General features: G+C 46.6%; 1 protein-coding gene and 1 long non-coding RNA gene across 3 annotated transcripts; one reads left to right on the forward strand and one right to left on the reverse strand.

Annotated features, from left to right (window-relative positions):
- The first annotated feature begins 14,389 nt into the window (after nucleotides 1-14,389).
- On the forward strand, nucleotides 14,390-211,266 carry SAMD4A (sterile alpha motif domain containing 4A). Of its 2 annotated transcripts, XM_037054344.1 has the most exons (13): nucleotides 14,390-14,682; nucleotides 15,845-16,471; nucleotides 135,601-136,119; nucleotides 164,471-164,734; nucleotides 175,893-176,002; nucleotides 178,412-178,498; nucleotides 185,319-185,646; nucleotides 186,852-186,937; nucleotides 191,934-192,052; nucleotides 196,245-196,446; nucleotides 197,810-197,936; nucleotides 205,707-205,790; nucleotides 210,985-211,266. In XM_037054344.1, the coding sequence occupies exons 2-13, from the start codon at nucleotides 16,276-16,278 to the stop codon at nucleotides 211,011-211,013; spliced, it is 2,151 nt and encodes a 716-aa protein (XP_036910239.1). In that variant the 5' UTR covers nucleotides 14,390-14,682; nucleotides 15,845-16,275; the 3' UTR covers nucleotides 211,014-211,266. The 2 variants fall into 2 exon arrangements, with proteins under 2 accessions (XP_036910239.1, XP_036910240.1); XM_037054345.1 differs by lacking the exon at nucleotides 164,471-164,734 and having other exon boundaries at nucleotides 14,391-14,682.
- On the reverse strand, nucleotides 88,107-88,804 carry LOC118992418 (uncharacterized). Its single transcript, XR_005067634.1, has 2 exons — nucleotides 88,649-88,804; nucleotides 88,107-88,275 (listed from the first exon to the last, which is right to left on the reverse strand). It is a non-coding gene; the product is annotated as an uncharacterized LOC118992418 (long non-coding RNA).
- Nucleotides 211,267-254,877: the final 43,611 nt, after the last annotated feature.

Genomic DNA, 254,877 nt, shown 5'->3' on the forward strand with positions numbered 1-254,877 from the left:
CTGTGGTGCAGGGCAGGGACGGTCGGAGATCCCTTCCCCTGTTCCAGCCCCCGGGCTTCCCTTGCAGGTCTGCTCGCACCTAAGCTGTCCTGGACACATTCTCTGTTCCACCTCAGTCTTACTCCATTTTTCGTAACTTGTTTAATTGTAGCAAAATATGCATAACAAAATTTACCATTTTAACTATTTTTAAGTGTACAGTTTGGTGGCATTAAGTACATTCACATTGCTGTACAGCCATCACCAGTATCCATCTTCAGAATTTTGTAATCAACGCAAACCGAAACTCTATACCCATCAAACAATAACTCCCCAATACCCCTTCGTTCAGCCCCTGGTAACTACCATCATACTTTGTGTTCATGAACTTGACTGTTCTAGGCACCTCATTTCCATGGAGTCATATAGAACTTGTCCTTTGTGTCTGGCTTATTTCACTGAGTACAATGTTTTCAAGCTTTGTGCTGTAGTGTGTATCAGAATTTCCTTCCTTTTTGAGGCCGAAGAACTCCGTTGCGTGCATACGCCACGCTTTGCTTCCCTGCTCACCCATCACTTCCACAATTCTTCAGGTTGGTTTGCCCTTAGCTCCTCATGCTGCAGTTGGAGTAGTTGTTTTTTCTGCCCTTGGTGATAATAAGAGGAATTTGGTAGGTAATCAAGTGAAAACAAGTAAACGGACTCATAGAGGCTTATGTCAGGATTTTCAATAAGCAGCGAAGAGTGATGTTTTCATTTGAATGGATTATTGGATAAAATATTTGGTTTATGTAGATTAATTGCTACTTTCCAACAATCCAAGTAGGGATGTCAAATGGGAATACAGTAATCAGAAGTTCTGGAAGAGGGCTGGCTAGAGTTACAAATTTGGGGTCATCCATGTGGTATTTAAAGCCATGAGTCTGTGTGAGATCACCCAGGCAGTGACCACAGGAACAGAAGTGGCACCCGGACTGAGGGGAGACTCCCAACATTCAGGGAGATTTGAGAGAAACCAGCAGACCAGGAAGACTGAGGTAGGAAGGAAACCCAAAGTGTGGTCTTTATGTGCCATCCCAACGTGGAGTGGTATGAAATACCACCACTGTACTATGCTTACAGGCTCTGGGGTAGGCGAAGGAGACAGGTTACGGCAGCGCTGAGCCTACCTGGGACCTTAGCTGGGAAGACTTGAATTGTTGGAATTGACTCAAAGACTGGAGGGCTAAAATCGTACGGGAGCTTCTTCACTCATAAATTTGGTGCGTGAGCTACAGTGTCTTAAAAGCTGGGCGGAGCTAGCACAACGCGGCTGCTGCGTGTGGCTTGGTCTCCATTCCGTCGCAGCCTGGTGGTCTCAGGATAGCCGGTTTCTTAAATGCAGGCTCAGGATTCCAAGAGCAAGTGTTCTAGTGAACAAGGCAAAATCTGCGTGGCCTTTTTTGTTTTGTCTCTTCTCTTAACAGCTTAATGGACGTACAGTTTATATACCTTACAGTTTCCCATTCAAAATGCACCATCAATAGTTTGAGTGTGCTCAGGGTTTCTCACCCACCACGACAGTCACCTTCAGAATATTTCACTTCCCCTTGGAGAGAAACTTGGTGCACATTAGCAGTTACTCCCAGTCTGCACCATATACCCCAGCCTTCGGCAACCACAGATCGACTTTCTGTCTCTACAGATCTGCCTGTGCCGGACATTTCATGGAATGAAATCACACGCAGAATCCAAAACAGTCACACAATATGTGGCCTTTAGTGACTGACCACAAATATCACCATAAGGTTCTTAAGGTTCATCCATGTTAAAGCATGAAGCAATATTTCTTTTTATTGCCAAATAACATATTGTGTGTTCACCATTCATCAGTTGATGGACATTGGGATTTGCTTTTTCATCATAGGAATAATGCTGCTGTGGACATTGGTTATAAGAGTTTCGGTTTTAGAAAGTTTTGGGATGTGATGTTAAGCTTACCTTGTTTGTTTTATTTAGTTAGTTGGACCTCCTGGCCCTCTAATCTTGTCTTTTTCAGAGCTAGGTCCTACGGGAATTCTGCAGATCTGTACCAGGCACAGGACTGAGTCGGTCAGGTTAGGAGGAGGAGCACTAGCGGACATACACTTTCTAAGCTCTAAATGCTTTGTATTTGTCTCAGTAACTAAGCTAGTGTCTTTCCACCCCAAACCTGCCCTTCTACACTCTGCTTTGTGATGCTGGGTTGGTACTCTGCAAACCACACCTGCGCTTTGCCAGCTGACTCCCTGTGAGGCTTTGCAAATCAGAGTGGCAGAAGGAGACAGGAATATAGGAGGAAGAAGGATTTGCTCCTTCCTGGCTCCTGTGGCTTTTCAGTTCCTATATGAACATCACCCAACCTCGCTTCTTTCCCTTGGCAGTGGCGCTTGTGTCCAGGAACAGCAGGTGAGTCCAGATTGCAGCCTGCTCCCTCGCCCCCCCCCGACGCCAGGATGCCAGCCCCAGCCCAGCGGCACCCTGTCCTCAGAGGTCTGAGTGTTTCAGCTCTGTGGGGCCCCTCTTCCAAAATTGTAAATTTTTATAATTTCAGTGTCTTCACTTGGTTTCCCGAGCCCTGTGGATGGTAGTTGCTTTCTGCATTGCTACCTCTGAGATACCCTCAGGTTCCTCCTAACTCATCACAGATAACAATGCTTTATACTAATATCTCTGATTCAATACGTGTTGTCTTTTTAGTCTCCTGGCTACTCTAAATTGATATGATTAGATAGTATATTCTATCATCCTGGCTCAATTTACTAAGGTAGACAGAAAACTGAGACCAATTGAGGTTAAGTAGCCCATATTAAGACAGCTACGAAGGAAGGAGAACTGGGATTTGAATCCAATTTTGCTTTGTTTTGTTTTGCCCGAAGCTTGCACACTTCTTAATCACTAGTCACTTTCCTACAGAAGAACACATGGTTTTCAACATCGAGCTCTGGGTCCGATTTAAAATCCTTTCACCGTGTGTATGGCTCCTCTCGAGCCCATTGTCAGGCCCAGCACTTCCCAACAGGTACCCCAGGAGCAGCGTAGGGACTCCAAGACCTGTCGAGAGCTGCCATATACTCTTCTCTCCAGAGGAGGCACAATGAATATTAGCATAATAAAGGCTCTGGGAAATTTTGCAATAAAATTTACATATGTAACCAGACAGTTTCTCATTAATTTTTGAGTGGGAACATTCCAAGGGTGTGTAAAACATGGGGTTAATCAATATCTAATCTAACGTACCCTGTGCAACAGCGGTGCCCGGTGAGGGTGTAAATGTTAGTGCCAGTAGTTGTGGGACACTCTTGTCATGCTGAGATGGCTGTAAACAATATTGGGGAAGGTGATGCTGACCTTGGTTAGGTTACTGAAATACTATCTTAGATCAGTACGTTAAAAAATTTCAATTGTGTAAACCTGTGGACACATTTCAATTGCATTGCACTTTAGTTGAAAAAGACATTGGTAATTCTTGAATAAATAACCAAGATCAGAATAGAGATCTGATGTCTTCTAGAACAAGTAAATCAGTTACACTTTTTTTCTCTCGTGCCAGTCTGGGACGAAGTACCCCTCCAAAGCCCTAAAGTACCACCTTTGAGATCCTGACTCACATAAATCCCGTAACTGGAGGTAGTTTTGCAATGCTTGCATCTAACCTTCCCTGGGTTTATTTGAAATTTTATCTAAAACACCTTATAAGATATTTTACTGTAAAAAACTATAATTACTACTTCACACATTTATTTATTTTTAAGATGTGTGAATCCATCTGCATTTGTGTTTGAAATTGTGGTTCATTTGCTCGTGTTTATATTATATTTAAATAACTGTACCAGTTAATTGGTTTGGATTCTACTGTTTAGAAATCAGTTAGAAACACAGTGTACCCAACTAAGTGTTCTAAAAACTAGAGTTAATCCTTCTTACCTAACTCCACTCTAGAGAAAACTGTCTCAAAAGTTTTCTTCATGGAATATTCATCCTCAAGAAAGGAAGGAAATTCCAGTATCTGCCACAACATGGCTGAACCTTGAAAACATGATGGTGAGTGAAAGAAGCCAAGCCTGGAAGAACAATAGTGTGTGATTCCACATAGATCAGGTGCTGAGAACAGGCGAATCCTAGAGACAGAGTAGAAGCGTGGTTAACAGGGACCGAGGGGGCGGGGCGGGGCTGGGAGTTGCTGTGTGGTGGGTACCGAGTTTCGCTGTGGGGATGATGAAAAAGACCCGGACATTGTGGGGGCCCGCCAGGCCACAAGGGGATCAAGGACAGAGTTGTCCACTGTGAAAATGGGTTTCTGGTCCCTGGAGCCGGCGGGTACCTTGACACTTTCCTAACCTTCTAGTTCCCAGCCTTGAAGGGTATAACAAGATTTTGGCATGAGTGTCATGTTCCAAGACGGTTATGAGAACTTCTTGCCCTTTTGATAGCTTAAGGGAGTGCACGAACTTTGAAAAACAACATTGTTTCTAGTTCCTTGCAGTCTTGCTTCAGGCGTTAACAGTTTGTATTTAAGACAGCTGTTCCTTGAATAAAGTTGCCATTTGCCAGCAGAGCATTTGGTCCTCTCCATTCTTTTAATTCTTTTAAGTCCCTCGCCTCACCTCTCGACCACCCTTGCTGCAGCGGGCTGCGGCAGGACATGGTGAGAGTTCACAGTTGCACAAACAGCGACTGTACTTAATACCACTTAAGGGATATTAAGTACACTTGAGAATGGTTGTGCACTTAAGAATGGTTAAAGGGTAAATTTTAGTATTCATTGTATCTTACCACAACTCAAAAAACCCATTCTCTTCGTGGACTCAACGCCCTTGTCCATTTGACACTCCGGTTTGATTGCTGGAGAATAATCCTGAGTGCTCACGGCATCTGGGCAATGGCACTCTGTTTACCTGACACTGCATGAAGAAGCCTTCATTTCTGAAAGACATCTCTAAACTGAGGAACTGAAGGAAATGGGAACACTATCCTGAGTGTGGTGAGAACTAGTGAAAAGTGAGAGCAGAGTCCTCAGGACCCACCCTCCCCCCCCCACCCCAGGCGCTCACCCGGGTGGTTCACCCCACCCCAGCCCTGGCTTAGATTCCATCATGATTCCACCCATGTAAAAATGTGCTAGGCACCCAGGAAATTGGCCAAGCAGTTACCACTCTGTCCTGGCTAACAGAACGTCAGCTTTCTACCCGAATGTGTGCCCTGCCAACAGAGATATTTCTGAGCTGCTTCTAATGAGATCTGAACTCAAGTTTAGTCTCTGTGAGCCGTGGCTCCTGGACCTTCCCCAGCTTGCCTTTCGCAGTTGCTGCCTTAGCAGACCTGACTCCTGATTTAGCCCTCCCGCATTCCATCTGTCACCAGTTCTGCAGTTCCTCCGCATCTCTCTCTTAATCCCCTCGAATCCTGACTCAAACCCTGGCAATCCTGTCCTAGGCCTCATTAAAAGGCTTTTGAGAAAGCACGTCTTTTAAGAGTGAATAAAGCATTTTTCTATGTTGGGCAGACCCAACACGTAAATCAGTGAAGTTAACACACTCTAATCTATGCATATAAAGAAGGAAAATGAATATGTATCAAGTTTCTATTATGTGCCGAGTAATGATTTGCAGACCTCCTAACAAGCGTGTGATAGCCAGCATTACGATTATTTTTAAATAATTTTACGAATATTTTAAATAATATTTTTAAGCCAGAGGCTACTTTCCCATAGCTGTGCCTGCTCTTCAGGAAATACACTAGAGCCTGGTGGCAAATGTGGAGTTCTCTCTGATGCAGACGATATCTTGGCTCCTTTTAAATCAGACTTCGCATTTCCTCCATCCCAGGCACTTCAGTTCAGGCACCCAAGACTAATCTTGTAATAGTTGGTTCCTTCCCTACAGCCTGACCTGAATAGCCCACACTCATCTCTCTGCATGCACACCAGTGGTTCTACACCTTTCCTGAGTACGGAGTGCAGAGAACCACCTGGGCTGGTCTCCTTCAGCCAAGAAATGGTGTCCCTGCCCGCCAGCCGTGTTTGTAGCTCACCTCAGTCCTATTTCTTCCAGCTTACTGCCTAGTCAACCGCCCTTTAGAAGTTAGAATTTGCGCTGAAACTCCTTTTATACTAGATTGTATGATATCACACATGGATAACCCTAGGAGACCTCCAGGTCCTTTAAAATATGCAACTGTCAAAATATGTACGCTCTTGCTTACTTTTTTCTTGATCCCATCAAGCACTTTTTTAAGTAGATCACAACAGCTTTGAACAGACATTTCAGCTTTCTCACGGTGGCGACGTATGGGAGAGAGATGATTACCATTCATTGAGTGCTAGGCACTGTAAGGCACTTTGCATGTTATTCCCCCGCGTCTCACACAGCCCTATGAGATGAGTAGTACTGTCTCCATTTCATAGATGGAGAAACATTACATAACCTATCCCTGGTGGCATAGCTGCTTCAATCACATTTGGAGTCCCTTGTCCAAGCCCCAGGCTCACTTTAAGCCAGTGGGTAGCATGCCCGTTCAAGAAGGGCCTCCAAGAACAGATGGCGAGACAAGACTAGATGTGCAAGCCATTTATTGGGGGAAATAGCTGTGAAGGTTACATAGGAAGGGAGCAGAACCAGGCAGGGAAAGCCTTCAGACTAGGACTGTGAATGGAGAGAGGGATGTCGGATTGTGTGGGGAGAGCCTAGGACCTCAGCACAGTGTGGAGAAGGTCTCTACTCAGTGGATGGACTGTCCCTGAGTAGAGAGGCGGTAGATGGAGTTGGCAACGCCATGTTGCCTCAGACTCTTGAAGGAGAGCTCATCATACACTCCCACAGCTGCCATGGGTGGAAGTTACAAAGAGACAGACCAAAGGCTTTTTAAAGAAAGCATGTTTTAGTCATCATTGCCAACCAGGGCTGGCATGGCCACACCAGTACCTCTAAACAGCCACTCAGAGGGGTGGATGTGACTTGTGACCTCCAGACATCCAAACTTTATGGGTTGGAAAAATTGGGGAACCAACTACTGTGGACAAGTTTTCAATTTTATTTTTTACAAATAGGGATATGAATAGCCTAATACCACTTATATCACCATCATTTAATACAGTTACTTCAATACCCCCAAATAGGAAGAACAGAATCTCAGAGTGAAATCCTTTACGTTGAATGAATTTAGAACAAGGAAAAAGCATTGTTCTTGCTGGCCCTGTTTTGCTGCAGTTTAGGTAAAAACACACAGTCTGTGGACTGGATCTCAAAACATTGTACAGGATGGGACAGTGGATCTGGGGCCTTCTGAGGTACCTTCCCATCCTAAAACTTACTCGTTCAGCTTGCAAATATTCACTGTGCACGTCTGTGCAGCAGGTCCTATGAAGACATTGAGGGCGAATTGCACACACCCCATCCCTGCACCTGTTGAGCTTAAAATCTCATGAAGGGACATAGATAATAAAGACATAGACAAAGGAACACGCACTGCAATTTCTGTTTTGCAGTAAGTGCGACGGCACGGAAGGGGCTCCCACTTTGTCTAGTGGGCTGTACCATCCGGCATCTCTAAGAAGGTGACATCTGAGCCAAGACCTGAGGGAGGAGTCAGCCTTTCGGAGCAGGGACTGAGGAGCTTGAGAGACATAATTCTCCAGGAATAGTAAGTGTAAAGGCTTTGGGAAGGGAATGAATTTGGCACATTTGAGAAACCGGATGCAAGCCAAGGGGGGCGGCATCTGGCTCAATGAGGCAGGCAGGGACAGCAGCCACAGTCGGTCGGGCGTGTTTCTAGTGTGTCCAGCTGAGAGTCTGCTGTTGCACTGCAACAGCCTCATTTCAGTGACAGACACTCCTCTTTGTCTAAAGAGATGTCTGGGTATTTCCTCTCAAGGAGCCAAAGGGACATACTAAACTTAGCAAATTCACCAGGGCTCTCCTTCCTGCAGGCTAAAATGATAAAAAAAATTAAAAATTTTAAAATAAAAGAATTGGTCCATCTTTCAGGGCTTGGCATCTATTCAGCAAGCTAGTCCGAGTATCACTTTACATTAATAACTTCCCAAAACACCGAAACCCCCCATGCCCCACCAGCACATTTTCACCTGTAGGTACTCCAAAGTGGGAAGCCATCTTCCAATCAGATTCTCCAGACCAGGACACTTTGAGAGGCACCCCTGTGTGCCACCAAGAAGAGCAAGGTGCTGTCTTTCAGCTAGACAGAGCTTGCATGGGCATTGCATGGGGACTCTCCTGTCACCTACTTTTTTACTACCTAATCTTGTGTAATACCAGCTAATGTTCAAAATATTCCAAATTACCCCCAAATGTCCTTTTACAGCTATCTTTTCAAACCTGGATGCAATCAAGGATAACACATTGTGTATGGTTGTCGTGTGCCTTTTGGCCTCTTTTAGTCTAGAAGTCTTTCCATCATTTTTTCCAGGCTAAGTTGTCTTGCAGTGTTCCTCTTTCTGGAGTTGTTTGACTATTTCCTGATGGGGTTATACATTCAAACAAACATTCCCATACAAATATATATACTTACATTTATAGTGTATTTATAAATAGAGACACAGGTTTGTTTGCCCCCTCCCATTCGCATAACCTTTAAAATATTTTTATACTTATTAATTGATTTTTAGAGAGAGGAAGGGGGGAGAGATAGAGATATAGAGAGAGATTTTTCCTCATTCATTGAAAACAACTCTTTCTCTTCTTCTGGCATCCCTATGAGGTGAATGTTGGACCTCTTGAAGTTGTGCCAGAGGCTGTTTATACTATCTTCATGTTTTTTGATTCATTTATTTCATGTTGTTTGGTGTGGGTTTTTTTGCTTCCTTACGTTCCAAATTATTCATTTGATTCTTGCTTCATCCATACTACTATTGTTTCCCTATAAATTGTTATTTATTTCAATTAGTGTATCCTTCATTTCTGACTGAGTCTTTTTATGCTCACTAAGTTCCTTGAGCATCCTTATAAACAGTGTTTTGAACTCTGCATCTGATAGATTGCTTATCTCCATTTCATTTAGCTCTTCTTCTGGAGTTTTGATCTATTCTTTCATTTGGACCATGTTTCTTTGTCTCCTCATTTCAGCAGCCTCCCTATGTTTGTATGTATTAGGTAGTGCTGCTTTGACTCCGTGTCTTGGTAGTGTGGCCTAATGTAGTAGGTGTCCTGTAGGGTCCAGTGGCACAGCCTCTCCTGTCACCCAAGATGGATACTCAAGGTGTGTCCTTTGTGTAGGCTGAGTACACCCTACTTTTGTAGTTGAGCCTTGGTTGCTATTGGCAGATCAGTGAGAGGGATTTACCCAAGCCAGTCAGCTGCAAGGACTGGCTGTGACCACTGACCACCAACCTGTGCCATTCGTGGAGAATCACCTGTGCTGGGCAGGGTGGTGGTACTCTGATGTGGTCTGTAGCTGTCCACTGGGTGCATTGGCCCTGGCGTTTCCAGGGTAGTGTAGGCCAAGGTCACACCCTACCTGTGTTTTGCCCAGAGCACCCTGCCTGAGCTGCAAAGCAATCTGAGATGGCTGCTACTTGTGCTGGGCTTGGAGATTCCCAGGTGAAGCCAAACCGTGACTCTAATCTGGCTGCTGCTAGGGCTCACTGAAGCCAGCTGTTGCTCGTTTGATCGGATTTAGGAGCCAAGACCAGCCATTCTTATGCAAAAGCAGCTCAGGTGGGCTTGTAAATTGGGTGGGGCAGAGCCTCTGTGGGGCTTAAAGGTGGGTCACCAAGGTGGGTCACACAGTGTTAGCCAGGTTGATGGAGTCCCAGATATGGTACCACGCTACTGGTTCTGTGAGGGCAGGGCTCAACAGAGGGACAATGGTCTCTGTTTGCCCTGATGCCAGACACTTCAGTCTTTCCCTGTATTCCACTGGTGCCCTTCAAGCTGCCACCCTGTGCTGGAGCTCAGAGGGAGTGAGTCTGAGTAGGTGAGTCTGTGTGTGGGTCCCTCAGGAGGAACTGCTTAGGCTCCAGTTGTTCCTTCCACTGACTCAATCCCCACTGGTTTCCACAGCCAGAAGTTGTGGGGACTTACCTTCCTGACACTGGAACCCCGGGCTGGGGAGCCTGGTGTGGGGCTTGGACTCCTTGCTCCTGAAATATCCCTCCCAGATTTTTATCCACATGGGTTTGGGGCTAGCTCATTCTGTGTCTGCACCCCTCCTATCGGTCTGAATGGATGTGGTTCCCTCAATTCCATAGTTGTCAGACTTCCATTCAGCTTGATTTCTGATGTTCCAGAGTGATGGTTGTTCTATATTTTAATTTTAATTTTGATGTGGCTGTGTAAAGAGGCGAGCTGTGTCTGCCTATGTCGCCATCTTGACCGGAAGTTCACTGTTGATTCTTGGATGTGCCCTGACCAGAGATCAGACCTCCAAACTTGGAGTATCAGGACAGTTCTGTAAACAACTGGGCGACCCTGCCAGGGCCATCATTATATAACCCTTTTCCCTCTCAAACAGTCGTAGTTAATAATAACATTTATTGAGCACATTATGTGCTTGGCACTGTTTTAAGAAATGTAAATGTATTAACTCATTTACTCCTCATAACAACAATGAGGTATGTTACCAATGAAACTGAGGCACCACGTGGGAGTAACTTGTAAAAGGTCAAAGGGCTAGTAAGTGATGGGGCTGGGTTCTAAGATGCAGGATCTGGCTTCCTTAACCACGCAAATAGAGTCATAACATAGACATTATTCTACATCTTTAAAAAAACTTAATTTCTAGGTCAATATATATAAATTTGACTCATGCTTTTTATTGCCAACAACGTGTTATAAACAGCAGCATACAGAAAGCTGGAAGAATTGAATAGTGAATATCTACTCACCATCTAGATTCTACATTAACATTTCGCTGTACTTCATCACTTATTACTTTATCTATATACCCACCTATCAGTCCATCATATGTGGATGCATTTTTCCAAGCGCAGCTAATTTTTAAAGATAGGTGAATAAGATTTATAGTATGGAGGTTTCATAATTTATTCATGCAGTCCTCCACAGATAAGTATTCTAGTGTTTTGTTATTACAAACAATGCTGTAATGTAATTAACATTCTTGTATTTATATTCACACTTTAGTAAACTTTATACTAACGATGCTTTTAGTTCAGTAGGATAGATTCCTAAAAATGGAATTACCAGCTTACAGGTTGTGCCTCATTTAGTGGTTTGTTGGATCTCTTTCCACTAGTTTACAGCCACCATCAAAATCTGGGAAGGCCTGCATTTCTTCTCCCATTTTGACTTACTCCTGGAAGGAAATATGGACTGGAAATGACAAACATGGAGTTCTCAAGTTGCTTTATTGGTACAAACATCTATACCTCCTGGCCTCCTGGGTGCTCTCTGTGTTTAAAATTTTGCTCATCTCTGATGAAACTATGAATGCAATGAGTACCAACTCAAAAGTATCCACCAGATGAGTAGTAGTATCTTTCTGAATTTTCTGGCTGAAGTTTTGCCTTCTCTGGTCTTTCTCAACATGGCGTGTGGCCTCCCCCTAGACCCACTGATTACTGTACCTTGCAGTGAAGTGTGTGTGTGTGTGCGTGTGACACATGCATACGTCACACTCTCAACTGGAGGTTGAAGAGACAACGCCTCCTCTTCTACCTTTGCACGCCTTCTTTGCTTAGCACAATGATTTAAACTCAATAAATACTTCTTGTTGAATGAACCAGTGAATGAAATGTGTGTGAGAGAGAAAGCCAGAGCAGCAGATAGTGGCCATGTGACAAACTGTTTGTAATTCAGGCCAAAGAGCCTGGAATGTATTTAATGCCAAGTCAGAAACTACAGAAAAGTCAGGGTGGGGAGTGATTAGACTAGAGCTGAAGTGGGGAGATACAGTGGGGAGGCTAGGACCAGACCCAGGTAGGGAGCAAATGAGACTCATAAGCAATTCCAGAGAGGCCAAGACCTAACTTTTACAGTGTAGTTTCTTTAGGATTCTTTCTAAAGTTAATTTTAGTTAGTGGTCCTGAGCTCATGCAGTGTTTTATTGCGTTTTAACGTTTTTGCTTTGGGCAGAAAAAAATAGAAAATATAAAGAAGTATAGGCATTTTAAAATGACTAGTTAGGACTGTAGCGAACATAGACATATTAATAATCTCCTTTATCATATATTTTCACTTTCCAAGTGAGGTGGGTATTTAGCACTTGTTAACTGCTTTATAATTATCCATAAAAATGAGCTACATATTCACATAGGGAAATCCATGTTCAATACAAAAACATATATTTAGCCAATAGTATTACTTTCCTTTCTTCAGAGTCCTGACTTCACTTTTTGTGAGAAACAGAGAAGCAGCCTCACTGCGTTTCTCATCATCTCATCTCCACCCCCTTTCTCATCAGGGAGAAGGCCAAGCGGGAAGGGACATTATCAGCACTACGAACCCACGAAACAAGGGGGACTGGTGAGACTCAAATGTCAGGCTCAAATTTATGTTTCTCAGAAATGTTTCAAAAAATGAGCTAAATCAAGATTTTTTCCTGTCAAAGGCAGTAGCTGTAAGAACAACATTTTTCCAGTAGGTGGCAGTATTTTCTTTCTTCATCATAAGTAGAATTCTTCAGATTTGCCTGGTTTGTTGTATTTATGTTTTCTAGTTTTATTATTTGTTTAGTAAACTGCAGGTGACAACAAACAAGTTAATAAAACGTATGCTTCTTTCCTTTTATTTAAAAAATCACTCTTGGGGGTTTCCAGAAACCTCAGACGGGGAATTTACACTTTGTCTGCGGTAGATAGGAAGGTAACCACCCAGGTAAGACAGTGGTCTGACGCTCCGCCAGGTTTCCTTAGAAACTACTACCAAGGGCTCGCTAATTCAGAGTAATGTCATGGAGAAAACATGTCAAGCTTTTCTGCCTCTATAAGGATAAAACGAAACAAAAATAAAACATTGACTTTAGACTTCTTGTTTTTAGGGCAAAATATTCATTAAATTGTGCAGACACCTTTCCTGGCTGGTTCATAAGGAACTTCTAAAATTTATTCACACACTCTGTTTTAACGGTAGCACCTAAACTTCCACCGCTCCCTAAGACATTTCAATACCTCAACAGATGGTTAGGTGCTGTCGCATCTCTGAATGAGCTAAAAGATGCAGAGATTAGATTCGAGGAAGGAAGAAAGAATCGAAATTCCAGGGACATGTGCGGGAGTTGAAAGACGGAAGTGCTAAGTAGTGGAAGGATATCAGATACTTTATCTCCTAGTACTGTATTCGAAAGAACGGGGAGAGCTGGAATGGAAATACACGATTCACCGATTTCTCAGTACTTTTTAATGAACTTGCTGGAGAAAATGTTCAAGGGTTTAGTGCTTTCACTGGAAATAGGAGATAGTCGGAATTTGGTCATCAACTCCATCTGTGACCTTTCAACTAATATTAGAAGGTATATCGATTTTTAGGTTTTGGCATATTTTTAAACAATTCTGTACTTTCGAGACTAGCCATCTCGTGTTGCTGGGCCCCAGCGCCATGCTTGCCTGTCCTCTTCTGCACCACCAGGACCTCTGGAGTCCCGGCCTGGCCTCGCGCACTCTCCAGAGCCAGGTACAGGCGACTCAGACACGCAGACAGGTGGCGGCGCCCGCCTCCCTGCCAACCTGGGCGACGCCGTCTCCCCTTCAGGCCCGCAGCCGCAGCCTGCGCTTCTGGCGCAAAGCTCCCAGGCTAGTCGCAGACGTAGGCGGCTTTCCAGCAGAGAGAGGCTGGAGAGGGGTGCGGGGCCCTGGGTAGGAGCAAAGGGCATCCGAGGCCCGAACTGGGCGGGGGTGGGGGTGGGGGGGTGTGATCGGACCAGGCTTTCCTCGCGCTCCTCCGATTCGGCACCACGGAGCCTGGTGCCCAGGCACGTCCAGCTGTGCGTACTGCCTGTAGGCTTCCTCCTCCCTTCGCGTCTGTGACCTCCCAAACCCATCCACGCTCCCCGCGGCGGTGGCCTCAGGTCTCCGACGTCTGCGGGACGAGGCGCTCTGCCACCCTGCGACACAAGTCAGGCCGAGGGGTCACTCGAGTGGCAAACCACATTCCCAAGGACGAGCAGCCGGTGGCAGCACCGTCCCTGCTCAACAGCCCTCCGGCCCCCGCCCCCTGGCCCCGCTCGGTGGCTCCAGCGCCCCAGCCGCCAGCCCCACCACAATCCACAGGCAGCAGCAGCCAGGAATTCACCCAGACCCCTCCCCTTCCCCAAACTTCTTCCCTCCACCCCGCTCCTCCAACCCGACCCCTTTGCGCATCTGGCTCCGCCCACTCCGCTCCCCTCCCCTTTTCTGGCCCCCACATAGGAATCCGCTCCCCCCACCCCCTGCTGCAGGCCGGTCCCGGGATCCTCCCCCCACTCCCTCGCTCGCCGCCGCCCGGGTTCCTCTCCCCCCGCTCGGGCGCTCCCTGCCAAGCCCATGATGTAATGGTGTATGTTAATCAGTAGCATGTGGGGAGCTCCGGCTTGAGCGGCTCAGTCCTCCGCCAGCCGACACTGGAGGCAGCGGTGGTGGTGGCGGCGGCTCGGACTCACAGCGCCGCACTCTCTCTGCGCCGCCCGCCCCGACGGCATGGCCCGAAGCCCGCGTTGCGGGCACCCCCAGCCTCGCTGACAGCCGCCGCAGGCCCGGACCCGCGAGGGCCCCGAACCGCCGCTATGAGCCCCGCGGAGGTGAGCGCCCCTTTCCTTCCGCCCCCGGCAGGACACCCTCCGGCCACTGGGTGCCTGTCTGCCCGACTTCCCTCTCCGCTCGAGAAGTTCGGGGAGTCGGGAAGCGGGATGCTGGGAGAGAGCCGCCCCATCGAGGGTAGAGTCGCTGAGCTCCCTTCTTTGCTGGCCGCGGCCACCCAAACGGGGAAGGACTCGGGGAGCCTCTGAAGCCGAACTTTCTTTGAGGTCCTTGGGGGGGCGTGTGCCAGCGGTGTGGAGCCGCAGTCCCGGCGGAGCCGCCTTGCCTGCTGCGGGAAGTAGTGCTGCGGCCCGGCTGTCTCCGCGAGCCGCGCGCTCGAGGTTGTGCCTCCTGCCTTCGGCCTGGGACGCACGGACTAGGCGCTGGGCCGGACAGACCCGGCCCGTGGGAGGCGGCAGTGGGAGCAGGATGCCTAAAGCACACACGCGCATACACACTTACACATATACGCACAGGCACGCGCACATCTGATCGCTCAGGGCGAAGCAGGCCCTAGAGACCTCCCGGGTGGGCTGGAGCGGCGAGGCGCGGGGGAGCCGGGCTCCGGCTGCGCCTCCACCCGCTGGGCGAGGAGCTTTGGGTGGGGAGAGTTTATTTTTGTCTCGAGCTGCTGCCTCGGCTGCTCACGGCCTAAATCCAGAGGGGCGCCTGGTGGTGGAGATGTTGGCTGTTGCTGTAGATGGAGCTGCAGCCTTTCGGCTGCTTCTCTGGCAGGAGGAGGAGGAGGAGGAAGGAACTCGGGCTGCTGCTGCTGCCTCCGCCTCTGCTTTGCGTTAGCCCCCACCCACACCCCCGCGCCCCTCGCAGCCGCATTGCAAGTTTTCTGCGTGAGGAAAATCTGTTGCTGGCGCTGGCGTTCTCAGACACAGCACCCGAGGCCACTCCGGGTGGGGGGTGTGGGGAGCACCAGCCGTGCCCAGAGGCAGCAACAGGAAGCCGTGGGGTCTCCTCCCGCACTCGGGAAGGAGGCGTCTGGTCTTTCCTAGAACGGGAAAAGCTCGTCTCCGCATTCGGGTGTGGAGGGGGCGACCGGAATTTGGGGGACCAAGACCCCATCAGGCTCCCCCTGCCCCCTCTGATGCACTTGTGGGGCGCGCTCCCTCCCCGGCTGAGGTCTCACTGCAGCCCTTTCTCTCCTTTCAGTGGTGACCACCGCTCGGGAATGCGGGTGTGAAGGGTCCGAGCTGCTGCCCAGCGGGAAAGAGACCCCGGGACGCCGACAATTACCATCTCGAAGCTGTGAGAAGGAGGGGGGAAAGCGAGCATTCTTCATTCAGTTTGTGTGCCTTGTGCGGATTTTTTTTTAAATCGTTATTTTTTTTAAAAAAGAAACATTTCCGTGCTACTGTCTGTCATCATCTCTGGGGAAATCAGCCAGAACCACCGGAACGTAACTGAAACCAGACGAGAGGCAGGAGCCGAGGCGGTACCTGCAGCGTCCAGGCGCCCGAGCCACCTTGGAACCGGAACGCGTCTCCGGTGGCCGCGGGGCTGCGGCTCCGCCAAACTTTGGGGCAGGCGGGCCAGGCTGCGGCTCCAGGGGGGCTGTGTAGACCGAAGGCAGCCCCCTAACCATGATGTTTCGCGACCAGGTCGGGGTGCTGGCTGGCTGGTTTAAGGGCTGGAACGAATGCGAGCAGACTGTTGCGCTGCTGTCGCTGCTCAAGCGCGTGAGCCAGACCCAGGCCCGCTTCCTCCAGCTCTGCCTGGAGCACTCGCTGGCCGACTGCGCGGAGCTGCATGTCCTCGAAGGCGAGGCCAACAGCCCCGGTGAGTGTACGGCCGCCGCTGTTGCGCCGGTCTGTTCCCCCCACCCTCCCATTCGCGGCCTCGGGCCCAGGCTCCGCCCCCAGCCGCGGTTCCGAGGGAACACGGGCGCGCCGTCCCCGGGGCCCTTGGCCTCTCAACCCCTTCGGCGTCCCGCCCCTGCCGCCCACTTACCTCCGCTGGCCGCTTTGGGTTTTTGTTTTTTTTTTTTGCCCACTGTCAACTCCATTCTGTGTGGTAGCTACGGTAGCATGAATGATTGATTTTTCTCTCATGCAGTTTCCTGGGAAATAAGTAAGTCAGGTCACGTAGAGTCTGGATTTTCTGGGGTTTTTTTCTTCTTCGTTCGGGCAACGATCGTGGCTCTCCGGGTTTCGGCAACACATGAGGAAACCTGGGACTGCTCTTCGGAAGCCGGGCTTTGATTAGGCTGTGTGAGCAATACATGAAAATCCAATTTTATCCTTAATCTCTCCCCACGGGTATTACAGTTAGAGCTCCGTATTCTGAGTAATATGTAGGTGACGCTACAGAGTATTAAAATACTTGCAGTGCGTATACTATTTGGATGTGCTCATCTGTCGTGACGGTGTTGGCATTGGTGTGGATCTTGTGGAAAGGGTCTCACTCACTGGAGGCATGTCCTTGCCGCCTTTTGTTAGGAAACTTTACTGAAGATAACAGGATCAGCTCCTATTACCCTGCTAGGATTTACCGACTCCTCAACTAGGGTAGAAAGTGCATGCGTGCAAAGGGAGGGCCCAGCAGTTTGCTGTTTGCTAGCATGGGCAGTGACTGGAACTACATCCCTAGATGCAGAGGAGTGGAGCGAGGATGGGGGTTGAGGGAAGGTCTGTTCGTGGTAGTTTTGGATAGGGGAAATTCTTTCGTTCCTGCGGCAGCAGGAGGGTGAACAGATCCCCCAGTGTTTACGCAGAGCAAAGAATGCAGGGTCCTCTTCCAGCTGTTCCGCGTTAGAGCCGTTAGCCTGCAAGACTCAGCAGAGGCCTGGGCTGCCATTTGATGACAAGGGCCAGTCCAGGGCACTGGGGCCTGGGAGACAGAGCAAGTGTGTTGTCAGGGCAGCAGGCAAGGAGCTCGCCTCCTCCTTACTCCTCCTCCCTGATGTGGTGCTCATGATGCTGGAAACACTAGGATGGGATGTTTCCATATATAGAATCAAAGGCTGGAAGTGACCGACCGCTTGAAATCCTCACAGTCCTTTTCCTGAGCAGACGGGATTGCACTCACAAGAGCTCATGCTGCCAAGTATTGGGGGAGGGGGGCACACTGAGGGAGATCCCACAGCCCCCCTGGGATCAGCTGGAACGTGACAGGTCACCCTGTGCCTCACTAGGGTCGTGGTAGCAGGGTCCCTTCAGCCCCATATTTATAAATAGCTAAAAGGCCAGCCTCCTTTAAAAGGGTGTGAAAGCATGACTGGGATAACTGATGTCCACTCTCTTTATTTCTGTCCTTAATGTGACAGGGTGGCCTGGCTCACCTGCTTGATTTTGCTTTCTCAGGTTTGACAAACAAGGTTACATAAACTTTTGCACTTTGTGGAATGCACAGGACTGGAGTACCGTCATTTATGTTGAATGCTTGACTGCAGTGCTTGTGGGGACAGTTTAAAGTGATGATAATTAATCTTTCGGTTACTCAATTATTAGAGTAACATTTTTTCCCTGCTGAGTAAAGAAGACTTTTTCCAATGGAGCAGCAGTTTAGTAAGTGAAGCATTACCGTACGGTATTAAAAGAAGTTGCTTACTTTAAAAAACTTGTAATTTAATAATCCAAGAAAAGGTTGAACTTCTGTGAGTCGTTTTGTCATTTCATAATCCACCCCCCAATTTTTTCCCATACTTATTTGCATAAGACACCGGCCTGTTCATGCTGCCGAATGCTGTAGACATACGCCATCTAGACCCATTATGTAATATGAGGACCATTTTCTAGTTTGTGGATTAACCTTTCAATCTGGACAGTTTGTTTCCTTGGAATCCTTTGCATTTGCTTTGTTGTGTGGCCAGGACGGAAGTTCCTTAGTGGTGGGATGGTTTGCTCTACCTCTGAAGCACGAGGGCCACAAAGGGCATCCAGGTGTGTCGTACATACCTGAGTCTGAAGAATGGCTCACTTACAGGCAAGGGAACACAACTGAGGACGAGGAAAGGGGCAGCAATGCCCACCGAGCAACCAGAGTAGATGGCCTGATCTCTGGGAGAATACTTCATCTCCTCTCTGGGGACGTAATTACTCTTATTTTAGACAACAATCTTTACCTTTTAAAAAAATTGAACAATCCTCCATTGCATATTATGGTTATTAACACATTTAGAATGGGGCGATTGGCTGCTGTAACCAGGAGTGAAAAATGATCCCTGACAGCCTGACAGCCAGGGAAGAGACAGAAAAATTCAGGGCAATAATTCAGGTAGGAATCCTCCATCGACCCTGCAGGCATTGCCCTGAAGTAACATAAATCAGTAATTGATGTTTACCATGAACGAGAGTGAATGACCCAAGGGATACATTTTTAAGTGCACTCTTTGAGAAGAGAGGGAAATAGACCATAAACTTTGGAGATATTGACACTCAAGATAATTGACCTTACCTCCCAAGCTGTTTCAGTCTGTAAAGCTCTTACCCATTCAGAAAACTGGGCTGCATGTGATGACTCCTTCGCTGGCTGGTGGAGGTTTCCTGTACCAAAATCTTCACGTATCAGTTATTTTATTTTGTAACCATCAATTTAGGGAGCATGCATGTTTCTTCTGATATTGAGAGCTTTTAAAACTTGGTAAATGGGCACCAAATTCATATCTAGGGTTTCATCTCTATATAATAAAAAAATAGTAATAGTGTGAACTTGGCCCTGTTTTCTTCAGAACTGACTTTAAATAGAGAGAATCTCTCACATTAGACCTTGTTTATTTGAAATCTGTGGGATGCATTTAGATATTAACTTTTCATTCTTTTCAGTTTAGCATTTATTGAGAATCCAGTGCCTCACTGGCCTGTCCTTTGCCTCAGGGTCATGGTTATCTGAGACCAAAAATGGTTGATCCCATTTCTGTGGAGTTATGTGTGTGTGTCTCCAGATTTGCTGGGTAGGCACAGGTCATGATCAGCTCTTTAAGTGGAGGTGTGTTTTCAGAAGCTTTATAGCCTTAGAAAAGTACCTTTCAGCCACCAAGCCAGGTTAACACTGAGACTTCTAGACAGTCTCAGTTTGAAGATAATTGTTTCTAGAGCCAAGAGTTCATTCAATACCTAAAACTGGCAAAAATGTAACCCACTGACTAGACCTCCAGTTCCCCAAAGAAAAATACGTTGTGCAGCATTGGTTACTTGGACTTGAACTATATTTTTCCAATGGAAATGGTGTAATAGATGGAGATTTGCAAGTGAATCCACCGTGACTTATTAACTCACAGAACAATGCATATTTTTTGAGGAATTGCATATGTTTGTAGTAAATAAATGTCAAAAAGTTACATGCTTTACTGACAATTAAATACAGGAAAAAGCATTAACTGAAATGGTGGTGCTGGAAACAAAACTAATTGTGAAAATTACAAAGGACTTGCGAGTGTATTTGCTCCCGTTACAGGGTGAAGATGTTGGCTCTATGACTTTTATGGTTTTTAGTTTCCGTATTGTAGGTATGCCCTACCCTGAGTTGCTTTTTAAAGTCACAAAGGGCATAAAAAGGAAAGCTAAAGAATAGTGATTTTCCTGATGAGACTGGATAAGCTCTTGTTTGTAGTTCTTTCTCTCACTTATTCATCTACACACATTTTCCGAGTACCTACGATTTCCCTGGCCCTGTGTTACAAAGTGGGAATACAAGGGTAACTTGCTATATAGTTTGGTGTCTGGTACACAGATACTGTGTTAAGTAAATGACCAATACATTGTCATGGGTTCTCAGGGACAGATATGGGTAGGGGGCAGGGGTTCCAGATGCATTGTGAACGTAGAAGCTAATTGCCTGGGGGAGTCAGGGAGGATTCGATGAAGAAGAGGTATGTTTGAGTTGAGCTTTGGAGGGTGAATAGGAGTTGGTCCAGTATGTAGAAAGGATTGTAGAGAGCAGGCAAGAAGGTGTATTCTAAGCAGAAAAAGATCATATCTATAAAAATACCGCCTTCTGAAAGGGCCCAGTGGTGTGCAGAAAACAGTGCGTTCAGAGTGGCTAGAAGAGTGTAGAATGTTGAGGTCTAAAAAGGCCAAAGTTAAAAAAGAAGCTATGTGTGTACAGGACTTTGTCAGCTCAAGTATTTGGACTTGACCCTGCAGATATGACAGAAAACCCAAGAAGGCTTTTTGGAAAGGAGTTAAAAGATGAAAGGTGTGTGTGTGTGTGTGTGTGTGTGTACATTTTTGGAAAAGAGCTTTTCGGTACATGTGTGATCTCTGAGAGGCAGAGATGGGAGAAGGCAGGCAGTTTGGCTCAGACAGTTTCCGTGGTGGCCACCGGGTGGCGTCATCAGCCCAGGGTAGCTTTGTTGCTGCCAGCATTGATGCACGGCGGGAAAAGAAAGGATTGAGGTGGAGAGGAAAAGAAGGTATTGCCCAGGTGGCCACTTCTTTATATCCACAGGAGAGCATGTTTCCTAGAAGATTCTTAGAGTATGTATTTTGAATCAGTCAGTCAGATTCTGAGCCTGTTTTCTCATCTGTAAAAAGGAGCTAATCAAACCTTGTCATTGTCCAAAAGTTCCTTATTAATAATCAACTGACGACCTATTCTATTCCCCAGGTTTACAAGACCTCTAATTAATATAGAATTTATGTAAAAACGTATGTAAAATGCTATGTAGGGAATCTTTTTGTTTAAAAGGTTATCAAGGAGAGATTGGAGAGGACTTGGAACCCCGAAAAGACATGAGACTACTTCGCTCCACCTTCTACATTTTAGCTCTGTTTTTCCCTGTCATGTTGGTTCCTAAAAATGCAGCACTGACCCACTTTTCCCACATTTCCTGTCGACACTTTTTCCCTTCAGTTGGTGAGAGCAGAAAGCAGATGCTGAATGAAATATATTGGGCTTTGGTATCTGAAACACTTTTTACTTAGGGTGCAGTGATTTTGTTTGGGTGGTCACCCACATCTGTGCTCTTTGTTGTAAATAACGGGATGTGATTGTTTAGCTTCGGTGCTCAAGGGCTTCAGCAACTGAGTGTGTGTTATAAACAGGTCCCATGAAACACAAGTGAACGCAGACAGACACATGTAGTAGTCAGATCAGTTGGTTCATGTTTAAACAGACAAACAAGGGTGGGGTGAGAGTCGGAAGGGCTGAGAAATAACGGCAAACTCCCCAGAATATCCCCAAAAAGCGTAACGCTAGAAAGAATTGATGATGCTGGAGAAGAGAGAATATTGCTCTCCTTGACCTGGAGAAATGGAGAAGTTTTCATCTATAGGCCTTTGCCTCATATAGCTCATTTTCTAGGAAAGGTGTGGTGCTCATAAAAAATAAAAAATAAAAAATGACTACTTGAAGTTTTTAGCCTGTTCCTTTCTTTCCATCCCTTGTAATCATTCCACGGCCTTCCTGAGCTCATCCAATTCGCATAGATTAAGATGCAGAATTAGACATCTCCTCTGAACCTTTTTTTTTCTTTCTTGGCTTCGGAGGAAGCTGCCCTGAGGCAGGAATCTCCCAAAGAAAGCAGCCCCCTCGGAACAGCAGTCCAGCTTTCTCTCTCCTTTAGCTGGTCCGGACGTGGGCCTTGCTGTGAAGGCTGCGCCCCGAGAGCCAGCTTGGGGTTCCCAAGAGCCAGCCTGCTTTTCTGCAGGAGCAGGGCACTCCCTGGGACGCACAAGCTAGTTCTTGGAGGTGGTTCTCTCTCTACGTAGGAACCTTGTACTGTATTATTTTATTTATTTTATTTTTATTTTTCACCCTCCGAGACTGAGTCTGGGTTTCAGGAAGGCAGAGCTGGCTTCTGCTGCAGCATTTTCCCGGGCTTTTGGACATGCCTCTGCTGGAATTTCCAGGCCTTCTAATGATGAGTGTCCCATGGAAATTCAGGTTCCAGGAACGATTATTTTTTTTCCCTGATGCTATGGACTGTGACATTGAGCTGGAGAGAGCAGGCATGTTCATCCCAGACACTGGATGGGAGAGAGCTCTTTCTGCTTCCCCAGCACACTCCCATAAAGCCCAATCATTGGAGTTTCTGAAGCAGCTTATCCTCACGTTTTCTGGTGGAATGCAGGTGCTTGTGTGTGCAGCCTAGATACACATAGAATGTTGACTTTCCTCGTACTCACTTATCTATGTGAGTATATGCACCAAATAGCGATTTAAATGTGTGACTGAAATGGTGATGCTGAACCACTTTTGAATTTCTGGAGAGTCATAAAAGAATAGGGGTATCATCTGAAGCCTCCCCAAATAACACTGTGTCCATTTGGAAAAAAATGGAGGGTGCAAGTAGGTTCTGTACCTAGTAGGGATCTGGGAAGTCAACACCAATCCTGTGTAAGATCTCAGAAGATTGTTTAAAACTCGACTTGTTAGTATTGGGATGAGGAAATAGGAAGTGGCCTGGTTTTCCAAAGAATGGGAAGAATGGGAAGAATGGGCAATGGAGAACTAACTAACGTCATTTCTTTGTTGACGGGGCAATGGAATGGGAGATGGCATTGACGGGGACATTTCTGTGCTGCGGGCTGAGCGCAGGAATTCTGACAGGCAGCCCATGGCTGAGTCTCAGCACCGCCTTTGGCAAAGCACCTTCCTTCCTGATGAACAAAATGGAGACCTGGGGGGCTGGAGGAGAGTCTAGTCCCGTGGCCTTAGAGTGGTTTCAGGGACTGACAGGCCAGCTTTGGGGACTGTCATCCTCAAGGAAGGTCTTGGGTGCCGTGCCTCAGGGCTCACGTGTAGACGCGTGGCCTAGCCTGGGGTCTCCAAGAAAGCAGAGTTGGAGGCAAGGGCTGGCCTGCAGGTAGTTTATTTTGGGCACTGACCTCAGGGAACAGGAAAGGGGGTCTGTACCTCAGAAGGGGTCAAGGGGCAGATGAGGTGGGAACTTACCCACAGGCTTCTCAGGCACCTTGGTCAAAAGCGTCCCAGCGTGCCAAGTCCCCACTCTTCCAGCCTTGCCACCATGTCTTACGCTGTGGTGTCAAGAAGCCCCCAGGCAGAAAGCTAGAGAGAGTGGGACAACTGAGACAGAGTGCTGTCAGGTTACACCTCCCTGAGCTGGTGGCCACACCAGGGGCTGCAGTGGAAGCTGGGCTGAGAAGGTATAGCTGAGGGCCTCACAGCACAGACAGGACCCTGGTCCCAAACAGTACCTAAAGATGACAAGGTGGCTACGAAACCGCTCTGTGCGGCCCCCAGACCTCACTTAGAGGAGGCTCATTAGCAGCGCCCATGAACCGGGCTTCTGGCTTTTAGTGGACTGTGAGCTTAGCCTGAATAATGTCACAACATGGTTGTCCCCAAAGCCACTAAACCTTCAACAATACATTAGATATATGGTACAATATATAATAATACTGTGTTCAGAATGGGTTTTCCTTTCTGAATAACAATACAATACGAGCTCCGGCCAGTCTGTCATTTCATTCTGGGTACTCACACTGAGGAAGACGGACCAGTCAGAAAGTGGCCAGAGGAAAGAGCATGGCAGTACACTTGAGAACCAGGGGGACATTTCAGCTGGAGAAAAAGATGAGTGGAGAACATGACAACTGTCGTTGGTTCTTTGAAAGCTTGGCTTGGAGTGGAGGGGTTCAATTCTGTATCTGTGTAGAAGGCATTGTGTAGAAGGTGCAGTTCATGTAGCTCGAAGTAAAGGAAAACTTGGATGATCAGGGCTCCCAGACAGGGGCTTAAGCTGCTTCGGAGGCAGTGGCTTGGGTTTCACCAGGGGTGGACAAGCGTTTAGCATTGTGCAAGGCACGGAACAATACTTCTGAATGGGTCTGGCTCCTATTCATGGAAAGCCTGCTTTGTGCCAGGCACCTTAGTGAATTCTTTGCGTGTAGTATCTCGTTTATTCATCCCAACCACCTTATGCGATTAGGTGGGGATGGTCGTTATCCTACTGGTTAGGGAGGAAACGAATGGCCTCGCTTCAGAACCACTCTGCCCTCTCCCCTGGAGGAACTCAGTGTGAGTTTCCTTAGAAAAGAAGCTGAGACCTCTTGGATGACCCCTAAAGGACCCCCTCACCTTAAGATTCTATGACTCCCTCAGAACAGGAATAAAGATAAGAAAACAAAATTTTCAGGAGCAGAGAAGAAAAAGAGAGACAGTATGAGTGAATGGTCTTCAAAGTCTCCCTCAAATGATTTCCAGTGTATTCCTCTGGTACTTCCTGGCCTGACTGGGCCACAGGTTTGTGGCTTTTGTTTGAGAGACACACTTTAGAGTGATTTTCTGTTCTTTTTGTGAAGTGGGCATTGAAGTGGTGCTGCGACTGTGATGAGTGGTACCACCATGTTTAAGAAAAGACGTAAAGAGCTAGATCGAATATTGCTGCTTTGGGGTCACCCAACAGCAATAAGCCCTGAGTGTCAGTCATTTATTAGCAAAGGTAACTCATAATTGCAGTCTACATCCTGTGAATCTTCTTGTTCTCTCCATCGAGCATGAGATAGATAGTCTTTGTGTGGTCATAGTTGCCCTCCCTCCCTTCCTCCCTTCCTTCCCTCCCTCCCTTCTCCCTCCTTTCCTTCCTTCCTCTTCAGCAGTGTCAGGTGAGGTGCTGATACCTGCACATACACACACCCGTTACCTCCAATTATCGAACAGGTGAATGACACAATGAAGCAGAACTAATGGCTGTGGAAATTAAATACAGCACATTGCAATAATTAAATAATGTGCTTGTTACTACCCAGACTCTTGAACGTAGTAAATGCTTAATAACTGGTTTCTAAATATATAAATTCCACAAAGTAGTTATTATCTCCACTTTGCAGATGAGCAGATGTAGGTTGAGAGTGGCTGAACCTGTGCCTCGCTCACCAAGGTGTTTCTGACCCGGGAGCCTGTGTTGAATCCTCACTACCAGTGAGCGCTGCAGACTGTGTCCAGTTCTTAGTAAATAAAATGTTGTCCTGTAAAAGAAAAGTGCCTGAGGATGTTTAAGGGTAGTTTAATATGTTTCACTCTAACATTTTATAAATTGATCTTGGAAGAGTTCTTTTCAGCTTGTCCTTTTTAATGTGCTTCTTATTTATCAGATTTTAATCCTATGGAGCTTGAGACGGCTTGGCTTCTTTTTCATGCTGGCAAATTTTTTTTAATTAAGTGAAGGCATCGATTCAGAATTTCCCTTCCAATGACGGAGACTCGGGGAATAGAGGCTTCTGCTGCCTCCGCATGAACAGGCAGGACTTGGGGAAGGAAACAGGCCCTGTGAACTGTGGAGAGGAAATAATGAGCAATGTGTTACCTAATAGCTCATGGCATCCTTGACATTGACACACTAGCAGTTGATGAGCTGGGTCAGGATCTCCTTAGGATCTGGAATTGGGCAGAGCACCAACTCCAGAGCTGTAAGTGAAAACAAGCTTTTCCATTGTTTGTAAATGGAAGGAAATTTCTGAAGATTGCTTTAGGAAGACCTGTTTCAGCAGGCGTAAGAGTGAATTCTTCTTATTTCATTTTCTAGCAGCATGAAATTAAGGAGTTGGGAGAGACCGTGCCGATCCCAGCCCCTCTGGAGAAGATTTGAGAGGACTAGAGGCCTCTAGGGTGCCTGCAGTAGGGGCAGGGCTGGTGACCTAGGCTCAGCGACCTTCCCATGGTTGCCTCGGCCAGCACGGCCGCCACGTTGAAGGACTCTGTGTGCTGGGCATGAGCAGTGCTCTCCTTTCCTGAATGTCCAAGACGGCGTTTATCAGGATGAGCTTCCTGAAGCGGTTTCCAGACCGCCCCCCCCTCCCCCCGCTCCTTTTTGTGCGTTTTGTCGCTCACAATATAGCACCGATTTGTTTTTATTGCAAGATGATTACCGCTCCTATTTTGAGACTGCAGTTGCATGTAGGAAGGTTTGACTTTATTTTGGCATGTTTTAATCACAGTTCCAGTAATGTCCTCTTGATTTATGCGGACTCTGACTCAGCCACTCTGGAGTTGCCCTAAATCCCAGAACTGGGAGTCATTCCTGACTGCCCCACCACCTGCGGGAAGGATTTCACTCCCTGGCTGGTGAACCGGTTTCTTCCCAGGTGCTCTCGTGTGTGACGTGGCCGACCAACTGCAACTCCTCCTGAGAGTGCCCTGACCCCACAGGGCTCGACGGTTGCAGTGCCAGGCATTGTCATCACGCCCCTTCCAGACTAGCCTGTGTCTTCCTCGCTTTTGTCCTCCAGAACATGACCTTGGGCCTGGCTCGGAGGTGGTGTCAGTATGTTTTGTTGAATGAATGGATGAATGAGTACAGAGAAACCGAACTCATAGTCTTAATCCACGAGGGGTTTCCATCTTCGTTGTGAGAAAACCCTAAGCGCTTAACTCCTTGATAACAGAATAGGACAAGACACTGAGCCTGGTGCAGTTACCAAGAGGTCCATGATAAAAGGCCAGATGTGAGCAACAGGTGCTCGTACCTTTGGTGCCTACAGAGGACCTGGGCTGGGGTCCCGGCCTCCTCCCTTAGAAGTGCGTCTCCTTGTAAAAACTATTTAAATGCTCACAGCCTCCGTTTCCTCATCTGTGAAGTGGAGTCAGCCCTGCAAAGGTCACAGAGCCATGGGCAGGATGAAGTGGAGTTATACACGCACCTACAGTACTTAGCAGCATCATGTTATACAAATGCAGGGTGACATGATTCTCGAATGGCCAACGGACGCAGTGGGATAAAAAAAATGAGGGATGTGGCTGTTTAAAAGGCCCAGGAAAAGATAACTGTGGGTTCTTATGCAGAGCTTTCGCCTATGAGCAAGAGCTGAAATAAGCGCGTGGTTCTCTCGGAGAAGGCCAGCCCCTCTGGGCCTGGCCCGAGGCCTGGACCGGATGAGTCAGTCGGGAGGTGCAGCTGTGCGGCCAGAGTCCCCACAGGCTGGCCTGGCTGTCGTTTGTCAGAGTTCACTTTGTGTCCGCTTTCATCCTTTTAATTGATTAGATCACTGAGTGCGCTTTCTTCGAGTATGAAGGACTCCGATGTCAGTGCTGAGGAATTTCTTTGGGGAGAGTTACGCAAAATGCTGCGCTGTGATCACGCACCCGCCTGCACGTGCTCTGCTTCGGGGGTTCGTGGAGCCCGTGGAAGTGGACTCCAGGGGTCCTGGACCTCAGGCGGCAGGCCTGGGGTCTTCACAAATCTGTGATCATTACGTTTTTTGAGTTTTATTATTAAAAAGGTAACTTCATAAAAGTTATTATCCACTTAAAACCATTTAGTGGGAAACCTTTGAGTATTTTTGCATACCTCAGCTAAAAAAGGGAAATAATTATGCTTTGGCTTTTTATTCTTTAATATTATTTCCACCTTACCTTTCTTTGAACAAATGTCTGTCGGAAAGGGAGAATGGTTTCTTGTCAGTGTTCTTGTTTGTTTGTTTTGAACAAAACTTCCCTATTCGCACATTTTCTTCGTGTGGCAGAGTGAACAGTGCTAGCAGAATTTCCACGTAACCCTAGGTTTGCAGACGACCCAAGCACAGTTTTACGGTACTGGAAGTGTGAGCCGTGTGGTCCGATTTGAGCCTCGGGTGTGATCCTATGGTAATTGGCTGGGGGGCTGCACAGAAATACTGAGTGTGTATCTGTTCCGTTCGCAGAGTTTCAGAGAGGTGTAATTAGGACAGAATCGCCGCTGTTGGTTTTCTTTAAGACTTTCCCCACTTCTCATTGAGAGAGGGAAAAACTCCCCGAGTTAAAACAGGAAATGCTTGGGTATTGTGTTGAATATCTCCAGGGTTAAATGGTGAGTGGAGTTCCCAGCGGACGCTCAGTCTGTGGGTGGAAGACAGAGAAGGAGGTGTCTCACCATCCACGGTGCTCCCGCACCCCCTCCGCAGGCCACCAGCTCGCACACTGGATTGCAATGATCGTGTTTGCTGAGGAACCGCCCCAGAGCAAAGGGAACTACAGAGGTGACAACTTAATGCAGCCTGGGGTTTCCGCTTGGCTCCTGGATTTGGAAAGAACGTGGCCGGTATTGGGACAATTGGTGAAATTTAAACGTGGACTATATCCATTCTAGGGGATAATATTATAACAATTTAAAATTTCCTTAATATTATAATATACCTTGGTCACATTAGAAATAATAATAATAATTATTATTATTATTATTATTATTATTTTAATCCTTACCTGGGGATATGTTCTTTTTAACTAACTTGAGAGAGAGAGAAGGAAGAGGAAGGGAGATAGAGGGAGAGAAGGGGGTGAGAGAGAGAGATGCCAGAAACATCCATGAATTGCCTCCCATATGTGCCCTCACTGGGGATTAAACCTTTAACCTAGGAATGGGCCAACTGGGAATCGAACCCACAATGTTTTAATGTATGGGACGATGCTCCAATCAATTGAGCCACCTGGTCAGGGCAGAAAATATCCTTATTATTAAGAGATGCGTAATCAAGGCTTTTGGGATGAAGGGATAGGATGTCTGCAATTTATTTTCAAATGGTTACATGTAAGGTGACAAAGATTAGGAACTGGTGAATCTTGGTGAAATGTATATACGAGAGTACATTTTTTAAAATAAAAAGTTCAAAATGTTTACCTTTTTACATTGATAACCTGCACTGGAACATTAGCTCCAAGAGGGAAGGGCCAGTGTTTGGTCCGCCTCATTGTAGGTAGTTGCCAGATAAAATACAGGATGTGCAGCTAACTTTGAACTGCAGAAACAGCATAAATAATGGGCATATTACTCTCACTTATACTAAAGGAACACTCTGTGGTATATCAGCAATCAGAGTTAACTGGGGGTTCTGTATTTTCTTACTCCTTATCTGAGGATACGTTTACTGATTTTAGAGAGAGAAAGGAAGGGAGAGAGAGAGAAACATCAGTGTGAGAGAGAAATACTGATTGGTTACCTCCCATGCATGCCCTGACCGGGGATTGAACCTGAAATGTAGGTACATGCCCTGACTGGGGACCAAACCCACAACTTTTTGGTGCATGGGACAACGCTGCAACCAACTGAGCCACCCGGCCGGGGCTAGAGGTTGTGTATTTTTATTTTCTGTGTCAGGCAACCTTGCGCTGAACCAGCAAGTGCCCCTAGTACCAGCAGAGTGAGTAACAAACACCCATAAGGTGTTCCTTTGTGCTGGGGGTGAATGACGTGGTTTTCCAGAATTCTGTTCCGTAGCTCCTAGTAGATAAAACCCATTGCGTCAGAGCTCGGAGCTGGGAATCTTCTTACCTGCTCTTGGATAGGATTTTCTCCATGTCCTTCTTCTCTTGATTGATCTTTTCTCTTTGAGCCGATTCCAGCTTTCTCCATTTCTCTGTAGTTGGTGGAGTCAGCTGGGTTGCATTTTATACTAAGTTACTGCATCCTGACACTCCTGACAATTTTAAGATCTTCTTCTGGCACACTTGAGTAAAATGGATACTGGAATCTATTTTGACAGCTGTTGAAAATCTACACTGTTGCGACAGCAGGTTAAAGAGGTTATTTGTAACACTGGTATTATTCAGTCAGCCTTTTGAAAAGATGTGCACACTGTTCTGTCAAAAGTATTTTATAGAATTTAAATGATTTGGGGGTTCACAGTGATCAAATAAAATGCTCTTAGGGATTATACAATTAGTGATATTTTCCATTCATTTTCCCCACTGGTGTAAATAGTGATAGTACATCACAATGGGCTCAGTGGCCAGTGCCTTGTAAAGTCCGGGTGTAGAGTCTGTACATATAGCGAGTCTGTGCCAGCTGTCCCATCGATGAGACCCTTCCCTTTAAAGTGACCTTTGAGCAGTTTCATAAAGAATGAATATTTATACTATTTGTTGTTGAGCTGCTGTGCAGGTAACAGGGGGCTTAGCTGGCCTGCTTTCACTGAAATCGATGCAAATAAAGCATTGCATTATTTTTGCCGTTGGAATTGTGGTGGCTTCATTTTTGGAATTGCGTCTCAGTGTTGAGGTTTGGGTTTAGGGTGGAGTCTACTGCACATACATGAGTTGAAGGGCTTATGGATAAGACAGAGCAGCTGAGGGAGGAGACATCAGGGTCATCTCTGTGTGGTGGGGGATTTTTATCAGAGGACCTGTTGTTCTGCTGGGCTGTAGGTTTGGGGGCAACTGTGCAGATTAACTCTTTAGACTTGAGTGTTTTCTTTTATCTCAGGTCTACGCCATTGAAGAGGATCCCAGCAAATTAGTGATCAGTACAGTGCTTAGCACATAGTAGGCACTCAGAGGGAAGTTTGTTAAGTGGAATGAACTTGGTAATGATGTTTGGATCATTATCTCACTTTTAATATGATTTAATTAGTTAAAAGAGAAGATCTTTTAGTTACTGCCCTTTACCCAATTGCTTGGCAACACAATTGTTAACATGTTGTCTGATTAAAATAAATGTTCCAGGCTAAGTTTACACTCGATAGTATTATAATATAAAGAATTAGGAGCATTAAGTGGATGAAATAGAATTTGACACAAAAGCTATTTCTGAGAAGTCTGCTTTGTTAAACATACTTTCTTCTGTGTCTGAAAAGATTTATCAGATTGTGCAAATCAGGTCCTAGCAAATTAGCTAAAACAGTTTTTTGAAAGAAAATATTTTTATAAGAAGAATTACATTTCTATTGTAGAAAAATGGAAAAACAGAGAAAATCACATAAATCATACCTATAATCCTGTTTCTCATTTAATTGAATGTATTTAGAGTCTTCTTTCCTAACATAAATACACAAATAATTTTTTTACCCAAATACACAAAATTAGGACCATATGTGTTTATATGCAGTTTTATGAAAAATACCTTTAAACTGTCTTTTTAAATTTAATGTCATTCATATTTCAATGCAGCACCATTACTTCTTCTACAAGAGCATTTTTAGTGACTGTATCACATTTATGGTATGGCTGTGCCACAATTTATTAAACCAAACATTTACACTTGGTCCTGTATGGTATTTCCAGGGGGTTACAATGCTGTGAGAAGCATCTTTTAAAGCCCAATTATTACTTTGGGATCTGTGCTTGTAAGTGCAATTTCTAGGTCACACATCCTTAAAATTTTGCAGGAAGTATGTTAACCACATTGTCCTGAAATTTTGGGCCAGTGAATGAGCCTATGCACATAAGCAGGTTACTTTTTGTACACGCTTCCTAATTGGATATTAGTAACAAACAAACGAAAGAAACCTTGTTCGATAGGTTCTTATTATTTTCAGGTGCATTTCTTTGATGATACTTTTCCCGATGTCTATCGTTCTGCTGTAGTCTTTATACTTTTCTTCTGTCTCCTTTTATGCTTTGATTTGATATCTGGAAGTTTTAAATTTTGATTCTCTTGGTAGGAAAAGGATTTTTGAAAGCAAGTGTTATTTCTGTCAAAAGCTTATTTCCTCCCTCTGTGGGAGAACATGTAGTGTTCCAGAGGATGGGAGAGGTGCTGCTCAGTTTTACTTAATCGTCTCAGAAGAGTTTTAAGTTATTAAAATTTATACAACTTAACATATTAAGAATAGTATGTCAAAGCGCAAATTAGTACTTTTATCCTCGAAAGTGTTCATTTTGGAGTTTGGTCTATTTTACACTGTGACACATTAGAGGTGGAACAAGAGTTAGAATGGATAAATGATTCATTATGTGTGAAATTTTTCGGAGCCGGAGTAATTTACATCCTCATCCGTGAGGAATGCCTGGAGGTGCGGTGGAAACAATGACTGCTATAGGTCTATTAAAGCTGATGGCTTTCTGACTCACAGACACCTACGGGGTCAAAAAGCCTCATGTTTTCACTCCAGTGTGTTGAAACTTTATAGCCATATGTGGTATGGATACTTTGGTTGGATTTTCCACGTTGATGTTTTTCTGGTCCATTCTGCATCAAATTTATGTTCCCAATGTAAGTTGCAAGACCTCACTTGAAGCAAAGTTGCTGAAGAAGCTGAGCAGCGTTAACATCAGCGGCAGCCAGTGCTGCTCAGTGTGAGGGGCACGTGTGTCCTTGCAGGAAGCAGTGGGATGGCTTGTGTCGTTCACTCAGTCACAATTTTTTTCTGGCGCCTGTTCGGAACTGTGTTTCTTGTAAGAAGGGACACACACCACATTAGAAGTTGAAGATCCAGCTTTATACAAGACATGGCCCTTTCCTTAATTTGAAAGCAAAGTCCATTGCTTTGATTTGTGTTAATTAGGATAGCTTAACTTCAGTGTTCAAATAAGGCAGAAGTTCCCTCTTGTTGTTCTGTGTGGCTCACTGCTTCCCATATTTCAAGTCTCGGCTCATACAGCTCCTTCTCAGAGATGCCTTCCCAACCACCATCTCTAAATGCCTTATCCTGATTTACTTCATTTTATTCACGGTGTTCGTCACTGTGTGTCGTATTATACCAGCGGCCGTCATTCGAACGCCCTCACTTGAATGTAAGGTCCATGAAAAATGGGTGATGCCAGTATTGTCAGTGGCTCCTTTCCCTCATGAAACAGAATGTGGAATTTAGCAGAAATGCAATAAATTTTGTGGAATAAGTTAATTCACTGAGCACTTGCCTGGCTGTGGTGTGGCTGGCACTGTGGTGTGGTAATAAGTGCTATGAAGAAAAGCAAGGAGGTTAAGGAGACAGAGGGTTCTCAACAATGGCCATCTTCAAAGGTCCTGCACCATGAGAGGTGGGAAGACACTGACCGGCCAGCCTAATCTTCCCTTTCTCCCTCCTGAGTGTCTTTGAGTCCCCCCCCCCCAACCCCCATGCCTTGTCATGCTCTGTTGTAGCCACTCTGTCAGTTGTGCTGAGTCTTTCTAAGAAGTGACACTACATTCTTCTCGTGCCTTACTCCACATTGACCTTCCCACTTGAGTGGCGTGAAACCCCAGAAGTGCTCAACTCTTGAGTTTTGTGTTTCTCAGACTCCCAGGTAACGTGCCTTGCAGCAGCTTGCTCCCTCCAGGAACAGCCGGAGGCTGCCTCAGGTTTGGGAGGCAGCTGAAGGTTAGTTGAGTGTTCAAGGGTGCTTTAAGTATAGTTTTCATTTTCTGCTTTCATAATCACATGCTCCTGAGCTTAAGTTCTTTGAGAGACGCATCATAGAAAGATTACAAGGTTTTGAAAGTTGGAGTTCTTTATGGCAGGCCTTCTCCCTCCCTCAGTTGCTTCAGTAGCATGACATTCAAAACTTCCAAGTTCTTGGTCAGTGTCTCTCAAAGGCGGAATGGTAGGTCTCAAACAGGATAGATGAGGGGCTGTTTTTGGTTATCACCATGACTGGATTTTAGTGCCTGCTGACAGGGATAGCCAGTGCCCTGCAGTACAGGAGAGACAGGTGTGCCCGAGGTAAAGTGTCCTGCCCAGAATGCCAGTGGCGCCCCCCACATAAATGCTGATTCTGTCCCAGTCGTTCGTGGCCTCTAGGGGTACTTCAGAAATTTGTGGGCTGTTGTCAGTTTCCCAGTGTCAGTTTCATCAGTTTCACAAATGCCAGTTTGCTACTGGCATTTAGTGGGCGGAGTCAAGGGCACTCAAAGTCCTGCAGGTGCCTACTGTGGAGAGTTGCCCCGCCTCCCAACTGGCTTTCCAATGTCCACCAGGCAACAAAAGTGGAAAACCCCATTGGTAATTATCAGAGCCTACAACCAATTCTTAAGCAGAAGGTCTTTTCTGCAGTTTCAATGGATGGAGGTCAGGACTTTGTTTTCTTCAGGACTTGACCTGAAGTGGCTTCCCACACTGGCACCAGTACTTGCGGTCTGTGACTGGCATGCCAGCCTGCATGCGTGACTGCAGCATTCACAGAGGTTGCAGGATGGGCCAAGGATCTGACCAGCTCATCGCCTTCTGCAGACCTCACGCCTGCAGATGCACATATTATAACATATGCTGTCCCATTATAGATTATTTTCCTTTCATTCCTCCGTAACATCACAGCTAGGTCATAATATTGCTTTAATAGCATTATATATGGATTGGGTTATATTATCTGTTACTCGCAAAGGGTAACAAAGGGGGCATGGAGTCTGATGAGGCTGAAAACCTTCACCCTAACCTAACGTGACAGCCATATTTCTCACCCATTTCCTCCACGAACTCTGTTTCAGACAAAGCGATTTGCTCTGTGTCTCACATTTCCTTTTCTTCCAAGTGTGCCTTCAACTCCCCCTCAGCCCCCAAGTTCCTTTCCTCTCCGCCTCTACAAGTCCCACTTGGCCTTCGGAGCCCCGCTCGCTCCCCTGGTAGCCTTGTGAGGTCATCATCCCTCCACTCCTGCAGCTCTGAGACTTCCTTTCTTCCTTCCTTCCTCCCTCCCTCCCTCCCTCCCTTTCACTGCTGTAGCACTGATAGGAGCTCCTCATTCAACACTGGTCTACAGTCTGGCAGCATTAGGTCATTTTGTGTTAAAGTCATCTTCTCACGTAGCCTGTGAGTGTCTTTCAGATGGTCAGTGCGATTCAGTCGTCTTGCCCCCCGTGCAGTGGCTGGGGACGCTCTAGGCAAGCCAGCTCTTTCTCACCCATTAGTGGGTCGTCTCCTTTCCCTTCCCAAGGAGGAAGTCTTTCCTGTCTGTCATGTTGCTAATCACAAACAGAAAACATATTCATTAGATACAGAAAAGTAAAAGAAGAAAGTAATAATCATCACTGATCTGCCACTCAGAGCCACTCATTGCTTATCATTTTAAAGCTTTTCCTTCTAGGCTGTCTTCTCTGTGTGCGCGTGTGTTGTTAAGAAAATCAGAATCATACTTATTACAGTTTGTACTTTGCCCACCTCCACATTCCACTTAATGCTAACGATACCCATTTGCCTGTGTTACTAAATAGTTTTAGAAAACATATTTATGTAAAATATGTTTTATGAAAAACTTTAGGCATACAAAAAATAGAATAATAAGATCTATTCCTAGATACTCAACATTTAGCTTCAATAATTATCATTATTCTGCCATTCTGCATATGTGGCTTGTAATGCATGCATAATATTCTCTTCTTTGGATGATACATAATTTATGTAACCATTTTTCTGTCATTGAAATGTTACATGATTTCTAGTTTCCTATAATTATAGATGCGTATGTTTTTGTCCTTCTGGTCATAATTATTATTCTTGCTTCCTGGAGAACCTAATTAATTTCTTCATGATTAAGTCATTCCGATCATTACTCTTATATTCCAGTATTTTTATTGTACTTCATCTCAGTGACTGGTTTTGTTTTTTCCATTCATCAGGTATTTCTTATATTAGCCAGAATGGGTCTCAAATAAATTACATGAACAAGTCATGCTTTTCTATTCACTTTTTAGAGACCATAACCAGCCCCTGAAAACTGGCAATGTAAGAGGATGATGTTTATTTTCTAGATAATTTAAGGGACAAGCACAAGAAAGAAAGAGAAAATGGTTTCAGGAGAAATGATATCTTCTAAATTATAACCTTTGCCCAATGGAAACTATTTGACAGGTGCTTAATTTTGATTGAAAAATGGCCTCTTCTTAAAGACTGGAATAATGGCCATCTAGACTAAGGTCCACTTGAAGCACATTATGTATGTGTTTTTTCTCTCCAGCTGATTTAAGTTTATATTTTAACTAATGTATTTGGTGTTCGAAGGGGAGACCAAGCATCTTTCAGGGAAAGCGATCCTGCAGGCAGCTTCTCTCTTAAAGAGGAACCTCAGGCAGTAGAGACGGCTTCCTTAGACCTGGCCTGTGGGAGGATGAGTGAGTGGGGGAGATTCAGGTGCGTGGGGGAGGGGGGGGTCCTTGTTCCCTGGGGAAGTGGAGGAAGGATTACTGCTGCTCTGCTTCTGTCAGGATTTCTTCTGCAGTGTCTGCTGGAATTTCTAGACCAGATCCTATACAGGAAGATGACTCATGTGCCTACCTACTCTAAGAATATGCCTTTGTTTCTTCTCTCTTAAAAAGTAAAATAGGGTTGCTGCAAAAAAAAAGAAAAAAAAAGAAAAAGACTTTCAGAGATGTATCACAGAGGTTCGTGATATGGGAAATCTCCCATAACCTGCACCCTTCCCCACTAGATGACCCCTGGGGGCAGTGCTACGTGTGCTCGGGTTTGTTTGCTCTGCCCATATTAGCATACGGTATCTGCCTCATGTGCAGAACAGAAATGGGGCCCTTCAAAATGCTGGTGTGATCAGTTCTGACTATTGAAGTAGAGAGACCACATATAGTTTCTTCTGGTTAAAAGCAAAATGACAAGTTCTGATAACAGGGCAGGACAGGTTAGGTTTGGAAAACTGTAGCAGGAGGGAAAGCTTAAGGAACGGGAGGAGGAAGAGCCCAGATCTGTATTATTCAGAGGTTAGATTTTTATCGCTGAATCAGATTTAATTGGTGGTTGTACTTTTCCCCTTGGGAACACATTAAAATAGTCGTATGACAAGATGACTAAATCATGAATGAATTTAAAATATTGAACAAGTCTCAGCTATACTAACATATCAGAAACTTGTTGGAGCTTATTTTTTGCAGTGGAATTTAAGAGACAGGAGTGTGCATTGCTAGCATGAGAAATTTTACCTTTTAATTTTGCGAACACTACAAATAACGCATTTTACAAGGTCTATTTCCAGTTTAGGGCCAACCGTGAATGATAAATTGTATTGCTTACTCTAGCAGATGTCTAAATAATGACGACAGTGGAATGTTTGCATGTGAAACCCACTCCGTTCATTAAAAACTCCTGCTCTGGGGCCTGAGCTATACCCATGATCAGAGACACAAACTTGTAAACCAGGCCACAGTCTCTCTTTGGCGTTTTGCGCGTGCTTTCCCGTCTGTCTGGAATGCCTTCCTCTCTTCCATCTGACAACACGTCCCCCATCCTTCATGCCCCAATACAAAGGTCGCGTTTTTAGCTCTGTAGACTGACTTAGCCAATCCCTCATTAATGTGCTTCTCACATGTGAACACATCTCCACTAAAGCATTAATCTCATTGGCTTATAAGTTACACACTAACGTAGATGCTGAGTTGCTTGACATCAGGGTCCTCATGTTGTCATAGATCCAGGGTCAAAAAGGGTCTATAGTTGGTGCTAAATATTTACAGAGATATAGAGATATAGATATGCATTTGTTGAATAAATGATTGCATGATCTAACAAATCTAGTAATGGTGACTAAAATCTTTACATTTCTAACTACAAGGAGTCATGAATAGTCTTAAGAGGAATACAGGGATAATGTCCCTGTTAATGTAGATTTTTAGTGTCCAATAATGGGATATTTAGGTAATTGGATTAGGCAGGACACCTAAAAGTGCTTAATGGGGTTAAATGGGAGGGAAAGCTTCAATATAACATTTTAATGACACATCTCATTCAAAATTGTTGAAACATTGTTAACTGTCTTGTGTGGACATTTTAGGAAAATATAAGAAAAAGACCTCTGCCCATAGAGCGTACCTGATTTCCAAATTGTATGTGAAGTGGAGGACACAGTTTTTGCAGTTCCAGAGTGGGGACTTTGAACCTAAGGACTTCAGTCATTCACAACTGTCACTTAGAAATTCGAGTTCATGTAAGGTTCAAGAAATAGTATCTTTTCAACCTAGAAAAAAGAGGGTCAAGGTAGCCTCACCTAGTGGATCTCTTTCCTCTGTGGAATTAGACTCCCGGGTCTGGCAGGGAGGGACCTTGGCCTTGACCGTTTGGCCTTATCATATCGGAATCATGGAATGTGATGTGGGAAGACGTATCAGTCAGGTCCTGGCAGGAAAGAGATGGCCTAATGGAGTAAATAAAAGGACTGCTAACACAGGTGTAGGCAGGCAGGGGTGAGAGAAATTAACAAGACTTGGCAAAGCGTCCTAAAGTTAACAGAAAGTCTTAGTCTTAAGGAGAAAAGGAAAGGGAGAACTGCAACCTAGTAGGAGGTCTAGCTGAGGAAGGGCCACCTGGTGGGAGCTGTGGCCTTTGGGAGGATAGTGCAGTCACCTGCCAAAGCAGCCTGGCAGGGCAGGGGCCAGGGATGGCATACCCCAAACTTCTTCTCTTCCCTCCCCTAGTTTCTTGCAGGCCATCCCATTGGATGACTCCAGGGAACCCCGAGGGAAGGGAACCGAGAAACCTAGTTTGAGGAGGGTAGCCTCCTGGGGTGTGGAGCAGGGTGAGGAGAGGAGAGAGTGGATCTGGAGGGGCACGTGAAGAATATCCGGCCAGAAAGGGAAATCTTCAAGTTACAAGAAGTAGCCTTCCCTGTTCGGAGTACTCTGGTGTTCATTGAAGGGTTAACTGGTGGGCCTCATTTGTTAGAATTTCGCTGCTTGCAGACTGACCTGTGAATCAGGCGCCATGAAGGGAAGCCCCACGCGGAAGTGCTTTGTTTGGCTCACACAGCATTTTTTGAAAAAACCAACTAACCACCACCACCACCAACAACAAAAAAGAACCTATATTTTCTTTGGGAGATTCACACCCAAATCTTGAGTTTCATACCTTTTCTGACAAATGAAAATTGGTAGCACTGAACATGCATTACTACTACATGGGAACAACCTGCTAAGCTTAGTAGAGCTTCCCCTTTAGACAGGTAGGAACTCTTCATTTTGCCTCAATCCCCACTACTCCCTATTGTGGCCTTAAACCCACCTTGCTTCTGCCTGATCCCTTTAGATATCTGAGTTTGTGGCCTCAACCAAGCACTTTAAAAGGAGGGAGGGCAGATGAGTCATACTTAATCTAGAAAGAGAATTAGTTCCTTTTTGGAAGATGTACTTCTCCACAGAGGGAATAAAGAGACAGGGACACTAATCTGGTCCCTTGGGACACGGTCTGACGTGTTAGAGTAGCTACCTGAAAGTTTCGTGCAGATAAATGATGTTCAGTTTGATTCTTTAGGTCAGTCTCTAAGTTTACCTTTAAACTTTTAATTCTTTTCCCTAGAACAAAGATTGTTGGATGGAGTGTGTTCCCAGCATAGTCCTTATTTCAGTGCAAAGGCACTATAGGGAAAGAGCAAGGCTGAATTGGGTCAGAGGGACTTTGAGCAAGAGGGGAGGGGAGGAGACCCTGCAAGTGAGGAGGGGAACGCCATCGCCCTTTGGCCCCTCTCTCTCTGTGATGAGAGGAAGGGTACTCCCTAAATTGCTGCCTTGTCCCTTCATGAGAGCTAAGGCCTGAGTGAATAGCCTCAGAATTCTCTTGTCCTTAAGCATAAAGTTTGTCCAGCTAAGTTATTTTTTTAAATTGTGGCAATGTACATAATATAAAATTTACCATTTGACCATTTTAAGTATAGCATTGAGCGGCATTAAGTACATTCACATTGTTGTACAATCACTTCCGCCATCCATTTCCAGAACTCTCTTCATCTTCCCAAGCTGAAACCCTGTGTGCCACAAACACTTACTCCCCATTCCCCTGTCACCCTAGGCCTGGGCAACCGGCACTCTGCTTTCTGCCTCTATGAATTTGACCACTCAAGGTGATGCTCACAGAAGTGGAATCATGCAACATTTGTTTTTTGTCTGGCTTATTTTATCTGGCATAATGGTTTCAAGGTGTATGTGTGTGGTAGCAGATATCAAGATTTCCTTCCTTTTTAAGACTGAATAAATGTTCCATTGTATGTTTCTATCAGTTTGTTCATTCATCTGTCAGACATTTGGGTTGCTTCCACCTTTTGGTGGAAAATTCAAAATCACCTTTTGGTGATTATGAATAATGCTGCTATGAACACAGGTATGCAAATAACTTTTCAAGTCTTTGCCGTCAGTTATTTTAAAACGTTACGTACGTGATCCCATGCAAACTGTAGAAAACTTGGAAGATACAGGTTAAAAACAAACAGACAAGCCGTGGATGACCCTGGCATCAAGGACAATGACAGTAGCCTGCGTGAGGCCCTCACTGTGCGCCAGGTACTCTGCTAGAGAAGTGCTTACATGTTTATACCTAATAATGGCCGAGGAAGACAGGCACTATTTCTCTCATTACAAATGAGAAAAGTGAAGCACAAAAGAGGTTAAAATGCTTACAATTTTATAGCTGGAAAATGCCACAGTCAGGATTTCAACTCAGGTAGTCTGGTTTCGGAGTCCTTGCCCAAGATAACTGGATGTTACTCTGCTTACCAAGGCTGATTCCAGGGTATCCTCGCTTTCTGAACCTTTTTCCTTTACAAATATGTACAAACAGGGTCCAGTACAAATAACGCTCGCCTTTTTATTACAAAATCTTTTATTACCAATTCATAAGCGTGTAATTCTGTAACATAACAATATCACACTCATGCACACCGTATGACATTTTAGGGGAAATGTTCAAATTAAAACTATAAATCATTGCACCCATATTATTACCCTACCAACCACACTCAAGCAGGCATCGCTTCTGCCGGACCCTGAATACACAGTGAGATAATAGTACATACATCCTATTTTATAATTGCCTTTCTTTATTCAGTAACAAAAGCCAGTATCAAAGGTTTTACATCGCTGTGAAGTGGTCAGTCTTATGAATATATCATAATCGTTAGATATCGTGATGATCAAAAAAATTCAGTTTTACGCAGTTTTTCTCTATTATTATTTCTCTATTATTTTTCTCTATCTATTATTCTCTATTATGAAACACTCATCTGAATCTTTAGGTAAAATAGATTTGCTGCGTCAGAACTTTTATTCTTCCTCTCATTCTCTTTATTAAAAATTGCTTGGTTTTTCTGACTTTAAAAGAAACATTGGTGCCTGGCAAAACAAACTAATGAAGACAGAGTAGAGAAGAGAGTAGACAACCTGTAATTTATCCATATAAACCACAGTGTCAGGAACGTCCTGTTAATCACATTTTTGTGCAGTTGTCCTGATTCTTTGAGCAGAAATTTCTAGAAGAGGAATTGCAATGCACATTCACATCTGTGGTAGACACTCCAAAATAGTATGTTTGTTTTTAATACTTTTCATTCCTGTTGTCAAACTGCTCTAAATATCTGGAGTAATAGCCACTATTCAAAGAAGTAAGGACTGAGATAAGGACATTTTTAACTTAACATAAAGCAACTTATTAGATGTTTGTGACAGAAAGAGACTACATTTTTATTTGCCACCCCCTGAATATAATCTAAGCACCTTAACTTGTTTTATTAATTATAGGTAAGATAGTTGGAGCCCACACATTTTGCATACAAATTTTTTCCTCTGCACTATGAGACATTTTTAAAAAAATACTCTACTACTTAGACTGTGTTGAGAGAAACAGGCTCTAGTGTCTATGATAAAAGACTTAGAGATTATAGCGCTGAATTCTAATTCTGTCCTAAGTTTTTCTCTGTCTTGGTGATCTTGAACGGGTTACTTGGCTTGTCTCAATCTTCTCATTTCTTCAATGGGGAAAATAGCGTAATTGACTCACAGTATTATTGTAAGAATTAAATGCGATAACCTCACACCTATTAGCATAGCTGTTATCCAAAGACGGGAAGAAATAACAAGCCTTGGAAAGGATGTGGGTGAAGAGCCCTCGTGCACCATTGGTGGGGTTGCAAGTTGGTGCAGACACTATGGAGAACTGTATGCAGGTTCCTTAAAAAATTCAGACTAGAGCCACCATGGGATCCAGCAATCCCTCTTCTGGATATTTATCCAAGGGATACCAAATCACTGATTCAAAAAGAAACACATGCCCCTATGTTTATTGCAGCACCATGTACAATAGTCAGGATATGGGAACAGTCCAAGTCTCCATCAGCAGATGAATAGATAAAGAAGACGTGAACACACAGTGGAATACTACTTAGCCATAAAAAGATGGAATGTTGCCATTTGCAACAACATGGATGAGTCTTGAGGGTATTACACCAAATGAAATAAGTCAGATGGAAAAGAACAAAAACTGTATGATGCCACTCACATGGGGGATGTAAAACAAAAAGCAAAAGGTGAACTAACAAAACAAACAACAGCTGACTCACAGACACAGACAATGGAACGGTGGTTACCGCAGGGAAAGGTGGATGGGAGGAGGGTCAATCGCGGAAAGAGGGTCAAATTCATGGTAATGAAAGGCAACGAGACTTTTGTGGTGAGCTCCCAATAGAGCATGCAGATGTTGAACTATAATATGTAACTCTAGAGTGCTTGTTAAGGACAAAGCAATATGCAAATGTGCTAGCAATAGTAACAATAGTAATACTTTTCCTAAGTTTTTCAGGTATACTTCCTTCTGATCACTCCTCACGTGATCGATTATTCGGGTGGAAATCTCCTTAACACTCTGTGCTTCGTTTTGCCCTAGAACACTGGGAGTTCTCTATCGAAATTTCAGGAGAATTTGTGAACTTGTAGTCTTGGATCGTGGAGAGAAGAGACATATTCCCGCGGACTCCCAGATCATTAATCCTACTTTTTATTCGACTCCAAACCTTGTGCCCCATCACTTCCTAAGGCCGGACTGAGGCGACTAAAACCTTTTGGCAGATCAAATTTCAAGTTTAAAATCCAGGAAGCAGAGTTGTGTCCTGGCCTCCTCTTCTTTTAGAATTGTAGCTAGAAATCTCTTTTCTGTTTTCAGGCAGGCCAGATGCCCGGTTTCTGCCGGACCGAAAAGGGCAGCCAGGCTGCCTCTGTGCACATCGCTGCCACGAAGCCCGGCGGTCCACTGAGGCGGCTGCTTACGAAATAGTATTTCAGCATTAAATGCCCCATGCCTAAAATTAGGATCTTTGGAAGACATTTTCCAGGGTTTTATGGTTGTTACTGGTTTTATTTTTCTTTTTATGTTTTTGTTCCTGAAAGCTCTTCATTTAAAGTTTATCTAGTACTTCCAGGGGCCCAGCTGCTCGGAATCTGGTGAACTGTCAACAGGAGATAATAATTTCTCTCTCAGAATTTGTTGTTCTGCTGAAACCGTGCCACGGGGTTTCTGTGTTTGAGTTGGCCACCAGATAACCTCTGCCCTTAACTTTCTAGGCTAAAATGGTTTCAACCTGTTGTCCAGAACTTTGGGTTGGTATCTCTCGAGTAACCATTTGGCATGTAAAGTCTATTAAGAGCTTGCTACTGAGAAACATGGAGGCTTGCTGGTAGGTGCTGTTGGTAGAGCCTTCCTCCTGGTAGGATTTCAAGGCAGGGTCCTCTGTTTCGCTGGTAGAAAATCAGCCAATGCTACCTGCAGGCGGAACTGAAAACCCCCACCAGCAACCTTAGTTCTTCCTGAAGAAGACAATTTGCAGGGCAGGTGAGTCACCCGTTCTCCAAGAGCCACCGTTCTATCATCGTAGCCCCGGAAGACAGCTTGCTAAAACTGCGTTAGCTCAGCTATGCACAGAGACGCCTTTTCTCAGCTGCATGTCAGCGTCTGGGCTTTGCCGCCTACCAACAGTCGAAGGGAGAAATGGCCACCTGGCTTCAGCTGAAATCTCCATTTCTTGTGTCTCAGTTTATTTTATGAAAGGATTACACCATAAATTCCTCTTTGAGCTCAGCCATAGAATATGGACGGTCTCTCCTGACAAATCCATCTGCTTCCACGTTTACGAACTTGAGAATTTGTAACCTATCATGTTTCCTAAGCTCAGAGCCAAAATTAGGGCTTTGTTACAATAACTTTCATCTTTCTTTCCTGGTGGTTATCTCCCCTTTCTTCCCTGCGGATTAGCCCTTCTTTTCTTTATTTCAACAATCCTGTACATGTGTTTATTTTAAGCCATTTTAAATCCTTTATGGAAGTAGGTAGAGCTCAGATTTTAAACAAGATGGTATCGCTTGTATTATTGTCACGGCCACATTATTGATGTATCTTCGGTGTTAGTCTCCTGCCACCTCTGAACTTCTTTGTCTTTTTTGATTCATTCATGTTTGAATGGGAATGAAAAAGAGGAATCTGAGCAGAAAAGGAACTTGATCTGTAATGGTAACCTGGCAACATTTTTATAGTTTAAAGTATAAAGTTATAAAGCCTGCTGTACAAATATTTTTATTTTCTTGTGAATCAAAGAGACATCATTTGTCTTAGACATACTCTAAGAAAGAGAGGGATGGGTTAGTGGTCTTGATTGGGGTTACATACTACTAGACTTCATGGTCAAGGGCTCCCCAGGAGTCGTCAGTGTTGGAATTTGTAATGCAGGTCTTAGTTGAATCTCACGTCTGGGTGTGGAGCTGCTGCTTCAGGCAGAAAGCAAGGCTGACTTGGAGAAGAGGCGCTGGCCTCTCAGACACTGTGATGTCAGTAACAATAAGAACTGAATTGGATGCTGGGGTGGTGGAGCCACAGTCTGGCTGCAGTGACTCAAAGACTTTAGGATAAGATGATGATTCTGGATAATGATGATTCTCCATCATTATCTGGCGATAATGATGGAGAGAGTATTAAGGAAAACAATATAGAATCAAGTGGGAAAGCAAAACAGAGGCATCACAAGGGCCGAAATGGTGAGTGGAGTTCCCAGCGGATGCTCAGTCCGTGGGTGGAAGACAGAGGAGGAGGTGCCTCGCCATCCACGGGGCTCCCACATCCCCCTCTGAAGGCCACCAGCTCGCACACTGGATCTTGATGACCGTGTTTGCTGAGGAATCGCCCCAGAGCAAAGGGAGCTATGGGGGTGACAACTTGATGCAGCCTGGGCTTCCCGCTTGGCTCCTGGATTGGGAAAGAACATGCCCAGTATTGGGAGGGTTGGTGAAATTTAGATGTGGACTATATCCATTCTAGGGGATAGTATTATAACAATTTTAGATTTCCTTAATATTATAATTACATCTTGGTCACATCAGAAAATATCCTTATTATAAAGAAATGTATACTGAAGTCTTTTGGGTGAAGGGATAGGATGTCTGCAATTTATTCTCAAATAGTTATATGTGAGGTGACAAAGATTAAGAATTGGTGAATCTTGGTGAAATGTATATGAGAGTACATTTAAAAAATAAAAAGTTCAAAATGTTTACCTTTGAACATTAATATCCTGCACTGGGATCCAGGTGGTTCCAGAGGCTTCCTCTCTTCGCTCCCTGAGTCTCAGCTGGCCCCACAGAGGGCTCGTGGCTGAGGAGAGGAGGGTGGGCCTGGTGGCCACAGCTTCGGTAATCATGGAATCAGTGGCCTCTTTACTGGGACCACCTGTCCAAGTCTGGACCGTTCCTTTAGGATTAAGTGGAAAGTCGTTCAAAGGGGGAGCACATCTATTTGCTGCTGCTGTATTTTAAACCCTGAATAATGCATTTGCTTGTTTCTGGAAGCAACCTCTTCCCATCCCTCACCCCCCTTCCCCCTGCCACCCTTTAAACCAGAATGGCACAGACAGTGGCTTTCAGAGGTGAAGATGCTTCACTTTGTGTCTGTTCTAGTTCAGCCTCCTCTGCTTGTACAGAGCAGAAACCAGCACAAGCTAGCCTGAGGAAATGGGGGTTTGTTGCAAGTGTACAGGTGTGTTCCTGTGGAATGGTGTGAGGTTCCCATGGACAGAAACCTTCCCAGCCTCCGAGGAGCTAGAATTGGGACAGTTGAGGGAGTCAAGACGGCCACTCTTTTGCTTTCCCTCAGTTCATTGTGTCTGTCAGGCTACATGTCAAGGTCCTTGTTACTTTAAGTGCCCACTGGGGACTGGCAGCCTGGACACAACCTTTGATCTCCTTAGAAATTCAGAAGCTCAGCCACATTTCCCCAACTAAATCTGCATTTTAAAAGACCCCCTGGTGATTTGTTTGCACGTTGGAGTCTGCAGAACACTAGTGTGGGGCCCTGGCTCCCTAGGGCGGTATTCCCCTCACTCAGGGGCCTGCACCACAGTCCTCACACTGGAGGAGGGGGTGGGTAGGGCCTGTGACAAGCAGGGGGCTAGGGGAGGGTGAGGTCAAGCCAGACACACCTTATATAGTGCCTAAGATCGCTAGGCTTTCCTTTAACTTGTAGCAATTCCATCAGGGCTCTGGAGGCTCCCAATTGGTAAGACAGAGTTGCTGGAGAAATCTAGTGGTTTATTTAAAAATGAATGAAACTGGTTGTAGTGCTATTATTATTTTATTATTTTTTCCATTATTTCGTCTTTAAAACTTTTTAAAAGTATTTTCACTTAAAATCGACATTCAATATTGTACTCGTTTTAGGTGTGCACATAGTGGTCAGACATTTATATAACTTACAGAGTGAACCACCTGATACATCTCGTACCCACTTGGCACCATGTATAGTTATTACAATATTATTGACTGTATTCCCTGTGCCTTTTGTAACTGCCAACTTGTACATCTTAATCCCTTCACCTTTTTCTCCATGCTCCCACCCCCTTCCATCTGGCAACCACCGGTTTGTTCTCTGTATCTATGGACTTGTTTCATTTTCTTTGTTTGTTTATTTGTTTATTTTAGATTTCACATATCAGTGAAATCATTTAGCATTTGTCTTTTCTGTCTGACTTATTTCACTCAAAATAATACCCTCTAGCTTCATCCATGTTGTTGCAAAGGATGTGATTTCATTTTTTATGGCCAAGTAATATTCCATTGTGTATATGTACCATATCATCTTTATCCACTCCCCTATCAATGAACACTTAGGTTGCTTCCATATTTTGTTTGTTTGTTTTTTAAGACTTTATTTATTTATTTTTAGAGAGAGGGGAAGGGAAGGAGAAAGAGAGGAAGAGAAACATCAATATGTGGTTGCCTCTCATGCAACCCAACCTGGGTACCTGACCCACAACCCAGGCATGTGCCCTGACTGGAAATCGAACCAGAGACCCTTAGGTCCTCAGGCTGGCACTCAGTCCACTGAGCCACACCAGCCAGGGCAGGTTGCGTCCATATTTTGGCCATTGTGAATAATCCTGCAGTGAATATAAGGAGACACATATCTTTTGGAAAAGGTTTTGCGCAGTGAAGGAAAGCATCAACAAAATAAAAAGACAACTTACTGAATAGGAGAAAATATTCACCACTGATACATCCGAGTGGTGTTAATATCCAAAATTTTTAAAGAACTCATAAAACTTAACACCAAAAACACAAACAATATGATTAAACAATGGCCAGAGGTCCTGAATAGATATTTCTCCAAAGAGTATATACAGATGGCCAATAGACATATGAAAAAAAATGCTCAATGTTACTAATCCTCAGAGACATGCAGTTTAAAACCACGATGAGAAATCACCTCCTACCTGTCAGGGCAGCTATCATCGGCAAATCCACAAACACGTGTTGCAGAGGATGTGGGGAAAAGGGAACCCTTGTGCACGGTTGGTGGGAAGCAGACTGGTGCAGCCTCTGTGGAGAGCAGTATGGAGGCTCCTCCAAAAATTAAAAATAGGACAATTACATCACCCACCAAGCCCACTTCTGAACATTTATCCAAAGAAGTGCCGTTACTACTTGAATGTGTCATTGTTCTATTTGCATCTTACTTTTCACTAGCCCAGAGATAATTAAACCTGAAAACACTGCAGAATAGGTACACTTTAGGCAATGTATGAATATGAGTTTTTACCTCTGACATAAATGGGCTCTCTGGTGATTTAACAATAGCTACCTCTTTCTTCAAGCAGAAACTGATCAGTACTAGCCTTTACAAAGTCTGTGGGGCCCCACTCTGTCTGGAGTCCCGTGTGCCATAGCTCTGGCTCCCATCATGCCCATCAGCCTGTGAAACTGATTTGTTTTTAATGGTTGTGCAGGCACTTGGTCAGTAGCCAACTGCGTGATTGAGCAAGGGAGCCCTGTGTTCAGTACTGCTCTGTGAGTGAGCCCTGAGACCATTCAAGGATTGGTGTGTGTGGCTTAGTCATTCCCGGGGACACTTACGGTTCTTTTACAGCTTGGTCCATTCTACATCTTAGAAGGCATTTTTTTTTTAAAAGGGTGGACTTTTCTACTTTTATTCTTTTATCTTAGTTGAAGAATTTCTTGTTTTGCTGTTTAAAAATTAATTTTTACTTTTTATTATGACAACTTTGGGAGCAGTTTCAGATCACGGGAAAACTGAGGGGAAATGGAGGGGAAGGTCCAAAGATTTCCCATATATGCCCCCCGCACAGCTTTGTTCCTGAGCTGCCCCTGGCTAACCATATTTGTTTAAAGTATGAGTCGCCATTTGCTCTTTGCGTGGCTCTTCCAGCTTTTGGAATTTCAGGGTGCTGACTTATCCCTGCTCAGTAATTATTCCAGCAAGAATAATGGATTTCCACAATGCCTTTTATTTATTTAATTTTTAAATTAAAGTATAGTTGGCACATGATAGAATACCAATTTCAAGTGTACAACAGTAATTTGACATTTATATACCTTACGAGGTGATCACCCCACTAAGGCTAAGGACCATCTGTCACCATGCCGAGTGATTACAATGTTACTGACTCTGTTCCCTGTGTTGTACACTACATCTCCATGGCTTATTTTGGAGCTGCAAGTTTTTACTTCTTCACCCTTTTCCCGCATCCTCCCACTCCTTCCCCTCTGGCAATCATGAGTCTGTTCCCTGTTTCTATGAGTCCGTTTTTGTTTCATTTTGTTTGTCCATTTGTTTTATATTTTTAGATTCCATGTGAAAGTGAAATCACATGGTATTTGCCTTCCTCTGACTTATTTCACTTGGCATGATATCTTCTAGGTCCGTGTCACAAATGGCAAGATTTCTGTCTTTTTTATTGCTGAGTAATATTCCATTGTGTGCAGTGTGTATACCATATCTTCTTAATCCACTCATCTGTTGATGGACACCTACATTTTTCCCACAGCTTGGGTAATGTAGATAAAGCTTCAATGAACGTAGGAGTGCATATAGCTTTTCAAATGAGTGTTTTTGATTTCTTCGGCTAACACATGCATTTTAAACAGAATGTGTCTCTTTAAGGCACATTGTACGTTTCTCTCTGAATGTATTGAAGACACACAAGTTAAATCTGTATTTCTTTTGAAGCAGTTCAGGTGTGGGAAAGAGGCTCTTGAACCAAGAAGGAAAGGAAGAACCAGGGGTGCTGGCCAAGACAGAGAGACTTAGGGCGACTCTTAGGATGTTCAAAGGGAGCTTCCAGCGCTCAGAAAACTCCCAGTTCTGAATAAAGAGTTAATAGTTGTCTGTTCAAGATGGAATGTTGTTTCTGGGACTTCACTGGAAATCCATTAGACTCGATGGTCTTTGGTCTTTTGTAGTCTAAAATTTCATGAGCTCTTATAAACATTGTTTATAAATCCTGAACAAAGAGAAAAAGGGCTCTCTGGTTTAGATTTATGTTCTATCTAATATGTACTTTTAAGTTTGAGTTCCCATTGCACGTCTGATTGTTTTTAAGTTGTGAAATCTATTACATATACGAAAGAGCGTGTGCCATTTTATGTGCCGTCAAGGATTAATAAGGCAAACGCCCCTGTGCCTACCACCCAGCCGAAGAACTACAATGTTACCAGTGCCTCTGCAGCTGCCTCTGTTACTATGCCCTCGCAGCCTGCTGCATATTGGGTTTGTGCACCGCGGTGTTCTATTCGTGAGCACTAATATCAGTGAGCACCAAGTGAGAGAGGCTCAGCCATTTTCATCTCGCGTCCACGCTCATTTTAGATTTTCAATCTGTCAAATATTGGACTTAAGGACAGTTAAATTTTCTACTTAGAAACTCATCTTTAACACACTAATTATCCTGCTTAAAACTAATAGCATCGTTCGGGAGTTTAATTTTCCTGTTCATGTGGCGATGACAGCAGTGGGAGCTTCTCTGGGCACAGGAGGAGTGTCTGTCACTTGAGCTTCCGCTGTGTGGAAGGCGAGGTGCCTGTAAGCTGAAAATCCACTCAAATTCTGGAGAAAGTGAAAGACCAGCAGAGCAGAAGGAAACTATCTTTAAATCATCAACGTTAAATCCAGATAAGGTGGCAATATCTCCTAGGTGCATGATGGAGGCATTTCTGATCTGGATTTTTTTTGTTGCTGCCATCTGCAATTCCAAAGAGCCGAGAGTGGGTGCATACATTTAAAAAGTATGTGCTTTGGTGAAAATCAGAGTTTTGAAGAAGTGAGAGTGAAGGACGTTGAGTTGCCGCTGAATTGCATCATTTAAAATGGTCCGAGAGCCTCACGGGGATGCAGACACCTGCCATGACAATCCTAGGGGGCCCATGGGATGCCCTTCCTGCTGCAAGTTTGGGCTCATGGCCGCAGGTACTGGGTCTCTTTTAGTCATGAGCAGCCCTGACACTGCGTGCTTACCGTGTGCCAGGCATTGTGTTAAGCACTTAGTTTACATGCATCATCTCACAATCACTCCATTGAGTGGGTACTATTATAAATAAGGAAACCGAGGCCCACGGGAGCTCTGGCACCTGCCAGGGGGGCATGACTTTAATCAGCATCTGAGGGAGAGTCTTGTAGAGGGAGGGAGCATTGCCTAGTGGTGAAGAGGATGAGCTCTGAGGCAGGCCATTCGGGTTCGCGTTACGCTCAGTTATTTACTAGCTCTGTGATCTTGGGCAAGTTTACTTAACCTCTGTGTACCTGCTTCCTCATCTGTAAAACATGGATAATGGCATTTCCTTCCTCTCAGGGTGGTGCTTAGGGTTAAAAAGTAATGACTGTAAAATACTTGGTCCAGCGCCTGGCATATAATAAATGCCTAGGAAAGTCTAGCTAATTGGCGGAAAGCGATGTCAGTGCTGAGCATCTCTCCATGTCAGGAACTACGTACATATTTTAATATTTTAGAAAATAATTCTCTTTTTATAAAAGCAATCATTTTTGTTATAAAGCAGTTAGAAAAATATATAGAAATAAAACAGGAAAAACTTTATCCTGTTCTTCGGAAATAATTTTTATTAATATTTTGTTTGTTTTTGTCTGTGCTGTTTTTAGTATTGTGATCATCATCACGCTACACAGTCGTGCATCCTTTTGCACTTAAAGTGGGAATGTAATGATGGTGTTAGTATTACCATCGTAAAATCTTCATAAGTATCATTTAACAGCTCGAATAATTTCTGTATCGCTCCGTTGTTTGGTGTTTGACTATTATGATTAATATTTTCATAAACATCTTTGGGAATAAATTGTATTTTCTCACACTAGATTGGAACACTGAGCACACACACACATATATAACTTTACAAAAGCATTTTACAGAACCATCACTTTCCATTGTGGCTGACTTTTAAAGGAATCCATGTCCTTTCACCAACCTTGTTAAATAGTTAAGAGTGAATTACCCTCATTCCTCTGACTACTCTGGTGGATCAGGACTAGTGCTTAACCTCGAATAAGACAGTAATGAGCTCATTTCACTAGTTTTTTGTTAGGTGCCCATGTTTACCTTGGGCCTGTTCTAAGGAGGGTGAGGAAGTTGTAAAAAGAAGTCTGAGGATCAGTACACCTTTTCGGGAAATACAAAGCATGTCCTTTCTGAGCTCAGACCTCTTCATTCTGGTGCTTTCGTGCCTGGGTGTGTGCATGCATGTGTCTGTGTATGTGTTCATGAACGTTTTGCTGCTTCCATGCCACGGGCTCACTTCATTGGTGTCCAGCAGTGAGAGTTCAAGATTGGAGAGCACCTCGCTATCCTGGTTGGCCATCACAGATTCATGTGACATTCATGTTTACGAGCTGTTTGTAAAATGTTGCCTGGTGCTGCTTAGTCTGTGGCATGTGCCTGCTCCTAACGCGTCCCTTTGTGGGAGGAAGGGCTGAGCCAGAGGAGGGTGTGTGCCCTGCTCGGCCAGGCCGGGCGCGAGGCTGCTTCTCTGAGGCAGGCACAGTAACCTCAAAAGATGAAGGGCACAGGCCCTGTTTCATCTTCGTGTTCCAGAAATCATCACTAGACTGTCAGCATTCACTCAGCACATTTCTTTGGAGTTTTCTGTGAAATGTTTTTTCCTAATGTCTGTTGTAAAGGTTTAGTTTTCAAAGTCCGGAAGATTTAGTGACTCAAAAAGTTCTTAATTCAGCAAGCTCCATGATATTTGGCACCATACCGCCCCCCCCCCAACACCCCGCAACTGGTTTAGTCCTTTAGTTTGGTGGCTGAAGGGAACCTATGGCTTGGCCATTTTCCTCACTGTTGAAAAGCTGTGGAAAGTGTGTGGGTGGTCAGCACACCTTCACTTATTTTCCAACACTGTCTTTGGTTCTCTCCAAGAAGACGAAGGACCCAAGTCTACTTGAAAGGAAGTTCCTCTCTGGGCTGTGTGAGGAGGCAGAGGTGGGCGGGGAGGACCGGGTGTAGCCGGGCCCGTGGAGATTCCACAAGGAATGTGTGCAGCCTCCAGAAGCTGGAAAAGGCACAGAATGAGATTCTCCCCTAGAGCCTCCGGAAGGAATGCGGCCCCACTGACACCTTGATTTTAGCCCAGTGACAGCCATTTTGGGCTTCAATCTCCAGAGCCATAAAATTATGTGTGTGTTGTTTTAAACCACCAAGTTTATAATAATTGGTTACAGCAGCGTACAGGAAACTAATACGATTGCAATATGGTCACCAAAGGTAGGCTCTCTCTGCTCCTGCTGGTTCACCCATAGAGAATAATAATGTGCTTTTTGGCATCCGCATGCTTTTGGGGGGGGGGGCTAATCTATGCATGTGGAGAGGAAGATAAATTTAAAAGGACTCCCTTAAGTAGCTGTCCTTAACTAGTACCTCATCACAGGTCCTCTTGGCCACACTGCACTTTTTGTCTCTACCACACAGTTATTTTAACTGAAGATAGTCAAAGAAAGTGAAGTTACTTAAGTCCTTCTTGAGTCAGAGTTACAGTGATAGTGAGCAAAATCTTTCAAAATATCTTGTTGGGGTGTGTAAACTTGCTTGCAGGAGTTGAAGGCATTATTTAGTCTTTGAAATGAAAGTAAAATCACCATCTCTGTGTGATTGTCTTTTCCTACCAAAGAATTTATTTGCTGTCTGAAAAATGAGAGCCTGTCACGACCTTTGGAAGGTCCCCCTCTTGTTGGGACTGCTGACATGAAGTTGGAGTGTCTCTGGTGGTGACTTGACTATATGCGCCTTGTCTCTAACTTTCAACTAGTTAGTGAATTGCTTTTGTCTTGTGATCTTTCTGCAGCCTGGTTTCCATTTTTAACTGGAAGCATGACCTGTCTCTTCCAGAACTAGATCACTTCCATTTTGTTCTGAATATTTAATAAGAATTTCAAATGGAAACCAGGCTTTGTAACATTTTCGCTTCCAAACAAGCTGGGGTGCATTTCTTCAAATTAGTACAAAACGGAAATGTGGCTGAATCAGCATCTCCCTTTGAAATGACGAGAATGTGTTTCTGCAGAACTATAAACTGAACTTTACAATGTAAAGAAAGAACAAAGTCATCTATAGAAAAGCAAGTCCAGGCCCCAGAGCTCACAGAGTGCCCATTATAGTCATTCCAGAGAAGCGTTTTCTTTACAGGAGACCTTACCCGCCAGCTCGGCCTGGCACTGCAGCCGGCTGACACCAGCTCTTACCATTCTCTCTACTATGTGTCTGAAAAGTATTTATTTTATAGCACATTTTTCTACTCGTTGGCTCTGTGTTTCTACAGCTGGACGTTGCTTACAGCTAAATGTTTTCTGTGATCAAGTTGATTTCTGGAGCTTTCCATTTTGAGGGGCCATGTTGTCCATAATACTCAGTCATTGTTGATAATGCCTTAACTAGTATGGGCGTCCATTCTGCTTTTTCAGAGATGTCGAGCAGTTCAGTCCCTGTGAAAGAGCTGATAGTCTGTGATATAATGGTTTGACTCTGACACAATCTCACAATAGCTCAGCTCTGGTACAATTTTGAGGGGTGTGTGTGGAAAAAATTAGCTATGACAAGCACTTGTAGCCTCATGGAAAAGGAGAAAGTTTGGGCATATTCTTTTCCTCCCCCCCCATCTCTCCCTCCCCAAATACACACACACACACACACACACACACACACACCTCCCTCTCTTTCTCACTCACTCAACAGCAGATATGCCTCAAACTGTAAAATTAAATAAGATTCTGTTAGGGCCCGTGATAAGTTTAAATTTTTCTAATGTTTCCCCTAATAATAATTATTAAAAACCAGATGATGATAATTACAATGTATAGCACATTTAATTGGCACATGAAAAATCTTATTAATTGTGATTACTCAAAGCTATGTGTAATAATGGCTTAGAAGTACAGTGTACATCAGTGTATAAAAGAAAGCCTCTGAATCTAGACTGGGCATAGGGGTCTTAAAGAAAAAAACTAAAAAATTCAAAGAAGAATTAGTGAAGAGGAGCTAATAATGTCATAGCTTACTTCCCTTTTTATCCATAGAGCCTCGATTATTAATAGTAATAGCATTGAGACTATTGAGCATATTCCTTCTCTACCTTACAAGTGGCCTTCAAGTTTTTCACAGAGCTGTCCAGTGTGCATGGTGAGCCAGTGACACTCAGAACACCAGTTGCCTGCCAGACTGGGTGGAAATTCCCTGGGTAGCCCCGTAACCTACTTCACCAACCTTTACATAGAAAGTATAGCTTTAGAGAAGGCATCTGAAAGAACCCTTCCTTACGCTAACCGTCTCCCCTCTGGTTTTGACCTCTGGGTTCCTCTGAGGTTAAAAAGAGTCAGGTTGATGGGAAATAAACCAACAATAACTGTTGTCATTGGTAGAGAGTGTGGACAGGTCTACTTAATCTGCGGATAGAGAAGCAGGATCGGACTCTCCCTTGGTGCAGACCCCTCTCCTGAGGTGAGCTGGGTGGGTGCCGGTGGGTATCTCACTCCACTTGAGCAGGCTTTCGATTGGCTTCTAAATTACATTTCTGAATAACACAGGATTTAACTGATTACTTTAAAAGTGGGTTACTTATGTTTGGAAAATAACAGCTGAAATTTACCAGGAAAAAATAGTTTTACATGCTTAGCTTGCATTTAGTTAGCCAGTTTCTTCTCATTTTTCCACTTCTTTTAGCCCATCATTCAATGTCCATATTTTCAGGATAGGTTACCATTGTTTTTGTATTTGTGTCAATATGAGGGACTAATCTGCATGTCTCTAAGTCTTCTTTGAGTCATTAGAAGTGCTTTCCTGCTCAATAAAGTTTGGGCTGCTTTTTATTTTTACCTCTTATTTAAAATTCTTATCTTGCTTTGAATGTGAATGTCTTCATTTCCCCCTAATGCCTATTCAATAGTCAACTCTAATTGCTGTTTCTTCAGTCTAGGGGCATCTTCATTAGTTTAATTACTGTGGGAGCCTGTTTCCTAAATGTGCTAATAGCATGAAAATGACTTATTTCCATGTTCTCTGTCCTGCTATGCTACAAGACAGACAAAGAGAAAAATTTTGCAAGAAGATTGAAAAATATCCATCTTCTCCAACGCCCCATTTCAGGGAGCTGCACTCACCCCCACCTGCTGGGAGTCGGGACCTGGGTGTAAGGGGCTAAAACTGGTGCAGAGGGTAGAGCGTGTGGAGTGGAGGGGAGGCCACCTGGGGTTGGCAGTAGCAGAAAGAGTAAACACCAAAGAAAGTGAATATGGTCACCCATTCTAACAGCAAGAGCAGGGATGCACACAGGAGCAGACAGTCGGTCAGGAGCTGGGTGGAGATCCCAGGGAGGTGGGAGCAGAACAGGATGAAGTGAAGCAGAGAGCAGGTGCTACTGTGACCAAAACTGGGTGTTCCTGATTGTTCTGCTGGTAGGTAGGTTCAATGTGTGCATGTGCTAGGCTGATTTAAAGGGCTGGGGCTGGGTGTTACCAGTCATTATGCAGTATAAAAATGTCCTTACAGCGTACCCAAGGGCTTGCACACATTGTTGAAACAGTCGCCCTGTCTGAGATAGTTGGGTCATTCATTATGCTGCAGCTATTCTTGCTAGGCTCCAGCTGGGGCCATTGCTCTGGGCCCCTGCATCACAGCCCCTGGTTTCCTGTTCCCATGTCCAAATGAAGGTGGACCAGGGGATGAATGGTTTGCTTGCACCTGACCTTTCTTCCACTCCTTGTGAGGTCCCTCACCCTGTTCCTTAAGTTTCACATGGTATCTCCCTCATTTTATCAATTGTACATGGTGAAATCATTTGTATCTTTAAAGCAGGGATTCTCAAAGTGTCGTCTGGGCAACCCAAGGATTGGGTTATCCCTCAGTCTTATTCCCTAAGACTTTTTCCAAGGATTTGCAAGGCCAAACATAATTTCACAATAATACTGAGGGGATTATTTGCCCTTTTGGTTCACATAATATCATGACTATACAGAGTATAAGTTTGTCAACAAGGATTCAGATTCCATGTAAGTAGCCTTTAAAAAAACAACTAGTTGTTGAATTTTAGTGTATCAAAGAATATTGCAGTTGTCTGAAAAAGCTATTAAAATACTCCTTCCTGCCCTGGCTGGTGTGGCTCAGATGGTTGGAGCATCTTCCTGTAAAGCCAAGGGTCACGGGTTCGGTTTTCGGTCAAGGTACATGCCTAGGTTGTGGATTTGGTCCTCGGGTCCAGGTGCGCACAAAAGGCAGCTATCCACGTTTCTCTCTTGCATCAATGTTTCTCTTCCTCTCTCTTTCCCTCCTTTCCCTTCTCTCTAAAATCAATAAGCATGGCCTTAGGAGAGGATTAAAAAAATACTTCCTCCTTTTCCAACTTCATTTCTGTGAGGCTAGACTTTCTTCATATACTTGAACCAAAAGAACATATCACAACAGGTGAGACGCAAGAGACATGCGAACCCAGCTGGCCCCTGCTGACAGGCAGCCATTGTAACGGAACTGGCAAAAATGCGAAGCTGTGGCTCTGTCACTAAAGTTTTTTCTGGAAAAGCTATTTTTCATAAAATATATTTACATTAATGTCTAATGGGTTTACTGTTATTTAAAAATAAATTAATGAATAGCTATTTTAAAATGTCTTTAGTTTGTAAAGCAGTTAATCTGGATAGATATACGCCACATAAAAGTTCTTTGGGGTTCTCAATAATTTTTAAGAATGGAATGGATCCTAAGACTAAAAAGTTTGAGAACCACAGCTTGAAGGGGGAGAGGTGGTGAAGGGGGGGGGAGGAGAGATGGAGCAAAAAGGAAAAAGGACTCATGGACACGGACAACAGTGTGGTGATTGCTAGGGGAAAGGGGGTTTAAGGGGACTAAATGGTGATGGAAAAATATAATAAAAATCACTAAAAACACAAATAAAGCAAGCATTTGTTTGCATAATAAACAATTTGGTTGTTTAAAGACACAAAGTTATACCATCATGGCGGATGTTGATAACAAAAGTGACTTTTAAAAAGCACTCGGCCTGGGCCTGTCTGGTCTCCGTGTCAGTATGTTCCGCCTCTCTGTCTCCCCCTCACACACTAGCTGAATACCTGTAAGTATAAAACCCAATGTCAACCTCAGAGAAGAATGTTGGGATACATTTAGTTATTATTATTCTTTTCATAAAATGTTTCAAGTTGCCAATAACACTTTAATAAAAGCAAGCAGTTTTGCCCTTTTTGCCTGAGGGACACAGAGCTTTACAGGAGATTTCATTGATTCTCCACGATTTGTTTGTTAAAATAAAAGCCAAAGAACAGCCTCCTGCGAGGAAGACAGGAGAGACCACAGAATTCCTCCTGATTTAGAGAAAGAGAGAAAGTTTGTGAGATGGAAAGTGACTGTGGGACTGTCTGATAAAGTTCTGGAGTCCAAGATGAGGTCTGGGTTGGGACCTTGTTCTCTTGAGCTCAGCATAGTTATCTAAAAATGTGCCACTGTTACTGTCACCTGTCTTCGGTGCTCGGCCCAGGGTCTGTTCCAAAACGGTTAACTACCTGTGAGTGTGGTAGATAACCACATCTCGTGCTGAGGGAGATGGACCAGAAAAGTCAAGGGCCCTGGCTTCTTCTCCTGACCTCTCATGAGCTCGCATTTGCAACCTCGGACAAGTCACTAAACCTTCCCATTGCTTCCAAATCATCTGTCAGTTGAAGACTTACCCACCTCGAGGGAAGTGAGGCACCTTTGGGGTTTATAATGTAATTTATTCGTACTCTCTCTCTGTGCTGTGTTTAAGGCTCAAAGCAAACTTTTGAAGTCACTAGGGCAGGTGTCATACTTCTGTTTTGCAGTTGAGGAAATGCCTGAGATGACATGATCAGTGAGTGATGACAATTCTATTCCTTTCCTACAGTTCAGTTCTTCAGGACTAAACACTCGAAGTACTATGTTGGAGGAACATTGTGGGCTAAATAGGTATCTGTGGGCTGACCTAGGCCCTAATCATCTCTTAGAGCATTGTTTCTTGAAAAAGTGTTCTAATTATAAATGAGCTTTCAGAACACAAAACATTCTGTAGTCAGGTACTGTCTGTACTTTATTTTAATGTTTATTGTTTTTATTTTATGACTGCCTTGGAATCGTAATAGGGTATTACTAATAAGTGAGAATATTTTATCTGAAAGAGATGGTTTTAAAATTATAATATTTTAAAAAGCTTTACTTCATTATTTTACCATATAGAGGAAGCCTCCCCTGGTCCCACAAAAGGCGGACTTAGTCAAATAATGGGAGTAAGGGCAAAAATCCTCCTCTGAAAAATGTTCTATGTACAGATAAAATTTTGTTGTACTCCATAGTCTTTTAAAGAGAATTTAGTGGTATTGGTGGTGGCCGTACGGTGTGTGGTATCTCCCGCGTGACTGCATACAACCACGCACTGTTTCTAGAGAAGACAGTGACAGGCGAAGAGCTGCCTCTGTTTAAGTGCACCCTGCACAGAGAATGAGAATACGTAAACCTTCCCACAGGAGAGGTTATGAACCGCCTTGATCCCTCTGCCCGTGCACATTTTATGTGTGTCTTTATTATTCTCTTTAAAACTATTCCATCACTCCATGCTCTCTAATATTCTGGGGAAAAATGTTGCCATAACTCTCTATTGAATTATGTGACAATGCCTATTTTTTCTTTTCCATTCTTTAAAGCTTCTTAAGTCTTTATGAACAGGCACATCCGCAAAAAAGATCGCATACTAATACATCACTTTTATTTGCTTTTCTTATTACATTAGAGGCTTTTTCTGCCTGTTGGGGCTTTGTGTCGCTGTACAAAGCTGCGTATGACTTAGTGGCTGTGTCAGTACTCAGTACTCTCGGAAGTGCGGGGTCAGACCACGAGAAGGCTCCCTCCTTCGTGAGGCCCGAAGCTCCTGGCAGGGTGATACCCCGAACCGTCCAAAACAAATTGCTCTGTCTTCAGATAACCAGATATAGTCAACATGATCTCTTTTATTTGCTCACTCCAAATTTTAGTAATATGAAACTTGACTGTGGTGATTTCCTTTGGTCAAGCTTTTATGGAATTAAACTATCAATTTATTATTGCTAAGTTGATGTCATTATTTTGTTTTGACAATTCAGAGCCTTTAGATGCTTCTGTTCACCAAGCTTGCCATAGTTTATGTTTTCTTTTTTTAAGATTTTATTTACTTATTTTTAGAGAGAGGGGAAGGGAGAGAGAAAGAGATGGAAAGAAACGTCAATATGTGGTTGCCTCTCACATGCCCCCCCCCCCACTGGGGACCTGGCCCTCAACCCAGCATGTGCCCTGTCTGGGAATCGAACTGGTGACCCTTTGGTTTGCAGGCTGGTGCTCACTCTGCTGAACCTCACCAGCCAGGGCTGTTTATGTTTTCTGAAGTAACAGTATGTATTTTGAGAACTCTGAATTTTTTTTAAAAATGTAAAATTTCATTTTATAAGGTATCAAGAGAGAAATAATGTCCTTTAACTGCAAAAAGGAGAATTTTGGATGTGAACTGTGAACACTGAAGCCAGGACTAGAATTTGCTTCCAGTCAATTCACTTTTGTGTAAATTTTTTACTTATGTATCAAACAATTTATTGAAGGCCCTGATAAGTAGCAAGTATTTACAAACCAAAGAATTTTTAAAGATATTGAAATTACATGTTTAATAAATGTCAACATGTTTAGATATGTTACTATTCATTGCAATTCTATGAGAATAAGGGAAGGGAGATGAAAGGGTCATTAATTTTTTTTGAGGTAATATATTTGATAGAATGTATAGGGTATTTCTTTCTCAACTGTAAGTGAAAAGACAGTACCTCCCCCAACACAATGGACTCTTTTAACAAAAAATAAATACAACTGTGCTCTTGTTCATGATTAATAAGCTGTAGTATAAGAACATGCAAACATGAATTAGTGTGTCAATACTTTCCTTAAAAGCACTAAACCATCTTCTTCATTCAAATGGTTTGTTAAGATTACGTGAGGGAGAACCTGACAATTCAGAGGGAAGTGGTGCAGGTATCAGATATTTTAGATGTAGCTGGTTCCCTGTGGCTTCACATTCTTGTCTTCTTTAGAGCTGAGAAAATGTACAGATGTCTGTTATACCATATACTGTAACTGCATGTGGTCATTCTGATAAGGCTCTAGATTTCATGATTCGTTTTAAGAAGTCATCCAATCTCTCTTTCTGTCGGAGCTCTGACTGCCACTACTCACACATTACCTATAGGATTGGTAGTCAGGCCCTACTGATGACAACTTTAAACAACTTGGGTTACTGTTCAGTAAGTGTGCTGAGGACAGTTCTTTTCTTTGCAGCTCAAAGCTATGCCTACTTTATACATTCCTTAGAAGTTGGGTACCTTATTTTAGTAACCATATCACTGTGCTTCACAAGTTTGCCAATGACTGCATTGTGTGGGAAAGACTCAAAGCCTTCCTGACATCATGGTGGATGATATCTTTTAGGCCAGGCCCTGAGTTATTAGAGACTAGTATGATAGGATTTGTTCCTTAAGGAGGCATTCCATTTATTACCCTGTTTTTTTCTCCAAGGGTTTTGCAACTGAGTATGCCGCAACATTATTAGTCTTTTGCTATCAGACATTGTAAGAATAAAAAATTAAATGCTTTCAGCTTGGATGAGGTGGTTTCTGGAGCAACTCAGATTGAAACTGGCCTAGAGCCATATGGTATTGCTGATGCAGGCCTTTACTTCCAGTGATGAGCTGGAGTCAGCTCGCACCAGCTCCAACAGTGCACAGCTCGTTCCAACTACAGTTTCAGTGTTGTCACCTAGGTAGTCTGAAGTCCGCCATGCTGGGTACATTTACACCAAGGAAATTGGCACATGCTATAAACCCTTCCCTCCACACCCTGCCTGCAGCCTGAGAACCACTTGTTAATACATGTACTGACACACTGGTGCTTCCCAACTAAGGAATGCTAAATTTGCAGTTTGAGATTTATTTTTAATTTAAAAGTTTTTTTTGGATCACAGTTGACATTCAATATTATATTAGTTTCAGGTGTACAGCATAATGGTTAGACATTTTTGTAACTTACAAAGGGATTCCCCCCAATAAGTCTAGTACCCACCTGGTACCATAGACCGATAATGAAATATCATTGTCTATATTCCCTATGCTGTATTTTCACATCCCTGTGAATATTTTGTAACTGCTACTGTTGTGAGATATTAAACAGTATGTGTTGGGGTTTCATCACAAAAGAAATATCAAATACGGCTATTGACACTAAGAAATCACAGGGTCAGCCAAACTACCTCCACTCCAGCATTTATCAAACTTACTCTCCTTCACACCTGCAAAGAAACAAGGGACTTTGAGCCTAGATTACAATAGATAAATATGTCTTCCAATATATTTTGTAAATGTTTGTTTGACTTAATAAAGCCTTCTTGGGACAGGTCTTTTTCCAGTTTGGAGAGAGCCAGCCACAGTTACTAAACTACATTTCCTCAGAGATGCTAGTCTTGCTGGGTACCCAGAGAAGTTGGCCAATCACTGCTAAGGTGCTTTTCTTTCTTCCCCACCTTTTGTTTGTTTTATTGTTAAGCTAACACTTGTCCTTTGGAAAATTACTTAAAGACATCTTGGGCAGGAAAGAAAAATGTTTTACTTCACTATTTATTGGATCTCTATAAAACAAGATACTTTTTCCTAAAGCTAACTGTATAATAGGGCTAGAATCCTATAAAAAAGTCATGTCTTTGAAAAAATGTATAGTTTTTGTGTAGAAAGATAAGAAAGAACACCTTTATGGATCCCTATATCTCTTTAAATATGTTTCAGTGGTGGATTTGTAGAACCATTTACAATGAAAACTAGTGCCATCAAATAAGTTCTTAACAATGATTTAAAATAGAATGAATTATAAATGAAAATATTGCTAAGAATGGTAATCCACTTATTGGTGTAATAGGTAATTATTTCAAGTCAAAATGTTAATTAGCGAAATCAGTTTCTGTTATTCAGATATAGTTGTTATGAAGATTTTTAAGATGATAACTTTCTCATTAGCATATCCTACATTGTATTAAGAATTGATCTCTCAGGGAGCAGAAGTGGTAATCTTGAGCCCCTGCCTTCTCATTTACATTTTCCTTTTCTGGCTATGTCTAGAAGATTTTTCTCAGCACTCAGTGCATTTTCCATGACAGGTGTTCTTTCCCTCCGTAACATATACTTGGAGAAATTACCAGAACAGGTTTGATATAGAACTCATTAGGAAATCAGGAAGGGGATCCCGTTTGTGCCTAGGGATAACCTTTTTGTTCTAGCTGGAAGACTAAAACAACGCGGGCAAGTCAATTAATTTTTTAAAAGCATTGTTCCCCTTTGGAGTTGGGAGATAGTTTCCTTTTTTTCATTGATCTGTGGAGAACTTCCATCATTTGAATGATATTAAATTTAGCCACAGTAACCACTGCCAGCATCTCCCTGATTCAGCCTCAGCTCTGATGCAAGGTGATACTTAGCTCCAGGCATTCCGCTAATACTGCTGGCTACTCTTTGGTGGGCACTGGCCACGTGCCAGGCTGTGTGGAGAGCCTTGCTACGGCATCCCACGAAGTTGGCAATATTGTAATCCTTATTTTTCAGATGTTGAAGCAAAGGACTTGGGAATTTAACTAACTTGCCCAGGTGGCACAGTGAACACCTGAAGTGCCTCAACTCATTTGCAAAGGGACCTAACCCATCCCATAGGGTTGTTCTGAGGAGTGAAAGAATCAGCAGATGGCAACTATCTAGAACAGTGCCTGAAGCAAAAGTAGGCACTGAGTAAAGCTCAGCTGACTCCATCATCATCACCACCATCATCACTAATCTGATCTCCAAATCAGTGCAAAAAGCCCTGCCTGAAACGCCAGGTGAGGAGAAGAGTAGTGACATTCTGTCCCCTTCACGTGGCTATGGTGTGCCCAGAGGATTCCCAACTGAGGCAGTCGATGCCGAGTGGGGCCGGTGTGTGTGGTGCTGGCTCTGTCTTCCCAGTGCCGACACACAGCTTCCCTCAGTGTAAGGCATGGTGATTTTGACTATGTTTAGATCTGAGCTTTTTCTTTAAACTGGAGCTAAACCATGTAGGAAAGAAATCTTAAAGAATATGTATGTGCCAAAGGTATGGTGTTTTCTGAGCAAACTTAGGTAAAATTTTAAAGTTGAACCTAGAAAAAAATTATTGTTCTATTTCTTCTTCCTTAGTGCAGCTGAAGTGTCTTATCAGATCAAGCAGGTGACAAGAGGAGAAAGAAAGAGCTGACCTCTGAGAGCTCATTTGAAGGTTCGACCTCTAGGCGAGGGTGTGGTGCATTTCAGCTCCCAGATTTCCCATTTGAATTTTTAGAATAGCAACTCTTGAACTCAAGTAGCACAGTCGCAGGCTAGTCTTCCCTCACCAGCACTCAGCAGGGAGAGCCCAAGCAGGCCATTACAAAGCAAGATCCACACAGTTAAAAATGCCTACAGACTGTTCAGTTTGTGTTTATGTTCAGTACGCCTTGTGAAGCACATAGCATTCTTAGATTCTAGACCAGATCCTTTCTTTCTAGTCTCCTCTACCCAAAGAAAACAGATCTCTCTCCTAAAATTTACAGGACATTGATGCCTTCTAATGCATTATATAAGAGAAAAAAGGGAAATCTTCTGATTTTGAAAGTGCTCAAGTGTAGCAAGACTCACTTCTGATGTGCCAGTTGAGCAGAGGAGAACAGTTTTTGGGGGGAGAAGCAATTAATCTCCTTTTAAAAAGTATCCTCATCCGAAGATATGCTTACTGATTTTAGAGAGAGAGGAAGGGAAGGAGTGGGAGAAGAGACAGACAGACAGACAGACAGACGTTCATTGATCAGCTGCCTGCCACACACACCCCAACAGGGAATAGAACTTGCAACCTAGGCATGTGCCCTGAGTGGGAATGGAACCGGCTGCCCCTTGGTGCGTGGGATGATGCCCCAACCAACTGAGCCACCCGGCCAGGGCGCAATTAATCTTTAAAATTATTTTTATTCATTTGTTTTTTTGTGTCACTTATAATATGTTCAATTTAGGAATCGAATAATGAATATTTCTCCTATAAGAATTTTTCTCTGGAGGAGGAAATATTTCATTGATTTTTTTCATGTATAAAAATGTACCACTCATGCACAGTCTTTGTGATTTTCACTTAAGAAACTAATTTTCTTGAATGGCAATAGTTTTGTGATACTGACATGAGGATACAGCTTGTTCATGGAAGAAAAGCATTTTTCTTTATATTGATATTATATTTTTGCTTGAATTTGAAATCATCTAGGGTTTATTTTGTTACATCAATTTTGATGTTTTACTGAGAAAGCCAATAGTTACAATGTCTCTCTTCCATCTTTCATTCTCATTGTCTAGTTCTTAGAGAAAAAACGTTTTTCAAATAACCAGGCAACTAGTGGAAACTCTGTTCAGCACCTATGAAGAGAGGTGGGATGTAGGATTATTTGGGGTCTCAGATGTGTACGTGTATTATTACCTTCAAATGAACTAATATGTGAAATTGTACTTTGTGGTCAAGGCATTGGCTTGATAAATGTGAAATCCTCCACAATTTGGGCAATTCTGTATTGGCAGTGAGGAAGTTAAAAGCATGAAAGAAGCCCAGCCTGTGCAGACAGGGCTGCGTTGGTCTGCACCTGAGAGCACAGTGGAGGTTCAGGCTGAGGGAAGGCCCCTGGGCCTTGAGAAACATCTAGTGGGTCTCAACCTTGGCTGCCCATGTGATCATCCAGAGCTTGAAGCATCCCTGGTTCCTGGTCTCAGCCCCCAGACTCAGATTTCACTGGTCTGTCACACGTTCATATGAGCTCTCATCGACGTGTTTGCTCCTCAGAGTGTGTTCCATGGGTCAGCAGCACCTGTATCACCTCGGGGCTTGTGACTGGTCAGAGCCTCAGGCCCCACCCCAGCACTGCATCCAAGGGCTGATTTCAGCATGTGCTCCAGATGTGAAACACGCCGTGGAGGATTTACAGTGAGAACCGTGGCTGCCACAGGGCAGTGCTTTCTCTCCCTGTAAGCAGACGCAGATGAAAAGGAGAATCATAACCAGAAGATTCTTGGTGGTCAGAGCAAGGGCAGTTTCCATTCTGGGTGAATGGAAAGGGTTAAACTCTAAGTTGGGCTGGTCTCTGTCTCCTCCACTGGACGGTCAGCTCCGTGCAGGCAGCAGCCTGTTCTGTTCACTGCTCTTCCTGCACGTGTGTGGCTTCTGCCAGTTCTTTGCCCAGTGACTTGTCTGGCTCAAGGTCCCCATGGTGGGCCAGCTTCTTTTCTGTTGAGATCCTAATGGCCTGTGTGCTCTTTAGTCCCAATCCGTGTTGTTGCTGGTCTGCGCACCTATCCCAGGCACCGCTCCTGTGTTTTCGCTCTCAGAGGCCTGCTTACTTTCCCTGTTTCCAGCTTCTTGGCAGGACCTCAGTGTACTCCCTGTAGACTCTCCAAATTGTTTTTACTATTGTAAGGCCCACTTCTTTCGTTTAAAGACCCCCCCAAGCAGGTGGGAAAGCATTTATATTCACAGCTAACTCTAGCTCATATCAGTGAGTTTGGGAGCATGGATATGAGGCCCAAATCTGTTGATATAACCGATGACTCTGATGGCAACTCTGTTAAGAAACAGCCTGGGTATTGGTGCAAAAGGAGGATATGTGTGAAGATGATTTTCCAAGTATTAATCCTTGGTCAGTTGCAAAATGGTGGATAATTCCGTTGATGGAAATAGAGAAGCCAAACTGGGCATCTATTGGGGGGGGGGAGGAGAAAGTTGAGATTGATTTGGACAAGCTGAATTTCAGGTAAGGGTGGGCATCAAAGTGGAAATGGAATGAACACAGTTGGGGGTAACAGCATGGGGAGTCCTGGTTATTACCGCTAAACCTCCTTTGGGGTCTTTGGACCTGGAATGTTCTTGTTCTTTCCACTATCCCTGCAATGCTGGAAGGAAATGGACTGTGGCTGCCCAGGGGGCCTTCTTCTCTCACTTAACAACCAGGAAGAAAATGAGAAGGTTATTTCATCATCACCAAGTTTCTGAAAGAACTTGCTGTGAGGAGACATTCCAGTGGATGGTATTGACAGGAACTGGTTTGATTTCACTCACTCCCATTTCATTTCTGCCGCGTCCTCTCCAATCACATGCTAACTCACATGTCACTGTGTGATGTAGAAGGGAAAGGACATCAAACATCACTGAATGTACTGTACTTCTTTTCTGGAGCCAGGTCCGTTGACTCATTAAACAAACCCTCACTGGGCCAGGGAGCCCAAGCAGGGCTGATCCGAGACCTTCTGGACACCACCCGCTTTGACATCGATTCCAGTGCTAGCAGGAAGTTGCGGAAACAACCAATTTAACTGAGTACAAGCGATGTGATAACCGAGGTTTGGTAAAAAGCACGCAGTTGAGACCTAGAAAGTAAATGCCCTCTTCCTCTGAGTCACTTGTGACTTTTAATAGACAGAACCGACAGAACTGCCAAGAAAGCAAAAAGTTTCATTTCTGTGACAATACAGTTACTCTCCATAAGTTCCGCTGATGAGCACAAGTACTTGGGAATATTCAGGGCAACCTGGGAAAAGAGATTGTTTGGGCGGAGGAGTGAGCTTAAATGATCAAAACATGAAGGATATAGCAAAGATATGCAGTGATTTTTTTTAAGTACCAGAAAAATAAATGCAACATTTCAGGGTGCCTTCCAAATGTACGGATGTTGACGGCTAATCGAGGTTCTTGGATCCCATGTCTGAGGTGGGCAGCAACGACGACACAGGTTTGGTTTCCCGTGCTTTCTCTAGACACTGTACTGCTACAGCAACAAGTCCAAGCATTTCTTTTTTCGCGCTTAGCATTTCTGGTGGCTGGCTTCCCTTGTTCCCCCTTCCCCCCTCTGCCCACCGACCCCTTCCCCCCGCCAAAAAAAGGCTAAAGGCTTTCAGGAAATTAGGCAACCCAAGGAAACTGCTGGTGATAGTGTTTTGTTAATTCTATAAATATTTCTGTAAACTTGACTCCACTGAGACATCATTTCAGCAATTGGAGTAATGGGCCCTCCTGCCGTTGCATGCATCCGGCCTGCAAGTGCTCCGGCGGCTCAGCCATTACTCCCGGGGTTCTACCCGCCTCACGGCACTGGGCACTGTCGTCAGTCTTCCCCGCTAGGTGTGAGGTTGCGGGGAGCATAGGGGAAACATTGCCGTTCTGAAATTGGCTGCCCCCACAGGTCCAGGTGAGAACAGCAAGAAAAGCCATTCCCTTCCAGAACCTGGAAAATCTGGTCTTGGTTTGTTTATGAACCCAGGTGGGGCTTGTTTATTGACAAACTTATTCTTCTTATCACCGAGTGATGTTTACACAAGGAGATGTTAAATCCTTTCACACTTCTTTAAAAATCTTTTTCTCATAATTGCAAGTCTTCTCGGAGAAAGGGTCCCACAGTTAAGCAGTTGCAAGAAGTATCTAAGGAATAGAACTTTGTAACACAATATTGTTTTAAAAATTAAATTCCCTTAATTGCCTGATACAGCTTTATTAGTCGTATTCAGCTCATGACTAATGGTCTCTTTCGCCTCACTTTTCCCAGTTTCTTCCCTGCTTCATCACTCCATGCAATGCTTCAGGGAATGATCCCAATAAAATTGGATATCTCTTTGACTGCACGCTGAGCAAAGTCTTTGCTTCCACCTAACCAAGGTTTGGTATCGACTGTGTGTTGTACTGGACAGCAGTTCTACCGTTTTAGGTGTGTGCGTGTGTGTGTGTGTGTGTGTGTGCGCGTGTGTGTGCATGCGTGTTTTGAGTTACCTTGTCCATTGCTGCCCCAGGAGGTCAGGAAAGGTAGTAGCTCTATGTTACCATTCTGTTTTAGCACCTGATACAGGATCATGAACACACTAAATGTAGATACTAGAGTTCATCTCCTTTCCATCAGAATTTCGCTTTCCCCAGGATACTGTATTTCTTTCATGCTAATCTATATTTTAACAGCCTCTAAATCGTCAATTGAGAGGGTAATTAGTTCTAATTTAGTGCTAATGCACTGAACATAGAGTAAGAAGCTAATTGACATGGCATGCTACCAACTAAAATTTTATGAACTAAAACTTTTTTATCTCCTGCACAACAGTGAGAGATTTCATTACGGAGGTGCCTTTTAGGGAGAAGAGCTGCTTGCCTATGGGTGTTCCGTACATGGTGGTGAACATGTACAGAACGCTTGCTACGCTTGCTTGGTGAGGAGTACAACTTTTATTCTCCAAGGCAGACAGCTAGCTCTCCCTTAAATCTACTTTTGGGAAATTGGCCTCAAAAAAGCTATACGCATATTGAGTTGGCAGTTTTTGTTTTCCATTCTCATTTTTTCTACTGGATATAAGGAACTCCTGGGGAGGCCGAAGGATATGCAAAGCAGGACAGCATCCATTCCCTATGTCCAGCAAATCTAGGTTTTCATAGAATTGGCTCTGTCACGGAGCAGTACTTACTAGATTCTAAAAGGCTTTCATGCCTGTGACTTCATATATGCACAATGGCTGAGGTCAGGGCAGGTATTGTTATACCGATTTTTTGTGGAAACGATCAAAGTGTAGTGAGTTTCAATAACTGGTCTGTGCTTGTGTGGCAGGTGAAGCGGTGGAGCCAAGGCAAGGACTTGAACCTTTGACTCGTGCTCCAGAGTTGTTTCTCCCCCAGCCCATCCCACTTCTCTGGTCTGTTTGTCCAGATCCAGTTTATATTCTTCTTGTGTAATTCTAAGCAATTGCTATTCTCTTACAATTTCAGAAAAATTACACAATTATAACCCAACTCACTCATCACCTTTTTACTTCCTTAACCCCAGACCCTTGAGTTAACAAATTCTTCCTTCACTACTTACTCTGTCCTCAGTCAAGCTCAGAAAAACTGTTTTAGAAAAAGAGGTGAAGAGACCAGAAAGTAAAGAGGATCCTGCTGAGGGTACTTCTGACTTTTTTTCTTTAAAATAAAATTTCAACTCCTACCCTAAGATGTCAGCCGTCAATTTAGCCTGGAGTAGGTTTTCAAAGATGAACCTTGTCAGTTACACTTGCTGCCCCCTGGGCTGATCCTATCCTGGGGGAGCAAGCCTACCAGAATTTTCTTTGGCTCATTTTAGATTATTTAGTCCTTGTATATCCGGCACACAATCTGAGTCCATGGTTTGTGCTCCCGGGTTGGTTTGACTGTGATTTACCCTGTAGGTAAGTAACACTGTTCCTTCGCAGCCCCACCAGAATGTAGACAGGAAAACGGAGTGTGCTAGGTGTGCGTGGCTGCAGGACTGTGCGGGCAGGGTAGCGGTCCCAGTGGAAGGCGAGGTCCGTGGTTACCAAGGCAGTGCTTTCATATTCTCTGGCTCCTCGAAACCCCGGGAGACGGGAGGGCCGAAGCTCTTTCTGTGTCCCTCTGTTAGTTCATTTGTAAACTGTAGGTCAAAAAGTAATATTATGTATAAAACCCAGACTGGACAATTGCTTGCTTCATGCAGAGACAGAGCTTTAAAGGAAATCAGCTGACTTCCTGACTTGCTGAATGAAGTGTGAGTTTTAGTTTCTATCCTGTTAGGAAATGACATGTGAATAGAATACTTGTATAAGCAGGCCTTTATTTTTGTCAATGGCTGGAAACTTGTAAAAAAGAGAAGAAGGTTCTGTTTCTTGTAGCATCTCAAGATTTGTTTCTGTGAAACAAAGGCAGAAATGGGTGTTTCTGAATCCTTTGGTGGTCTCGATCCTGAAATTCCATTTCTTCTGTCTTTTCTACCCGCAGTTGTTAGGTTGTCATAGCAGCGTGACTCCTCCCCCACAACTCTGTAAGATTAACTGGATACAGATATAGCAGCAAGTGAGGCCAAGATTAAAATCCAAATTTAGGGTGCTGATCACAGAAAGGGGGAGGTCTGAGGCCGAGGACTGCACTGTGTCCCTCCGAGGGCTGCACGTGAGTTGGTGGGCGTTTTGCCCTGATGGTTTTGGTGGCACTGCTCTGAGACCTGGTCAGCCATCAGGAGACTGACTGCCTTGTGGCAGATGGGACTGCACCCAGGAGGTGGTTGGATAACTGCGTGGATGAAGAATATTTAGCGTGGCAGCGTAACCCTACATCAGAGGAAATGGCCGGTGCTCTGAAGTCAAGTGTGAGAAAGACATTAAATGAAGGCTCTCTGTCCCCAAGAATGCTTCGTGGGGGAGTCTTCAAAACCTGGTAAATGGCGATAATAATACAATTGCTTGTGTTGATTGAGCACTTACTACATACTAAGCATTTTGTAACTCATAGCAATAATTTAATTCTCCTCCTTTGAGCTCAGTGTCATTATTTGAAAGATAAGGAAACCGAGGCAAGGAAAAGTTAATGGACTTCCCAAGGTTATGTAGTTTGTAAATAGTTGACTGGGGTTGACCTTTTACAGTGTGGCTCCTTAAATTCAGGTTCTTAATTCTCACAATACTGCCTCTAGAGGATATTTACTTTTTCCTCCTGTGGGCTCATTAGTATGGTGTTCAACGAATTGTAAGTGAAGTTTTTTGAAATATGAATATTGCTATTGGTTGAATTGCATCTCCTCAAGTATGTTGAAGTCCTAACCACTGGAGGCTGTGAATGTGACCTTGTTTGGAAATAGGGTCTTTGTGGATGTAATCACGTTAAGCTGAGGTCATAAAGGTGGGCCCTAATCTAATAGGACTGGTGTCCTTGTAAGAAAAAGAAAATGCCAAGCGGAGGGAGACACACAGGGAGAAAGCGTGTGATGGCAGAGGCAGAGGATGGAGAGATGCAGCTGCAGACCTCCAAGAAACCCCAAGCGAGGACTGGTGGCCACCCCTGGAAGCCAGGGAAGATTCCACCCAGAGTCTCAGGGGACTGTGGCCCCACTGTCACCTTGATTTCTGACCTCCAGTCTCCAGAACTGGGAGAGAATAAGTGTTTATTGTTCAAGCCACTCAGTCATTGGTGCTTTGGTAGAGCTGCTGTTAGAAACAAGTACACATATGTTCTTATTGTACCGGGCTCGGTCAATACAGAGGCACACGGTGTGGTACGTGAACGTCCCCATTCTGCTTTATCTCCTCTTTCGCATCTTATTGGTAACTGCTAATGACAATTTGTCTTGTTAGAGCTGCCTTTAAAAACAAATACAAATATGTTCTTATTGTACCAGGTTCAGTCAATACAGATGCACACAGTGCGGTATATGAATGTCCACATTCTGCTTTATCTCCCCTTTCCCATCTTATTGGTAACTGCTAATGACAATTTGTCTCCTTTCTGTGCATATATATATTTACATTACTTCTTGCATAATGGGCATATATTATTACTTGCATTTTGTTGCAACTTTTTTTTAAAGCTTACTCATGTACCTTGGAGATCTCTAAGTCTTTAGCATTATTTTTAAGTTGTAAAATACATTAGCATGAATTTACCATCTTAACCAGTAGTATTAAGTATATTCATATTGTTGTGTAATCATAACCAACATCTATCTGCAGAACTCTTTATCTTATAAAACTGAAACTCTTAGTAAATTCCCAAACTCCCCATTCTCCCCTCCCCTAGATCTTGGCGACTACCATTTTGATCTCTGTGTCTATGAATTTAACTCCTTGAGGTACCTCATACAAGTGGAATCATATAGCATTTTTCCTGTGTCTGGTGTATTTCACTTAGCATGTCTTCAAGGTTTATTTATATTGTAGCACGTATCAGAATTTCCTTCTTTTTTAAGGCTGAATAATATCCCATTGTATGTATGTACTACATTTTGTTTATTTATTCATCTGTCAATAAACACTTAGGTTGTCCAAGTGACAAATATATATGTCCAAACATATATATTTCCTACTTTTGGCTGTTATGAATCATGCTGCTATAAACATGGGTATACAATATCCCTTCAAAGTCTTGCTTTCAGTTCTTTTGGGTATATACCCATTGGTGGAATTGCTAGATTATATGGTAATTCTATTTTTGATTCTTTGAGAACTTGCCATACTGCTTTCCGTAGCAGCTACATCATTTTACATTTCCACCAGCAGTCTACAAGGGTTCCACATCCTTGTATGGAAGTCTATTTCCTTTGCCAGACTGGGGAAGTTCTCCTTCATTATTTGTTCAAATAAGTTTTCCACTTGTGGCTGTTCCTTTTCCCCTTCTGGTGCCCCTATAATTCGGATGTTGGAATGTTTAAAGATGGCCTGGAGGTTCCTAAGCCTCTCCTCCTTTTTTTGAATTCTTGTTTATTTCTTCTTCTCTGTTTGGTTGTTTTTTTTCTTCCTTCTGGTCCACTCCATTGATTTGAGTCCCAGTTTTCTTCCCATCACTATTGGTTCCCTGTGCATTTTTCTTCATTTCAGTTAGCGTAGCCTTCATTTTTTTATCTAATTGGCAACCAAATTCAACCAATTCTGTGAGCATCCTGATCACCAGTGCTTTGAACTGTGCATCTGATAGGTTGGCTATCTCTTGGTCACTTAGTTGTATTTGCTGTGAAGCTTTGATCTGTTCTTCCATTTGGGCCATTTTTTTGTCTTGTCCCTCCTGTTATGTATGAGGGCCGGAGTCTTAGGTGTTCACCAGGGTGGGGCAACCCAGTGGCTGGGTCTTGATGCTGTAGGTGGGGGCAGGATCCAAGAGGAAATGATGGCCCTTGCTCCACTCTCTATCGGATCTCAGTCCCCTCCGCTGCTTCCCCCAAGCCAAGTGGGCCCTTCTGGTGCTGATTCCTGGGTGGGTGGGCTTGTGTGCATTCTAGGACCCTGTGAGTCTCTTCAATGAACTCTTCTGTGAGGCTGGGAGTCTTTCCCAGCACCTCAACCCCCACAGGTGTTTTCAATTGGTGTTTTGAGGCTTTATTTCCTGGCGCTGGGACCCTGGGCTGTGCAGTCTGTCTCACTCCCTAGTTTTGCCTGGTTTATCCGCACATGAATGTGGGGCCGCCTGGTCAGCCAGCTGCCTTGTGCACAGTGCCTTGCTTCACAATCGCCACCTCGCTGGGTTTGCCCGTTGCCACCCTGTGCCTGGGGTCTGCCAGCCGCCATCTTGTGCGCCCGGGGTGTCTTGCACACCCAGTGCCACCACTTTTTGTGTTGCAATCCCTTGCTGCCCAGCCGCCTGACTCCGCCCTTCCTACTGGTCTGGATGGATGTATCTATCTTTCAACTCCTCGGTTGTCCAACTTACATACAGTTCCGTTTCTGTCAGTTCTGGTTGTTGTTTTGTTTCTAAATTGTTTTTGTCCTTATTTTGGTTGTGCGAAGATGCAGTGTGTCTACCTATGCCTCCATCTTGGCCAGAAGTCCTTATGTTTTAGTTTGAGCCAGAAGGCAAAAAAAAGCTAATGTCCCAACTTGAAAGCAGCCAGTCAGGAGGAATTCTCCACTGATTAAGGAAGGTCAGCCTTTTTGTTCTTCAATTCAGGCCTTTAACTGATTGGGTGAGGCCCGCCCATATTAGGAAGAGCAATCTGCTTTACGCAGTCAATTGAGTTAAATGTCAGTCTCATCCAGAAACACCCTCACAGACCACTCAAAATAATGTTTGACCAATTATCCATCTCACAGCACTAATAAATGATCCTCTTCTCCCCTACCTTGTTAATTAAAAATGTTTGAAAATGAAAAACAGTCTCAGGGTCATAATTTTCCTGTAGGTTTTATGGTTTAAAAATGAAAAACAGTCTCAGGGTCATAATTTTTCTGTAGGTTTTATGGTTTGGGCCTCTTACTGAGTTGATCCTTTGTTTATAAAGCCCTAACTAGACAGGCCATTTCTGAAGGGCTCCTGGAAGCTGTTTCTAGGGCTGATGTTCTCCTTAACATTTTGCAGCTTCAAAAACTCTTAGAGGGAGTTTTCCTTTTACTGAAACAACAATACTTTTTATGACCTAAAATTGCTTAAATAATGACTGAAGCTTTGTAGATGGCGTGTATGGCTTTTTAAAATTGTTCCTGCTTTTAAAAGTTTGAGCTATTATTTTCTTTTTCTTTCATAACCTCGTTACTTCTTGCTCTTTGTCAGCATTTTCTCACCCCATGTGAGCCCCAGGGAAATCCCATGGAACTAGGACTTTGTGAGTATTGCTTATTAAGAATCTCTGTGTTGAGGGTTAATAGTATGGTAGACTCTTTGAGTATCTCAATATATTTCATACTAAGAAAGTTACTTGTTGATCTAAAAGCATTAAAAGCTGCATTTTCGGAAAGAAGGGTTTGACTCTGATTACCTAAGCCCCGAACTCCTGGGCACTAATTGTCTGTCACTCATTCACTCAAAGTTATGTACATGAGGTGGAATGCTAAATGCTGGGGCTCTGGCACTGAACTGTGAATGCACAGCCCCTGCCTTCATGGCGCTTACATTCTAATGGGGTTCAGTGAGCTTATATACCGAGTACAATAAACATGCATTGCCCCTCTCCTGCCCCACTGCAAAGAATAATCCAGTGATTTTAGATCATAAGATAACCATGAATTAATAAATAAATCACTTAATAGTAGATATATAAAGAAAATACAACAGGTGATAATAATAAAGAGTGACTTGGGCGTACTATTTTTTTTCTTTTGGAAAAATATCCACCTAGCGGTCTGTTTTAAATTGTTTAGTTCTTTGATTAGGCAGCATGCATATGTTTCTGCGTATACAACAAAAATAAAAATAAAAAAGAAGTGTAGTGAAATGTAAGTCTTACCCCACCCCTTCTCCTACCTACCTAGTTTTCCTTTCTGGAGTATCCAACGTGTCTTACATATTTTTTCCATGGCTTCTTATTAGTCATTGTAGAGATATATGCAAACACATATATTTGCATTCTTCAAAAAGGAAAAGAAAACCTCCAAGAGGTTAAACTCCATCTGCTATTCTACACTTTTTTCACTAAACAGCATGTCTCGGAGATCAGTCCATATCAGTACGTACCTAACACCTCGTTCCTTTGGATGTTGCACAGTAGGCCTATTTCACCATGGGAGTTGTGGGGGGAGGGGCATTGTTGATAGAGACTAAAAATCCTGGCTTTACTGCTTACTAGCTATGCATCTTGGGTTAGTTAACTAAGCTCTCTATGCCTTAGATTTCTTCCTTATGTAAGGCTCGTGCAGGTATACCTCATTTTACTTTGTTGAGCTTTGCAGATATTTTTCATTAGCATCGAGCCAGGACCCTCTGAGCAAAAAGATTATGATTTGCTGAAGGCTCAGATGATGGTTAGCGCTTTTTTTTTTTTTAGCAAAAAAGCACTTTTAAGTTAAGCTATGCACGTTGTTTTCTTAGATGTCAGGTTACTGAACATTTAATAAACTATACTATTGTTTATTACTAAAAAAATTCACATGACCCATTTTATTGTGATTTTCACTTTATTGTGGTGGTCTGGAATGGAACCCACTATATCTCCCAGGTATTCCTGTAACAATATTTAGCTTGTAAGGTTGTTGTTAGGTACCAATGCATTTTATCTGTCAAGGAGCTCCTACTGATGACATTTAGGTTGTTGTCAGCATTTCACTATCCGAAGCAACATGGCAATAAATAATTCCATTATATATATCATTTCACATATGTACAAATTTATATGTAAATGAATTCTTAGAAATAGAATTGCAGGGTCAAATGGCTACATAGGTTGATGGATATTGCCAACTGGGTGTCTAAAGAGGTTGTGCTAATTCACAGTCCTAACTAGAGGGTATAAGGTTGGGTATGTGGGGTAGAGACAGGGGTTACTTTAGACTGGGTAGTCAAGGAAGGTCATTCTATAGGCATGACTTTGAAATTTAATCCCAGGTGATGAGGTACAATCAGCCAGAAAGATCTGGGGTCACAACAACTGGGCCAACCTACAGGCAGAATTGGCCTTGAAAGTAGACCGGTGTGGCTGAGGGCTGGCGAGTGAGGAGCGGGGTGCCTGGCCCTGAGTTGGACAGGAAGGCAGAATTCCTCTAGACTCTACTTAGGAGCGTGTTCTAAGCAATGGAAGCCATTAGAGGGTCTAAAGGTTGGTTTTATAAGATCACACTTGTAGTAGGTTAGAGAGTAGACAGTCAGGGGCAAGTGGAAGGAGGCAGAGAGATTAGTTAGGAGCTACTGCACTGACCCTTGTAAGAGAGAGAGAGAGAGAGGTGCCTGAGTGCCTGGAGTGGTAGTCAGAACTGTGGAGGTGGAGCCTGCTAATGGTGAGGTCAGGGAGGAGAAAGGACAGGAAGAGGGAGGACTCAAGGATAGTGGAGCCCTCTGGGTTTTGTCACTCACTAGAAATGTGACCTTGGGCAATAACCTCAACTGTCTGTGCTTTGTTGTCCTTTATAAAATGAGGAGAGTAATCTTACCATTCTCACATGGTGGTTATGAATGATTTAATATGTGTACAATGCTTTCAGTTTGGAACATGTCAAATTTGAAATGTTTAGTATACCTCCAAGTCCAACATTGAGTAAGCAGTTGGATGTACTAGAATTCAAGGGAGTGATCAAGGGTGGGGATATACATTTGGGAGTTATTTGCTTTAAATTGACCACCTATACTGCATGGGACTGCATGAGATCACCATGGAGGTAGATAGAGAAGAGACAAGGACTAAGAACTGAGTCATTCAGCAGCAAGAGTCCAGGAGATGTCTAGCAAAAGCAGATGAATAGGAGCCACCAGTGAGGTTGGCTGAAAGCCAGGAGAGTGTGGAGCCCTGGGAGCCAAGTGAAGAGGACTCAAGGAGCATCAGGAGGAGAAAATAATAAATAGTGTCCAAAGCTGCTGATAGGTCAAGTAAGAGTCTTCCCTCCTCTCACACAGAAACGAGATGTAGCACTCAGCACGGGGTGTGTCAGCTCAGAGGAGTAGTGGAAAGAGGTCAGGTGGATGCAGAGCTGTCAACAGCATCCTCAGAAGACAAGCATCTTCCTCCATCAGTTGTGGCTTCTCTAGAGGGAGGGAAATGAGCAGGGCAGAAGGTAGCCTTGTATGTGGCTCAGTGATACACTTCTTGACACTTTTTTTGACACTGCTTATGTTTAATTGGTTCAAATGGCCTTTTAGGACCCTCAAGAAATGAACTTTCTTTCCCTTTTATTTTATGCACCACTCAGGATCTCTTGAATTTTTGAAATCTTTATTAAGAATTCCTCGTGCATCTACAAACAGTGCCTGGACTCCAGAGCCTCTTGGTGACACATTGCTTTTATGCTTAAGGAAAGTCTCAGGCAACAAAACGGGTCAGTTATTGCACCAAGACCCAACCTTGGTAGCTTTTTGCCAAATGGTCGCCATCCACACACCCTTCCTTCCTGGCAGTGACATAAATCCCCAGGACTATTTTTGCTAGAAGGAGATTATGGCACAACATATGGAGTCCTCACTGTCTAGGAGCAGAAGAAAAGTCTTGTCTTTGCTTAAGCAAGCCACTTGGTGAATGCCTCAGGCTTCGGGCAGCTGTGAATCACTGTGATTCACAGGGAGTGTACCCGAGAGCTGCAGCTGGTGCTCGGAGCATTCTAACCTGATGTTTCCCATAACACTGTGTGTGGAATTCACCCCATTTGTCAAGCTGCGTCGGCTCCGATAATCCTATACAAATCTCTGTGTCCGTGAATATTTTACCTTGAACCAAGGGAATAGAATCGCATTTTGAGGGTGACTATTTAGTGATGGATACTATAAACTTGTAGTATTATAGATATTCTCTGTCCTAACCAGAATAAATGTGAAAGAAAAAGAGGAGTTATAATAAACTACCAACAAGGCTTTTTGTTAAATTCCCTGATTATAACACATATTCATTTATAAGTTCTTGTTAAAAGCAGATTCATCCATAAATAAAACCATTTCCATTACAATTCTTTGAGCAACAAGAGAGGTTTCTCTAGGAGATTGAGCCAGTCACTTGTTGTATTGTTTCAGGAGGGATTATACTCTGAGTTATATATAATACAGTACCGAAATTAATTGCTACTGTCATGGAAGCTATTTCTAATAATTTCTAGCTGGACTAGGAATTGGAAAGTTTAGTTTTATTATCTGGATCTAGTGTCTCCTGATGTTCTAGGAGCATAAACATGTGGCAGTTCTATTTTAAATGCTGTTGTTGAAAAAGCATCCTTCTCGAAACTGAATAAGGTTGAGTTAGCCTTTTGGTTAAATATTTTAACCTTAGGGCACAGGATCCTATTGGTCTCTCAATAGTTGAGCATGGTAGGCAGGCTAGAGGGAGGGGGCGTGGTTTAGCAGATCTGTGGACCATGCCACTTGGTACTTTACTGACTTCAGCAAGTTAATCTCTCCAGGCCTCTGTTTCTTCATCTCTGTTATCGGGGGAAAAACATGCATCACAGAGTTATTGTGAAAATTAATTTAGATAACATATTTTATGTAAAGTTCTTAGCACAAGGTTGCGTGGGGGCATGGAATAAGTGGCAGCTGTTATTATTACTGTTATTGCTGCTGTGATCTCCTCCAGACAGCAGTCTTGAGGATATAAGAAAAGAGGCATGGCTCCCTGGCTGGGTGGCTCAGTTAGTTGGAGCATCGTCCCATACACCAAAGGTCGCGGGTTCGATCCCCAGTTGGGGCACATATGGGAGGCAACCAATAGATGTTTCTCTCTCTCTCTCCTTCTCTCTCTCTCTCTTCCCTCCTCTCTCTCAAAAATTCAATAAATATATCCTCAGGTGAGGATGCAAAAAGAGAAAAGAAACATGGTGGTTGAGCCTCAGTGAGATATCATAGCATCTTTACCTATCACTTACATGTTGCATCCTTGTCTAAAACATCTTGCCCTCATCTACCCCTGCCTTCTATTCCAGCTGAGGCACCAGGGTTGGGGGTGAGGGAGTAGAGGAGGAGGTAGAGGGCAGCCAGCCTCACCAGTGGGGAGTATGCCTCACGGCCACCACCAGTTAGGCCACATGAAGCAGGGCAGCCGTGGTGGCCATCGAGGTGGGATCTGTGGGTCCCTTCCCTTCAGGGCTCCTCTCGTGCCCAGAGTGCCTCAGCACCACTATGCAGACCTGCTTTCTCATGTTCAAGGCCTTCTTAGGTGGTTCCACCTTTGTGTTGGGGTTTCAGACAGACCACTCATACCACACTGCTTCCATTTGCTCTGGATGCTAGTGGTGCCTGCTACTTGCTTAGATGCTTTGAAGGTCAAGTTAGTTGGTGTTGAATAAAAACACTCACACATACACAGATTTCTATACTACCAGTTACCAGGTAGTTCTGACACATATGGCTCATTGGCGAGGATAGAAAGAAGTCTAACATTCTGCTATTGACAAACAGCTTTCTTTCAAAATGCCAAATCCTTACAATTCTGTTTATTTTCAATGGAATCTGTTTGGCCAGAAACGTCTGTATGAATTGGCCAGTTAAAGCAAAATATTTGTGCTTAATAAAAAAATAACTTTGGTATTCTGTTTTCCATGTGCCTTCAAATCACCATATGCAAACCTGTTACCCAAGTAAGTCAAGGAAGAGAGTGACTTCTCTTGGCCTTTCCCCCAATTAAACAAAATAAATTGACCACTGCCTTGACTTTTAACATAAAAATGTTTTCTCGTTCCCTCTCCTCCCATTCTCAGTTCCTCTCTCTGCCTCTTGCTGTGTTTTCTGTCTCTCTTTTTCATAACAGTACCTGGCAGTTTCGGTGCCCTGGGATTCCTGTGTTTTCCTTCGGTTTTGTAAATTTCTTTCATGACCATAAAGATCTGTAGCTAATCTCAGAAATCTCTTATCAAGAGGTCCCCATGGACACAGAATCAATTATTTATTGATTTAGAAGAAGAAAAATACAGAGTGGCAAAGACATTGTCAAGTTCTATGTATCTTATTTCAGGGGATCGCCTCTAAAACAAGCCTCTTCTGGGACTCACCACCAAGGAAACCTGTTCTCCGTGGAAGAGGCTCCTTTTTTGGATTTATACTATTCTGGGTGGTCGTTTAATTGTGAAGAAGCTGGCCGTGTTGTTTGCAGACTTTCTGGTTTTCATTAGTAGTCTGGTGGTGACAGCTAGCTTTAGCTGTTTCCTCCTACCATTGCTCACAGGAATGGTGCCGAATACCCAGAGGCGGCACGAGGCTCCGGGATGGCAGCAGCCACCTCAGCATGCCCTCACCCCAGCCCTCCATTGTCGCAGCAGCAGGCCATGCCTCTGAGAACGAGAACATTGCTGATTAGTGTGCCTGGTGCGCTGGGCAGGCTGGGAGGAAAATGCCACGGGATGAGCTCTGCTGACTTCTCAACAGTCGCATTCTCCTCGCTCCCTACCGGCCATCCCCGTACACACAGGCTGTGTTTTGTCTTCCGTTATATTGTCCTTTTGGTCTGTCTCACCAGGATTTTTGCAGGTTTCTTCTCGGTGTCAATAACTTCACGACACCCCTGCCCTTGAGTTTCACCCCTTTTGGCCTCACCCTTTTAGTCCTGCTGAATAAAAGCTTGGCTTTTACTTCCTGGTGCTTTTATCCTCTTCTACAGTTGATTGAAAAGCAGGCATTTGCAGAGAGCTGTACTTAACGATGAATGAAGCTCTCTGGCCCTTAGTTTGATTTCTTTTCTGTAAAATGGGGATAGCAGTATTATTTACCTCAGAGGGTTGTCGTCAGGTAGAATGAGATAAAGCGTACAAAGTGCTCAGAATAGTGCCAGGTGTATGGTCATCACTCAGTAAACACCTCATCATCATTGTCTCCTTCATCACCGGCACTCCAGAAGTACAGTGGGTCCTCAAGCAGGGACCACTTGCACTTTTGAGGCTGTGATTGGGTGTTAGGTTCTACAGATCACAACCAAAGTCTCTTCTAGACTCATTTCCCGCAGTGCCAGTTGCCCTTTCTGTCTTACATTCTGGGTTTTCAAGGGATAGTCTTCTTGTCCCTCCTTTTCTGCACACATTACACCACATTCCTCCCTTTACTGCCTTAGAATTGACAAAGCGGAATTATAAATGTCATTGCATTCAATTTCCATAAGAGTACCACAAGACAGGGGCATGATGCTCTCTGTTATACGGATGGCAACCTTTCAGATCGAAGAGAATGTGTATGGCTTAAAAGGACCAGCCAACAGGAGGCAGACCTGACTCAAACCCGCATCTTCTGACTCCAAGTCCAGTGTAGTTTCCCCATGGAGCCATTTCTTTGCATGTGGAATAGCAACAACATTTAACTTTCTATCTGGGCTCTGTTGTCATGAAGTCAGTACCTTTTAAGTTCTCAGAAGGTGGACAGTAGTCCTGAGTCTCTCTCTAAGGTGCCTCTATCTCATCTTCTCCCAGCACTGTGGCTGGATCTTATTTACCAGGTTTCTTTTCTGGCATTCACTGAGGGGAGAGGACTCACGGACATAGCGCAGACCTAGCCTTGTCCCAGCTGGAAAAGTGGTCCTGAGGGAGTACAAGGGGACTCAGATATACCTGGGAACTGGCAGTGGATAGAGGGGACATAAAAGCAAGAGCTGATTTTGCAAACCTGACATAAACTGCTGCCTGCAAATTGGTCTGGCACTGGCTGTCTATAGAAGAATCCTTTTCAATGCATCTGGCCCTGACTCTGGACTCAAATCCAGGTAACCTTTGCTCTACTACCTGGGCAGAGTAGCAGTGGGCATCAGATTTGTTTGTTCATTCATTCGTTTGTTCGTTCATTCACCTATTCAGCAGACACTCAGTACCACTGTTGACCTGGTGTTGTGTTAGTCCCTGAAGTAACAGGGAGGAAGGCTCCTGTTCTGTGGTTGATTCCAGGTTTCTGGTTGGGGGATGCAGGAAGAGGGAGAGAGATGGGCAACAGTGGGAGAGTCAGATGCAGAGAAAAGCATTGTGAATCAAAGGGAAGCAAGTCTGCTTTAATCAGACCTACAACTCCTGCGTTTTTTAACATGGTGTCATGAGCCTGTGAGCATTAACGGGTATTAGGAGATGCATGGCACAGTGTCACTGGCCCGCCAGGACCTCGGAATGAGGGGGAACCCAGCAGTGAGTCCCACGCACAGGTGGTTGGAAAGCCCTGGACTGTAAAAGAAAATAGCTCCCTTTCTTCCAAGGTCTCAAGGTGATTCATTGACTCCACTGCATCTTTAGTTTCATTAATATCTAAATAGTAAGGGAGATGTTTAGTGAGAATCAAGCATTGAATCAGCAAGGAACTTGGTAAAAATTATTAGGACAATAGACAGTAGCAGAGAAGTTAGAGCCCTGCTCCAAAAACTCCATCCCTTAAAGATGTGCTATAGATAAGTGTGTTTTTGCCATAAGAAAGGAAACCCTGCCATTTGCGACAACATGGATGGAACTTGGGGGCCTTATACTATGTGAAATAAGTCAGAGAGAGACATATACTCTATCATCTCACTTATATGTGGAACCTAAAAAAACCCCTGAGCACATAGACACAGAGGACAGATTGAGGGTTGCCAGAGTGGGGGATGAGGAAAATAGGTGAAATGGGTGAAGGCGGTCAAAAGGTATAAACTTTGTTATAAGATAAATAAGTTTTTATTACAGATTTAATGGGGATGTAATATATATACCACGGTGACTTAGTTAACCATACCATACTGTGTGTTGGAAAGATGCTAAGAGAATAGATCTTAAAAGTTCTCAAAACAAGAAAAAAAATTGTATGTGGTTGTCATGGATATTAACTGAATTTATTGTGGCGATCACAGTATATACATATATCAAATCATGCTGTACACCTAAAACTAATTACATGTTGTTTGTCCATTATATCTCAATTTTTTAAAAAGAACCCCATTTCCTGTTCTTCTCACTTTACTTCTGCTCCCCCTCAGCAGATCTGAAAAATAGGAACTATAGGAAAGGGGGAAAAAAAGAGTATATTCTTTAGAATTGCTTGCCCTAATTGTGAAACTCACTGAGTAAGCTCATTGTTGGTCTGCCTCCATGCAAATGAATTGACCGTGAACCTTCTCAGTCCTGTTGTTGGTAACAGCAAGTGCAGGCCTCATGCTTTTAATTGTTTGCTTTCAAAATCCAAAGCTGTTCTTTTGACTTTGTCACTAAACCAGACCAAAGGCTGCCCTTTTTTGGAAGTACCAGCCTTGAGCTAGGAAGTCTCCTAGACCCAAAGCTTTACAGCATGAGCTCTCAATAGAGTGTTATTATCATTTCCAGTAAGCATTTGAAAATATCCTCCAAACGCCTTGACAATGGGCTTAGATCACTTAATTTCCATTTAAGCTGGTACGCAGGGGTTGGTATGCTGCTTGAAGCTTTGTGGTGTCATAAGACACTCTGGAAATATGTGTGGGGAAGTATTTCAGGTATGTTTAAATTGTAAGTTATTGCTTATTCTGTTGTGCCTTCAAAGAATGTTTTCGTGTAGGAGGTCACAGGGATTTGACTGACTGCTTTCTTTCTCCTTCACTAAAGAGAATAGTGGAAAACTACCTTCCTCAGATTGGAAAAGAAATCTGTCACAGGTTTTTGTGTTTGTATTTTGTTTTGCTTTTGCACTTTAGGCTTAGAGAAGAGAGGCCTCTCCACTGGTGGAAAGGAGAAAGGAGGGGCTCTCGCGGAGGGGCAGGCCTGGGGGAGGGGCTTCGCCCTGGCCTGGGAAGGCAGTGGGGGGGGGGGGAACCCTGAGAACAAGTCCTAGTGGGCAGCTAGCTGGGGAAAGGGTCAAAGGTCATCTGGGGGATTGGAGATTTGAGAACAAACAACTACCCTCAATGATTCAGGGTGAGCTAAAAAACAAAGTGTATCTTTTGTTTAGGAAACTGCCATTGCACAGTGTTTTTACACACATTTATGTAATAGCTTTTTGGCCCTTACTGCTGGGGGAAGTGAAGCAAGGAGGTGGGCCTTTTCTAAGGTTACTAACTTGTGGTACACACAGATCTTCTCAAAGATGAGCACTTATAATCACATTTTGTGGCGGAGACCATGTTTATAATAGATTAAAGTCAGCCAGGAATGAGTGAGTGAGGTTTTGAATTGTATCTAGTTTTTCATTTAAATTTTGATTAAGAATAGCTAACTTTTATTGACCACTTACTATGTACTAGGCATTTGGCTATGTACTTGACACATTATTTTGTTTAGCCCTCACAGTTCCATTAAGTAGGTAGATATTGCTTTTAATTGCAATCTTACAGATGAGAAAAAGAAGGTATTATAGAAAGAGATTACATGCAATTAGTCACACAGTAAGTGGAGGACTCAAATTCAGAAAGAAAACTGCTGAATTCCTGATCTTAAGCCCTCCCATCATTCTGCCTTCATATTAGTAGGTCCATTGCAAGAACCAGGTTTAAGTGCAGGGTTTACTTGGCACGATCAACTTTAGTTCTAATGGAGTTGTGTTTCTGTTACACTGTAGTAACTTCATGATGATGACTCATACCTTAGAGTAACATGAGTGGGGTTGTAGAACATCTGATGGGCAAGGTGATACAATTGTTTTTTTTAAAAACGCATAAACCAGGGAGCTTAAGAACCGAGGGTGAGCTTTGCCTCCGACATCAGTAAATCTGATGACATGGGCAGGGTCTTCTGTCTCTCTGGGCTTCGGTGTCTTCATCTGCAGTGTCATCTGGTGACAGCACACTCAGATTAGATTGTAGGGAAAGTTGGCTGAAACTGCTGCGTAACTAATTCAGTGTCATTCAGTGAAATGGGTGCAAAAGGTTAGTGGTCCAATAATATGCACTTATTATTTTTAAGTTAACTTATTATATTTCTAACTGGTACAGTTAAAAGAATGTACAAAAATAAATCTGAGTAGGACTCAAAGATTTAAAGTGAAAAGGTAAAAGTCTTACCTCTCTGTCTCTCCCCCTGTCACACTGCCCAGACATAACTCCTGTTAAGTTTTCTGTTTTTGGAAATTGGCTATACATGATATCTTGTATGTGAACTTATGAAAGACTGCTGGTTTTTAAAAATTATTTTAATGACAAAAACAGTATGTGGCTACATACATCTTATAAATATAAAAAATGTTCAAACAAAACCTGTTTTTTAAAATGTACAAGACTTTAAATTTATGCCTAGTGAATTTTATTTCCTGCCACGGAAAAATGAATGAGGTGCTCTGCTGGAGAATGTATTTGAATTGTGAAAATACAACTGTCAACATTATGAGAGCACCGAAGCACTAAAAGAAGCTTTTGTTTTTTTTGTTTTAGATCTTTTAAAAATGACAACGGAAGTCATTTAAGGCATTGTTGCTCAAAAGTCCTTTCACATGGTGATTCAAGTTTTGAGATCCAGAACACTTCCCCATTTTCGGCAAATGAGTTTTGACTGTTGAGAAGTGTTATGCTTTGAAAAACTTCTGGAGAGGGTTTCCTGTGTCTTTCCTTTTGTTTGTTTTTCATATAGTTGCTGGGGTTTTGTTATATAATTCTGTGATTCTTTGGTTTTCCAAAATGAAGTTAAACAAGAAGGGTTGGGGGCTGTCCTCAATTAGCTGCAGGACCCTGTCCTTTGCATTGCTGCTCCACGTCTCATTGTGGACCAGTGACTCCCGTTAGAGGCCCAGGCCATGGAGCTGCATGATTTGGGGCCATCCGATCTTGACTCCATGCTACATGATGGACAGAATGTATGGTTCCAGGGTGAGCTTGTTCCACGTGACCCAGTTTGTTGGTGCCTTAGAGCCACAGGGGTCCCCTCTTCCTGGGCTCTGCTTAGCAAATTATTAATGATTCATCACTTTTCACATCAGGAAACCAAGTCCTAGTGGAGGAGGCAAAATCTGTATCATGTGTCCATAGAGATGAGAGCCAGTGAATGATATTTTCGACACTAGCTGTCCAAGAAGAGGCCTAATATCTTCTCTGCTGGAGCTGCCCAGAATAGAGGGCCCAGGTACAGCCCAGGTGTACTGCCCAGACTCTGGCTCTATGGACATCTGGAGAGCTTGTTCAAACACACTCGGGTGGGCCCCAACCCTAGAGTTTCTGATGCAGTAGGTCCAGGGTGGGGCCCACAAATTGGCAAGTTCCCTGGTGATGCTGTTGCTCTTGGTCCAAGGAGCACTCTTTAAAAATCACTGGCCTAGCAGCTTCAGAAGCCATAGCAAGGGAAGACTGGATGACTGGCTTGGCAAAATGTGGTTACTGAGTACACAGAGCTACCTCTGAATTTCAGCTACTGAAGGCTGGGAGAGGTGGCTCATGCTCTGAGTGTGTGGGATGTGTGTGCCCTGCCTCATTTGTTCACTGGGGTGATGGACCTTTTGCACTCAATGCAAAATAATGCCCACATGTGATTTAAACTGTTTTGTTTTTCAGATTTTTCAAAAACAACTCATGTGATCAGTTAGGTCTTACCCATTTAACCATTTCCTGTTTCACTTTTGAATGAAATCATCCTTCTTGCATTTAACTAATGGAAAGTTGTTCACCTTGCCAAGCAAGGTTCCACCGTCCCTGAAGTGACTTTTCCAAAGAACTGGAAACTGTATGCAGCTTTTATATGAGAAGCAGAATGGAAATGTTCAAATTTATGTTATTCTGATACATATTTTCCACGGTTTGATATTTCAGTAATATCCATAACATCATATCTAAAGATGTTCATTTGACTCTGTAAGCCCAGCAATTGGATTCTGGATTTCTTTCTCATCCTGCTTGCAACCTCCTCCATCAAGTATTGTTTAAATTTATGTTGTTTACAACTATTTAAAATAATATATGTCATCATCAGCTGACATTAATGAGTGGCTATTATGTATCAATTACTGCAAGAGATTTACAGGTATGATCTCACTTAATTATCACAACCACCCTATGAGGAAGACAGCTCTCATTTTCTCTGTTTTCCACATACTTGAACTGAGAATGATGAGGGATTAAATAACTTGCTGAAGGTTCCTGGCTAGAAAGTAACAGAACAGGATCTCAGATGCAGGGTAATTTCAAAGCCTAATGCTTCCCCACTATGCTATCACCCTTATTAAAACATACTCACTAAAGAGCTTTCTATGCTTGGCATCATTAAATATTGGCCCTGCCCCCAAGAGCATTCGGTCTAAAATAGTTTACCGTATTGAGCAAGATAGTAAAGGCCTCACAGCTGAGCAAGCACTGAAAAAGATAGAAATTGAATATTAATGTGTAAATATTTACTCTGCACAGAGAATAGGTTTTATGAAAGGAAGGCATGTTTACGTGGGTTAGGGTGATCGGTATGTAATTTGCCTTTCCCTTAAATATGACAGTAGATCTCAGGGAAGAATGCCTCAGGAGCTCCCTGAACTGTGAGGTCTTGGTAAAAATTGGGACGGAAGCCCTTTTTGAGTATGGAATTTATTCTACCGGAAGATTTACTTGTGGGAATTGAGTACATTTTCCGGAGGGGGCAGGTTCCAGCGCCGCCCAGCAGAACTGTCCGTGATGACGGGCTGTTCCAGAGCTGAGCTCCTCAGTAGGGGCATCCCAATCACACATGGCTTGAGATGCGCTCATGCTGCTGGGGAGCAGAATTTGTAGTTTTATTAAGTTTCAATTAATTGACATTGAAATAGCCACATGTGGTTAGTGGCTATCATATTGGACAGCATAGGGACAGCAGAAGGCAGTTGAAGGCTTAAGAAGTAGGAGGTGGGAATGGTGGCTGACATGTGTGGACCTGAACTTGAGTGTAGAAAGAAGCTCTGGTGAGCCCTCTGGAAAGACACTTGTCACAGCAATATGAGGAAGCTAGGGGACAACTGGAGGAGGTATGGGATTTCAGACATGAGATGGGCAGGACAGACACAAGACTGTGTAGAGGGAAAAAGAGGAAAGGACAAATGGAGACTTCTGTGCGGGGGAGCGTGGTGGGACTTGGCAGTTCACACTGATTGTGGGTTGGAGTGCAGTGGAGGTTGGCAGCTACTTCCAGACGTCCAGCCTGGTGATGGGAAAACAGCTCTTTGGTGCAGTGTCTGATTTGTGTTGGCATAGGGACACTGAACTTGAAATGCCTTATTGATAGAGTGTCTAGCCTGAAGCTGTATCAGAGAAGCAGTTTGGTAGGTGGATAAATAGATTTAACATTTGCATAAACATATTTAATCCATGTACATAGATAATCAGAGTTATTGTGTGTTTAAAAAATAGTAGAAAAGTCAGTGCAACTGAAGTGGGGTGAGCAAGACTCAGTGTGGTAGGAAATGACATTAGAGAGGTAGCCTCATAGAGCTCTGGGGCTACTGGGCGCTCTACAGTCCACATAAAACTTCGGATTATATTTTAAGTGTGATGGGAGGCCTTTGGAAAGTTTGAGAAGGAGAATGGAGTCTCTTTGGACTTTGTAAATAACCACTGTGAATGTGGTGCAGACAACAGACTTTAGTGAAAGAGTAAGAGTGGAAGCCAGAAGCTGTTAGGTTACTTCAGTATTCCCAGTGAGGGATGGTGATGGCTTGGACCAGCATAGCGAGGCTGGAGGTAGAGACAAGTGGTTGGATCCCAGAGATACGTGTTTAAGGCAGAGCCAACAGAATCTGTTGTTGGATGAGATGTGTGACAGGAGAGATAGAGAGGAGTTGGAGCTGATTCGGTGGTATTGTTATTGGCATAGTAAGCTAGAGATGCCTACTAGACTTCCTAGGGGGGCTGTCAAGCAGGCAGTGGAACATGATTTGATGAGTTGTGGTTTATTAAGGTTTTTAGGGAAATGGAGGAGTCAGAGGAGAAAGAGAAGCCGAGGGACAAGAGTATTCAATGATGGGCCAGAGGTCTGAGGTAGCGGGAAGTCACGGGATCCTGCTTTAGAATGGAGGCACGGACCCAGGGCAGGAACACGCCATTCTGGCTATGGTGTTGTTGAAATAGAAACGGGGTTTTATGAGTAGACGAACGTGGCACGGTGGCGATCACCGGGGGACAGCCCACCCTGGGAGTCCACGGTGTGGTTCTCAGAGAAGGGAGAAGTGGGGGAGGAGGAGTGGGAGACGTGAACTGGAAGGGTAGTGGGGCCGACACAGCAACGGCGGAAGCCAAGCTAAAGCATGACTTCATCGGGGTAGCTCGGTTGTTGCCTTCTCCTCAAGTGTAAAAGTGCTTTCAGGGTTTGAATCAAATTTTTATGCTGCAGGGTTGGATAACAGAATGGGAACTGTCGACTTAATTTTTTTTCCCAAGCAAGCATACATGTCAGAATTTTGGAGAACTGTATGCTCAGAAAAAAATAATTAGTTGATTTTAGAAGGAGGATCTTTTATCTTTTTCTTTTCTCATTTTCCTGGTAGTGTCTGTCCCACAAAATCATCTTGCTTGCTTTTACAAATACAGGATTTCCATTTACAAGAAAATGTATGTTTTATATTTTTTTGCCATTAAAATGGCTAGTCTTGCCCTGGATGGCGTAGCTCAGTGGATTGAGGGCGGGCTGTCAACCAAAGGGTCACAGGTTCGATTCCGGGTCGGGGCACGTGCTTGGGTTGTGGGGCAGGTCCCCAGTGGGGGCCACACAAGAGGCAATCACACATTGATGTTTCTCTCTCTCTCTTTGTCCCTCCCTTCCCCTCTCTAAAAATAAAGAAATAAAAATATTTTTAAAAAGTGGCTAGTCTTGATATATTCAGTATTCATTTCCAGTCTGTTTAGGCTTTCAGCCATTAGAATGTTTACTTTTTAAAAAAACCCACAAGATTTTCTATTATAATTACTGACTTACAGTGTACCAATAGGGCAATGGAAGGGGTTACTGAGGTCTCTTACTTAGGCTCATTCCAGAGAGAGGTCTCTTGTCTTTCCACTTCCCTCAGCTGACAGACTGACAGAGAGAGAAGGGAATTGAAAGTCAATACATCGATCGGACTTCCAAGTTTTATCAGAGACCAGACTTGGAGCAGAGGATTTACGTATTATTTATAGGTAGCCTTTCCGTCATGTATTGATTCAGCAGTCCATCCTGTTCCCGGGCCTGTATGAGTAATTAATAGCTGCTTAAATAAATACAATTAGAATTCCTTCCATGAGTCCTGTTTATAGAGGAGAATCCCCATGCTGTTGGCTAGTGCTTTTTCCCTTCTTGCATTTGTTGGACTAGTGCCATTGTCAAAAGATCTTGGAGCATTAATGGGCAGGGACCTGGTCTCGTCCCCCTTTGTCTCGTTACAGTAGCTCCTGAGACTGTGTTACAGTGATGTCTCGTGGGCTGGCAGTAGGGAAGAGGCCTGCCTTCCAACAACACTCGTGTTCAAGCAGCTGTTTTTCTTTCTCCCAAAACACCAGTTTCCCCAGCCCCCAGCTGGTTTCTCCCTGCTGAGCAGCCAAAATATGCCAAAGTCACTGCTAGACCAAGTTCATTCTGTGACAGTGCAAATGACTCTGATGCCATTTCCTTCCCCCAAGCTTTTTCCAACATAAGCTTTTATCTTCTTTGTCAAGAGCTTATTTTGTCATCTTGCTTCTCTTCTCCTATAAATAATCCATTTTTCCCCACCAGACTCACAGAACAGAGGCGTGCCCTGGTCATATGCTGTGCTGAGCATTCTTCCAGTGTGTTTTCACTTGCTTCGCCCTTCAGTTCTTTTCTTTTACCCCATCAGGATCTCCAAACTGAGGTCGTGGAAGGTCAGAGTTAAACAACGATATTGAGTGAATGCCTTTCAGCAGAAAACCGAGCACCCAGCTTTCTGGACGTTTGCAGGAGTTTTACCCTGGTCGCATTGACCCTTGCCACACTTTTGCTTCTCTATTTTCATTTCAGGGTTTAGAGGCCCTGATGATAGGAAGGAACTATAAATAAGAACAACCCCGAGAGTGATAGGATGAGCTCAGATGATCCTTAACTTTTTGGCCTTTCTCTTGGCTTAGAATTCCTCAAGACCTATTACAGTGACTTATTTCAGTGGCCTCCAAGTACCAGGGGTTTGGAGCTCCTTGGGTCACTTACAGAAAGGACTCATGGTTATGGTGTCTGCCAACTTGCTGCGTATTGAAATAGCTTTTATTATAGTAAAGAGGGGGTGAAGTGGGTACTAATGTAATGACATTTTACAAACACAGTTGCACTTCGGGAACTCAGCATTACAGGAATCTCACTATAAAATGACTGGGTACCAGTCTTTTGTTTGACAAACTGAGTTGTTGTTTAACCGATTTTCTTCATGGGGAGGTAAGCTTATGATTTCTAAAGATGAATGAATGCCTTGCAAATAATGGTTGGTATGCTGGAATTTAAGCATACATATTAAAGAGTTAATTATTTGGAAAAAAAACTTGTTAGTAAATGTTTACTACCCATGATAAAATTTTGAGAATAATCTCTTCTGAATGGCTAAGATGTATATATAGTCATGCTGATATCTTATTCTGAGATTTCCATCATATAAATATGGATATAATCTCCTTTAATAAGGAATACTCTGTGTGTGTGTGTGTGTGTGTGTGTGTGTGTGTGTGTTCTAGAGCAGTAATGTATTTATCATAGAGTAATTCTGCTTAATCTTTCTTTGGCCCCTGAAGGCATCCCAAGTTTGGAAGGCCCATGGATATTTCCTCATAAATAGACTCCTAGAACCTGGCTCTTACATTGGCATCCAAGGAAATGCCACAGTACCCTTTGCCTGCTCACTGTGCTAATTGTATTCACCATCCAGAACATGATTTCTTAGGTCTAATTCATCTTGTTCCTCTTTGCCTCCCTGTTGCTTGTGAGGCTTTAGAAGATAAATTACACCCAAGAGTCAGAGTTTCTCCACAAGGTCACACTACAAGTTGTAGACAGAAAACCAGGAATTTGCACTTCTGCCCTGTATCTTAATTTGTAGCCTGTGCTAAACCTCTTCAGGTCTATACCCACCTCAGTGGTGGTCCAGAATCCCCCTGGTTTCAGTGGACCAAAAAGAATGGTGCCTGTTGTACCTCCATTTGCACATTTCCTGGTTGCATAGTAAAAATGGTAAAAGAATGAACTGGTCAGATCCCAGGCCTTTCCATTTCTCTGCTTTATAATTGAATAACAGTGATCTACAAGTGAAAGAATGTAGCTAACCAGTGTCATTTGGGATCTTCTAACGTAGTACGGAAACTCTGCATTCTTCGGACCAGCTCTCAGCATGCCAGCGCATTCCTCTCCGATGAGGTGGAGGGGGACTGGTGGCCGGGCTGGGGAGCTGCTGTCTAAAAATACGTTTAATTATATTCCTTCTCTGCAGTAATATTGATACCATTTTTAGTCCATTACAAATACTGTGATTCTCATTTAAATCATGTCCATTATCTTATTGACCTAGTTTTTATTTTGTAATCAAAATGTTCTATTTCTAGATAGCTTAGCCCAGAATCTTTTTTTTAAAGGTTATGGACCCTTTGTGCAGTTTTTTCCCCCCTTCCATATCTGCATACAGATGGACGGTCTCTGCGTTCACTATGTTATAGAAAATGCTACTCGGTTGTTCTCTTAAGAGTGCGGCTTTTCTCTGTTTAATTTGGCAGGGTGCCACGGGACCTCACATCTGGTGACTTTTTTGGTGAACGGATGGTGGGAGAATTAAGAAATTCTATTTCTACTTAAAATGTATTTTGGAGATCTTGATTCTCCTTTTTCCCCCTTCTTTCTTTGCCCTTCTGCCCTTGCCCTCTTCTCAGCTTTCTCTTCTTCATGCCCCCAGAGGTGGTCAGTCTTACAGAGTTGTGCGCATTCATTGAGATGCTCACAGGATCCCCTTATCTTAAGCCTTTTCCTTTTCTACACATCATTCCCTCCTGTTCTCTTCCTTACCTTCTCTTTCTTGCTCTGGACAAGACAGGCCCACTTCTCTGTGCGCTCAGGCTGGAAGTTTCCTCTGGGAAGGGGCCCTTGGAGGCATTCCTGCGGCTCCCCTCCCCCAGCTCGTCCTTCCTCAGCAACTGATCAGGGCCTCGAGACCCCTGAGGGGCTTTCTGCTTTTCCTTCGAGGCTTTTTTTCGATATTATTTCTTGCTGTTCTTCTTGACACATAGAGATACCTTGCCCTTTTCTTCAAGTCATACACAGAATCAGAGAATTTTAAAATTCAATGGGACCAGCCATCTTCTTTTGCAGGTGAGAAAGTAGAAGACTTAAGAATGATTTCTCCTAAGATCCTGAGGCCAAACTGCCTCCGAACCAAGTCAAGGACCCCAACTCCTGACGCCTGTTCTGGGGCTCTTCTCATCACCCTCTTTCTTCGCCAGGATGTCGCAGAGATGTGTCTGGTTCCTTTCAGCACTTATTTCTCTCGATCACCATCAGCCTTCTCAAAATTGTTGGGTTTAAATGTGTTTTAGACTAACTGAGTCTTAAGTGTGTCACTTTCTTATCAAAAGAAAGCACAGAAAATGAAGCGCAGCGACAAGAATCTCTCTCTGAGCTGTCGGGGATTTTCTCAGGAATGGTAGTTTGCCCGAGGTCATTTCTGTTGATGTGTTCGTTCCTAAGAACTGGGAGATGACTAGGACATATAGTATGCAAGCTCCAGCTCCTTCCTGCGTTACTGGAGTCTCCCTGTTAATCAGGAAACCACATTTAAAGCTGTGTCCTGAACTCTGCCCAGCATGTCCGCTTGGCCAGGAAGGATAGGGAATTCCGACTGGTAGCAGCCACTGGGGACTAAGGGAGTAACTGGAAGTCAGGTAGCAAGGACGACATCAGCAGCACAGGGTATATTTCAGCCAATGGGACTGACTCTTTGCTTTCTAAAGTCTCTTCAGGGTCGATGGCAGGCAGAACCCAGAACGTCAGCCCCCTGGGCCAGCGACTTTACACTTGGGGATTTTATGATATAACAACATTTTTGCTTTTAATTGAGGAGGCTCAACATACAGTTGTTAGCTTTTATCTTCAGAAGTAAAGATATTAGTAAAATTGTCATATGATGTTGCAATCCTTTCATAACAGAAAAGACATTTCGACACCCAAAGTGGGAAGAATAAAATATCAGAATACAGTCCTCTATACCATGCACGTATTGCCTCCAGAAGAACTCGTTGTCTTGTCCAGATTTGCCTTATGTAGCCACAGGCCAACATAAATCTTGTCCAGGGGCAGTGTTGATCTGGGACACTGGGGAACCACCAGCCCTCACTCCACGGCCTGGTGGGCCCTGCCCGTCTCTGCAGGGAGAGCACAGAGGATGCCCGAGGAAGAGGGCATGTGGAGCAGCTGTGTACAGTCTGGTGTGTACGTTGTAAGTGTCCAGTAAATGATGTTCGTTTTTATTCTCTCTTGGAAAAGTCAATAAGCTGGACGACTGTTCCAGGTTGCACTTCAAGGAACACTGCCCTTCTTTGGCTTTTTTTCACTGTGGATAGGATCTGGTCTTCAGCTTTGCAGATCTGAAGCTTGATCTGGAAATACTTACCCTTCCAGGCTCGCAGAATGCTAATCCATCAACGGAAATGCAGCTGATTATCGTGCAGAGAGAAGATAGGCTTTTTCAGAGACTGTGTCGCGGGATGGGTCTGCCCATGTCCTCTCCTCCTCTCTGCAGTGGGGGAGCAGTGGAGCGGAGGCTGGGGTGGCAGTGTACTGTGCACTTTGCTTGGGGGTGCAGAATGGAAGCACTAGGAATTGAGCGACTGAATTTATTCCAGCAAGCTGAAGGTAGAGCCCTTTTTTCCCCACTGGCATTGTTTTCTCTCTCTCCCCTTCGGACTTTCCTTTTTGTTGAGAGAGTAAAGCCTAATGGTTAAGAGCAGAGGCTTGACAGCCAAGGTCCAGGTGGGAATGCAGGCTTTACCTTCCACGAGGTGTGTGACCCTGGGCAATTTATTTGCCCTCTCTGTGCTTCACTGCTGGCATCTGCAAAATGGAGGTAGTGATAGAATTTACCACAGAGGTTTGCTTTGATAAGGGAAGGAGCTGATAAGTGTAAATTTAGCTCTTGAGAGTTTGGTGCATAATCAGTGATCAGCAAATATTTGTTATTATTGTCATGGAGATCTATCTGAAACTAATATAAAATAATATTGACTGTCAACTGTAATTGAAAATTAAAATCAAAATATTATAGAGGGAGCTGTTTTTGTGGTGGACGTGGAAAATGAATAAAAGTCAGATGGGAAGAATTGGTTAACTTTCCTTACTGTAGAATTCAGCTTTTCAATAAACTTTGGTTTCTATATTTACTCTTCCTCATTTCCGTATATTTTCATATCATGTCTTTCTGTCCAGATTGTTTTCACGGACTATGTTTTTGGTTGACTCTTCTCTATTGACATATGGAGAGATACTTTGATCTGAAGCTGTCAAAGGCTTCCTTTCCCACATGCACCTGTGGAGCGGTTTCTGTTTTTGATGTGGTGGAGGCTGTCAGGGTCTCTTCCCTAGGTCACCTCTTTCTGGACTTTTCCCCTTTGACCTTGGACTTGACTTATTTGGTGGAGGTGGAGAAGCCCCCTAGCTCTTGACATTACCAAGCATGAACCTGTCTACTAAGATACCGAGAGATACTGAGATACTTATACAGGTGTCCTTTAAAATAATAGTAGAGTTGATTTTTTGACTAGTTTTTGTGTGTGTGTGATTTCTCTTATTTTGCCAAGCCCAGAAGGCAAGTGACAAATAACCTGATTTTTTTCCATTTCTCCATCTCCTGGAGAAACGTAGCAACTATTTTGCAGTGGGAGCCAGTGCCAGATCGGGGTTCAGGATGCCTTTCAGAGCAAGGTGTGCGTTCCATATAATCTCTAGACACGTCTAACACACCTGCACTGTGATTATTTTTTCAGTGTCCCCACTAAATTTACAGTGATAAATTACAGTTCCTATTGGCCATTATAATATTTTACTACGAAGTGCTCCAGGTATATTGGCTTCGGAAGCCAATTAATTTACCCACCACCTACCTGTGGTGGGATGAGGAACTGAAACTGATCATCAGCTGCAACTTTCCCTTGGTAAATAGTGCTGGCAATTCATGTATTGAAGTGTTCCTCACCGCTCTACTGCATCCCCACCCCTTTGAGTGCAGATTTTGATCCCTGGCCCCTTTTTACTTCCCGAGGCAGCTAGAATTAACAGTGTGATCAGACTGTTGCTCTTGTTTGTCCATTGCCAGTCGAGAAATCAGAGAGATGCTAGGTTTTAGAGGAGAAAAGCATAGGTCATGTGGAGGGACTGTTTGTAACTTTGTAGTCACGGTTTTGTCCGGAGAGTGTTGCAACCTGTGGTTAGCATTGTTGTGTCGTGTTCTCTGCTCAATTTGTTTCCCTGTCAGCCTTGCTCACAGGATGCTGGCGAGGGCCTGATGTCATAGTCAGGCATGAGGAACCAGGCAAGGACATAGGTAACACTTGGGATCCGAGTATTTACCTCTGGATCTCCGTAACACAGAAAATGTTCAGATTGCAGTTCCACATTTCTATGGCTCTTTCTCTGTCCTTTACGTCCTGGGCCCATGGAGGAAGTCCTAACATTTTTCAGCACCCAGCCACACTTGCTCATGCCCAGCTGCTCCAGGGCTGAGGGGATCAATATCTGCACGGGCCTGTGATGCTTTCGAGACGCATCGTGGTTGGGAACTCAGTTTCACGGTTCACAGGAGACATGCCCTCTTCCCTGGTGGTGTCCATTCTTATCAGGAGGAGACATTTGGCTCTTTTGTAGCCCTTCTTTTATCTGGACCATGATTAATCACCATCCCTGTTCTTGGGGATGTTCTACTTGACGCTTTGGGGAAAGATGGATGGACACCTGCCCCCCAAACCTCAGTATCTAGTGGTCATGAGGCAGAACATGACACCAAAAACCAACAGCCAGGGACCCCAGCTGTTACAGAGTGCTGGCTGACTCTGGAAGTTTCCTTTGGAAACTACCTGTGCTGTGTCACTGCCTGGGACCACACTTTGGACCACCCCAGAGCTCTGAATAAGAGAACACACTGGGGCAGTTTCAGTGGCCTAGGGTCATCACTGGGTGTGCTTGGGGCTGGGAGGAAGGACTAGAGAAGCGAGGCGGGCCCACTCTGAAGATCCCGGTAGTCTTACTGCCCTTGCCTCAGGGTCTTGGTGAATCTAATTTCCCAGAGTTCACTGATATCTAAACTCTTCTTTGCACGGTACTGAGTTGTTGTCAGATCACCTTCTTTCCTTTAATCTTCATGGGAACATAGGAAGTAGACAGTATTTTTATTTCCCCCATATTTTAATGGAGCAAGAGTCTTCTGAGAAGCTGGTAACTTGTTCCGAGAAGCAATGGCCCGGGGACATAAGTCCTAGCAGTCGTCACCTGCTCATTCACTTCTCTCTAGGTTCATTTTCCCCAGCACGAGTTTTGCCTGAAGTGTCTTGTGTTGGCAAAGAAAAGGAGAAAGTTCTTTCTCATTCTGTGAGTCATTGATGTAGGCAACCATCACTCCCACAGGGAAACGCCTGGAGGAAGGGGCTGGGCGTGCGGGCAGGTGGTCAGATTCTGCACACAGAAGCAACTCTGAGGCCTGAGGACCTCAGGGGCTTCCCTGCAGCCACTTGCGGCAGTCCTCCTGCCTCTGCCTGGTGTTTTCACCACTGCAGTGTAGGTCAGCGATGTTCAACCGATGGGTTGAACCGCAAGAGCTTTATAAAACATGCACTACTGACTAGTCACAGGCACTGACCTCTTTTCCTATAGATTGTCTAGTAAGAAAATGACAGCAGCCAACACAATAGCCATCTGGCGTGAATGAATCAAAATTATACCTATTTTTTTTATCAGACTGACAAAAAAGATATTTTTGGGTGTGCTGCAGAATTTTAGTAATTAGTTTACGTGTGCCATGAGATGAAACAGAAAATGGCTGGTATAGGTGGAAACCCAAGCGTAGTAAAGTTCAGTGACCTGTTCAGCCCAGAGAGGTCAGTGGCCGCCTGAAATCACGCCCATGGATGTTTCCCTCCCTTAGTCAGAGACTTGTCGGGTGTAGAGAACTACGGCGCTGAGGTCAAAGCTTTGCTCTTTCTCTTTTTTCACACAAAAGAGTGACCATGTGATTATTGAACATAGTGGGACCCCTACTAGACGGGACACTTGTTGACGCTCCTCATTGTCATCAGGGAAAGACCTTGAGAACACTCACGCTTCAGCTCCCATGGCACAGGGTGCACTGATGGTGATCTTGTGGGTCTCCACACTCCGGCCATCCCCTGGAGGACCTTGGACACCAAAGGGAATGCCCTGGGAAGTTCTACCAGGATTTCCTGTGCTGCTGGGGTAGCTCCCTGCACGGGGCAGCTAACCAAAGGTCACAGTCTGTGCAAACGCACGGCCTCTGTTGCTCAGGAACGCCCTGACCCCGGGAGTCCAAGCTAATTGATCACCCAGGGAAAACGACTTCATTGAAGTTGGTTGTAGCAGGAGGAGGGAGAAGTGACTGAAACTGATTAAAAATGGGCTTAAGTGAAGAGCTAAGCTGCCTCAAATCCTTCGTGGAAGTCGGCAGGATGTAAATAATAAATCATAAATAAATAAAACTCAAGAGCTAAATAAAGGCCCTTCAAATATTCCATCCCTCACAGCTGCAAGTACTGCAAAGTGGAATCAGCCAGTGCATGTGATCATGGCTATTCACTCCTTGACACTAAGACTGTATTCAGCCTCAGATACTTTTCATGCAAAATACTTTTATCTAAACCCTGTATACTAGCAATGATGAGTAAAATGATGGACTGAACTCTAAAGTACTGAACCAAGGCAACTAAGCCAATTTTTCAATCTAGCTGGAATTTTAGGGATTCGAATTTTTAGTGCAAGGATCTTAAACTGTGTTGTGAACCTCCGCACCTCATGAAGCACCATCAGCTAAGTATACACGCACACATATATATACCATAGACATATGTATATACACTTACACACACGCATCACTAAAAGGCAGAATATATTATGTAAAACACGTATAAATGTAGAATACATTTATATTTAATTTTATATCATGAATATATTATAGACATAAACTTCTATAATATATGCTTATATTCTGCCTTTTAGTTTTCCTCTCTGTTTAGCTAACAGCAAGACTACTTTTTCTTTCTGGGAGCTTACGGCAGTGTCACACACTGCGTGGAGGAGGTTTATCCAGTAGTCTGTAAGGTGAAAACTGAGCAGACAAAATCACTCTTCAAAGCCTTGGAAAGGCGTCAGGTTGGAGACCCACCTACAGTCCCTCCCTAGGTCCAACCTGGTCATTTTTTCCCTCCAGCACTGGACTAGATCAGTAGCAATTTCTCTGGCTGAGCCTCAGATGAGGTGCAGAGGAGCTCACTGGATCCACTCTCCAATCAAGCTGGGCCCTGTTCCCTCTGGCAAGTGAACGAGATGTCTAGGGCATACTGCCCCCTAGTCCCTGCCACCGCCCGCACCAGCGCTTCCCCCCCCCCAACCCCGCCCCGCCCCGCCCCGCCCCGCCCCAAGTCTCCAATCGGTTCATTTGGGCGCCAGTTGTGAGTTGTTTGTTCCCAGACCTGTTTATGCCACTTGTACTTTTTCCACTTCAGACATGTAAATAAGTCTTATGTAAGCAGTTGATATGGGTGTGAAAAGGAGAGGTATTCTTTATGAAAACTACACTGTTGTCTTAGAAAGACTTGTCAATGATGAATTTGCTTAAAAAACAAAAATCTTGGCTAAGTTAAGTATAAACACGGTAACTCAAAAAGATTGGGGAGAATCCATAAAAATCTAGGCAGATTCCATTGTCATATTGATTTTCAGCCATCTTTGGGTTTTTCCCTCTCCTTTAAAGAAACTGAACCTGAAAATCACAGCAGATTTTTGGTTTTATGAGAAAAACAACTAGGAATTCCGGACTATGGATGGGCGGCCCCTGTTTAAAAATAAGGCATTGCTCCTGTACCAAGCTTGTGAACAAATGTACACGCATATATTTATCTGTGAATATGTATAATAAATATAAACTTTTATATGTGTGTACCATTTTGATGATTTCATGCTTTAACCAGTTTCTTTTAAGATTAACTGACTCTCAATGCAATCGTCTTGGATTAGAGTTGTTTTTTTGTCATGACAGCATGTAGTGTAAAATATACACATCTACTGAGCATGACAAGATGCTTCCATTATGTAAGTTACAACAGAGCTGAGCCAGGCTGAGGAGAGAGCAGACACACGTCTCCCTTATCATGCTCATCAAGGCCACGTGCTGGTTTAGAGACGCTGGGCAGAACCACGTGCACGAGCTCTCGTGAGTGCTTGCGCTGTTCCTCTCCCAGACTTTCTCCTGCTCTTCCTGTTCCCCTGTCTCCTACCTCTCCATTTCCCTCCACCTCCTCTCCCTCCTTCTCACTCCCTACGCAGTGTTGTGAGTTCAAAGAACTCTGCAATAAGGGAGAAATCATTTGGAGTTGAACAACAGTATATTTCAAAGTACTTGTTCCAAGAAAGATATGATCTTTGGCTCTAAAAGTTTTGAAATATATGTTTATTTATGTAACCCCAACACACACACACAGAGAGAGAGAGAGTGTGTGTGTGTGTGTGTATATTCCTTTAAAGAGCTTTGATTTATTAAAACTTGGCTTTATATCAGGTAATTTAGGAACATACCTATTTCTCACAAAGTGAGATCAAGATTCAGTGAAAGGAAATTTCTTTAAAGTGTCTTAAAGTCATCTTTCTGTTCTCTGGTCTAAAAACATTTTGGAAAGAGCTTCTGCTCTCTTTGGGCTGGGTCTGGGTGCTATCGCAGAGCACAAACACTTGCGGGAAAAATGTGAGAATGTCTGTAGACACTGGGACATGTTAACAGATGGATTTGAGAACTCTCAGGAAGGATAGTGTTTTACCACACATTGAGGTCGTTGTTCTCTTTGATAATAAAAGCCATATGAAGTGCTTTAATTTGTGCTAATGTGGAATGCTTAAAATCATAAAACAGGTATGATTATTAGGTCTCAGTTCACCCAGAGAATGCAGACCCTGAAGAAAAGAATGTCAGATCATGAACTTTATGGGAAAGCATGAATCCACCCACTTCCAACAAATAACAAACCATTCTTCTTTTCAGTAACAACTCTTAGGGGTTTTATTTTGATAGATTGCAAGGTATTTTATTCTAGAGCGTAAGCCAGATGCTTCTCTCAAGTTAATGGGGAACAACTGATGACTGACAGATTAACCAGAAAAAAAATGTTTCTCTCTGCAGTTCTGGACAATAACGCAATTTAATGGCATTTCACCTGAGTGGACGTTTAAGATGGATGGGTTTGTCTTTTGCCTCTCAGGGCCTAGGTCCAAATTTGGAGCTGATAGCGGAAAAGATGGATGACCACAGAGATTTCCTGATGAAATTGGTTAGATTTCCTCAATCCTCATTATTTCCTGGTCGGTCATTATCCATCTCCATCTCTCTGACCCTTCTTAATGAACCCCGATTTCTTAGCATTTTCTGGATCTAGAATAACTGAAATATGCCAACTGAACTCTGAGCAGATTGAAAGAACTACTTACCTGATATTTCAGACTTAGAGAAGAAAGAAGCTGTCTCAACCAGAGACCTTTTCCTTACTTTGAGTAATGATGGGTTTTGTTTCCTAGTAATGAGGAGACACAGCTGGGCAGGGCGTGAACTCTAAAGCAGAAGGAGTGAGTGTAAGAGACAAATTGCTTCCATTGTTGTTCAGGTAAAACCTAGTAAAAAGACTTTGGTTCTTCGATTAAGTCTGATGAGGGAACTCGAAACCACCCATGACTAAGCAAGGCTGACACTTAAGGGCATAAGAAGAAGCAGATGATTGTGGGAAACCCGGGAGCGTCATTGTAGGCAACTGGGGTGAAGAGGGGACTCCCCTAATCATACAATTACTGTAATTGTATCAGCCTCCCCCCATTCGGAGCCAAATGCCTTTGGCTTATAAATAGCACATATCATGGGAGGTGTTCAACCCAGAGGACAAACGATTTCCACTTGAGATGAGAAGCTATGTGTTATTGATGGTGAGCATGATCTTCTAGTAGCCAGAGGCCTACAGACATGGGTGTGCCACACGTTGAGGGAACAGGGCACACCAGTAAACCAGAAACTGCTAAATCACAGGTGCTTAAGACCCTGCAAGAAGGTGCCCAGGAGGTACACACTTCGTTTAAAGAAAAATTAAACAAGTGTGGCATTTTCAATGGCCTTTTTCTTCACTTGAGCAGAATGACACTATTTTACCAGTCAACCAAGAGCTAAATCAAGATTTAAACCACCTTCTCAGCTTTCACGTAAAGCCCAACCTCAGTAGTCATTAAAAATAAATGGGATTAAAATAGATGTAGAAGCACCTATTTTATTTCCGATTTCACGCTCTTGTATTTGCAGTGCAGTCTGAGATCCGTTTGGGAAGGCTGACTGGGGTGAAAACAGCCCCAAGAGACAGCTGGGAGAGGAACAGGTTTTCAAGTCCGAGACAAAGTCCTAGGCTCCATGTTCAGCTGTCACCAACTTACCAAGTGACCTCAGCCCAGTTTCCTCACCTTAAAATTGGCAATGATAATGCTGACTGTCTTGTTGTGGGATGCAGTGATTTCTACCACCCACAGCATCGGCAGCTTGGGGCCGACAGTCTGAGGGAACAGCCTTTCCTGTCTTCCTTGGGGCTCTAGCCAGGGTGGGCACGGCCTTTATTCTCTCCCTAGTCCACACCTTTGTTGAACCCCTGGACTCTGCTGTCCCGTTACCCCAGGTCATTCGGACTGAGTAGTGGAGGAGAGGTGCACGTCCCTCCTCCAAGTCCTGAAGTTCCCCTGGACTCTCTCTCTTTTCTTCCTTTTATAACCTGCCCCAAGGGCCAGTAACTTGGGGGAAGTCACCACGTTCCACTCTTCTTCCTGTCACCTGATACTTGTTCCACTAACACCTGCCTCCCAGGTGAATAGTAATTCTTCATTCACAATGTCACTTTTGCTACTGTGACTTTATCTTCTAGGTAATGTTTACCGAGCCCTGTGTCGAGCCCTGTGCTCACGCTCCGCTATTTTAGCCTCCTGTTAAACTTGAGAGACCGGTGGGTGAGAGAGGCTGAGAGAGCTTCCCGGACCAGACAGCTGCTCCGTGGAGGGGCCCGCCTCCCTCCCTCCCGCTCTGTGTCTTCCTCCTGCAGTTGTCTCCCAACTGTTCTCCCCCACCTGACCCCTCCCACAGGCCACCGCCAGATGCACCTTCCCATACTGCCATCTTTCTGTTATTTTTTTCTTCAAAAGTTGTTTTTAAGTTGAAGAATAATTGACATAACACTCTATTAGTGTTAGGTGTACAATGTCATGATTTGACATTCATATATATATTTACTGTTGCCTTTACCTTCTGTCCTTCCTTGGAAGGCAAGGACTGTATCCTGTCTGTATTTGAAGTTCACATGGCATCCAGTGTAGAGTCTTGGGTCTAGTGGATATATTCAACAAAGATTTGTTGAGAGAAAGCAAAGAAGAGAGAAAGGAGTAAGTAATGTTAATAGCCACAATAGCTAACACTTATATGGCGTTTCTGTTTTAACTTAATCCCCTTGCTACTTTGCTTCTGATGGCATCCTTATGAGATAGGTACTGTGATTTTTTTACAGTCCCATTTTACAGGTGAGGAGACTGAGGCAGGAGAGGTTAAGTCACTTGCCCAAGGTCACAGAGCTGGTAAACGACAGTGTGGCTCTTCTTTTTCTGCCATGTCGTGCTGCAGGGCCAGAAAGGGTTGGTAGACTGGGAAAGATATAGAAAGAGGATGAACCTCAAATCAGAGTCCAAGCTGACAGGGCAGAGTACATTTAGCTCAGGCTGCCGTATTTTGTCTTCCTTTAATTTAAATTGAGGAGAAGCACCACTGATCAGCAGGAGCGGTGGCCCGGCTGCCGAGCTTGTGGCTACTGCCTGGATTACTGTCAGAAAATGATTACCATGAAACTTCCTGAACCCTGTGCCCACGTTTTCTTTCTTCTGTTCTGCTCATTATAGGAGACTGCGACACGGTCCATGTGCCTCCAACTTGGAGTCCCTTAGAGAAGGGAAAGTTGTAGCTTTCTCCTTAGAATTTCCCCTGAGAACATGTGCTGTCCGTGGACTGCTCCCTAAAAGGAAAAAGTCATGGACTTGAAATAGGCATGGCTGGAAAGCAGTAGTGAACGTATCAGGTTTGGCTGCAAGGAGTTGATAAAGAATTTTAAATGGGGGTATTTCTCTTTAGAATCACGACTCTCTTATTTCGTCTGCTGTTAATGTGGTTGGTTTTTAACTGGGCCCACAGTAGCAACTGGTATTTCTGCTTATGTTAGCACCACTTTTCTCTCCCACGCAAAGAATCTATCTTAAGCGTATTGTGAATTTAGAGCATGTTAGAGGAAGTGGTCTCTCATTTAGGAGCAGGGAAAGTTGATTTTGCCAGCATTTAGGGAACGCTTTGCACCAGGAATCCTAGAGTAAATAGAATACGATTCCAGATTCGATGAATCAGAGCTGAATCATATTTAAGTGTGTGCTGCATTTTGAGGGATTCCCTCTGGACCCCGCCCCTATGGGGTGAAAAGCATTGCTTTTCCTGTGCAAAGAAAAACCATTGATTGCACCCAGACCACTAAAATGTCTTTGTGGTGACGTTGTGAATGCATGGAGTGTTTGTTGTGGCACAACTAACACAACTTTCTAGATTCGTGAAAAATGACTTCTTCTTTCTAATAAACAGAACATTTAGCTCTGTCTCTGCCACTTTGAGTCCAAATAGATCTGTCTGGCCCCCTCCCTTGTCCTCCACCCCCAAGGGCACTGCCATCTTGTAGATCTCATGGTAGGTCTTTGTGTCACTGCCCTGTCTGTTTCTAGTAACTAAGGACTCTCTGAACAATGTGAAAACAGATTACTCTTCATCTGGTTTCTTGGAAGAACCATGCATGAGGATAGCTTTTCACATAAAAGGCTAAACCACAGAGAGAGTCCGGGAAGTAGAGAATGAATGGCTGAGGTGACTTGCTTTTCTTAGCCCTTGGAGACTGTAGGCACTGCTAGTGCCGTGGATGGAGCCCAGACGGACGCTGGGCAAAGCACCATGGGGCTCTCCCCTCCATGCCGTGATTTACCAACTTGTGACCTTGGCCAAATGAATTCGCCTTTCCCAACCTCAGTTCTCATCTGTAAAATAGGGATGATAAGGCCTACCTTGCACGGTTATTGTAAGGATTGCGAACAGTGGGTGTGAAGTGCCTAAACCAGTATGTAGTCATTGAGAGTAGGTATTGTTGTTACGCTATGGTTGTCACTGTCATTACCACTGCCTCCACTACTAGCTTAGGGGTGTGGGAAGGACAAAGGAGAACTTGGCTGCTCTTGGCCTCGCATGCCCATAGGACAGAGCTTTAATCTTTAAGACTACCTGCCCTTCTTACTCTAGAGGCTGAAATTGCTCCTAAAACAAATGAAAGTAAACATAAAATTTATGACCACATAGGAGTAAAAACCAAGAATGCAGTTTCCTTACTCCAGCAGGGGGTCCCTTAGTTGAGTGGGTTCCTTCTTCCTTCCTTGTTTGCCTCCTTCTACCTGTACGTACTGACAGGCACCCATTCAACACAATGCAAGGTTCGGGGGTGAGCTGCAGGGACCACAGTTGAAGAGACATGGGTTCTGCCTTCAAGGACCCTGCCATCTACCAGGAAAGAGGAAATGCCCGTAAACATCTTGAAATTGGGTGGAAAATTATAGGACCATCAGAAAGATACCACTAAAGGGCTATGGAATTTGGGAGGAATTTTAGCTGGAGTTGGGACATGCAAGTTTTATGAAACAGCCATCCTGACATGATCAAGAACAGAGATTTCTAGCCCTGGCCGTTGTGGTTCAGTTGGTTGGAGCATTGTCCCATATGCCGAAAAGTTGCAGGTTTGATTCCCCGTCAGGGCACATAGCTACGTGGCGGGTTCAGTCCCTGGTTGGGGCGTGTGTGGGGGGGTGCACATGGCAACCAATCCATGTTTCTCCCTCTCTCTCTCAAATCCCTAAGTGTATCCTCAGGGCAAGGATTTAAACAAAGAGCACAGGTTCTGGAATTGGACTACCAAGTGTGACCCTTGGCCTTGCTACTTAACATGTTGTGGCTCCTTGAGCAGGTGAAGTCCCATCTCTGTGTCTCTGCTTCCTCATCCTTAAAATGGGGATGATAATGGTATCTACCTCTCAGGTAAAGATTAAGTGAGATAATGTAAAAGCACCTTAAGAAAGCGCCTAGCACATACACTGTGAGTGCATGTGAATATTTGTTAGATGAATTTGCCCAAGTGTAGGTGTGGGTTTATCCGTTGAGCAAGGTGGGCAGGGTCCTTCTAGGTGGAGGGCAGCTCAGGCCAAGTCAGAAACTGCCCTGAGGCGTAGAGTTGGGGAAGGTGAGACAGGCAGGGAAAGGAAGCGCTGGACAAGACTGCGGGGGCTCGGCAGCATCAGACCAGGAATCTCAGACCCTACTCCATGCGTGTGAAGCTGGAATCTGAACCTGTCACAGGTCTCTACATCTCAGTTCCGGTGAACATGGCAATGAATGAGATGCCAGTGGGCGTGAAATCGAAGCGTGGATTATCAGGGCTCGGCACGTAGGCCTGAACTGACACCTCAGGGAAGATGTATGGTACAGCCCTCTCAGGAAGTTAAACTGGGGGCGGGGGGAGCAAAGGAAGGGGAGGTGTGGAGATACGGGGGGTCAGGGGGAGGAAACGTCACACCATTACACACATCTCTGGCTTCCTTTTCAGGTTCCAGACTTTTGTTCTTTAGCGTAGAGTCAGCTGTTTGGTTTGGGTTTGGGTGTATGTATGTGGAGCCTTGAGGTGCACACAGTCATCTTCACTGTCTGTGCTAGGCTACAGGGGCGGCGGGGGTGATGGAAACCCGTCACGGGGGGCCGTCATCTCCAGACATGGCACTTGGCCAGGATGTCGACTCTGCTCGCCACTCCCTCCTCCACACACCTCTCGTCTGGATTCAGCAGGACTTAAGGAAGGGGCTTCTGCGGTTCCCAGGGTCCCTGAGAGGAGGCCGCCCTGTTGTCTGGGCATTACTTTTTAAATGAAATAGTGGAGGCTTGGAACACCTTAGGTTTGATATGCTTTCAACTTTACCTGTGTAAAGGTTACCTTTGATTTTAAAAAAATCATCCAAGTTATTGTGAGGGGATAATACTGCTTTATAAATGTTATGGCGATGAGGGGGCAGTTCCTAAGATCTCATGTTAGTCATGTGAAATTCTTTTTTGGCACAAGGTAGTGTACCAGAAGTCTGCGTATGTACCACATCAAGACCAAATACCATAAAATGTCTGTGTGAAACATGGGAACAATGAAATGATCAAGTGCAACTATAAAGTAATTTGTTGCTCTGAGACCGGCTATGCATCTTCCCACGGAGGGACTGAGGGTGAAATATCGCCTTATTAACAGCCGGAAGAGTCATCTCCTGGCCCAGGCTGCGCTTTCGCCAGCAGTAGCGGTTCACCCGAAGGCGTCTTGAATGACCTCCAGGCAGGTGCCTGGGGCCCCTTCTCAGAGGTTACCTTGCCAGCTATGAAGGTAGACAAGCACATTTGTAAATAATGGGGAGTATATGCTGATTGCAGCTTGGAAGGCACTTTTCCCCCTACTTCTCCAGTGACTCTTCTCAGAGACTCATAACTGGCTTTAGACACTATTATTTATCTTTTACATCCTTGCTGAAGAATGAAGTTGGTCCCCATCCGTCTGACAGCCAAGCCACACCGCCTTCAATGGGAGCAGCACATGGGTGTCCAGCAGCAGAATTTGGCTCTTTCAAACTTAGGCTTAAAGGGCCTGTTTAATAGATTATGTAAGAACGAGTGAGGTCATATAAACAGGCATGGCTCCTACCTTGAACCAAAAGCCGTCCTTATTTGGTGCTTCCAAAGTTAGAAAACAATACGGGCAACAGGCGTTCTCTCGGGATCAGCGAAGAAATAATGGCCGCCTTGTTCTCCCCCATGGGCTTTGTGACCATGTCAGCACAGCAGGCTGCCGGCTGCGTTTAGCCCTTGAGGTTTGTACTGGTTTCTTCCACCCTCTCAGCCCGCTTAGATGGAACAATTTGGGAGCCCACCGAATCCCCCACCTGCTGTCAGGATGCCCAGGCATCCTTGGGGGGAAGGTCTACACGGGGACTCTGCGGCGAGGTGGGGGGCTCCACAGCCCTTGGGGGAGAGAGAGGAAGAAGTGGGCCCTGCCACGCTGCAGAGCCCTTCAAGCAGCTGAGTCTCCGAAGAAGTAGCATAACACTTCTCTCGGATCATCATTTGGCTGAGCTAAAGGTAGATCAGATTTCACCCTTAAATAACTGTCTTCTGTCTGTGTAAACAGTCACGGCCAGTAGTCTTAAACGTCAAACCTCAGCCCACAGATCTGGATTGGTTTCTTCTTCAGATCGTAACTCCGGAGCCCACTCTTCCCTGCTTTCTACAGCCTCTGATGCCTCTATCTGAGCCTGCAGCCCACTTTCGGAGTCTTAAAAAACCATTCTTGGGCACGTACAATTAAGGGGGGCAGGGAGTGAAGAAAACCCATTTACTTGTCCTCTTGGGGCCTTAATCCATTTTAGTATCCCACTTGCATCATATAAGAAGTGCTAAACTATTAAAGCATGGCATTCTGGTTCTTTTCCATGGGAAGAGAGGTTGTACAAAGGAGGGCTGGATTTCTGCAGAGCGGACGAGAAGCCTGGCCAGGGGTTTGTCTCATTTAAGAAGTAAATATATTCAGTGGCAGCAAAGATTTTTGCCAAGTAAATGTATTCCAATTTTAGGAACAGAAAGGCAGAAGTTTTTCTGCTCCTATAAGTTGCTTTCTGGATATAAATTTCTGCATGAGGTGCTGTCAAGCAAGAATGAAACAGCAGCCTGACATCTTCCGCGTGCCCAAGAATTTGAGGAACAAAGGAGAATGCAGTGAATGCTTGGTTCTGCTCTGCAAAGGCCCGTCCTGGCTGGGGGCGGATCCTGGCTGTTTCCTGCCATAGAGGTGCTCAGCCTCTACCGGCAGGAGGACGCACATGGAGAGGCTGCTTTTCTCAGATGTCTTTGCAAGTCAAAACCCAGGAAATCCACTGACACTCTTGTCATTGTGACAGTGTAGCCACATCCCAAATGACACTCGTATCAATGGCACAGGGAGAGATTTTTGAAGGAAAGCAGAGAACGCCCTACCTACCATGGAGAGCAGCTTATTTTACAGCCAGGAGGCCACGAAATCTTTCTGAAAAATTTCCTGGAGGGCTAAACTTTAAACTTATTCCTTAGCCACCACACATTAGGTCTGATGAAGCAACAATGTAAGAACATGAGAACTGATATTTCAGGAAGCAGTGGAGAACTTCGAAGTGTTTGTTACTCAATGGAAGTTTTAGGAACTCTGTTGTTTAACTGAAGTGATTGCTTCTGGTAGCAATTCAATGGAGTTGTCTTATCAAATTAAGTTTTATCAAGTTTTGTCTGATAGGGATATTCACCAGCCTTCCCTCCAACAGGATGTGTGCTCACTGCTCTTATGCAAGCGAGGCTGGAGTTGCTCTGTAATATAAACGAGGTCACCTTAATTGGCCTATTTTAGTGCTCTGCCACTGTGGGGACATCAGAGTCCCAGTGAACAAGCAAGTAGCCTGCTAGGGGCAAGATCCCATGGTAGAAATTCCTCACTTGCAAGGTTTAGAAAACTCAGTTCTTTAGTCAGTGTCTTGTAAGGGCACAAACCTTAACCTAAATACAGAGAGCTAAAAAACAACCCTTCCACGGCAGAGCTCCTTTCAACGAGCTCAGTCAGTCTATTCATCTGTGTGTGCTGACTTGTGCCTAAATATTGGAAGCCAAATCCCAAAAAGAGACAAAGCAAGCCTGTGGCTCAGTCCTAGGAAAGGCATGGAACAACTGAGTGTAGCTCTGGGCAGAGGGGCCCCTGACAACCGCTGCAGGTCCAGGGTAGGAAAGAGAGATGCTGGCGCATCGTAATCGTTCTCATTAATTAGCACCACATTTTGGCTTCACAAGTGTCTTTGGCATATTCGGGTTTTTCCATTCATCATGATTCACCTCAGTTTTCAAACCATCTTATGGCCCAGGTCTCAAACTTCCGGTAAGATCAGAAGTTCGGTGAAGGTGTTAGCCATTGATGATTTTTAGTATTGGGTTGGCCAAAAAGTTCATTTGGGTTTTTTTTCCATACAATGGCTGTAGATGTCTTTAGTTTCATTCAAAACAATTTTGTGAGATTGTATCATGACAGCTGTCATATCAGCATGCATTTAAAAAAACATCAAAATTGGTGAATTTTTGTGTAGCCATTTTGATTGAAGATAAAAGAAAATAAGCAACCTTTTGGGAGTATTATGCTTCATTATTTCAAGAAAAGGTAAAAATGCAACTGAAACACACACAAAAAAGTTGTGCAGTATATAGAGAAGGTGCTATGACTGATTGAATGTGTCAAAGGTGGTTTGTGAAGTTTCTTGGTACTATTGACATTTTGGCCAAAAGATTCTTTGCTGTGGAGTTGTCTTATGCATTGGAAGATGTTTAGCAGCACCCCTGGCCTCTACCCACTAGAAGCCAATAGTGGGAAATAGCCAACATACTCAAAATATCCAAAGCAATAAAGTGATTGGTGAAAATGAAAAATATGTCTTTTATTTTTTCTTAAATCTAAATAGACTTTTTGGCCAACTCAATACTTTCAATATTTCTACCTTGCCAGGGTTCCCCAAAAATGTGCTTAGATAATATTTTTTAATCAGTGGCCAGGATGACAATGTTCCAGGCCTTCATCTCTTAAACATAGGAAGCAATTCTTGGGAAAGAAGAGGGCTGAAGAGATTGGGACTCCATTTTCCATAACAAGAATGGCTAAAGGGGACACGACAGGATGCAAACGAGGTCCCCAGAGTCTGGAGCCTTTGCGTGGTGCCTTTTGCTCCCCGCTGAAGCCAGAGACGGACTTGTACGGTCACGTTTGTTGTGCTATGCCTGAATTCTGGCCACACATTTGCCTCATTTTGTTACTTACTGGTGGCTTCCCGTTCCTTTGAGAAAGCCAGCTAGAGGAAGACACCTGAAGATGAGGCAGGACAAGAAGAGGTGTTTGGAAGTTGTCCAGAGGTTAAAGGGAGAACTGCTCTTGAAACACCATTTCTGACCCTGGCAGTTTTACAACACCTTGCAGTGTTCGGGTAACATACTGGGTCATGGTGTTAGCATTTTTATCATTGGATGGATCTATGCTTTTGCTATCTTCGGAGAAATGAATTTTATGACTGTTTCTATTTAAAGAGAACAAAACAATAACAAGGAAAACCCCAATTCCTATTACTCCACCTCCTCCACGCACGTAGTATTCTAATGTGGTTTATTCCTGAAACTGACTCATTCAGCTTTTCTCCTGGAAGTTGTCAGCGTGGATGCCTGGTTAATGGAGAAAACCAGCGCAGTGCCCAGGCACCATGCCATGACTCATTCTTGGCATTTCAGGGGCTTTGTAATGGAAATCTCATAGTTCCAGGCTACAGTTCTTACCAAGTGGATATGTGAATATTAATGAAACAGAGCACAGTCTCCACAGCCCTGCATAGCACTCACCATAGATGCAGCGTCTGCTTGTGAAGTCATAACCCACGCATGCTTGAATACCACAACATTGTTTTAATTAGCCTTTTAAAGCACAGTAAAATATTTGGCTTTAGCAAAAGGAGGAAGTTCTAGAATATGTTGGAACTGTTTGGTTAAAAGGGCACTTTTGTCTACTGAGTTAGTCTCCTGGGGTTTATACCAGTATCTGAATGCTTTTTAAATAATCTCTAATGACCTACAGCCAATTCCCATGCGTGTGTTTTCTCTCACAGCCTCTCCCCCTGCCTACCTGTCTGTAAGGTGTGTGCACGTGCATACACACAACCCTCACGCTCACTCACGTGCACACACACACAGGATAACCCCAGCCTTTTATTTTACCTTCTGCTTGACCCAGCCTTGTCCCCAAACTTCTTTCAAGTGTCATTTCCCTTTCTGTGTCCTAGGCGAGATTTAAAAAGTAGCAAAACAGCCAAGAAAGACAGCAGGAAGAAGTGGGGGAAAACAAAGAAGACAGATATTTCAAACACTTATATTTTATTGACGTGGGTTTGAGTTTTGTGTGACAGACTGGTAGAATGTTGTGGAAACCCTCAGATGAGCCGGTTTCCTAGCATTGTTGGAGACGGGGATGGAAGGTCAAATATTTAAAGTTGGCGTTCGGTGATTCTTATTCCGTTGGGCGAGGGATATTTTTGAGCTGCTAATTGGAAAGTAGACAATTTAGAAGATATTTTCGGCAAAAGAAGAGAATGAACAACATACCTTATCACTCAGCCACTTTATTCTGATCCTGTCTTCTCTAACAATAGCTCCCGGCTACGTGCGCTTCAAACACAAGCGCTAATATTATGAGAAATGAATTACATGAAAAACAGCCTAATTTTTTCTAAAAGTGCTAAAAATACCAATCTGCAACCCAGAATGTTTAAACTTTCTTCCCTTTTCAGATGATGCAAGATTCTAGGAGGCAAAGACTGGATTTCAGAAGACACCCTGAGGTCTGGGCTTGAGGAGGGGGTTTAGTTCATAGGAGTAAACACCTTAAGACAAGGGCATCCAAAGTGAATGCCTTATCATTTCACTAGTGCTGAGTCTTTAGATATGCAAACCACTGTTCTCCACGTCCTTTTTCTGGAAATGGCTGGTGATGGGAAGGTATTATGTTTATATTTTTTATGGAGAACTGAGGCACAAGAGATTACATTCTTGGACTTAGAACCCAGTGCTGTGTTCCGAAGGTCTTGTTTGTTTTGGGGAGACCACGCTGAACCAACGCACTTGTGCGTTGCCGGTTCCTGCATGGCAACTATTCCCCATGCTTGTCCTTCCCTGCCCATCTCTCAGAATATGTGAAGGGAAATAACTTATTTTTCGGACTATAAGATGCACTCCTCCCCTCCACCCCCCAAATTTGAAAGGAATAATGGCTGTTAATGCTTCTATTGAGTTCTGTGTACATTTACCTTGGTGAAATATTATGTTATTTGTGTTATTAAATCTTTTGCCACATTTTCTGCTTCAAAAATTGTTTTCCTATTTTCCTCTAAAACCTAGGTGCATCTTATGGTCCAAAAAATACAGTACTCCTGTTTGGTGGCCATCGCAATTTGACTAGAGAATCTTGTCTGGGACCTGAGACAGAGAGGACCCGGTGGGAGAGTGACCCGCAGGGTTTGGAGGCAAAGTGATGGTGGGACAGGAGTGTGTGTGTGTGTGTGTGTGTGTGCCCAGAGAAGATGGAGCCTATGTGGTCGAAGTCCCACTAGGGCCACCTTCCCTTATCTTCTGATTGTGGGTGGCTTCGTGCCCCACCTTTCCGCCGTCACTCATTCCCATGTTGTGTCTGCTGGGAAATCTCACAAGCATGTCTGAAGTCACTGTGCATTTCTTCATGCAGAGTCTTTTCCTAGGCTTCATGGAGCTGCAGAATAAGAACTATGAAAGTGAAAACTAACAGGATTGGTCTTCACACAACTGCCAGATTTTCTGTTTGAGAAAAAACATTACTTCTCAGGCAATAAAAATAAGGCAGTGCCTGGTGAATTGGGCGTTAAAGAACTGTCACTCATTTTTTAATGCTTCGTGTTAAGGGGTGTGCCTTTCAGGCCAGTGACCGAGAGACCAGATGTAAATGTCTCTGGACTGTGAGCAGGGGTAATATGGAGGGTCGTAATATGGGCACTGAGGCTTTTTTAATGTATGGTTACTTTTTGATATGGTTATTTGAAGGGGAAGTTAACTAGCCTTAAGTTACTTAAATTTAGCCACATTTACTAAATCTGCTTTTCTGGAAACTGTGAAAAATGAAAAGATGATTTAGTTGAAACAAGCTCCAAAAACCTCTATTTCAGCACATTCTTCAGTTTATAATGTCAAGTTTAAAGAAAAAGTAACCAGTATTGCTGAGACCTAATGAAGCAGTTTATATTTTTTTTTTTTTTTATTTTAGAAGCTTGTTGCTATGAAAAGTAAAGAAACCTCATGTTTTTCATCTTTTTGGTCGACGTTGCCAGTGAGAGTGTTGTTATTGTTAGATAATCATAATGGCATGTTCTGGAGGCTCTCCCCCCCACCCCCCCTCGCCGACACACCCAGTTCCCTCACACCCTGCCAGCAGAGCCAGGCAAAGAAGAAAGCAATGTCTTGTTTGCTTTCAGAATTTGATTCTCTATTGCTTTAGAGACATGCTGGGATTTGCTCCTAAACTATGATTGAATTTCTAATGTCCATCCAGGTTTAGGTTCATTCGTAAGAAGAACCAAGAAAACATAAATGAGCCAGTCAGACCGTGGTGCGCAGAACTTTCTTCCAGGGGCCTTTGCGTAGCCTTACAGCAAGAGGTCTGTGGACCCCAGCGCCTGGCTGGGGAGTGGGAGGAAGGCCGACCTTGATCCCCACCAGCCTCAGTTTCCTCACTACCTGCCCTGTTTTGTTGTGCCTGTTTTCAAAATTAGATGTGGCAATGTTTAGAAAGAGATTTTTGCAAACTTTTGTGAAAAGTACTTCACAGATGTTAAATAGTACTAAGTTAGAAACTAAACCAGAGCTTAAGGAGGTAAATGTAATTGTGTGTGCATAGCCCTCATTATTATGGGGGACACGCGGAAGAGTTTTTAGTCACTTCTTGATGGGGCTCCGAGTGGAAAATATGCGGGGAGACCAGTTCAGCAGTTTTGCGAAGTTTAAACAAAGTGAGACTTGGAAATCTCCCAAAAGACAAGCAGTGGAAGTAAGCTGGGTCAGACTACCTCTCCAGATGTTAGAAAGATTAATGACTGAGGCAAGGCCCCGCTTTAAGAAGAAATACAGAGCTGGGGAAGACAGCTGCCCTAACACTCAATGTGTGGTCACAGGCCTGGCCTTCCAGGGACCGTGGGGGTACATCTGATGAATACACCCGAGGTGGTATTCCATTAGACAGCCGTGTGGGTCAGGAATCCCTGGATGAAGAAGGAGTCCTGTCATCGCACAATGTGACCTTTAATGGCCAGGGCCGTGAGGAGTCTGCCACATGCATGGGAGAATCTTGAGGTATAGGCGTGCACGGGGAATGTCACAAGGGGCACAGCAGAAGTAGCCGGGGCTCGCTCAGTTCCATGTTGGCCTCCTGTCTCTACGGGAGAGAGACACGGAACTTCGCTGTCCTCTGTGGCTGCTCCACCTCCCCAGGCCAGGCCTGGATGCTTGGAACTCACAGAAAAGTGAAGTAAGGTGGCTTCCCACGGGGCTGTTGAGCCCTGGTGCCAATGGTAGCCAAGTGACAACTACACACGGTATCTGGGTCCCCAACTCCCAACTGTACACCTCCCAGCACACATCCCATTGAAGGCTCATCCTGTGAATCCTTCTGACGTTTCCCAGTTCCTGGCGACCCTGTTCATACCAGTGCTTACTGCTCATTGGCTGTATTTTAAGCATGTATTCTTATTCCCAACAGTGTTTAAGGTGGACTTTCTCAGCACATCATCAGCTCCCCTAGATGTTTTGCTCTGGGCCTGTACTTTGACTGTGGCTGAATTCTTCAAATGATACACAGAAAAGATAATGCAACGGAGGGTAAACACATGCCAAGTTAAAGCATAAAAGGAATTACACTAAGACAAAACTGCCACTGTTCTAACAACGCCAGCCAGCCCTGTTTTTCAGGCATTTGGTGACTTCAGTTTAAGCAGTGCTGCCTTATATGTAGGCCTGTTGGAAAGGAAGGAAATGAAGAAGGAAAAACACTGTTTTCAAAGTTGCTGGCTACCTGGATAACCAACCCTGTGTTCTTGGCAGCCAGCATATTGTGTTCGTCCATTGTTGGCCGCTGTGCAGTGCTGTTAAAGGTGGGCCCTCCCCAGAAAAGCTGTGGACCCAGTGTGTACTCGGCCCAGTTCTCGAGGGATGGAAGTATGTGTGGATGCTCTAGCCTTCACAGGGTCAGGCTCCAGGACACTGCCAGAGGGCTGTCATCTCTCAGAGTCACAGAATCAGCCTCCTTCTGGAATACCCTGATGGGGATGGACTAGCAGGTGGGTGGCACCTGATTCCAGGATAGCTCGTAGGGTTGGCCTGAAACCCAGGCATTAGCGTTTGGAACATAAGACAGAGTCTGAGGCTTGGGACCACACAGGGGTCAGGGGAAGTCAGGGAAACTCCCATTTCTGCCTAGGAAGACCCACGTGGGTGGTGGTGATGCTTCAGCCCAACGCAGTCACATGTGTTCTAAGTGAACTTCACCCAAGTTCTTGATCCTAGAGAGGCTGAGAAGAGGGTTGGAGAGAGCCTGAGCATGAGACTGGGAATCCCGAAGGACCTCCTCTCCATCGCGTTCATACCCTTCTATGATTCTTCTACTGACAGTCACTTCTCAGCCTGATTTATTCCTACATCAGAGCCCACCACACACACTTATTCTCTCCTGCCAGAGCTCCGAAAAATCATCTGTCTACATGTTTTTAATCAGAAAGTTTAGATCACTGCCTGCAGATTTCCTGTTTCATGAAGGAGGAGGAGGAGATGGCACAGGAGTCTTTTTGAATAGATTGTTGAAGTGATCATTTGAGCTGAAAAGAAATCACCTTTTTATTCTTCAAAACAAAAGGCCTTTTCAAGCCAGCTGATTGAAGCCTAAATCGTTCCACATAGGAGCATGGGAGGCATGTCCCCAGGTATGTGCAGGTGGGCACCGTCTTTCAGTGAGAGGCATTATTCTTCTATATGGAATCCCTGAGGCTCGCAGAGGAGGGATTTTTCAAATCATGTCATTTCAAATTCCAGGCAAAATATTGGCATTGACAATGGAGTTTTCCAAAGACAACCCATCATTGGCTCAGATATTAATAGAGAATCAGGAGTCAAGAAAAGTTAGACAGTAAAGATGTTAAATGCATCCCTGGTTTTAATTTCTATGTGGTTATTCTAAGTAGTAAGAGAAGCACCCCTCCCCCAATACCCCATCCTAAGCATAAATTACTCACCTGTTAGAGACAAATTGCTTTTAAGGGTGCCACTTTGAGGGTCACTAATTTAGCCAATTAACTGACATCCCTAGAAAAGTACAGTGACTTGTGCCAAGTTAGTGACACTTCAGACGGTACCCCGAAGTTGCTGGTCCACTTCCAAAGGGTGAGCAGGTTACTTGCAGGAAATGGATTATGCACTTGTGGAGTCAGACCCACACCCAGGCTGCACAGTTTCAACGTATTTTAAAATGCAAAAGGGAACTTTCCTGCCTCAAACTTTCAAACCTTTTCCAGATAGATCAAGATGGGTGAGTGAGTGGGTCAAGCCCAGCAAGGCTGGTTCAGCGCGCCCAACTGAGCACTGCGATGGTGGCCTCGGGCTGTGGCGGGTGACTGACAAAAGGCATCCCTGAGTGCCCACATTCGCCAGACACCCACAAGAGACCAGGGAAGTCTGTGGAACGGCCGGAGTGTGCTTAGTGGAGATGCTGCCCTACCCCATGCCCCCACCCTGCAGTTGCCTTTGCTGGTTTTACTCCTCTGCAGCTGCACACAGCTGTCTGGGAAATGGGTCTGGGCCCAAGGAAGCAGCAGTGGGNGGTGGGCCCCCCCTCCTCGCGGGGGGGGGGGGGGGGGGGGGGGGGCGGGGAGTGGAATAGTGTATGTTTTTGAACCCGGATCTTCCTGCCCTCGTAGTCAAAGCAGGCAACCAGTAGGCCCACTCTGTGCAGTTTTTGGCTGGGGGCTCCGCCGGGGGCCTCAGAGGGAGACATTGAGGAGGGCGAGGCTGAGCACAGCCTGCGGCTGGTCCTGAGCATCGGCTTTCACAGAGCAGACCCAGCGGAGGGTGGCCGGGGAGCTGTGGGGGTCTAGAAATCCTCCTATCTAAATATTAGTAGAAGGAACTAGAGATTTTTAGCCTTAAAAAAAATTTAGGGAAATGGCTATCTTGTGAAAGAGGGAGTAGGTGTTTGGCTGATTTTTAATTGTAGTAAAATATACATAGAATTGGCCATTTTAATCATTTTTAAGCGTATGGTTCTTTTACATTCATTATATTCATGATGTTGTGCTACTGTCACTGCTATGGATTTTCAGAATCGTTTTATCATCCCGAACTGAATTTCTTTACACGTTAAACAACAACCTCTCCCTTCCCCCAACCCCTGGTAACTTCTCATCTACTTTGTGTCTCTAAGAATTTGCCTCTTCCAGATTCCTTATATATGTGAAATTATATAGTATTTGTCCTTCCATGTCTGGCTTGCTTTGCTCAATGCAATGTTTTCAAAGTTCATCCATGTTATGACATGTATCAGAATTCCATTCCTTTTAAAGGCCGAATAATATTCCATTGTATGTATCTACCAAATTTGGTTTATTCATTCATCCGTTGATGGACATTTGGGTTGCTTTTGGTTATTGTGGGTAAGTTGCTGTGAATGTGGGTATCCAAGTATTTGTAAATTTATCCTTTGCGGTTTCAGAAAAGCTGACCTTTGTTGAGTGGAAAGAAGTTCCAGGGAGGCCGATTTTGGCTTTAGTAATCGTAGTTCTCTCTGGCGGTGGTGGTGGGCTCCCTGTGGCTAGAAAGTGGTTCAGCCCAGGCCGCCATTAAGGAGGAATAGTGTGTGGGACCCCCCACGACCTTAAGGAAGGGCCAGCCCATCTCTGAGGGCCTTTCCCTCTGCAGAATTCTGTGATCTCAGGCAGGTGGATTGTGCTTCCTAAGGGAACCATCTGGAGAGAAAGAAAGCGGTGTCTCATCAACTTTCCCCTGCGCAGAAAAAGCAGAAGTGGGACGATAAGTTATCTAACAGTCAGGAGAGGTGACTAAACCGTCTATGGCCTGGACTTGAGATCAGAGGTTGATGATGCTGTTAAGCTGAATCAAGAGCTCTGTCTGGTCACTGGGGGGATCTTCCCAGAGTTCTTTACAAAGCTTTCTAGCACACTGGCATCCTGGGATGGGGGCATGAGAGTGAGGTCCAGGGTCCTCCCCTCAATCCCCTCATGTCTGCCCAGAAAGGAGGGCTGCTCTTGGGGGACTGCCTGAGCCCCACCTCCGCCTGCGTTCTGCTGAGTCCAGGTGAGGGGTGGGGGAGGTGGAGAAGGCTGGATCGGGGCGTGTTACAGAGTGAAGGCCAACTGCAGTGGGGATGCCCTGGGATCCAGCACAATTAGCTTCATTCTGTTACAGTTGGGTGTTTTCTTATCATGAGCCGGGGAGGCCTAGCCAGAGAATTCCAGTATTCCAGAGTGCGTTTAATTGTGGATGATTTCATTCTGCCCTTTTTATGTCGAAGCCAGGGGCTTTCGTCATGTAACAGTGAATTCAGGGAGATTTTTATTTGCATGTGAATCATAGCTTTTCCAGCTGAATGTCACTTACTTGGAATTTTCGTCTGATTTTGTTTTTGTTTTTGTCTCTTGGTGTTTTTCCATCAGGCTCTTTGGCTAACCAGAGGGAAAAAAAAGAGGAAGGGCTCAATCTGACTGGAGCAGGGTTTGAGTTGGCAATGCAAAAAGGAGAGTATTATGAATGTGAAAAAAGAAAACGGATGCTTTATTTTGCTTTGAGGGAGGGACTGAGGCCAAGTCAAATTGAGAGCTCTAATTTGGGAATGGTGTTATTACAGGTCATTGGGAGCTGGTTACGCTCTAAATTGGGAGGCCAGTCACATGAGGAGGCAGCAAAGGCAGATCACACGGGGGGCAGTTGGGGCTCCTTTACAATGAAGCTTTACCTTATTTACTACACGGTTGAAATGTACATCTGTGGTGTTGAGAAACCAAGTCACCTTATTGGCTGGTGAGCGCTCCCTGCCTTCACCCATCAGTGGTTTTATAAATGAGCCAGTTCTTCCGATATGTATGCTTTCCAGGGCTTTATTTAGGTGCTGGAATCTGTTCAGTGATTAGTGGAGCAAGCCATGTGCTAAAGGTTATATATCTATTCTTCACCTTCACCTTCAGCTCTTATTCTGAGGAGCTCCTTTCCTTTTCTTCCAAGGGCTGTACCCATTTCAGATCTCAAGGTCAAGACACTCGGATTACTTTCAAAATAAATATATGCTACCTATTTAAGTTCATATTAAAAAGTGATGATCCCAGTCTGTTAGATTGTCTTTCATCATCTCAGCCCTGTTATTGTATGCTGGCAAAATGAAAACAAAGAAAGACAGGCCCTGCCTCACCATGTGAATTAGTTTCCTGTTCCCAAACTGCAGACTCTTGACGTTCTCGGTGTCTTGGGGAGGACTTCGGAAGGGTTGTGTATGGTAAGCTGCTGACTCTTCTTGGAGAATCCAAGTCAGCTTTGTTGATGTATAAAGCCCTGATTCGGTAGCTGTGTTTGAAATAAAAACAAAGCAGCCCAAGCAGACTATCTAGAATTCAGTGTGTGGTACGAACAGGCTGTGCTCACAGCCTAAAAGGGGCGCGTTACTAAGTCTGTGACACAGGGTTCTGCCGGACCGGCGATGCTTGTGATTGAGGTTAGGAATAGAAGGCGTGTGGAAACTTTCTATAAAAGGCAGCAGGTCCCCTGGACTGATGTGGACACGTGGTCGGGAAGCTCTGGCACTTTCACCGCTGCACCAAGGTATTGCTGTATGACCTTGGGTGAGTTTCTCTGTGCCTCAGTTTCCCTGAGGCATCATCTTGGCTTTGGAAAGGAGGATAAGGGCTTCCAGAGGTGTACGAGATGGGAAGTGTTATCAGGTAACTGGAAGGAGCATGGTATTATGGTAACTCAAATCAGGGCCATGTGTCTCCACACTGGGCTGGGTCTGCTAGTCTTGCCTCAGGCATTGTCCACTGCAGGTGATGCCTCTGACATCACAATACCCAGCTGGACACTCAATAATGATGAGCTGTGGCCAGTGGACACCAGAGCAGGGAAGAAAAGGAAGAGGACAAAGTGGAGAGGGAAGAAATGGAGCAACCCCTTGTGTGATAATTCCATCAACTCGAAACTTTTTCACCTAACATCTGGTTCAACTGTAATATGTTCAGCTCCATATAACCTGTTCAGCGTCTGTGACCTCCCCGCCAAACACAGCCAAATATTATGGACCTCTAATAGAGAGAGTTTGGGCCGGTTACTGCTCATCTTGTGGCTCATCGTCAGACCTGTGAGTTGACACTTCAGCGAACTGCTCTCTGGAGCACCTGTTCAGAGGTAATGCCCTGACTCCGGGGTCCAGGCCCCTCCTAGCCTTCTGCAGACCCATCTGCACCCTCCTCCTCAGAGCAGCACAACCCTGCAGAGACCGTGGAGGGGTGGTTTGTGAGGGGGCGATTCTGTGGTAAAGATGCTTAAAGATGTAAAGTCTCGCCTTCATTTTTCACTCAGCTACCTCAGGCTTGGTCAGACTTTGTTGTTCTAATGGACCCTTGAAACCCCAAATCATGGCTCCCCTGTCTAGGCTTAGAAGGTGTTATCACTCCTTTTAACATTGCTGTTATTGGGAAGCTTGAAAGATCAGCTCTGTCCTAGAAATATTATATTTTACTTGCTTATGTGTTGGGTAAATTTTTTAATCCAACAACTTCCTCTGAAAAATAGGTTCTTACCATTGAATGAACTCCTCTTAACCCTTCTCGGTAAAAAATTGTTTTTCCCACCTGTTTTTCACATCAGCCTTAACCTGGCTGATCACCCAAAAGCTGGAAATTGGAGGCCATGACTTTCTCTTTGTTTCTTGGACGACTGGTTCTCAAATTTAGGTCTGGATATGAGTCACCTAAAGGGGTTTTAAACAGAGTTTCTGATTCAGGAAATCTAGGATGGGGCCCCAGAATTTATTTTTCTTAACAGGTTCCCAGGTGCGTGACCCCCCTCTATACTTTGAGAACCGGTGGTGCCTCAGGCCCTCTTGGCACTCCTATTAATCCTTCTCCTCTGCCTGTAAGAGAGGGTCCCAGGGAGTATCATTCCAATCCCCGAGTTCTGGGGTCCCCAAACCCTGAGCTATGAACTGGTACGGGTCCGTGGCCTGTTGGGAATCGGCCACACAGCAAGAGGTGAGCAGTGGACGAGGAAGCAAAGCTTCACTTGAGTTATTGCCTGAGCTCTGCCTCCTGTCTGCCCTCCCCCCATCCCCATCCCTGGAAAAATTGTCTTCCATGAAACCAGTCCCTGGTGCCAAAAAGGTTGTGGGCCACTGCCTTACATGATGCCAACTGTCACAAACTGTGTAGTATTCGCCGTGGGCCAGGCAATGGTCCCCATGCTTTGTACAGATCAAATAATCCAAATGGCACAACAATCCTAGGGAGCATCTCTAGGGGGCATTCTAGGGGGCATCCCTCACCTTCCAGGTGAGGAAACGGAAGTATATGGAGTGGTTCAGTGAATTGCTTAAGGACACAAAGCTACCTAAATGGAAGATTGTGTTCAAACTCAGACAGCACAGCTAGAATCTGTGCCCTCAATCCCTATGCTCTGTTATCTTTCTTTTCCTTTCCCTCAAGTCACTTAAAGCACCTGATACAGTTCTGGGAAGTGAATGTCTCAAAAAGGAGGCCCAAGATAACCGAGCCCCTTTTAGATACTTATAACCTGCGTGTTGGGGTCCAAATCTCTGGGTGGCTGGGCCCCCACCTGTGTGCGTGTGCGTGGAGGTGAGCAGCGAGCAGAGGCCCTGGGGAGGCCTGAGGGAGGAGGCTGAGGTGAAGACACCTGGGAGCATTCGCCTCAGAAGAGAGGTCATGCTTGCTTGTCAGCGTCCTCCCCGTCCCACCTTGGTCCAGAGTCTCTGCCGCTGACGTGCTGTCACGAGCACCCTAACTAGAGACCGACGAAGCCAAAAAGGAACAGCTGGCTCTGCTGTGTCGTCAGCCATGCTAGAAAAGTGCGTGTAACTTTTGCCCAGTCTGGTCCAGTAAGTCTACATGATAGGGAAAGTGAGTAGGGGACACACAGGAGTGCAGACTCTGTCCCTACCCTTGAAGTGGGGTCTGATTGGGGAAAAAGTGTCGCACAAGTGTGTACCTCATTGAGTAACCTGTATGGTAGGGAGAAGCCAGTGAGGGCCCGAGCTGATCGACAGGATCTGAGGAGGGACGCAGATTCTTAAAACATGTCATGGGTGATGGTGTAGGGGCAGGAGGGAGAAGGTTCAGATGTATACAGGCTATATCTACAGCAGGGAATGTTTAAGATAAGTTGATCATTTAAACAGCCAAAGGTGAAGTCTTCATTTGTAGAGGGATAATTGATTAAGCACTTCGTGTTTTTCTCGTACGTCGTGTGTGGACTGCTGGCCAGAGGGGTCCTGTAGGTTCTGGGGTTACTTTAAAGAATGGATTCTACTCGTTACAGAACTGCCTGTCGGTTCCACAAATGGAGACCTTCTTAAAAGTACTTGTATTTCTCTACCGCACTGGTTTGATTCTCTCCAGATTCTTTATGTTGCAGATGTTTCTGGGGGTGCTGAACTTCTCCCATGGCTATTTCTGACCCAGCACGCCCCGTCAAAAATGACAGATCCTAGCCATATACAGTGATAAGGGACCAAGGATAAATATCTTACTGGATGAATGACTATATCCACCTCCAAAGGTGGTGGCATAAAGCTAGATTGAAACAAAACAGGTCACAGCCACCACTCCCAGCTCTGGACTAGTGTGGTCTAAGCCTCTCACTGTTTCTGTGTCTTTCTTTGGTTTAGAATTCTAGCTGGTATGTATGAGACTCTGGAGAGATGCCCCAGAGGCTTAATAGCTCCAAACTCTTGTCTTCTCTGCAACATTCCCACAAAGTCCGCTGAAGCCAAGGGTCCTCATCTGGTTAGTCCTGATTCTGGTCCAGCCACTGACCTTGGGGTCTATTTAATTTCACGGTGCGGTGCCCAGATGGAGGAAGTGACCTTAGCCAGTCTCGTTCCAGATTAGAGAACTTTATCCTTTACCATTGTCCTTTCTAACTTTTCTCCTTTTTACCCTACTGCCCCAGAGGACTTCAGATACTAAAAAGTAGTTCCTCTTCTCAAAACAATCTGGAAAATCCTATTCTGAATGCATCCACAGACCTACTAACCTGAAAATGAGTTCAGTGTACAAGTAACAGGTGGTGATAGGCTGCTTCTCTGCCTACCCTTGCGTAAGTTCCTGGAGTGGGCTGACAGCACAAGAGAACCAGAAAGGGAGGCGTGCCTCTAACTCCCTCTGCAGGGCTAACCCCGATGAGGAAGAGCGAGTGGGGTTGGCTGAGTCCCTAGCCCAGGTCACTCAACGCTGTCCTTGTGCAGTGGACTAGGCCCTTCTTTTCAAAGTAACAGTTCACTTGTGACCATGACCTTGAATATCTGGCCTCCACAGAACTGTTCATCCCCTCTCTGTAGAATAACTTGCACGTGTATTTCAGGTTGCATACATGAATGAGTGATACATTAAGTTTACCATCAACTTTTCTAACGTGTATATTTTGGAAATGCATTTGTGCCATTTCTTAGCAACGATACTTACATAGTCACACATATCACTGGGCTCTCACAGTCACACTTACACCATAGATTCTCATCCCTCAAGATGGGAAATCTTGTCTGTACATTGTTGAGCAACTTCCTCATTGTCTTAGAAAGTGTGGAATGCACTGACTTAACAGTCTACTCTCATTTAGAGACATAGACGGGCTCCCCAGTTGTCAGAGGTGAAGCTTGTTCACTCTGGCCCTTCCCGGACTCTAGGAGGTTTATAACACTGTTGTGTGAAGTGGCTGTTGTTCACTGAGGTCTATTGGATTGACCACAAACTATTCTTGTCTGATTTGACCTGTTTTTATTCCTCCCAAGACGATCCTTGTTGACTTTGACTGGACACTGCCAGGATTTTGGTCTTGGACTTGGCTAACGAATGTTATTGCAACGAGGCTGTGAGGACCACAGTGCGCTCCTCTCAAGGCTCTCGTTTCTGGTGCTGCTCATGGAACAAGGCCTGAATCTGAGTGTACTGCAGGCCCTCGAATAACATCATTTCTTACTCAACTTTGTTATAATGTCAATGAGGAAAAATATCGATTCCTGGCCGGGGCCACTGTGTGTGTGGAGTGTGCATAATCTCCCCATGACTGCGTGGGTTTACTGTGGGTGTTCTGGTTTCCTCCCACTTTCCAAAGATGTGCATGTGAGGGGAACTGGTGTGTCTACATTGTCCCAGTGCAACTGAGTGTGGGCATGAGTGGGAGTGACCCTATGATGGAAGGGCATCCTGGCCAGGGTCAGTGCCTGCCTTGCACCCTGAGCTGCTGGGATAGGCTCCAGCCAACCATGGCCCTGAACTGGAATAAACAGTTTGAAAAAGAATTCTCTTACTTGTTTTTTCATCTTTCTTAAATGAACATATAGCTCACATTTATTTCAGAGTTTAATTTGACAGGCATTTTTGGTCTTAATTTGAAAGTTTTGTGATATATTTATTAACAGAACTATGCTGTAGAAACTTAACTCTTGTTTCTATCAATTAGCCTATGGTAAGATTGCTTTCACTATATGTTGTTTTGATTAAAGTTGCAGTTTCCAAGAACCTATGGATGACATTAAATGAGGACTTCCTGTGGGAGTACAAAGTGTGTTTTTCTCCTTTGTAAGGTTGGCAAGAGGATCACTAGTTCGTTATTTTGAAACACTATCGGAGAGTCGTTTTGTGGTATGTGGGGTTTTGTCGGCGGCGGTCTGGGAGTGCAAAAATGGCACGGGAGATTAGTGAGTGGGAAGGCTTCCTGCTTTCAGAATGTTTATGGCCTCTCCTCAGAGGGGTCTTTGATATAAAAAACTAGCCAAATGTGGTTTGCAAGGATTTGTCTTGCATTTTGTCAAGACTAAGGTAACATTCTTTTCATCTCTAATTTATACGACCCTTAGAAGGCCCATTCCTACGAGGCTTTATTAGAACATAGTCACAGCTAAAAACACTTGTACGAACAATCTTATTGGTGTTGGTTTTCTTTCTTCAACAGATGTTTGCAAAAGAGTGTATTAAATACATTTAATTCTGCTGTCTCAGCCTCTCAAATCTTTATCATGTAGATTACTTTAATTGGTGTCAGTTACAATCAGGAAAAGTGCCCATTATGCTTTTGTTTTCTAGCACACAGGGAAATTTTCCACCCTAAATAGAATGTTGGGAAGGAGGATATAATAAAAGATTTTGAAAATTGAGGTAATCAACTTATTTTCCTCCTTTATATGTTCTTGTTTTTATTTGACATTAAAGCTGAAAGTAATCAGAATTCAGCAGAATTCAATGAGAAAGGGGTAACTGAACAGTTTTGGGAGACAGTGCCATGCCCACTATTGTTTGCAGGTCACCCAGTCTATCAGTCTTCATTTAAAGGGAATTTCTAGGAAATGCATACGATTTGGAGTAAGAAATCCACTATTAAATGAAGTGCCTGGGCATGATTTTATATAGTCAAAAATGTGATTAATAAGGAAATGTTAGTGCATGGGAAAATGGAGACAACTCTACCACCATCATGGAGCTTATTATCAGAGCTTAATGGAGAAAGACAGAAAATAAATGATCCACAGCAGGTCACATGATGGGTGCAATGGAGAAAAATAAAGCAGGATAGGGGGATAAGGGAGGGTAGAGTGAGGGGGTGATGTGGGCAATTTAAGACAGTGTGGGCAGAGGAGGTCTCACCAGAAAGGTAACGCTTGTGCAGACAGAACTGAGGGGGGCCAACTGTGGCTCTCCGGGGGGGAAGCTGTCTTCTAGCCAGAGGGAAAAGCAAACACAAAGGTTGGGAGGTAGGCACATGTCTAGCATGTTAAAGGTTTAACATCAAGGAAGCCAGGATGGGCTGAAATGAATGAGGGACACAGCAGGGAGGGGTCTAGACCAAAGAGGGGCTGACAGGCCATTGCACGGCTCTTACTCACTAAGATGGGAGACCACTACAATGTTTGGTCAGAGAAATGACGTGACATCTAGTACAGCAATTTTCAACCTTTTTCATCTCATGGCACACATAAACGAATTACTAGAATTCTGCAGCACACCAAAAAATATATATTTTTTGCTGATCCAACAGAAAATATGTATAATTTTGATTCATTCACACCAGACAGTTACTGCTGTGTTGGCTGTTGTAACTTTTTTATTTGACAGTTTAAGGGAAAAGAGGTCAGTGCCCCGACTAAATAGTCAGGAAGCGCATGTTTGAAAAATTCTCATAGTGCACCAGTGTGCCTGTTGCGGCACGCCACTGTGCCACAGCACACTAGCTGAAAATTGCTCTTCTGGCATAAAAAGGTCATCTGGTTGTTACATGGCTAATAGACTGTTGGGGGTGTGGGGGTGGTGCAGAAGCTTGGTAAGAGGTAGGCAGAGTCTGGATATACTTTGGAGACTGGGCAGACAGGATTTGCAGACAGGTTAAATATGGGATGTAAAAGAGAGGATTGTCTGGGATACTCCAAGGTTTCTACCTCAGCTACTAGAGAGATGGAAGAGTCATTTGCTGAGATAAGGAAGAAAAACAGTGGAGCAGGTCTTGTGAGTGAGAGCACAAGTTCAGTTTGGGGCAGGTTAACTTGGAGATCCTCTGAGTAGAGATGTAGAGGAGGCCGTTGGGATGTAAGAGTCCAAAGCTCAGAATGAGACCCGGGCTAGTGGTGCAAATGTGGAAGGCAAGGCCAGAGGTCAGAACTGAGGCAAGTGGTTTAGGGAAGGGGCCTATTTTATGTGCCTGCTGGGAATGGGCAACCTCAGACATGTAAAAGTTGGTCACAGCCAGGAAAAGGTTAGAAGCCTGAAGGTGATTCTCAGCCGTCACTTGAGCCCTTTGCTGAGATCTCAGGGCTAGTTCACTATTGGCCTGGGGTCTTCAGGAGCACAGGAGCCCCCCCCCTTGGAGCACTCAGCCATGTGGCTACTGCCCAGGGGAAAAAGTGACCGAGATGAAAAGTCCTCATTGAAGAGATGACCAGATCACTCTGGAGCAGTAAGTGGGTGACAAGTATCTGTTGGGACCAGAGCTGCTTGGTTCTTGCTCTTTGAGGGTGGTCAGGTGCCTATGAAGGACCAGCATCTCACGATCTTCATGTTCTCAGAGAAAGCTCCAGTGATGATGATAAGCCATGAAGTCTGCTACATAGAGACCCTGCCTTTTCTATGATACTGCCCCTGAATTCATGAATCCCTGCCCCTGAATTCAGGGGCAGTGTCACTTGGAGTGATTTTTTTTACCAAGTTAACTGTCGCTGTGTAATAAGTTAGCTCCAAAACTTAGTGGCTTCACAATAACATTTTTCTGAGTTTTCTGAGGGTCAAAAATTTAGGACAGCCTAGCTGGGTGGTTCTGGCTTAAGGTCTTTCATGAAGTCGTAGTCAAGATATCACCTGGGAACCCACTTCTGGGCGGCTTACTTACATGGCTAGCAGTTGGTATTGGCTGCTATTAGCAAGCCTGCATTCCTCTGCACAGGGACCTCTCCCAGCGCTGCCTGTCTTCACAGTTGTGGTGGCTAGCTTTCCCCAGGGCAAGCGAGCCAAGAGAGCAAGGTGGAAGTTGCAGTGCCTTTTATGACCTGCTTTCAGAACACCACCACCACACTCTATTGATCGTGTGGACCTGCGCAGATTCATTGTGGGGGAGAGGACACAAGGGCCTGAGTACCAGGGGACCATCTTGGAAGCCCCTAGTCACCCTCCCTGAAAGTAGAGAGAAGCTTCTATCCTCTCAATCACCTTACAGTCACACTCACACCATAGATTCTCGTGGATTCTCAGTGTCTGCTCTAGGCACCACTCACAGCTACAGGAGTTCTGTCACACCATGTTATCCGGGTCCCCCATCACAACTGGCCTAATCCCTATCTCTTGTAGAGCTCTTCCAAATTATGGGGCTGCTTCTCTAGTCATCTCTAGCTCAAGAGAGTACCTTGGGGGAGGCAGTCGGCAAGTGCAGGTGCCAACACAGGAATCCCACCATTTGCCCGTTTCCCCCTTGGTTTTTATCTTCAGGTGCTCTGTCAGCTCACTAAATACGTGGTGTCAGGTGTTACCACTGGCTGGGTGGCCTTGAGTTATGCAGAGCTGCACTGTGTTTGCACACCTTTGTTACATGATGTGTCTAGGATTGAGTTTTAATATATGTTCTTCCAAGGAACCTTTGACCGTCTCATGCCCACTAGCATTCTCTAGCACACTTATTTAATATCTACTTTCTGTATGTGTGTACTTAATTTCCAGACATTTGTCGCATGAGCAAATTGCCTAAATACACTTGTGAGATGGTTAATGTTATTAAACTGAGAACAAGGGTGTAATAAAATAGCAATCCAAGGATAATTTACTAATAACCGGAGCCCTTAAACGTTGACATACCATTGTGTAGTAATAATACCAGACTTGGTATTTAAAGACACTCTTTGTCACACCAACAATCATTGGGACAGTTTTTATGGTCTGTAATTATAGCTCTTCTACTAAAATATTTTTTATTACTGTGTCACTGGCTTATAAATTATAAATCACTAACTTTTACCCTCATAAGACATCCAGCAAACCCTTACATCCCTGCCCTTTACCCAGAGAATTAACAAAGTGTTCAGAGGAGGTAATAGAGGTGAGTTGGCATCACTGAGCCTTGCTGTGCTTGGACTTCCATTTTTCCAGACTGTCTACTGAACAGAAAAAATCTTGCAGTGAATAATAATAGAAACTGCCTCCCAAAAGTGACCAATTAATTGAAAATGTTGAGAATTCCTGGGCCTTCTCCAGTAAGGAGCATCCCTTGAGCACACAGCTCAGTAAAAGCCCTTTTCTGTCTGGAAGGTGGTGTGGATGCCACAAAGGCCAGTGGGCAGCTGAGCAAGACTGAGCCGTTGTGTTCCCAGTCCCAGAGCTAGGACCTGGCTTCTCTTTGAAGGTGGAGATGCTCCCTCTCATCAGTGCCCTGGGGATGCTCACCCTGAGAAATTGATTCAGTACCAAGCAGAAAGCGAGGAAGCAGAGCCTGCACTGCTGGCTTATGAATTTGCCAGGGGGAGCCAGGATCATCAGAGGGACCAGATGTACTCAAAGTCCTTATAATCAGCACGGCAAGGCCACCACGGGACGCCAAATCATAATCAAAACCCATTTAGTAAGTTGCCCTGAAAGATCATCATTGCAGAATCTGGAAATACCCCGAGTCTGTGTGATCGGTTCATTCTTTCCCTGAAGCCACCTGGGAAGACAAATCATAGTCTGCAGTTGTTTGGTGAGTGGCTAATCAGGACAAGGAGGCTAAGTGGCAGCGGGCTAGCTTCATGACTTCATCTCAGAGTGGGGATGACTTCACCTGAAACACCGCACTACGCAAAGCTGGTCAAAGGCCTAAAAGTTCCCTTTTCCATGTGGGTAGGTAGATTCGTTATCTTTGGCCACATAAGGAAGCATCCAAAACTTAGCAGCTTGAAGCACATGTGGATCGGGAATGTGAGTGGTTCCGGCGCAGGGTCCTTCTTCAGCATTGTCTGGAGTGCAGTCCTCTGAAGGCGTAACTGGTGCTGGGGGTTCGGCTTCCGAGATGGCCCCCTCACGCAGCGTGCAAGTTGGTGCTGGCGTGGCAAGAGGTCTCAGTTCCGCCCCACCAAGAGCTCCCACCCTGTTGGGTTGCTTGAGTGTTCCCACCACATGGCAGCTGGTTTCTTCCCCCAAGTGAGTGATCCGAGAAAGCAAGGCGAAAGCTGCAGGGCCTTTCATTACCTAATTCATGAAGTCACATGCTGTCCTGCCACTTTCTGTTTGCTGGGGGGTGACTCACTAGGTCCAGCCTTCACTCAATAGGAAGGGTACTATTTAAGCCTCACCTTTTGGAGAGGAGTGCCAGGGAGTGCCCTGGCTGGTGTGGCTCAGTTGGTTGGAGTGCCTTCCTGTAGCCAAAGGGCTGTGGGTCCAGTTCCCATCAGGGCACATATACCCAGGTTGTAGGTTTGCTCCCCAGTAGGGTCACATACAAAAGGCAGACAGATGTTTCTCCCTTTCCCTCTTCCCTTCCACTCTCTTTAAAATAAGCAATGAAAAAATGCCCTTGGATGAGGGAAAAATAAAGTAAAACCACAATAGGTATTACCTACGTTTCTGTGTAATTCCTTTTTTCCTACACTTTCATAGCTGACCAGCTCTTCTGATCCATGTATTTTATCAATATACTTATATTATTATATTTATAAGTGTAATACATATTAACTTTATATATAATTATATATTACATATGTATAATTATATATTTCATGTATTACATAGTATATAATAAAATATGAATGTATTTAGCTTATGTCCAACCTCTTCTACCACAATAATCATTATGCATCTTTATGCTAATTTTCATACTCCCATCCTGCCACCTCACTAGGCTGAGGACCTGGGACAAGTTACTTCACCTCTCTGTGCCTCTGTGTGTCCTCATCTGTAGAACAAGGCTGTAATAGGACCTCATGAGAAATACCTTCCCAGTGAGGGCTGCATGACTAATTGTGTGACAGCTCTCAGAATAGTGCTCGGCACACAGAAAACTTCCAGCACTCTAAGCCGTCAGCCTGGCAGCTGCGCAATAGCAGAAATGGTTCGCCCCAGTCGGGACAGCAAGCCCTCAGAAGGTGGTCTTGTGTCCATGTTCCCAAGTGGCAGTAAACAAAAGTCATAGCCGTCTTCCTGGCCATGCCGCAGCCCCACTCCATCCAAGGCCTGTCCCCGAGGACTGAGAACGAACCCTTTCAGACCAGAGAGGGACCAGGGCCAGTGGCCTCTCATCTCCCTTTCCTCTTTGCCACACTTGTTCCTCCTCGAAAACCCAGGTCACTACCTGGCGGAGAGGGCTTGCTCAGAGGTAGACTGTTTAGTTTGTGCTCTGAGTCCCATTTACATTTTGTTTTTGTTCCTGACTTTTTTTTTTAGACTGACCTTTGCGGAAGGGTACAGTGTCCAAACAGGGAAGTGAGCCAGCAGAAATCGAGGGAGTTCCTCTGCCTTGTGAACTTTTATTCAAGGCTGTTCCCAAATTTTATTTTTAAACATACATATTTCCAGGGTGTACACTAGGCACATCTGATTGGTGTTGGCATCAGGCATAGATTCATCTTCCTCTCAGGCCCTTTTGCTTCTTGCCAGTGCCTCTCAAGCTCCTTGGGCTTAATGAATAGATTCCTGTCTTCACCCCAAGCATATTCATGATTTATAACAGGCTGGGTGTTTGCTGAAAACATATTGATGAGAAAGTCAGAATTGGTACTTTTTTCATCTCCCGGAGCTGCTTGAAAAAAGGGAGGCTATACCTAGTGGAACACACGAGGGTTGTCTTGTGTCAGGTGGCAGTTAGCTAAATATAGAGGCCGGGAGCTGGGAGGGACCTGCCGAGGTCATCTGTGCCCTCCCGCCCGCCTCCCCGTCTGAATGTCTCTAGCCCTGTGCCAGGTCAGGAGCCGCACACGGCTTCCGAGCGCTTCAGCGGTGGCTAGTCCGCACTGAGAGGTGCTGCCAGCGGTAAAGTGTGCCCTGGATTTCGAAGGCTTCACACAGAGCAAAGAATGGAGACTATTTCATCAGTAATTTTAGGTTAACGATAAGCTGAAATAACAATATTTTGATAGATTAAATAACATATCATTAAAACTAATTTCACCTCTTTTTACCTTTAACACTAGGAAATTTAAAATGCTTTACGTTAGATCCCATATTCCATTTATATGAAATGTGTATTTCTTTCTGCTTCTGCAGACCGTGCAGTTCTGTTCTTCCTGCCCCAGGGCAGACTGTAGAGGAGCCTTTCCCGGTGATTTCCTGGGCCTTTTGTCATTCTGGCACTTGGTTTCTCTCCATGTCGCATCTTATTTTTTCCCGCAATTTGAAGATGTCCACTTCAAAGGGTTGGCTGGTCATCTCCTTATCAGATCGCCACTGGAAAGGCGTCAAGCATCTTTTCATATTGTTCAGTCAGAAGCTCAATAACCCCGCTTTCTTTCACCTTTTGACTTGGTTGCCCTTTTCCAGCTCTGATGATGTTCAACAACATCTCCTGGGTCCCCGCTGGTCTATTATTTTAAAACTTGGAAACCAAAACCACCCAATATTGCTCTCATGTGGGCCTGCCTAATGCAGAGGCAAGTAAAAGGAATTATTTCTACCATCAAGTACTTGAATGGGGTTTTGATACATTACTTCATTTAATCCTTCAATACAAGGAGGACAGCTGCTCTTGGTAACACGTGATGTATGTAGTTGGGGCTCAGAGAGGTCAAGTGATTGATGAAGTTGCATTGCAAATGAAGAGGCAGATCTGGGGTCCGCGCCCAGGTTTGCCGGACTCCAAAGCCCACGTTTTCCCTTCACCTACCTTGCCTGATACTCTTCTCTCAATACACCCCTGTAGTTCTGAGAGGCCTTAGAGTCCACGGCTGATGCGTTTGCAGCTTACAGTCAGTGATGCCTCTTTAGCTTACTCTGATGCGTCTGTCTTGCCAGAAGAGTGAAGCACTTTGGCTAAATTCCAGGAATGCTTTTTGAGCCCTGCAGATACTGTGTGAAAGCCAGCAGGCCTGCTTATCCTTTAAGGGTCATCCGTGGGCCAAAGTTGAGGTCCCCGGCTGTCAGGCATGACTTTGCTAGAAGGGAGCATTCTTTCCTGTGACCCCAGGTCCTGTGGATAACTCTCAGTCCCCACAACACGCTGCTTCTCAAAGGCCAGTCAAGGCGAAGTATATTGTTTACCCACGTTTACCTAGAGGCAACCAGTCTGTGTTTTGATCAGAAGAGGATAAGTGGGATCCTTCTGAGTGTGTTAAAAACAGGTCTTCAAGTGGGTGAATGGGAAGACATTGTGCAGAGTGAAACAAACCAGTCATGAAAGGATAGATAACTTGTGAGTCCACTTATATGAGATACCTGTAGTAGTCTGAGTCGCAGACACAGAGAGTGAAATGGCGGTCGGCAGGCGAGGGGGCGAGGAGGGGATGGTGTTAGTGTCTGATGTGTGCAGGGTCTCAGTTTGGAAACATGAAAAAGATCTGGAGATGGACGGTGGTCATGGTCACATGACATTGAAATGGGACTTACTGCCACTGAACTGTACACTGAAACATTGTTAACATGGCACAATGATGCTATATATATTTTACCACAATAAAAATGACCAAGCAGACCTATATAGAGGGGGGGAAAGTTTGCTTACCTCTGTGACCAGAGGTGCTCTGGGAGCGTGCAGTCTCGCTCACTGGAGATTTAGGCTCATAGTCGTTCTCTGAGTCAGCTTCCCATGAGCAAGGTGCAGGCGACAGTGAGGGGAGTTTTTGGTTTTTTTCTTGACAGTTTTCTCCATTGAAGAAGTTTTACCAGCTTCCCACAGATGCCATTACCAGGGTTTGAACCACTGTTCCACAGATGCCTGGAGGTGGGGGCAGGGTGGGAAGCAGCCTTGTCCTCAAGAACTCCAGTACATGGACCCTTGATTATACTTGCTTTTTAATAGCAATTTTCTTATTCTTCATCTTCCCCTCCCACATCTGTCTGAGCACGTAGCTGGACTTTTCTAAGGAAAAAACAAAAAGAAAACAGGGTTGTAATGCTGTTTGGTTGTACCAAAGTGGCCGTAGCCTCTCTGGAGACCTAGATGAGGATTAGACTGAGGACCCAAACACCTAAGTACATTTGTTCCGTATTGCACCGAAGGCACTGCCCCCTGGAAACCCGAGGTCAGTTATCCAATCCAGTGCATTGGCTGTTTTGAGAAAAATTAGATTGGGACGATAATGCACCGGCATTCTCTCTGCAGTGTGGAGTTTTGTGTCTCTGTGGCTGCATTTACTTATTTGTCCTGTATATTTTCCTTTCCAGGAATCATTAACCAATGGCAACAGGAATCCAAGGATAAAGTGATTTCCCTCCTGTTAACTCACTTGCCTTTGCTGAAGCCAGGAAACCTCGACGCAAAAGTAGAGTATATGAAACTGCTGCCCAAGATCCTGGCGCACTCGATCGAACACAACCAGCACATCGAGGAGAGCAGGCAGCTGCTGTCCTATGCGCTGATACATCCGGCCACCTCCCTGGAAGACCGCAGTGCTTTAGCCATGTGGCTGAACCACTTGGAGGACCGCACGTCGACCAGCTTCGGTGGCCAGAACCGGGGCCGCTCAGACTCTGTGGATTATGGGCAGACGCACTACTATCACCAAAGACAGAACTCCGACGACAAGCTCAACGGGTGGCAGAACTCTCGGGATTCTGGGATTTGCATCAACGCCTCCAACTGGCAAGACAAAAGTCTGGGGTGTGAGAATGGCCACGTGCCCCTCTACTCCTCCTCATCCGTCCCCACCACAATCAACACGATCGGAACCAGCACAAGTACAAGTAAGTCCCCTGGAAGCCCTTCAGTGCAGTGTGGTTTGGTGACTGGCTCTGTGTGGCATGTCCCGCTGCAGTGTCTGCTCTGAGCCCCCGTAACCCAGGGGTGGAAAGGCTGGTTGGAACTGGCTGTGGGGAGGGGATCTTCAGACCCTCTCTTTGTTGCTCTTTTGACTCTGGAAGGATGAAAATGCTGGGCAGGTAAAAATGATTGATGGTCCAAATTTGGATTACAATAGATTTTTAAAAATTAAAAATGAGAGAGAACAAGTGGTGAAATGCCATTCGCCCACGTGTCTTTCACCCTTGGGTCTTGGATTTGCATACCCCTGGGGGCATGTGGTTTTCCAAATCTCCTCCTAACCCATGGTTAACCAGACAGCCTCATGGGCTTTGTGCATTTTCTCTTTTTTTCCCCTTTTTCTTTCATTTTTTTATTCTTTCTTTTTCTATTTTATTTTTTCACCCTGGAATGTTCCCATCCTTTGTTTGCATTTCCTGGTTTTATCCCCAGTTGTTGGGGCTCCTGTTCCTCCTGGCGGGGAGCAGGTTTGCTAGCTGAGAACGCTGCTCTGGGCTGGGGCCTGATGTGGATGCTGTGGCCTTCTCTCACTCAGTCTAACCCCTTAGAAATGTGGGTCAAGACCTGCTTTGCAGGGGAGACAGCGGAGGACAGCCTCCTGCTCTTTCAACCACAGAAGCAAAGTACCCTGCCCACAGCTGGGACAAGGGCTAGAGTCTTCTCAAAATGCAATCGGTGCTTCTGTACAGCAGAAACTGGGGAGAGTGGGCTGCCATTAAACAGAATTCCTTGATGCCAGCTAGCATGTGTCTGTGAATACAGTGTCAGTGCTGAGATCACTTCCTTGGGGGAAAGCTTTTTGCAGTTAGACTACGTGCCTGTCAACATGCAGAGACCCCCAATTAAAAGAGAGGAGAGTATTAAAAATTGGCAATGGTGGCTTCTTGGCCTCTACCTCCACTTGGACCTTTTGGCTAATGGACCCTTTAAAATGGCTTACTCTAACGCAGGAGTGTTGCATTATAACCACGTTAATTGAAACAGTACCTTAGGGGAATAACTACGGAAATACTTAGGATACTGCACTGATGATGCTACAACACAAGATTTTAAGTTCTTATTCTGGAGCATTTTCTCAGTACATTGAGGTTTTGCTTCCTGGCAATTGCAATCAGTTTAGCCCAAATAAACTCATAAAACTTCTCAAAAAATTATTTTTCCTATATTGACATTTAGATATCTATACCTTGCACATTTTGAGAATTAGATGATAATTGCATCAATAATGTATTAGGTAAGTGGTTCTGGTGACAGTCTTTTTCACAGACAAGTCATGCAGGGAAGGGTTTCACCAGCCCCTGGGTGGTGGAGAACGAGGGCTGGGGCGATTCAAGCAGACAGTGCAGGCTGGGATGACAGAGTTTCTTGGCTCAGGTTTCCTGGGTCAGCTTCAGAATCTAGTAATTGTTACCAAACTCATTGATAGCTGGGAGGGAGTCCAGCTCTGAGCTACTTGCTCTCTCACAACTTGGTCTTTTGTGTTGTGAGGGATTGGGTTCTACATCATGTGTCTTGAAATTCGTCTCGGGTCCCTACGTTTCTGTCTCTGCTAATGTACATATTCAGGGTCAGATCTCAACAAGATTAGTTCATTCGAGGTGGTGTCAAATGATGGCATTTCTTTTATTGATTTCAATTAATTTTTCTAATGATAAAAATAATACATTAAATCAATCAGTACGATAGATCATAAAAAAGGTAAATTAACTGCGGTACCGTACAACTGCATAGTGGTTACCACATGTTGGGTTTACTATGTGCTGGACATTGGGATGGAGAAAAGTGGTGTTTTGAAGGCATTAAAAATAGACGGTGGAGCCACGCAGAGCTTTTCAAGGAAGGGGTCAAGATAAGGTTAAGAGTAAGGGGCAAAAACTAAGCCCTCGTATAATAAGAATCAACCCATTTTCATCTATTTAGACAGAAGTTAAATCAAGTGAGCTCTATTACGACCTTTGAGCTGGGCCCTTCTTCCACGAGATAAGAGAAGAAGGGGTTGGGACAGGTTGAGAAGTGCATTAAGCAACATAGGGGATTGCATCAGAAGAGAAGGAAGAATGTATTTTCCATACCTCATTCTCCTTGTAAGGCTATTCAGGAGTCTGATGACCAGGAGCAAGAATGTGCAGATTGGTCCCTTCTGGTCCCACAGGCTTATGTTGGACCAGAGTATCGGCGGTCACAAACCATCCACAAGGTAACTTTGGTCAACTTTGTCTCGGCCATCACAAGCATTTCCAAACATAAGGTGCATTAAACCTGGCTAAGCATCTCCAGGTTTGCTTCCTGTCTGGTCTCCTACTGAGAAAGTAAACCATTCAGGAAAAGAGCCAGTCTCTCCTGGTTTCCTTCAGGGCACACAGCATTCGCCTGTGTGGAGGTCCATGCCGCCTTCCTTGCCCCAGGCTGCCTGTCTAACCATCCTCCACTCTTCACTCGCAGACTAGGACCTGGAAAGACACTTGTTTCTATTCAAATCCTTGCAATACCAGATATTTTTGTTACCATTCTTTATACCTGGGTTTGAAAATAACGCATACACTGACCTTTGTAGCCTAATGTGAAGCAAGAACTCAGAAGCTTTAGGTAACCAAAATTATTCCAAAATGCTCCATTTGAACTGCTCCTTTCTACAGTCTTATGGCACATCTTGGGCCCATAGTATTTCTTTTATTAATCTCAATGGATTTTTTCTGATGATAAAAATGATACATTAAATAAGTTGGTACCATAGATCATAAAAAGTCAATTAACAGTGATAGCATATAATTATATAGTATTTACTGCAGGCTGGGTGCTCTTCAAAACCCTTTACGTAAACATTAACTCATTTAACCTCATAATTCCATTATATGGATATTATTGTTACCCCCTTTTGACAGATGGACAGATTGAGGCACAGAGCCGCAAAGTAACTTCACAGATTAGCAAAGCGAATGAACTGGGGTTTGAATCCAGGTCTGACTCTGAATTCAAGGTTTCGTGCCTCTCCCTCCCATCCCATCCTCAGAGATTGACTCCATTGGTAGCTAGTCAACCTTTGTTTTTCTCGAGCCCTGAATTTGCCCCCACGGAGAGCAGCCCCCCTCCAGCATCAGTGTCGTCCGCAGCAAGCAGACCTGAGACCCCACCCAGCACCTGCTTCTGCATGACTCCCTGGAGAGGAGCTGTTCTCAGAGGGGGGCTCGCTTTGCACAGATCCATCTATTTCAGTGTCTGGCCTTAGCCTTCTAGGCCACAGTTTTGGTCCACATGTTCACCTCCCTTTCCTGATTACAAACACTTGGGGGACAGGATGTGTGTCTTTATCCTTCCTCCCCATCACCTAGAACATTGTGTGCTCAGAAAGTCACAGAAATCTCGGAGATGTCAAATTCCTGGCATGCAGTCAGCTGCCACTCTCCCGTGGCAGAGCGCTTCTGTTAGATAATATCTGACTCTTGCTGAGCCCAGATGTGGCCTCCAGACCCTCCTCAATGTGCCCCTTGAGGCAGCCACTATAATTCAATGAGAGATGGGGTGTGAGCCAAAGCCGGTCTGCCCACCCTGCCATGTGTGTTTGCTGAATGGTAGGAACTTACTAAATTCCACTGCTCACTAGGCAGATGTTCTGGATGTTAATAAATTTATAAAATAAACAAGAAGTGTCTTTGGGAACTTACTCAGTATCTGGTGATAAAATTGGTCATTTAGCCTTCTGTCATAATCCTTGTAGTGATATTTATTGTTACTCCTGCTTTGCCGTGACTTATTTTACCAATTCGAGCTCAATACTAACAGATACATACTATTATCTTGATTGTGGAGGTAGCTATGTGAATTCATACATGTGATAAAATGCCCATAAAGTTGTATATGAATTCATACCAAAAAATAATGTGTACAAAAACTGCTGAGATTTGAGAAAGGTCTACCATCTTGTTTACCTGCATTGTGTTAAGGTCAACGTCCTGGTTTTGATATCAGGTGTTTACACTGTAGTCATGTAAAGCGTCACCTTGGGGGAGGCTAGGCAATGGGTACATGAGACCTCTCTCTGTTGTATTTTGCAGTTCCTTATAAATGTATAATTACTTCAAACTTAAAAGTTAAAAAGCAGAACTACTGAGGCATCCAGAGCCTGGATGTTCCTTGAGCTTTGGTCCTTGTTTCTTAGCCTCTCTGGGGGTGGAGGGCTGTCCATCTGCGGAAAAGATGGATGCTCAGCACCAGGGGGCCCACAGTTGAAACGACACTGCTTCAGCAGGCAAGGTGAGCAGTGAGGGCCACGTGGGTCTCAGGGACGGTGGCTCCTTTGGGAACACCTGATCTGCCACTGGACAAACCCCTCCAAGTCCATCAATCATCCCCTTAGGCAGCCAGGGCCAACTCTTTCAGAGAGAACTGTTTGGCTCAAGAAGTCCTTCGTTTTTTTCCTGCCCTTCACATTTTCTGTCAAGGCCACCAGCCACTTCAGACTCATTCTAGTCAGAATGCAGAAAACATCAGAACTCCCCTATTCGGGGGAAGGAGAGAGACTGTACAGCTTCAGGCAGGCCGGAGAAGAAAAGATGTCTTTGCAAGTGGCCTCTTGGAAACTGATAAGGAAGGACACGTCTGGAGACTCTGACTTTGTCTTGCAGGCTGCAGGTCGTCCCTGTCCTTTTAAAGTGTCATGGAATTATTTTTGTCTTTTACCAACAGACTTTCTTGGTGGAAAATTTCTTCCTCCCCAAATTCTAGCCAACCTGGCATGTAGCTGAAAAATTCCATTATTTCCTTAACCCCTCATTTGCTCTCCAAGGAGGTAACTCTAGTTGCTTTGCTTCCTTTGAAAAGCATTTATAACAGCTGGCATGATGTATTTTTAGCTTCAGCTTCCTTCCCCTTTGGGGTAAACTTTTTTTAAGTCTGCCACTGGCCTTCCTGACACCACATCATGAAGATGACTTTGTGGTGGCTTGGAGGACCCGGTGTTGCTACTGCCTAATCCTTCTCCCGTTTCCAAGAGTCCAGCGATTTTATGGGACTGTGTTTTTCCTCACCATGTCTAGTGTTTGTATTCCGGGGCTCAGGGAAGATCAGAAAAATGCTCTAGCCAGCAAGACGTCTGCTGGTTTATTGTGAGTCTGAGACTGTGCTGCTCGGGACAAGTCAAAGGCCCGCGTGAGCGACATGCATTCTGGGTCACGAGGCTATGCCATCCACCTCCTCTCCAGAGGAGTTTTTTGGACTCTGATGACAGCGAGAGCTATCAAAACTGTGAGCTACAGAGGGAGGCAGTAGTGTTTCCACTTCTCCACCGCACTTCAAAAATTGAACAGATTTTGTCTGGCATAAATGGCTTAAATTGGACTAGCCTGGGAGAGGGGAGGAGCAAGGAGGAGATGGGTAGAATGGCTGCTTTAAGACTTGGAGCCCTGTAGTCTTAGGATTTCTGTTATTTCATAAACTTTAGTGTCACGCTCCACACTAAATGATTGCTGTTATTCTATAAATCTAGTGTCGGCTAACAGTGCCTGCTCCCCACACAGCTGGGCAAGGAGTGATTTAATCTTGTGTTTACTTACTTTTTACTTGTCTCACTTTTAAGATTTCTTGGGACAACCTCAGGTTATACTGAGGAAAGTCGTATTTTGAATGTAGCATACATATGTGTGTGTATTTGAATATATATATATATATATTTAAATATATCAAACATGTATTTGATATCTTTACTAGCAAGTACATTAAACCCTAAGTTTCCTGGTTTCAGGTGAGGAGGAGTCTTAGTGGCAGCAATTGCTATCAATTTCGAGTGTACTTTCAAAGTCTTAAGCACTGGAAATATCATTTTGCCATTCCTTTATCTGCACCCTAGTCCTCAACGTTCTGTTAGGTAAAATACAGTATTAGAAAATCTCAGATATAAGTCGAGTAAGAGAAGTGTATGGAGATGAGGGAGCAAGGTAGGCAAGGGGTTCCAAAATCTGGAAAATGCTATGAAGGATTTTCGTGGATTGGAGAAAGGCTAAAATTCCCAGCATACTCTGAGGTAATCATTCTTTGCCAAAAGTTTGGATTGTTTCCTCAGTCAAATTCTGTGGCTAGAACTAGAGAGTGGAGACACAAGAGCACAGGGCTCGCTTTAGAGATTTGTTTCGCGGCCAACCTTGCTGAGATGCATCCTTTTAGAAAAGCCCAGCAAAACCCATATGGAGCAAAAAGATTTATAACAAGAGTATTTTGTACTTTAGTTTTCTCCTTTGCACTGTAAGATACTTCAATGCAAAGGGAATTCTAAGTCTCTCGGTGGCGTTTTAGATATTCAAGTTTGAGTTATCAGTGATGAGGCAGTCTTGTTCAAGATCAAGAACACGACTGGGTTTTAAATTCCAGCTCCACCTGTAACTAGGTGTGTGGCTATGGACAGATTACTTGACCTCTAAACGTCCTTTCTCCATCTATAAAATTAGAATTAATTTCAGTAGAAGACCTCTTAATTGACTTGGTCAGGATGGGTAGTTGGTGTGTTCATTACAATAGCCATTTCAAGAAGAGAACTATTAAAAAGGCATAAGACCTTATATGATTTTAACTTGAAGAATAAACACATATCCTCATGTGCCTTCTTTTGTATTGAGTTATGAGCCTTTCCTTGGGCTCCCGACTGTGTCTGTTCTTTGTCGTTACTGCATATATCACATCCCTGATGCATTCGTGTCTGTGATTTCTTTAAAATGGAGGAGGAATTTGAAGACATTTGTAAAAACAGAGTACAGAATCTTTCTAGATCCTGTTTTTTTTTAACTTTTATAATCCAGCTTCTAGTTCCTATCGCACTAAATTCAACAGATTTTTAAGCAAAACAACGAATATTTCTAAAGCATGTAAGGAAGTTTTGTGCAATTAATATTTTTATAATTCATATGTCATCATTGCTGTTATCCTTTTTAATATTACATACTTACCATAATAAGTACTCTGGCATAAGCAGGTTTGGGAACAAACTCAACTGACTGCTGGTCTACCTGCAAGTCAGCGGGTGGGAGCAAAAATGTACAAGTAAATCACAGCCCATGCAGAGTCGATGAGCCGCGGGCACCAGCAAGTAATCTAAAGGGAATGGAGAATATTGGTTGGTCCATCAAGGTGGTTAAATGAAGATGAGTAAAGAGAACTAGTTCTCAGGGTATTGTGTGGATTAAGTGAGAAATGCGTATGAAGCACTTGCCAGGAGGAAGATGCTCAACAAATGATAGCCCTCATTATTATTTCTACACTGGCTGTTAATGCGGATACAGGAGGGGGTGCTTCTTTCACTCGCCCAGGCTCTGCAGTAAACTAGGGTGTAATGGGCTCCCTGGGGCAGCCCGCTGACAAAGGTCTTCCAATACACTGAACTGAAATCAAAACACTTTGCTCAGCTCTACAAAGAGCTGAAGAGCTAGCCTGCCACAAATACCACTATCCCCTGAAGGGCTGTTTCAGTGATCCATCTTACTAAGTACCTTAAAATGGACCAGAAAGAAAAAAAGAAAGAGTAATTGTTGCTATTGCTTCTTTGGGATCCATTGCTAACAGGAGTAATGTTTTAAATTAGTAATAAATGTAAGAACATTATTTGAGTTCATAAAAATGATCCTTAAGTAACAGAGCAGGATTTGATGCAGATAAATTAGACATAAATACAGGCCAGCGGAATGTGGCCAGTCCGAGAGTGCCAAATGTTGGTGCCACAATGAAAAGATCATGGGATTAGGAAAGTCACTCCGCCTCTAACTCAGTGTGCAATCTCACGCTCCCCAGGACTGCTACTTCTTTACAAAGGCATGACGTTGGATGACCCCTCAGGACCCTTTTCAGGCCTTTCATTCTGTGCTTCCAAGGTAGAATAGCCTTCGACTCACGGTGCACTGGTGATGAATGTCCAGTGCTGTTATACTGAGGTGAACGGGAGGAAGAGAATGAAATGTCAAGAAGTTTATGCCGGGTTAGTCTAAGAGAGTCGCCACCTGCCAAAGCCAGGTGGTTCTCTGGCTATATCCAGCATTAACCACACACTCCATAAAAATAGCACCTGATTTTGGTCCCTCTCATTGTTTAAAGAATGCAAACACCAGTAACTACTGCCTGGAATGTGGATCTGGGCGGTTTGGCAGACAAGGATTGGGGTGGGAGTTACTTTTCATTCTGTCTTTTGCAGTGAGTACCATGTTAGTGCCATATATTACCTGTTAAAAATAGTATGTGTATGAATAATATAGGAAGATGTTAATGAAGAAAGGGAAAGAAAACATTTTAAAGGAAAACCGATAATGTAGCCCAGAGTAGTATCAGTAGGAAGGGTGCTCTCGTGAGTTCCTTGGACTGTGCCATGTAGAAAGAAAAGAAAACTGGCAAAAAATTACAGCTAAAGATCCTGGTGATGCTGAAACTCCAGGGCAGGTGGAATCCAAATGTGGGTTTTCTATCCTTCTGAGCTTAACAATAGAAAAAAATGGGGGCTCACCAGGGGGGCGCCTGGTGCCCAGACCGCAGGCCTCTTGACAGCTGCTCTAGCTCTGTGATTGCTGCGTCACCACGATGGGGTTCTCTTGGAAGAAAAGAGGGCAATTTGAAGGTTCTTTGTTTTTTAATCTTCACCCAAGGAGATTTTTTTCATTGCTTTCAGAAAGGAAGTGGGGTGGGGAGAGGGAGAAAGGGAGAGACATCGATTGGTTGCCTCCCATACATGCCCTGACCAGGGAATTGAACCCACAACCTGGGTATGTGCCCTGACCAGGAATTGAACCCAGGACCTTTCAGTCTATGGGACAACGGTCCAACCAACTGAGCCACACTGGCCAGGGCTGACAATTCTTTGTTTTAAGAGATCTGGTAAACATTCAGCATGTTACTGGTCATATTCCCTTACCACTATGTTAAACATTTCCACAGTGGGAGCAGTGCAATTTGGGTTTTTTTTTTTCAAAAGCTACTGCCCATTTTGGATTAAACACACACACACAACAACAACTCTTGCTACACCCAAGTTGAAGTCAAGTCAGACATGTATCTTAGTTCCGGTTTCCCGAGAGGCAGGCTCTTAGTGGCAGCAATGGAGAGCGAGTACACCAACTTTCTCAGTGGCGAAGGGGGGACAGTGGCCGGCACTGGGAAACTGAGAGCACTCTCCCAGTCCTATCACTGGTGTCGAGGTGGGAGGCATCTAGAAGGGAACACGCACTACATACAAGTCTCCCTTTTCACTCGTGGACGTGGACAACAGTGTGGTGATTGCTGGGGGTGGGGGTATAAGGGGACTAAATGGTGATGGGAAAATGCAATAAAGATTAAACAGAAAAAAAGAAAAACAGAAAATGACCTTTTTGAATGAAATTTTTCCATTGACTAAAAGTGTAATTCGGGGTATAAATTGTCTTGGTTTTTAAACAGTCTCCACTGGTAAGAACTCTTTAAAATCAGGTTAAGGGCCTCAGCTCCTGAGCTTCTCTATCAGAGTTAACCTACAGAGCATTTTAAAATAATAAATATTGGGAGGATTTCATTGGGTGATTTTATTTTGCCATATGTAGAATAGTTCTCTGCTTGGTAAATTGGAATTCTTTAGGTGACTTTGTTGGCTTTGGTACGCTGTGTTTAACAAGTCACGTGTATATGGCTGTGGGTGGGCAAGGCAGGGGGCAGCTCTGATTCCCACCTCAGGCTGAGTGTGTGCGTGCAGAGTGAAGTCTTCCTGAATACTTTCAGGAGCTAGACAGAGAGAGCGTGCTGAGAAGAGACGTTGACGTGAGGGCTTGGCTAGAGTGATGCCTGAGTCTCATCCACCGGGTGCGTTGGGAGGACACTCAACACTGCAGCATGCTTGGAAAGTTGGAAAAATTTTGGAGTAGTCGTTAGGCCTCAGGGAACAGGTTGTGAGAAAGGGAATTACTCATATGTGTTCATCATTTTCCAAGAAATTATCCTGTGCCTGTGATATTGTTATTAACTCAACTGGGTTTAGCAGGAGAATCTTAATATCCCAACTCAATGTTTATTATTCTAATCGCCAGAGCTCACTACGAGTACAATAATGGCATCTTTGGGTAAAAGTGTCTACATTTGTATGTCTGTTTACTTTTGGCAATGGAACTCCAAATTCACCTGGAATCTCAAAACAGTGTTTGCCTCACTTCAAAGTCTGAGAGTTTTTGATTCCCAAGAGCATCTCAGCTTAGGTTCTGAGAGTGCCAGTGTGACTGAGCCCAGCCAGTCCCTAAGTCTGGATTTGAGCTGCGGGTTCTAAGTTCAAGGTAAGCCTTGTGGCATAGCTCAGGAATGAGCTACTCATTCCTGCTGTTCAGGAATGAGTATTGTTAGTACTCAGAGAAGGTAGCTGTGTTGAGGCTTTCTCTTCAATCCTATGAGATTTGTGAAAAAGAATTTAAAGCTTCATATGGTCCTATTTCTTTCCCTAATGTTCTGTCGGTGATCGTCCCTCTCTTGCTAGACAGCTGCATAATTTTTTGCTTCTGAAGTTGTTCTCTTTCTCCTCTTCCCCAGCCACTCCATCTGCATGCAGTCCAGAGAGTAGGCTAATTATGGGGTGCTGGGGAAGCAGTTGCTCAGAGAAAAGCTCTTGAGAGCTTGACTGGGATCGCTCAGTGCCAGGGTCACGCTTGTGGCCACCTCCTCATTCACGTCCACACATCTGCATTGTGCTGCCTTCCATCCTTTTGCAGTTGCATGAACAAACTTTTTAGAAAGGTCAACACAAGAAATAAGGGCTTTTTCTTAAAGGACAGAGCAAGTAGATGGTTTCATGTTTACTTCTTGGGTCTTCACACTGAAAAGCAGCCACAAAGTGGCCAAGAAAAAAGATATATTCCTGTCCTTAGCCAAGGCTTTTCATTTTTGGCTGCCACTGTAATGGCCTAGGAGCAAGAAGCTTTATACACACAGGGTCAAACTCTCAAACTGGCATGACTCGAGCCAAAAAGGCTGCTGAAATTCTTTGACCCACGAGATTGCTTTTGCCGGCACTTCATCATATTGGGTAAATGGTTTACTTCCAGAGATGTCGACCCTGTGCCACCCTCAGTGGTATGGACGGAGAGAAAGGAAGCATTTAATGGTACAGGTCACCTAAGAATCCAAACTTGGGGAAAGAAGGATGCAGAGAACATCTCTCCCCACTGCCTCTCCCTCTTTTTAATCAATTAGCTTCGACTCAGCCCCTTGGAATCACCCAGACTGGCAAAGATCTGAATGGACATTTGGCTGAGCTGTTGGAATGCTAGAGGAAACCTGCTTAATACGTAGGTTTGTTTACCTTCAACCTAAAGACTCTGTAGAATCCCAAGGCCAAGCCTACCCAACTGGAACTTTGGTGAAATTTCTACCTCAGGCAGGTCTGATGGTCACGAGGCTTCCACTGAGAATCCTGTCTCTAAGCCCATCACAGAGTGGAGTTGGCGTCTTTGTTGCTGGAGATGTTTGCTTTCCTGAAGTTCTGTAGTTGAAACGTATGTTTGACCTTCCAGAATTACACTGACTCCAATCCACCTCCCAAATCTAGCAGTGGGCACGGCCCAGTTTCATGGATGGAAGGGAGTATTGTGTAATTGACCCCAGACTTCTGAACATTCGCTCCTGCGTTACTCTCTGGCTAATTCAAGAACATGTGCTGCTAACACAGATCCGGCAGAGTCACTAATACAGTCGACGGCAGAATCAGTCTAGAAAAGTCTCAGGTAATACCAGGTTGCAGTTCAGAGCACATGCTTTGGCGTTATACCGACCTAGGTCTCAGTCCCACTGATTACTAGCTGTGCGACTGTGGAGAAATGCCTTAACCTTTCTCGGCCTCGATTTCCTCATATTAAAAGGGAGTAATAATCACCATGACTGTAAAGTCCTCTCTGGGTTTAAGTACGATCTTTGTTGAAGACATCCTTCCTGTCTCCTGTCTTTCTACTCCTGTTGGCTCCAGTTACCCTTAGGAGGGTAACTCCAGCTAGCCCTTGTACTCAAAACTTGTACTCCTTCAGTTCTCAGTGATTTTCTCAAATTTGAAACATAATTGCCACTCATTTGTTTTCTGTCTTTTCTCTTGCGGAAACTCGTTTTAATTATATAATAACTCTTTTTTACTGATCCTCTCATTTCCTTAGCTTTTTCTCTCCTACTTTCAGTCTTTTTGTTCCACTTCAGAGGTGGCTTCTGTAACGTTATCTTCCAGACTTACTATATAATTTTTAATCTCTGCTATGATATCTTCTAGTTGCAGTTCTTTCTTATCCTTTGACTGATCCTTTTTGTATTGCATTCTGTTCTTGTTTCATGTTCAGTTGATTTTTGGAGTCTTTTTCTGCTCCCGTTGTGTTTTGTTTTTCTCTGGGGTTTTGGGGGACACTTTCTCAAGCAAGTGTTCTTTCGTTCAAGAGGAAAACCCTAGAACTTTGTGTGTGTGAATTTCATCGCCAAGAGATTAGGTAGGGACCGGGCCTGGCTGCTGGTTGGGGACTTACACATATCACCAGCTCTAATTCTTTTTTTCGTGGATTTGCCCATTTCCCCCACAGGAATCCTCGTCTCCTCCTGGAAGATAGAGGCTTGGTTTCCAGGCTTCTGAGGATTGTTATGAGAAAGATGCTAAGATGAGACCCACCTGGTTTTATGGAGTGGGAGAGAGAAACTCAGGGTCCCCCTGTACTTTAGACATACTTTCCACCAAGGCTCCTGTTTTGGGCCCCTCCCTGCACCTCTGTCTTCAGAGGTGCTGGGTCTCCGAGTCCTGAACTTCTCGGGAGTTCTGCAGTGGGAATGGTCACGATTCACCCAGCTATGGACAGACACATTACCTTTCTGTGACCTACTTAGTTATCCCACGTCCTTCTGTTTTCCGGTTTACAAGATTTTGTTGAGTTCAGTGGTCTGCTGATACCCACTGTCATCTCCTATCATCTCTTCCCTGCATCCTTTTCCTTATGGGTTTATGTCTTTGCTCTCATTTTGGTGAGTTTCCTGAAGGAACAGAGTGACATGTGCATAAATTGCAAGTTTTTTAAAATTTGCTTGTTTATTATCTAACTCCCCTCTTATAATAGAAATTCTAAGAGGTCAGGGATGTGTTTTTGTCTTCCTGTTGTCCAAAATACTGCCTAGCATATTGTTAGATGTGGAAGAAATATTTGCTGAGTGAAAAAATGAATTAATGACATGTAATGTAGATCTCTTTGTATAATGGCTATAGCCTGAGGAATAACTCTGTTATCTTAATTTTTCAATCTTTGAGGATTAGGTAGTGAAATGAAACTTTATGCTACTGATAGCCATTGATTTTAAATAGGGATAAATCTGTCTCTTAAACTAATATCTCTAATGGGGAGTATCTGAAATATCTTTACTTCCCTTACAAATCCCTCTTCAAGATGGAACTTTTCCTGATAGTTACATGGTTTACAACGTTGTACAAACCTATCGGCCTCAACATTTAGGTCCTGCAATGTATTACTCTGGTGTTAAATGAGGGCTTATCTGTTTTATATTATCACAGATCTATAATTTTACCCCTCCCCGTCAATGACATTAGTATGAAGAGGAGCGGCCATTGACATAACATGATTTATGAAGACCAAAAACATTGAGGTTGTAGCCTTAGCTTCAATATCAGTTTCATTGAGTTAGCTTTGGCAATTGCTCTCTCTCTCCAGGTCTCTCATTCCTTAACTAATAAAATGGCAATGTGGGTGGATGAGATGATTCCTAAATCATGTTTTTAAAGTCCCTTCCAGCTTTAAAGTTCTGGAACTCTGAGATAATTAGGGAGCAAGTAAATGAGGGGAACAAATTGCGGTGTTATACTGTCTAGTCTTCCGAAAATAATATTTTTGGAGGCAGAGCCCAGGAATGTGGCACCATCATTAAAATTCCATCAGGACCAACTTCATCGGGCACCTACACAACAGCAACATCTATGTACTGCTTCTCAGTTAAACACTGGTGGTGTTCTCTGCCAGTTCTCTTGAGGGCTCCACTCAGGAATGTAAAGCTCACTGCCCAACCCACTGAGCACCTGGTGAGTCAGTGCTCATTTCAGGAGGAACCATTCTTGAAGCACAGCTTTTCATGTGGGGAAACATCAAATAAGTATCTTACATTTTTGAAGGAAGGGGGGAAAAAAGGCTGGTTGTTTCTCTTAAGTCTACTGCTCCTCCAGCATTTAATTGAAAATGAAAAGATTCTGATTTGGCTTTTCATGCGGATGCCTGCCTGATTCTGTCCTCAGAACACCCACACAGGACCAAAACCATCAGCGTTGGGAGCCATCTGGGGAAAGCCCAAGCGGGAAAGAGGGGCTTCCCATGTGGTTGAGCAGGTGATTTCAAACTCAGTTACGGAGAACCTTCATGCTGCTGCACAGAGCCCTGGATTTAACATCACTGCATGGCTTAGCCAGCTCACAAGGAAGCAGCATGCGTGTTTACCACAGAAGCAAGGGAGAGAAGCTTTTTAGGCTTTCCCGTACTTCCCCTGATACTGTCATCCTAACATTCAAGGCCAGGATTCAGAGAGGCGTCTTAGTCCTGGTGTATTTCCACCTCCTCAAAAGCTCTCATTAGTCCTTGAGATACTGTGCCAAATTAATTGTGAAATTGAAATCACCTACATTTTTTACTTCCTTGAGCAATTCTTCACCTTCATGCAAAGTGTTACTTCGAATATTAACACTCCCTTACGGCTCCCAACTGCTGTGTGCTTCTAAATGGTACAAGGTGATGTCTTAATAAGTGATGGAAGACACTGTTTGCATCTGTGCAGTCTTGTCTTTTATTATACTCCTTTTGGCATCTGTAGCCCCAGGGACAAGCACAATGCCCTGTGCATAGAGATGCTCATCGTTGACTAAGGGAATGAATAAGGAGGTTAGCCTAAGCTCTTTCTCTAGGAAAGTAACAACTCACATGTTTTCATTTCAAAAGTAGCTTTTGTACACATCTTAGTGGGCCTTCGTCATCCTTGCTAATATCCACAGTATGCCCAGGGGAGGAGGGCAATGCTTAGCAAAACTGGGTGGGTGCGTGGATGATGCAGGCAGAGTGTGACCCCACAGCAACCCTGGGAGGTAGGCAAAAGAGGTACTACTGCTGTTTTAACTGGTTTCCGCACAAGTACACTGAGATCCTGAGGTGCCAATGGACTTGCTTAGGGTTTTGGATATTGAGAGTCCAGTGTCAGGGGCTGAAAGTCTATGCCCAGAGTTCCTTCTGTCACAAAAAGCCATGCGGTATTGGGTTTAAGAACATAGGCTTGAAAGTCAAAGATCCTTAGACTTTGAACCTGGCTCTCTCTTGTGCCTTCCCAGTTATCTGATCTTTGACAAGTCCCTTACTCTCTGTACCTCAACCTCCTATCTGTGAAATGTGTGTGTTGGGGGGCAGAGAGACCCTACTCTGGTAGACATTAGATGAGAATTATATGGAGCAACATGCAGACGTATTTGGCCCAGTACCTTATATTGGCAAATGGTAGCTGGGATGTTGTGCTTAGTCTCACATGGCCACCTCTTCAGAGGATGAAGGACCAGGAAGGACCATCCTTAAGGATGGGTCTTTTGGGTTGCATTTGGGGAAATGGCAGTATAGTATCCCCAGCCCCTAAGCAGTTCACAAAGGAGACAGAACAAGGAGACAGAGCATTCAGTCATTCCCTCACACTTTCATAAGAGCCTAAAATGTGCAGGAGAAATGAGAGCACTGGGCTGAGCCAGGCAGGGGGAGGAATGATCTAATTTAGTGCCTTCCCTTCTCCAGAATCTAGCCTGCGGTGAGCAGCTGGCAGTGCCTTCACCCCGACACCCTGTCTGGCTGTTCTACTGGTGTTACAAGGCGGGCTCTTAAGAAATATGGAGAAATAAATAATGTGGGGAAATATCTTGTCCAAACGGGAATGGCACTGCATAAAGATGCTAATAAATAACATCACAGAAAATTGGCTCAGGGAGTGGCTGAAAGATCATCCATTGGGCTGTCATGGCTTTTTTAACATTGTGCCCTCAGCTTTTAGAGCGTGGCACATCATGGGCCCTTAACACATGTCTGATGGATGAATGAATGAATGAAAGATCGATGCCAACTCCTTGCTTTCCATGTGAAGAATCCAATGTCACCCACTCGCCTAATAGGTTTTTAACTTTTAAATGTCTGATTATAGTGGAGGTACTTAGAATCTGCAATAAGGACTTTGGGCTGCCAGTGCTTACCATTGTCAGGACAAAAAGAAGGCCCCATGAGATGTTTCTGAGCACTGAGATTTAACGGAAAAGGTGGCAATGTGCACACCCTGGCCCTTCAGAAAATAGAAATGCAGTGTGAGCACTTAAAATTGGGGGGGAGGGAAGACCAGGTGGAGCCTGAGTCAAAGGAAGATTACTCTCATGGGGGTGGAGGAAAGTGGTCAGTGTAGACAAGTGTCCTGCTGGAGTGCAAAAGGCACTGGCCTGGTGTGACAGAGCATGGTGGGAAATTCATCTCTTCTAAATCTGGGAAACGCTATCAGGTAAGCAGAGATATTTTTTGCACCACACATAATATGCTGGAAATACTCCATGAATGTCCTTAGACTGGCTAGTACTTTGAGTTGATTTTCCCATTAGCAATATTGGTTTATATTGGGTTATTCTTACTTTGACAACCAATGACTAATATTTCTATAGCCCTTTATAGTTCGCAAAACATTTTCACAACATTAAACAATTTGATATTTTCCCCAGTCTCATGATGGTGAAAAAATTGAGACACTGAGAGGTTGGATGATGTTCAACCCAAATCCCAAATTCTCCTCACTTCAGTAGGCTGCTTTTGTTTTGGTTGATGCCTTCCCCAACATCAAGAGAACAAGTGTCAGCCTGCAAGTCAGAGCTGGGTGTGTAGCCTGTGCTCTTAGCCTTCAATGTGCACACAAATTTCCTGGGATCTTAAAATGCAGATCCTGACTCAGTAGATCTGGAGTGAGGCCTGAGAGTCCAGCCTTTCTAACCAGCTTCCAGATGATAACAATGAACGCCGCTGGTCCGTGGATCTAAAGCACAAGTTTTTGTTGTTTGTAAATCAGTTACGCTCTCACCAGCCAAGTTTCCAGACTAAGAAAGTGTGCTGAAGTCGATTCATGATGAGAAAGGGCTTGGGCCGAACCCCTGACTCACTCTTCACACTTAGCAAGAGTGAGTGGCTGAAGCAAGAGGTTAGATACCACTTCTCAAAGCCCAAACATTTGTCTAGGGAGTCTTTAGAAATTTCCACCCAGCTATTGTGTGAGTTGGAATTCTGGGACCAAAATATCATTTATTTTGACCAGGAGGGCAAGACAAGAGTGATAAAATCCTGGACTGCAGAATCTAAGTAAAATTCTGCGTGTGAACCCAAAGCAAATGAGCTATAGGTGGGTGAAGCAATGATTTGTATTAGTGTCTATTAAAAGCCATTTGAAAAGTAGATACAATTGCCTCTAATCTTAAGGGCATGTTATTAAGGTCAAGAAGAAGCAGCAGCCAACCTGGGGAAGCCTAAGATGGCCAGGATGTGGGACAGAATTTGGAGGGACACTGAGATAAGAAGATAGCCTAAGGTGGTGGTGCTCAGCCCTTGCAGGCCATTAAAACAACCCAGATGCAGCTAAAATTGCAGATGTCCAACCCTACTACAGGAATTTCCCATTACTTAGTCTAGGAGGAGGTCTGGGCATCAGGATCTTTTAAAGCCTCCAAGGAGGTTGGACATGCAGTCAAGGTTGAGAACTACTAGCCAAAAATATGGCAAATGTGACAAAATATCACAGGGTGGGAGGTGGAATGAAGAGTTTGTATCTATCTATCCATCCAATCCCCTTATTTGCAATAATTATGTTCTATGAAGTTACTTTGAACACTAAATTTGCAAACACTTAATCATGGCTCCTAGGGGAAATACAAGGTTAGGTTCCTGCAAGACTCAACATTTTCATCAACTGATGAATTCATAGCTTTGTTTTATGTGTATTTCTGTTTGAATACACACACACGTGCGCATGTGTGTGCACACACACATATACGGATTCATCAACGTTGAACTCAGAGCCAACAGCACGTGTGTAACTCACACATGAACAAAGCTCATCTATCGCCTCCATTTTCTTCATAAAGCACATCACAGCCTTGTTGCACACAGGAACACTAGCGAGCACCTCAGCAGTATGCCGTTTTTTTTTAAAGATTTTAATTAATTTATTTTTAGAAAGAGGGGAAGGGAGGAAGAAAGAGAGGGAGAGAAACATCAGTGTTAGAGAAATCATCAGTAGGTTGTTGCTGCAATTGAGGACTGAACCCGCAACCCAGGCATGTGCCCTGACTGGGAATCGAACCAGTACTTTGTGGAACGACCCCCAGCCAACTGAGCCACACTGGTCAGGGCAACACTATACCCCTTTAAACAGCAAAATCACCAACAAAAAACACCAAATTTAGACATACGGGCCACTAAAAAGACCTCAAAAAGGACACTTGCTTACAGCGTGAGAGCTCAGATAGGAAGGCAGGCCAAAGTCTGTTCGACCTCAGCCAGGAACATGTGCATCAGCACTCCGAGTGTTTGCCACTTCGAGTATGAGCATGAATGACCGTGAACAGGCCACAAGTGTTGATTTTGAGGTTACAAATACATTTTAGCAAAGAGGTGAATTTGCAAACACAGACTCTGTGAATAATGAGGATCAAGGGCACAGAAGACACATGACAGGGGACCACACAGACTCTACAGTTTGTATGACGGGTGACGGAGGGTCCAGAAATGGACGAGGAGCCCAGGGTGCCGACCTGTGGATCTGAGCTGGCCTTGTGAGCTCAGTCCAGCCCTCCTGAGAGTCCAAGAGCCTGTTCTCTTTGCTGTTGGAATCCAAAGGCTCCTGGTAGCCCTGCCGTCTCACATCCAATAAGAAAGTCATGCCTGTTCAAGCCCGTTCCTAAACCAGACCAGTCCGGGGGGCTGAATTATGCCAGGAGCCTCATGCTTACAGTGTCTCTGGAAGTCTTTTATTCCAGGACTGATTTATAATACCCAAGTAGATGAGTTGAGAGCAATTACGTAAATGCCGTTTCTCTGGGGTAGAGAAGAACAGTATGGTTTAAATGAAAAATGCAGTGCCAAGTCAAACATTCAAATCGTTATGTGTAATTACAGACCATAGTAAATCAATTTTACAAACACAGACCAATCTCACTGTGTTCCAACACCCACGGGGTCAGGTTGTGACAGTTTAAAATTTGAGAAGAGGCTGAAGTTGAAGCGAAAGCGGGAATTGGGGTGTGTGAAGCCTCAATAGCTTGTCTTGAATCACACAGTGATTCAATCCAATATAATTAAGAAGCCAGGAGACCCTAAACCAACTGGCTTCTCTTAATTAACAACAAAAACTATCATCTAATTAGCAATGTAAACTCGAATTATGGTTTTTTTTCAATGGTCATTAATGTGTATTGTTAGAGTTGACATTTAGATCAAATGCTTTAATGAAAACAAGAATCAATTCACTAATCAGTAAATTGGACTGCTAGCCACCGTGCTGAGAATCTCCAGTTCTCATTCTTCTATCAAGGAACAAAATTGAGAATTAGGACTACATAATACATCTCCAGTTAGTTGTAACCCTTCCTTAACACTAGAAAGAAAAGAAAAAAAGGAATGGTGCTTGATCGAGGCAAAGGTTCAAAGTGTCCCGCTCAGAGCAATCCTGGCACCCATCGTGCCTGTGGCAGGTGGAGACCCTGACGGCAGTAGGATTCATGCATCTTCTTTTTTTTTTAAGATTTTATTTATTTATTTACCTTTAGAGGGGAAGGAGAGAGGGAGAGAAACATCAATGTATGGTTGCCTTTTGTGCGTCCCCTGCTGGGAGTTGGCCTGCAGGGAACTGGCCTGCAACCCAGGCATGTGCCCTGACTGGGAATTGAACTGCGATTGTGTGGTTCTCAGGCCTGTGCTCAATCCACTGAGCTACACCAGCCAGGGCTAGGATTCATGCATCTTCTAATGATGCCAGTCCTTGCCTCCTCTGTGCCATTGCATTTAAGAGCCACTTTTTCCTCTCATCTGGGAACCGTCAAGCTCCTAAGTCTGTGAAGACTCAGCCTGGATTTCAGCTCAAGATGGGAATTAGTAGACAAAGTTTTAAAATGTTCTTTGTTAGCCCCTTTTAAGTAGTTGGTCCACTCCTCCTCTGGACAAGAGTCACTAGTGGTGTCAAGATGTAAAAGAATATGCTGGTGATTTGTTCAGTGGCTCTAGCTGTGGCCTTGGGACCGGTGCTCCAAGCGGGGCTCGGTTGGTCAGTCATGAAACCCTGGCTGCTTCCAGTTCCACACTCAGATTGCTCTGCCAGCGTTCACACTCAGTGAGCAGCCTGGGTGTTGTTAAACATAGGCGGCCATTGCACTTTTGTAAACCTAAGAAGCACTTCCTGGACAGGCATGTGAGCTGAGGTCACAAGTTACAATTTGAGAGTTATCTCTTTAGAAAGGAGGAAAGTTTTGTCATCAAACACCTGTTTTTCTGAGTTTCTCCACCATCTCTCTTCCTTAAACACAATGACTGCAGTGTTTTTACAGATAAGTTGGAAAACAACCAAGGCAATGCACACTTCAACCCACTCTTGGCCACTTGCTTGACTCAATGATTTTCTTAACTTGGTATCATAAACAAAATGATTCCAATTCTGCAGCTTTGTCTAAGCTCGTTTCTGGATGTCTGTTCACTTACTATATGGGTAGAAATTCCATAAACAAACCTAAGGGTTAAGGACATGTAGATATAACTATATACATGAAAAGAAACATAATGCAGGAAATTACTAGGTTTACCCAATATACAGGAACTGTAGAAATGGCTGGGTTGATCCCACAGATCCTTGGATTGGTTTAAACATCTGCTTCAGTGGTGTCAAATTACTTCCGTGGTTGATGTCATTGGTTTTGATAGAATGGAATGAGAGAATTTGGGCAGTTCCCTTTTAGGACTGCTTAATTTGAAGTTAAATCTGTGAGTCAAATTCTGCTGCTTTCTGTAAAATGTGTATATATATAGATATTGGCTTCTTGTCTAACTTATTTCATAAATAATGACATTAAACAGCAGTTATCTAAAATAGGTTTTCTACGGTGTGACACCCAGTTCTGCCATTATAGAAACTGACAAGAGAGGACACATGAAATGTACCAAAGATTAATGCAGCTATAAAAGCCAGAAACATTCTAATTTGCTTCTTAAAAGCCCAAATGTTTCAGTGATAATGTGAAGGCAGAAGCACACATCTCTGCTCTGCCCCCAGGCCGAGCCCCCGGGGAGTGATAAGAGCTGACACCAGTGACAAGGATTCCGGTTATGGGAAAAGCCTCTCAGGTGCTTTTCCCGGCACCACAGGCTTTCACTTCCATCCTGTATGGAGATGAGATTTAACGGGGAAAGCTGTGTGTATTTGTTGACCTTGTTGTACTGTTCTTTGCAGCTTTCTTCTCTTCCAGAGTCTCCATTTGTTTCGCTTTGTTGCACAAGCAAGTCTACACTTTCTCTTCCCAGAGAGTGTGTGGCTTCCTCTTGGGTTTGTCGGGAACACCCCGTGCACCGACCGCATCTTGGCTTGGTAGCATGTTCTCTCTTCTCCCCTCAGAATGAGGTGGAGTCCAAAGCCGTGTGGGGGAGCTCGTCTTCTGGTGTCCAGATGTTGTGAGCGTTGGTTTTCCAAACCTTTGGACAAGAAGCAGAGAGCACGCATGCAGAGTGGAGGCATATAACCTTCCAGATTTGCTTTTATTCTATTCCCTGAAGCGATGAGGGCAGAGCATGTTCATTTTAACCTTAGTAATTAATACTCTTCTCCCCCCTTACACAAATCTGTACTTGGCCGTAAATGTGACTGGTGTTATTTTGTCTTTTATTGCATGATGTCACTGATCAAATACTCTGGTTTTGTTTTCTTTTTAAATGTGTTCTTGCACTCCTATTAATCTTTTCTCCCCCCAAAGATTCCTACCACAGGGCCTCAGATTACTGGTTGTGGTACCACAAAATTGACCAAAGAAGAGGAATCGGGGTCTAATATCATTTCACCGCGGAGCCTTGCTAAAATGTCAGCTTTTTTTTTTTTTTTGTAAAGCCAGTGCCTGGAGTATCCATACAAGTGGTGTTAGCAGAACTCTACTCTTTGAGCATGGAAAGCCTTTAGGAGCAGTTCCTGCGATGCTCTGAAATGGGTGCTCTCAGAAGAATTCTTGAGCTGACACCCGAAAGGCGCTGGATGCGCAGGCCTGAACCTCAGGGCACAGGCAGAGACACCCCCTCAATAGCTGTGACACAATAGCTCTGTTTTGCAGCTGGCAATGGGTTGAGCTTTTTCTCCTCTACACTTGACGAGGATCCAACTTTATCCTGCAGCAAAACCTATGAATGATATGTTGTGAGCCCTTAGATGGGTGTGTTCAGTAAAGGTTCTCTGGTCCTTCTGAATTTCTTTAGGAAGTAGGTCTAGAAAATACTGTTAAAATACACCATTAGCAACATCCAAGTAGAATATTCCCTGTATTTGCTCTTAGCATGTTGACACACACAGTGTATATCGCCAGCGTAGAGACTTGGCCAGGACCTTGTAATTCAGGAAAGAAATTCTAAGTAATATTTTAAAGTCATATACAAGTGCTATGTTCCAAAATCTCTAAATTAGAATTTCTTTTTGAAAAGTTCAGTTGTGCTAGCAATTGGATTGAGTCCTATCACCTGAGCACCTAGAATTTGAAAAATGGACAGTTTTCCTATAAGAACAGCTTGTCAAGTTGGAAACAGGGAAACTAGCTGAGGAAGAAAATGGTTAAAATTTCAAACAATGTCTATGTGGCTGAGTTCATAAGGTCCTCGTGAGGGTGCAGAGCCCGAGCATGGGTAGAGAAGACAGGCTATTTGGTTTGATGAAAGAGGATGCCATTAGAAGTATGGGAACACTTAATGTCCTTATTTAAAAAAAAAAAAAAGTCAGCTTCAACAGTCTAGGCTCTAGACTCCAGAACAAAATGCTAACCCTGTAAACAGCTGGAAGCTTGCAGCGGTAACAATGAAAAGTAAAGGCTGACTGGATTTAAGGAAGCAGGATAGCCCTGAAGGGCGTACAGAGAACTTTAAGCCCACGAGGTCCTGGGGGCACCATTATTGCCTATGGAAGCCTCACTCAGCAGGCATAGCAGAGCGGCAGTCATCCCTACTTCTTTACTGAGTTCAAGGCTCAACTTCTGACAAATAAAACAACCGTAGTCTTCATTACACAATGATTGCACTCTGAATCTGCTGATGAAAACATGACAAAAAGTGGTAGGAATTTAGCAACATTAAATTTATCTTTTATTAATTCTAACAGCCTTGCATACATGTAAAAACCATTGATAGCACAGTATTTTATCTGCTAAGGAGGCTGGGTGCTCATAGGGGTTGTCAGCTCTTCTACAACCCGGGGGCCCACAGCCCACGACCTGGGAATTCCTGGGTTATGTTGTCTTTTAGGGGCTTCCAGTTCTAAAATGGTATGCATCTATGTTCATAACAATTATTTTTTAAGGCTTTTATTTTTACTTATTTTTTAGAAAGAAGGGAGGGGAGGAGAAAGAGAGGGAGAGAAACATCGATGTTCAGGAGACACATGGATTGGTTGCCTCCCATGCACTCCCAACCTGGGCCCTGGCCCGCAACCCAGGCATGTGCTCTGACTAGGAATCAAAACGGCAACCTTTTGGTTGTCAGGCCAGCACTCAGTCCTCCGAGCTACACCAGCCAGGGCTCATAACAATAATTTTTAAAGCATAAGTTGCATTCAATGTATGAATTTAAAGAGAGCAGAAAAATATGTACTGTGTCTTTAAAAGGCCTCTTTTAAAGTTTGTTGGGATAGAGTTTGGTGTGAGACTCAAGCTTCAGTTATCTGCTCTGTTTGCTTTGGGGACCACGGCCCTCCTTGACAGTGAGGTACAGCTCTTAGCCCAACAGTGAGCCAAGGAAGGAGTTGGGCCACTTTCCCAAGCCTTCCTCTTTCCACCAACCCTGGTCTTTGTCATCTTAGAAGGCAGAAAAAAGTAGTTCTGCCTAATTTTCTTAAAAGAGCACTAAATATCCTGAAAAGCTGTTTCCTGAATCTTATTTCGCTAATTACAAATTGAGATAGACGTCAAAGTCTGTCAGATAAAATGGGAAATAAATAGATTTCCAGGCTCTCAAGAAAATACTTAACAGAACCCATAACCAGGTATCAGACTTTCCCCGAAAAAGGCTTTAAAAGGAGTCACATTAAAGATGCTTGAAGATAAAAAAGAAATCATAAGGTCTGATGAGGTTGGAGAAGTCGGCTGGCCCCGATGGCCTGGTGGACTTCACTGCCAGATTATAAGACCCTCCGTACTCACATCACACATCATTTTTAGCTGGTTTTCCATATTTAAGTTAGACTTATTCATTGGTTATTATTTACTTTTGGTTCATTTGAATTTATAAGAGTCCCCAAAATGACAGTATTCTGCTGACGCATATACATGTACGTACATACACATGTACATACCTAAAATTTCTTACAGAGATTTCTAAAAATATGAGGCATATTGAATCTATTCTGTACATGATGTGAACTTTTAGCTTCAGTTTCTCCAGAGCAAAAGAGGCACGATTTTGCTTCCCTGAGTGATATTTAGAAGGGTTTTCAATCGGATGAATCCGCCCTAAGCCATGCCCGCCCTTTACTCTCACCGTTATAGGGTCACAAATGCAACGTGTATGCGGACCTCGGTTCTGCTGGATCTTGCTGATTACTAGTTTGCACTGAGATTTTTTTTTCAAGTGGACTTAATTCTGCTTGTTAGACTTTGGGGCAGCTTAAATCAGAATGAGGCAGTGCCAGTGTCCGCTGCAGTGCAGTCCACCTGTGGGAACATTCAAAAGGTCTGCCCCCAGCTGGAGTCATTCCGGGGCAGCCGATGCAGCGCCGAAAAGCTGCTCAGAGGTGTCTCTTCACTCTCTCTCCCTCCTTCTCACAGGACAGGGGATTTGTTTATTTATTTTTGCCTGAATATCAGTTTGCCCTCTATGGCCATCACTTCGGATGAGTTCTTTCAGTTAGAAAACAATAAATGTGGAGCAGTGAGGCAATCCTTGAGCCCAGGCCACTGGCCACCTCTGCGGTCCCACAGGCCCATGGCCTGCTGTCTTGCCATCTCCCTGCTGTGGGCATTCCGTGCTCCCTCCGCCACTTTGTCCACTTTATGCCAAACAAAGGACTCCAGCACACAAAGCAACATTGAAATTGGCTCCGAGGTCACTGCTCTAGCGGAAGATTTGTCTTCACCCCAAAGTGGGTCTGTGGGCTGGCTGCCCTGTCACCCGCTTCCGTTTCCTTCCCACGGGTGGACAAACCTGGATTGTCTCAGGGCCTCGGTTCCCTTTAACGAAAGCAGGCATTTGCCCAGAGTGATGCTCTGATCTAGATGCGGGTCCACCCTGGCTCCAAACCCACGCCCCCTCCGAAGATCACAAGTTTAGTGTGAGGCAGTTTCCTCGGTTGCCGTGGGAGGTTGATGCGGAGGGGACATTTCTGAGTTTGGTGCCCGCTCTGGGGGTCTTTATGATTTAGACAGAGAGGGGGACCTTTAGTAGAAAGTCCCTGGGAAAAGGCCCTGACACCTGAGGTACAATTGATCTTTTATTAGATGCAGAGGCCAAGTTCATACCATATCCCCTGTGATTTCTGTCAAACTCAGGAATGTACGAGGAAATGGGTATAGATTTCAATGACTAAATGCCTGTACATCTTGTTAAATTAGGCAAACATTTAGTCCCATTCTGAGAAGCCAGTGGGTTCCTTGGATATTCACAGCTTCCCCTAGGAAGTCAATTGGCAGGGGCAGGGGTTGGCAGGGCAAGGACCTTAAGAAAACTTCAGATGGAAAGAAGCAAATTGGCCCCATCCAATAATAGCATTCAGTTACTATGTACATGTGGTATTGTTCATAGCATCCAAAGGACCTTAGCAGTGTTACCACCCAGGGCTATGGATTCCGTTATCACTTCTAACCAGCCCAGGTACAAAGGGTTCCACCAGCTCCCAGCTGCGTCTCTCTCTCTCTCGTCAGCAAGGCCCGTTTCTGTGGCTTCAGGCTCACTCCAGTCCTGGCCATGAAGGGGAACCCCCATGCCCAGTTGGGCCACACCTGGCTGGGGCACACCTGGCCGGCACCATTCAGAGCATCCACCAGATATTCTGAAATGGCTGCAGAAGGAGCAGAAAGCAAAGGCGTTTAAGCTGAAATGTTCCAGCACTTGGGCAGCCCTAAGAAAGTCCACCCAAGTTTATACAAATACTTAGACAGGCATGAAATGGATTTTCTGGATGTCTGGCTTTTCTTCCTATTGGCTGCTCTCTTCATTTTTGCTGCTGCTTCCTTTTTATTTATTTATTTTTCCTGCTTTTTCTCCCCTTTTTCTCTTGCTAATTCTGATCCAACCAAGTAGCAATGCATTTTCCAGGGAGCCTTTTAAAATTGTTTCTTCCTGACTGTGTTTAGTGGAAATACGAGCTGTTTCGGCCTGTTGGGATCAAAAAAATTTTTAATGTTCCCTTTGCATATTTTTAAATTAGATGATAAGTCCTTGCTTTTGATAGATTTTGCCCAAATTAGACATTTTTCAGATTACAAATATTAAATTGGGCAGCTCCTTTTCCCCTCCCCCCTCTTTTTTTCCTATCTCTTGAGGGGGTTAATAAAGAAGTTTCTAGATCTTCTGCTCATGCCCCTTTCGGACACAAGGCTGCCCTTCTGGCCACATGAACCAAATGGAAACATTGACAATAGAGGTGTGAGCCCATTGCTCTGAGGGCCCGGTTAATGTCGCTGATCCCGAGCAGCCAACCCACAGCATTACCGCCCTAAACACACTTTCTGACAACACCCAGCCTTTTTTGGCTCTGGTGTTCATCTTTTTAAGTAGGGCAAGGTAACCTGCCACCCAGGCCTGATGTGGGGGTACTGCCCCACCAGAAATGCAGTTTAACAGAAAGCAGGACTTCCTACACAGGGAAGTCCTGTTAGATTTGCTAGATTTCATTAGATTTGCTTCCCAAAAACCACAGAAAGATTCACACCAGCAGAGACACGCTCATCCAGACTTGGGTGAGCAAACACCTGGCTGGAGCGGACAGAGCCTGAGGTGGAACTTACTGGCTTCCCTGAAAAATGTTTAAAGACGCATGTGGCTCAATTCCATGTTACTCCTGCAGCAGTCAAAATAAACTGGACCTGTCAGGGGCCAGTGTGGAGAGAATGTTATGAATAGACTTCTTTTGTAAAGTTGTCACTTTACACACCCAGAAAAACCAACCAAGGGCAACGTCGGCTCCCTCGGCGTTGATTTTGGTTAAATCCCTCCCTTGAATGACCTCAATTTAATTTGGCTAGTTATGTGAGTTTTGTTGCCTTTTTTCCTAGTTTTCTGGAAAAGAAATTAAAAGAGGGGGCCACGCAGATGTTGCCCACTGTGCGGAAGGGCTGAACATGCTGCTGAAAACCATTCCCAGCTTACCCGAGCCCCCCACCGGCTTCTGAATGAAAGCCTTGTTACCTGGCAGTGTTTTCAATATAAAGTTTGGCATTGACCTGTGGAGCCATGGGGAAGAATCGACCCTTTCACGCAGCTGCCCGTGTTCCATTCCCTGGGGTCCGTGTTAGAATCAGGGCCCTGGCTGAGCCTGCACCCCCTTCAGAGGTGATAGTCCCCCCAGTTGCTGGCTGGAAGGACTGGTCCACCTTCTTCCAGTTCGGTCCAGCAGAGGTCCCTTCTGGTCAGGAAGTCCACCCTGACCACATGGGTAATGTCAGCTTTTGTGCATTTGAAAAAATTGTCCAGCACGTTTTTTTCACCCTTAGCAGATGACCAGCCACTTTGCCAGGCTGTCAAGCCTCCTGATTAATGGGCCGGCTGCTACGAATCCTGATTCCTAGCATTAGGAGTAAAACCAGCTCCCAGCGCACGAAGGCTAAGGTCACGTATGTGGGCGCTGTAGGTGTAGCCTCCTTGGAGGAACCCAGCCCACTGAGAGGACCTGACAGGATCCTTCTGATCCAGCCCAGAGGGAAGGGCCAGGCCGGGCCTGTAGTCACGCTCTGTGACCACTGGTGGCGTTGTGAGACAGCTAGTGGATCTCTCAGGGGTACTGTGGGTTCTTCTGTGGCCCAGGCTAAAGGGGGGGGAATAACCTATTTCATTTTATTTTTTTTTCCAGTTCTCTCAGGCCAGGCACACCACAGCCCTTTGAAACGATCTGTGTCCCTTACCCCACCCATGAATGTGCCAAACCAGCCTCTAGGACATGGATGGATGTCTCATGAGGACTTGCGAGCTAGAGGACCCCAGTGCCTCCCATCCGATCATGCCCCCCTGTCTCCACAAAGCAGTGTAGCCTCTTCAGGAAGTGGTGGGAGTGAACACTTAGAAGATCAGACCACTGCTCGTAACACATTCCAAGAAGAAGGTAGTGGTATGAAAGGTGAGTGACTGGATGAGAAACCACTGGGAAACAGAGCCCCTCCCTTTGTCTGGAGTCAGGAGGGTGAAAAGAGAGGGAGTCAGCAAGGGAGAAGGAGCCCACCTCCGGCCCCAGGCCCACGCGCTGGACCTATCCATTGCGGAGCTCAGGGCTGACCCTGGAGGAAAGGGCTCGGGGTTTCCCTTCCAGGGCTTCTTGCCAAAACCTGGGAAGCGAGAACCAGAGCGAGAGAGGTCAACGCCCTGTTTAATTAATTAATTTTTTTAATGCAGTGACTTGAGACAGTCAAATGAGTCACAGCCAACGCTGACAGGATCTACTGTTTGCACGTACGTTCCTCCGTCTGCCCTGTTTGTAAAGATGCTGAGCCGCTGTGGCCTTCTACCTCATCGGCCATGTGTTGCCGTGACCAGGGAACCGTCAATAATTTAGCAAAACAAACCACAGGATCTTTTTCTAAACCTTTCTTGATGCAGAACTGTAGTAGTGCTTCCTCTCTCTCCCTTTTCCTTTGATATCCAAAGAAACCTTTCAACCCTTTTCCCTGCATCTGTTGAAGGGATATGAAAATACCACTGGGAATATTTGACAGTGTTTTAAGCCTGATAACAGGTTTGCATACAGATGATAAAGGCTTTTTGTGCCGCATAAATAAATGTTCCTACATTGCCCTGCAAATCTACCCTGTTCTAAAGATACTCATCAGGAGATAGAGATTTCCAAATTATCCTTGATAGATTCAAAGAGGATTCGTGTGTTCTGTATTTTTAGACGCCAGTTATTCAAGGGCTGGGAAGTCCTTAGGGAAAGATGCTCATCAGAGACACGCCAATACCAATTTGAGAGGAGAAACAATAACTAGTCACGTGTCCGGGGCTCTGGTGCCGAGGGAGGCTCCGACAGCACCCTCTTTGCATTAACAGTCCCGAGGTTCTGCTGCTTCTGTTCTTTCCCTTGAAAGGGGTCAGTGTTTACATAGGAGGCTCTGTACCAAGTCCTCTCCCTGCCACAGAAGCCTGGCACAGGACACCCACCCTGCCCAGAAAGGTGCCGACTGTAAGAGCGCACCAGGCTGAAAACAGAATGAAGCTGATGTGAAGCCACTGCCCACGCAGGCCTTGCCCTTCCCTCCCAAGCTGCTCAGGCCTGTGTCCTCCCTGTCCCACCACCCCCCCTCCCCAGGGTCCTGTGCTGAGTGCCCAGAGCAAGTGGGATGTGTCCTGGTGATTTCCCCTGATGACACCAATGGGTCTTTAAAGGTGTTTACAGGCAGCAAAAACAATGGCTCATTTTGGCATGAAGGGGATGTGTGTCTTCTTTCTGTCCCACGGTTTTGGGGGAAATGTGTCATAATTTTGGAGACTTAGCAAAACCCATTTCTGAGTTTATGAGACATGGTTATGTGCTCAAGCAGCTGAGCCCCAGGTGATGGGTAGCAGGTGAGGCCCAGCCATGCTTTAGGCAAGCCAGCAGGGCGTCTGCCCCTGAGCATGGAAGTACCTGAGGGACCAAGGGAGGCCGAGTCAGCCACTGCTCCGGGCTGGCTTCTTTCCAGGCGAAGCGGGGTGTCTGGGTGGCATGCTTCCAGGAAATTGTATGTGTAGTCCTGTTGGTGACTGTGGGAAGGAGGCCTTGGCCTTCCTACGGAAGGGTAAGGAAGGTCCAACAAGAAGGCCATTCGCCAGGATACAGACCTCTCCCAGGGAGGCATGTTCCTTCTGCTGCTCTGGTTAGGGAGGGTTTGTTTTCTTTCTTTCTTCCTTTCACTTCCTCCCTTTTCTGTCTTTCTTTCCTTGTTCTTTTTTTTTTTTTAAAGCCTTATGCACACCTTAGACATTCTCTCAAAGTAGGCAAATGTGTGCCTGCAGCATTTTGGTGTTTTGAGGTGACAAATGAATAGAGAGCGCATTTTTTAAGGAGAAATGAAAGAAAAATGGAATGAATGTCCTATCCCTCCTTTAAAATAAAAACCAAAGTATTCCAGTATTCAAGGAATGTTCGGTATACTGGATGAACTTCTTTGATTCCTTCCTTTAGAATTGATGAGAATTGTCTCCTCAGAGCTTCTTCCATTAGAAAATGACTCAGACAAGATCTTATATCCACAACTTTCTTGATCGGCCTGAGGGCTGTGTCCAGAAAACGGACAATTTGCTGACTAAATGACTCTCTTATATGTGTGTCCACCTCCTGCTGACCCACTGAACTGTTCTTCTCCCGAAGAATTAATTGGACTGGGATTTAAAGTATAAAACCCTTAGCCAACGAAAGGGCAAAACATATTGGGAGGAAGAAATGAGTGAGACAATGAAGGATACTGTTGGTCGGAGAAGGACACTTGCAGCTCAGCTGATGGGCCGGGCACACAGCGGAAATGTCCACACCCGGAAACGGCAGCATTTCAGAGTCAGGGGCCAGTGTTCGTGACACCCGGGGACCCCCTCCCCCGGCTCTGCCTTGACGTGTTTGTCTTCACGGGGAGGCCACCGCTCAGACGGCCCCTAAGGAGAGTGCCGGAGAAGCAGCCTTAACAAGCCTGTCCCGGGAGTGTGTCGTTTGAGTCCCCTGTCCAAGAGCAGATGCTGGTTTAAATTTCCAAATTAATTCATAGTTTCTGAGAAATGAAATATGAAATCCAGTGAAGTGCTTTTAAAAGGAGCCAGCACCTCCTCTCGGATCCACATCTCTTTCTTTCTCGTGACCAGGCCCCTTGGCAAGAGGGCCGTCCTTTCGTGCAATGTGCTGGTCCGCCTCGGGACGCCATCCTCTGCTGTTTTTCTGGCTTATAAGCGCCCCCTTCACGAGAACAACAAGGAATCCATAGTCGAATCTGGAGCTGATCCAAATCTCCAGGGAATGCATGTCAGCCCTCACCCCACACCTTGGGAAAAGAATAAAAAGTCACCGTAATTGAGTTTAATTTAGTGTGAATTCATCCTTCTTGCCAACAGCTGTGCATACCTTGCTGAAACACTATGTTCATCCATTTCTTCCTTTTCATCCAGACAGAGTAGCTAGATTTGGCTATGAATTGTCCCTCAGGAATGTGCCTCTTGGGTCAAAAGTGAGAAATAAAGCTCACGGCCCAGCATTCTTGCTCTTTTTATTTTCTCACAAACATCGATCTTGGCCTTTTTCTGTCTCCGAGTCAGCGCTCCCTGCCAGGGCTTCTCACTGAGTTCTCTCCCAAGTAGACCAACGCTGCTCTCAGAAGGTCAGCCTCATCTGCCTGCTCTGATTTGTTTTTCCTTTTATAGTAAACACCCATCCTGAAGGTTTAAGTCAGCTCCAAAGCACAGATTGGCTGGCCCTTGGGCAGGGACCTCAGATGAATATCTCAGGCCACGGGAAGAGTGGGATCAGCTACCCAACTAGAAACTAAGGGACAGAAGTGAGGTTCTGAATGGGAATGTGGAAGTTTCCCCCTTTAACATTCCCTGGGGGAGGGAGGGTGGGGATGGTGCTACTGCTTATCCATGTTTGTACTAAATATGATGAGTGTGGTTTCTAAATTCAGTTGTCCTTGTTCTTTGCGAGAGTTTCACCATGAGTTACCCAGGGGAACAATTCTGGACTCTGGGTCTGTACTCAGTCATACCGTCTGCCTCTCCCTCAGCATCACATGAGTAGGATCTTCTCTCTTACCTCTTCTCTCGCACACAGCAGCCAAGAGGGGCACATAAAGACATTTCCATAATTCCCTAGAGAGAAGAGAAAATATGAAAGAGAAGTCCGTTGGTAGAATAAACACTTTCACCCTTGTATTGACATCGTGTTCTCAGAAATGTAGAAACCTAACAACCAATGACTTCCAGAAAGGCCAGAGCTGCTGCTGGGTTATGTGGCCACGTTATATGGGAAGAGAGAGGAGGAAAGAAAGATTGATTAACAGGTTTCATCCTTGTCCTCATTCAAGTCAGTCGACCTTTTTGAGCACTCGATGGGAGAGGCTTTGGACTAGCTGTTGGGGAGACGGAGGTGAACGAGCTTGTTCCTGCCACAGGAGACTCACTGTCACTTGAGAACCAAACAGGTACCCGATGCAGGTGCACAGCTGTGAAAATGTTTTGTCTTGGAGACTTGCCCTGGGCCTGGGCTGGCACCACAGTGGGTCCAAAATCAAGTGGAAGGAAGTCAAGGAATGTTCCCGGAGGAAGTGTGGCCTGGAGCTGAGTCCCAGAGCATGCTTACAGGTTAGGGAAATGGAGAAGAGGCGAGGCCATCCTACGCTGAGGGAACAGCAAGTATGGGAGCATGAGACAGCGTGGTCCCGTGGCTTGAACGTTAAGAACACATGGGAAGGGGGTCTGGAGGGCAAAAGCCAGATGCAAGCCTTCATGAAACATTTTGGCTTGTGTTCTGAGGTTGGTAGAAGCTCTTGGAGAAATCTCAGCAGCAGAATGACCTGTGTGGTTTGCATGCTAGAAATGGGACCCTAGCAGTGGTGTGGAGGGTAAGTCAAAGTGAGAAGGAGACAGGGGCTTCAGTTGGAGGCCAACTGAAAGGTGGAAAGTGTGTCCGTAATTGAGGAGGAAAATGAAATCGGACCCAGGCAACTGGCAGTGAGAATGCAGACAACGAGTGTGTTCTCGGGATCTTGGTGAAGTTAATGTACACTGACAGACTGTAGACAGTGGTAGAGTAGGAGGATCTTAAGATGACACCCAGGTTTCTGTCTGGGACATCTGCATAGCCCGTGGTGTCATCTATAGCAAAGAGTGTACAGGAAAAGAAAGAGAGTGGGGGGACAGTGTGGGACATTCCAATGGAGGAGTGCCAGCCAGGACCACAGTGGACCATGTTCTTTGCTGGCCCAGCCTTTTTAAGAGCCCTGGCTTCTCTCACTGGCAAAGTTTAAATATTGTGCTAATCTGCAGTGAACTTAACGCGGGGGGGCTTCATACCAGATTTCTAGCTAGAAATAAAGCCCACCACTTTGAGCTCCAAAGAGTGAGACTTTCTCGTTGTAGTTGTCAGTGTGTGAGGGGCAGAGATCGGGTTCTGTTTCTCTTGATTTGAGCGTCAGCCTCACCGTTACAAATTAACATTAACTGGGTCCACCTCGATTCGTGTTATTATTATGTTAGCACAAAAATATAGACATAACTGAAACCATTCCATGTCTGATGCCTTTATCAGATGTGATAAAAGTACAAAAGAAACCTTTGGCTCCAGTAACCATGATAGAAACATAGCAATAAAGAGTGGAAGAGACCAGTGACAAAAATACGCTCAGTTTGCCTTTTCTAAGGAGTCTTTTTAGGTGAAACTTCTGTAAACTTTTTTCTCCATAGCAAAGGAAATATGTTGCCTCTTCTGAAATAGCCATTTTGGGGTTTGGGGTTGTTTCTCAGTTGTAGACCTTTGAACTTCTGCCTGTCCCAGAATGAGATTAGGAAAATTATTGAGAAGTGTGATATTTTTTAAGAAAAAAGGAAACCCTCAGGAGCCTTGGTGAGAAGGTTGTGGACGCATCCTTTCTGGGGGTCGTAAAGGAGAGTGACAGAGTGTGAGTGTCATAATGCTGTGTGCAGCTGGGACACTTGTCAGCATGGCTGTCATGGGAACGAGTCGCTGCTTTCTGGATGTTGTCTTTCTAGGCATTGTCTTGAATTCATGTAACTTAGAAGCCAGGATTTAGTAAATTTGCTTTACTTTCTTTATTCTCAAATGCCAGTGTGTGACCTGCATGGATAGGTCTTACTGGTCTCAGATTTATGCCACCTCTTCTCAGATAGGCTGAGAGCCCTGATGTCTTTGAAAAGCAAATCCCCAAGATTCTCCCAAATTCTGAAGGTCCTGAGACTTTCCAGCAGCATTCCTTACCAGGTATGTGACGTGCTCTAAGAACCGTGCTGGTACACAGAGGGCAGCTTTTTGACATGGAACCCACCCTCAATTTAATGATGCAAAGCAGGCTGCATGTAGGATATCACTCACAAATGCCATCGCTCATGGAAGCTGTGAGGAGAAATTCGGTCCCTCTCTCTGTGTCTAACCCCTGTAAGTGGGTATTTTACCCCGAAATAGGCCATCTCTGTGCCTTTCAAAACCCACACATGCTCCCCATGAGCATGCAAACGCTCCTGGAGGCCACCAGGGACATGTTCCAAGGTCCAGGAGCATGCATACAGCTCCACAGGGACCAGAGAGGAAGGCGCCTATTTCCTGTGCCCAGAGGCTGGGACAGAACTGGGCTCCACATTCTGCTCCAGCCAAAACTAAAGAGTCTTCAGTAAACTTGATGGCGTTGCCAGATTTCTGCTCTTCATTTTAGGAAGGAATGTTGTCAACACTGAAGAGTTAGCCCCTTCTCACTCCTCAGCTTGGCTTCCCTCTTCTCTCCTTCAAACACCAAGGCTGCAGCAGTTGCATCTTGGACAAGAGTTGCCTGAGACTAGCCTGACTCTCTGTGGCTAATGCAAGTTTCTCTGCCCTCTGCAGGTGCCCGGGCCACCACAGGTGAGGCTTCTTGTGGCAAACAAGGCTTTTCATGTTCCTCTCTTCCAGGGATGCCTTACTCCCTGCCCTTTACGTTGCTTCCCATATGGGCCTTTCAGCAATCGTGATCCCATCCTCGTCTCTTCTGGGGCCTCCTTGCTGGTGGGGCAGGTGCTGCATGGCCTGCTGACCTGGCTGGTGTTTGCGGCCACCCCCACAGCAGGCATGTGAGGAAAGCAGCCCGAGTTCTAACTGGAGCCCAGCTCCGAGTGAGCTGTTGCAGGCACCACAAAGCCTGTATGTGGCTGACTCAGCCGAACTCAAAAAGGGAAATGGCAGTCAGCATAATTGGAAACTTGATCCCATTGGTAAACAGCAGCAGGTAAATACAGAGCACATAAAAGATGAGTGTAGCACTATTATCAAAAATAGCCAAGAGGAGATAAACCACTATGGACTGCAGAAAACTCTAGAAGGGGCTTCCTAAAGGATGGACACTGAGGTGTCAGGGCCCGGTGTCTGCACAAGGATGGCGGTGCAGGGGCTGCTCTCCCCACACCTGCCCCTAGAAGCCGGCCCTCCCAGGGCTCGCCCAGCTCCCCTCTACTCCATGCTCTCTCCCTGAGTGATCTCCCCCACTTTCACGGCTAAAATAACCGCCTTGTACTCCTGACCAGGAAAATGGTTCTCTGACGCAGACCTCTCCTCAGAGGTCTTGAGCAGGTGGCGTCTCCGTCTGGATGACCCAAGCACAGCGACACTCAGCTGCTGTAACAAGCTTACTTCCTTTTTTTCTCCTGGGTCACCACCCTCTCAAGCCATCTCCAAGGGCTTGCATTCATCTGACTCTACTCTCATCGTCCTCCATTCCAGCCTTCCCACGGACAGTCATCGTCCTTCTAACAGACTCGGGCTGAGCCTTCACTGCTCAGATTTCAGCAGCTTCTCGTCATCCACAAGATGAGGCCTACTCTCCTTTTTTGGCATTACAGATGCCAATCATCTGACCCCTGGCTATTTGCCCCGCCTTGTGTGTCACCATTCTCTATCATTCACCCAAGCGTTCGCTTGACCCTGCATGCTCCCTCGCCTGTGTGCTTTGTTTATATACTGTTCCGACTTCCCGCAGTGGCTTCCCCAGAAGGTCTGCCCAGTGACTGCGGTTATGCTGCTACTGGGAAGCTATCCCTCGCTTCCCAAGCGATGTTTCATGCCCTCCTAGAACTCTGAGTAGACTTAGTGCTTGTCCTGCAGTTATTATAATTTTTTCTCCAGATTTAAAGTTCCTTGATGGCAAAGTTCTTTGGTGACTTCACAGAGCCTGGCCCCCCTACTAGGCATTCGGTAAATGTGGAGTGAGTAAATATCAAGATGCCCACACCTGGTAGGGAAGCCATCCAGCATTGGCAGAACATCTTTATCTCTCACACTGCAGAAGAGAGTGACTTTCTGGTCTGGGGTCTCCACCAGCACGTCCATCAGAAGCAGCCCAGATGAAGCTAAATGGCAGTGTGCCAGCCAGAGGTGGGAGCCCTGGAGACCTGCGCACTTTCAATTATGTATCAGCTCCTCCAGGGAAACACCCCTGCTCCTGCCCTGCTTGTCTGTGTCCACCAGCCGTAGCCACAGCTTCGCAGAATAAAAGAGGAAAGTCTGAGGTGACGTTAGGTGGTTCTCAGCTTTGCATCCAGCCATGTGGCATCTGGACCACAGGAAAGGACCTGATTTTTAGTTAGAATTTATTTCCAGCCAACATCTTACAGAATCTAGCATCCAGATCACTGGAATTCTTGGCTTGGGAGGAATCAAATAGGGAAGGCGCTCAGTTCTTTTGTTTGTTTCCCTTTTAACAGTATTTTGTTTTCATCCTTGGCAAAGGAAGGTGTCTCACCGCCAGCCAGGGAGTGAAGGTTAGTAGGCTATGTTCTTGAGAACCGAGATTTTCTCCTCTTTGTTCATCAGTTCACGTCGCAGGAAGGGAGAGCTCTTTAAGTACATGGCACCGAGCAAGGTGTGGAGATGCTTGCAGTCCAGGCAGAGCCAGTGGGCACCTGCTTCAAAGACTACAGAGCCAAGAAGAGCTTACATTCCCCATGAGCATGTCCAGAAAGAACACTTCGGGAAGGCCCAATTCTCCACACTCTGGAGCTGTGGAGGGACCCTTGCTAGGAGCACAGTCCCAAGGACCTGCCTGCCTGTGGGCTAAATGAGTGAGGCAGGTTTTTTCTTCTCTCTCACCAGGGGAATTCTGGCTGTCACATACCATATTTTTTTGGACCATGAGATGCACCTAGGTTTTAGAGGAAGAAAATAGGAAAAAAAATTTTGAAGCAAAAAATGTGGTAAAATATTTAATAACATAAATAACCTAGTATTTCACCAATGTAAATGTAAGCAGAACTCAACAGCAGCATTAACAACCATTATTCCTCCCAAATATGGGGGGAGGGAGTGTGTTAGGTCCGAAAAATACAGTACTTTTATAGAAAGGAACTAGCACTGATTGCACTGAGACTTGCCAAGTCAAGACTTACACCCCACTCTCCCTGACTCAAAACCCTACAATGTCACCTTGGCTTATAAAGCACCCAGTTTGCAACATGATTTAGTGGCTTGGGGTTCTGTTTGTTTGATCGTCCGTGGGTTTTGCATGATTAAGCTATAGGGCACCTGGTGAAAGTTTGGCCTGTGAGGTCGTTCCATACTGTTTTGTGATGAATGGTGGCCCAGTGCGGCACTGGGTTACCCAGAGTCCTCTGAATCACGATCACTGAGTTCTCTAAGCAGCGACCTGAGGCTTTTCAGTGATGTAAATAGCAAACAAGACACCTGGTGACAAAGCGGCAACCTGTCATTGGCCTGAAAGCTAGAGCCGTATTTGTTTGCTGGTCTGTGTGCAGAAGTATGAGAGCTGTTTTAACAGCAGCAAAAACGCGGTGGAGAATACAGTCTGGTGACGTAGCTCCAGGATGTCGCAGTAGGGAAGGCACCTTCTGGGCTGGCTTGTCCTGGACTCTCGATCCAGTCGCAGTTAGAGCCAAGGAGAATGTCAGGGGTTGGTACTGTCTGCCTGTCTCTTTGTGGGTGATGATGGTCCTGGAGGGACTCCACTTGTCGCAGTAGAATGAAGGGTTCCAAGCACAGAATCAAGTATTTCTTGCCTGAGATCACTGAATCTGTCCTTAAAATGTCATTGGACCTCCAAGTCTGTTTCTCCAGAAATTCTCCGTCTTTGGCCTTCACGTCACTGCAGATCACAGAGTAACCTCACCAGGCCACCCTCCCCTCCTATATCTTTGAGTTTCAGGAGAACAACCCACACCCACATTCCCCAAGCCCAGGTTTGGTTCACCTAAAGGGAGGCAGAGCCTGATTTCAGAGTAGCCAGGCCTCTCTTTACTCAACCCCCGTTAACTGTTTTAAACCCTGAAAAACATTTGAAGGTTTCCACTTATTTTGGAGTGTTTGTGGTCTCTGTCAGTGCCTCAGAATAAAGCATTTAGCGATAGACAGGATCTTGCAACCATCATGGCTAGTATGGAGAACACTTTATAGAAAGCATGAATAACCTTGACCAAAGTTTCAGTGTTGCCGAGTACTTTGCAGTCTGTTTACTTGAGAGTACTGTTTATTCAGCTCTCCTACTGATGGGCTGTTTGGTCCTCATTCTGAAAAAAAGTTGATACAATGTAGGAAAAAGCTGGAGCTCAAGAGACCTGGTTCTAGTCCCCATTTCACCACATACTCTGTGATCTAGAATTAATGACTCAATTTTGCCATCTGTAGGATGACTCAGGGGCCAGGGGACACGATTCTATAGACTTCTCAATTTGTTTTGGTTGTACTTAGTTATTAGCAAGGTAATAATTCTGTGGATTTTCAATACAGTTACTGTTTAATTTTCCTAACTCTATAGTCCCAAAGTTGGGGCTTATTTCAGGTGCGTTTTGAAATTTCCATTATCCTATGATCTAGCCAATTTTTGGACATTTCAAATCCTGATACAAATGTTGTTGATGACATTAAAGGCAAAAGTCAGAGACACACATAGCAGAGGGGTGGTTTGGGAGTCCGGGATGCCCCATTTCCATGAGAGCCGAGGAAGGAAGGAGTAAGGTCAGGCTGAGAATGACGGTGATTCCACCCATGTTTGCAGGGGAGGGGCGTCTACAGCTGCCCGTTGTGCCTTTCTTTGGAGAAGTGGCAGAAACAGCATGTGGAGAGAAATTATCTTGAGGACAAAGACTCCTCATGTGTAGTTTTAACATTTGGATCACTTCTTTCCAAATCAGTAATGAAGTAGTCTAGGTAAAGCAGAGGTTCCTCGCCGTTTTGGAGGGTCATGAACCATTTTGGAAATCTAGCAGAACCTGTGGATGTTTCTCCGTCAGAAAACTACCCACTATATTCACAAATTGGGATATAATGTTAGGGAATCCCTCTATGCCCTGAAGCCCAGGGACCCCAAGCCCACAGCCCCTTGATCTAACACAGAATAAAGGGAGCTCTACAGAGCTAGACCAAGAAGGTCAGGAGTAGATCCAGACTTCTAAGCCCATAGTTTGCTACCAAAATTAAACAAGTAGTAACGTGAAGTTTTTTTTTCTTTTTCCCCTCTGATCATCGCCCTCCTTTTCTGTCCCTGCTCCCTCCGTTGCCATCTCTTCTCGCGCCCTCTCAACCTCTCTCCCCACCTCTTGCGCATCTTGCGCCACAGATGTTCCAGCCTGGCTGAAGAGCCTCCGCCTGCACAAGTACGCCGCCCTGTTCTCCCAGATGACCTACGAGGAGATGATGGCCCTCACCGAGTGCCAGCTGGAGGCTCAGGTATGTGCCTCAGGGGGCACCCCTGAGAAGGTGCCCCAGGTGGAACCCAAAGTTCCAGTCCAAGACAGACCTTGTTTGTACTCATACCTATACCCTTGCGGTATCTCATCTTTGAGGACTTGCCAGGTGCTGACCAGCATTGCATCGTGAGTAAGGCGCAGTTCTTGCCTTCAGGGCACAGTAGGAAATGGAAGACAGGGAGATGACCACCCGGCAGGTGACAGTGAAGTGGGGTAGTATGAAACAGGCATAACGTAGGTGCACTCACTAAGTTCAAGGGTGCATGGGAGGAATCCGTAGCATCTCCTAGAAGCAGAATGTTTGACCAAGGCCTCACAGAAGCTGTATCACGTATTTACATTCCTTTTCTGCCCCTTCCCTCTGCCGAATGGGGGCTTGTTTGGGGAACGACAGGAGGACTGGTTGTCTATTGCCCAGTCTGGTTACAGATCAGCTAAGTTCTAGTAATTACTGAGCAGAGGCACCAGATCATGCTGTAAACCTTTCTCCACACTTGTACAAGAACATGTTCAGACTGGTCTCAGTTGAGATCAGAGTAAGTTGTACAATATTTTCCCCCCTCTAACCACCTCTGATAACACAGGACAGTTATTGAGACGGCATTAGCCCAGGTCTCAGATCTCATTTCCCTTCTGTGTACCATGAAGGACAAAGCTCCTCCTTCCTTCCGAGGCACCTTGCCCCAAGGGTGGCAGCCAATGGCCGGGAAAGTCCATAGAACACCCAAAGCTACGCGTTGCTTCCTAGCACACTGTGCTCCAGTGAGTAGATCTGACCGATGTCTTTGCTGCCCTTGTTTAAACTGCTATTTGCATGTTTTAAATTGACCTCAGTTTCCTTTGAGGGGTGATCTAGAAGAATCAATGGTCTGAACAGGCTAATAGTATTTCCCCCGCAGGAAGGGGATATTGTACCATTGGGGGCAGAGCTCATCTGGGCACACACCTCCCAGCCGACCGCTGGGCTCCCAGGGCACACTCACCCTCAGCTGGCCTCTGCCGGCCTGGCGGAGCACCAGCCCCGGGACACCAGACAAAACCCGAGTCACCACCCACTCTCTGAGAACGACACGCACTAACTTCAACGCCCTAACCCTTCTCCCACTGCCTTCTTCATCTCCACTGCTCGGGATCCCAGGCATTGATGGGAACTGATTCTGAGAGCATGTTTCCCTTTGTCTAGGGAAAAAATCTAAGTCATCAGTTGTTCGACTTGAGAAAAATCAAGAAACAACTGACATCAAAGGGGCAATGCCAGAGGCCAGCACAAACTTATCCGAGTAATTCATCCACATTAGCCCGGAGTCAAGGCCAAACAGAAATGTGCCCCCAGTGATTCATCTTGAGAGGCAGTTCAGGTTCACTTGGTGGCTTAATTTTTCTAAGTAAAGGAGATACAGCTGATGTTCCCATCTTTTCCTTTTTTAAGAGGAATTCAATGAATAGTTGCAAGAAGTATGTATTAGAGACCTGATTTCAGAAAGCCCCTTCTGTTTGGAAATTTGCAATACGTAGAATTAGCATTTATAGTTAAATTTGCAGTACATAGAGTTGACAAGTGTTAAAATGAATCCTTAAGCTCATCATTGCTACACAATTAAGATACAGCCACAGCCCCGTGTGTGAATCCTACTCACTTTCCTCAAGTGACAACTGAGTTGTGGGTTTAAGGGGGGTTTTGTGGAGACCAAAGTGGAGCTGGGCACTGACAAAAACTGCCTGTGTGTTGAGACACCAGGTGAGTCCCGCATTGGGCTCCGCATCTCGAGAGGAGGAACAGGCCCTGGCTGGTGTAGCTCAGTGGATTGAGCGCAGGCCTGCGAACCAGAGGATAGTGGTTCGATTCCCAGTCAGGGCACATGCCTGGGTTGCAGGCCAGTTCCCAGCAGGGGACGCATGAGAGGCAACCATACATTGATATTTCTCTCCCTCTCTCCTTCCCTTCCCCTCTAAAGATAAATAAATAAAACCTTAAAGAATCGAGACAAGGAACAGGAAAGACTGGAGAAAAGCGCGTGGGGCTGGAGCCCTCAGGGAACCTGGGAGGGACTGGGATGAGAAAACCTGGAAAAGAGAAGTATATGCCTTAAAAATGGTCTGTTAAGACTGTGAGGAAATTTCACACTGGGTGGGCTCATCGGCTGTTCCAGCTTTCACTCTCTGTCCTAAAGTTTACAGAAAAAGACACAGACACACGGCAACCAGATGGAGTTAGAATGTTTAGTATGAAGAGGTTTATAATGATAGGTACTAAGAGAGACAAATAGATATTTTTTCCTAGTCTGCAAACGTATGGAAACAAAGCAAACGGTAGAATACGAAATAGCCTCCAAGAGTCTCTAAGGTGATTCTTAAAATATTTTTAAATATAACTTTTATTTTATTACAGAATGTTACCAAAGGTGCAAGACACAAAATTGTCATCAGTATTCAGAAGCTTAAAGAAAGACAAAACCTCCTGAAGTCTTTGGAAAGGGTAAGTTATTCCCGGCGGAGAGAAAATTTCTCCCTTCGTCTTGGGAAGTTGGACCAGGGACACCTGGCAGTTGAAAAGTGAGTGCCATTGGCAGGCTTTCGCATGTGCACACGGTTTCTTTACTGAAGTAAGAAAAAACTTAGTGATTCTGAAGCGAAGGTTCCTGGCTGTTCATGCTCCTCTGTAGGCTGACTGTGAAGTGTCCTGCTGCCTGGGCCCAGGCAGCCTGCGACGGGCCCTCGCGGAGCACTGAGGAGGTGCTGTCGAATCAGTCCTCCTTCTGTCTGTTCCCCTCTGCCTCTGGGACATTGGTGGAGATTAGAGAAGAGTCCAGCCCACCACCAGAGGCTGAATCTTGACAAAACGGTGCAGGGAATACGCAGAGCTGCCCTGTTCCCGTCCTCCACCCAGGGAAGGGCTGGGTTTTGAGAAGAGCCACCCCGAGAAGCCAGCGCCCACAGTGTGCTCCAGGTTCACTGGAAGCGTTCAAAACCACTGGGCAGGCGGGCACAGGCTCTCTCCAGGGAGCAATTTCACACTTGAACGTAACCACAGAATGGGTCCCCATGACTCTGATAGGAACCATCTCAAAAATGCCAAATGCTGAAAAAGAGTTTATTCCAGTGTTAAAAGCGGTTATCAGCTGCCACTGTCCCTCTTTGTTTGCTGCCTAAACACATTCTCGTCCTATCTTTGTATCTGGTCCTCACTCTGGTAACGATGTCATTTTTAGGACTTGGTGACTTTAGGGTTTCATCTAAGGCCCAAAGGAGAGCAGGCCTTGTTCCACACGCAGCGAGTGCGTTCCGCCTCTGTCCCGGAGTCGGGACTCTGGCACTGCACTGCTGTCGGGAGGTGGTGGCACTGGTGGGCGGGGAGTTCTCCCGTTCCCTGCAGCCTTCGGGGCTTGCGTGGCAACCTCCTGCACTGTCCCAGGGGGCCTTTGGAGGGGAGCAGTGTGCCGGGGTGGGGAGGGCTAGAGCAACTTTTGTGAGCACATAAACATTTTGATGCAGTGGGAGGGTCTTTTTTAACTTTTAACAAAAACGTGTGTATCATTTTACATGACATAGTTATATTTCATGCATGGTACCTAAAATATGAAGTAATATATTTATGAAATATGCATGTATATTTTATAAGAAAGGTTGCTTTTAAAACCTCTGGATGGACAGACAGAGGCTTACTCACATCCACACCTAGTGAAAGTCCTGTTCACAATTAATTTATCACAAATGGCAATGACCTGTCCAACTGAACTTTAGGTTATTGTGGTTGCTCATAATTCTATGCTAACTGCCTTACCCAGCAGCTCGTTCAACAGAGTGATTGTTGCCATTTTTAATATAAGAAACCGTTCTCTTTGGGGGAACATTGAAAAGGCCAGTTTTTGCCTTACCTAGTAGGAGGCACAGAAAACATTTTGCCTAAGGATTAGATTGCTAAGTGTCATGGTGAAAGAATGCATTTACCCCCCACCCCTTATTTCTGGAGCAGCCGTCAGGAGGCTGTTCCTATCCCATCAGCGAGGACACACACACCTGAGAGACAGAGAGATGGAGCCGCCTGCGGTCTCGGGCCGAATCAGTGTGTGGGAACACACGGGCCCCGAGGCAGCGTGGGTGGCCCTGGGATGCCCGACTTCCTGTCCAACCTTTGATTAAGTGACGTTTTCTGGGTCCTAGATTTCACACCTAGGGTAATAGTGACTCTGCAAAAACCCTTTCCTCCTGGTTCCCTGGAATGGGAGTGTTGGGAAAATGACAGGTGCGATACAAAGTCTAAGAGTAGCCAGTGAGCAGGAGGAAAGCCATAAACAGTTTATTCAGTTTGACTTCTTTGAGGAGGAGAGCTTGTCTGAGACCGTCATGTCGAACTTGCTTCAGAATACCCAAGTTCAGACTTCCGTGTGTGCGTCCCCTCCGGAGCCGATGGCCTCAGAGTGGGGACGAGCCTCCCCCCAGCATCCACCAAGGACTGGGCCCCTGCTCTGTTCTCCTTTCTCTGGGACCCAGGTTTCTCCTTCTCTTCAAGGCTTACCCTTAATCTTTTGCTACTTAGGGCACGAAGACAGACACAGATGGGCCATGTCCGGGGCATTCCAGACCTCCTCAGCTGACTATGCTGTGGGAAATGCTGTCACCCCGCCCTTGCCTCCAGTGCATTCTGACCTCACAGAGAACCTGGAGATTTCTAAGGAGATAGCCGGGCTCCCGCCCGAAGCCTCTGTTGATAAGCTCTGTGCCCAGAGGTCTGCCCCCAGAGCTGTTCCACTCAGTTACTGAACTCTGACGAGCAGCTGCCTTGGGCGAGGTTTACCCCATCCACTGGAGGCCAGTTGTGAGTAATACGTGCCCAGTAACACGGGGTTCCTGGCCTTGGCGGGACCTCGGGGCTGCATCGTATCAGATAGACATGCAGCCAGGGCTCTGACAACCTAGTGTGACCCAGTCATCGCCGAGGCCGGCGGGGACATCTTCCTGGATTGGCACACACCACACTGCAGTGGGGAGGAGACAACCCAGGAAGGAGCCTGTACCGGCTGGAAGATGTGTTAGGAGCCTGTAGCCAGTCTTGGTGGGCCCTTGAGCCAAAGCAGGGGCTGCGAGGGTGAAGGACCAGAAAGGTCATTTAGCAGGAGTCCAGGTGTGGGGAGGGGGCTTGGGCTTGAATACCATGCCATTTGGGAACAAAAAAATCTAGGAAGAGTTCCTTGTGTGGCAGACATGGAGTTCAGTTTAAGGGGTTGGGCCTGAGGTGCCTGAGGGACAGCCAGACAGGAAGGGCAAGTCAGCAGCCAGAAGAGCAAGTGTGCAGTTCACCGGGGTTTGAAAGACTCAGTGTGGGTCATCGGTGTGCACACGGTAGCCAGTCCCCCCAGCAGGGTGGGGAGCTGAGGACAGACCCCGAGGAGCACCATGAGACAGGGAAGAACCAAATAACAAATGAGCCCACCCGAGGGTCTGAGAGAGTTTGAAAGAGGGAATCGCACTGGGTGCCCTGGCTGTGTCACATACGATGAGGGTTGAACACTCCCCCCTGGAACTGGCCATCGGGGGGTCACCAGTAGCCATGACAGGAAGGGTTTCAGGGAGCTGGGAGAAGACTGAAGGGAAACCCACAAACCTCGGAGTGTGAATGGGTGATGAGGCCACGGGGTGATGAGACTTCTCAAGGTATTTGGTGGGAAAGGAAAGATTAGAATGGGCCCTGGGGCAGATTTTTCAACATTTATCTTTAGTAATAAAATGTTTCCACCTGCTTTTGTGCACTCACCATCCTCTTCAGCTGACTCCCAAACTGTGAAGCTGAACCATACTCTGAGCCTGGAAACCTTGTGTGGAAAAGGACACACACACACCCTCACACCCTTTTCACGTTCCCATAGCTCCCTGTCCTGGCAGTGCGCTCACACTCTATGGGTCCCAGCAACTGACTGTAAGCTCCTTAGGGCCAGGATTCTGTTGTATTTGGTTTTAGATCCCCAGGGCCTAGCAGCACCTGACTCCTGGTAGGGCTCAGCTGACGTCTGGTGAATGAAGGAGAGAGAATGGATTTAAGCAGATGCGGGAGTCCTGCCTATTGTGTGGAGGTCCAGTTCTTTGCACACAAAGACAAGGATGGAGCCGTGCACAGTTGCCTAAGTGTCCGGGACACTGGCTGCTGCTCTCTCACAGATGATTTGCATCTCCTTGCTATAAATAAACCATGAAAGTCTTATCCATCCTTCCTCAAAGACCTAAAAGAGCCAGGCCAGGAAGGCTGCGGCCGTCTGAAAGGAGTTCCCTTCCTGCTTGTCCACCCTGCGCTGTCCCCGCCCATCCTTCCTGTTACCTGATCTCACGTGAGCTGCTCAGACGGGCACATTAGTGAGAACACAGCTTCACTCTTGCCTTTTTGTGTGTCATGGAGGGTTGTATTTATGGTATGAGGACCCACGGATGAATTAATTCCAACAGCTGTGGAGAATTAATTCCAACAGCTAGTTGGGACGCCGGATCGAGTGGTGGTTTCCTGGGTGGTTTCCTACTTTCCTTCTCAGCTGGGGCGCACCGTGTTGAGCTCTGGAACTCATTTTGAAGAGTTAGGAATGTGACCTGATGGTCTCGGTGCCCCCCGTGGAAGCACGCAGTTGAGTGGTATCGTTGAGTCAGTGGCTTGAAGTCTACGGGGGAAACAAAACAAAACTCTGCATGATTCCTGATGAAGTTGTGCTTTCTGAAAGCATCCAACATTGATCATTATGTTTATGGTTTCCCTTTTGGTGCGGTTGTCCCCAGGAGAATAAAATAAGATCGGAACTTCCAGTATCTTTCTTGTTTGAGGGATCTCAGCTCTTAGCAGAATCAAAGTCTCCTTCCCCCTCACTGAGGAAGCCTGCAGAGGCTCCCTTGCCACTTGACAAGAGCAAGCGAGGCTTTGGTGGCGGTCGATAGTGTCACAAGCACATGTTTGCTCTCCTTCGTGGTAGGTGCCATGGGGAATGGCACAGCAAGGTGCATGCGATCCCCCAGATAGGCTGCCCTCTGCCTCATGGGGAAGCCTCACCCCTTCTTTCCTTTCCTTTCCCCACAAGGAGGTTGGAACCCCCCACACCCCAGGTGCTGGTTGGGAGGTTGGCGGTAACTGGAGGACCTCAAGGCAGGGGTCCAGTTGGCACAGAGTTGCGTCACAAAAGGCAGCAGGTGCTCTCCTGGCATGGGTCAGCTAGCCTTCCTCCATGTGCCCTGCTCTGAACCAGATTACCAAGTCCAAAGTCAAAGGAGCAATCACGTGACAGTACCAGATTCTGGGACAGGGGCAGCACAGTCTGGGCAGCAGGAAGACTGGGAATGATCAGGAGCACCCCACCGCACGCATCAGGCTCGCCAACACAGGCTGCGGGTGGCCTCCCCGTGGCCACATCTGCCAGGTTTAGAAAGAAAAATGTACTCTGTCCCTTCGAGAAGGCCCAACAGTAGCCCTGGCCAGGATTGAGATAATTCCAGTGGCTACTTCGCATTTCCCTTCCCTCAGAACCCCTGGGTGCCAACTAGGCGAAGGTACAATTCAGGCTCTGCTTCCAACTCCCCGGACAAAGCAGGATCCTGCCAATGACGGAGCACAGCTCTTGGTGTTTCGCTGCCCAGAACTGAAACACCTCTATGCGAGGCTGCATCCTCAGGTTTCCCCTTACTAATTGATTGATCAGGAAGTCTGGGCACAGAAATGATGGCATTGCTTATGCTTGTATTCCCTGACATCATCAGGCAATTTTTCTTGGTAATGGAGGATCCCAGGAGTGGATTGGTCCGCATGCTTTTAAAGTTATGTCCTTGCTATTCTGGGCTCTCAGAGGTTCAAACCTTTGTTAGTAGTCAGGGCCCAGGGCAAGGGCTTGCTGTGTGCGCACCGGGCAGCAATGTGGCCGGGGGCTGGGCCCACCCACCATGCCAGGGAAGACCCCTGCCCCGCTCCTGACCTCCGTCTGCAGGTGTTGAGCCTGTTTTGCACCTCTGTGAGCAACTGGCACGAAGGCAAATGCCTGTCAGAATCAACTTCTACTCCTTTTTCTAATATATAATGCTCAGTATATCAAATTACATGTGCACAAGGATCTCATTTATAAAGTTGTGTATATAGCGTATGCAGTTATATACATCATAATGCATGTCTTTCTCACACATCTTTCTCCCTCGGATGATTCATGTAGAACACGTCATGCCCCTGTGACAAACCTTCCCTGGTCTCCCATTCATTTAGAAGACATTCTTGCATCCCTGCCTCAGCCTGCAGGCCTCCACGCCCGAGCCCACGTGGCTCCTTCGATCCCATTTCTCACTCTCCTCCCCTCCCCCGCCCTGCTTTCCTGTGGGCCTCCCTGCTGTTCCTCCCCCACTGTGGGCATGCTCCCACCTCAGTGCCTTTGCCTTTGCCACGGCCTCTGCCTGGAGCGCTTTCTCCCAGGACCCTCACGCCCAGGCTCCTTTATATTCCTGCTCCGGTGTCAGCCCTCCGAGAGCCTCCCCTCACAGCGCCTCAGCCTCCAGCACAGTGACTGTTCATGTTGTGGCAGGAGAGAGACTCTCTGAGGGAGCCCTGAAGGCTCTCCCGTCGTACTCCCACGCCTGGCCCAGTGCCTGGCCCACGAGGGCTAACTTACTCATTTAACAAAGAAGCACAGGACACGAAAACAGACACTGACCTGCCGCTTTACAAAAATTCATATCATCACAACCATCTGGTGAGGCAGGTCCAAGTGTTACCTTCATTTTATACGCAGGAAGACTGAGGCACAGAGGGGTTAAGTCATTTACCCAGGGCCACACAGTAGTGTCGGAATTCGAAGCCCAACACCCACTCTAGAGTCTGTGCTTTTACTGCTACCCCGTGATTTCTTCATGGGGGACCGAACGAAGGCATGAAGGGTCAGGTTCCTCCGTTTAAAACCAGTGGCACTCAGGACAGGAAGCCACCGTCTGACCCAGCTCTGTTACACAGCCGGAGTGTGTGAGTGTGAACTGTAGAAATGCATTTTAAAAAGAGGCACTAAAGAAGCCAGGGATGGAAATGGACCAAAATCATTTCAGTCATCATCTCTAGGTAGTGGGTTTTTTAAGCTGATGGGTATTTTCCTCACTATACCTCTCTGTATAGTGAGGTATACAAGTTTTCTACCTGGGCTAACATTAGAATGATCAAATTAATATGGTTGCTTTTCCGACGAACGTTACACTGAAGGGGCTTTTAGTCCTGTCTGGGAACAGCTCGGGCGGGCAGGGGAGGCATCGGAGGTGGGTTCCCTGACGCTCACGGAGGTTTTCTCCTTCTCACCATCCAGGACATCATCGAGGGGGGCAACCTGCGCATCCCGCTCCAGGAGCTGCACCAGATGATCCTGACCCCCATCAAGGCCTATGGCTCCCCGAGCGCCACCCCTGAGGCCCGCCTCCGGGAGCCCCAGGCCTCGCACCCTCACCCGCCCTCACTCATGGGCCCCGAGAGCCAGAGCCCCGACTGCAAGGACAGTGTTGCGGCCACCACCACCTCCGCCGGGGCCAGCGGCGGGCTCCAGCCACACCAGCTGAGCAGCTGTGATGGGGAGATGGCCGTAGCCCCCCTGCCAGAGGGGGACCTGCCCGGGCAGTTCACCCGAGTCATGGGGAAAGGTAGAGCCTGATTCCCCACCTCCCCCTTCTCTCAGCACCGCTAACCAGAGCTGCCAGTCCCAAGGGGCTTCTTCTGGGTGCTGGGCGGCCTGCCCACCCCAGTCCATGTCGTTAGCCCACTGCACAGATGAGGACATGTGTCCCTAGGGGGTGAAGGTATTGGGTTCTGAGCTCAGGTGTCTCCCACCCCCTAGGGACCCCTGAGTGAGGGCCCCCCCAGGAAAAATGCTCACGGGGCCTTGCACCCTCAGGCTACAGCAGCAGTTTTCGACTTTTTTCAGCTCATGGCATACATAAACCTATTACTGAAATTCTACTGCACACCAAAAAATGTATTTTTGCTGATATGACAAAAAACATAGGTATACTTTTGAGTCATTCACACCAGACGGCTATTGTTGTGTTGGCTGTTGTTACTTTTTTATGTGACAGTCTAAGGGGAAAGAGGTCAGTGCCCCTGACTACACAGTCAGGTGCTGCATGTCTTAAAAATGGTCACAACACACCGGTTGAAAAATCACTGGGCCAAAGTCAGCCCAGACCACACATGAACCACACAGGCACCACGGCCACGCAGTGCCTGCGTCTCCAGCGCAGGGCAGGACGCGCACACCGCCCTTTGGGTGAGACCGCCCTGAACCTCCCTGTGGCCCAGGTCCTGATGCATGTGTATCAATATGAGTATCACTTTGAGAAATAACCCTCCGATGATGGAGGAGCAGGCTTCCCGCTCGTGGGCGTGCCCACACACCTCACGTCCTAAAGCACCAGCCAGCTTGATTCCTCCAAATAAGGGGTGCAGTTCATTCATAAAACCACGTAGCCTGCTCTCTGATAATGGCGATGGTCTTCCATGCCTTTGAACTCCCTCTCAAAAGGAGCCTCTTTCAAAGACAGAGCTCAGGACACTGCCGCGTTCTTCCTCTCCCAGAGTGTCTGTCTCGGGAAGGGTTGCAGAAGGCTTAATATAGAATGGTATGCCTGGAATTAATCAAAGGGGCTTCTCGAGGCGAGGGCTCCCGTGGTGACCGAGGCTTTGACATCAGTGGAATGAGGAGCCTCCTGGGCCTCTGTGAGCCTTACGTAAAGCCACTGGCACACATACCTCTGGAAGTGTTGGTCCTGAAAGGAAAGCCGAGGCAGATCGCCAGGTTAGGATGGGTGTGCATTGTTCTAATTCATCTTCCTTTTTTTTTTTCACACAGTGTGCACACAGCTCTTGGTCTCCAGACCTGATGAAGAAAATATAAGTTCCTATTTGCAGCTCATAGACAAGTGTCTAATTCATGAGGTGAGTTGTGACAGTTTTTACAAAGCTTTTTTCTCATTGCTTAGCCATGGTTCTCAGTGTTTCTGTGATGGGATCATTTGGGTCTCCCCCAACTTGTTTTTGTGGGATAGCTGTCATCATAGCTCCATCGTGGTGGCCTAAACACAACTTGTATATTACTTAAGCATCCAAAGATTCATCTAGACTGAGCTCTGGTGTGAGAGAGAAGGCTGGAGAAAAACTTCTGACTCTGAAATGATCTCTGAGGGGTCGAGGCTGGGGCGTGGTTAGCACACAGTCCTGCACCTGGCCCTGATCTTTTCAAGTCTTTCAGAAGTTTTATTTGGAAACATTTTGCCTTTTGGCTCCAGGGAATCTGAAGGAGGGGTGGAGAAGAAGTGTGCAGAAGAAATAATGTGTGTGTGTTGTGTGTTTTCACGGCCATTCTTCCAGGTTTGGATTTGTGAGTTTTATGAGACTTGTGTTTTGCCACACATCCTTCTGAAGGGTAACTGAGGCAGGCTGGAGCCAGGCCTGCCAGACTTGCAAAGCTAGTGCAGCCTTCATGACCGAGTGAGGCCGGTACTGGTCTCAGCTGCCCCAAGTGACCTGTGGGGACAGGTGGTTGTGCCTCAGATCCATGACCCCAACGGCTTCTTTGGCAACCCTCCTCCAGAGAGCCGCAGAGATGAAGTCTAGGCCTTAGGACACTTAGGACTGGGTATATCCAGGGCACTGAGGTCCTTCTGTGGGATTTTGACATGAGGATAAAATGGTAAAGGCTTCCAAGCCTCCTCACCTTTGCCACGGTGGCAGCCAGCACCCCGGAAGTCCAGTCGGCCCAGTTTGGGAGATACCCAAGGGCAGCGGTCTGGCCCCCAGCCTCCTGCTGCTGTGGGCAGTTCTCCGCCCGACCTCTGACCTCCTCGGCCTGACTCCACCCCCCCTCGCTGCAGGCGTACAGTCTCCCTCTGGGTCTCCACCCCAGCCATGCCTCCTCTACCCCCTACCCTCTCGTTTCTGCAGTTTTCTCTCTCAGCAGCATCAGTCCTTGTGTGTGCCTCTCCCCAAACCCTGACTCAACCTTTTCCTGATCCCAGCCCGCCCCTGCACTTGTTTTGACCAGCAGAAAGCCGCAGAAAAAAGAGCACATTGACGAATTTTAGAGCTCATTCATTCCATAGATATTTATTAAGCATTAAGCGCCCTGGCCCTGGCTAGGCAGCTTACATTGTGACCGGTAATCACATACATGATGATAAAGCCTCTGATGAGGCCCTCCGGGGCAGGTAGAGCCCAGACAAGGAGTGGTGAGCACCCAGCAGAAGCAAAACCAGGCGCTTCCTCAGAGGGAAACCACCCATAAGCTACCCTTCCAAGAGGGGAAAGGCCATCTGAGTCTCAGCGGCAGGGACTAAGGAAGGAGGCAGAGGAGTGCCCCAGGCAGAGAGGGCAGGGCTGGGGCTTCTGTGTGTTGTTAGGGGAGGGCGTTCAAGGTGGGTTTCCAGAGGGATGCTAAAGGGAGCCTTTAAACTTCTGAAAAAGCAAACAAGGTCCCAGCTTCCTCTCCCACGCTCACTCTCAGCATTGAGCTTTTAAGATTGGAGAGGGCAAGTTACTGCCACCTTGCCTCAAGTCTGCTGATCCCATGAGACAAAGTAGCGAATCCTCCAGCTGCCTCGGTCAGACCGTGCCCAGCTTCCTCTTTGGTCTGCTCCAGCCCCAAAGCTGTGGCCTGATTCTTCTCCCTGTCCTGCCTCGTCATGCCCTCCGCTGGCATCCTGACTCTTCTTTCTGCATCTTTCCACTTTTCCTCCCCGGCTGCCCAAGTGATTCGATGCAAAGATGGCACTGTGTGGACTCATCCACTGGCAAGAGGCCCCATTGCTGCGGAGGGGCCTCTCGGTAACAGGAGTCGTGGGCACAAAGGAGCTTGGGCCTGGTCTGCTTGCCTGAACTATATATACTGTCAGGATAGAGGCACCCGCGCTCTGCTTTGGAAAGGAAAATGTTGTTCAAACCTTTTTATTATTTCAGTTCGAGACAGAGGAAACACATCTGAATAATTTTCCACAGCCTCGGGTTAGTCTGCATGTGCAGAACACACCCTCCCCATGAGGCCCACGGGGGCGCAGCCTGCGTCCTCGCTGGAGGTTAGCCTGGGCTCCCGAGACAGGGCTCCCTTTCACAGCCCCCTGGAAGGCGAGCACATTGACACTTCCAAGGCGCCTGCCTTCCTTCCCGGGGATGAAGGGACTGACTCTCCTGAGTAGTCAGAGGAAACACAGAAAAGTTCTGAATTTTGTATCCGAGACCAATCCCTTTGTCTCATGGATTGTAACCCCAGGAGTCTTGCCTCCTCGCCGTCTTGAGACAGTTCTAGGAAGATGAGCTCTTGTCCTCTTTATGAGCCTTTTAATCCAGCCACCAAAGCCACGGGACACATCTTCCTCCAGACAGACGTATTGGTCTGGGGCTGACAGGGAGAGAAGATCCAGTAGTGGCTGACTGGCTGTGTCTGGGCAGTCTGTGGTGTGGAGTCCTCCTTCCCCTCCAGCCCAACCAGCGCTGCCAGCAGGAGCCGAGGTGTAGTGTCGGCCACCCCAGCCAACAGCAGTAGTGCAGGCATGCATGCACAGGAGCCAGCTTTCGGAAAGCCCTCTGAGCCGGTCATGACCCGGCTCCTGTCTGCGTCTCCCAGCTGCAGCTTCCAGGATGGAGAAGAACCGGCCAGCACACTCACTCGGCACTGCTAAGGGGCTTGCTCCTGTCTGCAGCCTGGAACTGAGTGAGCCTGGTGCCCCTGTGCTGAGTGAATGAGCTGACCTCTCGGTGCAGCTGTCTACATTTCCATCTTTTTGGATGCTCTTTGCCACCATGGGAGATGTCATGTATGAACTGATGTTCATACGTGGAAACTCTATAAATGCACATCTATAAAGGGAAACTTTGTCACTTGCAACTCAAGCTGCCCTTCAGGCTGGCTGCAGACCAGCTCAATACTCTAGTTTTGAGACCTAGAACTCATTTGCTGGGGTCTAAGGTACCTGTTGAACACTGTCCGTGATGAGCCCTCATATACCGCCACCGAAGGGCTGGTTTGTGCCACTGAAAAGGTCGGGTCAGAGTATCTGTAAGCAGTGTGCAATGAATCACTGCTAAGAGCCAGGCATGTGCTACACATTCTAAGTGCTTTACAGGTGTTAGCTCACTCAAACCTGACAGTGGCCCTTTGAGAGGAATGTTACTATGCTCAGTTTGGGGAAGGAACAGAGTCCTAGGTAGAGGAACTCCAGTAAGGGTGTGTAGGACTCACGCCCTGCCACATGCATCCAGGGCCTTTCTTTGACCCACTGGGCTGGACCCTCCTCCTCAAGCCATCTTGACCATGGCGCCTGCACCTTGTGTCCTCACTTAACACTGGGCTGGATAAAGCCAGTTAGAAGCAAAACCTGCCCTTCTCTGTATTAGTCCAGCAGAGGGGTTTGCCTTTTGCTGTTTTCAGAAGGGCTCAAGTGCATTTGGACACTCGCCAAGCATCGCCAACAAATGAGAGAGACCCTGGAGGAGAGCCACATCCTCACCTCTTGGCCCTGAGACCGTCCCTGGAGGAGAGCCACGTCCTCACCTCTTGGCCCTGAGACCGTCCGCCATTCACCTTAGGGGGGGGTCTGCACTAGGTTCCTGGGCTGGGCGCCCTCCCTGATCAATGCCCTCAATGGTGCCTGGCAAAGGTCACCCAGGAGGAAAGGCACTGCCAGTGAATAATTTTTCTGCAATATGACTAATGCTTTTTGCTTTCATTCACATAGTTCTCTTGTGTTTAGGTCCTTAAAGATTCAATGTCATTGGGAGAAAATTAAGCTGTCATTTTTTTCCTCTGTTTCAGGAATCTATTACCTTCATGGAATACAGTCATGTAGTCTGTTATTCTAAGTAATAGTTTATTGCTACTTAAATTTCATGCTTTATTGACAAAACTACTTAGGCGTGTTCTCTCCATCATTGTTAATGCTCATCTGTCAAATCTGATGGATTTCCCACAGCGCGTGGACCACAGTTCTGGACACCTGACAGGGGATTCCTATATCGTGTGCGTCCCGCACCCTCTAGAATACTCCATGACCAAGTTCTTCCAGCAGCAGGATGACCAGGACACTTGCTGCCAACACAACCCCCGAGTCCCCTCCAGATCTGTTAAGGCAGGCTCTGGGTGTGGAGGACGGGGCCCAGGAACCTGCACGCTGACTTCTCTTTGGGGAAGTCTGTAGACCATGAATTTGAGAATCCCCGCCCTGGAGACACAAAACCCCTGAAAGTCCTTCCCTGGGCCATGGTGCCCACAACAGGAGGCAGTGTATCACAGGGCAGTAGGCAAAACATCCCCAAACACCAATTTTACTAGAAAAGATGTGAGGGGTCATCAGATCTACCCATCTTCCTAAACTTTAGACAATGTGTCGGTTTGGATGTGCACTGGGGTGTTGGTAGGGCACGGGACCCCCTAACCAGAGATTTCTCAGCTGGGCCCTGAAATCCGGAGAGTACACACGCCATTGTCTAAAGCCCAGCTAACCACTCAGGGTGTCCACACACCACCCAGCAAATTGACTTTTGGAGTGGTTTCGCATTTCCATTGATTATGAAAATGCAGGGGGCCTGCAAAAGCCAGCATATTCAACAATCAATTTTGCAATGTATTCTTGGTTAATAAATTGAGTCCAGAGTGGAGTCAGAGGAAAAGGAAGGTGGGTATGGATCTGCCAGAAATGCAACCAAAACTGAAGGTTATCAAAAGCTTAATGCATGTACTTTACCAGGCACCTCCAAAGCCAAGTAATTTGAATTTTCCATACAGGCAGCTCACAAATAACACGGGCTGCTGTTTGAACCAGGTTGGAAACAGGTGAAAAAAAGGCAACTGCAGAGATGCCAATGTTTTCCCCTATTAATTGCATGTTTCTCTCTCTAATGCCAGGCTGCGTCACCCATTAAAAAGTCCTGTTTGTTTTTGCAGGCATTTACCGAGACGCAGAAAAAAAGACTGTTGTCATGGAAACAGCAGGTGCAGAAGCTCTTTCGGTCTTTCCCTCGGAAAACCCTTCTAGACATATCAGGATATCGACAGCAAAGAAAGTATGTTGGGATTTCATTCTTTGCAACGCAGGGCGGTTCCAGGTGCCTCATTGCCTGCCTGGGTTCCTGAGGCAGGACAAGGCCGGGCATTCCGCGTTCACCAGGGTGCCCCGGGGCGGGTTCCAAGTCGCATTCCTTAAACAGGTGGGGTTGGGAAAGGCTGTAGAGCGAAAGCATTCCCAGAGGAAGAGCTGAATGCGATCTTTTGTAACTCAATTTACATTGTCCAAATGACAGTGTTAGTCCAGATGCAGAGAGTGGGGACGGTCTAATGAATGCCAGTGGAATACTGGGCAGTTTATCCCCAAAAGGGGGCTCCGAAAGGACAAAAAACGGATCCTTCCATCGGCACCTTAAGTGGTAGTGTAATTCTTTTCTCTCCTGGCTGCAGACAAGCTAATTATAGTTGGTGGCAGGGTGAAGAGCCCAGTGCTAGGCTATTTCGGTCTGAGCTGCAATCTAAGAGTGGAGCAGCGCCATTCTTGATTTTTCATAGTACTTCAGCTTCTTGGGTGCAGTTAAAAATAAGCCTCATTGTACTTTAGACCCCATTACCTTAATCCGGCTTTAAACTGAGGGATCCAGTTGCATATTAAAGGTGAGTGTGAGAGACAGTCTAGTGGATTAGGCCTTGAAGAAAGACAGGGAGTTTGGGGGAGACAAGGGAATGACGATGTGCAAACATCCTACAAAAAAATTAACATTCTATTTTATGTTTTTAAAGATGAGCCTATAAATAATAATTTTTTCACTTGCACCTAAAAAGTTCCAAATTCATTTCTCGGTGCACATAGGAAGCTCTGTTGGTGTCGTTAAAATCTTTAACACTTACTTGCATAGGTGTGCTTCAGAACATCACTGTTTTATATTATTTAAAAGAGGTAAGGCCAATTGGAATTTGTGAAAAGTCTTTATTAAAGATTTAGGTTAAAATTAAACTATCATAGTCCACCATTACTTCTCAAGCAAATATTTAGCACTACATGTCAAGTGGTATCCCAGCACTTGAAGAATATTGATACATTTAATCCTCGCAACAACCATATGAGGTAGAGGAGCTGCTGTTAACCTGATTTTACAGACAGGCTGGCAGGCAGTGGCACCCAGGACTTTGACCAGTGAGGCCGGCTCCACAGTCAGTGCTCTTCGCTGCTCGGGAGGCCAGGCAGCTCTCTGGCCTTTGGCGCCTGTACAGGAAAGATGGGCACGTCAAGCAACTCCATTTCCCACCCCCCCTTCCGGGGGTGGCCTTCCTGGATCACCTCTGCACCCAGAAGGAAGGCCAGGCCTGCTCTTCAGCCTCCTCCTCTCGGGCTGCCCCTTTCCCAGGCTCACTCTCTCCTTGTAAAAAGGCAGCAAGACTTCTCCCAAGGAAGAGGACGAGGTTCCAGACCCATCTTGCAACACCCGCCCATTGGGAGACAAGTTCTAAAAGGAAGAAAGAATCTAGAAGTTGAAAATGGAGATAGAGCTTTTAAGTTCTTTGCAGCTCCTCCCAGAACTTTCATTCCCTGCCTCTGTCTGCCCTGCCTTGTCCTTGGTTCGCATCAGAGTTCCCGTTAACCTTGACCTCTCTCGAGTGTTACTATCAAAAGCATGTATTGGGCTAACCCAAGGTTTGCCAGATTAGAGTTCCTTTTATTGATTAGGTAAGAATGAATGCCATCATTGATTGTAGATGTTCAGATGGAGGTTCCTAAAGCTCTAGAAAGTAATTTGATCTCCTAAGTGTAACCTCTGGGATTTTTTTATGCTATTAATTTGCTTTGAAGACCTGCTTCCCCAATAATACAAGGTAACTGCAGCCCAGGCCCTGCTTGAATTATCACCAATCCCAGATTAACTGGTTCTTATTCGGTCTTTTCACGCCTTTCAAGGTAATGAAATCCGTTGGTTAGACTTAGGAAGGCAGAGAAAGAGAGACATAGATGACAGAGGAGAATGAAAATGTACTTTTGTCACTTGATTCTCTCCCCAGAAAGAGCGATTGTTTCATTAAACCTAGTGATCTTGGGTAACCTCAGTGTTCGCTCTGGCTGCCGGCGGTGGCTGTGTTCAACAGCACTGGCTTTGTCATAACCAGTTAAAGACGCCACGGAGGGGGCCCTACCGGCATTAGAAAGAAGGCCCAGCCAAACTCTCCCCTTCCCCAACCATTCCATCCCCAGAACGTTCTGGGACTCACAGCCACATACCGCCCAGTGAGTCCTAACCTCAGGAGCGCCTAGAGCCCTCATTCCTCCAGTGACTAAGTGCCCCAGGACAGAACCCTCTACCCACATGGTATTGCTTAAGATACATTCTCGCCTTCCCGAAAGCACAAATCATTTTAGCATCATTCATTGACTACTGCACTTTGCATATGAAATAACTTTAAAAACCCAACCAAAAAGGAAAATGAGCCAAAAAAAAAAAGAGCCATTCGCACTAAATAAGGAAAAGTCTTAGCAGAATACTGAATCATCTACCAGGTGGCCACAGTTCTGACTCCAAACACCAAAGGCCTAGTTTTCACAATTTAAAAAAAAAAAAGCCACCACGGCTCACTCTCCACCTGTCACTCCATCCGATTTTCCTCCTTCCAGAAGAGGACTCTGCTACGGCCACAAGAAATTACTCCTATTCGTCCTGGCTGAAATTTCTTCTTTTAAATTGGACATTTTAAACCTTAGTCAAAGAAGAAAGAGGGGAAGAAAAAGGAGAAAGGAGGAGATAAACAGAGACCCAGAACCCGTGAGCGCCCCCTTCTCACCACGTGTGGAGGAGCCTGGGCAGGAACAGGCCGCTTTCCTGGGCCACAAATGCCCGGAAGTGGGCAGAGGGGGCCCAGAAGTCGGGTGCGGGCAGCTCCCCATGGGATTCTCTTCGCTGCTCTCTTTTTCTCCCTAGGAAATGTAGGAATTCTGGGGAGAAGAGAAACATTTTCTGAGATAAACTGTGCTGAGGGCTTAGATGCCCCTCCCCCTATGCACACACAACTCTCTCTCAGGAAATGACTGTTTTGCAGGACCCCCCACCCCCACCCCATCACCCTCAGCTGGTTCAACTACGTCAGCCCTGTCTCCCGGAGTCTCCTCCTCACAGGCTTGGTATAAACCTCCCCTGCATGGCTGGAAAAGCAAGTCTGTTCCATCTTGTGGCCATTGGAGGTAAAGCATTCGGACTTAAACATCAGTGAATGACTAAAGCTGACTCTTCTTGGAAAGAATGTGCTGGTTCCTGAAACCCCGCCGGCTGCTGCGCACCCTCCCAGAACCTGAGGCATGTTAGAGAGGACGCGTTCTTTGGCGATGAGGTCACGGGAGCGATGGGAGCACAGCGTCCGAGTGCGATGCCAGGGTCTCCAGCAGCCTTCCTGCCTGGGTCCAGGGGAAGCACCGAACCTCCGGGCCTCTCTGCAGGGAGGGCCTGAGGGTCCCAAGTCCAGGGCGCTTGCACTCACGCCATCTCCATTCTCATATCCCTGCTCTGTACCCAGAGTCAGAGCCCCAGACGCAGGGTCACTCCTCCATCTGGAGAGGCATCATGGAGGCAGAGGGTCATTCATTCTTTCATTCATTCCACCTGCGTTTACTGTGCCAGGGGCTGATTCAGTTGTGGGACACACATGCAGATTGGACGAGGAAAGACACCGTCCTTTTCCTCGCAGACCTAACGTCCCATGGGGCCCTCAGCCACACTCTCCGAGTCTGCCACACGGACAGAAAGACTGTGGTTCGCTGGAAGGATCACTGTGCCTGGCTGTGCGTTTTCTTGCTGTGTGGCCTCCTGACGGGCATGAGAGCTCTGGGTCCTGTGACGCAGCTGGGAAGAAGGCCCAGGAGCATGTTGATTCAATTTCGGGGCTGCCAGCACTGCCCCCTACTGGCTGTGTGACCTTCGGGGAAACCCTTAAGTTCTGTTCCACTTCTCCAGCTCCAAGTAAAAGTGGACAGAGTGCCTACTTCATAGGGTTGTTGCGGGGGCTGAAGAGTCAGTGTAAACGTGCCGTGATGGTGCACGTAAAGTTCGCTCTCACATGTTAGCTGCCATGCTCGTCACAGCCCTTTCCTGGTTCAGAGCCCAGGGTGCCCAGAAGCCTCCGAACTGTCAAAATGTGAGCAGACCCCAGGAGGCGTCCCACCGGCAGCTTCGAGGGTGAGAAGCGCCGAGGGGGACCCATGCTCCTCCTGTTTTCTGTTCGTTCCCACAGTCGCGGCTTTGGGCAGTCCAACTCCCTCCCGACGGCCGGCTCTGTGGGCGGCGGCATGGGCAGACGGAACCCCCGCCAGTACCAGATCCCTTCTCGGAACGTCCCTTCCGCCCGCCTTGGCCTCTTGGGCACCAGTGGGTTCGTCAGCTCCACCCAGCGCAACACCGCGGCCAATCCCACCATCATGAAACAAGGAAGACAGGTTGGTTCTGCCCCAGGGAGCAGGGTGGACCGCCCGGCTCAGCGCTGAGGCTTCAGGGTGCTTCCCCAGGTGACCCCAAGGTGAGGGGAGAAACCCAGAAGGGCCAAACCAAGAGACAGCTGTCTCTGTCCTCTGCGGCACCCAGAGTCATTTGCCCTGGCTCTCTGGGGGACAGATCAAGGCCAGGGCTACACGTGGTCTCCTGGAGGCCTGCTTAGGATGCCCCTGGGACCACTTAAACTTTGGGGGCCCCTTTAAGGAAGACATTTAAGACCTGGTTATCATTTGCCTCGACCCTTGACTTGCCCCAGCAGGCCTCACCACCCCCCAAATCTGGGTTCCAGAGAAGCCCGAACACCTAAGGAGCTTTCGTAGCCTTTGCGGTGTTCCTGGCTGTGGTGGAGAATCCACAGAAAGGAGCCGAGAGAGGCTGTCAGAGGGAGAGTAGAAACACTCTCAGCCAGTCAAGGCCAGGCCGCACAGAGGTTCTCGCTGTGTAAGGTGCAGGCGACCTCTGTCCCTCAGCTCCTCTCTCCCTGCCGCACCCCCACCTCCACCCCCGACCCTGCCCAGTGCCTTCCTACTGTTTGCCCACAGCCTTGTGAGGCCATGCAGGCTGGGGCTGGGATTGGAGGGACACAAGAGGGTCTGAGGTTCTGGATTGTCTTGAGAAATTTAGGGATGACAGATGGGTTTGAAAACAGGAAAACAGCTCCAGGCAAGATGGGTGAGACTCACTCCCCAGGAAAAGCAGCAGGGTCTGAGAAAGCCCCACCTGCTGGTCGGGGCGGGCAACCCCAGTCGGTTCAAGGGCAAGTCCCCACTGAGCCGCCCAGTGACCGTTCACACGAGCTGGGTTGTGCCACCTCCTTGCCAGCTGAGGGGTTCTTTTTTCTCCCCCTTGCTTTGTAGTAAACTGTAAGAATCTCGAAGAAAAATCCAATGAGCGCCCTGAAATAGTTGGTGCTTTCTGTTGCAAATGTTTACAGGCTGCTCCCTCTCCCCACCCCCCGACCCACCACATTTCCAAGAAAATGATGGGAAAAACAAAGTCAACAAAAGGGATAGAAAGGGTTTGGAGGTAGTGAGGGGGAGAGGTGCCTAGGTCAAACCGAGGTTTAGAGAGGGGCCTGGGATTGGGAGTGGGGTGTGTGAATAGAATGAGCGGAAACTGAATTCCTCTCTAGAAGGAAGCAGATGGGCAACGCTGGCCTGCAAGCAAGCCCTCTTCCAGAAGTTAGCAGAGGATTCTCCCTGGGGTGTTTGTCTCCTGAATTCCGGCTGGGGCCCTGCTCCCCACCCCCCACTTCCCCCCATCCCTGGGTGTCTGGACTAATGGTTCTCCTTTTGTGCTTCTCACTAGAACCTCTGGTTTGCGAACCCCGGGGGCAGCAACAGCATGCCGAGCCGCACCCACAGCTCGGTCCAGAGGACCCGCTCGCTGCCTGTGCACACCTCTCCCCAGAACATGCTGATGTTCCAGCAACCAGGTGGGGCCCAGAGCTTGATCTCTCACTGTCCTCTCCCCTGACACAGAGAGGAGGCCAGGACGCCAAAATAGATGCCCTGGTGAACCCAGCTGGAGAGTGCTTAGCCTTGACTGTCACCGCACATTCTTACGAGCTTATAGCAGCCTTTCCTTTTTTAAACCGCGGACAGCGGCTGCTTGGCTGGGCGCCAGCACGAGGAGCCCCAGTGTCGCTGTGGTGTGGCAGGGACAGTTTTGATAGCAGTCATAGATCTAGGTTGATTAAACCAGAGATACCACCGGAGGGCTTCTGGGGGGGGCGCTGGGAGGGGGTCTGTGTGCCGTGGAGACGGGTGGTAGAGGAGTAAGACAAAGAAAACGTGACTGTATTGATGCTAAGGGACCCTCCCCAGCGTGGCTGTGCCTCAGAAACACAACTGTGGGACCAGCCACCTTTCCTTTCCTTGGTCCAAGGGCAGCGTGTACAATTCAAGACCGTCTCACCTGTCACAGCGCCCCTGAAACAGGGCAGCCAGGGCTACGTGCAGCCAGCAAGTGCTTTCTCTATGCAGACAGTGACCTCTTAGACTCGAGGAGTAACACGCAGCCACACAAGCAGTCATGGCACCTACCTAGATGGCTCTGTAGGCGGGCAAACCAGACACGTGTCCACCCGTGGGAAATGCCCACCCCGGGCCATAGGTGTGCTTGGTGCAACACGTCCTATAGGAGCTTAAGGAGGGAAATGTCACTGTGGCCTTGGGTGGGCAGGGAAGCTTCTTGGAATTGGAGCCGAGTGCAGAGGACAGAGGTGAAGAGACGGGCAGAGGAGGGTGGCGCTGCAGATGGAAAGAACAGGGGAGCAGGACTGCAGGGGTGCCAAGGCCACGGTGAGTTCCGGGAGCCGCTGCTGGGCTGAAGTAGTAGTGGGTAGACCAAGGCAGCTGGGAAGAGGGTGCCCATTGTGGGGACTCTAAATCCAAGGCCAAGGAACTCAGAGCCTGTCCGCTGTCAGTGGGGACTCTGTGGAAGATTTGGGGCAAGGGGTCAGCCCAGAATGTGCCTGGAGGCCTGGAGGGGAGGCAGGATGGGGTGGGGGGGGCAGAGGACACCGATAAGGAGCGGCAGGAGGATGCGGGCTGCGTGGAGCTTCCATAGGGTAAGGGGTATCAGGAAAGGAAGGGGCGTCCGCATGGCCCAGGTGCCGTTTAAAGTTGCTTCTTGACTTCTAGAACTCTTCGTATTTGCCCACTTTTGTTTTAAAGCCTCATTTCTCCATTTTGATACTTGCAGCAATTTTTCTTCCTAGGCAGAAATACTTGATAAAGCTCAAGGGTGGTGAAGGCCTTCTCTCTGGGTTATTTAGTCCCAGCCTCTGTTATCATGCAGAATTATGTGTAATCCATTCCCAATAACAGAGAATCTGGACAAGGCTTGAAGGCGTCCTGGGTGCTAGGCAGTCTGTGGCCTTGAATGACTATCCCACCCTGAGCTCAGTCCCAGGACTGCCACCCAGCCACCCGGCAGCCTCACAGGAGCCTAGCACAACTGAGTGCTCTCCATTCTGAGACGAAGCCTTCTCTGTGGTTTGTAACCGCTCTCTCCTTCCCTGCAGCTCTCTTCCAAGCCCTCAGTCTTCCTCTCTGTTCCTGGCTTAACTGGGAAGACCAGGCCCAGCTCTTCCCGGGGAGGAGGACTGTTCAGGTCCATTGCCACGGATCCTCCGCGTGCACCTCCGTCTGCCTGCACTGCTGCACGGCGGCGCTGCCGCTCGTGCTCAGGGCAGCTGCAGCCGGAGAGCCTTTCCACCCTCTTCCTGGGGAGGCCTCTTGTTCCCATAGTTAAAGAATCAAATGATACGGAAGGGAGGGCTTGCAAGGAAAATTGACTGTCCCTCAAACCTCCCCACTCCAGGCCCACAGTCCCATTTCCCAGAGGCAGCTACTTATAACAGCCTGTTGTCTGTATCCCTGGTAGTTTTCTCAAAGCCTCTAATAATGTTCTTTGCACACTGGACCTAGATTCTGAAACCCTTGTGTTTGTTTTGTTTTGTTTTTTTACTAGCCTCTCACCCAAGCATTACAAACCCACTTCCTGCAAGACCCTAATGACCCACAGTGTTTCTAATAATGGCCAAAGCACTCAGACAGGGCTACTCCGTATTTCCCAATTGCAAATACATGGGTGAGCGCTCAGCAGGGGCCACTCCTAAACCCCGCCCAGCATGCTCTGCCCAGGCTATGTGGGGCTTTTCTGGGGACAGGGTCAGGAAGGGTGAGGCGGGGAGCAGCTGTGACCAGGATTCCTCACTGAAGGGAGCAGAGGCTGCAGAGGTCACTGCCACGCACCCAGGGATGCTCTCCCAGCCTCTGCCCAGGGCCCTCGTGCATTCCTGCCTTTGCAGGTCAGTCGCTGGTTTTCAAGACCAGGAATCACTGTCAGCAATGCTTCCTTCAGCCCAAGGCCGCCGCCTCCTCCTCGCAGGCAGCTTCTGTCACGGCCTCGGCCAGGCCTGGACAAAGGCTCACCCTCCAGAGACAGGGTCTGAGAGCCAAGCCAGCTACTGGGGGTCCTGTGCAGATGGGCTTTCTGCTCCAGGCGTCACACCCTGGGCAGCTAACCAGGCATGGACGGGTGGTGGCCGGGTAGGACGGGCTGTCAGAAGTGTCATGTCAGAGCGGCAGGAATCAGGAAGGCAGAGAGTGGCCTTCCTGTGTGCACAGCAGCAGTAATACGAACGGGGAACGGGATGGAGACACGGGACCAACCCAAAGTTGAGTTCTCGGAGAACTGTGTTGCAGGCCAACAGAGTGGTTTCCTCCTGGACGTGGGACATCTTCAAAGCTCCATTTAAACCCTCTGGGCAAACCTTGAAGACTACAGTGCATTCTAAAGGAGCTTTTATTTATTCTGTTAATTTAAAATAATTCCGTTAAGATGATGGAAGACCTTAAATATCTCCAAAGACTATAGTAGAGGTTGGGGGCTAGACCCAGCCCGAGTCACGCGTCAGCTGGTTGGTGGCCTCGCTCCAATTTGCAAGGCATACCCTGCTTTCCTGGGTCTACAGCATCCATGGCCGCTTGGAAGCCATGTCAGGGGTGGTTTTTCACGTTATTCACACACGGACAGGTTCTAGATGTCTCCCAGGATGCGCCAAGGGAATCACAGGTGATCATTCCCTCTTGTGGGCGTTGGGCACTTGTCCTCGAAAGTGAGAACGCGGGGCCTGATGACTCACCCAGGAGGTGACTCGCACTTAGGATGAGTGTGGCGCCACCTTTCCCCGAGAGGCAGCGTGTTTTCCCAACCGAAAAACCAGTTTGGAAACTGCTTGCAGGATGATGTGTTATCTTAGAAGCAGGTGTTCCTGCTGACCTGACTCAGCCGCCCTCGAGGTCCAGCCCTGGAGCAACACTGGGAAGCTGGCAGCCCCTCCTCACCCCGAGGGCCTGAGAGAAAGGGAGGAAAGGCCAGAGGCAGGTATCCAAGGGAGAGCATGGGGGAGGGCGGGCTGCCCGCCTCACCTGGCTACATTCTGCGGATCTCATTTCTCCGCTTGCACAAAACCACGAGCAAACAACCCTTGGGGCTGGACCTCCCCCTCACCGTGTGAGGCGGATCCGGCAGCACCTTCTATGACAGCATTTCATGGGTGACATTCCCACTCACAGCACGCCTCCCCTAGACACAAGCTTATGCTTAGAATTCTTCCCCCATTAGAAGGCGGCACGCCTGGGTCCATTACCTTTCGTTTCCTCCTTCCTGTGAGTGAGTTTTTCCTGATTCCTTTCTGAGAACTGCCTTTGGGAAGAATGGGAGAAGGAGAGTGCATCAGAGCCCTGGGTCCATGAGCGGGGAAGGCAAGGGCTGCCAGGCAGAGGCAGAGTCGGGACCCACATGAAGTACGTAGTAAATATTTGTCCCCTACTTTCTAATAAGCAAAGCAAAGGGCCCTGCTCGGGGAGGGTGGTCACTGAGTCCATTCTGTCACAGCCAGAACCCAGCGGGGCCTATGTCCCCCTGCATGCAAGAGTCAGATTCAAAGAGACCAACTGGAGGCAAGAGGATAAAATGTGGTCTTTCTGCTCCTTCCTTGTGCCGTGTTCTACTTGTCATTATTTGGTGACACTGTGGGTCCCAGGGGGTTTCCACAGCACTTCCTTCTGCAGTTGTAGGAATGAGGCCACCAGAGAAAAGCCTCCATCCCCGTAACAGATGCAGGGGTGCAGCTCATTTGTTACCTTGTTCCCCTTTCCCCTGCCGTGACCGCTCTGTCATCACCAGCTTCCCTGCCCCTCTGATGCCGTTTGCTGCTCACACTGATCTCTTTACCTTTTGTGACCCACCTGCCCCTTTCTTCCTGGTCCCTGGGTTTATTCCCCTTTCTTCCTTACCTGCCCCCACCCATCAGCCCGAGCCCCACTTCCCATCCTCTGCCCCTTACTCATCAGCCTGTCTTTCCAATGTATCTCCTTCCAGTGACCCTGCCTCTTGCTTAACCAGACCTTCAAAGCCTTCCTAGTTATCCAACAGAGTGGCCTCAGCTGTCATTGGCAAAGTGGGATTCTAAAGGTTTTTTCCAAAAATGCCGGCCTGTCTCTTTTTCTGAAATCCTAAAGAAATTGGCCTCCCACCTCGGCTTCAAGGCTTTGAAAGAGACACAGAATTGCACCTCGGGTGCTGCAGACAGAAGACTCTGCAGGAATGTCCGGTTTCTGCCGAGGAAAAGCCACCTGCCTTCCACGTCCCAGTGGACCCTGCAGCAGCACGTCATTAAGGACGGGCAGCCCCACTCCCTCCAGAATCTTCTTGACCCTGGGCAAGACCCTTGGCACTAGGCAATATGCTTGTGGGACGTCTGCAAAAGCACAAAAAGGTCCCCAGTCAGCCTAGACCCTGGGCATCTTAGAGCTGGGGAGCCTCACGAAACATTAGAATGACCTGACGAGGAGGGGGAGAATTTCTGGTACTCAGAGATGGCATCTGAACTGAAGAAACAGGCCTGCTTTGGGCAGTAGCAGAGAAGACTCAGTTTCAAAGAGTCTTTCTTTTCTGCCTTACGGAAAGCTAGAAACTATGTCTGCCTGTTACAGCTGGGAGCCCAGCATAACTGTGAAGGATGAGCCCTTGGGGATAGGAGCCCGGGGCTCCTGTGGGCCTGCGGAGCAGGAGCCACCCAGACACTCCTCAAGGGTCTTGAGAGCTCTGCCCACCTAGCCACCCGTAGCTGAGAGCTCCAAGCCTGAGATGGAAGCTGTTTTATCCACCCAGCCGGTCTCCCTGTGTCTTGTATGTGCAGGGAGATGTCACAGATCTGTTTTTATCAAATACACAATTAAAAAGTCACACTATTAGGGAACTCGGGAGTATGAACATATGTGTTCCTCCCAAGACTTAGAGTTTCCAGAGCCATTCTGCGCGGCGGGGCCGTGGACTCCCCGGCGCACAGAGGGAGGATCTGGAGGATGAAAAGCAAGCACGCCAACTTCCAGCCTAAAAGAGCAGCCACTGAGGTTTGGAGATCCTGGCGCGTAGAGCCCCGCATGTCTCGGCCCCCTTTTTGGAACACGCAATCCCAGGCTTGGAAAATGGCATTTTGCTGCGTGTTGGCAAGAACTCCTGCAGCTGAAACACTTCTCTCCAAATGCCGAGCATCTTTATTTATCCAAATCTCTCCACAGTGTTTGTTTAAAGGGAAGTGCTAGAGAGTAAACTAAATTTTACAATGAGCATATGGATGGCTATAATTGCTGAGTGTTTTTTTTTTTCATATTTGCTAACTGGCTATATATAAAATTGTGTTTCTCTTTTATAGATTTCACACCCTGAAGGCTGCTAATTTTTGCATGCATATGATTTTCACATGAATGGATGAAAATACTAAAATACTCTTCCCTCTGGATTGTCTAATTGCCCCCACCCTACCTACTCTGAGAGCGTCCAGTGAGTGGGGGTGGAGAGACCCTCACATTCTCCCTCTCGGTTTCCCTGAAGCCCAATTGGCCTCGGTCCCCACAATCCCGCACGGAGGTCCTTCAGACGCACCGGTGCCAGAACTCTTGTGAGAAAGAACCCTATCTGTTCCCCAGTGCTTTGTATGTTGATCCATTCTGCAAACCTTCTCTTTAAGAAGTTTAAATAACAGAATCAACACCTGACTCTGAATGATCTGGTAGTGGAGAACCCAGATTGCAAAGAATATTTAAATATACAGCTGACCAAGGAAAATAAATACTTTGGTTTAGCCACTGGTTTCAACTTCCTATCCCACCAAACCACCAACTCATTTGTAATCCCCAGCCCTGGGCCCTGAGCGCCCCCTGGTGGAGATACGAAGGAGCAAGGACGAGGCCTTAAGTTTGGGACACAGGATCCTTTGCACTCAGGTAGAAGAGCTAAGGCCCAGAGAAGAGAACAGCTTCCCAGGGTCACTTGTGGTGGCAGTGGCAGTGTTGAGGCTTCCCGGACACTCAGAACATATCCCACTGCTAATTTTTTTCTGCCTCCCCGCCATAGGATTTCAGTTCTTAGTTGTCAAGGTTTCTTTCTATTTCTTGCTCCATTTCTCATCACTCAGTAGACATGTACAAGGTGAGCAGAAGGCCATGCAGGGGTATTATGGGAGATTCAGAGAACTATGGAAGCATTGTCGCCATCTGCAAGGCACTTCCAAGCTAGTCAAGGACATTCAAGAGCTCTGTAGGCTAAGGGACCAGGGAGAAGCTAACAGTGAAGTCCCCAGTGGGACAGAGGAAGGAGCCCCCAGGGGCTGCTCCCACTTGAAGAAGTACTGGAGCCTGGGGAGACCGGGTGGGTCTGGATGGCAGAGAGGGCTCTGGATTAGAATGCACACAGCACTGTCCTGGGCAGTGGGCACCGCAGAGCAGACACCTCAGTCTGCAGCAGGGAGTTGACGGGGAGACCGGCCGGGGGGCCAGAGCCTGCTCCGTGTCAGCTGGCTAACCTGGGCAGCTCACGCAGCCTCTCTGAGCCCCACTTGGGAAGTGGGCGCTGGTAGAGTCTTGGACTCAGAAGAAGCATTTTCCATGCTACGGTTTCCGTTTGCTCCTCCTCGTAACGTAACAGAAATGTGCCAGGCTTGGTCTAGGCACAGGGAGCAGAGCCAAGTCCCGTTCCAACGAAGCAAACTCTCAACTGGGGGAAGCAACAAATAAACACATATGTCAGATGTTGTGACAGCTATGAAGTAAAATAAAGCAGAAGGAAGGGTTGGTGCCAGAAAAGATCTGTTCACACACAATGAATAGAAAGTCCTTTCTAAGGAGACAGTAGACCCAGAGATAGCATGGCAGGAAGGGGGATAACCTGGGAAGCATCCAGGACCCAACATTCTGAGCAGCGGGAACAGCTGTGCAAAGGCCCCGGGGCAGGAGACGGCCTGGGCTGGACCGAAGGAGGGGGGAGCTGTACAAGGGCAGGAGCTCCTGAGGAGCCAGACCATGTAGGGCCTTGCAGGTCATGGCAGGGGGTGGGTTAGCTTTGATGGGGAGGCGCTGGACGGTTCTGAGCAGGAGACTGACAGACTATGAGTATAACCAGCTATTTTTAGTTACCAGCTTTCTTCCAGCCAGCCATGTTCACGGTGGACTCTGAGTCTGACCTCAGAGGCTGGTTGGATCCAAGTGTGACCCGCCCTCTGCACTTACCCTGACAGTCCCCCCAAGTCCTCCCAGAGAGGGGCAGCAACCCTCACCCCGGGCGGTACTGTACAAACTTTCTCTTTGTTCTTAGAGTCTTTGTCACCATCATCACCCTTTGTGCCCTGCAGAATTCCAGCTCCCCGTGACCGAACCTGACATCAACAACAGGCTGGAGTCTTTGTGCCTCAGTATGACCGAGCACGCCCTGGGAGGTGAGTGTTGTCCTCTCTGGTGTTGCTTCCGGCCTCAGGGAACTGTTGGCCACCTGCTGGCCACACTGGGGCTGTAGTGCATGCGAGGCAATGGGAAGAACACAAGGAGGGGGAGACAGAGGGAGAGAGGTCTCGGGGCTCTTGGAACGTCATCAAGCCACACCATGCCCAGCAGCCTGTATGCCCCGCTCCTCCTTTTCTGGGAGGTGAGTTGGGGGGCACCTGAAGACGGAGCCTGTCCCTCTTCCCCAGGGGCCACCCCCCATGCACACTGGAGTCTCACCACATTCGCAGTCCCAGCCAAACACAGGGACCTGGAGGAGTCCAGGGCACAGGACGCGGCTGAGAGTGGGAACATCCCCCACAGCACTGGAGTCTTTCCTTCTCGGCACTAGATCCCCCAGTCTGGTCCAAGCATACCCCAGCTTGCTCTAAAAACAGAATTCGTGAAACAAGATTTCCTGCTTCTATTTATATCTCCCTGTTCCAAATGGCTTCCATAAGGCCTGGGGCCCCGAGCAGTCTGAGGTGTCCTTTGCAGTGTGATGGGGATAATCTAGGTGGCTGTGCCTGGGGTGTGCAGAGCTGTGGCTCCGTGAAGAGCTCCTAGAAGCAGCTGGGTCATCCCACCGCCTGTTTGGTCTCAATCCCTGTGTTGTCACAACAGCCCCAGGAGGCCTTCCGTGCCCTCCTGGTACTAAATGGGTGCTGTTCTCCGGCCTGCACTTGCAGCCAGCCCTGGAGATGTTTGGCAGGCAGAGGAGAGATGTCCCCTCCTTCCTGCCAACATCCGGGGCGGCTCTGAGTCACGGAGATCCAGGGAAGCCTCCTGTGACCCTTCCCAATAGCCCTCTCAGTCCGGATGCGCTCGCCCACGCGGAGATGGGCCAGCAGCACACCTGGAGCCAAAATGTGTGCTGTCTGGCAGTAGTGGGGAGAGAGGCCGCCGTCAGCTACTGCTCCAGAGAGCGTTGTCCTTCTGACCAGGGATTTTTATATTTTTAGCCTCTGCAAACACAACCGTACCCTGAAACCAAATATGAGGCAGATAAAAATGCTCTGCGTGGAGCAGAGGGGAGGCCTGTACGAGGCTGTCTGCAGCCTGGAGGAAGCCTCGGCTCGGGACTGGAGGGAGCTAGCCGAACACGCACCTCTCAGGGCACAGCTCCTTCTGTGACCTCCTGGGGTTCCAGGAACCCCGTGTGCAAGCACGGCTCTCATCCCTAGCCATTCCGGTCTTGGGCGCTTCACAGCATCATGGGTCCCTCCTTGGTACCTGCAGGATGAGGTACCGTGTTTCCAGCTAACCGAGGAGATGGGGTCAGCACACCAACAACCCCTAAAGAGTGATGAGAAACACCCCAAAGGTCCATCAGCAGATGACTATGGATGAACAAAATGTAGTATAACCATATGGTTCAGCCTTAAGAAAGAGTGAAGTGCTAATCCGTGCTGGGTGAACCTGGCACACGCCACGCTAAGTGCGAGGAGCCAGGTAACAGAAGACCACACAGTATATGATTCCGTTTGTGAGTTTATGAAATGTCTAGAATAGGCAAAGCTGCAGAGAGAGAAAGTGGAGACCCGTGGGGGTCAGGGGCTGGCGGGAGGTGGGAGTGGGGAGTGGCTGCTAATGGTACCAGATTTCTTTCCCGGGGGTGACGAAAATAGTGTGGAATTAGATAGCAGCGACGGATGCACAGCTGTGAGTGTACTGAAAGCCACTGAACTGGGCACTTGGTAAAAAGGTGACCTTTGTGGTATGAGAATTACATCTCAACTTTTTTCAAAAAGGGAAAGCCCCCTAGACCCGGAGCCGACAGCGGCTGGCCCAGTGGGGAACGCTCCTGTCCTCTGAGTCGGCAGGAACCGGCCTGATCCCCCGAGACTTGATATTTCTCAGATAATTGGCATGTTGGAAGTTCTTATCAAACTGCTAAGTACTAACATTATCGTCATTAGTAGCAAGAATGCCAAATGCTCCTTATGAAAGGGTAGCTTTTCTTCAAAAGACTTCATTTTTTAGCCCATTCTTCTCTTTTTACAGGAAGCCTTTCTGAACGGATGTGTTTTTGCTAATGTTTTCATCAGATTAATCTCCTAAGCCTTTTTATTGCTGTGTTTTTTTTCTCAGTAATCCTCTGTTGGGAAGCCTGTATGCAGTTTCCTGAGCAGAGAGTGCAAATTAAGTTCAGGGTGGCCCTGTGGGGCACAGTGGTGGTGGTGGCGGTGGCCGAGTTGTGCCCACCCTGGATGACAGCACTCTGTGCTGGCCGGCCCCCTCCAGGTGCCAGGGAAGATGACCTTGCTGAGGACAGAAGGCCAGTGAATTAAGTCACTCTACAGGAGGGAGATGAGAAACTAGGGAGAGGCGAGCAGACTGAAAGAGGTTCCTCTGCTTGTGTCTCAGGGAAGTGGGGGGGTGGCCAAATTCCTGGGCCCCCCCTCCCGGGATGGCCATTCCAATGAGGCTGGCTGGTCCTGGGGCCCCAGGCCGTGGGAGCCCATCCCCGTGTGCCATGTCTCTGCTCTCTCTGTCTCCTCCACTGGTGGCCGCCCTCCTGGGGCCAGTCGGAAGCCCCGTTCCTCTTTGGTTCTCTCTTTCCACCTCTTCTTCCCCCTCCCCCAGGCCTCTCCGAACCCGTCAGAAGCCCTGGGGATGGGTTGGTTCTGCCATCTGGGTCTGGGAGTCTTTAAGGCTTAATCTGGCCCCGTGGAGCTGTTCCTGACTGGCAGCCTGCGACATTCAGGAGATGTCAGTGCCAACCCGGGGCATTGTTTTCTTCCAGTGGGGGGTGGGGGAGTTACGTGGGCAGAAATACTCTCAGCCGTGGAAGCAAGGCTCCTCCAAACAGAATGGAGTCTGTAGTGAACTGTACCATAAAGAGGCCCTTCCGGTTCACTCAGATGTTCCGGGGTTCGTGCTTCACGGGACCCCCTTGCCATTCCTACTCTCCTTTCCTCCTTACGCCCCCCTTGGGTCCTACAGCCCCCCCTTGTGGCAGTGCGGAGACTTTGTGCCAGTGCGAAAAGAGCTCCAATTTCTCAAATGCTGCTCTTTGATGTGAAATTTGTCGTAATGACTGTAAAACCCATGGTGGTTGCGTGTGAATAGCACCCCGTGGCGTTGTGCCGTGCACACCCCCCGCAGCGGTAAATGGTGAGTCCGGGCTTCCTGTGCGGTCATTTCCCTGCGGATGAACACCATCCCCATTGGAAGATGAGGTTTACAGCTGGGACTCCGTGAAAATGCTCCCTGGGTTGGGTTTGCTGAGGTTCTCAGGTTTCCAGCTCCCACGCCCACAACTGTGAAGGGTCAGCGATAATGAGTGGGCCGGTGAGCCCTGGCGAGAGCGTGCACTGCGCCTCTGCTGGTGAGGGAGTGACCGCTACACCCCGCCCCGCACGCACGCCTGCTGCTCTCCCGTGACCAGTCTCCACTACAGGTCCGCCACGAGAGGTTGACACTTGGTGGGGGGGGGGGGTGCGGTGAGGTTATTGTTGATCTTATACAACAGATGACCTTGGGGGGGCATTTGCTTCCCTTCGTTAAAATTGCTCCAAAATTTGTATAGAACTTTATACACACACACATGCATGAATACAAATAACAGTGGGAAAATCGAAATAAGGCGGGTAGGGTGTGTTGGTGGCAGCGTTTGGTGCTACTACACTGGGGTTCTGCGGGGTGTTGCCCTAGGGGAAACCAGTACGCTTTCTTACAACTGCATGTGAACTACAATGATCACAGTCAGAATTTCAAATCAAGAATCCTTTCTCCTCCAAGTCCCTGCTGGCTAGCACATCCAGGCACCGCCCCCCGAGGAGGTCTCTGCGCTCCTCCATTTCACCCCACACCGAGGAGGTCTCTGCGCTCCCCTCTCACACTGAGTTCTACCCAGTGCCTCTAGGTGCTCCATCGGGTAGACCAGGTTTGGGACATCATGGCTTAGACACACCGGCTGGTGTTTGGAAATGCGCAAAACCAGGCAGGCGTCCAGCATCCCCCGTGGCCTTCATATGGTGGCCACTGAACATAGTCTTTGCTACCTCCTGTGAGGGCTACTCCACACCCTTCTCTCTGCATGCTGATTGGCCCTTGTCAGCTCTAGTGTGGGCCGTTGTAGGGGCTTCTTAACTGATCCTCTTGCCAGGAAAACCCTCCTAAAATCAAATCTGGTAACTCCACTTCCAATAATCCCCTAATTACCAGTATCCAAGCTCCCATTCACAGTACACAAGACCCTTATGGTTTGAGTCTGGGCACTGTCCTTTGTCCCAGGTGTAAGTCCCACGCCTGGCCTCTCAGCTCCGGCGTACACATGCCCCACTTTCTCCACAGCCTGGCTTCGCCAATTCCCCGCACCGTAGCCTCAGCACCCGTGGGTGGCCTCCGCACTCTCCCACCTGCACAGGATCTTTCGGTTCCCGGCGCCCACCACTCCAACTATGGTGTCTCTGCCCCGATCAGATTTTTGAGACGGAGAACCTGGGTCAGTTTGGGTCAGATGCATCCCCCAGGTCTGCTCAGCTGGGACCACCCCGTTCCCAGTCATTCAGCAGAGCTTCAGGACAGGAGAAAGACACTCCCAGAGAGAGGGGCGTGAGTTAGCCGGGTCCACCTGCATGTCCATTGCAGCCCAACTCCCTGGCCTCATCTCCTGCTGCCCCTCCCTTCCCCTGTCCTTCACCCTAAACCTGCAGCCTGCCTTCGCCCCACCCTGTGGTCACCAACCTCACGCCTGTCCGTGAGCTGTGTGCACACTCCACCTTCAGGTTTCCCTGCCTCCTCCTCTACAACACCATCTTTGAAAGTCACTATCCCTGGGAACCTGTCCCTGATTTCCAAGGGTGACTTCAACACTCCCTCTTCCATGCTCCCACTGTGCCTGGCACACACTCCGTTGTAGCAGCTCCCACTCATACATCATTGTGGGTTTACACGTCTGTATTCTAACTAGGATGTGAGCACCTAGAGGGCGAGGGCCAGTCCTTGACGTCTCAGCTCCCAGCTCATTATGGTTACTGCCAAAACAGCCGTTTCCCAGATGTGGAGTGGGTGGGCACATGAATGAACAAACGCAGCCCTTATCTGCCCTCAGAGACTGGGAGGCCCAGCGCACATGGTGTGGGACGAGGGGCCATGGACGGAACTGCCTTGCTCACCGGGGCCCATTGTGTACTTCCTCTCCAGACGGGGTTGACCGGACCTCCACAATCTAAAGCCGAGGATTGGAGTGACCGCGCTGGCCGTGAAATCGACTGCTGCGGGTCCAGTGTCAGCCATCTTCAGGTTGCACAGAATCCTCCAAGATCCTCTGCAGCCTTTTCCCCCCTGGTCCCTCGCCCATTTTGGTTTTGTGAGAGCGTAGGTCATCCTTGTAAACGTATCAGTAGACCTGGGATTGGTTATTCTGTCATTTGTTTCTGTCATGGGATGGCTTGGTGTGTCACGTGGGGAGGGGTCTTTGGGAAAGATGGGACTGGGGTGGGGGGGTGGGGGCAAGAAGTGGCTTTGGGATGGAAGGGGGGGGAAGAGCCACCATGAAAGAGACAAGATGCAGGAGGGAGGCAGAGGGCCCACCAGAGCCTCTCACAGCGCCTGCCACCGCAGTCTGGACCTCGGAGGAAGACGTGACATGTGCGTGTGACCAAAGCAAGGTGGTGGTTCGCACTTCATCGCCCCCCCCCCCACAACTGGATTCCCCTGAGGCCCCTGCTGCCACAGGACAGGGCTACATGGCAAGAGGGGCAAGAAGGGAGAGATCCCCTCCAACAAAATTTCAGATAAACTTGGATTTGTGTATTGTTTACATAACTGTTTTAAAGGGTACATAATGTGTAAAGAGTTTGGATAGAACCTCTCTTCATACTATGGTTTTTGTAAAGGGTTTGTTGATAGGGATTCATTTTTCCCTCTATTTTTATACGAGCAGCAGGGTTGTCTTTTACAGTGGCCGTCCAGCCCTGCTCCTCGGGGAGACGGCTGCAGGCACGCCGGCCTGAGTGGTCCCACTCTCACCGGCAGGTGGGGCGGCGTGTAGGCGGGTTAGAAGGTCAAGGATGTGGCTGGAAGGGGCAGAGCACTCGGAAGGGCGCCAGGAGGACGGCACCACATGGCCGTTCGGGTTTGCAGGTCACCCGGAGGCTGTAAGAGAATCCTGCAGGCCCTTTCTGTGCCGGATTTGCTCCCCACCCAGAGCCCTCTCCCCACCCTCCCGTATGGTTTCACCCTGTCACGCTGCACGCACACGCAGGTGATTCAGGTTCCACTGGAGGAGAAAAGGCAAGGATGGACACTTTTTTTCTTTGCGAGAGGCCTTAATACCCAGATGATGAGCTCAAAAGGCCGCTGATGGTGCGTTCCTCCCAGGACCCTGAGCCTCAGGGCTCTGCCCTCTTTGCTGGTTCTCCTCTGGGGAGGAGGAGGGGAGCAGGGCCCAGCCACAGTGTAGAAATGGTCAGTCTGCAAGTAGCAGAGGGAGCTGAGGGGAAGTATATGGCCACGGCCAGCCCCACCATCCCAGGTGGGCAGCAAAAGGTGTGGGAAAGGTCAGCGGCATGGTGGACACGACGCTTCTGTTCCCATGGCATCCATCGGGCTTTGCTGTGTTGTTGGCTGACGAGCTCTCCACACAGGTGGGCGATAAAGCCACTCTTCACACGGTGAGAGAGTAACACACTGTACTACCGCAAAGGAATAGCTGTGTGTCTTCAGGGCAAGAGAGACTCCATTTGGGGGATCCATAGGAGGGCAGGTGTTAGAGAGAATCAAAGGCAGTTGTGCTGTGCACGAGGAGATTGGGTTGTGTGGGTGCTGACATCAATGCTCAGCTGGAGGCGACATCAGGGAGACGGTGTGAGGCCTGTTTATTAAATGGGTGAATCTGGTGCCTTTTTTTTTTTTAGTGAAGTCAGGGTCAAAATAGAAAAGATCACACCATGAAAATCACCGCACTTGCTGATGGTTATTTTTTTTAAAAGACAGTTGAAGTAAATATAGATTTAAAAGGCCTTAATGAAATCCAAACAACTTCTTATAACCTTCAAGATTAAAAATGGGCACCCAACATGGCTTTGAGTGGCCTGGGATGTTGTGAAAGGCTTTTGAGATCCCTTTAAGGTCTAAAAGGGTGAGGGCATGTTAACCGTCGAGAGCCTTTAGCCTGCAAAAGAAGGCTTGAACCTACAAAATCACACATTACATTTTTAAAAAAAGAGTTCTCCTTGGGTGGCTACCTTCTAAAAATGCAAATCCATGTGTGGAAAGAGGCAGCATTTCTTTCATTGATTTTTTTTTTTTTAACCAAGTGCCATTAACATTCATCCTCCACGTCCCTTTTCTAAGCAAGCTTGGTGTTGCCGGGGGAATGTGTTGGGATGGACGACCACGTGTAAGGCAGGGACAAATAGGCCCAAAGTGTTGAAGGCCAAAGGTAAGACCAGAGGGTTTGCGGAAGTGGTTTTCGGATGCTAAGAAAGATAGAGAGGAGAGAAACAATGGTACACGCCCTGTGGGGAAACGCGGAAGCATTCAGATCTGCTGCAACACCCAGATGTTCAGAGAACAGACTGTGCACACAGTCGCGGAAGACCTTAAAATATTTGCAAATCTGAATTTCTATTTATTCCTTCACTAAATATAGAAACAATGGTTATCTGATTATTAGAGATATTATTTTGGATATGTTACTTATTAACTTGCTATGGCTGGTACCCATGATAAAGTCTGTTATTAATAACAACATAATTCATTTTTTAAGAAAAGAAAAGCTTATTTTTCATTGACTGTGTATAGATTTATCTACTTAGTTGTGTTTTGCTCTTAGTGTTTTGATTTTTTTTTTTAAGTTGGGTGTTTTGATCAATTTTAGGAGCCTGTCCCCACCTTCTTTTGAGTCCTGTGTTGACTGCAGGTATACAGATCAATTTAAAAATTCTAAAGCAAAATAACTTTATTTATAAAAGAATCAAACAGTTGCATACGTAAGGCTGTGAGGCTGGATATTTAGTAATAACGCAGCAGTGCCTTTTTTTTGTATTTACCCATGGGCCCCCCCAATGCAACTGTTTTATATTAATTGTAAACATGAAAAATATCAGAGTAAAATCTATTTCACTATACGTTTCTCCCTTTGTTCTGATTTAAGCAGTGTGTACTCAGCATCTCCACACTGTCCCAGGGACAGTGACGTTCTAGGATACTGTTACCATGTATGATGTTTTATTGGTGCTTTTTATTCATAGTGGTTTCTTACCAGAAACAATAGGAAGATACACATGAACTGTGTACAAGAAATGAAACATTGCTGCTGATTTTTTTTTTTCCACATGCTTTTTGACGTTCACTTTTAAACTGAGGGCCAGCGAGCGAAACAGACATTGCTGGGTCGGCCTGTGGAAGGCGGCGGTTTGCACCGAGCTCTCAGCTCCTGGGCACTGATGGGCCCGTTTTGGTGCTGAGGGTTGGGGCAACAGCTGGGCCCCCACCTCCCATTCATTTGAAGAGACGCTGAGGGAAACGAGGTTTTCTTTTGAGGTGTCACTGGTTGCCTTTTACAGAGTGGGAGCCTTCTCTGGGCCGTTTGTTCTTCTGCCCCTCTTGTAGCTACTTCCCGGGCAAGGTTTGTAGGTGTGCACTCCCAGCTAGGAGAGGATCTCACCCCGAGCCTGGGCTGAGCTGGGCCAAATGCAGAGGCACACAGCTAGAAGGACAGTGAGGGGAGGAAAAGCCGGCCCAGGCTTCGCCGGCCCTTCTGGAGGGGTCTGCGGCCGGCTGCTCCGGCGTGGATGCCAACAGCAGCCTGGCCCAGGCGCTCGGCTGCGCCTCTTACAAGGAGGACCTGCAGAAGGATAATTTGCACATGGGGCTGTGATAACACTAATGTTGATTTTTTTTTTACACGTCATCTGAGATGTTTGCAAAGTGAGTTTTATTTTTTTGTAATTCCTTTATCTTTACTTAAAGGTGAATGTTTATTCCTCTGGGAGGAATAGGAAGAACACAGGAATGTTAATGGTGTCAAACAGAAGACTTCCTCCCTTATTAATATATAACCCTCATGTATTTATGCCTAATGTAAGCCGACTTTTGAGAAGCTTCTTCTTTTGCATGCCCCACGCAGGCATCCCTATTGTACATGCATGCCTTTTGTCCTGTTCTCCTGTATAAAGTTAGTGAACAAAGAACTATTTTTGGCTAGTTCATGTTGCCAAGCAATGCATATTTTTTAAATTTGTCATATATGGAAAGAGCATGTTTGTTATATGTAAAAGCTTTACTGATATACAGATATACTAATGTTTGAAGATGCTGTTCTTTGCAAGTGTACAGTTTTCAAATGTTGTTACCAGTGAAACACCCTTGTGGTTTAAACTTGCTACAATGTATTTATTACTCATTTCCTCCCATGTAACTAAGAATCATGGCTATATTTCATATCAACGTTATATTGAAAGTGAAGGGAAATGATTAATACAAGGTTTTGTAACACTGGTGTGTGTGTGTCTTTTTTTTTTCCTTTTTGTCAATGTGATTGATTTGGAAACAAAAGCTGAATCTTAGAAATAAGCCAGTGAGGAGGAAGGCGCGTGCCATCTTCGTAGGTGGCTCCCACCTGACCATTCTACACAAACTGTGTCTTCAACTATGCGCTGCTTTTTGTTTTTTAACAAAAAGGTAGGGGGAGAGGTATAAACATTTATACAGTGTGGTCTGTGCCCGGAGTAGGCACATGTCTGAATGCGCACTCTAACTCTGCTTATGATACTGTTCGTAACTGGCTTCCCACCCTCGTGCCTTTGAAATCTCATTTCACCCTGAACCGTGGCATCAAGACACAGCCGCGTCCTTAGAGCCTTGGGGCTTGAACTCCAGTACACACAGTAGGAACCTCATTTTAAATGAGATGATCCCAGGATGATGTATACGAGATGCATCACTACAGATTCTGGGTAACGTCAGTTCAGTGTTTGGCTGGAGAGGCTAACCGGGGTTTGGACATTGCCTTCAGCGTTCTGTGGCTGAGCGATGTTGGACAAGGTACTCAACCTCTGTGAGCCTTGAGTTTGGTTTGTTCTTTGGCCTATTTTTACTCAAGGTTTATGTAATTAAGCCTCTGATAAAAAAAAAAAAGGCAAAAGAAAAAAACAGGCTGTAGAGGTCATTGCCACCTAAACCCAGTAACCCAAGAATCCGCGATGCCAACAACAGCTGGAAGTTGTGAGGGGAGCCCGGGGTGACTCCCTCCTTCCCAGGCCCAAGCTGCTGAAGAGACGTGTGAAAGCCAGAGTGGCCCCTGGAAACACAGAGAAATGCCTTGTAAGCTGAGATGTTAGATCAAGTTCTTCCTACAAAATTCTCATAACCCAAGGGAGCTTTACCTCGCGTGTGACTCGGAGACCCTCTAAAGGGAAGGAGGGATGCGTCCTGGAGACACGTGTGGAAGGAGGGTCAGTGTGGGCGCTGTGACCATAAAGGAGAGGGAGCAGAACCGGCCGGCACTGTGCCTGGAACGGGCTGATCAGGGACTTCTGTCAGCGAGGCTGTGCCAGCGAGCTTTGCGACAGAACGTTCGATCCTGGGGAAGAGGCTTGAGTCACAGAACGAAGATTTTAAAACTCGCCCTAACAGTTCCCCGATAGACTGAATGCCATTCATTGAAGAGGGATGATTAACACATGTGTGGCACGCGGGCTTGGAAGAGGCCGCAGTCGGCCTGAGCCAGGAGCCCGGAAGGCGCACAGTAGGTTCCCTCCACGCGTGCTCTCAGCCCTAATGAGGAAAAGGAGAACCCACACTCGTGAAAGCACCTTGGCTCGGTCCCTTCCACAACCACGACGTCTACTCGTAGCCCCGACTCCCAATTAGCCCAAGACCTATTGTCCCCAGAGTTGGAGGGGAAGGTTTGGGGGCAGTGAAACTGTCACGCAGTGCTGATCAGCTGGGGGGGCTGGCCCACCCGGACACACTGGGCGGCCCTCACTCTGTCCCTGTCCCCTCCGCCACTGGGCAGCGCCAGCGCCTCGCACCCCAGCGCTGACCTCGCAGGCACCATCCGCTGGCGTCCACGAGCACTTCCATGCTCTCTCCTCCATCCACACATCGCAGGCCCCAAAGCCAGCCTTTCTCTGGCCCGTCGGCCTCCGCACCCTCAGCGGTAGCTGCGGACGCCCCGGCTCCCTCGGCGCTGCTCAAACCACCTGCGCGTCCTGCTCCCCGTGCAGGCCGTTTGCGGGCAACGCACAGGGCCCAGGTCTTTCGTAAAGAAAAAATCAGAAGCCCCCTCAGATTCAACAGACAAAATCATTCTGCCAGGTTGCTCTATCGTTCCAGCTCCCTAAATGGGGGGGCGGGTTGCCCTCTGGACGAGACGACAAGGGTCCTGAGGCCGACTTTCCCACCCCCCCAGGCCGACGGCGCCCCGCGGAGGGGCCGCTGCTCCCCGGCGGCCCGTGCCTTGATCCCGCGCCACGTGCCTTGATCCCGTGCCACGTCTGAGAAGGAAAGGGAAGAGTCCAGGAAGGAGGCGGGTCAGAAGGGAGGGGAGAGGAGGGTCCAGGAGGTAACGGTGCTGGGAGAGCCCAGCCCCGGCGTCTGCAGACGTGCGGCCGCGGGGCAGTTTCCGCTGCAGCCCTGGGCCCGGGCACAGAGGGCGCCCTCTGTGTGCGTGTTTGCCTGCTCGGCTGGGACGCAGGGCCGCGGGGCAGGAAAAGCGTGTGGCCGGGACGCTGGCCCGACTGGAGCCTGACACCTCAGTCACCCGGGAGGAACTGACTGCACGGAGGGGCTGACTCCCCTGTGTCCTCCAGGGCGTCACCCCGGCTCGCAGTCGCCCGGCTCTGCGGCGCCCTCCCACCGGCCTTGCCCCCGGGGCTCTGCGGCACAGACACTGAGTTCTCTGTGCTGTCAACCTGGGAATTCGGTGTCTGAGAATTTCCTCCACGGAATATTTTCTTCACTCTTAAGTGGTTTCTACTTCAATTTTGAAAACCAGCGGAGAAACATTTTGGCAACCTTATAAAGCTCAGACTTTATAAAAAGACAGCTTTGTGTTTGTGCTTGACTCAGAGTACATGTTTTTAAATAGTGTGTTCCACGGGTTTTTGAGGGGTTTTTTTTTAGTCTAGTCCAGGAGAAACAAAAATCGGAGCTTTGGTGAGTGAAACAGTCCCACCGGTCCTGCTGGAATTCGAGATGGCCAAGAAGTTCCAGTTAAACCCGGCTGCGGGGACCAAGAGCAGGACTGGGTGTCCCTGTTTGCACCCGTGTCCTCCGGAGAGACTTCCAGTTTTCCATGCCATGAAATTCTAACAGGTTGTGAATGAAGCTGGGTGAGCATACAAACCCCCAAATCAAGGCTGTCCAATCGGCCCTCACCACTGTGCCTTTGCTCGTGCCAGACCTGATGTGCGCTGGGAAGAGGCTCAACATGGATTTCCCGCACGGCTGCACCTGACTGAGTCCCTTTTGGCATCGACTGACGTCCCTGTTACTCAGCCAAGTGGGAATCTGTACAAAGACAGCAAATTGTGGATGAGCAAAATAAAATGCATGCTTGACATCATTTCCTGCATCCATTGCCAAATTGGAGAGTACACACCCTACCTGCTTTCTTCCATTCCTTGCCTGGGGTCCAGACTTCTTCCTCTCCTAACCTGCTCTACTTCACGCTCCTAAGACAGAGTCCAAGCTCTCATTTGCCCACAGTTCACAGCGTTTATCCAGGTGCGCTTCTAAAGTGTTCACATCCAGCCACCTCCCCGGAAAAGCCCCAGGTGTGCTGTCTTCTGCTACAACAGGAGTCCCTGAGGACCAGGTGCCCGCTCACTCCATGCCTGCCTGAGACAGGGGACATCTCGCAGCACACAGTGCCAACCATGTTCCTTCCTTGTAACCAGTTGGTGAAGCCTTATGTCCACCTGAGAAAGCTGAGCTACCCCAGGACGCACCCCGGTGGGGCCCCTTTTGTCTCTGAACCTGAATGCCAGGAGCCCTGGGGTCAGGGTGTCCACAGAGGGCAGGAGAGAGAAGAAGGACCACTGCACTCCTCCCCAGCAGAGCCCAGAGGCCCAGGTCCCTCTGAAGACAGGGAGCAGCAATGACGACAGGCAGGAGCTCTGGGAGAGGGTCTCAGGGCCATTGCAGATTTGGGGCCTGAGAAAGCGTGTGAGTGTGAGGAGGTGGAGTAAGTAATTGTAAGCCTGGAATGGAGACTGCGGAGCAGGACAGAGGATGAGGAGCAGTGGAGGTCAGGGGCAGGCATGGGTGGAGGCAGCCACAGGATCGTAAAGGACTCTGCCGAAGCTGCTCTTGCCCGCCTGCAGTAGGATTGGATGTAAGGGGGTTTGTTCTGTGAAACAAAAGGGCACAGGGTGAATCATCTCTCCCCTCTGGACCCAGTCACCTGGTGCCCCTCCCCGGAGGCTTCCAGGGTTAGTTTTGGGTGTTCCTGTCAAGACATATTTTATGCATTTGCAAACACGAATGTGTTTTCAGCCGCAAAAGAGCATAGTATGACCATTGTTCACTGTGTGGTATTTTTCTTTTTTCACTTAAGTCACCCTTGGAAACCATTTCCTGTTGTTGCCCGTACTTTCTGGTGGCTACGCTGTGCTCCACTCTGGGGATTCACAGAACTTCTTAAGCGCCCCTTGCTGGTGGCCACCCCCCTGCTGCCTGCACACCTTCTACGACAGACAAGGCTGCGATGAAACGCGGCACCCATGGGTCACTTCTCAGCGGGAAGGCGGGATTGCTGGATTAAAGGGTGGTGTACAATCGGTGTCCTCCAGAGAAGCACCACTAAATGGGCACATGCGGGAGCAGGGAAGAGTACATTCACAGTTCTTCGTGTGAGAAAGACATGCAGGCAATTCTTATAATAGCGTTATCAACTCAGAAGAATGTCACAATAGCACAGGGCACTGGGTACGATCTCATATGTGCTTAAAGTGCTGACCTTCATTATTTTTACACTCTTCTGGTCTAGTTTCACGTGCTCATAACTATAAACCCACATTTGCACACCCCTGTTTGCGAGCGAGAGAGATATGTTGAGGGATTCTTCTATTGTGGGGGCTGGCTAGTCTGAAATCTGTAGGACTGGCCAGCAGGCTGGAAGCTCAGGCAGAAGTGGATGCTTCAGTCTTGAGGCAGAATTTCTCCTTTCCCTGAAGAAACCTGGGTTTTTTTCTTATGTCCTTCAACTGATTGGGCAAGGCCCACCTACATCACTAAGGGTGCTCTTTACTCAATGCCATGGGTTGTAAATGTTAACCACATCTACCAAATACCTTCACAGCAACACCTAGGTTAGTGTTTGGCTACCTAACTGGGCACTTGGCCCTGGAAAGTTGACAAAGGAAACTAACCATCACAGGTATTACTTGTTGTTTTATTGAATTTGCCCATCACCTTCCATAGATTTATGCTCCCAGCAACAATACTTGACCTCCTACACTCTCAGCAATTTCCATATCACTATTTTTTAGTGTTTTTCTTCTTTTTAAGTTTTTTAATTTAAAAACTTGAGTGTGGAGAGAAAGGAGGGGGACAGAGAGAGAGAGAGGAACTTTGATGGTACCCAGTGGTTGATTCTTGTTTGTGCCCCGACTGGGGATCAAACCCACAACCTTGGCCCATCGGGACTGTGTTCTAACCCACTGAGTACCCCAGCCAGAACTTTAAATGTCTTTCAATCTAATAGTTGAAAAGTCATACATGTCCTTCTCATTCACATTTCCCTTAGTGGAGTGAGGTTGAGCACACTTTTATATGCTTGACATTGACAATGTCCTTTGAACTCTGTCCATATTACTACTGGATTGTGTGGGTCTTTTTCTGATAATTTATAGAAGCTCTCTGTATATGGTGGAAATTAACTCTTGTTCCATAATATGAGTTATGAATATTTTATTCCAGTCTGTCTTTTGATTTTGCCTGTGGTAACAGTTGCTTGCCATAGAGAATTTTTTTAATGTAGCTAAATTTCTTGATCTTTTCTTTTTGGGCACCTGGATTTTGAATCCTATTTTAGAAGGCCCTTTCACTTTGACATACACTAGGTTTTTTTTTTCTAGTACGTTTATGGATTTGCTTCTTTACCTTTATGTCTCTGAAACATCCTTGTGGAAAGTCTAAAGGTATGGATGCAATTTTATTTCTATGCAAGATGGCTACCCCGTTGTGCCCGTGCTATTAATTGAATAATCTATCTTTCCTCCACTGATGTGAAATGCCACTTGTGTAATATACTAGCTTCCTCTGTATATTTAGGTTTATTACTGGACCACCTACTTTTCCTTCCAATGATATGTTTGTCCATTTGTGCACCAGCCACTGTTTTAATTATTATAACTTTAAAATTTGCTTTACTATCTGGTAGGGAGAATTGCAGTTTAGAAACATCACTCTGTCTTCACACTGTGAAATGGATTAGAGGAGAGGCAGTGTGGAGCTAGGGAGGCCCGTCAGGGGCTGCTGCATTAGTGCAGACGACCCGCAAACTGGAGGGAGTGACGGTAGGAACAGGGAGCAGCACCATCCTGATTAATGTTGGGTTGGACGTGGGGACTGAGGGAGAGGCTGGAGAGGCCAGAATGCCTCCCAGGTGAGCTGGGGTCCTATTCACAGGGAAGGAGTGGGCTGGGGGTAGGGGCAGTAGATGGAATTTACTCTCTTGACCTGCATCATCATTCAACACACGTCACCTGGGAGATACAATAAATTGCGGTGATGCAGAGGCTAGTGTGTTAAGCGAGTAAGGTTGGTATTGCAGATGCAGAAACTGAGGCTCACAGATATCAAGCAACTGTTACAGGGATGGGCGGGGCAGGGACTCACATCCAACATCCAAGTCTGTCAACCCCAAAATCCTGCTAGGAGGGGACCGTGTCCGGCTAACCTGGGCTCCAAGAGCCCCATGTGAGCACTTGGGGTATGGAGACTGTGGTGAGTCTCCAGGCCTTTTCTTTCCAACATCTCTTGCAGCCTGAAGAATGAGGTTTCATGCAGGCAGGCAGGAGAATTCTACAGAAAAAGGATTTTTCTCAAGACGTTGGCTAAAATATGTCCCCAGCGGAGCCCTCACAGCTGTGGTTTTCAGCCTGGCTGCACACTGAACCTGTGGGTGATTTACGAGCTGCAGATGCTGCCCCACCCCAAGAGACCGACCAGGCTGGTCCGGGGCGTGGCCCCGCAGGAGGAGTTTCAAGCTCCCAGGTGATTCTAAAGTGCATCCAACTAGGAGAACCACACATTAAGGTGACCTGCTTCTCCTCTTCTACTTGAAGTGGTTTCTGCTGCGATGTGCTTCCGCCTCTTCGAGAGACGAAGGTAAAAGGCAGCTGCTTCCATCAGCTCATTAGAGAAGGAACGACAAGCACCTGACCCATCACAGTCCTCGGGTGTCCTACCTCCCAGGATCCTCTAAGCCAGGTCGAATAAGCAATGGGGTTGCAGCAGGCTCAGGGCCACTTCCTAACGTCTCCCCCTGCTGGCTTGCAATGGTGCTTGCAAGGCCTACCACAGAGACTTCCATTTTGGAAATCGTGTACCTCGATTAGGTTAATGAATTGTGTTGCTTGGCATGCCTAACACATTATTAGCTGCGTGATCCGCCAGCCAGAGTTCATCAATCCGATCATCCGCGTATCTGTCAACATAAGTTAGACTGTGCTGCATTGGGAGACACCCTCGACCTTTCACTGGCTTAAAACCACAAAGACTTTTTCTCCTGGGCTGTGCATCCATCACAAGCCAGCTAGGGCATTGCTCCTACAGAGCACTGGAGCCCAGGCTGGCGCGGCTGCTACCAACTACAGGAGAAGAAGAAGGACACGGCCTCCTCCACAAGACAGCTCACACGTCATTGGCCCAAGAAGTTGCAGGGCCACATTTAACTTCAACGGGAGCTGGGAAGTGCAACCCTACCCTATCTGTGCCCAGATGGGTAAGGTCCTAGGGTCCTGTCTGGCCAATGCCCATCCTCACTGTTGGGGAACCCGGTCCCATTACAAAGCAAACTCGGGTCACTTTATCTGGGTTCACTGCCTCTCTTCGGACCCTCAAAGTCTGGAGGAGCTTAAAGTGGCATCAGCAGACAAGGCGGTATCCTGGATGGCCCAGCCATCTCCGGACCCACCCACGCACGCTGTGGAATCGCTGCGGTGTGAGAACCAGGCCCAGCCTCCCTGTGTCAGACTCTGCTCCTCAGTCAGCTCCCACTGGATGCTGAGCAGGCCAATTTCTTTTATCACTCATTTCCAGCTGGGCTGCAACCTGTGGATCACTCCAGGTTCAAAGCCTCAGAAGCAGGGCAATTTACTGCTATGAAAAGCACTTTCATGAGCAACAGTTATCACCTTCAGGGCACATGTGAGGCTGCTCTGACTCAGTCTCCCATTCAAAGGCTGTGTTCAGTGGAGAGCCAGCAGGAAGTCTGCAAACCTGACTGGCTGAGGGACTGGCTCAAAAATGAAAAAGAGCAGGTGCTGGAGCAGCAGAAGTGCCTGCCACGGCTCCCACCCACCTCCCCTGAGCAGAGAAGCTCCAGCTCTGGCCCTCCCTGCAGCCAGCGGAGGCCCCAGAGGGAGCGTTACTCCCCGTCTCCTGCCGACCGCCGACCGAAGAGGCCTCTGCTTCCCGTGGGCTTAGATGCACCTTTAGAGAAACCGCCCACGGGACCCCGGCTCCTGAGCAAGAAAGGGCCTCCTGCTCCCCAGATGTGCCGCCCCAACCCCAATTCGGGGACATGGTCAAGGTGCTTTGTGTTTCCGACTTAGTCTGATTGGGGTTTTCCTTGACCAGAACTCTGGAGAAGATTCTAGAAAATCTGAAGCTTTGTGCCCATTTTGGAATCCAACTTCCTTCACCTTTTTCAATGGGGTTTCTCCCTGACAGGGTACCTTGAAGTGGTGCCAGGCTACATAAACTCCTGAGGTTTCAGAGCCCAATTTCCTGAGTTCAGTTCCCAGCCGTGCCCCTTACTGGCTATGTGTCCTTGGGTAAATTCTTTTGCCTCTCTGTGCCTCAGTTTCCCCATCTGTGAAATCAGGATAATAACTGCTGGGGTATTAAACACCCAGTGAGGTACTTAATCCTCCGGATACAGAGGATTAAATGAGCTGATGCTTGCAAAACACCCGAAACAGTGCCTGACACCCAGGACGTGATCTGGAGTGTTGGTGGCTAGTATTATTATCATTTTTACAAACTCCGAGTGCCACCCAGGCCACACCTCATCAGCCAATGGCAGGAGCCATATGCCACCAAGTCCGGACTCGGGCGATCCCCAGCACTCTCCCCAGCCTAGAAGCACTGCAGACCCAGGTGTCCTGCAGACAGGCCATTTCTCCTTTCCTCTCAGAATCCCCAGCTGTTGCCGTGGGCTTGCAGACTGGATCTAAGGGTCAGGAGCTGTGAGCTCCTGGGATGACGGCAGAGAGGCTGCTGAGAAAACGTGTGCCCTGGTCCCACTGTGTCTGCTGAGAAGTGGAGGCACGGGGCACAGACACGGTCTCTGAGGTGCCCCGGCCAGAAGGGGTTGGGAGCCATCCTGCAGGGGAGAGCACTTGAACCTGGGACACAGAGTTCTACTGGAGATTTCTCCCTTCTCCTGCCTGGGGAGAGGTTGTTAATGAAGCCACATGGAAACGATGGTGGAATCGGACCAGGGAAAGGCAGTGGTCCAGGGTGGGGTGGAGGAATTTGGGACTATAAAGCACTCTGCAGATGAAAGGCTGGGGTCCTAAAGCCTGACCACTGGGAACAGAGAAGCCTGGACAGCTCGGTCCATTTCAGGGCAGAGTCCCATCCAGGCAGAGGCTAACTGACCCGGTACTCACAGCACGGGGCCCTGCACACACACACACACACACACACACACAGCATGAATGCTAATGCATGTGCATGCATGCCACACACACTGAATACGCACCCCACATGCACACTCATGCATTGCACGCAAATACATGCACATTCCACCGTGCACGCACATTCGCACACAGATGCGCGCTCACAAACACACCCAACCCCAGGGTTGTCACGCCAGGTCCTGCAGCATCTTTGGTGACTAAGAATCCCCCAGGCCTTATATTTACAATGGATTCAGTGGCTGTAGTGAGGAGGGAAAGGTCACCTTAAGCATTTTCCCTGGCAAATCTCCTGTCACATTCTGGCAGCCCAAGAAGGAAGAGGTTCCAGAAATGAGAGGCAAAGCAACGCAGCAGCTGACGCCCTCTGCTGGACAGTGTCATCTCAGCGACTTGTAGATTGTTCTGGGAAGGCAGCACCAGAGCAGCAGAACTTAAATCAACACAAGTTTGCTGTGCCTGGGATTGTGTGGGGGTGTGTGGGGGGGGCGGGGGGGAACATCGGAGAGGAGAGGCGTGGAAGTGGCTGCAGGGGAGAAAGATGAAAAGGAAACCATCCTGGCCCTTAAGGTGCTCCAGGCCTTCCCAGTCATGGTCTCTTCTAGCCTGGGACTGTCCTCCCTGCAGGTGTCCAGAGGGTAGCAAACATAATCATAAGCAATCATGGGAGCGCCACTCACCAAATTCCCTTGAAGCCCTGCGCAGGGAGGGCCCTTCTTACCCAGGAGTTCTCATCCTTCCCCCAACACAGTGACTTAAACCTAGATTCTGATTTCACAAATGAGACTCAGAGGAGGTAGGTGACTTGCCCAAAATCACGCAGCCTGTAAATGCCAGACACTTTATTTAAATTTATTCTTTTTTTAACACAGACAAATGGTACAAAAGTCAAGTTTTACAATGGAGTCTACAGAAAAGCCACATCTCCCTCCCACCACCATCTCCCTAGTTTCCATCCCAGGGACACGTGTGGTTTTTAGTTTCTTGCAACTTGTTCATACATACATATTCCATGCATATAAAAGGAGTCTTTCTTTTAAAAAGCACAAAGAGTAGGATACCAAATGGTAACACCTCTCTATCTTGCCTTTTTCACTCAATATCACTGAAGATTATTCTGCAACAGTAAATGCACAGAGCTGCTCATTCTTTTTAAGAGACTATTGTATGGAGTAACTTGCCATCTACTGATGGGCATTGAGCTGTTGCCNGGCCTTATATTTACAATGGATTCAGTGGCTGTAGCGAGGAGGGAAAGGTCACCTTAAGCATTTTCCCTGGCAAATCTCCTGTCACATTCTGGCAGCCCAAGAAGGAAGAGGTTCCAGAAATGAGAGGCAAAGCAACGCAGCAGCTGACGCCCTCTGGTGGACAGTGTCATCTCAGCGACTTGTAGATTGTTCTGGGAAGGCAGCGCCAGAGCAGCAGAACTTAAATCAACACAAGTTTGCTGTGCCTGGGATTGTGTGGGAGTGTGGGGGTGTGGGGGGGATGTGGGGGGATGTGGGGGTGTGGGAGTGGGGGGGGGTGTCGGGGGGGACATCGGAGAGGAGAGGCGTGGAAGTGGCTGCAGGGGACAAAGATGAGAAGGAAACCATCCTGGCCCTTAAGGTGCTCCAGGCCTTCCCAGTCATGGTCTCTTCTAGCCTGGGACTGTCCTCCCTGCGGGTGTCCAGAGGGTAGCAAACATAATCATAAGCAATCATGGGAGCGCCACTCGCCGAATTCCCTTGAAGCCCTGCGCAGGGAGGGCCCTTCTTACCCAGGAGTTCTCATCCTTCTCCCAACACAGTGACTTAAGTCTAGATTCTGATTTCACAAATGAGACTCAGAGGAGGTAGGTGACTTGCCCAAAATCATGCAGCCTGTAAATGCCAGACACTTTATTTAAATTTATTCTTTTTTTAACACAGACAAATGGTACAAAAGTCAAGTTTTACAATGGAGTTTACAGAAAAGCCACATCTCCCTCCCACCACCATCTCCCTAGTTTCCATCCCAGGGATACATGTGGTTTTTAGTTTCTTGCAACTTGTTCATACATACATATTCCATGCATATAAAAGGAGTCTTCCTTTTAAAAAGCACAGAGTAGGATACCAAATGGTAACACCTCTCTATCTTGCCTTTTTCACTCAATATCACTGAAGATTATTCTGCAACAGTAAATGCATAGAGCTGCTCATTCTTTTTAAGAGACTATTGTATGGAGTAACTTGCCATCTACTGATGGGCATTGAGCTGTTGCCAAATACACTGCAGCAAACCTCCTTGCACATAAGTCCCTTTGCACAGCTGGAATTGCTGGATCAAAGAACACAAATGGGCATTTGTGATTTTGAGAGACGTCATCAAATGCCCATCTATTACGGTTGTACCAACTGATCGCTCCCTCAGCCTCCACACTGGTAGGGATGGAACCTGGGGCCTCCTGCCTCCAAAACCAAGACCCCCTTCCACACGGCATTTCTCCTCCTCTGCAAATCCCCAAAGTCATGGCTAGGATTCACCAATCAAGTACCAGACACCTTCATAGGAGTCCCACCTACAAATGCCTGGGGAGCAGAGGGCCTGGGGTAGGGGGCAATTTTCCCAGCTGTAGATGGGAAATGTCCAGCCAGCCAGTAAGCAGCAGCTTCTGGACAGACTAGGCCCTTGGGGGACACTCTTTGGCTTCCTGAGGCATCTAAAAGAAGGCAGAGAAATGACTTCTGTCTCCAGGCTTTCAAAGCCACCAGCCCCTCCTCAGCAGGGAGCACACTCTGGCCTCTCCTGAAAGGAAGCAGCTCTGTTATCAGGGAGCCCTGGGAGCTGCACGGATGGGCCCCTCTTGCTGGTCACTGACTACTGAGCAGCATTCGCCTCTGAGGACAGACAGACAGCAAGAGAAAACCCCGGTGTCTCATGGCCTCTCATGCAGCCTCCTCCCGGGCAGAGCTCCCTTCCTCCTTCCCTGTTCCCCGCTGGAACCAAGGGGCACCTGGTGAGCCAAGACCAAAGCAGTGCTACTTCTGAGGGGACTGAAGGAGCAACCGCTCCTTCACCAGCAAGGGTCAGCAGGCCATCAGCCAGGGAGATCTGCTCCATGTGCTGTAGAGGGTTCTGGAAGAGGGGCAGGTAGGACAAGAGTCCCAGCAGGCCCAGCACTGCCCCGCAGCCTCGGGGCTCTGGGTGTCAGGGACACCCAGCTGGCTTCTGGCTTCAAGTCATAGCACCCCCGAGGAACTGTGACTTGCAACCTGGCAGCGGCGGGGCCTGCAAAGCTGCTGCTGCTGGGCCGTGAGCACAGCCAGCAGGGGGAGCCGCATCGCCACCCCTCTGGGGACTCAGCATGGGCACCAGGCACCCCATCCAGGGTCGTTATTTCAGGCAAAACCCCACGTGCTGGCTGGGGCAGGGGCTGTCACCTTGATAGTGCAGATGAGGAAACTACCCAGCAGCTGAACTGGGGAGCTACAAAACCAACCCAAGTTTTCTGACTGAACACTGGAAACCTAGAGTTGGTTGGCTTTTCCTTCAGGCCTATGAGACTTACTGAGTTTTACTGAAAAGTTTAAATAAGGGTTTTTTTTAAAGATTTTATTTATTTACTTTTAGACAGAGGGGAAGGAAAGGAGAAAGGGAGAGAAATATCAGTGTGTGGTTGCCTCTCATGTTCTCCCTACTGGGGACCTGGTCCGAAATCCAGACACATGCCCTGACTGGGAATCGAACCAGCAACCCTTTGGTTCGCAGCCCCGTGCTCAACCCGCTGATCTACACCAGCCAGGGCTAAATAAGGCTTTTTATATGTTACAAAGTAATATGCTGTCTCCACATTTTGGCCAATACCAAGTATGGTTTATTAGTGCAGCTAAAGTAACTGTATCCGATAAATGTATCAACTGTGATTCTGTCTGTCTGGCAGTATCGTAAGGACACAAGGCCGTGGGAAAGGTGGGGGAATGTGGGCTTCCTGACACAGGGGTGCAAAGCAGGAGCAGCAAAAATGCGGACAGTACAAAACTAAAGACGGAGCGAGTCCCTGAGCTTTCAACCTAAAGCACTCACGTTCACATTTCTTTCCTGTGAAAATGAATTGGGACGCACCTCAGGGGCAGCCGCAGGGAGCCCTCAGGCTGGCATCTTGCCGGCAGACCCAGGGGCGCTTCCTAGGGAACGCAGCAGCACTTCCCGCAGCCCCGTTCGGTTAAAATACGAAATTCACCTGAAAAACAAATAAAAGGCTCCTGCTACAGGATTCCCAGATCCCTGGGCCTAGGACCCAAGGACCCTTTTCCATGCAACTCGTCCGCTGGACTGTGCTGGTGTTCTCTGGTGAGCGTGGATGTTCCGAAGGAGGGCTGCTGCCAGCTTCCTTTGAAAAGGCACAGTCTCTGAGTGAGACAAGCCAGTCAGAGAAAGACAAATGTCCCACGGCTTCACTTATATGTGGAATCTAATGCATGACGTAAACAAACACAACAGAAACAGACTCACAGACACAGAGAACAGACTGACGGCTGCCGGAGGGGAGGGGGTTACAGGGCTGGGTGGGGAAAGTGAAGGGATTGAGAAGTACAGGTTGGCAGTTACAAAGCAGCGATGGGGGTATAAAAGACAGCAAAGGGAACCCTGTCAGTAATGTTGTAATAACCACGTAGGGAGCCGGGCAGGCACTGGAAACATCAGGAAGATGTTTGTAGTAAGTATATGATTGATTGTCTGACCACTACGCTGTCCATCTGAAATTAATAGAAAATAATATTGGGTGTAAACTGTAATTGAAAAAATAAGAAAATGCACACGCTCCTCCAACACGTGTCAGGAGTGGCCCCCGCGGCTTCAGGAGTGACCTCCCAGTGGACAGGAGACCTCTAGACGGTGGTCCTCACGCTCAACTCTGCGTAAGAAACACCCAGAAACCACTGCTTGTTTTTAGGTGGGATTATGACAGGGTTGCTACAAAATAAGGGTTGTCTTTAAAATAAGAAGAGTCCTTATCTCAGCCATACATACTGCCCTGTCCATGGATGAAATAATATGATGTCAAAATGATGTGGAGGGTTGCCCTGACTGGTGTGGTTCAGTGGATTCGGTGCCAGCTTGTGAACCCAAAGGTCGCTGGTTCGATTCCCAGTCAGGGCACATGCCTGGGTTGCAGACTAGGTCCCCAGTTAGGGGCATGCAGGAGGCAACTGATCTATGTGTCTCTCTGATATTGATGTTTCTCTCTCTTTCTCCCTCCCTTCCTTTCTCTCTAAAAATAAATAAATAAAATCTTTAAAAATAATAACAACATGGAGGGTGTGAGTGAGGCTGAAGATGAAACAAGAGTGTGCCTGTGGGTAAGGGCTGACACTGGGCTGTGAGTACCTGGGGTTCGTGATGCTATTCCATCCGCTTTGGCATATGCTTCAATTTTTCCCTATTAAAAATTAGGAGGAGGAGGAGGAAGGAGCCTGCAGAGAGCTTGGTGAAACATAGCTCCTCAGGCCCCTGCCCCAGGGGTGCTGAGTGAAGGGGAAGGGCCCCACAGGCTCGCTGAGAACCCTCAGTGTCAGGGCCCTGAGGACGGAGGTCCCCCCCGAGGCAGAGGCACCTCTCTCTGTCGTCAGCTGTCAGCCACCACATGGGCTGCAGTCAGCCCATCAGTACCAGGAATATGAACAGCCTCAGGCTCAGCCTTTTCATTTCTGACCTCAGCACTGTCAAGACCACAATAAGAGTGGCAGAACCTATGCACAGAGCCAGTGCAATCTTTATTAAAATCTTTTCCACGCACGAGGGCCCCAATTTGTTCCTTTGTTCCTGGCATCTGGAGGCACACGGCTTCTGATGTTTGTCTTGGATGCAGTAAGTCTGACTGACACGCTGGGGTGGTGGAAAGGGAGTATCCAGATCCCCAAAGACCTTTTCCATCTGGCAGGAAGCATCGTCCCACAGCCAGGCCTCTGAGGGGCTCACCCTGTGTCATCAGACCGGATGGCCCTGCAGAAAGCTGTCAGTGCAGCTGGCACAGAAACAGTGACCCAGGCCTGGGCAGTGTCACTATGCCTCTAGCAGGCCCACGAGCGGACTGAAAATTAGATCTGACTCAACCTGACTCAGGCTTGTAACCTGGAGCAGGGAATTCACTCTGTGCCCCTGGGGACCCTGCGTGGGTTCCCCCGACCCTTCAGCCAGAGCATCTAGCTCCCTACTCACTTTATTTACTGGGGGTAAGGCGGGGGGGACGTCCAGGCATGGCCACTTTTATTCTTTAAGGTTCTGCTTCTTTAAAAATACATATATTTTTTAAAGGTTGAAGAGCACTGACTTTGATACATGGGAAGAATGAAAAAATAGGGCTGGGGAGATGGTACAGTTGGAATTGGCAAGAAGGCAAAAGCAAGGGGCCTGACGAAATGCATGGTTTGGTCTCACGTGTGGCCCCAGCACGCAGTCTGGCTTCCTCACAGCCTGGCCTGTCAACCTCTGCCCTTTGCCTCCCACCTGTCACCGCCTGGGGCAGCCAGGCCGGGTCCTGACTAAGGATCACCAGGTGTGCGTTTTGTTAAGCAGAAGATAACATCGTACCCTAGGTTGTGTTTCAGCGCCTGCGCCCTAATGTGGAACAATCCCCTGGTCACGTACCCGTGAAACCGGACTGAGGGTCTGGAGCTGACCGTGATGAGACCTGCGGTTGTCATTTACTGCCCTTCCCTCCTTCTCCAGGGGATTTCATCTGTGACCTCCAACCCTTTCCTCCTGATGACTTCAGATTTCTGCTTGATAAAGCCGCTTGTTTGCAAACCCCTGGGGAGCGTGGGTTGTTCCAGCACAAGCTTCCTCCTCCTCTCCATGTCGCAATATCACCTGGTGTTGGCACGATTGCCATCAGCAGCGCCCGGTGGACACTCTTTGCTCAGTTACAATGTGAACTAATACAACCATGGTGGAAAACAGGGGGGTGGTTTCTTTAAAAAATTTAAACGTACACCTACCATATAATCCTGCCATTCTACGCTAGGAATGTGCCCAGGGGAAGGAATCAACAATGAGGAACAAGTGACTACAGACGCCTCAAAGAACCCCTCCGATCATCGTGATAGGATCTCCAGAGTTGGAAAATTTTAGTTTAGGTCATAAGCTTAGTAACCAAAGCAGGTAAAAGCTATTGTTCCAGGAACTAAAGGTGTGACACACCCTGACTCCAGGAGACCACAAGCAGTTCCACCTTTGTGCCCCAGGGAGGATTGCTGACCACTTAGGATGGGATCTGAGTCACTGTGCTCCAGGTGAGGTCAGCACCGCCCAGGAGACAGCTGCAGCCCACTGCCGGGGAGAGAAGACTGCAGTTTTTCTAATCCACTTAACTTTTCCCTGAATTCCAAACTCGTACCTACACTCTGCTGTCCTTATAGAAAGGGCCATTTTTAAATGGAATTTATCACGGTCCATTAGGGTCTGAACCCACTGTCTTCTCAGATTGCCAGCCATCTGAACAGAGCGCCCATAAAGATTCAATCCCTGTCTCTTCGTACTGGTTTCGGTACGTGACAGGCAGCAGGAATGCCAGTTTCAGGAGCCGTGGGCCCTTCCCTGTTCCGAGCGAGGGCTGCAGACACATACAAAGGCAGAAGGAGCTGGAACTGGCTCCTGTGCAACCAGAACACCTGCCCACGGGCAATCCTCCACCTTCACACGGGCAACCGTCATGCACGGGAAGGGTCCAGCCAAGGTGGGGGATTCCCATGAGTGTTAACAACGTTCAAGGTGACAGAGAGGAACATCCCAGGACAAGCCTTGCTGGGACGGTAACCTGTGCCCTGCATTTTAAATTGTAAACTGTAAGGTAGCTTGTAATTATAAGCACTTATAATAAACATAATAATAGGCATAGTAGTAGGTTTTCACTGAGCCTTCACCAGGTTCCAAGAACTTAACTCTACAGATCACCCGATTTAGTAATTCCAACAGCCCCACGAGTATCATTCCCCTGGTGGGGGTTCAGAGAGAGCCACACCAGGGTGTGCCTCCCCGGTGTGCAGGTTACTAGGAGCTAAAGGCAATTCTAGCCACAGGCTCAGGAGAAACTTCTGCCCCTCCCTTTAACTGCCAGGAAGTGGAATCAGAGGCCGAGCCCAAAATAAGAAATTATCAGGGATAACTGGTTTGACCTTATCTATAGGGCAAGCAAACTTCTATTTACTAAACATCCGCTCTTCTTATCGCCCTGCGATGACCCTTTGAAGCCCCCGAGGTGCATTACTTCATCCTGAGCTCAGAATGTCCCGCGTACCTCCACCCGCCTGCCCTGGCTCTGCACCTCCCATGGCCATGGGGACTCTGACTCTCTGCTGGGTGTGGGGGTCCCATACGTATGTATGTGTTAAGTGAGGTTATTTTCCCTTGCCAATCTGCTTTTCTATTTGATTATTAGACCAGGCAAAAGAAACTTGAAGGTAGAAAGCTGGTTTGTTCCTCCCCCGCACCAGTTTACAAATAAAGAAACTAAAGCCCAGAGCGGTTAAGTAACTGGCCCAGGTCACACAGCTGACAAGTGGCAAGGCCAAGAGTTAGAGGACAGCATTCACTCTTCCCATGCTCTGGTCTGCTGGGAGAAATCTCGCCTCTGCTGCCTTCGGTGCAGTTGAAGAGATCAATGAAAACACCAGGGTCAGGTTTCCCACCTTGACTTCTTACCTCACACACCTGGAGGCTATCTTTTCATCAGCCCCTTTTAGAAGTAGATGGAACAACAGTCCTTCCCCTCTATGCCGGTCACCGTGTCTCCCCCTTAAGGCGGTGAAGGCGTGAAGTGGGGATTTGTTGAAACTTGTTGAGGGGTACGGAAACTGTCTCACCATCCGAGGCTGCCTCCATCTGCAAAACCCGATATTCATGCTCCCTACTCCAAGGGCTCCTCTTTTTTTTTGAAGGTATTGATTCAGTTATCGTTCGCAAAGTTCTTTGGGGTATTCCTTCATTTTACAAGTGAGAGCTAAGGCCTGGAGAGCTCACATGACCTGCCAGAAATCATGCAGCCCAGACAACAGCTCTCAGGTAGAAGGGCCTCCAGCTCCAGTTTGGTCCTCGGCAGAAAGCCGGCATGAGGTGTTAACCTCGGTGCAGCAGCCTCAGTTCCTGAGTTCTGGCTAAGAAAGGATTCAGAACCAAAATTCTAAGTATAAGAGAAAGTGTATTTAGAAAGTCACAGAAGTAAAAGTGAGCCGTAGGAGAAACGGGCTCAGGAAACAAGTTATAGCCAAGAAGGGCGCTAGGAGCTTAGTGGAGAGGGAGAGCTGGGGCAGGGGGCGGGGGAGGGAGGGAGAAGGGCCCCCAAGGGCAAGAAAGGGCTGGGGAGAGGTGCAGGTCCACTCCATAGACAGAGTCTAGTGGGTCCCCCACCCTGAAGGCTTTTATCTGAGGTCTCAGGGTTGGAACTCAGTAGAATATTCAGCTTTCCAGGTGTGCCCCCTGGGGCTCTCCACTGATGGGTGGGTGCCGGAGGGTCATTAGTCAGTGCACCTGGTCCTGATATCAGCCCTGGCGTCACTCCGTCTGATTCTACTGCTTCTCTGGGCCTGGAGCTGAAACACAGCTGAAGCCTAGATGTTATCTCCAGGGGTTAATGCTGAAGAGACTGGTCATGCAACCGCTTATAATTTTGCCTGTTGCTAGGCACCTGGGGCTCTTCCGCCCTGGTGACCCTCTGCACCTGGTGCATTGTCCTACTCTGCTCACGTCTATCTAACTGCCTACGACAGTCACACACGGATCCTGGGGCAGAAAGCAAGGCCTTGATGCTTCCAAAGCGGCGTGGGGGCTGAGCGTCCACGGGGTCTACTGTGGTCTGACTCCGATCTACACTCTGCCGAACTCAGCCCACCACTGCCCCTGCTGCCCCCCCGCCAGCGCTGGGGCTCATGCCCAATTCCCCAAACATGAGCTACCTCGGCTTGTAAAACACACTTCCCTTCCTCCACACGCCTGTTACAAAACTGCCCCTTCTGGGAGGTTGGCCATTCAAATATTGACTGAAAAACTGAAATTCAAAAAACCTGTGGAAAACGTTTCCTGTTTTGAAGATCAAGTCCGGTCTACAAGAAAGCGCTGTGAGAAACACGGAGCCGTTCCACTGTACTGAATAATAAATGCTGGCACCCCGCTAGGTTCAACCAAACAAATGTCTCCAGATTCTTCCAAGAGGCAGTTCTCTCCATGGCAGCCGACTCTGTGTGTGCCGCCGACCCCTCCCAGATCCTCACCTCTGTGCACTCCACACCAAAAGACCCCAAGTCCCTTCCCAGCAAGGAGGGCTGACGCGCATCCCCGCCAGGACACTCTGATATCCTCAGCCTGGAACTCTCACATTGCTCCGGAGTGGCCAGGAGTAGCACCTCAAACAAGCGTGGAGTTGACCTATGCCAAGCCTGCTTTCTCTGCTGTGAAGGTCTCTACCCCTGTGGCATGAGGTCACCTTGCAGGGCCCGTCTGTCAACGGCCTACAGTTAGCTTTGGCCAAGTTTCTTCAGAGTCACAACCCAAAGTGAAAGGTGCGATTTGAATTCCTCTCAGCTTCCAGCACCTCGAACAATACCCACTCATGGTGAATTCTCCTGCCGGTTGTCTCTCTGGGCTCACTTAGGACTATGCTGGGCTCTGAGGACAAGACGTTATATAAGAAACTGCTACCCTCTTTACCACATCCCCGGTAAAGAGGGGGATGTGGTAAAGAGGGTGCAATTTCTCTCTCTCCTCGGCAGCTCTCGTGGGAGCACCTGCCAGTTTGGGATGACAGAGGGGACGTTCCAGCCCAGGCTTCCCAGGAGTGGCTTAAGCCAGTGTCCCCTCAGACTTCCTTATGGCCACTGTTTTTCTCCTCCTAAACTCAGTTATTGAAGCTGGCAAAACAGATCACGATGTTGTCTTCCAGATCCATCCCTGACTTCTAGCTGCAATGAGCTGCACTAAAGTCATTTTTGTATCACGAAAGGAACACAGATTGTCACCGTTTCCTCCAAGCCCAGCCCCAGCGCCCCACCCCGCACTGCTGCCCCTCCGAGCACATCGCCCGTCATGTATGACAGATTACGCAAATCTAATCCTGAGCACATCGTGGGCCTGCCGCACCCCCCTCCCAAACCCGGCTGCCCCACTCCAACCTCCCCCATCGCCTGGTCCTGCAGGCCTGCGTACCTGGAAGCAACGGAAACCCGGCACCTAGACACAGCGCGTCCCAAACTACCTGGCAGATAGCCCACCGACCTCAGACTCCAAGCATCAACACTACCCCATCATTTAATGGAACAGACACCACGAAACACTATGAGCGACATTCAGTATACAACTATCTGCATGAAGGAGGGGAAGGGCAAGGGGAAAGACTGCGGGTGGAGGAAATCAATCCGTTAGGGATCCGGGGCGCCTGTCTGCACGAAGCCCCACCCCCCAGCCTCCTGTGTCCCTAATCCTGCTCCCTCCGGTTCAGGGTTCAGCCCCGAAGGAGGCCTGGAGGAGCGAGATGCCCCCGACTAGAAAGCCCACTCAGGGATGATTGAAAACAGACACTTAGGAAGATTGGCTTCGGGCTCTGAAGGCGAACGGCAACTACTTTAACTGCCCTCCGCTCCCCCGCAGCACGCCCCGCTTTCTCCTTCCTCAATTACAACAAACGACACTTAACTCCATTGCCTGGACTCAGGGGGCACAAGATAGTCCTGCCAGCTAATTAACCACGAGGAGGAGGTTTGGCCTCCTGCAATCCCAGACATTAAAATTAACCAGAGAGGCTCGTTTCTCACCTAACAAATTGGCAGATACATTTTAAATTGTAGTAAAAGGCATCCGTACTCAGCTGGTCAGAAATATGTGCACACTTTCAGGAGAATCACTTGGTGACCTTGACGACATCAATCCAAGTCTTTTTAAAATGTGCTCAACTTTGACATAAAGAAAGACCCCCCAGGATGTTCATTACAGCGGTGAACATTATACTGGCAAAACGGAAATACTGGAACCCACTTACAGGGCGCACCACAGAGAACTGGGTAAACAAACCAGAGTGTGTCCATTCACGAGCGACAGGCAATCAAGGGATGATGCGGAATAATTTAATGACACGCGAACATGTTTGTTACACCATGTTACATGGGAAACTTATAAAATAGAATGATGTTGCTTTTTAAATGTGTACATATATACGTATGTAAATGTTTGTGTGTGAATCCTGAAACAGATGTTTCAAAAGGTTAGCAGTGGTGAACTATGGGTTACTGGTGGGTTGTGCGTGATTTTATCTTCTTTATAGTGTTTTTCTATATTGTCGGTATTTTGCACCATGAATCAGCAGGGGTTTGCGGTCAGGATTTTGTAAAAGGCTATCGCTGTTCAAGATGCACCACCCACGCCAGCGTTCCTACCAGTGTCCACTTTGAAGGCAAGGGCGGAAAGGGTGGTGCCCTAGACTCAGCCAGGACACTTCGACCGAGGTAGAGACGGAAACAAGTCTGAGTGCAGTGGGACGGCCCCAAGGACCCAAGGCTGCCCCCCGGACATGCCACAGTTCTGAAGCGGGAGCAGTGTCTTCGGCTCCCGCTTGCCCTGTCTCTATACCAGCCCAGGAAATTCAGCAGGAGTGGACGGTCTTGGAAGTGGGCAGGCATCTAGACATGCAGATGTCGTGCTTAGCAACTCACCAGTCACCCAGAAAAGTCAGCAAGGCCGCGGGGACACTCCGCTTGGAGCCAGTTCATGCTCGGGAAGTCTTTCCACCAGCAAGAAAATGCACATGTCCAATACAGCAAGTAATGGCCCCCCAGAGAAATGAAATGGGCACGGTTCAAATACTGCCAGTATTTCCTTCTACGGAAAAAGTGGGCAAGGTCATAGAAATCGTGCAGCCCTCGATTTAACTAAGTAAGTAGCCGCAGTAGTTCTGCTGGGTTGGCCAAAAAGTCTGTTTTCGTTTTTCCATAAAATAAAAGAAACATTTTTCACTCTCGCCAATAACTTCTTTGATTTGGGTATTTTGAGCATGTCGGCTCTCTCCCACGTGGCGTAACACCGACCTCCATTAAGGGGCTTTTCCGTCGTAGTGTTCGCTTTCCGCCAAGATAGGGGGCACGTCGCCTTGCCAGAGTGTGACTTTTTACAGATCGGTAAATAAAGCCGTACACGTCTCATTGTTAAAAAAGAGAGAAGCATTGTTCTCAATTAATGTCTCAATTTCATTGCTATAAACTTTAGCTAGTCTGTGTGACTGCGGAGCATCGTCCAGAGAGAAATCTCCAGAACGACACTCCACAAACCAAACCCCTTTTGACACATTCCATCATACACCTTCTCCATACACAGCACAAATCTTTTCTTCTTCATCTCAGCTGTGTTTGTGCCTTTCTGGAAATCACACAGCACAGTGTGCCGAACATGCGCATTTTCTTCCATCTTCCATATTAAAACGGCTGCACAAAAATTCACCAACTTCGAGAACTTTTTTTTGAATGAGCACTGATATGGGCAGCTGTCGCAATCCAATCTAACAAAATTGTTTCGAATGAAGCTAAAGACAACTATCTGCCTCTAGAGTCATCTTCTGGGGGGGAAAAAAACAAACAAACTTTTTGCCCAACCCAGTCTCAACTAACCGGTAAGACCCAGGAACCATGGCACTCACACGAAGCAAATCACAGCTCACAGTAGAATCACATGTGTTGATGGCTAATGACTAAACGTCAAGATCTAAACTCAACTCTCTGTTAGAACAAGAGCCTGGACTAGAATCCGGCCCCTGCTTGGTCAATGGCTCCCTCGTGCTGTGAGTGAGGGTGGTGCGTGGGGATTCAGAAGTACAGTCAGACCAGTGGCCAGCCCAGGTGGCCCCAGGGTCAATTTGGCTCTCATGAAGCACAACTCTTCCCCGGGGAGCTGGGCCCACACCGTCAGCAGGCCAACAAAATGCAGAGAGTACACTCTCAGTGGAAAGTCTGATCTGAAGACATTCCCAACTCGAATGTCTTTGTCCCCTCTAGGCACAGCCATGCCTCCTACCACACGACGGACGACAGAAGGAATTCTCTTCCACCTTTTTGGTTTAGTGAAGATCGAGACTGGATCGGCCGGAATATCTGGAGCTACCAGAGACGGAGCTTGGATCTGACCGCGGCACACACACACCCACTGTGCTGCAGGCGTCTCCCTCCAGGTGGCCAGCACTGCCCACACTCTTCTCACCACCCACAGTGATGTGAGACCCACCCCCCTGACTGAGCCTTGGAAAATAAACCTCAGCATCGTGGAAAAGATGCAATTAAAGATATTCATTAAAGATGAGGGGTTTCACCGACCCCTCCCACCCACACACCTCCTCCCAGGAGCCCAGATCAGAAAAGATGGAAGACAAGGAGTCCTTTCAGAAAAGGGCGCTAGGGGGATACATGGGCTCCAGATGCCCCGCCTCCTGACCTCCAGAGCCTGGCACACTGACCACCTTCACCGCTCAGCAGAGCTATGGGGTACAGGAGAGCTGCGCCGGATGACAGTGCAGATGTCCCGTCCCCACCTGCACCCACTGTGCACTGCCTCTCCGGAGCTTTGCCCCAAGCTCTGCACTTGGTGAGTCCCTGAGGGGCCAACCCCTGAAATGGACCCAGATGTTGTGACTGGAGAGAAACGAAGAGGAAATCCACTTCCTAGTCTAACTCAGCTCCCCACACATTCCAGGGCTAGGAGCCCCACTCCTGGCTCCAGGGCCCTGCCAGAAATGCCCCGATTACCTAGGGCCACAGAGCCCGAAGAAGCATCCTCAGGCAGAGTGAAACCAACGGTCCTTTACCAAACAGTGCATGAGGGCCAGGTGCTGGACACAGAGTGGACCTGACCAGGCCCGCACAGCCTGAGGCAGAGGGGTCCAGGAGGGCACGGTTGTCCCTCCCCACTGCTGCCACTGGCCATGAGACTCTAGTTTTCTGACACAGACCTGCTTACAAACACACACACACCCCTCTCCCCCAGCACTTAGGAAGGGAAATTCTATCTCTTGTTATAACCAAGTTACCCCATTTTCTGACCTTAAAAAAGAACAGTGGGTTTCCTTTGAAGGTTTCAAACCTTGTTAGCCACCGCGGGAAATGATGCTTTAATGGGGCTGTGATGGTCTCGGCCGCGGGTGTCTGTGTGCGCAGCCATATTACTTAGCAACACCATAGCCGTTTAGGTTTAATTTCCTAGCTTGCCTGATAAGGAGGCTGCAAATGTAATTTGTGGTGCCAGAAGCTGGGCAAACACACGGGGCTATTAGATGAGTCACCGGGTGACCCAGGCCACTGTGCCCAGCTCTGCGGAAGAAGAGAAATGAACCCTGATCCATGGGGCTGATACCACCCAGGAGGACACAATTTCCCAAGTGTGTGGGGGCTGTGCTGCCTCCCTCCTCCTTTCTGGTCCGGTGCCGTCCTTTATGAAGGGAAGCTTCACTCGCCTCCCAACCCTCGTTAGAGTCACCTTCCGGCTTTCTGAGATCCACATTTCAACAACTGTGAGCTCAAAACCCTGCAATACCAGACAGACAGAGGATAATAACAGCAGTAACAGTGGCAAACATTTTTGCATCGTTTGTTAGTCAACTCTATTCTGGTTGCTTTCCATGAGTTCTCCCCGTTGATTTTCCTAGCAACCTCAGGGAGGAGGCAGTACTGTCACCCCTGTTTCCGAATGTGGAGACTGGACACGGAGGGTAGCAGCTGCCACAAGGCAACAGGGAGGAGGGGCGTGACGGCTGCTGGCTAGGGCACACCCTGCTAGAACGCTGTCTGTCATCCAGGCCTGCCCTGCTGTTACCTGGGTTGCCAGATCTGCTGTTCTAAAGGAAGCAGGAAATGCAGATTTTTATATAAAATGCCATGCAACTAATTCAGCTTAACACACACTGAGAACCAAACCAAATATATCTGCCGACCAGGTTCAGCCCGGGGCCCACCACAGGCAGGCACATTCACCAACATATACACTCCCGTCGCTCATCTTTGCTTCCAGGGGCCGTCCGTGTCCCGGCCCTTTGTCCCGCCCCTCAGCCCTACCCTCCCTAGAGCCTCAGAGGGATCTCCCTTCCTCCAGGTGCTTGGGCTACCAGTGTTAGAGTCACCTTCCTTCCCTCACACCCACATGCCGTCTGTGAACGAATCCCATCAGCTCTGCCTTCAGCTTGTAATTCCTCCACTTCTCACACCCCCACGGTAACCACCCTGCCCAAGACACCATCCCCTCTTACCTGCACGTCGTGGGCCACCTGCTGCACTCAGCTTCCCCCTTGCTGCATCCTCAACCAGGCCATCCTGAACTTCAGGCCAAGATGGAGGCACAGGTAGACACACTGTGCCTCCTCGCACAATCAACCAGGCCATCCCGGTTTAAGTCGCATCCTGACACTTCTCTGCCCAACACCCTCCAGTGGCTCCTGTCTTACTCAGTCAAAGTTGAGCCCCAAAGGGCCCCACCTCCCGCCTCTCTCCCCCTGCGCCGCTGCACTGCAGATCCGGGTCCTCCTTGCTGTTGCTGGGGCACACCCCAGGCACTCCCACCTCAGGTGGCATTCACGCTCCCTTGGAGTCTCTCCCCACAGGTAACCTCTCGGCTCTCAGCCCTCTCTTTGCCCTGTTCAATTGCTGCCTAGCTAGAAAGATCTTCCTGGACCACTTATCCAAATTAGCCGTCTCCCCATCACCCTCCCTGCCCTCGCCCTCATCCCTTATCAGTACAACATGCCATTTACATGTTTGTGTTCCCTCTCTTCCCATTAGGATGTTCCCGCCATAGAGGTGGGAAATTTGTCTCCTTCCCGGCTCTATCCCAGGTGTCTAGAACCATTCCTGGTACATAGCAGGCGTTCATTAAATATTTGTTGAATGAATGAAGAAATGAATGGTCCACACAGTGGACCCTATGATAGCTCCAGTCTCAGATCGCTGCACGTGCCTTGTCCTCGTCTTCATTCTGTGTGCACGTGGGGGATGGGAGGCCTCCCGGCTGGCTGTTCTCACCTCCGCCACAGCTCCGTCGATCACCTGCTGAAAACCACAAGGAGATGGTCGCTGCCCTTACCCACCTGTTGCGTGGAATAGGAACTTGTGATTCGTGAGCATCTTGTCCTGGATGAAAGGAGCAACAGCTCAGTCATAATGGAGATGAATTTTATAATTAGTCTTGATGAGACATGGCAGGTTTTGTGTGAGAAGAGAACATTTTAATCCTTAATTACAAGACCGGATAAAGAGCTTTACGCGTTTACGTACAGAACTTGTTGGCCTTATTTTTATTTCTGTATTTATTTGAAGGTGCATATATCCTAGGAAGGTAGATATGATTTAATCCTTGATATCTCTTTCACACAGACAGGCTGTGAGAAATATAGGCTGAATGACTCCAACTCCACTCAGATCCTCCAGAAACTCTAGACAGAGCCGCAGCGGACTTCCGAGAGCCCAGCACGTGGTCAGTCAGCCCTGCACAGGACCCAGATCCACCTCCCTCCAGGGCAGGGCCCACCAAAATTAGCCACAGGTGACGTCTTCAACATTTGTCCTTCCTTGGCCACTAAAAGCCCCAGCTCAACAAAAAGGTAAGCCAGGAGGCCAGGGTGACCCTCCCCAAAGCTGAAACTAAGGAAGCATAGCAGGAAGCCAACCAGACACACACACACACACACACACACACACACACACACACACACATGGAAGGAAACAGCTTCCTCTGGCAGCTGTGACTCTAAAGCTGGTGGGGAAGGAACTAGGAGGGTGTACCCAGGGCTAAGTCACGGGTGGGAGGCGCACAGACCACTGGTCGTTGGCTGAGGAGCCCGGCACACGGCGTCTCCACCTGATTAGCTCCTCTGTCTTCCAGACTCTCGCCCACTCAACATCGTTTCATCCTTTCTCAGAACTCTCAAGCCAATACATTTCCTCGAATGTTTGTTGTAAAGGTCTCACCTCAGGCATATTTCCCACCCACCACTGCTACCCTCCCACCCCAGCCACCTTTCCCAGGATGTGACAGGATGCGACCGAGGGAGTGTCCGCAGCCCCGCCTCCTCTGCCAGTCGGCCAAAACCAAGCCTGCACTTGCCAGGCGACTTCCCTGCTGCCTCCCCTCCCAAACAAGGAGGGTCCTGTCTTCTGGAGGAATGGGGGAGAGGAGGGGAAGGGGCAGTTTTCAGGAAGAGCTTGAACTCCCACAGGCCTCCGGGGATGCTCTCGCAGACAACACAGGTCTCACAAGCTTCCTGTACCTCTGCTAAGGTGATAGGTAACCCCTAAATTTTTATAGGAGACCACATGGCCTTCTGGGGCAACTTCTGAACCTGACGGGCCGTCAGGCACCGTTTCCAGCCATCACACCTTGGCTAGAGTGTCAGCTTCATCCCTCCCAGGGGAAGCAGGAGGTGCGTGCCCAGGCACATGATACACAGTGATTCTTTTGGTGGCCTAATTCCCACAGGTCCTGCCTCAAGGCCTGCCCCCATAGTGGCCTGTGCATAGCCATCCACTTATTGGCATGCCATGTAGAGATCCACGGTGTGAGTCCCCTCTACCGCCCAGCTACGTCGGCAAATAGTCAGGGGCGGGGCTTCATTTGCAGCCGCGAGCCACACGGCTCCGAGTTCTGCCCACTGGCTACTCTGACCAACTTCAGTATTAAGCCAGATTGTGTCTGTTTAACTGCCATCTCCCTTCCTGGCGACAGCTCAACGGGGAAATGCTCAGCATACCTCCGTGAAGAGCCTCAACAGGCCCCCACAAGCGGCTTAGGATACACTCAGGAATGGGAAAGACCTAAACAGTATATTCACGGGGGGTGGGGGTAGAAGGGCAAACACCCAAAATTTAGGGCAAGCCGCAGGGCCTGCACCTTTTTTGGTCCCCGCCCATCCCCTGTAGATGGGTTCTTTGGCCCTCCCCGTATTCAAATTTTCAAAGCATATCTCCTCCTTCTTCTCAGGAGGCTGGCACAGTCATATGGCCCTCCAGACGCACAGGACAGGCCTCTCAGGGCACACTCCTCGGTTTCTTCTTCACCACCACCTTCTTTGGGTGCCGCAGGAAATGTTGTTCAGCTCACAACCACAGGGGGTCGCTCTTTAACTGCGAGACAGGAGGAGCTTAAGACACATCCTTCCGGACTGCTGCTGTGTCTCTTCCGGTGCCCCAACGCCGCCACCTTTGTGGCTCTGGCTGCCTCCACCTGCTGTGCCACTGCCGTCTGCTCTGATCAGCGCGCTCGAACCATAGTTTTCTGCGCCCCAATGCCAGCCATGCCAGAGCACCCAACCCAGGCTGCAGTCCTCCATCCCAGTCGCTCTCGGCAACTTTGTTTCAAGTCTATGCAGGCTGGGGTAGGAAATTGGGGAACAGAAGCAGCTATTTTCCTCTTCTTCCTCCAAAAATCATTCACTACGGTTAGGGAGGGGGACAGTCGTGGCTCTGCTGTTCGGAGGTCTTCCTCCTTGGCATGGACTCAGGCCCCTGCTCTCTCATGGAGCTCCTAGCTGCAGCCATGTTGAAGGCATTTTCCGTGACGGAAAGCTGTGACGGAAACTCCCAGCCCACGCCCCCCACCACCACCCGCCAAAAGCCGCCTGGGTGCTCGGCTTCTCCCCGACCACCCACAGGGCCTGCTGTGTCAGGTGCACCACTAACATTGGACCAGTCCTGGGAAGGGAGGCCAAACCTCCAGGGGCCTGGCCACCCCACCAAGCCTCCCTCGCGGGCTCCTGCTTCTGGCTCCTCCACACGCACACTGCACTGCAACGAATCCTGCCAACTACGCCAATTGTCCTGCAGCCTTTCCAGGCCTGACAGGTTCTCTCAGGATTCAAGCAGACTGAAGAACATTGGCAGAGCCATAGGAACGTCTGACATGACTTTATTCTGGGGTGGGGGGATCCACGTACACCACAGGCCCTGTGTTGTACCAGCAGGAAGTCCCAACTCCCTTAAATACTAAATGCATACAAAGCCGGCAAGGTGCCAAGATATTATATAAGAAAGTGTGATTCTGCTCATGTGGGCCCATTCTCAAGGCTAGGAGAATACTGCTTCTAGGCTGGTGAGGGAGCCTAGCAGACTCCACTTCCCCTGCACTCCGTTTAGAAGAAATCAAGGTCAAAATAAAACGAAGAACTCCAGATAACATCAGCCCCATCAGTCCTGGTGTGTGGATGAGAAGCTGCAGCCAGTTATGAAGACAAGTGATAGATCCAAATTGCCAAATTTGTTGACCTTTTTCCGTTTCTAAACCATCCTTAGAGAGAATCATATATGAGGGTCATGCCATCCTCACGGTTGTCCAGCAGAGCAATCATGCCATCTGGATTCATGTTTTCACCCATAAAGAACTTGCGGTTTTTGAAATTAGTGAGGATATGTTAGATTTGTTCTGCATCCCCTGTCATAAAAGGCTTTACTCTTTCTGGTCTCTACTATTCAAGTTTCCCTTGGATTGCTTTCTAGTAATCTTTGATGTCCTTCTAGTAGACTGCTTTTGTGAAGCTGGCTTGCTGCAAATGATGGCCCATGACAATATCAACACCAGTGATTACTGTGCTTTCTGGGACCTTTGCCCTCAGGGCCTCAGTTCTACTGACCATCTTCCCCTCCACCTCCAAGCACAGCCCATCTGCGACCTCCCAGATCATTTTTTTAAAAGATTTTATTTATTTATTTTTAGAGAGAAGTGAAGGGAGGGAAAAAGAAGGACAGAAATGCCAGTACGTGGTTGCCTCTCACATACCCCCTACTGGGGGACCTGACCTTCAACCCAGGCATGTGCCCTGACTGAGAATCGAACTGGTGACCCTTTGGTTCGCAGCTGACACTCAGTCCACTGAGCCACACCAGCCAGGGCATCCTCCTGGATCTTATAGATGTCAGAGAGCACCTGGTCATGGCTAATGAGGTCATGATCATGATGATCATGATGGCGGCTGGAAGGAGATGACAGTGATGTGGGCTTAGTGGGAACCAGGGGGGTACTAGGGTGAGAGTGGGGGGTCAGGCTGTGAAGAGCAAACGGAAAAGGCCAACTCAGCTGTTGAAAGACCTGTGTCACCTACTGGCAACAATGGCGGTTTTCTCATGGCAGGCAGGACCTCACTCTCAAGACTCACCTGATCACTTGTGAGTGGAGATAGGGCCTGACATCCTTGAAGCCCCCTTTACACCCAGCCCCTCAGAAGCTGCTGGAACCCAGGTGCCCCTATGCAGCTCTGCTGGAGCAAATAGAACCCAAGTCTCTGTATCTGTGACCTCATTATCTGCTAATGAAATATAGCTTCATTCATAAGGATTTTTCTATAACAGTAAAAATAAATGAGAATGGGGGTAATTTCTATAGAGGTTAACTTTTTAGAGCCCATGATGACTTTAAAACCCTCCACACAATAAAACCCTCCAGGTCATTTCCACAGTGGGGGATCCCGGGAACTGATGCTTCCCCATCCACGTAAACACCCCTCTGCAGCCCCATGGCCACGGCCCCTTCCCACACGGGGCAGAGAACCCCACAGGTGTTTAGATCTAGCACTCACAAGCTAAGAATGAACTTCGCGTTTTTTAATAATGGAAAAAGTGAAAAGTGTATTTCATGACACATGAAAGTTGTATGAGACTCAAACTTCAATGTCCTTGAACAGTCACACAGCACTGGGTCACAGCCACCCTCGTACATTCACAAATGTCTGTGGTGACACTCCCACTTGCAGTGGCAGAGTTGAGGGCAGCTGAGCCTTGAGCACATGGGTTTAGATTGTGTGGGTCCACTTATCGGTGAATTTGTAAAAAATAAATATACAGCTGACCCTTCGTACCCCTGAATTTAACATTCATAGATTCAACCAACTGCGGATTAAAAACCAGCATTTTCACTGTGCTCTTGGGAGCCCAGGGGTATGGAGGGCTGCCTCTGTGTGTGGTCGAGGTCACTCCATGTAGGGGACTCGAGCACCTGAGGACTTGGTGTCCAATTCCCCATCGATGCCAAGGGACAACTGTAGTTAATGCTTGAAGGAGTGAAGAGTTATACACAAATTTTCAACTTTCCGGGGTTGGCACTCCTAACCCTTAGGTGTTCAAGGGTCAACTGTTGGGAACCACTCTGCCTGGTTTCTGGAGTTGTAACTACCTCCCATGGATAAGGATGAATGAGCAACCTCTGGAATTCGAGCCACTTTGGAGACAAAGCTTGTCTCTGGTAGCAAAAGCTGCCTCTGCTTACTCCCCTGCCCCCAATGCTTGTTCGGTTAGCCTATGACAAGTACAACTCCTCACAGGAGGGGCAACCTAAGCCAGACACAATCACTTGGAAGGCCATCTTGGAAGGACTCAGGGGGCTGCGACAAAGAGGAAGCAATGGACCCTTGCCCCCTGGCTATTGTGACATAGCCCGAGTCCCCATTTCTGTCTGGGAGAAGTGTTTCCTGGCCCAAATGCACTTAAGCCTGAAAACCTATGACTGAGAAGGCAGTGCAGCCCTTTGCAGGCTAGAGCAGGTTCCGGGTGATCAGGCCTAAGAAAGAATGTATAAAATCCTGTGAAACCTGCTTTGTTTAGAATGCTCTCATTTAAATGATAAGGGTCCAAGCAAGAAATTTGTTCCTCAAAGTTTTATGGCTCTTTAGCTATCTGACCCTGACTGAGAATAAGCCCTCATAGTTCTTTGAATGCTATCTATTATTTGATCCTCACCTGTATTCTTGTGCAAATGAACCCAATAAAAGCCCCTTGAGGAAACGGCTCTTGGCCCTTCTCCTTTGAGGGATTGGCCACCTTTCCTCCCCAAGCAGATCATGTCTTGGTAGTTACACTTTCGTCCATGGCGGATGGAGGGGACTTTGCGGGCAAAGTTGCCCCCGCAGTCAACTGCAGCTTCAACAGCAACTGTGTGAGCAACCAAACCTGGAATGTTCATTGTTGGCCTTTTGCAGGAAAAGTTTGCCAGACCCACAGTCTGGAAAGCCTATGAATTACAGAGAATAAAATGCAAAAAACTCAAGCCAAATAAGGTTAGATAAGAGCAATGATTCTTTTATTTCATGCAAGAATTCACGCACTTCACTTTTATCCTTCTGTTTCCCCCAAACATTGTTTAGTTGGGACACTCGAGGATATTTCAAATAATCATTGCCCTATTTTTGATAGGGTACTGTTACCCTACACTCACCCTATTTTTCATATTTACAGATAAAACTGTAGATATATTTTTATCTTTTACCAAAGTAAGTACAAGCACAATTTTTTAAACGTCTAATAGTGACAGGAGGCTTCTGATTTAAACCAAAGTCCTCCTCCATCTCCCCTCCCCCCAAAGGAAACAACCCCTTGAAATCCGTTTAGCTATTTCTCCTGTAGTTACTCAACTAAAAACTGCTTCATTGCTCCTTCTCGGTGCACCAGTTGAGCTGTTTCCTAAACTGTGTCCCCAAACAGAGGTTATCTCACAATTTCTAGTCAACTCAGGAATGGGTGCTGACGTGATGACCGTGTAAATATTTGTCAGGGACAAATCGTGTTCCACGGCTCCGTTTCTACCTTACGCTTCATTTTGTTGTGTCCCGTGTACTAAAAGCTAAGAAGGGGAACTCTGTGTCCCGATGCTATCTGAAGTTCTGGGCCTTCAATAATGATCCTCCCTACACTCAGCACACTGCCACTTATCAGAGCAAGCACACGTCTATAACACGAGTTATGACACATGGATGCTGTTTTCAAAATAATTCAGTCTGTTCAGAATCACAGGAATTTGGGTCTGAACTTCCCTTCTGAGTTATATCTTGTGTGGCTTTTGCATAAGGTAGGATTTGGGCCTTTGGTTTCTGATCCTAAGGGAAAAGGGAGGAAAGGGATGTGAGGACACGTCTGCATTCCTAACTTTGTCTGCTCACAGACGACTTTATCAAACAACAAATCCCCCCAAACTCCCCTCCTCCCCACTCCAGTCTCTAATGTTTAAAAGAATCAGGGATCCCATGACCCACAGTCCACCTGCCCCTCCTAGGATGAGATGCTAAGGCTTCAAAGTGTTCTCCACGAGAACCAGCCAAGTGCCCTGCCCAACCCCAGAACTTTGTTCAGTGTGAGCCCAAGAGATAAACATGGACAGCGGTTCAGAATCTGAAACCTCTGGCTGGAAGAACTCTAAACATCACAGCTGAAATCACCTGTGGTCGATTCACACACTTTGGATCTACAGCCGACTTACAAACAAGAGCTTTCTTATAACAGACAATGCTGCAGTGCGTAACCTAGGTGTACACAAATGTCACTTTCATGCATTTGCAAACACATGTACATGATAAATGACCAAAAGGAGAATTGTTGGGGCAAAGAAGATACGCATTTATCAACGTTTTAAGTGGCAAATATGCATATAAACGTACATATATAGGGTCTTTCAGAATCTGATCTTCTTTGCCTATATTCCACGAATGACTTCTAGATCTAAAATGTACATGGCTACATGGCTGAGTTAAATTGCACTTTCTATGCATTGTACACATTAATTTTCCCAAGCTAATTAGGGACGGATTTATCATAAATTGCATTCTGGCCCAATAACCTCCCTACCGTGCTCTACTTGTCAGAAGGCAGTCCCTCCTAATTCTACCAGCCATCCAGCACTTTCCCCCCATGCCCTTGTTTATATGCCCTCTATTCCAGGTTCAGCCCTTTATTGTTATTTACAATCTCCTAAATTTCAAGTTCAGCCATGCTCTGCCTGTAGCAGAAATGATAGCTTCAAAGGAAAGGACGATCCCCACGGATGCGCTGTAGACCAGTAAGAATCCCCACCCTACAATAGGAGCCACACTCCACGGTGACGGGGGTCACCCTGACTGGTGACAGGGTCACCCTGACTGGTGACGAGCAGAAAGAATATGCTCATTTCTCAGTGAGGCGCAGAGAGGCCCCTCCTCCCAATGAGTTCCTCCAATGAGTAAAGTAATTGTTCATTAAGCTAGGCTTAGTTAGAAAAGGTACATGTCCCTTTAGATCAAATTCCTTTTAGAAACAAATTCAGCGAAAATCTTCCAGTCTGCTCTTAGCCAGAAAATCCCATTAAACAAAGCACTATTGCCTCAACCCCGAGTGGTGTCTCTATGCAGTTAGCACCAGCTCCGTTAAAGACGAAGCTCTCTATGCTCACTGCGTTTGGCAGCTTCAGTGATTTAATTTTTGCTGCAAACCACGTTCTGCAGCATTGGACAACCAGAGAAATGAAGGACACACCTGCTCCATATTCTCTAGGAGAGTACTTTCAGTGCTTGGAGAGCCAATCTGATGATAAATGTGTGAAAAGACTTGAACGTAGAGGCAGAACAGTGAAAATGTGTACCTAGAAATACACTGCATTTTTAGAATGATACTTAATTCGGGTGATAGCTTACCAGGAAGGAAACGGAAATATAAAGAGTCTTTTTAAAATGTGAAAAGCTGGGTGTGTGATTATAGTAAGGCAATACAGTGGTCCTTGTGGTGTTGAAATTGTTCAGTGTTTTGACTGTGGTAATGGATACACCGACCCACACAGGTAATAAAATTGCATAAAACAACACATACACACACACAACACACACAAGTACAAGTAAAACTGGGGGAATCTGAATGAGATTAGTGAACTATACCAATGTCAACATCCTGGTTGTGATATCTTGTAATAGTTTTGCTAAATGTAGCATTGGGGGAAACCCAACAAAGTATATGAGAGATCGCTGTGTAATGCTTCTTACAACTGCATGTCAACCTATAATTGTCTCAATTAAATTTTCTGTTTCAAGAAAAATTTTTAATGTGGACATGCCAAGATAAATGAGTTGGAAAGGTACTCCTAAGAAGAAATGATTTGTGTGCTACAAAACGCTCAGCTGTAAGACAGTTACATGGAAGAGGAGGTGGGCACATTGCCGGGGTGGGGGCGGGGCGAAGAGCTCGCCCGAGCCTACCCATTTTTGTTCCCTAGGGGAGGGGAAGGGGGAAGAGAGGGGGGGCTCTTTTGTCCCAGCAAGTCCGTATCTAGAACCCCATCCTTGGGAAACTGAGATGTTTACTGGAGCATTAGTTATAATAATAAAAACTGGAAACAACCAAAAAATCTATCTTTATGAAAATGACCAATACAGTGTGACGTTTCTCCACGAAATGTCATGGGACCGTTTAAACAGAACTACAAGACGTCTCTGTAAAGATACCAAGGTAAGAGACAGAATGGCCATGTGCACTGCGGTTTCTGAAGCGTTCCAGGCAGTCGCAGGAGAAGAAGAAGGCAGCCAAGACTGCACTGCGGAACATGTATCCAAGTGTTAGTAATGAACTCCAAAGAGAAATTTGAGACAATCTGAGAGAAGGTCAGCGAGATTGGGCATGATATTAGGCAATTGTTGTAGCTTTTTGTCTGGTGTAAAGATGGATGTGAATGTGTGTGTGAGCGTGTAAGTCCATCATTACCCTTTATCCATTAGTGCTACACACTCAAGTAAATACAAGTAAAACGATACAATGTCTAGATGGGCTTGCTCTAAATACAACTACCGATTTGCTTTAAATACACTTCTGCAGTATTTGTTTTATCTTATTTACTTTTTAAATTGTGCAAATAACATGCACAATTGAAAAGCTGGAGTAAAATGAAGGTTAACAATAAAGGGTAACAAAGGTTAGTTCTCTTTGGCCATGTAATTCTGGGTACCTAGTCTTTTCTCTTCTTCTGACTTAGTGTATTTTCTGTTTTCTTTAAGGAACAACTATGAAAATCAGGGAGGGCCCTGGATGGTGTAGCTCAGTGGATGGAGTGCAGGCCTGTGAAGCAAAGGGTCACCAGTTCAATTCCCAGTCATTGCAGGCCAGGTCCCCAGTAGGGACACATGAGAGGTAACCGCACATTGATGTTTCTCTCCCTCTCTTTCTCCCTCCCTTCCCTTCTCTCTAAAAATAAATAAATAAAATCTTTTTAAAAAGTCAGTGAGGAAAAGAAGAATATGCTTAGAAAAATCAGACCAGAGAGCTAAATTATTTATACACAGGTAATTGCTGCACTGATTACATTAATCTGGAGACAGTCCCTTCTAAGAGGCAATTTACCTTTAGACTTATCAGCTGAGCGGTAGCAGACACCCTAACAGTGGGTGGAGGGACTGACTGCTCACAGGGTGATTCATGCAGCTGTTCGCCTGGTGGACCACCTGGGCTTGAGCCCAGTGGCTTCTGCATGGGTTTTACAGGTCTGATGATTGTATCTAAGCTACTGATTTTCAACTGGGGGAGCCCACCAGAGTAACCAAGAGCAATTACAAATACTGAATAGGTCTTCCTAGGGTGTAGGCACATGCATGGTCTAAAAGTTTCCCAGGTGATTCTGAAGGGCGTACGTGGTCAACCATCCCTGATTTAAACAAGCATAGAAAGTATATATATTACTTATATAAATAATTTTGTGTGTGTATGCATTTCCTTGTAAGTGTCGTCAGTATTGTTGGAAGTATATGTAAGAAGATGGTAAAAAACAGTGATTTGGGGAGGGGGACTGGGTGGCAGGGACAGAGGGAAATTTTTCACTGTACACCCTTTCATGCTTTTCATACTTTACGCGAGTGAATGTATTACTTGTTCAAAAAAGGTGAAAAGTAAAGGGAACCAGACTCTAAAAGAGCCTCTGCTTGTAGACGCTCGGCTCGTCCAGAGCACTTTTCCTGTGTGAAGGTGCTCAACGTTCTGTGAAGTGGACCCGTTTTCAGCAGTGAGCTAAAAACTTCTGAGAAAGTATCTCACGCTGGCTGAAAAATAACACCAGACATAATAATCAGGATGGATCTTACATTCAGATAGTTACAGAAACCACTCAACGCTTCAGAGCCACACATTCTACCATAAAGTTAAGAAGTAAATACAGTCAGCCAGGATGGGAGAGAGGAAGATTTTCATTCTGCAATTTCAGTAAAGCATCTGATAAAATATCCCTGATAATAACACCAACAGTGAGATATCAGAAACAGAAATCAGGGAAATATCCCTGATAATAGCAGGTGCCTGACCCACCCGAGGGCGGAGGTGGAACTTAGCTTTTCCTTCATATCCTTTGGTGCTGTTTGAAGTTTGTGCTAAGTACGTGTATTACCAGTTTAAAAATAATTTTTTTAAAAAGTGAGTCTTTAAGCCTGTGTGACCAGATGGAACTACAGTTGGCCAATTCACACTGCTATCTTAAAGTTACTCCCAGCAGCACTTTCAAGTTCAAAAGGCAAAAAGCTGATCTCCTACTTCTTCAAAAATCTGATTCCAATTCAAAAGAGCTTGTGGGTAGAAGGCAGTGGGGAGGTACTGGGAAAGATTAACCAGCTGCATGGCAAACTAGAGACGATCTAATGGCCTGAGCCCAATCGGTTACCAGAAAGACCAACAGATGGAGAGTCAAAACAGGAACGCTCTGCTCTTTAATCCAAGGGCAATGATGCAAGCCATTTAATCTTCCCTGAGCCCCAACTCGCTCACTGATAAAATGGAAATGTTCTCTCCTTAAGAAAGCTGTTGAAAAAATGATACTCATGGAAAGTACCATTAAGAGTTTAATATACCCCATTAAAAAATGTAGTACCTTATAATAACTTTTCCAGATTTAACTTTGAGTACAACAAACACACACGCACAATTTTAAACTTGGAGGATTTCTTTCATCCGCCCAAAAACTAAAATGCAAGAACCATGAATTATCTGTTTTCAAGACTCAAGGTTTCACCTTGATTTGAATCTTTTTATAGTGTTCTAGTTTAAAAGGCCATGAGAAATCATTGTTGACCTATCTATACTTCAAGTGCATATGAGACTTTTTGTAGCTGTTTTTTAAATATTACGTTTATGTGGAAATTCTGTTAATAAAATATTTAAGCATTGATGTAAGAAGTCATTCTCCTCCCACCCCTTCATTATGAGGTGATTTTGACAACTGCTAAGCTGGAGAAGGCCAGACTTCAACCTCACGTGTTCCTTCCTCATCGGCAAATTACCTTTCAGAAAAAAACAGAAATGAGAAGTGAGGAATTCTGCTCTGGGATTAGTTGTCCTTGGTTAAAGGTACTCATTCAACACATTTTCAAACATGACAAGATCCAGGAAAAGGAGGGAGGAGAAACTTAACCAAAAATCAGGAGAAAATCAAAAAAGCGTAAGTACGACAGCCACAGGGGCTATTCCCGCACAGGCCCAGGCGTTTTGTCACAGGCCTCAGTCAACACAGCCTTCTCCACGCTGACCAGCAGTCACCCCACATCCCTCCGGGCAGCACAGTCAGTTCCAGAAGTTAAAGGTCGGAGCTCTGGATACATTGCTCAAAGCAAACAGAATGTGGAAATACAAGGAAACGTGGCCGGGTGTGGTGGGGCTGTGTAACGCATGTTCTCCCCCAGGAGTCCTCCCCAACAGGACTGTACACACCTTGTAACTGCACCATCGGGGAGAGGAGAGTGCGTTGTGTCACTTCTCTCTCCACCCCAGGGCAGCCAGAGGCCTGGTGTCTTACTCAAAGGCCATGGAAATGGAACTGGAGAGGTCAAATGCCCAGGCACTTTTACCATTTAGCTGAAACCTTGTAATTCCCCAGAAAGAGGCCCCCAAAGTGATGCCATGTCTTGGGTGATTCACTATTTCCAGCCCTCAAATAACCTCCGCCTCAACCAAAATCTTGGCAGCCAAGGAACACAGCACACTGCAGCCAAGGGAGTCATGTAGCAGACTGTTCAGAAAGGACAGAGCAACAGCCCCAACGGCAAAAAAAAAAAAAAAAAGAATGAACTGTTCCGCACCTGAGAGGGTGAGTGTCACTGAGCTACAGACAAAGAGCTGTGTTCAAGTTAAAGGCCGACCAGCACCCGGCCAACCCCGGCCGCCTCAGGAGAAGGGATTCAAGGATACGGAGGAGTGTTGCGGCAGAGAATAACCCGTTTCCTCTGCAAGCTGAAGTTTCTTCCCTTCACTCAGACATTCAGGCAGTTGACATTTTTAGGGGTAAACACAGGGCTTCTTCAGAAACAAACGATCAAATAATTACAAGGAAAAGGTGAGAAAGAGAGAGCAAGAGGTGACTCCATAGCTTTAAAGGACTTAAAACTCATATCAATCAATGAACAATTCAAAGAAGCGATTAAAAAACCACTCCATTTGCAGTCGTGTAGAAAAAATAAAACAGGTGGTGAATAGGTACAGGACAGAGGACTTTG

This window comes from Sturnira hondurensis, unplaced genomic scaffold (assembly GCF_014824575.4).
Source record: "Sturnira hondurensis isolate 20B ecotype Veracruz unplaced genomic scaffold, ASM1482457v3 Scaffold0008196, whole genome shotgun sequence".
Lineage (NCBI taxonomy): Eukaryota > Metazoa > Chordata > Mammalia > Chiroptera > Phyllostomidae > Sturnira > Sturnira hondurensis.

What these genes read in the sequence shown, in the direction of transcription:
- SAMD4A (XM_037054344.1), top strand. Translation starts at nt 16,276, where the DNA reads ATGATGTTTCGCGACCAGGTCGGGGTGCTGGCTGGCTGGTTTAAGGGC. An exon ending in AGAAGGTAGTGGTATGAAAG is followed by an intron (nt 164,735 to 175,892) that starts GTGAGTGACTGG and finishes CTTGCGCCACAG; the next exon opens with ATGTTCCAGCCTGGCTGAAG. An exon ending in TCATGAAACAAGGAAGACAG is followed by an intron (nt 196,447 to 197,809) that starts GTTGGTTCTGCC and finishes GCTTCTCACTAG; the next exon opens with AACCTCTGGTTTGCGAACCC.